This window comes from Sturnus vulgaris, chromosome 1 (genome assembly GCF_052056855.1).
Source record: "Sturnus vulgaris isolate bStuVul1 chromosome 1, bStuVul1.hap1, whole genome shotgun sequence".
Taxonomy (NCBI): Eukaryota; Metazoa; Chordata; class Aves; order Passeriformes; family Sturnidae; genus Sturnus; species Sturnus vulgaris.
In genome coordinates, this window is record NC_142243.1 from 75,532,841 (window position 1) to 75,821,198 (window position 288,358).

Here is a 288,358-nt window from a genome sequence, read left to right on the forward strand (position 1 = left end):
CACAAGCAGCTGCTCTGCTTTAGAAAGCAGCAGCTTAACCACGGTTATTTCAGTCTCATGACTACAAAGCTGTCTCTGGCACTGCAACAGCTCAAGAAGTCAGAAAAAAGGAGAAAAAATCCAAAACAAAACTGTGGCACAGGAGACAGAGGAGAAGACCCTGCATGAAAATGGCAGTAAAGCCACAGGTTTAAGAGCCAAGCACACAGCTAGGAAATTGAGCAAGTTCAGTCTACCACCTGCTATGTAAAAAGAGTTATGGCCGAACAGGAGAGACTTCTAATGCACAGAAATTGTAACAGCTCTGTTGATGTGATTATCATTTTCAGAGAAGAGCAGAAGTATGAAGACAAGGCAGGTATACAAAACTTTTTATTGACAACAGAACAATAGAGAGGAACGTCACCACTTCCCATTCCTCAGGAATGTCTCCATTTCACAGTCAGTCTGCTAAAAGCATACTTTTCATGGTAATGAGCAACATGAAGGCGTGGAGCTGTCTGTAACCTCCAGAAAAACGTTCCATCAGTGCAGTGCCAGGGGACTGACGGTGTGCACGTGAGCAGCAGGCCCTGTCACAACACAAACGTGGCAGAAACAGCGTATGCAGGGCCAACAGGCACAGACATGAAGCAGTCAGAAGCCTCAAGTTATCTCTGTTCTCTCCACCTAAGGGTGATACCCGACCTGTTAGTCCATCCATATTCTGTTTCAGGAGGGAATACTTTATTCCCTTGCTCTTTTTGCTTTCCCTGTCCTCAAAGACATCCATACTTCCAGCTCAATGGTACCGTGTCAGAGAATGCCTGAGCTTTTATATTTTGCTACCTCATACCAGTTCATGCATTCACTTGAGTTTACGTTCAGAAGCTTACATTAAAACAAAAAGGGGGGGAAAAAAGTGCTGCATAAGAAGAAAAGGATTTAGTTGTTAATGCTTCCTTGCTAACAGAAATATTTGGTAGTCGAATATACTCCCTGTAATGTCATGTTTAAAATGTATGTAGGCCGTCTACGTAATGTTTTAAAGAAACTGCACATTAAACTCAGCATGATCTCAAACACTCCAAAATTAAATTTGAACTGAAATTCAATCTAAACAAAATATCTTTAGTTTTCAGTCCACAGAACTGCACACTGAGTGCAAGATGAAAGCTGTCTCTCTCCTGCATAAGGTTTCCTCTGCCTGCAGAACTCAGGTCCTCAGGTACTGAGGACCCTGTGTAGTAACTTACACATTTATTAACATTTATAATGTTTTTCCTTTTCTTAATGGATGTGCCTGCAGATGTGTAGACTTGTAAAGTGCTTTAAAATAAAACAAAAACCCATACAAAAGAAAAAATCCCTCAAAAAACCACATAGATGCGAGAATTTTATCTGAAGGACTTTGTACAGCATTTACAATGTCAGCATAAAGCATGTGAAACATGAGCATTCTCTGCAGACTGATGCACTGCAAGCAGTCTCATACGTTAGATGCTGCAATTCCTCTGGATTCAAGATGCACAATACTTACAAAAACAACCCTAGATGCACAGACAAATGCTGGTGGCTCTTCCTCTTCTTTTTAGAAACATAATTAAAAAATCTGCATTACTCTCTTATAATTTAAATACATAAGTAATCTCCACTTTTATTACTTCATGACAATGACTTCAAATTTACATTATTTTAAGTACCGTCAGAATAGCTCCATGTATAATACAGATATTTGCTGATATCCTGTCAGAAAATAAAAAAGAACCAAAACCTTCCACTATATAAAAAAAATTATGCTGGAAAGACAAGAACACAGAACAGGGACTTGGTACAGACTATGATTTCAGTTTTATATCAACCACAGTTAACCCAAAATTAACAGATACACAGCGATATTCAAAAGCAGTGCAAATATCTTTGGAGGTTAGAATAAAATTATACTACAAGAACATAAGACAGAAGAAATTAAAAGGCAAGTACTTCAAGTACAGGAACCAGTCTCTGTGAGGTCCACCTTAGTGTTAGCTGGGAGTTCCTTTTCCCATCTTACTTCTTCCTCTGGAACACATTAGCCAACATGGCACCTGATGTAGTCAGCTGGCCCATTTTGTTCAAAAATTTGGTCTTTGTATCTTCACTCACCAGGCTCGCTGCAATTGACATTGAGCTAGGAAAGGAAAACATTTAGTGACATAAGACTACAAACTAAAAAGAACATTATGTTGTTATTTATTAAGCAACTAAATGGTTTTTGTGTTTCAGAGGTTTCAATAAAAAAGACCAGCCTGTCAAGAAGTGAAAACCCATCACTACCTAGTCCATATATACACTGTGAAATTTATTATAATGTACTCACAGAGCCTGTGAAAATGGTAAAATATTTTTGTGCACACTAATTTTTAGTACCTTTGGATGTCACCGCATTACCTTTGGCTACCAATTGGGGAATTGCTGTAGTGACAAATACCTCTGTGAAAGACTGGCTTTGCCTTCTCACCAGAAATGTCAATCCTTATGTTTATTTAGTGTAAGTTCAACAGCATTGATTCAGACACAGACACCTTTTTAACCCAAGTAACCTGCCTCCAAGAGTGAAATTAGCAGACATGTAGAGACGAGCAAAAGCAAGGTAAGTACAAAAAAGTGACCCCTCTCCTTAATTTTCAACTTTTTATTTTCCAACTACTTCCACCTGAGCAGAGTTAAAAGCAGAGTTGGTGAGGACTGTCAACCTACTAACTCTCAATAAATCTTCATTTTTTTATTAATTACTTTATCAGCTTTCCTTTAATCTCCTTAAATTTCTTGCAAACCCCACCCTGAGTCCTACTGGGTCAGCCTCTCGCTGGGTAAGGAGCTTCTCCTTCTGGTTGTTGTGAATGTGGCTCCTGTTACCTGTGCTTGGATGTTCCTCCTTGAGACATACTAGATAGGACAATGTAGAGTTCATAAGTTTCCCCCAAACTGGACTGGAAGGAGCAAGCCAATCAATGCTGAAGCTAGGGATGCTAAGCTTTGAATAATATATTAAGAAATTATCTCTAGTATGTGAAATTAACAGACTTGATTTTTTTTTTAATTAACTTATCAGCGAACTCAACTTCAGATATATATATAACTGTTTAGCACAGTTGGAGTCATCTGTCTTGAAATAGAGCAAATGCACATAGCAGGAATATTAACAAATATTCCATACTTCCTATATTTATAGTCAAAATGGCTAAGTGTTTTTCAACATTGGACAAGGACAGTTTTAGAAAACATTACCAAGTAAATTCTCCCTCATAAATTCAGCATGGACTTTGCATTTCAAAATTATAGCTAAGACCACAAAATCTGTTTTACTGACAAAGGCCAGATTCCAGGAACTGACTTTGCAGTCTGAAAAGTTATAAACAGTTCTGTTAGACACACTTGCATCAAGGAGATCAAACTGAAGTTAACTCTGAATTGTTTCAGCAGAACTTGAATGATTTCTTCAAAGGTAGAAGGGATGCACCCAGTACTTGCTCCCATTTCACACCACAAAAAAAAGGTGCTTAGTGATAATGATTTCTGGTTGTTTTAAAAGTACCTTAAAAATAAAAGGGAAGCTTCTCACTAAAGTTGTATTGTGGATTTGCAAATGGTTTAATTATAAACTTTTAAAGTAAAATATTTATTTCAGGCACAATCACGTAGCCAGACATCTTTGGCTTGATTAAACATCTCCAGCCAACTAATGAATCACATATTTCCAGCTGATAAAACTCAGCAGGGAAATTACTGCTACAGTAAGATGGATGCCTTAGGCAATTTCCTTTGATTTCATGATAAAGCAAGGACATATAAATTATGTAAGTAACAGTTTACTTACTATCAGCTAAGTTAAGGACAAGAAGCTATCTCACTCTATGAAGTATCCCAGAGCTGTGTATAGGTATGAATATTATTTGGGAAATACTGCACATTGCAAGCATTAGCAGCATTAAAAAAATAAAACTGCTCACTTCAGAAAAGAAAGCCTAGCAACTCGTGACAAACCTGTAGTTTTAAACAAACTGTGCTTTCATTAGCCTAATGATCCTGAATAAGATTGAGGAAAACAAGGAGATGTTCCATTGGTTCTCTTGTTTGAAACAGTCTTTGCATTTATTCATTATTTAAAAACCAAAACAAAACCCAACCCACAAACAAAACTAATGTGTAAACATGAAATTTTTCCTGATGTCTAGATGAATCAGATGCTCAGAGTTCTACCTATTTTATGGGGAAGCTCTAGGCCAGAACAAACATTCCTAATGGGCATTTTATAGCAGTCAGTTTCTAATGTAAGTTGTTACCCATGATTGAAATGCCTTATTAATTGCTAAAGAACATATTTAACAAAAGTGGCTATCCAGTATTTAAAACTGCAGAGTTTATCTTCTGAAAATACTGTTTCTTTGATCCCATATTATTTGGCCAACTTTTTCTAACAGCAAGGGGAAAAGACAAGAGAAGAACATCTGAAGATTGCTTTTGCACCCCTTTTGATTTCTGTGTGTGCCTTCTCAATCTGTTAACAAACCCTGGTAATTTATATCCCAGTCACATTTAAATCCTTTGTCAAATATACTTGCCATTGAAATTAGGAACTGAAATTAGCAAGCACTTAGCAAGAAAACAGAGATATTTAAGTATATGAAAAGGTCATTTTTTCAGTGGTAAAATATTTCTTGTTAATTCTGTACAGTACAAGACTGCAACCATAGCCTGATGTTGAATAAGAAAGGGGAAGGCTAATTAAAGAACAAAGGAACAGACTGCAAAGACTTATCCTTTTCATATCTTAGTTTTCAGCAGCTGCATTCTTAAAGAAAATACCCTAGATGTTGTATGAAGTTTGCATTTATCTGTTTCTGCAATGGCTTAATAGGACTGACTGTGATTTCAAAGTATTTACTACTAGTAAGCCTGAACTATTTTACTTGGTGCGTGAGAGACTGACCCTTTTTCTACTTCATGTTTCTTCTATTCACTTCTTGTACACTTTTCTTGTTTTCTCAAACACCAATTGCTTCCAGGACTATAGGCGAGCTCTTTCAAGAAGCAAATTCTATCAGTTTGTTACAGACAAGGAAGCACGATATGAATAAGCTTCAGTAATTGTCTCAATTCTCATGATAAAGCCTTGGGATTGAGAACAGATTCTCTTTTCAGATACCTTCTCACACACTTCCTGGCAACACTGCTAACGATTTATTAGGTTACATAATAATCCACAAGAATTTACCTGCTGGCATGCCATTCCAGGCAATAAGCAGGCAACAGAGCACGTATGTACAACTCATCATCATGACACTGAGCATTCTAAATTTCCATGTCCAAAGTGGGTCTGTTGGCTACTTCTGTTATCAGGAAGTGGACACATATGATACCATCTCTAAGTGTGAAGCATGAATGCACATGCACCATGTGTCTGCTGCCTCCCTGGAGAGCTCGGTTTACTCTGTGTTTGTGGAAAGGGTGTTTTACCAAAGTGCTACACAGGTGGCATTTTCCCAAAGTCAGCCTACTTCCTAACCAGCACACTCACACAGAGGTCAATTTATACTCTGGAGAAACTGTTCTCATGTGCATCAGTCATATACAAGCCAGGACAGCAGCCTGAAGCAAGCCATTCCCAGGACCAGAACAATTCCCTCAGCCTGCAGCTTGCCATCCCCATGGGTGGGAAAGTGCCTGCTACATACATTGCTCTAAGCACTTAGGCTGGACACTCCCTGATATCTCAGATTCAGGACAGAAATTTAAATACTGCTTTAAATGAATAAAAAAATTAAGAACAAAGAACATAATTCCTATTAAAAAAAAAAGTCCTGTGTTTTACACTGTAGACAGAAACAACTATTGTATTAAAGTTTCTAAAATCTGTTTTCCAATACAGCATATGTCAGTGCAGGATTTCAGGTCACAAACCTTGGACACCATTATGGAATAAGCTCTGCGGAGCACTACTCTGGAGGCACAGAGAAAAAGGGAAGCGGAAGTCTTACCCTTGCGGTTCTTGGACGGTCTTGTTTTCCACTTTCTGTTCACATTCTTTTATCATGGAGCTCAAAATAACCTAAGACACATAAGGAAGAGAGATACATGGCATTTGACATTTTTCCTTTTACGTTAACACTTCTCATGAAATCTACTCTGCAAATAATTCTGACATTAGCAGAACTGTTTAAACGTTTCCCTGGTTTTTTTTCAAGTGCCTTTGAGTTCCAGTTATCTGATAATGCCTTGTGGTCAAAAACAACAAAAACGTTCAAAATAACTTAAGAAAAGGTTTTCCAGATACTTACAGAAGTTCAGGACTCCCTAATTTTCCCCCAGACTTTTAAAAACAGAGCTAAAACAACATCTGTAATACATGATATCTTCATGAACATTATGCATGAAAGAAAAAGCAAGGAAAGAAAAAAGTGTGGTGGCATCCTAAGACAACATCTTAATGGAAGGAAGTGCTAAATTCAACTTGGTATCATTCCACTGGTGTCCTCCAGAGTTCCTATGACTCATGGCTTTTTTCCTTTATTTAAGCAATTAAGAGTGTTAAAGGTTTCTGCAGAGTATTTAAGACTGAAGACACCTCCACAATGACATTTTTACATTTAACCAAAAATAATGATTCCCAATAGCAGGCTTAAAAAAAAAAAAAATCATACAGTTAATTAATGGGACACGTGCCCTGTTCACAACAGTACTGTTAACATATTAAGACAAAAGTATTTTGAAACACTTAGGCAAAAAAGTCAGAATGCAAAGTATGAAACTATAAAAATATACATACACACACATATATACACATTGTATAAATGGAAACTTCCTCTGCCACAGCTCAGAGGAAAGCTAAATACTTTTTTAGGACACTAAACTTAAAACCTCAAAGCTACAAGCAATTAAAATTAATACTGACTTACCAAACCTGAATATATACAACAAAGGAAAAAAACTATTTTGAATCTCTAAAATACAGATCAGTCACTAACAGTTACTACCAACGGGTAACTATTTTAAAATGTATTTGTATAAATTAAAATGCTGGTTTCTGTCAAGTCTACAGCACAACAATTAATAACACTGATAAGATGCGGCCTGGTCTGAAGATCTGTGCCAATGCTCACTCTATTTCTCCAAAAGTATTACTTCAGCATTTGAAACATTTCAGGTAGCAGGTGTTACACACCCTTGAGTATTTCAGAGAGCGGCATTCAAACAGGACTACAACTCTTCCTGCTAAATTTGCTGTCCTCCATTTGCACAAAATGTTATACAAATACTTAACGCTCAAGTGTACAGAGGTACAAGAAAAATACATTCGGAATTCCAGTGAAAAAACAAGCTTTTTGTTCTCTACCAAAAAAGCACTGAAATTTCTAAGCACAGCTGCCATAATTTTTGTTACTTAGCATTTCTGCCTGTGCACTGGAGCTTTCCTACATTTTTGTACATCTGAATCCAGATGTTCCAAATATCAATAATATGAAGTCTTGATCAAAGGGGAGAATAATTCATCAGAACCCAGGATCATTTCAATAACAGAATGGATTTCCCATCCATTGCATAGCTCCTTCTGGGAAGGCTGGGCAATTCCTGGGTGAAGTGGAGCAATTCTTGCCTCTTCCACAAATTAATTTCTAAATTTCTACATTATGGCTTTGCACATACTGCTCAGACTTACTGCCTCGGGGTCTCTTGGTTTGGTCATAGGACTGATTATGAAATCACATCTCCTTAAAGAAAAATATTTTAGAGCACTAACTCTATATTTAGAGACACTTAAGAGACTTAATGTGCTGAAGTCTTATAAACAATACCACAGTATACGGACTAAATATTTTTACCAAGTACTGACTCACTGTCGTGCAACTCAAATCTGCTTACTTTGAAAACCCATACAAGGCAAGTGGAAAATGAGCTAGAGATGCTGGTAAAAGTATCTGAATGTCTGCACAAGGTGAAATGTTTCCTTGAAAGATGAGAAGGTCTGACCTAAATACCCAACTGAAACTTTCATTTATACGAAATAAAGGAAAACAAGTATAAGGTATGAATAGTGAATGCTGCCAGACAGGACCACACAAGCCAATTCAACAATGTTGCAATTCCAAGATAAGCATAAACTGTGCCTACGTTAAAGCTATTAGTGCTAACTAAGTCCGTAATTTAGAAAATGTGTATTTGTCAAGTGATATGCCATTGAATCATGAATAACACCATAGTGGCCAAAATAATGAAAAAAGGCTTAATTCTGTTTATGCAAATGTCTAATTATTTGAGACGGTAAATGGCATTCATTTCAGAAAACATGATTTCAGATAGAAGGCTTTCAAGACAGACACTAGAACTCACAGGGCCTCAGAAGCCTCTATCATGATGCCTACAAACATCCTATTGAAGTGAGAAGCTGATCAAACACTAGATATCCATTTCTACAAAAAAAGGGATAAAAATTGTAAACTGTAGTGAGTTTTCTAATCCACTGGAGCACAAGTAAATTTTTTAAATTTTATTTTGCTTTCTGGCTAAAAAACAAAGCACGTGCCATCACACCTGAAGTCATTTAAGCATAGCAATGCAAAATGTGGTAATGGGAGATTGAGAGCTGTCTTTACTTATGATTTATTTTAAATCCTATTCCAGGCCTTAGTTCCCTCTCTGACTACAAGATTCCAACTCAATCAAACCCCTTGTTCTGATTCAGGGTATCTTTTGAACTGATTATGTCTTTAAACCCTAGAAGTTACATTAGCTACAAAAATGAAGTAGCAGTATTCATATCAGTTATCCCATTGGTAAAAGAAAATGAAACTTTTGCCTACTGCAGCTTTCAGATATATGCTTAAGATCTAAGGTCCAGTCCATCTTCCACCGCTCTCTGAACACAGAATATCTATCACTGCCACACCTCCAGTGCTGCCTGTGATAAGAAAGCCCAATTCTGTTGCCTTTGAGTGATGCTCAGGTCACTGCTGTTCTTCCTGACTCAGCCTTCTGAACTCAGATCCTTTCCTTATAGGTTGAAAAGTTCCTCCAATAATAATATACAGAAAATAAAAGATTGATACTATAACCGTTTAGATGGAAAACGTAACTGGAAGAAGGAACTTTGTTACGGAATATAAGAACTTAGGACTCCTAGAGAATAGTCATCTCAATTCCAACACTTTTGCAAACACAAGGAAAAAAAATTAATTTTCTCACAAAGTAATTAATGAAAGTGCAGCATTAACCTTCAATGACTACAACAGTACTCTTCTGTACATTTTGATTAAGTCTTTTCCTCCATCCCTTGAAATGTTCATCCAGTTAAGATTTTCTCCAATATGCAACAAAAGGACATCTCATTTCTACTACTGACTTAACATCTCTTTGTTTCAATCTGTTAGTATTCATCCTCTTCAAGTACTTACCAAAAAAGTGCATATGGCCAAGATTTTCAAGCTGATCAAGCTGGCTTCTTCTGCTAACTTTTTTGGGGTTTTTTGCTGCTTTCTGTAAGCTCCTCCTACCAGAGATCTTGTTCACTCCCATGTTGTCCTGTCTGCTTCTTTTAATTTGGTCTTTACAATTCACAGAATCACAGAGTGGATGAGGTTGGAAGGGACCCCTGGAGGATCATCTGGCCCAACCCCCTGCTCAAGCAGGGTCATCTGAAGCCAAATGCCGAGGAAGAACATGTCCAGATGGCTTTTGAGTATCCAAGCATTTAGACTCCAAAACCTCTTTGGACGATGTGGGCCACTGCTCAGTCATTCTCACAATAAAAATAAACAAAAACCAGCTCTGCCCATGGTCTCTGGTCTTGTCACTGAGCACCACTGAGAAGAACCTGGCTCTGTCCTCTTTGGACCCTCTCTGTGGGTACTGATAAAATTCACCCAAGCCTTCTCTTCTCCAGGCTGAACAGCCTCAGCTCTCTCATTTTCTCCTCCAGCTCTTCCTTGGACTCTCTGCACTAAGTGCATGCTTTTGTAGTGGGGAGCCCAGAACTGGACACAGTACTCCAGATATGAAATGTACCCCAGGTATTTTAGGACTCTACTTCCCTAATCCTTAATAGTTTCTTTCCTGCACGCCACCAATTTTTATCTACATTTCCTTGGAAATATTGTAGCCACTGATTTTAGTGCATCCTTAGTTTAACACAAAGATGGTAAAAACATTTCCTTTTTCTTTAGTCAAGGAAGATCTGTGTTTGTGCATGCATTTCTAACAGTTGAGTATTTGTCTGCAGAGGTCTTCAGCTTAGAAATACATTTTACAAGGTTTTACTGGTTTTGAAATCATGTGACCTATTCTTTATCAAAAAAACTCCTCAATGCCATGTTTTGATACCACTTAAGAGCAGCCTTCCTTAACTTCTGGTTTTAAATGCCATCACATTTCAACTTCTGCCACCTACATCTCATACTCAGTAAACATAGCTGCTCACCTCATGCTCTGGAGAGAGATGTTCCATGTCCGTTCGTAAACACTTCAATCCTGGTAAAAAGTGATTGACCATTAAATCCTCTGAAATAACTAAAACCCACGTGGTTAAGGTATTATAAGGACTGCCTTTTGAAATTACACTTTTTTTTTCTGTCTTCTGATAATGTTGTTTTGTGGAACACAAGGACAGCAGCAAAACTAAGAAAATGGAACAGCATTTGACATTTCACGACTAATAGAAAGGAAAAAAGATCTTAAACATATTGACATCTTAAACATCATGAATTTCATACCTCCATACAATTATTTTAAGATTTTTTTCTTGATTTATTGGTTAAGATCAAGAGTGCTGTGCTTTGGTACCTAGAAAGGTGTTGGTAACACAGCAGTGCTTAGGCTAATGCTGAGCAGTGCTGACACAGCATTGGTGCTGTCTCTCAACATTCTCTCCCATCAGTAGGCTGGGGGATGGCACACAGCCTGGACAGCTGACCCAAACTGACCAGAGGGATGTTCCATACCCTATGATGCCTGTTCAGATATAAAAACTGAGAGAAAGTGATGATGGCAGGGCAGAAAACCATTTGTTACTGTGATTTTTTTCTTCTGGAGCAACTGTTACATGTGCTGAAGCCCTGCTTCCTGGGAAATAGCTAGACATTGCTTGCTAATGGAAAGTAGAGAATAAATCTTCTGTTTTGCTTTGCTTCCATGCATAGCTTATGCTTTATTAAACTGCCTTTATTTTGACACATGAGTTTTGCCTCCACCTGATCTTCTCCCCCACCCTCACCCATCCTGCTGAGGAGGGGAATGAAAGTGGCTTGGTGGGCACCTGGTGTCCAGCCAATTCATGATATTCACCATCTCTGAAAACCTCTCCCTTATGCTGAATAGACCATGTTTTACATCACAGATTCAAAGACAAACTTAGTTATTTCTCTAATGTTAAGCTTCTCTCACCACCAGAGAAATAACAGGTAAACTTCCCCTGAGAAAAGGATACAACAACAGGAAAGAGCACTGTAGGACTCAAACAGGTGTGTAGCGATATCCAGTCTCTTCGAATCAACAGACTGCTGGTTGTTGACCAAGGCTAACTTGTGCAAGTGTGGAATAACAACTGGAAAAGTAAATACAGGAATAAGTATTTGAAACTGTTTTCCATAGAAATGCTTGTTTAGCATTAAACAGGTGCTATGTGGCAACTGCAGGCACCTGAAACTTCACACAACACCATGGAATAAGAACTGCAAAGAATTGCTTTTGATGGGATTGCCCTAGCATATTTAATGGATTGACTAAAACTTGAAATTAAAAATTGTAGTAGCACCACCTAAAATAAAAAGGTACCTTGGAGTACCTTTGAAATAATAACCATTCACAGAAAAGAAAGAAAAACCCCATCAATGTAACCAGCATACCTATTAGCTTTCAGACAGAGGAAGACTGCATCTTCCCATGGATGCAACTTACATTCGTCTCTAAATCTGGGCTCAGCGTTCGGTCCAACTCTTCCAAATGTTTTTATGATTTCTGTATGTAAAGAATGTTGGTCTTGATACTGAGGGTCCTCCAAGAAAGATGCCAGCTGCATTTTTACTCTCTCCAGAAGCTTAAATATTCCCAGAGAAATAGAAAGAACACAAAATAATGAAGATGCTAGAAATTGTTAAGATCAGTTCAGGGTATGTTTACAATCTTCTGTATTTCAGATGACAGATCATGGGCTTTCTTCTAATTTACAGATTTTTTCTACCAGGATGTTTGCAACTCTTCAATGAACCTCTATATTTTAAAGAGGTTATCAGGGTTACCAGGTACCAGGGTTTTAATCTGATATATCTTTTAACAACAGACAGGTGCTCCCATAGAGCTGATCTTTCCTCCTGAGGTTTCCTTAACTCTGATACTCCCTTTTTTTACCTGCTATTACAATTCCCCTCTTACTATTAATAACTACAGAGTTTTCCTGTTTAATTAGAAATCAATTAATGGCATTTTTTGTAATGTATCTCAATCTCAATTAATTTTATAACGTATCTCAATTAAATAAATTTTTTTCTTGCAGAGGACAGAGGTCCAAAAGTAACCACCATAAAATCAATGGAACTAAAAAGGTTTCTTCAACTAAAGGCTAGAAAACCAAAAATAAGATGAGATAGTTATTTAATTTGGATTCAAAGTTGAAAAAATAATATTTTATGATACATTTTAGAAGGTGCTATCACCTCTGTACTCAAAGGCTTATTGTAATTAGTGCAATGGATACAGTAATTTCTGTGTGGTAACAAAACAATATTCTTCCCGACTGATTATAGGCATGTATTCCAAGCTAAAAAATTCTAACTTTTCCATCTTCCAAGTACGTGTGAGTCATCACTGACTTGACTCGTATTACTCACATTTCCTCAAACACATTCTTTTAGAATATGTTGAAATTACGGGAAGAATGCAAGCTCTGCAAAAAGCTGCATGGACTTACAGAAGAAATTCGATTGCACAGTTGTTATATGAAACAAAATCCAGTTTTCTACTGCTTATAGCAAAATTCTGACTGTCTTCAGAACTCTTATCTATTACCATAGTATCATCATTTAAAAAACAAGGAGGAATTGCATCTCTACATTATCTTCAAGAAATACTTTGCTAATGTCATTCTGTCTTTCAGTGCCATCTTGGACACCAAGGACTAAACCAGCAGATATGACTGGAAAAATAAGACTCCTGTGCTCTTGTAAAGTATTTGGGAGCCAAGCAGGATACCCTAAAGCATGTAAAATAGTACAATATACTATAAAGTACAGTATGCAGATGTTTTTGGTCACCATTTTAAAATAGAACTATTTCAGCTGGAAATAATGGAGTTAGATTTCACAACTGTACTGGAGAAGGTTTTAAAAAACATTTTGAGCATGGGATTTCCCATCTTGAAGCACAGTCCTCCCCTCTACTTATCTGTCTCTGTTTGTTTATGTTTGGTTGAGATTTAGAAGGAAATGTTTTTACTAGTTATAAGGGTTGGTTTGTTTAGAAAAAAAAAAAAAAAAAAGCCATTGCAAAACCGGAAAGCACTTTGGAAGAGAATATGACAAAGAAAGAAAGAAGGAAAGAATTTATGAGTTGGAGTTGCCCTTCCTTTTATTCTGGATTTATTAAAAAAGCATCCACTTTTTATGCTACAAAAACACAGGTGACAACAGGTGTCTTACCTCTCTCTGAGTAACAGTTTCCATGATGGTCCCAAAAGCAGGGATTGTAGCAATCCTTACTGAACTACAATGGAAGAATAAGGTCTTTAAGATGTATTCAACACCAAGAACAAAATTACTTAAAAATTAAATAATTAGTACTTTTAAGTTACATTAGTTGCTAGCAATGATGAAAGAAAAGGAAAAAAAAAAAAAAAAAAAGCAGACCAGGATTAACTCAAGGTCTCAGTCTGAAACTCACAATTCAGAATCACTGGACAAGGTAACAAGGGCCGGAGCAACCCGCTTGTCAACTAATGCTTCACTCATGCCTCGAAGAGTCAGCTGTAAACCAGTCAACATGCAATAAAAAACGCTTTGGTAAACTTGAAGAACTGGGTTAGCTGTGACTGAGGATGGGCAGGCAGACTCTTGGGGTTGTTCTTGGTTTAGTCACCCACACAAGACATTAAAGCCACTAAGACTCTATTCATGCTGGAGCATCTGTTAGTAGCAAGTTGTTAGTGAGATTAGCAAAGCATCCCTCCTTAGCTTATAAGAAATACCACATCAGAATGTCCAGGAAATGAAGTGCCACGGCTGTCTATTAGAAATGAGATGCAGCCAAAAGTATTTGCATTTCATTAATGCAGATGATACTTAATTTTACATTAGCAAAGCTGATAGCATTACAGAATAGTAGTATCCAGCTTTCTGCTAGAAATGATGTAAGCAAATTTGAAAATTGCAAACATGATTAAATATAGAAAACAAAAATTAAATTATATGGATTTAAGTTTTCTATTTAAAGTTTATTCAGCACTTTTATACAGTTTAATTCCAGGTGTTGCAGTAAACCTTTTCATTCAGAAATAAGTGATTCAAAGGTTACTTTCCTTTAAAAGTAATTCAATTTTTGTTCAGCTAGATTAAGAGACATAACTGATGGTTACTTCTTTCTAAGTATTAAGAGGGATGCTAGGTATATAAGACAGTCAGGGAACTTACATTTCAGGGTCACTGGAGAGAGTAATGAGAGCAGGAACAACTCTCTGAGCTACCAGAGTTTCATGTACCCCCTTCACCAACAGCTGAATGGTCGGAGCAGGGGGGTATCACAGGTGATGCACGGAAAGAGTGAGCACAGTATCATGGGAAGAAGAACGGCACAACCAAGAGAGAGAAAGAAAAAACACAAAAAGCAAACCAAAATTAGAAGCTAAGCAAATACTGCTACACTAGAGCTTCATAAATGCAAAGGCGTGAAGAAAGCCAAAGTGGTCTGGCAATCAGCACAAACATGACAAATTCAACAATAAAATGTTTTCTTTATTTTCAGATATTTTAAAACTTGAACTCAAACCTTTAGCAAGTAATTGCATGCTCTATTTCAGATATTATTTTAATTATAAGTAAAGTTATGTATAATTAAGTAATAAAGTGATGTCAATTTGAGTTTTACAATTTCAAATGTAAATCCTGTTCCTAACTCAACACAACAGTATTTATCATAGTAGGTGGCTGTCACATGCAACACAGAAATCTTGATTAGGCCAAATGTGTGCAGATTTCCCCACACCAAGTGATACCTCTCACAACTTGTACAATGAGACAAACAGCATCTTCCCAGATGCCAAAATATTTTCCTGAAAGTCATTCAGGACACCTTGATATTTAACAACCATTCAAACAGTATGCATGCTGGTATGTGCAGGTAGAAAATGGAGAATCCTTGAACTATTCATGAAATGTATTTCCTCAAGTCTTTTTGCAAACTAAGGAAGAGATATATTTGTTGCAGTGCATCCCAAACATTAAACAAACAGTAAAATTCACTATCCATAAACAAAAAAAAAAGTTGTTTGAATCCAAATGTTCCTAGGTGATTTCTTTACATTACCTATGTAGTTATACACAAGCATTTGCTGCATATGTTGCAAATGCCCTTTACATGCTTTCTTCATATGAAAACCTACTAATTTTCAAACCAAGTTGCAAACTTTTTTCATATTCAACAAAATGGTGGGTTTTGTCCTCATTAACAAAAAGAGCAAAGATTAGATATTTCCATTTTGTGTCTCATGTAAGGAAGTTTGCATGTGTTTGCTGGTTTTAGGAGATAAATATAAAAATCTTATCAGCAAGGTTTATATGAGAAATATGAAATGTCTTTTTAATATTTAGCTATATTCTGATTACTCACATTGCATAATGAACACAAATTAAATTCTAAGCTTTTTGCCTGGGAAAAGTAGCAGCTGTCAGGATATCAGTACCAAAACCAGGCAGTATTTACATCCTCTAACTAGGGAAGATTTTACATTCTGCTATTTGTTAGAGCATTCCTGCTTTACCAACTCTGAATTTAAACCAAAGTAAGTTGTGAAAGATTGGAAGGAACCTGACTTTTCAGAAGCTTCTGTATAAAGGAGTTGTTCCTATTAAGCAACATTTGTGTGCGTGTATGTGTGTGCATTCCCGAGTTCACACAGGCATGGAACAGTGTGAACCACAGACAATTACTGGAGAAGAAAGAATGGGGACAAACTGTGTGAGAACATAAGACACTATTGCTGCAAAGCAAAGCACCTGGAGGGGCAAAGTTGCAACATCCTATACTTGTTATTCAGAAAGCATTAGGATGTCAGTTCAACTACAACATTTTAACATTAATACATTTCACAATTATTTACATTGGCAACAACTCCAAGTGCCAGTCTGTGGAGTTCATGGGCTATTCTTCAAACAGCTGTTAAGGATATAGCTCACAGTTTGCTTAAGATGGTTTTACTCTCATATATAGCTTTACTAATTTTCACATTTATTAAAATAGAGAATTCTTATAATTTTCCATCTTGGAGAAACAGTGACTTGAGCTTTCTTTGCCAACCTTCATTTAGAGAAGAGCCTAGCAGTTATACAGTGCTTTGAAAAAAAAAATCCAAACCCTTGGGATTTGTATAATTAGCAAATAATTTAGAATGATCTCAGCTTCATTCCTGCCTGGTCTGCCACATTTCTAAGTATGGTAAAGCACGGTGAACAGATGCATTCCATCATACAGAAAATAATACAAGTGTCATTCTGAAGATGTGATCCTAGCCCTGAACCCAAACAGATCAGTAAAGCTAACGTATAACTCAACTGTGTGCTTCACGTTCTAATCAGAGCAATCAAATCTGTTTGCATCAACATTCAAATGGAAAGCTGCTGACTAAAAACATTAATACAGAAGCAACAAGAACAGCTGGATGGGCAAAGCCACATAGCAGCATGTAAGGTCAGAATGAGACAGACAATGTAAACGGTTATATTTTTTTAATTCCCCTAAAAATAATCAACATGCAGGTGAATTTGAAAAGAAGCTGCAACCAAGACAACAACCTGTTGTAACCGAGTTCTTTCACATGTTTGGCTACTGTTTATTGGGAAAAAAAGCTTATTATTACAAATAGGATATAAAAAATGCTTTTGTGAGAGGGAAGATATGCAAAAAGATTTTAAGAGTGTCCAAAAATTGCCATTTCCTTTTTAAAAAGAGGGGTCAAAAAAACCCCAAAAACCCAAACCAGAAAAAAAGGACATTGTTGGATGTTTTCAACTGACGTCTCAGGATGGAGCTTGTTGTGGTTGTTTACTGCTTTCTCTGCTCTGACTTGCAGTGTCTCTAAAGAAAGCTCATGGGTATGTTAAGTGCTCTTTTTTTCTGATGCAGGCTTCAGGTTTGCTTTTGCAAACAGATACAAGATGTCAGGTTCACACAGAGGTCCCCTCCAAATGAGAAAAATATGAAAAAAATGCACAAAAAAAAAGGGAAGGAAAAAGTATTGGTGATTAGAAATGTGTTTCTAACATGCAAAGGATAAAAAGTTCTCTTTGTTCAGCCAATGCAGTATGTCCCAGAGCTTTTGCATATGCCTTTTAAAAGGAAAATTTGATGAAACAAATGCATGATGTGAAAATAAAAGCGAACTTACTAGGTATACATTTCAGTCTTTATTCTTATCAAAATGTATAGATGTTAAGGGAAAAATGAAGCTGTCATTATGAGGCAGGTAAAGTAGCTGTAAAATCTTTTAAAATTATTTTAATTTTCACAAAAAATCCAGAATTAGTTGTATGTCTGTCTTCATCACCATATCTGGTACAAAGAAAACTAGTTTGAATTACAATGCAAGTGCATTGTATAAGCATACACAAGACCTACTGAACATGGTAAGTTGTATATTAGACTACTGATGATGTGTTGAATAGCAAAAGCAGAAGTTAAAACTCAGAGATGCTTGCTTATGTTTAACTACAGACCTATAGAAAGATGTGCTGTTGAACAGAGAACAGATACAGAAACAACTGAACAACGACCTCCTGCTCCATCACACAGTACACAGCTTATTTAAATTGTTTGTAATTATTAAGAATGTAGCAACATTGTCTGATTGATCCCTATTTTAAAAAATGAACTCTATTTTTAAAAAAGTGAAAAACAGTTTGGATAACACTTACCTCAAACATTCTAGCAGCTGTACATCTAACAAGAGCAGAAGTATGGACAACTCCATACCACAAAACAGTTAACAGTAGCTCATGATAAGCTGGGTTTGCACTACAAGAAAACAGTTGGGCAATTGATCAAACAAAAATGCTCTCAAGCCCTGGGTATGTTCTCTACCTAAAAAATGCAGTCTTAAGAATTCCTTGTTTGACAAATATAAAACTCCAGCGTTTATCCTTTCTGAAGGATACAAAATACTTATCTCATTCTGAAAGACTCGCAACATGTTGCAGTCTAGAAAATATGTTCCTTTTTAAATTAATTAAAAAAACCCCAAAGCTCAACTTTAAGAACATAATTTTCAATCAATTATTATATTGAATGCAAATACATATCTAGAACAAATGACAATAGCATGGTAAATACAAAATTAATTTCCATTGTATTCACAATGAGTAACTTTTGTGAAAATTTTCTGTTTGGATTTTGGTGTTTCTCTTTTACACTTCAGATTATTCTATTTTACTGCCACATTTTTAACCTAGAAATTACATTTACACCAGCAAAAAAAAGCAAGTATACCCTTAACTCACCCAAAGCATCACAGATATTTAAAATTACAAATAGATTAGCAGCTTTTAATAAAAAAATCTAATTAGTCAACCCCCAGGTATATTCTTTACCCTAGTTCCACAAAGGAAGCTTTCAGGCTATCAAGAGGAGCATGGGACAATGAAAGCATGGTCATTACATCTTCTAGGAATCCAACTAACAGCTTGCGGTCTTCTTCCTGAAATAAAGGAAGAAGGGAGTACAGTGAGGGATGTGCTGGAAGGACTGCTGAGGTTGTGATGGCAACTTACAGCTGCAGAGGAGACAAACTATGAAAAAGAACAAATGAGATTAAGCATTTAACAATTTTCTTAGGAACTTCAAAAATGTGGTTAAAGAACAAGAGCCTTTCAAAGCAAACACACAAAGAGATTGTGTTTCATCAGCTAAGCACATACTCGTGCATAAACGCTTTTATTAAAGAAACTTTTAAGAACAGTACTTAAGCACATTTATGACTCCTGAAAGTTTATAAGTCCTAATCCACTAAAAAGTTGTAAGATTATGAAGAATTTCTTTTTTTCCTGTAAGATATGTATATACTAGAACTTGACTGCTCGTTGCAGGAGTATTAGGTAATATTTATAGTATGTTTGCTTTAGTACTAGGTAACATAAAATTTTAAAGACTCCAACTAGGCTTCAAATGGCAATTTGCCCGTTTCAGTACATTCTGCATCAGGATGTTTGCAAAGTTCAGAGTTAAATGGCCAAGAACCCATTTCAGGAATAACAGTAATAGAGTTTTGATAGAAGGATGTGGTAACACATGATCTAAATGTACATCACCACCTGACCAGAAAACTTTGCTTGTAAATGTATTTACAGCTACCCATTCCTCTACCTATCTTCAAGGCACAAGCACAGTAAGTTTTCAACGAACACGGTAATGTTTAGGTATTTTTTAAAAATAATTTTCGCACACAATTAGACATTCAACAAAGAAACAGAAACCCAAACCTACCTGAATATAACATGTAAGGACCCCTGTTGCATAGATGGGAACTGTGGCTTTTGTTAGCACTCCATTACCTGCTGTGGAATCTAAGGAAACAGAGTGAAGAATTGAGGTTTTATACATACATTGGAGTAGAGAACATATGTATTATACATAATAGATTAAATGTGTTTATTTAAGTACTTTGGATTTAAACACCTTTTTACATATACATGAAGAATTTATATGCATATATATGCATATATACACAAACGTGCTTAAATTATACTCAAGAGGTATTTGGATTTGAGATTATTTTTTACCTTACACACAGTCTACAACTTCAGAGTGTTCCATTCAGATTAAGACTAAATTTTTCAACATTTCACAAAGATAACAAATTTGAGAACTGCAGCCTGAAAATGTTATTTGAACAAGAGATTGAAAATCTTTTTCCTGTTGCAGTTAAGATCACTTTGTTTCAGTAAAAAGCTACTTACCTATATTTTCCTCAGACAGTCTTAAGATTTCCTGGAACTGTGGTTTTACCTATGCAAAGGATGATGAATTCCATGTAAGAAAACCTGTTACCAGTGTCAATTAACTTAGAAAAAAAAAATCCCCCCAAACATAAACAACAACAATCCCCTCTCTGTAGGCAGCCTGTAATGCTAACAGACTTTTATCTTTAGATAATCTGCTCATGTTTGACAATTTCCCTTAAGTATTTTTAAATAACATTCAGAAGTTATTTTATTGAGAAAAATTATATAATTCCTTGATAAAAATGTTTAGATACCACCTACAGAAAATATTTCACGCTAGGAAGGCATCAACTTCAAATTTTTTAATCAAGTAAAGCTGGAGTACTTATATAAACTGCAAAGAGTGAACAGTATGATGCTCTGAAGAAAGAAGTTGTTAAATAACCAGAATTAGGATGATCTCTCCTACTCTCTCCGTCATTCACAAAGGAAATATGAAGAACATAGTTTGGAAAAAAAAAAAAAAAATTGTCCCTGGCTGGGCAAGATGAGAAGGCCATTCCAAAATGACCAAAACCAGAAAAAGACAAATAGAGTTCTAAAAATAAGAGGTTTAAATGTACTTATGGACAAGCATGAGTGTGACATGAAAATATAAATGTTCACAAAGTGTGGGTATTCCAACATACTGTAAATACAGAGAACATGTTATCACGGTACTCTTTATGTAGAGCTCTTTATGTATTTAAGGTAATATCTTACCTTAGTGTTTGTAAAAATTTTCCCAAATGTCCTACAAAGTCTCCAGAAAAATCTAGAGAACTCATGGACACAGGCAGTTGATGCTACATTGATCTTGCCAACTATTTCTATAAGCTGTGGTAGCCTAAAAATCAGGAAACAAAAGGATATTAAACACTACTCTGATTTTTTGCTTTTGTCCATTTATGTTTGTATAGATTGACGGCTTGTATCAATAATACATGCAAACACAGAGCACTACTTGTTCTAATACAATTAACTACACGTTTTGTACAATTCCTGACCCATGAAGAAAGCAAGGGTTTAAGTGCCAGAAAAGTCTGACCCGTATTTTCAAACATCTGTTGCTATCACGAGATAGTCAGAATACAAGAATCTTTACTTCACAAGAGAATTAACTATACTGATGCAAAACCAAAAGAAACAAGTTTTCAGAGCAAATAGTTACCTACATGTTCTGCTAGACTTGATATTTTCTGAATAAAATCAAAGGCAATTCAGCATGAAAATTAAAATGCCTAAAATAAATTAAAAGTTTTCCTCTTTAGCAATTCTCAAACGCAATCATTCTTAGCATTCTTTTATTCTGTAATTGTTAAACATGGCCATGCTTAAGAACTATTAACTCTGACACATTTTAAAATTAGTATCCTAAGACACAAATTAACTCACAGCTGATTGACTACCCATAGCAGAGTTTCCCAGCCCGTGGTGCCCTCATGTTCTAGCTGATGGTCGTACAGCTGCAACAACACTGCCAATTGTTCTCGGCTTCCAATGATGACGGCGACGTCCTGAAGAGGCGACACGGGTCGGGGAAACCTAGTGACTGTAACAGCAGAGAACAAACAGCCATGAATGAAAGAAGATGAAAATACCATGGAGGTGATGTCAGAGGCAACAGCTAAGAAACTGTGAAACTCATTAAGTGCCTTCTCCACAAGGTTATCAATTTGCTTTTCAAGAATCAGTGAGTTAAAATAATCTCTGAAGAAATTATGTAACCCTCAGTTAAAAAGAGAAAATACAGGGAGATTATGTTATTGTCAGCACAGCTTGACCAAGGTAAACCCTGCCTGACCAACCTAGTGGCATTCCATGATGAAGTGACTACATCTGTGAACAGGGAAGAGCTACAGATGTTACCTATCTGGACTGCTGTCAGGCCTCTGAGAGTCTCCCAAAACATCCTCTCTAAACTGGAGAAATATGAATTTGATGGATCAGCTTTTCAGTGAATGAGGAATTGACTGGATGCTCACATCTGGAGGACAGTGATCAATGCCTTAATGTCCAGATGGACATCAGTGACAAGTTGTGCCTCTCAGGGGTCCATACTGGGACCAGTAATGTTCACTATCTTCACCAATGACACAGACAAAAGGATGGAGTGCCCCTTTGGCAAGTTTGCAGATAACACCAAGCTAGTGGTGCAGTGACACACCTAAGGGACAGGATGCCATCCAGAGCAGACCTGGAAAACCTTGAGAAATGGGTGCATAGGAAACTCATGAAGCTCAACAAGGCCAAATGCAAAGTACTGCACCTGGGTCAGGGCAACACCCTGTACCACTACAGGCTGGGGGATATGAAGAGATTGAGACCAGGCTTGGGGCTGCTGCTGAGTGATAAAACTGGACATAGCCCAACAATATTTGCTTGCAAACCAAATACCAACACCATCCTGGGCTGCATCCAAAACAGCAAGGCCAGCAGGATGAGGAAGGTGATTCTACCCCTCTGCTTCTCTTTAATGAGACCCCACCTGGAGTGATGCATCCAGCTCTGAGGTCCCTAGCACAGGAAAGGACCTGTTGGAGCAAGTCCCAAGGAGGGCTACAAAAACGTGAACAAAAAGATAGAGCACCTTTCCTATGCAGAAAGGCTGAAAGAGCTGTGCTTGTTCAGCCTGGAGAAGACTAGGCTTAAACCTGAAATTTTGGAATTCCTTATTTAACTAGTAACTACTCAGTGAATAAGTGCTCATCTTCAAATTACTCAAGTCAGCTAAATGAGCATGTTTAACATTTCAGATAGTAATGTACCACTAGCTACTTTCCAAATTCTCCTTTGTTACCCTTTCTTTGCATCTTCACACACAGCACTATAATCAGCATGTGGCAGGTGTTACCAATGCCATCTTCAAAAAGTATTTGCAACAGTAGAAAATACTCCACAGGCTAGGATTGCTGATCTAAGGACAACTTCACCATGAGGCCATTCAGTCACAGAATGGTTTGGGTTGGAAGTCACCTTAAAGATCACTTAGTTCCAACCCTACTACCATGGGAGGGGGATACCTTCCACTAGACTCAAAGCTCCACCCAACCTGGCCTTGAGCACTGCCAGGGATGGGACGGTCTTCTAGGATATTACATAGGTAACAGATGGTGATGCTGCTGCATTATGCTGTGTTTTTACCACCCCATAAATTTGTAAGAATTAACTGAAACTGAGGCCAGCCTTCCTGAGCTATTATTGGCTATTAATGGAAATCAGTTCTTTAGAAACCTTTAGGAAGTACAATTAAAAATTGCTTTGCTTTCTAAAAGCTTCTTAAAAGAGGTAGAGAAAAATAGATAAGATTTTTTTTGCGATAATCTAGTATCACAAGCACAGCAAGGGGGAAAAAAAGGAAATATTACTTAAGAATTTGCTACGACAGACTAATATGAAAAAAATCCACGTATCAGAAATTAATCGATTACCTTCTATTTGTGGTACTTCTCCCTGAAGTTTAGCTTTGCTTGTAAAAGGTGCATTCTGTAGCACCAGTGCAAACAGCGAAGGAATCAACGACTGCAGGGCAGACAGATACATGTGGAGCTTATGTTCATCCAAGCCATGTTCTCCTTCCTGAAACAAACAGGACATGAAGTTGAAAGCTTTCAGTTTGGATGATCTGTTCCTTAGGTATGTATTGCCTGGTAAACCATCAACACATCTGTGATGAGCTTCTCTCCAGACACACTAATTATAAAGCAATTTAGCCTAAGCATAAGCATATTTTGTCACTTTTAAGTCACCACTAATCAAAAGATTCAGGCAATACAGCCTTTGGCATTTAGCAGTTCATGCTGATGAACAGACTGATATTTTGAAAGAAGATTTTTCAGCACATTTTGGAAACGTGGATTCTTTGCCTCAGAGACCAAGGCATCTAAACTGAATAAACAAGTCACTTGTAGTCTGAAAGCAAGCATCTTCTTTCAGTGTGTTAGATACTTATGAGGCACCCAATTTTTCCATAACTTTTGAGATACCTATCAAATTAAATGTATAAACTGGATCATAACTGGAAATGACCTTTTCTTGCTTATTTAATAAAAAACTGCTGTTTACTAAAATCTACACAATTTAAACATGGGGTAAATGCTATTATGCTACAAAACAAAAACAGTATTAAAGAAGTGTATGTTTAGTTTGGGGGAGGTCTGGTGTTTTTTCTTTTTTTTTTTTTCTTCTTCCAAAGCACAAGTATAGAATACAAAGAAAATTCTCCAATTTAGAAACAGCTGAGTACATACCCTGAGCAATTTTTCAATTTTATTAAGCAGTGTAGGTATAAGATGGAACTGTAAATTTCCCAGTTCTGTTGTCCAGGCAGCGTAAGCAGGTAGAAATACCTGATGTGTTGCACTAACAACACGTTCTGAAGGGTCTCCTAAAGCTGAAAGCAGCAGTTCAAACCCCTGGTAAAAGACAGTAAAGAATGCAATTATTTCCCAAAAATTGATACATGCATTTTACCACTCTGCCTTCAAAAACTCAAAGAGAAAAGTTCTTTATTTTCACTTATCTGAAACATTATTGGGCAGCATTAAGCTGAACTCCAGATAGGCTTTGTTGTAGCAAACAAATCTATGTTAGTAAGTGAGGATATCACACTGGCTAATAATATCAGGTGGGCAGTGAAGTGGTATGTTCTTAAAGGCAAATTATGAACTATTAGAGCAGCTTCTGTATAAGGTTTACACCTGAAATTCTAATGCTACCTGTAGTTTTTCTGTTTTGTCTTGGTGATATAATAAAAATCAACATTCATATAAATAATAAATTTTTAAAAGATCTGGAAAGAATTAATAAACATTCAGGAATTTAAACAACCCCCTATTATTATACAACACCCTTAATTATTCATAAAATATCTATAGAAAGCATTTTATACATACAGAACCCAAACCAAATTATACCTGTTGATATTTATCTGGATCATCAATATAGCCCATAATGATGCCAAGGCTTTTGATCACAGCTTCTCGTACCAGATCTGCCTTATCTTCCATTAGCATTTGTTGCAGCATGGAAAGTACTAATGAACTACGAATTTCTTTCTGTTTGTAAAAGAGAAACATATTTGTTAAATCCAGTGAAACAAGGAATGTGGGTTTGTATCAACTATTACAAAAAGTTTCCACTTCTATTCATGTTCACAAACAAAATCCCTTCCTCCAACTATAAATTCCTTTATGAATATTGCATATTCAGTTTTCACAACAGAAGATGAAAGAATATAAAATGTCAGTAGCTTCATTGGAGAGACTTTTGTCCAACAAAGCACAGAACTAAGGTCCTTTCATTCACATGGAACCAAAAAAAACTAACAGCAGTAAAACTACTATAGGCTTAGACTTAAAACTAAGTAATCACTGCACTGCTAAATTGGAGAAATTTGGTTTTAATTTAGGTTCCCTTCCCCCACCCTTTCTCTGAAGCTTCAAATTCTAGCTTACCACTGACATAATTTCGCTGCTTCTTGCAACTGGCAGCACTCTTGATGCAACATTCCACAGGGTCTGAAGAATGCTACAATTGGGTGCCAGTTCTTTTTCCATAGACTGTTTCCTTAATTGGTCCTAATTATCTTTTCTTTACCGCATTTTTACTGAAATGAGTATTCATATTGTTTTTACAAACATTTTATAGCTAGATTAACCTGTATTTCTTCATTACAAACTATCTCCTTCTTAAAGTGACTTAGTGAATCTCATGTGTGATATAAAGTAGAAGACAGTGTGACTGTCTATGCATAACATACATACTTAATGTTTAAAATGATAAAGGATGCTTACATTATGCATCAGATTTTTACCTTGCTTTCCCTGAAGCAGGTATTTGGAGCCTGTTAATACTTACTGGAAGGTAAGGTGCTAGAGCTCCACAGGATTCTGCTACCAGTAGCCGTCGCTCTGGGTATTTGTGGTTGATCTGGTAAAGAGAAAGAGATGGACCATTTGCTATGCAGTTAACAGCATTCAGAATGTGGTTAGAATGAACTGCAATGGAGGGATATGTCTGCAACTCATTAATAAACAGAGAGCTCATGGAAGTTGCACCTGGTTATTAAGCAACCTCAAATTCTTGCACTGAGGCATAAAGGTGAGGCAGTTGTCCTACAAGACAGAGCTTATAGTAGGGAGAGTCAGAGAAGCACAGATGTATATGAGAAGCACGTACATATATGCAATAAAAAGGAAAGCAGTGTATGGGCTGCTGTACTCTAAAGAATGTGCTTAACTCCTGAACTGGCATGACATGAAGTACTTTGTCCTATGAAGCCTTTCAGGAGCACTGTTCCTCCAAGAGTTACACAAGTGCCCTCTAGTGCTCTGATCCGAGCAGTGTAGCAGAGCTGCCCACGACCTGCCGAGCAATCAGAATCAAAAGAAGACAACTGTAGAAGCCTAAACGCATTTGCATGCTATTAAAATTCTGCTCTCAAGTCCAGCATAAATAGATCACACCTCTAAAAACAATTCATATTACCAAGAACCTCTTGATGCTGTGATATTTCCCCTTTCTACTCAAAAGTTGCTTGAAAATTCTGCCTTACCAATTTAATATTTAATACTGACACTTCAGAATCAAGTTTGCATTCTGGTGGAGCCAGATTTAGTGGCTCATGTGATGGTTGCACAAGGAAACAATGAAGTGTTTCAAAATACTTTGTGAATAAAAGTCTATGGTAAAATGTTGAGAGTAAAATGTGAATTTTTTGATGCTGTCAGATAAAATAGGATATGCAGCATTTGGTGCAACTGTTTCTTTCCTGCTATGAAGTACAGCCTTGGTGAGGCAGCCATCTCACCATGAAAACAGACCAAGGGCTCACTGGCTTCTTTGTCTCTATCTTGAAAGATTAGCCTTCAGTAGTATGAAGTCCCTAAAATCCATGCCAAACTCTGACATAAGGAGGACCTTTGGCAGAAAACTAGCAGGCCAGGAAGCATTCAAAGAAATTGGACACTAGCCTGTGGGCCCTGATGGGGATGTACTCATGAGTGCTCAGGAATCTGGCTGATGTCATTCCAAGAACACTCTTGACAATTAACAAAACGTTGTGGCAATGGGGGATGCTCCTGAGGACTGGACGAAAGCAAATGTCACTGCTACCCTCAGGAAGGGCAAGACAGAGTAAAACATAGGCCAGTCTGCTTCACACCAGCTCCTGGGAAGGTGTTGGAGCAATCAGCCTTAGAAAGCATTTCCAAACATCCAAAGGACAAGAAGGTGGCTGGAAATAGCCAGCACATATTTACACAGAAAAAATGAAACAACCAACCTGACAACTTTCTGAGATGACTAGCTCAGTACGCTCAACACTGATGCCTGACTCTGACTGTTCTGGTATGAAATTACCAAGAACTTTCTCAAGAATCAAGTGTGGAAAAGATTATTCCAAAGAGACTTAAATGAACAAATTGTAAGCTTCATGACTAAACCGAAGTCTCAAGCATGGGTGAATATTCTTTGAGTGTGTCTATCATTACTTTGCATCCATTCATCAATAGAGCATCTGTAATAATTTTTAGACGTATGGAGATTTCACAGATGAAAAATATTACGGACAAAATAAGAGGCTGCTTTAAAACCTACTAGGCTGTGAAGGTAGTGAGGCCCTGGAACAAATTGCCCAGAGAAGCTGTCCATGTCCCATTCCAGAAAGTGTTCCATGCCAGTTTGGATGGGGCTTGGAGCTAGATGGTCTTTAGGGTCCCTTTCCCTAACTTCTTTATTATTCTGAAAAATCTTTGACTTATGTGCCATCTTTTCAAATGCAAATTCGCCACTGGCAACAGAGACACACATCATCTCCTGGAGCTCTGCCTACCACGAGGGAAACAGCAATGACTAGTTTCAACTGGTTAGGGTGGTCTGGCATGGTGATACAAATACCACCCCTGATATTGCAAACACGTACTGGAGGAAAAAAAGACTCAAATTTCTGTCAGGTTTGTGTTCAGGGAAGTTGAGTAGCCCCTGGAAACAAAATGTAACTACAATGTTTATTATGATCTCTTTTCCTTTTTTCTTTAATAAGCAGTATTCCAATTTTGGAAGTCAATAACTGGTCACTAGTTTTGAGTGACCTTTTTAACATTCACAGAGCCTTCAACTAAACCGAATCAGTTAGCAAATTTTACCTGCAAAAAGAGCATGTAGAGAGTTTACAAAGACTAGCCTGATAGCTCTGAGCTCCACAAGGTATCAATGAAAAGGACGAATTTCCAGAAAGCCCAGTCCTTTGCATCTGTAAACAGATTTTGGTTGGAGACCAAGAGTATGAATCTTTTCATGATTTACACATCTAATGCAAAAAGTAGAAATTCATGTCTATACTAGAGCTCCTTCTACAAACTCAAGACTTGTGACAGTAAGATTCAGCTGGTATTTCACTGGAGAAAATAATGACCTAGTTCCAATACTGCAAAGTCTGGCAAACTGCATTAAGTAGGTAAACTATGATATATGACTTGGCAGTCTGATATGCTATACTTGTACAGTTGGCCTCGCTTCTCTTTTGCATCAGCAATTACCAAGAAGTGGATGAGAAAAATGTGCTCATACTGAGGTGAGAGTTTTTTTCAAGCACAGTTTAAATTTCACGAGGACGAGGAAAACAAAACGTTGCTTACAAAATTAGGCAAAAATACAGAATTCTTTGTGTGGCTCCTTTCAAATTACTAATGTCATGAGACCTCCACTTATTCAACAGATACATCAGTCATTCACAACAAGCACAAACGCTGCATACAATTTGTACTTCTACTGTCAGAAAGCATTAAGGCTATTAAAGCTTAGACTTTACTGTGAAACACAGATTGCTGTGTTATGCAAGGAACAGTACAAAACTACCAGACCAGAAAGACTCTGCCATCAAAGCAGGCATTCCCGTTCCATCATGGCTTAGTTATTCATTGTCTTGTCAAGCGATGATGAACTCCTTTTCCTTCACTATGGTAGGACAATACAGCACATTTTCACCTGAACTCATGTTGTTCTGCTTCTATGCCTCAGATCAAACAGTAAAAACACTTCAGTTTGGTTGTCCAATTATTTCTATTAATTTGGAGGATCTGTGAAAAATACCACTATGATTCTACAAGTGACATGTAAATTTGAGGCTCATCTCACAAGTGCCTATCTATAAGAGACTTGCCTATGAGTACTTTGGTCTTGGATTTTCTGATTAAGAATTTAAACTAGCAGAAGTGCGGACACTGCTCCAGAGACAATACAACATAAAAAAAATTCAGCAAATAAAATCTTTGAATGAAAATGGATTTCCAACAGGTTGGAAGGTACAGTAAAAAATTATAAAGGTACTACCTACCTAGCAGTATGTTACACAACACTGATGATGAACATGTGCTTATCTACACTTTAATATAACAAACTTATTCAGGTACAGGCAGGTAACTCAAATCTCCAGATAGTCTTTAATAAGCTTTCTGCTTCTGAGGTGTTTTTAATGTTAGATAAAAAAATATATGATAAGAAAAAAGAACATCCTAATATCTTTTTGAAAACCAAACCCAAAATCTCCTCCTTGAACAAATAAAACTCAAATTTAAGAAATTTTAACTCATTTTGGAGCATAAAGCAAACAATAATCAGTTACCTGCTCCCAACACTGCGGTAAAAGTTCAGCTTCGACACGTGTTGGTCCAACATGTCGGGCAAATGCCACACACCCAGTCAGTATCATCTGTCTGAAAATATAAATTTAAAGCTTTAATCTGTTTATAAGGTTTTATAATATATAACATATATTCTTGAAGTTAGGAAAAGCACATGCTGATAGGCAATAGGTAGTTGTCTGCAGTCAAAATTTCACACCATCCACACTGACTTAAAGACTAAATAATAAATTGAAAACCATGAATATCTGTGCTCATTGCAGGGTGGGGAATTCCTTACATGACCTTCAAATATCCATTCCAACAAACTGTTCTATGATTTTACCTTGTTTTATATTCAAAATGCCTTTTCCAAAATCTTGCAGATCCTCAACTCCATAAACCAGTCTGAGAATCTCTGATTTGGGTATTTCTGATTTTCTAAAGTCTGAGATTGGGAGTCTCTGAATATATCTCTCATTTAATTCTTAGTCCTGAATACTATCAGGCAGTAAAAGGATCTAAACTACCTACTACTATCATATCATCAGTATTTTTCTGAAGTAAACTGATTTTCTTTAGAAGCATTTGTAGATTTACTGAACTTTCTTCAGAGCAAGCAGCTTACTTCTTTTATGACATAGTTTTGCAGCATTCTAACATGCAAGTTACAGTTATCTCTAACAAAATACTGGACTTGACTCTTGTGACAAATCTTCTAAACCTCACTAAAAATGAAAGCAAGTAATCAATCAGTAGTATCTATGATCACCTGTTATTTCTATTCATATTCTTGTATTTTTTACCTTTCATTAAAGTTTGCAAGAAATTGCCATTGTTCCATCAATTTCATAGGCACCGAGGTATATTTAAAATTTCAGTAAGATTGTACTAAACTGTAATTTGTGATATTTTATTTCATGAGTGTCTACCTTGCTAAGATGTTTTTACTTCTATTTTCCAGTTGATAAGATTGGAATAATACCAATTTTGCATGCAATTCACCAATTCTATTTACCTTTAGTACCTACATGAACTCCCAGTTTCAAACGATAATGTGTGGACATGAGACTCAATTTTATCACCTTCTCAGCAAGATTAGGACACTACTCAGAGTTTATTATTACTAAGTGAAATGTAAGCCAGAATTAATTTGTAACCATTTTAGTGTTATGTCTAGACTCCTAAATACTTTCTTTACCAACAGCATCCCCTTAAGGTTGAAAGGCAGAGATTCTGCTGGTTATCTTTTAAACCCTTAGAGAACATAAGCCATCAAAAAAAGACTCACTCACTTTAAGAATTTTTAAGGAGAAAGATCTTATCAAAAAGGTTTTTTTTTTAATCCCAACATTCTTTATGCCAGCAACCAGAGCAAACTCTTTTGTTTTGTATTGTGTGTGTGTTTGGGCTTTTTACCTCTCTATCACATTCAGAGAACTAGGCCTTTGATCAAGGTAAAAAGTAGGGAGAAAACAACAGAAACCCCGGAGGTTATGTGAACACACTTTTGCTCCTTTGCAGAAGAGAATTTGATAGGCATTTTTAAAAGTTAAATGGGATGTTAATGAACAAAGCCAGGAGGATAAAAGTGGCATCTTTAAAAGCAATTATTATTCCTACGTGTGCAAATATATATTATATATATGCATGCTTTTTCCTAGAGTTTATGGCAGGCTATTTTTCTCACGTTTCTCATGAAAACAAGTTATTTTTATATCTAAATCTCTAACTCACAACAAAAATTGAACAAATTCAAGGAAAAAAAGAGCTTTTTCTGCTTTCTTAACTAGTGGAAAAGACACAACTCATGCACCTATAGGGGGATATGAAAAGTCTACTTGATAGGCCACCAATCCTGTAACAAATTAATCACAAGAGACTACAAGTAATTTCCTTCCTCTTCAACCACAAATTATTTTAGCTTCTCAATCCACATGGGAGACTCAAAACATAACAGAAGCAGATTTCTAATGACTCTGAAGTAGAACCAGGACTGTATCTTTTTGTAATTTCAATCTGCATGGTGCTACTAAGATACAAGTTGTTTTTGTTTATTTAAGCATTTTTCCTTGTCTCCAAAGCCATGGCATTCAATTATACCTAATCTCTAAATTTTACCATGGGAAGGGTTTAGAAAGATGCCTGAACACTTCAGTTTTGGAGAGCTTCCAAAAGAAATGCTTTCCACCTATTTCATAAAGCCTATTTTGTCTGAAGACAGCCTACAGCAACAATAGATACAGATGCTTTCCAAAACATCTTTAATCAAAATAATGGAAGAGCTACAGAACAAACATGAAAAGTCGTTCCACAATTTAGAGAAGGAAACATACCAGCTTGGGTACTGTCTTTCAACTTTAAGGGTATTCTCATCAAGATCAGTACAAAGTCAGATTTCCTGAGCACTAGGGAAGAATTAAATTTATAAAACAAAAAGTGTAATTTGTTTCAGATGCTTAACCAAAATGAAACGAAGTCCTTAACACTTGTCAGACCTAGATCACTGCTACATTCTTCTGAATTTTTTATTGCTACCATAGTAATGAGCCATACGTAGAAAGAGCACTATTTTTGCCAAAGAAATGTGGTGGTTATCTGAACAAACATGTAGATCACTAAGGTTTAAAAAAAAAAAGCTGTTTTGATTTCTACATCAACCAGTGCTAAGAATCATGATGTTAAAGATCATTTTAACAGAACAGTTTAAGTACATCTTTAAACAGAAAAAGGAACTGAAATGTTACACTGTAGCTAACAAGCATACCCTTACATTTCAATAACTAGGAAGTACAGGTCATGGAAATGGAAAGTCCTGAACTTGGCATAAATTTGTCAACACTATATAAGCAAAGTACTGGTTTAAACGTGTTTAATACCACCCAATAATATCCAATTTCTATTAGTTCTACTGCTTGGACAGAGAAATAAGTTCCTGAATGTCCCATACCACACAAGCACAAACGCACCTTTGCTCATCGTCTGGTCGTTTGATCAAATTGAACAGTATGTGCAGAAGCTGATCTCTCTCTTTGGGTTCAGGATGGAGGCAGGCTGTACACAGTATGAGTGGGATCAATTCCTAAAAAGTTGTGGATAGGGGAAAACCAAACAAAATGTAATTGTTTTGGGCATACATTCATTAACAGCAAAAGAAACTAAGAAGATAAACCTAACATCACATAACATCAAAACAAGTTTGAAAAGATACTTTGGAGTTGTGATGTCTTATTAAGTGACGTGAGGAAAGTGAAGGTCTACAAAAGTTAGAATTAATTTCCTGCTAGGAAAAATCAGGGCAGAATCAGCACATAAAATGAAAAGCTCTGCAAAGATTACAATTAACATATGCAGGTCACCTGTAACCAGAATTAGAGGACAATCTTGGTTTCCATTGTTTTCACTACCTACTGAAATGAAGCTCCACAGACAACTATGGAATAAAGCTCCTACAAAAAAATGCCACAGAGTTAAAGATTAAAATTTCCAGTTAAACATCCACACAGTTTTGTGCACAAGTTTGAAAAAATAAACATTGAGAAACATACATTGGTAAAGGTGACTGCAGACAGATTTTTTGTTAACTGACAATTATCTGATTTTTGTAAAGGTTCTATGATTTTTTTTTCCCCACACAAAAGCCACCTCTGAAGCCAAATTTTCTTTTTTTAGCAATTGAAATCCCTTAAAGGAGCAAATTACAAAGAAAATATTGTGTAAAACTCGGAGAGAAAATATAAGGATCTTCACTCTGAAGACCTCTTCCTTTCTAAATATGCCTACAAAGTTCATGGTATTCATTCCCAAAAGAAACAAATGTTTCTAAAACATTGTCTGGAAGTCCCTTCCCTTGACCTTGCTGATGGGAGCTTTTACTTCAACTGAATTTGGAAGCCAGACAGTTTTTAGGTGATTTAATATCTTAGGGACAGAAACATCACACTGGGAGGTCAGTAAAAAAAGAACAAGAAAAATCTCAGTGTCTGGAAAAAAAACATGGGCAAGTAATATAGAGATTACTCTGCACACCTGCTGTGTACTTTGGAGCTATTTTCAGCAGAAAGACTTCTTGTGAATTATTAAGTTGTGACAAATAAGCAGGTGACAGTGGGAAACACATCTAATGTTAGTAGGAGAGATTATACAAAAGCTGGAAAAATCTGTGGTTGTTTTGAATGACTTTGCAGGGAGGTGCAAATTTCTTCTTGCAGATATTTAAAGAGACCTAATCTTGATGTTCTTGCGGAGCTGTGGAAACACCACTAACAACATCCTCACTGCTCAATCTGTATTTTCCTAAACGGTAGGCACCATATTTATATTAAACACAGAACAAAACTCCATGCTAGAGCAGTGTCTAAAGCTAGTCAACTCCTGAAAAGCTTTTTTTTTTTTTTTTTCATTTTACAAGAATTCTACTTGGTGGGCTATTTTCCATCTCCAAAGATGACCAAGACACAACCTAAACTGTATTTTAACATTTTGTGATTCTGGAAGATATACTGGCAATATTTAATTCAATTATGATACAGAATAGGGAATTCATGACAGAGGAAACAACGTGGAAATATCCTACTTATCACTTAAAAAAATCTAAAAGGAGAGAAGGAGAAATGAAAAATAATTTGAACATTTTTATTTCTTAAACACTTTCAGGAGTAACAGAGGGCTGTTTTTAACAAGTGTAGCACAACACAAAATAACATGAACTGAAGACCTGCATTAAAGAAACTACAAATTAAATTGCATGAAGAACTAAATAACTTTTTTCAGCTGAGAGCTTCTTTTCCTCTAGAATCTGCATGTTAGATCTTATTATTTTTGGTTACTTTAGATTTTTGCCTATTTAAAGTGCTGAGAAGTCAGGGAGTTTAAACTATTTAACTTTTTTTTGGTACTACATAGAATTTTCTCTCCTGTAAACATGGCTTTAATTCAAAAAGACTTGAAAGAATATTACTAAAGTAATGCCCACCTCAATACCACTCCAAATACCACTACTTATACATTAAACTAAAATCTTTTTTAATAGGAAATCTGATTGCAATTTGGAGATACAGGACAAAATTACTGTCATAAAGAAAAAAGCTAATTTAAAAACTTAAAGCTAAATAAATGTGTTACTTTAGTGAAATCTAGCTTTCTGAAATCTATCCTAAACTCAATTATTCAACTGCTCTTGCAAGTATTCTTAAATATGAAAAACTTTACAAAGAATATACTCCATGAAATGGGACATTTATGGGATTTTTGCTTCATCTGTTGAAACCAACACATTGATTTCACTTTCTTAGTACATTTGAGTACTTACTCAAAAAAATCTCAACTGCTTACTCAGAACTACTGCTAGATTTTAAGAGTACCACGAGGTGGGGTTTTTTAAAGCTTCTAATGGAATTTAAGAAAGTTAACATTGTCTTTTTTCAGCTGAGTCTGCATGAAAGGAAAACACCTGAGACTATTCACCTAGAAAGTATTGCCTTGTGTCTGAAAGGCTAATGAGTAACCTAACAGCATTGACATGGGGCAGATACAAGGCTGGTTCTTTACCTTGCAGAAAGCTGGTTATTATAGCTGATGGAATTAGCTGTATTTTCTTGTCCATTGGTCACATTCTCTCATGCATACTATGGGAGAAGAGAGTGTTCTCTGCATCGCTGCATCAGGACTTCTACAGTTCCTTCTATTAAGGGGAGTGGAGAAACAGTGAGAAGTCTTGAACAGTGTTTTCTGTGCTCCCTATAGCTCTCAGGGACAGTAAGGTAAAACTAGAAGAAAAAGGGGACCAGAAGAACAAAACTGCTCTACAGAGGGACAAAACAGGTCAAGTGAAGTATCCCAAAGATTTATAAGGGGCAGATTCTTCTCAGGACATTCAGGAGCATTAAGAACAAAAACCAGCCTACAGGTAGGTTTGAGCTAATTTCTTCCTGTTGCTAAGGGTCATGCCTTTGATGTAGGTTTGTTTTACCAATCTCAGATTTTTCATTCTTGAAACCAGCAGAGAAGCTATAGAAAGTAGTAATTTTCCAATAAGACATGGTAAGATTAGTATTTATTTAGATTCAAGAGAAAAGTTCACAAGATGGTTATGGAGACACTGTATGATTATTAATAATCAAGGAGTGGACTTCCAGTGCTATTTGAAACACTCTGCATTCCTTGGGAAGGAATACCACTAGTGCTGACAGTCATAAAGCAAGAACTTAAGTTTCAAAAAAACCCAACAACTCTCCCTCTATTTAATTTGGGATCCTTCCTAAACATCCTGTTCATCCCCAAGTCCTTCTTTTCTCTTTCGCCTTTGAGTTCAGAGCATGAGTTTTGATAGCTTGTGTCAGTGTTAGTCAACAGGAGTGACTAGTGATTTTCATGACCATAACAAGAACAGCGACTTCCAGGGCTTTGATACTGTTTTCCCATTAGATTCCAAGCAGACTGACATAGTAACATTGTCCATAGTTGCAGCTAGATGCAATAAAACATTATGTGTCACAGGTCCCATCGCTACTATTGAAAAGCCAAGTTCAAATCTGAAGCAGTTTATACTTGCGAGCTACTCAGAGGCAGAATTGAGAGAAAGAAGTTATTTTGGTTTTACTGTGAGAGAAGCTCATCCAGGTGACTCACAGACAATGCTCTGAGGCTAACCTAACATATTACACAGGAGAACTCAAACAGCCCATCTTCTCTCTGCTCTACTTCTGTGTAACTCTCCATGTAGGTCTCTCCAGAGAAAAACTCACATTTTTCTCACCATAGTATCTCTGGACAACTTCTTTCTAACTTACAACAACTTTTTCGATTATCTTTGAAAGGGACTCACTATTTAAATTATCAATAAAGGCAACATTTACATGGGCATACGGAGTAGATTTGTCCTCATTATGGTCAAAAGAATATGGCTTTTTAATAGTAATTAGCACCACCTAAACTATATGCAAGACAGTTCCTCCTACATATTAAAAGTATTACAACAAGATACTAAACTTTTGGTTACTTTGAAGTGCATCATATAGCAAGCATTTTAGAAGGTAGCAAGGAATTTTGTCAATTTCCATTCTTATAATAATGTTTTCCTAAACATTCCAACAAGTCTTCTACATCTTAGTTGCTCTCACTAATTACTGTCTTCTTGTTGGAGTGTTCATAAGGAAAATAATTATCTCAAAGAATAAATTTAACCAGTGTTAAGTGTCAAGACTGGTTACTTCAGTAGGTTCAAATTAAAATATTTTTTATTACTCCAAATATTAATGTATTGCAGGCAACAGTATATAAGCCAGGGTGACATGATCAATTTTGTTAATGTTTGCTTTTTAATCTTCTTTCATAGTCAATGCTTATACTGTGATCCAAAGCTACATTAAAATTATCCTGTAACTTAGCCTTGGACAACAAGTAAATAAAATAAAATAATCTTATTGTCTGCAAATGAAACAGCTGAAGGTACCAATAAATCACTGATAGGAAATGCCTTAGGCAAGAAAGTATTGAAGTTCCAAATTCATCCTTTTAGTTTTAAAATGAAAAAAAAAATTAATCCTAGTATTAACACAACTCAAAACTTAGTGCTTCTAATCTTACTAATTTTATAAAATCACAGTTCTAATTACCTCATGGAGCGAGACTATTATTCCAGGATCCAAAATAAGCCCCTCAGAGATCCCAAAGGGACGCTTTTACATGAGAATCAATGGTAGGGTGTGGGTGTGAAAAAACTTTGTACTTCTTTGTCTGTATCTACTGTTTATTTGAAAACACACATACAAAAGTTTGTGACACAAAAAAAGCTGGCTAGTCAATTCATAAACATCAAATTCAACTCCTTGCATCCATGAACTCTGGAAGCTTTATAGGCAAAGTGTTGAAAGACATCAGCTTTCAGACTAGAGATGAAAAGGATCTTTTATGAGACTGAGCTATTTCACTGTAAGGAAACTACACAAGGCCCTCATAACAAGAAGGGATCTACAGGACTTAAAAAATGGTTACATCTCATGTTTCTGGAGTACCCTCACCCCCTGAACAAAACAGCCCTGCAAGCCAAAAGCAACCCTGCATGTATACCAGAAAAGGACCTGCAAACAGGCTGTGGTCAACACTACCATGTTTTTTAGAAACAATCTATAGACATCTACTGCAATCTAAGTTTTACAGAGTAACAAAAATTGTTCATTTAATTTTCTTGCTTCTTTAATGTGAAATTAAAGTGGTCATCTAGAAGATATTGACAGCTGACAATTTTCAAGCTCAGCAGCTCAGGTTTATGTACCTTTATCCATATCCCACTAGAATGAAATCTACTTGACAAACCCCTGGAAACAAACAATTAAGTATACTGCCAAGACCTGACTCAGTCTTCTTTTACATTTCTTTAGCATTTCTTTATGGCTTTTAAAGCATAAGACTGAGATGAAAATTTATAGTAAGACACTCAGCTCTACTGTGTTTTTAAGAGACATGCCAGAGAATTAAAGTGTCTTGGTGATATTTATGTACAGTTACTGCATATCAATGTGATTACTTTCAATCTACAGTGGAGATGTAGTGGAGTTGAGAATGGCATCAATTCAGAGCCTGAAGATTTAACATTTCTCTGCTTCAACTTCAAAAACAAATAAAAGCAAAGCTCTATTCTTAGCATGTTGAACTCTCTATAAATAACAGTTTCTCAGTATAAATATTTAGTGGCATATTCAGTACACCACTACAATCAAGATTTCACATAACACAAAAGAAAGTTAAAGACTAACACTGGAATAATGGGCGAGATCAAAGATGTAAATAATTAAAAATGTTGATTAAGAACAAGAGTAATAAGACATTAAGCAAAACGTTTACTCTGTGCCAAACTCCATTAAAGGACTATATACTGCAGAGTATAGAAGTTGTACATACACACAAGGTTACTGTTGTTTCCTGACAAAATAAAAATGACTTTTACATCTAAGAAAGCATGAAAAATTAGTATTGCACTGATTAGTTATTTCAAAAATTTTAAAAGATTGCTTCTCTCTAATTACATTGTAGTCAAAGGAATTTTGCTATGATACATCTATTAACAAGTAGGAGGCAGCTGATTTTGCTTTCGCGATTTTTTGATTGTCAATGTATTTTAAGTAGTAAAATGACAACTGTGAAGGCATATTCCAATGTTGATCAATTTTTATGAATCCAAGCTGCTCATCTGCAAGAAGTATCACAGACTGCATCCCAAACAATGGCCTTTTTTTTTTTAAGAATTGGTTTTCAGCATTTTGTTACTGGTCATTCCACTTACTGTTACTCAGATTGCAACATCTCCTTTATTTTGAGTGCATTCATAGACAAATCTAAATATTGACATACATGTTTTCAGGGAGTTAAGATAATCTAGGTGCTTGAGATGAAAACAAAATTGAATTTATATGTTGTTACATGACTTTTGATGACTACGAGTTGCTTTGAGGCAATTTTCCTGTATGATGCATTATTGATTTTACACAGTTGAACTGCTTTTTTTCTGAAACAACTAAAATTATCCTCTCAGCCACACTACTCAATACTGTGTCTTTTCTTCTTTGTTAGCTTCCACTGGAACCTAAACTACAGACACTGAAGAACAATAAAAGCTGCACCAATACACCAAAATAAATAATTACAGAAACGTCAACTATAATATTTGCCGAAACACTCACTACTGGATCAGGCAGGCTGCTACTGACCTTAAAATGCTTAAAAGCATAGGAAAAATGGTTTTTGAATCTCTGCTGAAGGACAACTACTAAGAGATTGCCAACCTCCACAAACTCAGTTTCTCTGAAGATTCATAGCATGTAATTTTCAGCTTAAGATTTTGCAGCCAATTTCAACATGATGGATGCTTAAAGAATGAAGACATTTCAGGGAGTCATCAAAAATTTATGTTTAACTCTCATCCTAACACATTGATAGTGTAAGATCTTAAATACTACCATTCTTGTTGTTTCAGAACAGACTGGCGATGACTTTGCATTGTGATCTGAACCTGCTACACATCCTTCTCAAATTATTGATGTTTAGCATATTTTTACACCACTTCTCTGTGCAAAAATCTCATTATGAGGTTGCTTTTGGACAAGACTCAAAGTTATACCTTGTTGAAGACAGCCTAGTTCTTAGGTTAGCTTTTCATCATTGGATTAAGATAAATACTGACAGATGGTCTATCCAACTTTTCCTTTAAATTCCATGACTACATCAGAAAAAACATTAAAATAGTTATAGCAAAAGGTGGCAGGTAACTAAAAGAAGGTATTTTTAATGCAAATTTCAATTCTTAAAACATTAAGCATCCCATGTAATCAAATTACTCAATTGTCATTTGCAGCTTTTTCAATTAAACTGGAACAGATAATTTAAGGCAAAAATACACGTAATCAAATGTAACTTCCATTATAAAACAACCTAAGTAAGAAATAGACTAAAAGATCACAAAAATATTCAATACGTTACACAGATTATGCTAAAAGCTGTGAAAAGAGGCCAAAATACCACATCCTGCCAAGCAGAAGGAAGGAAAGGAATAATTAAGAAATCAGAAATTAAGCACTGATCCAGGAACATTCACAGTATTATTGTAAAAGACAGAAGCATTTCCAGAGCACCCAGTTAACATCCCCACCCCCTCAAAAATAAAAAGCCTTATTGAATTTTCACAACACAGCACATATCTCAAGCTCACTGTGTCAGCCGCTTAAAATTATTTGTATGGTATAAAATTTTAGATTACAGGATCAGTACAAATTTCTTGAGGAATTTTCAAAGCCTCAAAATGAATTTATGCAAAACACACAACTAAGTCTACCATACTGTAGGTCCTGTCAACAAGGACTAAAACTTGCTCAACGAGAAATGCTACTTCAAACCCTTTACTTCAGTGTCAAGTATAAGGACACTGAATTTTTATTTGATATGTCTTCTGGTTTTGGGTTTTTTTTTAACATATTTGGCAATGTGCAATATTTACACAAAGCAAAACAAAACCAGTCACAATTTTTCCTTCCTTTTGTATGCTATATAGCAGGAATGATTCTGCAAACTATCACCTTCAGTTACATTCAAAATAAACATTACATGTTCATAATTTATAGTCCTTCTCACTTTAAAGTTAAGGGAAACATATAAGCAAGATTGCTCGTTTCCTTACAGAGGGGTATTTTTGATGAAGTTTTACTAGGCTGATACATGGAGTTTCAAAGAAAAGACATTATAATAATTTGTTTGTTGAAAATTATTTTTGTTGAAGTACACAGTGCTGCAAAAGAACCTGGACATTATTCCTAATTTAAATTAATAGACCAAATAAACCATACAATGTTTGAACTCATAGCCCCTGTTTTTCACAATGCACATTGATATGGTCTTCCCTAACAAAAACATTTGTGCTACCACAAACAGATGGACCTACAGTAAAAGTCTTGCTGAATGCTAATGGGTGCCTTAAGCAGAGGAAGAAATATTAGGATACCATGCAGGCTTACTGAACTCACCTGACAGAGATGTAAAACCATTTTCTAGGAGCAGAGATGCATGCACAAAAGTAAGAATATGATTGCAAGTAATAGATTTTCATGAAATTAGACACATCTTCAAAATTAACAACAAGATATCGTGATAAAAATAAAATGTAAAATATCAGGGTTCCTCACCTCTCGCTTTGCAAGCAGCACATTAGGAACAATATGAGGCAAGCAGCGTCCCAACATTAACATGACACTTTTCTCACTGTCTGCAATCCGAGACACCTAGAAAATCAAGTTGCTTGTTTGCTTTTTTTAGAAGCACAGGAACAGGAAAATACCATTTGAAAGGAATAATAAAAATTGCAGCAGGCTGATCACTTACCAGAAAAGTATTTACTTTACTCCCACACATCAAGCTGGAAGTTTTTGATGTGTCAGTAATTTCAAAAGCATGAATCCACTTGTAGAGACTCAAAAGTTCCCAGTAATTACACCGCTATCACTAGGTTTCATATTTAGCCTAAAATCTGAAAGCATATCTTTATTTCTTAAATTTCATGCACATAGACTCATCTCTCCCTCTATGTCTTGTTTCAAAGCAATTATTGCTTGTTTAACTATTGCTGCCATGCAAAATGAAGGATCTTTTCGTTTATGTCAACTGGAAATATACCTCTGATCCCAAACGGCTGTCTGCTGACATCCGACAGAAAGACAGTAGTGCTTGATGGAAAGCTGGTGACAATTTCCTGAAATATCATCAAAAAAGGAGAGGGGGAAGAATGCATAAATCAGAAAAGTGCTAAAACAAGTCCCTTAACTCTGGTTTCATCAGCTAGGTAAAATGACACCCAGAAAGCATGTTTAAGTGATTCATACAATGGAAGTTTTAAAACTATTTTTGACTTTTAGGGTGTTCAGATGTAGCAAGAAAAAAACCTGTCCTAATTAAGAAGTTAGTTCCAAAAAATTTAACATCTTTCAAACTGCTGCACAGACAAAAATAGGACTAAAGCATGAAGAAAAGGAAGCTTAGGCAATACAAGAGGAAGCATACAATTATGCAAACGGGGTGGGGCGGGCACAGAAATCACACGAAACAGTATTTTTGCCTAATGCTCTGATTCTGCAAATTGCATAAAAGCATTTTAGTAGTCAGTCAAGTTATGCGCTTCAGGCTTAAACAGAATTTGCTCAACTGCCACTTTGGGATGTAACTTTGGATTCAAACGCTGCCAGAACCTCAAAATCAATCTTAAACTGCTGTCTAAGCTGGTGCATTTGCACAAGCACTGCCTCATGGCCACATCCAGCACCAGCCAATGCAGCAAGCTACTCAAAGCCTTAAGCATCCATATCAAACCCTGATAAAAGCTTCAAAACAGCCTGTCTGAAGATGGCAATTTGGCACAATCATTCTCAGAAAACAATTACTGACCACTACATTAAACAGGCAAGCAGCAGCACCCTCTTTTTCCCAGTAATGACAATTTTCTGTCTTATCTGAGGGCTGTACTTAGATGCTAATCTAACACTGCTTCATCCACTATGTTTAAAGAACAAAGACAACATTTGTCTTACAAAACATGCACAAAAACCGTCTCACCCATTACCATCATCTGCTGTTTGAGTCCCCTAATGACACTGAGAGGAGGCAACTCCTATTTCTTATGAGGAAACTGGTAACACTTTTGAACCCTCAAAGTACACATGAGCACACAAAATCCAACACATAATTATGTGCATGGACATACATTAGTGGATTGAAACATAGTATTTCTTAACAGTAAATACACCATGATTCACCCTTTTCTAACTGAAAAAGCCCATTAAGAATCAAAGCTCCTACTTATAATTACTTAAAGTAATCCAAGAGGATATCAATCAATGTACCAGTTGTCCTCTTCTCACTATTTAGAAAATTGTTATAAGAATTTTTATTCATTATTTAAAATAATTTTTTTCTTAACAGTAGGGATTTTCAAGGTATGTTCTAAATTTTAATGAAAGCAGCTTTTTTTAAATTCTATTCAGTTTGGTTTTGTGCAAGGCTCACTTAAAAAAAAGTTACTAAACCACTTAAATGGTAGCTAGTTGTAAAGGACCTCTGTTTCACAATATGGGAGTCCTTATGCTATAAAATATTCTTGACTGACAGATTTACAGGCTCTACTCAAGACTGTAGAGGTTTTTTACACTGGGATAACATGAGCAAGCACTGCAAAGCAGCAGCTTAACATGAATACAGAGGAGAGGCTTTGGCCAGTCATTCGCCCAGGCTGTCCTTCAACTTGGCATTCATTCTACAGAAAATCACGTCCTTTCCCACTTAGAATCCTAATTAAAATCCTACCTAAGGGCAAAATTCCACTCCCACTTTGCACAGAATAAAAAGCAAGTATGACAGTAAGTCACTGAATTTCCCTGTGGGTTAAATAATAGCAAGCTCTGGGCAGCGTGGATCCTGTTACAATTGCTGGCATTACTTGGAGTCCAAAAAGCTCCTCCTTAATGAAGTCTAACAAAATCCTTGATGGCTATGCTGGACAAAACCAATCAAAGACCAAGGCTTCTTGCACACAAGTCAGTGGCAAGTCTCTTCAACAGCCAACAGATGCCAGTAGTGAAGACTTCCAACTATAAGAAATACAATGAATAAAAAGCCCAAGCACTACTATTCTATTCTATATAACTCTAGGACTAAAGAGTCAATTCACTCAAAAAGCCAGGACTGCTATATACAGAAAACACTTTGCATTTGGTGAAAATTACCACACACCTTAAATTAGTTGAATCAATACATGTGGTGCAGTCTATTTAAATCATAGCTAGTGCTTTGCACTGCAGTTTGTTAACTGAGGCATTTTTCCAACGATGGTCATGTCCTCATTTGCCAGCATGCACACACAGCTGCTCTGAGTGCAGTCACACAAAGCAGGCTCACTTCCTCTTCTCTCTTCCCATCTGGGCAAGATTTATGCCAAGAAAACACTCTACAGATACAGTAGTAATGATCTTGCCTTTTAGGATAGAGTCTTAGTTTTTAACCCTTCTTAGTACATTCTGAATAAATTATAGTAATTGTCTTCTACAAATAACCCTGGATTGAAATCAATAAATATCCAGCATTTCCATTGTGCTGCTTTTCTCCTGCAGATCTCAAAACACTTCACAAATAATCTATTTTCTTAGTGAAAAAAAATTACTGCATTATTACTAACCTAGGGCATAAACCAGGAAGAAAATTTAGTACTAGACACTGATCTATAAAACCCTGTATCAAATATGCTTTCCTTTGACCCTTTGCTGACACATTAAGCCCAAAGCAGAGTACAAAAATAGCTACATATTACACATGCATTACTTATTTCTGCAGTGAACTGCATTTGAGGAGGCTTGTGAATTTAACTCAATTCACAGCTTCACTGAACTACTTTTCAAATAAATCTATGTGCAGTTACAGTTAAAACAGCTGTGAGCAGCAGAACAAATGCTGTTCTTCTAGACTGTGCTGCCATAAATTACACTGCAAATACACAGTTCATTCCTCACTCAGTGATTTAATCCTATTTTGATATACACCCTCACTATTCCCAAATTGTCAATCTAATATTCTTGCACTTAAGGCCACCCAGCACGTCACCATTAATGTGAGCAAAAAGAAACTTGCAACAAGCCAAATGAAGGTAGGCAGACAAGTATATAGCAATCCATGCACAACAGCTCTAAGTTTTGATTACCGCATAGTCTAGGTTTTCAGCTAGGATTTGAAAGAAACTTAAACAGAAAAAAATCTGGAAAGCTTTAGCTGAACCACTGACCATTTTCCAGAAAAATCTAGGCTATTCTATTTTTCTGTCAAACACTAGGATAAGCAACTAAGAGAGAAGAAATTTTTTATGAGACTCCAAAGTATTATATTCAGAAATCTCTCCTCCTGTCCAGTTATAAAAGTTAAGATATCACTGAAAAAGTAGCCCTGACCCTAGAAGTTAGTTCAAGAAGTACAGAAAATCCAGAAAAAGCAGGATTGTTAAGGGTTGCAAGAAAAGGTAATGACTAGCAGAGTAAGCAACTCCTTTTTTTGCAGTGTTCCTTCCCCCCACCCCCACTATAAGCTTGCATTTATATTTCCATCTGCACAGAATGTCACACAGATTTCTACTTGGTATTTTCAGATGGAAAGATAATTCTAGAAACGAATTACAGTACCAACACCAGCAAAAGCTTGCTAAGGGAACTGACAAAAGACAAAGCAGGTAGGCTGCCTGCTTCCCTGGGAACAGTAAGATCATAAGGTGAGCTACTTGCATATCTTTGTACAAAGTGGTAACAATTTCAAGTTGTACGTACCCTCATTATGTTTGTGGTCCATGTTACTCCTGATGACCACAGTGGTTTATCTATCACTTAATGAACAAGTCACTTCTCCTCTTCACTATCAAAACACTTGTATAGGTTGAAAGGGCTTTCTCAAGAACACTTACAAGCACAAACTCAGTCTCCAAGTAAAAATACAACATGAATACCCTATTTTAGTTAAAAGAATCATAGCTACGCAGTGAAGACTTGCTCCAAAAAACCTCAAAAGTAACAGTATGCCATTAGACACCTTTCTGATTACAAAGTTAGTAAATGAAAAACAGTACTGCTCTCTAGCAGAGTTACACATATCTACATAGAAATTGCACAAAATTTTCCCAACAACTCTTGAAGCAGAAGGGTATTATGAAATTAAAAGAGAACAGAACTCTCTTGTCTTCCCATTCACTATTCTGATTTTACTTATTTTTTGCCACAACAAACAGGGCTGGTTTTAAAAAAGCAGAAAGTGAAAAGAATTTCTGAAACTTAACACTAAAACTTCCGTTTTATCATATGTATTCCTTCCTAAAGAGATTAGAAACAATATAAAAATATCAGCACTGTACCCTAGAGATATGTTAAGTCTTATTTGCCTTCAAAACAAAAATGATCTACTCATTTGGCAGAATTTCACTATTAGAAAAATATCTATTCATTTTACAAGAATTTTTAATAATAGCATGCAGTTTACAACTTATCACTAACCTATTAGGTTTATCAAAGTGGACTGCAGCTTTAGATGATGGAGCACATGAGGACAGTTTCTCTGTCTCCTTAGAGGGCACAGAAATTAGCATATCATCTTTAGAAGTCCTTGAATCCACTTCAGCTGATAAAGCAAGGCTTGTTTCCTCGATGTTTCCATGTTTATTGTCATTCTCAGAGCTCTTGATATCCAAGTACCGTCCATTGTCCTCTGAGACTGTGAGAGGCACTTGTTTTAAAGAAGGTTGGGGAGCTACACCATAAACCGATGACACAGCAAAGTTTTCATTCTTGAGAATATCTATTTCACTGAAAAAGCAAAATATGAAATACTTTTGTAGTTTTCATTCAAATGCCGTTCAAATCACACCACTGCAGCATAGAAACAAAGACAACATACTGAAGAGCTCAACATCTTCAAGAGGTCCCTCTTCAATTCATGTATGTTTAAGAAATCCTCTAACAGAAGTAACTTTCATCACACAAGCTGTTCAAATAAGCACTTGTTTCATTGAGCACTTTAGTAAATAATTAGTAGCAGAAAAAACGCTGCACTCTGAGTGAGTGAATCAATGAAACAAGTGAGTAACAACAGTTTTATCTCCTTCTGCCAAAATCTGAGCTCTGAGACACAAACTGTCACAAGACAGAACTCTATCTAGGATGCAAACCATAAAATACTACAGTCGTGAATCAATATATACTATCCTATCTGGCTTTGAAATGATAAATATGCAAGTCAATAAAGCCACTTAAAATTTATGCACACGCTACATTAGTACACCTCTTAGGAGGAATGATATCTTATGGCTTACAGAATGGTATGTTTTGACCAAACTTTTAAGTATTTTTTTGCTGTTATTAAAGATATCATCATGTCTACTAGTCTTGCTCTTCAGAAAGAAAAATTGTATTGACTTCAGATGTTAAAACAAGCATCTTTCTGACAGTGTTTGCAAGCTGTACACACTAAGGAGTGACATAAAGCTAACTGAAGAAAAAAAACCTGTGTAAAACAGATCAGAAGTGATTGTTTTCAAAGAAATAAAGAAGTTCTATTGAAAGAACAAAATAGGTTACCAAATTAAACAACAATAGGTAATGACAGGGAAATAGTCAGTTTGAAGTCTCTTCCTTTTTCTAAATCGAATACTACATATTGAAAAGGAAAGATTGTCCTGGGCTGAAGAATTCCCAATCATTTCCTATATCTAAGTTAATGGTTTCATATATGTGTTAGAAAAACATGGAAGAGTTAGCCAACATCTGTCAAGAGTCAAGCAGGATGATAAGTACACATACCTTTCAAGTCTTTGGATTTGCTCCATCAAAGACCATTTCTCACTGTTTAACACACTAATTTGATCTTCTAATTTTTGCACTATTAAACATTGCTAAACACAAGACAGAAACAAAAGAGTTTAGTACAATAAAGTTAAGTAGTGTATCAAACAGCTGTAACATTTCTTCTGTGCAGTCTTACTTCTATCGACTGTTGTGTTGTTTCAAACACAGGGACGGTCCCGAGTATAGGAGTATCAGCCTCTAACTCATCATCCTCTACACCAACTGATGCATCCACCAGATCTCTTGCAGTAACATGATGGTTTCCAAAGTCACGGTAGAGTTGTAACAGGTCAGGAGGTTTTGGAATGTTCAATCCTACATCATCCCAAAGTTCAAAATCCTTCAAAAGAATAAAACAAACTAAAGCATACAATATACTTTCTTTTATTTTCATTTCTCTTCCTCATTTGACCACAGGTGATGCAATAGCAAAATAATCACATAGAGACCACATTGTAGTATATCAGATAGAAGCTAACTCAGCAAGAAACAACACTAGAAGAAGGATCCACTTTGTAAACTGCAGCAGTTTCACCGTAAAGGCAGCTCTAGGTAACATACGAGAGAGAGTACCTTTCAAACCACATAGGTTACTTTTTTTTTGCTAAGACATGAACACTTTTTAGAACAAGAAATAACATCGCTCAAATTCTAGCAGAAGCCAATGCAGTTGATACAAGGCAGAAATACTGCTTTTCTGCAATATTTCTTTTGTTCCTATTTCATTTACAAGCGCAGGAGTAATTTCCCTGAGGCAGACAATTACAGTATCACAGAATCATTTAGGTTGGAAAAGACCTCTGAGATAATTGAATCCAACCTTTGATCATCACCATGTAAACAAGACCAGAGTACTAAGTGCCATGTCCAGTCATTTCTTGAACACCTCCAGGGACAGTGACTCCACCACCTCTCTGGGCAGTCGATTCTGACATTTAACATTTCCATGAAGAAATTCCTCCTGATGGTCAATATAGCTCAAACAGCTCTGTAAAAAACTGATAGTGAGGTGCAAACGATAAAAGGGCCTCCTGTCTCAAACCATCACTCTATGTTCTTCCTTTTCTCATTTACATCTTACCATCCTACTAGTACAAGAATATTCCATGTCTGTATATACAAATAAGTTTGTGCACTGTTATACAGGAATTGTGACAGTCTCTTTAATGATATTAAATTTAAGTATTGGTTAAAACTTTTTTCCTATTGTTCCCAGTCTTCACTATATTTTTTCCATAGTCTAGCCACATACATTTATTTGAAGAAAGATTATTTTCTTGAAGAATTATGTGACTAATGTATAAAAAAAGGTGCCTACTATATATTAATTGCAGTATGCTTATATTTCCCTTTTAGAATTAAGAATTTTGAGGTTTTTTGCTAATTGCCTCACAACACAGAAAATTCTCAGCTGAGAACACAAATAGGATAAACTACTCATCTTTTCTCTTTTGCGGGCTGTATTCTCACAAGTATTTGGATATTAAGCACAAATATTCAGTCAAGGTAGATGATTCAGAAATTCTACTTAACAACATATTTGCTTTACAGATTAGGATATGAAATGTAGGAAAAGTATAAGAGGACCAGTTACAGATAAAACTGGATGAAATTCTGTATTTAATTCTTCTGGTAATATTCCAGTTTTGTGATGAATACATATTGGGTGTTGATGTTACTGGGTGTTTTGTCTACCCAGAAACAATCAGAATGTAATTAGAACCTTCCAAACATTCATCCCAAGATATTCTTCCCATCAAATGTAAGCCAGCAGAGATGTAAAACAGATAATCTTAAGAGAAATGCATCAAAGCATAGCTATGTTGGGGAAGATCTAGGATAACACCTTATTACCAAGATCTTCTTCAATGCTGCACTCAATGCCACAAGTGATTAAATACATTCACACACACGTGACCAGAAGACAATCAATGAGTAAACTGTATATCCTGCACAAGTCAACTGAGTAGGATCTAAGGAAAAGATTATGTTTGAGATCCAGATCCTTGAGTTTAACTGAATGTGTGTCACACCAGAATACAAGGAAATATCTAACTCACAGTATTTCACTTCTTGTTTTGCTTCCTTTAAAAGATGCAAGCACTCTGTTTCCTTCCTACAAATTTTGGGAAACTACTGCTCAAACTGCTGTGTTTTCAAACCATGGTTTATATACGAAAATGCTAACAAACATATTTTAGATTACTCATATATATGAAGCAAACTGCATGCACAGGAAAAATCACTTAAGTTCACTTGAGTTTATGACAAGATCAGAATATAGAAAATGGGTGTGTAACCCACAAGAAAACTTTACCTGATCATGATTTTCATCTGAAAATGTTATTGATGTAAGCTTGTAACTATTCTTCAATAAATATTCATTAACTAGGAAGTTTAGAGCTCTTTTCTCAAGAGGTCTGATTGGCTCCTGGAAAAAAAAAGAAAATATACTAGACTTTGGTTAATCTCCCAACTATGGAAGTGGATTCATACTAAAATCCATGCAAAGTTCATTTATCACCAGCCACCTACCTGAATTTCAGGACTTGATTTATAATTTTTTCGTTCCTGCAAAGGAACTTCATTTTCTGGGGAGGAAAAAAGAAGTAACTAAATTTTACTCTCTCACAGAGGATGAGCTCAGCTACTTCTACATTGTTTAAAGTAGAGACTTAAGAAAAGGTTTATGTACACCACCTGCAGCCTGAGTCAGGTTGGCTCGAAGGGCCTGTATGGTCTCCTTGGCTTTCCGTAGTTCAAACTCCAGGACTGGACAGGGATTTGGATTAAACACACACAGGCATCCAACCAAGGCAAGGGAAACAAAAATAAAATATAAAAAGCAAGGATGGGTGTGAAATAAAAGATACTGTTTGTATTAAACATAAAGCATGCAATCTTTATGGAACTTATGAACACATGCAGCAGAGTTGGTCTGAAAGCAAACTGGTGAACATTTTCCATAGTTTCACTGGCCTTAGGTTAGCTAAATGAAAATTTCAAGCTGTCTGACAAGGACTCGCTGTAAGATTTTGGGAAAATATTTGGGAGCTGATGCTGTCAAATGCTTTGTTTTTTGGGGGGCAAGAGGAGTATGTGGGCAATAAGAACACAGATCTAAAAGAAGCAAATATGCCATGGCAGCAGAGGAAGCTGTCTCCATGTAGCAAAGCTTAAACCTTGAAGTCAATGTACAGTCCCATTGGAACCACAGACTTTTTTTGGAAAATAAAATCATACAGCAAAACTTTACCAGTTTAAATGGGAGATCTTGAAATGTACTTTATCTTACTAAAAAGAATAATGGAATTTTAAATTTCTATTTAAAAATAGTGGAGCTTTAGAAATGTCCTACAATCAATTAGGATTTTTAATTCAGTTCACTGAACTCAAACGAAGAGCACAAGACCAAAAACACCTAAAAAATGCAGCTCTTCCGCAATACTTATAAAAAACCTTGAAAAAAAAAAATCTTTGCACCACTTTCTTGAAAGTTTACATCAATTTTCAAAGACCTAGAGTCAGTTTTAAATTCAAAAATACTTAATTCTAGCTATTCACTCTCTCTTACTTCACCTTTCCATTCTCTAGTCGCTGTTATTTGTTTCTCATGTTTCAGTGTTTCCTCCAAAAAGGGCCAGTGGTGATTTGCGTGCACTGGCATTTCATGTGTTTTGATGCTGTGGTCATATGTATATGGTGGCTTCAAATTTTAACCTCCTGGATCTTTGCAAAACATATAGCAAATGTTCTTTAATAGCCACTTCCAGGCAGAACGTCTAAGGAAACCTATTTAAGAGATTACCAGATAAACACATGCATTTCACTACTTCTCAAATTAATCTAATCACACTGAAATATACAGTTACCAGAAGGAAAGTCCCTGAACTAGGAGAGATGAGCACAGAATACCTACCACGCTCAAGTGTTAGATGACCTATTTAGAATAGTTTCATACTTTATTCCATACAAAGCTAAAAATGTTATAGCCACTTGTAACAGGAAAGTTTCAATGAGATCTTTAATCACTGCCTGGAAATAATTTAACACAGCATTTTGAAATATTTACACAGAACACAATGCACAGCAAAAATACTGCATTGGCCCTTGTGGGTAAAAAATTTTACTAAAGGCTGCTAATAAAATATGTTCCTCTTTTGAGCATCTGTTAATAAGACTCTTGCTAATTAGCACTCATGGAAAAAAGATTCACTCAGTTTGCAGTTCTGCATAAAAACTGAAGGAGTTACTACAGTACACCACATTTGCTACATGAAAGTAATTGTTTGATGCACAGAATTTTACTGCAGCAATACAAAAGCGCAACTGAGGATACAATGAATAAAATATGTAAAATCTCTCTAGTATTCAGCAATGCTGATCTGCAAATACTTCTGTGCAACAAAGTTAGAAAACGCTCTCACGGTAAAGTAAGTACCTAATTTTAGCACTTCCTTGCATTTGAGTTAACATGCTAATTTGTAACTTTTTGAAAATTTTAACGAACTCAAATTAAACAATTTTTCTTATGGAAATAACTAGGTGTTAACATTTTACTCTTGTAAAATATTTTCAAAGACCAGAACAGTTGCAGATCAGGAGTGCCCTGCACTAGAATGATATAAATAATAAAAAAAAGTTAGAAAAACAATGCAAACTATAAAAACTCAGGAATCCGATTAAGGAAAATAGGATTAAGACATGTCTAAAGGCGTAGAAAGCCAAATAATTCATGTCAGACAAACCCATGTCAGACGGCAAGAATTGAATTTTAGTGAATTGTGATGATGCTGAAAATTCTTATAAAAGTCATTAGGACTTTACCCATTCGACCTTAAAAGTAGATTACTCTGCTGCATGTTTCTGTTACATAGTAGAAGATTCTAGACATAGTATATTTGATAAGCTGTCACTTGGTAGCATGTCACAACAGCCACATAATTCTACCACAACACAGCATTGTTACAGTTGTACCTCATCTAATCTTACCAATGGCACCGTGATTACTGCCATCATACAAACCTTGCTTTCAAGTCAGTCACAAATGTAGCTTTTATTTGAAGAAGTTTATAGGTGTTTATGCAATCATACAGGTAAACAGCTGTAACATTAACTTCAGTCAAATGTTAAACTGTGATTAAAACCTCTAACTTATACTGAAATGTGATCTTCTGTCAAAACATGTAATGATTAATTCAACATGTCTGCCAATGAAATCAACACTAGTTATCCCCATTTGTTGATTCTATAACATTCTCTTAAATACAAAGGCAAACTTTTAACCCCTTTATTTGTAAATGGTTCATTACCATTATGAACTATTGACTTCAGATATAAATGACCTGATGCCTCTCCTCCTCTCCTGTTACAAAGCTGAAGCTACACCTTCAGAAGCACTGACAAAGCCAAGCTAAAGTTTAACTTCATGCTTGACCGGGCTGGTAACATGTAGAACTCCCAGTACTTGGTAAAGGAACTGACACTCCTTAAGAATAATGCACAAAAGTTTTGCTGCAGACAGCCAAAGAAAGGAAGGAATCAGATACTACTCTACACCAGGAAAACAAAGAACAGAAATTTAGAGCCTTGAGGTTGGGTAATCTTCCTACAAGGAAAGGACATTTCTGAACAATTTAGTTTGCTTTAGAGGAAGAAACCATCCAAATTTCAGTGGCTCTTCTGCTTTTTCTTAATTAAAAATTTCTAATCACTACAACTACCATCCCGAAAAAATTACAACCCCTGACTTAAAATGGGTGAATCGTTCAAGCAAGCAATGATGCATTGGAGCAAGGTTTTCAGATCAGCCATTTTTAAATGTTTCAGTTTTCAGGCAGCTAATCTAATACACCTTAAAAGAGAATTGCGAATCATGAATGAGTAGCTTGTCTGCTGAGCTTTGAAATTTCAAAATTAAACTTTCTCAAGGGTCTTATTCTATGGACACACATTTGTTAATGACTTCATAAAGTTACTGGATCGCAGATTGAGAAGTTATCTATAAAGAACCACCTGCAATTTGGGATTGAACTAGTTGAGATCTACATGAACAGCATTCCTGTTGAGCCAAGGCCAAAACAATTGAGAAAATAAACAGTACTTCTAAAATCATCCAGCACTTGTGTTGTATAAGCAGTAGTATTTCCAATTATATTAGAATTTTATATTCTATGTTTAGAATACCTTGTCAGAATTTTGCATACTTCACTATGAAGTACTCAGTATTTCAGATAATGGTAGAAAGGTGGTTTTATGTTATGAAGCGACTATATGGCATTTGGACATGTTCTTTTAAAAGCAGTTCTACTCTGAGATATCAAGGGCCCCTGTGCTTACCCAGCTTTCCACACTTTAATACCATTACAAGTTGTTCCATAACTGCCATTTTGAGTCCTTCCTCCTTGCCAAGTAAATGTAGAACTCTAAATGTCCTAAATCATGCCCTCTAAAACATGTATGACATCCCATTACATTTGATGAATCTGTACATACATTTTGAATCAATCAGAAGAAATTTAAATTCTCTGACAACAGCTAGCTATGAAGCCACTGTCCCAAAGACATTTCAGGACCTGAGATTTCCCAACTCCCACTTTCCTGATGGAAGTATTAAGAAAAAAAGCAGCCTTGAAATATGAAACACTTCACAAACAAATACAAACACAAATAGCCTTGAATCAGAAAGCTGTACTTCAGCACAAGAGATGACTACCACACTACAAAAATTAAGACCAGCAGGAGGGCTCAAGGAGAAAGTTGTAATTCTAAGAGTGGGAAGCCAACCCTTGACTCAGGAGCCTCATTAATGCTTTGAAGTTAATGAGACAGGACCACCTACAGAGAAGACCTGAACTTCAGCAGACTTGTCTTCAAGTTCAACCCCTAGAGACCTTCAACCTGGAAGGAAATTTAAGAGGCTTTACAACTCCTTCACAGGGCTTAAGATAGGCAGTGGGAAGACAAAAACCAGATCTGCTTTCAGGATGAATGAAGTGCACACACAATGTTAGCAAGTGAATGTCGTACTACAGATGCCTACTGTGTTCCATGTTTTAATTCTTGTTTGTTTTTTTTAAAGATTTTCCTCTGATTTTGGTATGCACAATTTAATAGTGCTTACTAAAAAACACAAAAAAGGGCTCTGTAAAAAGCAGAAACTGTGAATCTAAGTCTAGATAAATGAAATTCTCAAAAATAAACAAGTGGTTTTTTAACAGGTCTCTTCCTTGCAAATCTTATTCTGCTCATCAGAGACACATAACCTAGCTAGAAGTCAATGCAAATACAGGGAAATCTAAGAACACATATGATTGAAACGGAGTTTGATTACAAGAATCATCTTTGAAAACACAGCTTGTGTTTTTAAAATTATTAGATTCTCAGAATAGTTGATACCAACGGCAGGTTAGCAACAATAAATATTTTGAATTATGCGAAGTAGAGGGTTTAGACCATGGCAAATTTAAGATGTGGCAGAAGACTCAGTTCCTTAGACTGAATGTCAGGCAACTAATTTAAATCAAATCCTGTGGGTATTCAAGTTAGGTGTACCCTTATTACACAGGAAGGAAACAGGTTTCCCATTCCCTAGCTGCTTCATGGAAAAAATTATGAGTATTTGGAGGAGGTTTGCTACCCCTAACAAATCCTTCAATACTGAGGTTATCCTAGCAGCAATTATTCCAAGCACTGAATATATGACTTTGGATTCAAAACTTAGCAGTCTTAGAGAACAAGTTGTTTCCATCTAGTAAATTGCAAGCTGGAAGGATGCATTTTTGGTTTTTTCATCTCTTAGTGGATTACAAATGTATTACCCAAATTGTTACATAACTCTCACTTTCATTAAGATCAGGTAGACAAAGAAGAAAATCTCTATCTTCTAAATTGCAGTTAGTTTTGTCATACTTATCCACATCCTGACTGGCTCCTGTGACTTGCATCTTTTCAGTCAAGCTGATGCTAATATTAAGAAGGACTCACTTATCTTCCTTCTATCAGATTTCCCAAGTGAGAAGCTCACAGCAGCTCTTCAAAACATGTGTGCTTCTAGGCCAAATTTTGATTCTAATGCCAAATGGAATGAAGTGGGCTAACAGTTTTTAAATACTAAAATCAATTTCAAACAAAAGTTGATACAATTATTTCCAGGAATTTCTGGACTGTTAAAACAAAAAAATATGGCAGCTAAGCCTACCACTACTCATAATGGGCAAATGGAATATGGTGGCTTTGGATGATGATATACACACACATTTTTTGATTTGGGGCTTTATAACATTGCCAAGATAGGAAAGTATTTCTAAAGTGGGTATGCTATAACTTCAGTTTTAAAGTCCTTCTGACTTAAAACCAGTTTCATTTAGTGACTGATGTGCATTTATTTCCTATGTTTTATTTGGTATGATAGGGAACCGATATGGAAATCACACGTTCTGTTCAAACAGTAAAAAACAAAGACAGCAGCATGAGAAAGGCATTTACAAAGAGAAACTATTAAAACCACATCTTCAGAACTATGAAAAGAAAAATACGACTATTAGATCATGGCCTAAAGCTTTCACAATAGATTACAATTTTAATCTCCTAAGCATGAAAGCTTTTAACTGAAAAGAAAGAATTTTAGAAGAAATAAGCAAGATGGACTTCCAGTTAGGTTTAAAAGTGCATTTGCAGCTAAGAACAACTTCAAAAGCAGAACTTGTAAGCCAGAATTTATTTAAAGAAGGAATTGGATTTGCAAAGGTTTTGAAACCTCTGTTGATAGTATTTTTTAGTGTGCAAAATAAATACTCATCAGTTTTTGAAACTGCTTGGGAAGATGGCTTTAAACAGGATTGAGGCAAAATATGTTAAGCAATTATGCCTGAACCAGAATTTTAAGTAGAAACAAAATATTTTTGAAAACTTCCAGTCTTTAAAAACATCCAGAAATAATATTCAGTCTTAATTCGTTCAAGTTCTTATGTTAACTTTAAAGAACTCTTTGAAAAACACCTCTAAAGGAACACACAGCTGTAAATACCCTGACATACGATTTCCTCATTAATTATATATGACAGCAGTCAATCACTATAATTATCAAAAATATTGATCAATTTTAATATTTACTTAAACTTAATACTTAATTTTAGGCTATATTAATTTCATACTGAAAGTACTCAATACTTTGTTATTAATGTTTTGTCAGAAGATTACAGGTTCTACTGGATGTCAATTCTGACTGGTCTATATTTTCTATAAGCGTCTCTAACCTAATTCTAAGGACAGCTCCAAGCAAAAATCAAACTAGCTCTCTCAGTAACACTATTGCCAAGAAATACTGATGAGAATCAGGAAAAATCGATTAAGATAATGAAAAGAAATAAAATATTGGGATTTTGCTTGTCTCTTCCTTAAATTCCAGGACACAATTCACAAATGCTTGGGCTTCTTAAACACAATTTGTTTAGAAGATTAGTTTTCTATTTACAACTATTGCCTCCTTGAAAAGGACTATATACTGAAAAAGAGTAGCTAGATAGTAATAAGAATCCAGAAGTTTCCATACAAATTGAAGAACAGTAAGTTCCTATAGTTCTAGACCAGAACATCAAAATACCTGGACTTGCTTTGTGTTTTTTAACTCAGCAACACTGGCCGGGTAAGAAAAATGAGATTTTCCCACCATTTCAGACTGGTTCAGAGATGAAATTTCAGAATGAAGATGCTCTACAGAACTATGTTCCATCAGCCTTTCCGTTGCTTGGTGGTTCAGAGTAGAGACAGTAGGATGGAAAAGAGACATGGCAGCTTGCATCACTTCAGGTTACATAAAGCTTAACCATGTGAGCAGAAGTCACAGCATGGACACCTTCCATGAGCTCAGGATATTGAACAGCAGTAACTGACAAGAAGTAAACAGAGTTCTGTAGCCATTCCTAGAGAGCTTTTATGGGTTTCTCTGTGGAAGCTGTGAATAACTTATACATGAACTTGGAAAAAACATGGCCAGAGAAACATGGCTCACATGCAAAAGTGGTTACGAAAACAGTATTAAATGTAAGAGAAGGTTCTGCCTTTGGGGATGTAATAGATTCTGAAATTAAAAGTGCCAAAGGCTCAGAAGAAAAGGCAAAAAAAGACACTTCTTACCAACCTAACCAATTGTCTTGGGGTGACTGTATGATGCCTGTATCCCCAAATCATCTGTTCTGTTGGTGCTGAATATTAAATTCTGCAACTTTAAGACTGGTTCCAGGAGTGAAGTGGGGGAAGAAGAAGTGCAGAGTTTGTTATCAGAGACTGCACGGGCTCCCCCGCATTCCTGCTCACAGACTGTGTTGTCTGCGGTGGACAGCGAGGGAGAGCTCTCCTTTGCTCTGGGTTAGTTTTCTGGCTAGCTGAGGCAGAGAAGCCCCCTGGATTGTTTTGTTTTTTTTCCTTTTTCTGTTTTCCTGGAACTGTTTGAACCTGCTGTGGACTGAAAACCCAGAGGAGCACCGGGAGCTCACACCTGTGGCCCACCAGGCCTGGCCTGGGCATTCCCCAGCACAGGAGGGACTGAGAGCAGCCTGAGTGAGCCGGGCAGCCACGGAAAGAACTCTTCTAAATCTGCCATCTCCTCGGAACGGCGACAGGTTTTGCTGTTTGATATTGTTCATTGTTGTGCTGGGAAGTGTGTTGCCTGTTGAATAAACAGTTTTCTTGTTTTTTTTCCACTTCTCTCCAATTTTGTTTCCTTTTTTCCAGAGGTTTCCTCCCAAATTTGTCCTAAACCAGGACACCAATCTTACACAATCAAAGAATCAAATAGAGAGAAAAGCACTACAATTAAGATTTGTAGCAAAGAAGACTTTGGAATTGAGTAAAACCCAAATTTGCTCTGGGTTTGGAAGTGCTTATTTGGTCTCGATGAAAGCTGTATTTAAGAGATGACTTGCAATAGATCTTTACCTCAGAAAGCTCTCTCCCATGCAGCAGCCACAGACCCTATGTAGAATAATTTAGTGTACGTTTCAGCTTAACACGAGTAGTCAATAGTAAGCAATATCAGGATGCAGTTATATTGTCAAAGGCTGGGCACAATTTTCAAGTATACTGCATGTTTCTACACTGGTGGCATCTGGTATCACACAGAAGTACACCTGCATGAATATATAGAGTAATTATAGTAGAAGTGTCTAATGCATGATGCTATCAAGCAACTAGTTAAATCACCTCAGTGAAATCTTGTAATCTTCAGAAATGTTCATTAAAATATACTTAAGCTAGAAATAACAAGTTAAACAGTAAAATTAACATTGTGTGATTTCTAAAACATACAGAACACTTACCTGCTACTCTTTCATCCGTTTCTCTATTGCCATCATCAGAGTATCTTGCAAAATCTAAAGAATCAAGAGTACTGATGCTTCCAGCACGATCTTAAGGGGTAGGAAAAAAAAAAAGAAGATATCAGAAAGAATCCTGAATAGCTGCCTGTTTTTATCGAGAAAGTCACAGAAAAAGTCAAAACAGCATCTCATTTCAGAAACTATAAATTGGAGGCTACATGTTCTGCAAGACTCAAGTTTTACTGCATTTTCTGAAGGTCTGTAAATAAAGACTACATCAGTAAACTTGAACCAAAAATGCAGCACTACAGCAAGTTCACTGGACAGACTGTAAGAGATTTTTGCTGCCCCCAAAAGGTGGCATTTCTAGTCTGTCCACAGCAGATAAGGAGCAGTGCACTTCCCTTTTTCCACAAGGACCAGAGATTTTGGCTTAGACACACAGGTGAGGATGTAAAAGGAAGCAAACGGTTGTGTGATATGTTTCAAGCAGCTCCCATTTAACAGAAACCTGTATCTGCCTCAAATACTCTACTTCCTTTTTCCATTCTTAGTATTTTAAGGCATGTCAACGTGACCAAATACTTTTTTACATATCTCCTGATCTAGTTTTGACTTCAGTACATATCCATTTAATGAACGTTTTTTAAGGAACGCTGTATCCAACAAAAGCATAGTTCATGCTATTGCAGGTACAATATTCACACTCTACAATTAAATCCTTAATTTAAAAAAGAAAAAAAAATCAAGAAATTCAGTAACCACCATAAGGTTTGGATCTAATCTTTACATTTTTCATTTCATGGGAACAGCAAAGAAAAAAACCATCAACCAAAATGCAATTCTGGTAAGTCTGAAGCACATATTCACCTTTTTATTATAGAAACGCACAAATTACTTGGTAACAGAACTAAAAATAAATTGAACAGGTTCACAGCACAATTGAACATGCAAAAATTACATTAAGTACCTTAGTATCTTTGCTCTCCTTTTGAAATTAATTTCTATGTAGCACTTCAGAATTAATTTTAATTACATTAGAACTGTTGTCACATTAACAAAGAACAAACTCCACAGAGCTGCCAAAAAAACTCTTATCTGTCAGTGGAAATAGAAGCAATTTCATCACTTGTCAGTCAAACTCTGTCATGACTGACATCTTTAAGCATTTAACCTTTCCTCCCATTTTGCATTATGTAAAAAAAAGAAAAACAAAACCAAAAAGAAAATTCTATTAATGACTTTCTTTGTATATTTACGTCTAAGTTGTACTGTAAGGTCATGTGACATTCTCTCTACGTATTGAGAGAATATTGCAATTGCAGACCAGCATTGCACTCAAATAAGAACACCTGAATTAAGACTGATAAAAGCATTTCCACTTCAAAGGTACAGAGAAACTAAAGTTACCAAGTCCAGCTGAGTTCCACAGCATCAAGACTTCATCATAAGCTTGAAAACCTTAACTTGTCTGCCCCATGGACATAAAGTATATGACAGTATACAGTTTATATCTACCAAAGGGTTTTTTCCTGTTACAATACTTTCTTATCCAAACAATGGAACAGGCTGTTGCTCCTCAGTGAGTCTCTACTCAAGTCGCTGGTTTTAAACCTCATTGCTCATATGCAGGTTCCAATCTTAAACGCTGCAATTTTTTCAGACGTTAGTCAGATTTAGTAATTCTCTGTAGGCTGTTCTATATAGCTTAGCAACACAGTACAAACTCTTCTTTTTACAGCATCTTTGGAAAACAGACTATTGTGAAAATAAACATGTGGGAATCGCATTTGAGGAGATTAAGTTCAAAGTAAACATGAACTCATGCACAGTATGAGTCTTTAGAATTGACTTTTCAAAACACCCAGCACCTTGATGAGTAAATATTGCTCCAACTTATTTCATTGGGAGCTACATGGCCATTTTTTGAAATAAAATTCAAGGCAACATTCAAATGGAGATCTCAATGAAAAGCTAATGTTGAAGAGAAGTAACCAAATCTCACATACAGCATTGCTAGTGTAAATGCAAAAACAAAACTCTTCCCTCCTGCAGTCTTGCCATGTTCACAGATCCATTTTCTAATTGATCTGTGAACAGAAGCAAAGTAACATCAGAGGAAAAATGCTCAAATTTTCAACTTAAGTCAACTTCACCATAAGCAACACAACCTTTTCTTCACATGACTAGTGGCGCATTTCAGAGGCCAAGGTTCTCCCTTGAAAACTGATAAAACAAATCCAGGCATAAAACACAAACTTATTTGCCAAAGCCAAAAACTTCTTGAAAAAAACCCAAACCACCAAAACTCAGATGCCTATAAAAAAATCAGGGGATAATCACAATCTTTGTAGGACTTAGACAACAGAAGCTGTTTAAGATGATACCAGTGGCTGCGAATCCAACAACTTACAGTATCAATCAGTTCTACAACTTCAATGGTCCTAACCGGAACAAGCAACAACACCAAGAGGTTTATGATTTCAACACCCAGAAACTGCCTTAAGCACCACCCCTGCATGCACAGCAGCAATTTACAAGCTGAAACTTGTACATTCAGCATTCAACATTTATCATTACAGCACTCATAATAAAAGCAAACCTCTGACTTCCTTTTCACACTGGCCAACACAGTGAAGATGCACAAACAGCTAGATTCAGATTAATGAAACCAATGAAGACCTGCTAAGGAACACCAGCCTCATGGCCTGTTTCCTGCCACTATTATTTCACTCTGCCAGTAATGCTGATCTTCCTTCCCATTACAAAAGTCCATGCCCATCAGCACACCCCCTAACCCAAGATTATCAGTAGTCAGGGCACACAGGCACTGCTGAACAGTGCCCACAGTGAAGAGCAGCAGCCTGTGCCATGGCCTCACCTGCCTAAAATGTCACCGTGGGGAATTGTGTCTGTGGCCTTGCTACTGCCACTGTCTCTGTAGGCAGTCATCAGCAGAGGTTTAACTCCTAACACTAATGCCACTGTCTAGAAAATCATGGAATAATATTTTATAATCCCGTATTTTCCACTTCCATAAAGGATGTACCTGCTCTGCAAAGGATCAGGAGGGTGTAAAAGGCACCTCCCTGCTGGCTGCACAACACCCTCATTTGTTAGGAAAATGGGCAGGGCTGTTTGAAGGAAAGGAATCAAAGGGAAGGGCTGTGCTCAGTCACACAGCTCACCTGAGGAATGTGAAATATCATCATTTGTCTGAAGTACAAATAGTTGTACCCCAGGACACTGAGTGGATGCATTTCAACTACAGCATTCAGAAAAGAGAACTATTTTTTGAACTGAAAGGGGAAAATTAAAAAAAATAAGAAGAAAACATACAGTCAATTTTTAAAATAAAAATTTCAGTCTCAAGTGATTTGGCAAAGAGTATCAAAGCAACTTCTTGTGGAGAAACCACTGAAAAGGAGAAGTACATTTTGGCTGAAATCTGCTTCTTTCCCAGAAAGAAACCTAATCTGCCACAGCAGCGGGAATGCATTTTGTTGTCTTGGTATGTGCATTCTTATCAACAATCTTCTGTGCATGGATATTAGCTTCTTTCTCTGAATTAAAACACTTTATAATTAGCAATTCCTATTTGCTAAAAGCTTTCCTATGAATACTGGCAAAATAATTGCTTTCAGCTTCATATTTCAGAAACGGTAAAAGCAAAGTAACAAGAACAATTTTGACAAGCAGGTATAAACAACTGCAGAACAGGGATCACCTCAATATGGAACAAGAAAGTGCCACAGTGCATCGAGAAGCAGTGAAATAGGCTTAGGGTTTTCATAATTCATACTAGAGAAATGCCAGGAGACATATTGGGATAAAAAAGGAGAGCCTTGTGCACAATTCTTGTCTCTTACCTTTACCACTGGAAAAGGACGAGGAAAATCAGAATGCCAAGATTCATATATTCAAAGATGATAAGATTTTTAATCCATTTGTTAAAAAAGGCAATGCATTTAATTTAATTTGTGAAGTTAAAAATCAGGTTCAACATCACATTTTGCTTATTAACTTATAAAAATATTGCTTCATTCCAGAGGAAAGGCATTTTAATTCTTTACTTATTCCCAGAACTGGAACCAGATAACATGGAGATTTCTGCTGACAGCTTCTGTTCCCATGGCATATATTCAGCTTTCCCTAAAAGTTGAGCATAACTACCAAAGTAGGAAAATGTAAGGAAACCTCAAAGTGATATATCCTCCTCCACTAACATACATAATATGAAAAAGGTTATGTTTCATTCACTCTGATGATAAAAAGAGATTATTTTTACCAATTTACCTAAAGGACACCAAGAAGGGTCATATTAACCATATTTGCATGTTAGCCATATTGTCACAGTACGTGCATTGAGCAGAAATAAATGGCAGTCCTCTACAAAATCTCATTAAATTATCTTTACATGTGCATGACACTGTAAATCAGCTAAAAGCATAGACAAATTAAGTGGCATTACTTATTGATAGGAAGGCTCAAGAAAAAATATTTTAAAATTTAATATTTTAGAAGCTATTTGAATTTACTTTGCAAACATCCAAATTGATTTTTAAAATTACTAGTTGATAAAGCAGCCCAGTTGTCACATTTTCTCTAATATCACAGGAAATCATATCATCATGTACTAACAATTAATCAAATAGAACATATGAAGACCCAGAAATCCACAATTTTTCCTTGAAATTCAAATAGAAGAAACAATACTATGCTTGTACATGACAGATTCACTTTGTTAACTAAATGTTCACTTGTACTGAAAAATATCTGCAATCCTGAAACCAGACAATTGGCATATTTTAAACTGCTGAGTGAAATTGCTGGCTAACCACATTTTACACTGATTGGAGAAATAACTGGCTACTGGAAGTCGGGTTTTGATTAGCATACAAATGGAACTACAAGTGAATCCTTCTCAGCCAGGATCAGAGCAGCTTCCCAACGGATTTTGCACATACTAGGACAATACAATTCCCAGCTTAAGCCAGGCTTTGCATGAATTATATGGAGGATGAAACAGCTGTAGGCAGATAGCTCATACATATCACAGGGAGATACAACCTTTTCAGGTTTTTTTGAGATAGTAAAGGGCTGGATATCTTGTAACCACAATGCTATTTCAGGGCCATCAGGTGGACTCCAACATCCACCCTCACACATCACTATTTGGAGAAGAAAAAACAAACACGCCTTTGCATTGAAAAAAAAACAAAACCAAGGAAAAGAACACTCTTTGAATACATTCTACCCAGTTGCTTAATACAATCGTATCTGTCATTTACTGTAGTATTATCAAACAGGAACACACAACATACCACAGGCTTGAAAAAAACTGTTAAGAACATTGTTCATGCTATGGGATACTACATAGATTTATGGCAAGAACTCTGAATATTCATCCAAGCACAGCCCTGCTTCCAGAAGCACGCAATTTTTATTTCATTTTGTCTTTATTTTTTTCTTTTACTTTAGACAAAGTTAAAATGTTTTAACGTTAGTGTTAGAATTATCCTACAAGCAACTTAATCCACCAGTAGTAATTTTGATGATAATAATACACTCTCTTCACTAAATTAAATTTTCACTACATAGGATTTCACTAGGGACAAACATTAAACAAGGCCTGCCAGTTCAGTATCAGGTACAACCCTACTTAGAAGCCATTTCAGGTTAATGCCTTCTAGCTTATCCTGAATAAAACCAGACGCACAAAGTTACATAAATGAATGACTGAGGCCATCAAAAATTATTCCTTAGCATCACCATCTTGATGGATACTTCTAGGTAAGAAAAAACCCAATATGAATTGTATTCACAATTCTCTGCAACAATAGAAATAAGTTGCACTTCATTCTTGAACTGGGCACTGAAAATCTGTTTTGTAGAACAAAGTTATTAAAATAGGGAATTGCTAACGTTTGATTTTATTATGAATTAAAAAATCAAAACAAGATAATTTGACCAACAAATATGCTACACCTTAACACACAGCAGTAAATTAGACTCCAAAAGTTATGATCTATCATACAAAGAAAGTTATTGGGGACTATAAATGTCAGAAAAGCATGCAATTACAGTTGTATGTGGGAAAAACCCCAATTTACTCTGATACACTCTTTCAGATCTCTAAAAAGTGAGAAGCCCCCCACTGCAATGCTTTTTGACCAATAAACTATGGATTATTACTAAGACAAAATTTAAAATAGCCATATTATTCCATATAACTTTAGAAAACACACACAAGTTTTTCCTGACGAGCTGTGCTATTTCTATGAGTTAAGCTGTCCCGCCTCCCAATATACACATAAACTCCTTCTTGCATGGAGGAACTTCTGATGGAAAATTTTCCATCTAAAAAAAAATTATGCATAAAGAGACCAAAGCTGAAACTTTAAGGTGTCTGCAAATCAAAGGTCTGAAAAAAATTCATAGACATCTGCAAAGACAATAGTACCGATATTTTATAGGGTATAGCTTATCTTTACTTTGAGGACACTCAACCTAATTTTTATATGCAAAGATACAGGTAAATTAGCAAGTACTCTTAACAGATCCCATCTGAGAAGCTTCTATGAAAATTACTCAGGTCTGACACTTTTTTACTTTCTTCTCTGTGCTACAGATATAATAAGAAAACTATTGAAATTCAGACCTTTCTGCAATTCAGGAAATGCAGATGTATAAATACACATTTTAGGAATATTTCTGCTGGCAGTAAAAAAGTCTGCAAGTGAGGTGTTTTACCTACCTTAAACATTCCAGACTTAGAGTAAACTATCCAGTAGGGTCATGCAGCTGATGGCCTGCTCTTTTCTAGAGCTACTAATCTGAAAAAGCATATCCTTGAATAATTTGTATTTTCAGCTATCCTGCACAATATCACAGAAGCAAAATAGCAGAAGCCAGGAAAACAGGAGATGAAGGTTAATTGGGAAAAATAATAAATTTCGTCTTGTATTTCTTTGTTCATGCTTAAGCCCCATATTAGTACTGAACCACACACATGCATATGTGAATAAACCAAAATGTGAGAGAGAGAGACAGCATGTGTGATAGAAGATGTGGGATAATGTGAAAATCTGCAGAGTTTTAATGAAGTCCTTTCTACATTAAATCAAACAATTAGACATCATTAACTCTTTAATAAGTGATCATCAGTTCAGTTTCTATTTGTGACTACCTTATATAGCAACTGAAATAGATATGTTGTACAATACATAAGAATAAATTAATTAAACTATTTCATTTCCCATAAATAAAACTGCAAATTTATTTTAACCGTACCACATTTCATAAGACATCTCCGGAGCAATATGACTTTGACCAGTTTTATAAGTCTGCCGCATATAAAATTTCTGCTGTGTTTCAACTTGTTCCAAGCTTACTGACGCTGGGTCTTTCAGCAACGCAAACTTGCTCCATTGCAGCAGTCATGTGATCTAGTGTACAACCTTTACAGTGGAGACAGATTTATATAACAATTTTTTAAACCATCTTGAACTACTAGAGTAAATTTTACCAGATCAACACATTCCACATTGCTATGGTAACTCAGGGATGGAACAAAAAGCTTTACATTAATTCATTGCATCATGCACTAAACTGTAAGCACCTGATCTACCAACCTTGCCTCGCAACTCAAATGCCTCTTTTGCCCTCTCCCAGATGTTCCTAACCAATGAGACCTGCAGAATTTTCCAAGTTGGTATGTTCTGAAAAGAAGACTTCAGACCCTCATCAAATGAAAAAAAACTTAGTTAAGTAAAGCTGCTAGAATAAAACTAACTTCCAAGCTGTCAGAACAATCTACTTGCCAATTACCTAGAACACACATTCAGTACTAGTCCATGATGGGCAATCCAAACCAGATTGAAATCAGAGGATCAATACACTTACCTACTTCAGATTAATAGCAAGTTATAAAAATTCATAAGAAGCATATGAGGGTAAACTCCTAAAGCTGGTTAGAGAAAACTAAACCATGCTTGCTGGCCAAGAACAGAAAAAAAAAATCCAAACCAACCAACAAAATCCCACCAACCAACCACAACAAAAAAACCCAATCATCAGATATGTAAAACAAATGTTTTGCAGATTCATTGAAACACAGAAGTATTACTCTCACTCCCATGACAGGCACACTGCAGGAGCTCATCAGAAAGATGAAATTACATATAGAAAACAGAAAAGATCGTACACCGTAGCACAAAAATAACACGCTCACAGAACTGGGTTATGATACAGATGCACCTGGGCTGATCTCCTGGAGAGCTATACCAAAACAAGGCTGATTTGGAGAGAGGCTTACTGCATACACACTCTCAGGCAGCATCTGAATTAGTTGAGTCTGAAAGAATTAAGCCAGCCATGCACAAAGCCATTTGGATGCTGCTGCAGTGAACACTGAGGTCCAGAGGGGTGTGACCTTAGGAAAAGCATCAAACCCAGCCTGACCCCCTACAGATGTGCAAGGAGTAGCTCAAGATGCGGTGCTCTTGAGCAAGCAGATCTTCCCAAAACAGAACAGCTAAGGGCAAAGCATGGAGGTATACTTCTCCCAGCCTGACCCCAGCTGGCTTTAGCAGAAATCAGAAAGTATCACCAGCATCAAATTAACTCTATATGCTTGATGCTGCAGGACTGTACTGTCTAAAATATATCCATTAACTTGCACCAAAAGGATTTTTCCATTTGTCGCAGTAACCCAGCCTTCTGTTAAAGGCTAACATCAAGCAAGAATGTATCAATTTAGTCCTTAAACGGTCGCCCTTGCTGAAGGACTACTTAAAAGTGTATGGATAATATCCATCTTTAGTCTCAAGCACTGTAGTGCCTCAGTTTTTTCGTATTTAAATCTCGGTAAGCTCTGATTTGCCCGTTTTCTACATTTATCTTAGGACAGTAGTAAATTTTCCAGCTAAAACTTTTGTCCATGTGGTTTCTAGAGAATTAATAAAAATACCAGACCAAGGGAGACCAAAGCATTTCTCCTCTAAGAAAAGGCTGAGAAAGACGAAACTGTTCAACCTGGAGAGAAGGCTCAGGAGAAGTGTCATGATGTGTATAAATAATTGAAGGGAGGACACAAAGAGGACAGAGCCAGGCTCTTCTCAGTGGTGACCTGTGACAGACCACAGACAGTGGGCACAAACTGAAACACAGGAGGTTCCTTTGGAACATCAGGAAACACTTCTACTGTAAGGGTGACCAAGCACTGTCACAGATTATCCAGAGCGGCGAGGGAGTCTCTGTCCCTGGAGACACTTAAAAGACCATCTGGTCATGATCCTGGGAAACCATCTGTAGGTCACAGTAGTTCTGCTTGAGCAGGAGGCTGGACCAGATGATCACCGGAGGTCCCTTCTCATCTCGGCAGTGCTGTGATTCTGAGATTATTTTGCCATGGTTTCTCTTACTCCAAAAGTTTCTTTCAAATGACAAAACAACTCATACCTTTCTCTCTCCCCTAACATCAAATAAGATGAAAAAGCACTTGTTATATAAACATGAAATTCTTATTCTGTGACTTTTCATGTAACAGTATTTCCTTCAATTCAACAACAAAGCAATCAGCTGCATCACTATCATAAGGAGTTATATTGCAGGAAGGGAGGAAGAAAATTGCCTCTACCCTACAGTGCACTAGAAGAAAGAGTTCACTATTTCTCCAAAGTTTTTTCGACTTGGTCTGTCTTTAAAAAAAGTTACAGTTTTTTTAACTATTTGTCCAACACACTAAATATACTTAGTGGCATGTCTCCGGCATTCACATCATAAATAAATATCTAAGGCCTACAGCCTTTACTGAATTACTCAGTGTTTTACCCCGTGCTAGAAGAGATTTCAACTCAGTTTCTCAAGCCTGCAACTTTACAATACACTAGAAAAACAACATCATGAAAACATGGAGTTGTCAGTTTGAACCCAGCAGTATAAGGTTTCAGGACTTACCCTTTCCTTAAAAGAAACTCCTCAAGCTGTATTTTTGAGAGTTCCATAGACATAAGTAACCTAACTCAGTTTTTGTAAAAAAATCTTTATTCAGTTAGGAAGTGTAAGAACATCCTGAAAAAGATTTTTCCCATATTTTCGTTAATTCTGTGTTTACAGAACACAGAAGTCCAATTAGCAGAGATAGTCTGCACACAGATCAGCTTCCAACACAGCTGATACAAATATCTACTTGATAATAACTTGCTTGCAAATACTAGACAAACCTTTTTTATTAGGTAATGAAATGTGTGTAAAAATTTCATCAAACATTCTCTCAGCTGGACAGAGTTTATGAGTCACATCTTCAGTTAAGAAAAAGGTAATTCTCAGAGGGAAAAAAGCTACAGGATATTTGATATAACTTATACAGAATTGAAATTACATATGGATGAATTTAGAAAAGTTGTCAATGGCTGGTTCTGAAATGCAAAGCTCTAGGTCAATATTCTAATTTCCTTCTTTCCACCTACCCCAAAACTCAAAAAACCCTCTTCTTTCCCTAACAGCAAAACCATTAGAAGGATGGCGTGCTGCTTCAGCACAAATTCAGGTTGTTTTGCTGAAGCTTTCAGCCACAGGATGGTTAAACTCACACATAACTGAACTAGCTACAGTGCCTATATAGAGAGGTTCACTTCTGCTTTCCTCAGCATCAAAAAGTAACAGGAACTCTGGCACAGGAACAGAACAGAAGTCAGGACAAAAGCAAAGAATTCCCCATCTCATAGTTCTGAGGATCCTAAAAGACTACAACATGCACTAAGTTATGACAGGGGAAAATACAACGTAGTCATCCTAGTCACTTGCTGGTCGGTGGATAACTCGACATTAACCTCCCTAGTAACAGAGGCTTCTACTCTATTTTCCTTTGTCCATAACTGTCAACTTATGCTGCCTTATCTTGTTACTTCTTCGTGTAGTTACATACTTATGGGGACTAACCTGAACAATCTACCATTACATCCCAAATCAGCTCAACACAGACATCAGCCAAAGCTTAGACTCATCCATCAGAACAGCTTCCAGCAGATCCAGTTTTAGTCATTTGACAAGTCCAACAGCTGTGAAAGCCTTAAGTAGCTTGTAAGCTATGAAGTGCATGTTACTGAAAACCTATCAGAAACACCAGTGTCAGTAAAATGGAGTGGGTTTAAAGCAGTCACGAAAGGAAAGGAAAACCTCTGGCCTCTCTATTAGTAAAGCCAACACCAGAGCACCACCAAGCCTCTCAGGTTTCCTCCAGGCATCACTCTTTTCTGGCAGGTTTGAAGCAAACTCTACTTCCTTTTCTTTCAGCATTATGTCTAAACTTGAACTCTTTCAAATGCTTTCAAAAGTGACAATCATCAGCCTTTCCGATCTGTTGATTACCTATTTATCTACACCTTTCCATCCCATCCTTTCTCAGGGGAGCACATTCCAAATCAGGTAGTAAAACCACTCTTACAAGTTGCCAGTCTATCTCCTGTTGTCTGCAGATACAGCCAACAGGACGAGCAATTTTTGCTTGCTTTCATAAAGTAACAAGCCAAAAACTTGCACTGACAACACCAAAACACCTAACAAGTAGTCATTAGAACAAAAATTATTTGCCATCTTCTCAATTTCCTGTGTTATTTAGACTACTATATAAGCTGAAGTATAACGAACTGTTTGGAAGTAGCCCTGTTCTGCTATATTTTCATTCAGAACAAAAATCTGTTGAAACACTGGTCATGGCAAAGCCCCACACAAAATTACAATGTTTGTGATTCAGGACTGAGAAGAGCTGTTACCAAGACACCCCCTTCTCACAAAGGTAGTATCTGTATGCTCTTCCCACTTGGCTTTTTCCAGTAGGATCCATCTGAATTTCAAAGGCTACAAGACTTTGTATCCTATGTAAAAGGAGCAATGCATTACAATATTCCACACCACTCCCCCCTAAAAAACCCCAAAGGAAAATCAAACACCCATATTTATCAAAGTATGTTTAAGTCATAAACAAAGCCAGAAGCTTACTATGAAGAAGCAGCAATACTTTATATCTTTGTGCCCAAGGATTAGTTTAATATGATTGGAATCAAATCCCCAGAAAGTTATAAACAATTTTATTATGGCAATAACTAGAAAAAAATTACACATGAAAATAACAAATGCAACTTAAGTAAGTGCTCAAACTCTTTATGGTTTTCATTAAAGCTATTTCAAATTCTGAGAAGGTTGAGCTTTTGTACCAATAAAGAAAAAAAAATAATAAATGGCACATTTTAAGACTAACACTACTCCTACCAGTATAAGGTGCATTCCTTCAGGAGAGGGCATTCATCAAACATAGCAACCAAAGGGCATCATATTAATCACATTAAAAAGAAGTTTTCTTCACCCACTATGCACAAGCTTGAATTATGGACATGTGCATAATAAACATATTTGTGGTCCAGGAACACAATGAGACATTGAGCCACAGCTTTATTTCTAAATTTTGAGTGTCTCCATTTGTGCTGTACCTTCTTAAGCAAAAATGATAGGGACAAAAATTTATATTTAGTACGCAGGTGCTGACTAAAGCCTTGTAAAACATCTGGAATACAAGAAGAGAGAGAGACTTCCAAACCATATTGCTCACATGAGTAGCATTAGAAAAGGGGTATCAAAATGCTCTAGCAGACATTCAGCTACTGCTATTGAAACCAATGGAAGAAGCTGTCAGAAGTCTGGGAACATCTAGCTGAGATACAGGACATGAAGGATGACCCTACACTGGTGCTGGGCACCTAAAGGAATAATGCTATCTCCTTCACAGCCTGAATTTGCTTCAAACTAGAAAAGCCAAGTTGCTAGACACAAGATAAATTTCCAATATTTCATTACTATATGTTTTAGTCTATTTGTAGATGTGATGTTGCTGCTGCTGGAAAAAGGAAGGGTGTTTTTGCGAAGAACTAAGAAATCCCAGTCATCTGACTGTCATTTGCTGTTGCAACCAAGAGCTCTGAAGCATGGTTCAAAGACAAAACAGCTTCTCAGTCACTTGCTGACCACATGATGCTGGTTGTTTAAATCCGATGACACTTCAGCAAAATCTTTTTGTGATAGTCTTTGAAGACAAAGAGGAGAAATAAAACCACACCGAAATAAATTCCAGCTCGCAATCAGAGTTTACACTGGCACTTCTCAGAGTTCTTTTAGGCAATGAACACTTGTACTGAAATTCTCCCATTCTGTACAGCACGTAAAGTACGAAAGCTTTCTATTGCTCAGTGGAAATCCTCAGGCAGCATTCCAAACATACTTCACATTCAATAAGAATTGCCAGTCATACTTTTTCTGCATCCACTCCAATTATGAAAAACCTCAGAATAAAGCCAGATAAATTAATCTAACTCGGGGGCTGGGTGGAGCAGGTACAAAGCTAGCACTGAGAAGAAATTCTGATTTCAGAAATCAGTAGAAGTAATTTTTAAAATCATGTTATGAACTTTTTTTTCACTGAAGCATAAAATTCACATGACCTTGAAATGGCAATCATGCCAACCTGCACGACTTTCTATATCAATAGTTTCTATTAAGAGAACTAGTAGTTTATTCTCAAATACCTTTGGGCATGTTAAAGCAAGAGAAGGTACATGGCCAACTCTCTCATAAAGGCAGGTACAACAAACTAGATCTCTGAACAAAAGTGGACATTTTGACTAACTTAAGAAACTGTTCAGACTTATTCTTGGATCTGAACTATAGCTCAGCCACCTACCTAAATGAAAAAATACCAGATGCTTAGGAAAAAAGCAAGGGAATTCTTCCAAACACCCTGATTTTCAGCCCATCAGAGTCTTCTGAAATCTACTTTTCAGTATTTGGAAAATGACGTAACTACAGAAGTATGAGACTATCAGCTCTTGTTCAACCAGAATCAGTCTGAACGGCACTGTCACAATTGCTAGCTCAATGCTAGACTCCAGACTGCAAGAAAGTCTGATGGCACTGTTAAAAAAGCTACTTGAGCTGCATAAAAATATTTTTTAATTGTTCTGCATCTGTCACCTTTCAACGTCACTTAATGTGAAATCCCTTTTGAATCACTGTTGAAACAAAAAAACACCTTTGAAATCCACTCTTTAACCTACTGTAGATATCAGATTTCAAGACACCTTTAGAATAAGGTCTAGCATGATATTTAATTTTAGCACTTCAGTATTATTAAACTTGTCCAAACTAAGCGTTAGTCCCCCCTTCCCTCTCTTCTCCACTGTATGGCCTCCTCCCTCTTTTTTTTAATAGGGACATCCCACAGGCATCTATCAATTAGCAAGTCAGCAAAATAATAATTAAGACGTTCTTATGTTAAGTGTACATTAGTCTAAGATTGCAAGAGAGCTTTTTTTTTTGTGGTCATAACACAGCTACACATGCTGCCGTTTTGCTAATTCTGGAGTATGTGCAGTATCAACAACTGGAAACAGTGTCTTATGTTAACAAAAAAAAAAAGAGAATATTTAATCAATCAGATTAATTGACTGGAATCCCCAAGGAAGCAGCTTGGGGATGAAACAGAAATTTTTATCAGTTCAAAGCCCTGAAGCACAAGTTTTTCCAACATTCACTAATTATATCGTGAGGAAGACCACACTGAAGATCTCAGCTAGACAAAGAGAAGCATGAAATTCTAATTATTCATAAACAAGACAAGCAGAATATAAACAACACAGCAGAAATTGTTTTTAAAAGGCATACATTTTTGAAAGACCTTGAAATGCACTAATATCTTGGAGTTCAGATGTCTCTATTATCCCAGCCATCCAGATGCTACTAGTTATTTCCAAATTTAAAGTGCAACTTCGTGTCTTTGCAACATCAGAAATTCTTAAAAGAAACGAAAATACAGGACTATTCACAAAACGCCTTTAGGTATCTTGGTAAACACATAATTAAGTCTTTCACCTGTCTGCTACCCACAATTCCTTTCAATACTTTCCCACGAGTTCATTAAGTCCTCAAAAGTCGGTGGCTGGTCAGCTTCTCTTTCCCAAAGCCACTTCCACAGGCTACCTCCTTTGTAGAACCCTTCGTGTCTCGACAGCAACACTGACAAGGCACACAAATTATTTTATTCTAAGGCATGTACGCTACTTTTAAAGCTCCAAAGCATTTAAGGCCAGCTATGTGACAACTGTCCCAATACCTGCACTCCTTTTGCTCCCTGAACTTATACCAAACTCAGTATATTTACCCACCTCGTTGGCTAGCCAAAGATTACAGACACCTGGTAACAGGGTAGCGTTAATTATAGGAAGCATTGTATTAGTTGTGCAAGACCTGTGAAACTCAGCCCTATCTTTAGATGCACCAGCAGAAATAACACCCTGGCTCCGCATACCCCATTTCTGACAGTTTTTAGACTTTAAATGTGGCACTCACGGCTTAACACCCCACTCTTTCTCCTAGCACCGATTTATCTCTTAGCAGTGAGCACTGAAGACGCTGCTGAAAATCATTTCTTCCACATTTGGCAAACGCCCGTGACGTTCACAGAGATACTGAAGCTCTATCAAACTATCCCTGTGGGAACAGGGTAACACCGGTTCTGACAGCCCACCTACTCATCCCCCGGCTGCCCCGCTCCTACAGCCTCCCCCAGTCCCACGCAGGTTAGAGAGAGCAAGGAATGACAGCAACAAGGAGCGATGCCAAAAGCCTTTCCTGGCCGCCCAGCGACACCGAGAACCATCAGCGCCCAGCCCAGCGCTCCCACAGACGGCTGCTCCCTCTCCTGGAGCCACCCCCCGGCCCCGAGTCAGGGTTACTTACTGAGTTGCCCGGCCCCGGGCTCCCTGCCACCGGCTCCCCCGAGCCCGCTGCTCCCGCCCAGGCTGCCCAGGGCCCCGCCGGCGGGTGGAGTGCCGCTCTGCCGCTCGAAGTTGCCCGGGTTAGAGAAGAAATCGCGGAGCCGGGGCAGCTCCCGGCCGCTCTCCAGCAGCTCCGTGTGCAGCTCCAGCGCCGTCAGCAGGAACTGGTCCCGCAGCAGCTGCGCCGCTATCGCGTCCATCGGCACCCGCGGCAGGTCCCCTGCCCCCGCGGCGGCATCGCCCGGCGCCGCCGCTCGCAGACCCGGCAGCTCCTCGGGGCTCCCCGCCGCCGGCTCCGGCTGCTGCTGCGGGTACGCCGGCCCGCCCGGCTCGGTGCTGCTGCTGCTGCCGCCGCCGGGCCGGGACTCCTCGGGCTCGTCCTCCTCCGAGTCGCTGAGGAAGGGGTTCACACTGCCGCCCCCGCCGGCCGCCGCCGCCGCCATCTTACAGCCCGGCGCGGCGCGACCGCTGCTAGGGCGCTACCGCAGCAAAGCCTGCGCGGACACGCCGCCACAGAAACGGCTCCTGGCGGGGCCGGGGCCCGAGCCGCTGCCAGGCCCCTGCGATGACGCTTATGATGTTAACGATGCTGCTGCTACTGCGGGCGCTGCCGCCACCTGCGGCCACAGCGACTGCCCGCCGCCGCCTCCTCGGCGGCCTCCCACCCGCCCTGCTGCCGCTTCCGGATCCCCGCTCGCGCGAGAGTTCCCGCGGCCAACCGCGAGCGGCGCCTCGGCACGCGGCCCCGCCCCCTCCGTATTGGGCGGGGCCCGTGGGGAGAGCGACGCTAGGGGGCGTGGTCACGGTTTTAAGGGGCGTGGCTTTGGGGCACGCCCGCGGCGGGGCGCGGGGAGGGGGCAGGGCTTCGTGACGCAGCCGCTTTGGGCGGGGCCGGGGTGGGCGGAAGCGGAAGTGGCTGTGGGTCGCGGCGGGGAAGAGGAGTGAGTTCTGGCGCGTGGGCGCCGAGCGCTTCCTGCGGGGAGGGGGCGGTGGATCCTGGGGCTGCGGCCCCGGGAAAGGGGGTGGGCACGGGCTGCGCCTCTCTGCTTCCATAAAAGCTTTGTCCGCTGCGCAGCCTCCACGGCGTTACCCTAGCCCGTATAGCCTCAGGACGCTGCTAGGAGGGGAGGAATGCAGGGTTCGGCTTGCCCTCAGAGCCTGGGCTGGGGGCTCAGACTCTCGCTGGGTTGCATTGACTGGGCCAGGGTAGGGTTTCCCAGGGAAAGCAGCGCCCTATGAGGGCTTCCGGGCAGATGGACATTGGACTGCTAAAGGAGTGGTGGAGTCACTGTCCCTGGAGGTGCTTAAGCAAAGAGTGGACACAGCACTCTGTGCCATGGTCTAGGTGATATGGGGGTGTTCGGTTGTGGGTTGGAGTCGATGTCATCATCTCAGAGGCCTTTTCCAACCGAGGTGGTTCTGTAACTCTGTGTTTCCAGTGGGTGTGTGAGCCATCTCCCAGCATCAGGTGTTGCTGCAATTAGGAAGGGCGTGAGCACAGGTGGATAGTAAGTTGATGGCCTGTGGGAGAAGGGTTTGGCAAGTCAGGAGGTCTACAGGGATGTTGTGAGCTTATGCTGAGAGAAAATTAGAAGGGCCAAAACCCACCTAAAACTTAATCTGACTACTGCTGTAAAAGGCAACAAAATATATTTGTAGATACATCAGCAGCAAAGGGAGAGCTAAGGAGAGCGTTTATCCTTTATGGAATGCAAGGGGAAACAACGGTAAAGGATGAGGAAAAGGCTGTAGTACGAAGTGTCTTCTTTTTCTCACTCTTTAATGACAAAGCCAGTTACCGTCATGATGCTCCTGAGCCAGATAAAGGGAACAGGGAGTAGGATGATAGTCCTGTTGGGTCAGAGGGCTCATCTGCTGGAGGTTGAGAAGGTTCTGCTGAGGGATCTGGGAGAGCTACAGGCTGCAAGAAAAAACTGTCTGGAAGCTGGCCCAGCAGAAAAGGACCTGGGAGTGCTGATTGACAGTTGCCTGAAGATGAGCCAGCAATGTGCCCAGGTGGCCAAGATGGCCAGTGACATCCTGGCCTGTACGAGCAGCAGTGTGGCCAGCAGTAGCAGGGCACTGATTGTCCCCTGTACTTGGCACTGGTGAGGCTGCACCTCGAATCCTGTGCTCAGTTTTGGGCTGCTCACTACAAGAAGGACATTGAGGTGCTGAAGCTGTCCAGAGAAGGGCAGTGGAGCTGTTGAAGGGTCCAGAACACAAGCCTGATGAGGAATGGCTGAGGGGGCTGGGTGGTTTAGCCTGGAGAAAAGGAAGTTTAGGAGGACCTTCCTGTTCTCTACAACTACCCGAAAGGAGGGTGTAGCAAGGTGGAGATTGGTCTCTTCTCCCAGGTAACAAGTGATGGGAGGGAAAGAAATTACCTCAAGTTGTGCCATTCAAATTTTTCCTAATATGTATAAGATTGGATCTTAGTAAAAATTTGTTCATTGGAAGGGTAGTCAGGCATTGGAACAGGCTGCCCAGGAACATGGTGGGATCACCATCCCTAGAAAGATTCAAAAGACTTGTGAACGTGGCACTTGGAAATGTGTTTTAGCAGTGGACTTGGCAGTGCTGGGTCAACGGTTGGAGTCAATGACCTTGAAAGCCTTTTCCGACCTGAAGGGTTCTGAGTCCATGAAGTTGTGCATCTGGAAGTGTGAAGTTACCACTTTTAAAAAAATGTTGCAAAGTGGCTACTTTGTTCCCTGGCAAAAAAACTTGAAGCTGGAGTGTAGCAGCAGGACAGGTGTGCTACTGAAGGAAGTTCAGCTCACTGGAAACTGCAGAACAGGGCCAGCACCGGTTTCTGTTTCGTTTCTTTGAAAATGTTGTTCCATTCCCACCAAGGGAAGCTCTGTGTAAAGCTGATCCACTGGGACCTGCGTATTGGGGCTGAACTCTTGGTAATAGAATAACTTCTATGTTTAGCAGTGACATGGAGATCTAAAAGGTGGTGTGCTGTAAAAGACTGTGCTTTCCAGTTTTGGATTTGCATAACTTTTCTGTAAATTTTATATTCAATTTAGTGTTCTGTCCTATAATAAACTTTGGATTTTATTACTGCTATATTGTTTTATGTTGTTGATACCCAGAAAAGAGTCTAAGTGGCAGAGCATGAACTGGCTGTAGCATAAAGTAAAATAGCAGTGTGTTGAAAATGCTTTAAAATTCCAGTGGGATCACAATAAAAATAGGGACAAAAACATTTTACTGTTGCTGCTCCTGTGGAATTGAGACCCTTTAACGAAACCTTCTGCTTTTTCTTTTCCTTTCTGGAGAGTTAGAGCGTGTTCAGAGTGAAATTTGTCGAAAGTTGGGTCTGGTGCTTTGCTTCCTTTGGGAAGGAGGGAGAACTCTGCCGGGATCCTGCAGCGGCCTCTGGTGGCGATCCGCGGGGTTTGCAGCGCTTGGGAAGGGACTCCAATCGCTCGCATTTGTCTTTCTCTTCCGAAACTCATTTCTGCCCACTTCTCTGTGCTGTGCCAGTAAGGACAAACTTTTTGCACTCTTCCACGCCGCAAATCAATTTAAAAGCATTTCACTGTCTGAGTGCTTTGGAAGACGTTTGTTTGCATTTGTGAAACTAAATTAAATATTTACAGATGTCGCTCAGTTGTTCCAAAATAATATATGGATAGCTGGGAAAAAGCCGACTTTGCTGAAATGTGTATTCCAGGATTGAAGAGTGTAGATAGAAAAATGTGCTTATAACAATATGCTCAAAACAACTTCTTATATGCCAAAGGGGTATTGTTTTGAGAAACCGGAGAGGAAAACCTGATAAGTGTAGTGCCTCAGAGGATGCGTGGGGCAGAAAACGCTACATGAGTTCTGGAAATGGAGCATTATATAAGTCTACTTGAGGCAGACAGCTGCAAGTTAATTATTCAGTAGTCATTCTGAGAGAGGCAGATTGTTCATTAAGCTGCTTTGTCTCTTACTGGAGTTGCTGTTTCGTTCTAACTTTAAAAGGACTTGAGTACTGTGTCTGAAGAAAAACGTATCTAAATACATCTTGGAAAGCTAAGAGTCCAAAATACATGGGCTTGTACAAAAAAAATCTGAAGAGTTCTTTTTGGAGGAGGTGATGTAAATAATTTTTTTAGTCTATGCATGTTTTGTTTCATGAACTTCTAAATTTATAGTCCTTGAGATGAAAAATGACTTAAAAAAACCCCAGACTGCTTTTACTGAGTTGACTTTGGTAGGAGTGTTAAATCTTGAGCTAATGTCTGAGAGTTTAATGAACTGAAACATATGACCAGTTTCAGGTTCCCTCTGTTGTTTTGTGGGGTCATGAGTGTGTAAAGTGTATTTTATTTTTGCACTACTCTGGTGCCACACCAGCCATTCTCACAGGCAGTGAATACACAGCCTAAGTCAAGCTTTAAGGGGGTTTTTGTTTCAGCTTCCACAGACAAGATTCCTTTCAGTCAAATAAGTTAGTTCTATTAGGTACATACTGGGGCTTTTTTGTGTGCTGAATACTTGAAGTTGATGAATTAATGTGTTCTAGTGGGTCCTACAAAGAAGTAGGGTAGCTTTTTTTATGATTGGAATCCCAATTAGGGCACAGGGATATAACAGAGATCTATCTGAAGCAAATCTGATTTCTACTTTAAAATAATGCTGATCTATGAGTTCTACCAACTCTTGCTTAAGTTTTCTTCTAAAACTGAGCCGTCTGAATCTTTGTCTATATATGTTTATTGAAGTTTAACTTGTGCCTCCTTTCAAAAGAAATTTGAAGGTAATTATGATTTTCATGTTTGTTTTCAGGCCTTAAAAATGAATTTCAGTGGTTTGTTGATGCTAAGCTCTAAAATATTTTGATATTTTGCAGGAGCCAAGTAATGCAAATGGTGAGACTCATAATGTTGGTAGCTTGTGCTTAAAGACCTCTGCCATGTCTCTGAAATTGTATCCGTCCATTCCAGTTTCAAGGGAATGTTTTTTAATGAGAACAGCCTGTATCAGTAGTTAATGCTTACTTGTGCATTACATTCAGATGTAGCTTTACCCAGAGAAACTTACTTTATAAAGGGTTTGTTAAATGGGGATTTTAAGTAAAGGTAGTACAGCAGTGTGGGAAGGGGCACTTGGACATAGTTTCAGCATTAGCAAAAATGTGACAATGACCCATGAAATCATGTGAAGGCCTGACTTAAACAAAACAACCCCCCAAAATCCCCTTGAATTCAAGTTTGGCTGTGTTTTTCTGCCTCCAAAACAGCTATTTTCAAGTGTTACAGTGAACAGTGAGTATTTGGAAGCCTACCATCAGAAAAAGACATCAAACACACTAAGAACCTAAGGAGAATTTTAGAAAACTGGTTCAGGCTTTATGCCGTGTTTTTGTGAGAATGAACATGTAAGGAAAAATTGCTGTTACAGTTGACTGTGGAAATATAAATTGTGAATCAAAGATGTGACCTTTTATGACACTGCAGACATTTGAGTATTGAATTACTTGGGCCTTGTTCACTGTAGCCTGGAAGATGTAGCACATTGTCTGGAGAGTAGGCTGCCCACACGGGTGATGCAGAGACTCTGGGATGGGTGCCTTACCCTGCCTTACCGCGAGGGACAGTGGAGGTAGGGAAGGGAAGCTGCTCTGTGCTTTTGTTGTTTGCTTCATGTTATTCCTCTTCAATTTAGTGTTTGCACAGTTTTTTGAACAAAAAAATCTGCATTTTTTTCCTTATATGGCCTGCTGACTGCAACTAATGTGGGATGCATGCTTTAAAGAACGAGGGAATATGAGGACATGCTTTGAACATGCTGAGTTAGGCCTTTTGTTAGGAGGAGGTGGCATCCTGTACTGTTGCCAACAGAGGTTTGTGTTGGGAATTAAGGAAACTAAACTACAGCCAGGTCATCTTATTTTTCCTGCTATTTTTTTCCCCTTGAGGTTATTTTCAGTTGAATTCTTTCTCTAGAATGCTTAACTATCCAGTTGTACACCTGGCTGTGCCAGCCCAAAGAAGAGATCTGGCCTGGGAATAAGTGGGCAGGAGCAGAGGAAGACAGGGCAGCTCTCTGCAGCTGTACTGGCTTGGTTTTTCTTGCAGTATTTGTAACTGTGAAAGCCTCTTTCTTATTCTGCTAACTGCTACCCTCATGACTGCTGTTTTTTGTATAAAATACCTAATAAAATAGATTTGCCTTGCTGGTCCCAAGGTGCGGAGAGCCGGGCTGCAAGGATAGTGCAGGAGGCAATCTTCCCCCATGACTTGCAGCTGTACTGATTACCAAGGAGTGGAAGCACCTGTGCCTGCCCAGTCAGTCGGGGGATATAAAGGGCTGGGTTCTCTGGCCGTAGCTCCAGGCACTTGGAGCTGGAGACCCAGGGGCTGCTGCAGTAAGAGCAGGAGGCTGCTGGCTGTGCTGTGAGCAGGTAAGGGATGTGTGCTCGTGTGAGGGACAGTCAGGGTTAGGTGGCTGGGAAAGGGACAGCTTGGGGTGAGGCAGTCATGCAGAATGAAAGAAGGAGAACAGAGCTATGTGGAACTACCTGTAAGAAAAGGAATCAGTACTGTGGGAAGCTGCCAATAAGAGAAGGAGTCAGAGTTATCAGAGAGAGGTCTATGAACGAAGGAGTCAGAGAGAAAGGTCTGTAAAAAAAGGCACGGAGAGTTTATGAATAGAGGACTGGTGGGAATGCCAGTTAAAGGGCTGGTAGTCTCAGTCTTAACAGTGGCACAAAGTATTTCGAAAAATATGCTTTTATTTACAAGAGAGTTTCTATAGGTGGCAGGGTCCAAGTGAATAACTGACCCACGGATCAGCTTAATCTCAAATCTGAGAACTGGAGAGTTGTTGCCTATCTGTGTTCTCCAGGTTTGTGAGCTTCTCCCTAGAACTTTTGGTTTTGAGCTCTTTTTTTCTCTACAGTGAATCTGTTCTTGTTAATTTGCCGAAAGAGTTTGAGTGCTGGGGAGGTATAATTTTAAATCAGCAGTTCCCCATATTCAAAGAAGGAGAATACTGGTTGTTTTCAGGAATAATTTTTTGTCTCCATTAATTATTAGAGTGAGTCAGCGGCTGAAAAATAAAGGTCTGTTATACAAATGAAAAGTGGCTTGGCTTTATAATAAAAACAAATATAAGCTCACAAGAGTTCAGCAGAGAATGTTTTCAAGTTGATGTATCGTAAATGCTAATGAATGTTAACTACTTGGTTAGTCGTGGCTGATGTAGGACCACAGAGAACTTTGTTCTGAAGTGAATGTCAGTATTTCAGGCTGCAGTAATTGATAAGTTCTGTGGTTTTTGACTCTTATGGGAGCTTGGGGAAATGCTTCCTTTGTGAACAGCTTGCAAGTATGGCTGCTGGTGGAAGAGTTAAAGGGAAGGCAATTCCTTTGCATAAGGATTTCTTACTGGATCTCAAAGTATCCTTGCCCAAATACTGTGTATGCTTACATTAACACTCGATGCCCTTTTAAAGGGGGTATAATCCATCATTTTTAGCATTTTTCTACACTTCGCAATTTGCCTGTTGCAATTCTTTAGAAACTGGAAGGGTGGATTCGCCAGGTTTGTTCATGTGCCGCGGTGCAGGACCCTGGAGAGCGCCCGGCGGTGGGCGGAGAGGAGAGGGCACTCCCCCCACCCCTTCCGCGGGGCGGAATTTTACATGGGGAAAAATCGGCGTTTTCCATGGGTAAAATGTAGATTATGCTAGCCCGTTGAATAGTTTTCAGCTACACATTATAGTCAACTTGCTAGCATAACTAAGGAGAACTTTTGAACCTAAAAAATTCTGGAGTATTTTTTTTTTTAAGAAAAAAACCCCCAAACTTTTGAAGAGGTAGCAAACTATAAATTGATTATTTGACTTCTTTATGCCTTTTGTGAAAGTATTACTGTATGCTTGGAAGGTTGTCTTTTTTTTTTCCTTCAAACTGCAGCTATTGGTAAATTTGCTTTCAGAGGCCTATGTATGACAGTCAACAGATGTGCTTGTTGTTGTATGACAATTCTTGTTTATTTGTAATGGTTGCTCTCAATAAGAAAATGTAACTTAATAGAAGGAAAAACAACTTCTGCCAACTTTTTTAAGCCTTCCTTATTCATACTAGCTTCTGTAGAACATATGTCAAGCTTGTGGTTTTTTTTTGTTAAAGGGTATTTTTTGTCCTCTGTGTGTACATAAAACACATTTGCAAACTAGTTTTACAACAGTGCAGCTGAATATTCTGTTTTTCCCATCCTCATCCCTGTGTGGTCTACATTAATATTTGTTGTATGATTTTAAAGTGTGATCCTTGCCCCTTTTGTTGTTCAAGGGCAGAACTGTCATGCTTGTATTGGTACTTCTGCTTTATTGTGTAGTTTTATTGCAAATGACTTTAAAAATACCTTCGGGGGTCTTCAGCCTTGGTTTGGGAGGGAGGGCTCCAGTAAGACAGAAGACTGCTGTGGCAAGCTGCCTTCCATGTACTTGGGTTCTCTTAAGTGCCACTTGTCCTTTTACCCTGGCCTGTGAAATCTGGTGTTTTATTAGGCACTCTCAGGCTGATGTTTTTTCCCCAGAAGTGTTCCATAAAACTTTTAATATGAAGAATCTGTCTACAAAATCTCCAAGTGGCTTAAGAAGAATTATAGGAAAAAGCTTTTTTTTTTTGTTTTATTCAAGAATGCAGAAGTCTGAGGGAATCTGCTAATTTTGGTGGTACAAAAAAATTAAACAGTCCATGTTGAGATGAAAATATGCAGTGTAACGATGGTGTTTGAAGAAGACTTGCTGATAGAGTACTGCTGAATGACTTAGAAATCAAGATATAGGCAAGAGGATTTGAAGATACTTCCTGAGACCAGGCATAGGTCCTCCAAATGCTGTTGACCTGTGAAATAATTCACAGCAAGATCACTCAGGATTTCTTCTTGTTGGGCTTTGTTTTTTCTGAGTTCTGAATTTTTAGCTGCAAGCATCCTGAGTAGATGTAATGCTAAATTTCTATTCCATGTTTTGCCTTCACTTGGCTAACAAGTGGTAATGAAGGATGATGTTCTGTTTTCTCTTTCATGCCTCAAAAGGGTAATTGTTTCTTAATGAAGTGCTCTTGTTTTCCTTATCACTGCTATCCCATTGTCAGTGTTGTTATCAGGTATGGTTTTTTTCCTGGTTTAAAGATAATTCAGAGGAAATTGCATGGGCTGACACTGGAGTGACTGATTTGCAGTATGTTCATCTATTGGAACACTTGATGTTTCGTTGATGCTTTGTAGGCCATAGTCAAACTTCTCCCTGAGAAATTCTGGCAAAAGAGACTTTTCTAGGAAGGCAGGGTAATTTTGATTATCAAGTGATGTTAAAAAGAAAATTAAGTAGTCTTTGAGCTCTTTGCCTCGGGTTTGGATGTGCTTTACTGAACTACATTTAAAATTTAAAACAGTTGTCATTTGTTATTATAATCCCTAAAATGCTCAGTGAAGATGTTGAACATTAAATAATTTTAAACAGATGGTTCGAATTACAAAAGCCACTTCAGTGCCAGAGCAAGTGGAAATACTGTAGTCACAGTTTCATTGTCTGGCAGAGTATGTAATGCTTCAATAGAAAAAGAAAATGAAAATTTGGGAAAGAGGAAGAGGAAATTTATCATTTTTCCACTTCATATATGATGAAGTCAAGATGAGGATTTAGGATTTCCTATGTGTGAGTAGTGGGTGAAAATATGAGTTAATCAGAATTGGCTGGTAGGTCTCTTCTATAAATTACAACCTTGTGCAGTCAATGGGTGTGGGCTGTGACAGCAGGAATGACTTGAGTGCATTTCCTGACTAGTGTAGCTCTTTAAAAATCTGAAGTAGTAGAAGAGTAGGGTAGGGACTGCTAACACCATCTTAGATGTTGTAGACCTGTCATATTATGCAAAGTACTGTCAGACCACCCAACTTCAATTTGCTCCTCTGCCCTAAGGAAAAGGATCATTTTTTATGTGTGGACAAATTGTACAGTCACAGCTTTGACAGTTAAATTACAACATACAAAACACTGTTTAGTTGAAAAATATTAGTCAGCCAGAAGCACAGCAGCCATTCTTGGTCTATTTCTTTTTCCCGTAAAAGATACTTACCAAGGCCATTGATGCTTATTGAAAATGCATTTCCAATGGATTTTCTTCATTTTAATCAACAGACTTGACAGTATTAGTGAAGCACGGTCCCTCTAAAAGAAATTGCTAATGTACCTTGAGGTCCTTTTTTTGACACTTCATTGTCCTTAAGAAAATATTCCTGCCATTGAGGCTTATTCCATGCAGTATTTTGTGCATGTTTTATTGCATATTTGGAGAAAGAAAAATATAACAGGGAAATGTTACATTTTGTATGAAGAACCTAGACTGTGTTGCAGTAAAAGTATTGTTTTCTTTGCCTTATAAATAATGCTGAGAGATTATAACTTCAGAGGCAATGCAACTTAGCATTCATTTTCCCCAAGTCATCTACATCTGTGTTGAATTATGTCAGCCTTCCTGTTAATTGTTGAGAGACCTGGTCCAGCCTGGTGCTGTGGATGTAGCTTTTATGGCATCAAAAAGAAGGTTGAAAAAACACAGTGAACAAATTACAGAGGAACTTGAAAAGAGGGAAAAGCTCATGTGAAGAAGGTTTGGGTGGCTCATTGCAACTGTCTTGCTCCCCTGCCACCTTCACAGTATGGGTGTTTTAGTCTTTGCACTGACGTGGCTGCTGGTGAGGAACTTGTGGCTAATAGCAGGATTTTTTTGGTATTGTTTTGATAGGTGTGAATAGAAAGAAAGAAAAGATCTCTTCATCCCATTTGCCACCAGCTGGGAGTTTAACTTTCTCCCTGAGAATTCAGAGTGAGGGAAGAGAACTACCAAAAAAACCTTCTCTAATCTCCATGTATCACTTTATTCCGGAAAAGTAATAAATTGCAGTCAGAAGCTCCTTAGTGCTTTTCTTTCTTTAATCTCTTAGGCTTTAGGAAAGTGTCTCCTGGTGCTTTCTTGCTATCTCTCAGATGATCGCAGCCATCATCTTTTCACTCTCTCCTCTGCTTGTATACACCATCCAAAGAAGTGAGAAACTCTGAGGTCTCCTGGAGCCCCTTGCATCACCTTGCCACTGCTCATTTTCTACTTGCTCTGTTGATGTAAGCAACTTGCATGTAATAGACAGTGAGTAGCTTAGTGCATCTTTAGTACTTTCCTGTTAAGGATCTGAAAAGGGTCTTTGTTTAAGAATCCAGGCCGGCTTTGTGATTTTTGCCTCCAAATTCTTTGAACAAAAATATTATATTGGCGTTTAAGGTCTGATATACTTGGGGTTGGGCAGTGTTGTTATCGGCTCTGTATAGTTTAGGAGATGGTGACAGAAGGGGGAAAGCATAGAAAAAAAGGAATAAATTGGAGTCTGATACATAGCTTACTAGTTGGGCTGAGTCTATAGAAGAGGTGATTTGGCTGTCTGAACTGTATTAGGATTCCAGGATTCTATTGTAACAAGTGATATGTTTGGGTGGGCAGTAAGAAATGACACGTGCCAAATAGGTTGCAACATGCATCTCTTACCTACAAGACTCAGAACATCTTTCTTTCCTCTTGGTGGGATAGGCAATGACTTAACAGAATAAAGTAATGCAGTCAGAATTTGAGCAAAGCTTGTGTTTTGCTCTGTGATAGTAAGGCCTATGGAAGGTACTGCACTAACAGATTGCCTGAGAAAGTATCACAGGACATAAAAATATTGAGATATCCTTGGCTCAAGTTTTCTTGACAGAAAGATATAAGATGTGACAGTTTGTTTATCCACATTTTGGATGGCCAGGCACCTGAGGGCAGAGATGTTTTGGCACTAGTTGTAAATACTTGGATGTGGGTCCTCATCCTCAAAAGTGTTTATGCTTAGTACATTTCTATTTTTCTTCTCTTGACAGGCTGTGCCTTTGGTTTTTGTTACAAGCTAGTGCTTAATCCAGGTTCTTCTTTTATCCTGGTTATTTTTTCCTTGTGAGGAAGAAATTGTTATTGAAATCGTTAACCTTGTTGTTTCCACACTTTTCGAGCTGTCTTGAATAGTCGAGCACCAGGCTCTATAGAGAAATTTGCATTCAGCTGAATGCAATTAGGAGCTTTCCAAAGCTTCTGTACCTGTGGGAAAGTATTTGTAAGCTTGAGGACAGAATATTTTTCATCGATGTTGTGTCACAGTGATGGCACACAAAGTCCTGTATTCAAGGAGCAGTGTAAGCTAAGGTAAAGGCAGAAGAAGTGGCAGGAGCCACCTATATGGGAGCTGCCTATATGAAAACCATGGGATGATGTTGAGCAGTTGGCTTTGTTGGGCCCAGAAAAGTGGTTTAGATTCATGTAGTCAAACTGTGGTTGAAAAAGAAAGTATCCTTATCTTTTTTCTTTTCTCGCTAATTCTGTAGATCCTATAGTCTAAGCATTAAATTTGAATTGTGTTGATTGAGCTCTTTTTTTCTGTGAGTGAAGACTAAGGCCTGGGGGGAATTTAAAGCAAAGAGAACAAGCTAGTGCAGGAAACCGATTAGGTTACTAATACTTTAATTAGAAGAACATAGAATATGTTAAGCTGTAGAATTGTAGCACTGGGAGCATGCAACAAGTATCTGATAAAAGTAACTGCTTTGTTCAGTAGGGTGTTTAGTCTCATCAGTTTAAGGCGTGAGTAGTTCATGTTCTCTTATCAAGCACAACTGCTTTTTCAAAAGAAAAACCCCTGTGGAGAATAAAACTGATTGAATAAAATGAGCTCTGGCACTGAACTTAGTGGTATTTCTGTGATTGAGATTTCATGTATTTAAATTGATGCAGGAACTCTGAATACTTAAAAATAAACTGATATTTACAGATATTCCAAATCTCTTGGAATCTCACTTGTAGATGTAAAAGTTTGTAAGTTCCTGATTAACAAAAAGGTTTTGTTCATTTAAATGTAACTACTACATGTCTCTTTGAAATGTTGTCTTTTGTTATCTCAATTTTTTCTGTAGTTTTCTCTCCAAATAGCTCAAATGAGAAATTGCTATAGTAATGATTCAGATTAGAATTGGAGTTGTTGGATCTGTGTTTCAGTAAGGAAAATGGGTGAAATTGGAAGCTATGTTTAAGTTGCATGCAGATCTGAATTTTCTTTGGGCTAGAAATACTGTGTATTATCTTGTGGGTTTTTTTGTGTGTATCTTTTTCCTCTGGTTTTCCTGGCCCTTTAAGTTTTTTTGTTTTAAAAAACATCTTTCAGAGTTTTGATCAGAATTAAGGTTATTTGATAGTGAAGCCTTTTATACTTATTTGGTAAGAGTGGTAGATTTACCATATGGTAGCTGCCTGTGTCTTTCAGCTACTGGAATTCTGAGAGTAAAAAGATAAGCTAATATATATATCTTGTCATTTAGAAGCACTAACTAGATTCCTAAACTGTTTCTTTTAGAGAAAGGTGTATATTTACATAGGTAGTCTGAACCTTCCAGGCTGCTAAGAACGTCTGTTTCTTGACTGGTGACTAGAGGTGATGTTTGGCTAAGGTGGATAATTAGCTAATATTTAAATAACTAAGAAGCTTAGGCAGCGCTAATAGTCCTTTGTCAGAACTGAGCCTTGTTCAGGCTCAGGTCCCACACTTACCTCAGCCAATATTCATATTTGCTTCCAGGAGGCATCACATGAACCACACAGCACACTTGGCAAATGTGGACAGTTTCCAGTGTACCTGTTATTAAGCATATTCGTATATCTAACATGACATCAGAGGATGACAGGGAAGGAAAAAAAATCAGAGAGGGAATATAATAATTTCTGAAACATTATTCTTCAGCTATTGTGCTTTTGCTACTTATTTTAGAAGAGGAATAGCATTCTGTGCTCAGCACAGCATCTTTGTTCTTTTAAAAGAAGGTTTCAGTTTCTAGGCAGAGTATAATAGGCCTAGATTTGATGGCAAACTTGGAGGGAAAACAGCAGTTTTGGATGGATTTTTATTATGGGATGGCTTTCTCTTAGCTGTCTGGCTTGCATTTGCCTGAACAGACTTCAACTCTGTTGTGCGACTAGCCAGTAGAGGGTAGTATGTTCATGGAGATATTGCCTTGTCTGAATCTTCTGTCACAGATGTAGCTCGCAAAACAAACTGACTTGATTCAGTGGTCTTTTGAAGCCATCTGATAAACCCCTAAGCACCAGAGATGAGTTGCTGAGACATAATGGATATCTGACAGTCTGAATTAGTCATGCAGTGGCTCTGGCCAGGACTTCTGGGAGAAAAAAAAGCTTGTTGGAAGCAGGAATTGATTATGGATTATGGGGATGTCTGTGGTTGTTGCTCCCATTCTGTAACAAATGAAATAAATATTCTGATAAGTCTCATCTGCCTAACTTTATTTTTTTCTCTCTTAGTGTTGTACTTTGCCATTGCCAGCTGGCTGCTGCCATGGGTATACCAGTCTTCATACTTGCGGGGATCCTTGTGCATTGTGTGTTCTTGGTCTCCATTTTTGACATCTACTTCAGCTCTCCCCTTGTCCATGGAATGACTCCTCAGCAGACTCCACTGCCACCTCCGGCAAAACGTCTCGTGCTTTTTGTTGCTGATGGTCTGCGAGCAGATTCTCTGTATGAATTGGACAGCAGCGGCACACCCCGGGCACCTTACCTGCGGTAAGTCCAAAACTCTGCTGAGCTACAAGGTTTTGCTTCTAGATGCAGCTCTATACAATGTTGAGAAGAGAACAAGAACAACAACTGTGATGGCTTGAGTAGTGCCTTCCTTCTGCCTTTGAAGTAATGAAGTTTGCAGAGTTACACTGTGCAGAAATGTGTGAGTTTGGGTTGGTGTCCCTTGTCAGGAAAGCTGTTAAAACTAGGACAGTCTAAATTTGGTCCATATTGTCCCCTGAACTCTACAAATAGCCAGTAACTGAGAGAGGAGTGAACTTTCTCTGTTCACATCAGCATGGTATCAATTCTGAAGCCTGGCAGTTGCTAATTTAAACTGCTTCCTGGATGCTCAGTTTAAGAATAGTGGTACATTAACTTGCTTGTCTTCTAATTCTAAGCTAGTGACTAAACTTTTTAAGGAGTGATTAAAAGAGATGTCCTGAATGGATCTAACAGCAGGCTGCCACTTCCTCTTCATTCCACCCTTCCTGCATGCATGACCCTGCTGCTTCCCTTGTGCTCTCGACAATGTGTGTCTAATTACTTAAAGGAATTATTTAGTTCAAGGCTGTGATAAAGTAATCCTGCTAACAAAGTGTTAAAAGTCATCCTTGTGTGCTTAGAACTAATTTTCGTTAACTTTCCCTGTCTCCTTATATCTAGATAATTATTTGAGCATAAGACAATTTCCTAGACTGAAAAAAAGACAGGATTAAATGAGACTACTTTTCTGTGATGATGGAATTGGTCTGGCTTGAATATCAGAGGAAACCCAAATAATCAGTCATCACAAGCTCTGAGGGCTTATGCAGTCCACAGCTGCAAAAGTAATACAGAAATGTGAGGAGCCCTTGCTACAGCGCTTGCCAGCTCATATGGACTTACTTGTACCTACTTGTGCTGCTGTTACTGTTTTTATAAGGTGCTGTCTGCCACTGGCAGGTATTTGCCACATCTGTGTGAGTTTGCCATGTCTCTTCTAGCCGTGGACTTCACACTTACTCCAGAGCAGTTCATTTTCTTAGCAGTGAAACTTGGTCTTTTGCCCCACCAACCAACACCATCAAGGTGTGAATGCTGTAATGGCCCCATCACTAGGAGCAGGGGTGAGTAGCGGCCAGGAACAAATTGTAATGTTATATTATAGGATTTTTTTACCAAGTGATTTAAGTTTTTTAAGTTTCAGCTACTCAGTATTATCATACTTATCTAGAAAAAAAGTTAAACCATGTATTAGCTTGTCTTCTGCTGGAAAATTGGCACTTTTGCTTTCTCTGCTTTACCTTGTTTGTGGAGTGAGGGAGCTTTCTATTTCAAAATGTCTAGAAGTAAAGCATTGTCACTAGTGCTGCAAGTACATGGGTGAATGGAGGGGAAGAACTGCCTTGTTCTAAGCAAAGATGCTGGTAGGTTGCTGAGTGCAGGAAAATGCCAGTAGAGGTGCAAACTGCCATCTGTATTTCTCTTGTTCTGCGTTGTAGTACATACATGTGTGAGCGTGTATATGTGACAGATGATGAAAAGAGAGAAACATGCAGCATACTGTGCCTTTTGAAATGTGGAGGATCAGAAAGCCCAGAGCGTGTCTTCAGATCTATTACACGAGCTGCCACAATTTTGAAGCGACAGGTTCAGTGTTTTGTTCCTGAGCCTTTGAGCTACACAACTTCCATAAGTTAACCTTATAAACAGGCTGACAAGATCACGTGCTAGTTTCTGGAAGTGTTTCCTTTTTTAGTCTGCCAAGTTATTGCTGTCTGAACGTTCCTTTTTCAATAATACTAACTCAAGTATATGCAATTTAATATAAAGTTTACTTTTTTGCATTTCGTTCCTAAGTTCCACGTGTTCAGCTCCTTATCCACTTTATAGTAGTGGTAACATAGCCAAATTATTAGTCTTATCCAAGTGGAGTATCTTGAACTGCTGCATTGTTAATGAGAAAAGATTGTCTTTAAATGAGCAAGAGCCATTCTTGTAGCAATGCGCTGTTAAAAGAAGCAAAGTTTTAGTGGTATGTGGAATTAAAAATAAATATCCATTAGGCTTGAAGCAGATTGTTGGATAATACATGTGCGCCAAGTACCTAGTCTTCCACAATATTCTTGAAAAATCTGATTTTCAACAGTGTTCTTATGGCTGGAGGGGGCCAGTAAATGATCTGAATTGCTGCAATGTGATTTTGGGGAACATGTTTTCTTCCTTGCCTGTCATGTTTCAGCCATATTACTCTATCATATTAATACTTACCGTTGTTATTATGGGTAGCCAATGTTTCTACTGTCGAATAGAAATTAATTTTTTTCAGTGGTTCTTCTGAGTGAAAGGCACTGAAGTAATTCAAAGTATCTAAATGAATTTTGAGTAGGTAAATGACAAATTTATCTCACTTTTTTCTGCCTGGTATGTGTTATTGTTGACTTCAGATCCTGAAGTCATCCTATTGTTGACAAGCAAAGGTAAAGAATTACTTTCCAATTCAATAGAAATCAAATTCTAATTAAATCAATTTTCTACCTATTGTTACAATGAAGTCTGAGAAGAGCTGCAAGTATTTTATTTTCGTTTTTAATCTTTCATGAATGTTAGTGCAATACATCCTGATCAGTCTGTAGTGAGAAAAATAAGAAACCACTTTGACTAATACATAAATCCTTTTTTCTAATTACTCTTCTCAGCACAACTTGCATTGTCTCCTAGCTGAGATGAGAGTAGGAATAATGTATTAGAGTGCTATGTCTCTATGTACTTTTATATTCCTCACTGTAGTAGTTGGGCTATTCCAAGTAGTTCTGTGAGCTTTCAAGTAAGTCTGAGGATGTGAGGTTTAAGGTGAGTTTAAAAAAAAAACCCAACAAACAAATGGTGAATACTGCAAGCTTAGAGTGGAGCCTGAAATTTTAGAGTGTTTAAAGGCATCAACTTAGAATTTATTTGGATTAAAACACAGAAACATAACAAATTTGGCAGCTTTTATCATGAACAACAAAATTTTAATTTCCTGGTAACTTGACTGTTAAAAACTACTTTGAATTTGTTTAGAAGATTGTGCTATTTTTTCCTAAAAATCAGTATAAGAGATGTCTTGTTGTGTTTTGTTTTCTTCCCTTGCTCTGACCGTGAGCAGTGAATCTTTCTGTTCTTCCAGAAGATGGAGACAAGAAAACAGCATATGGTAACACTCACCTCTTGCCTCCTGACAGGCTCCAGCTGTACAGAGCTTCGGCAGAGGAGAATAGTTTGAGGCTGTTTCTTATGCTTGGGCTTTGTCCTCTGCTTTCTTTGCTTTTCATCTGTTCTAATTATTTACTGTATATGCATAAACCCCAGACATTTGATGTGTTGCTGTGTATGTGGTGAGAATGTATTCTCCTTCACTTCAGTGTAATTGCAAAAGATTCAAGGTTTACTTAAATTTTCTCCTTGTTGCCAAGATTCTTTGCACCTTAGATTTGTGTGGCTGGAGTTCTCATGGTGTTGCTTCCAAGATTCAGCACAGATAAAGGCAGACATGGTCACAAGAGCTAATTATAATTGAGTGTATTTAAAGAATAAGATAAGATCAAACTAGACACTTTCAGGCTAAATGGAAAGAACAAAAGAGTAACATCAGGCAGAAACAATCTGTTGTGGGGGGAAAAAAAGCTATAGAGGAAAGCAGTAGGAAAAAAAAAGTACATTAATTTAAAGTATATTAGGAGACCAGCTGAAGTCATCTGTTTGCAGTGCTGATGGGCCACGATAGTAATGTTCTCTGTGTGGTGTTGTAATATAGAACTACTTGCAGGTTAATGTTCTGCTTGTTTTACTGCATAGCGTGTGGTAGTAAAAATCTGTTTTAGTCTGGGTTTGGGGCTTTTTTTTTTTTTTTTTTTTGTGTTTCCTGCCTCACATCTACCTGTCACTCTTTTTTTGTCTGCAATTTGTTGTGCTTTGACAAGTCATGAATGTTAACTGCCTTGAATCCTTTTCTCAGGAGTATTTTAAAGAATAATGGCAGCTGGGGAATCTCTCACACCCGGGTCCCCACAGAATCCAGGCCAGGGCACGTTGCACTTATAGCTGGGTTTTATGAAGATGTCAGTGCAGTTGCTAAAGGTAGGCTGGTCCTAAAGCTTTGAATGTTGTCCTCCAAAGTATAGTGTTTTAGTGATGTGGTGGGTTTCTGGATGATTATTGATAAATGCAATTTTAGTTTGTATGCCAAGAGGATATGGAAAATAGTAATTTTGGATGGATTTCCCACTCTAAATATTGATAGCTAGGAAAATAGCTTACATAAACTAATATTTTTTAATATGGTTGAATTTAGCAGCTTGAACCTAAAAGCAGAAGTATCTTATAGCCTCGCCTCTTCATGTAACAGAATTTTCAATTGTTATTTGGGATGCACTAGGATATGGCTAAGTAGATGTTACAAACAACCAATGAACTTCAGTGTCTCAGCTGAACAATTGCTAGCTTGAGCTGGAGAATCAGGAGCAAAATAAAGTAAAAGCCCCAAGCTTTGTTTTGTCCAGAGCTGTTATGGAGTGTTTGGGGCTTATTTATGCTGAACAACCCATTGCATTGCTGACTTGGTCTTTTGTGCTACTCTGCCTTCCCTCAGGCTTCCAGGCTGAACACTAGTCACGTGTGTTGGTTTTGGACAGGGAAGGTGAGAGGAATTACTTGGTCTTGTCAGTGTTCCTAATGAAAAGGTTCTTCCTTCTGAAAACCACTACAAATGCAGGATTGGCAGGGATGCCTAGTTAAGAGCATCTGCATGTTTCTGTCAAGTGCCTTTTCATGGAAACAGAAAATCTTGAAGGTTTTATTGTAAGGAACTGCAACATGACTTCTGGAAATGTGTGTATCTTATTGCCTGAAATGCCAAAAACGGAGTTGAGGCAATAGGAGATGCAGAATTCAGGAAAATGCTTGCTGTTAGAAGGTAAACCAGCAGAAATTCTGGTTGAAACCTGCATAATGAGATTGGCCTAGGTTTTCAGCTCACTTCTTAATGAATGGGGGAGTCATTATAATAGATGTTTAAATGGAATTAAAATCAGGGTGCATAAATTGGAGTTCATTGTGAAATAGTATAAGGGCAACCTATAAAAAAACCCCCGCAACATTTTGCATGGAGTAGTGATTTTTAGCAGTCAATGAGATCTTCTGGCAATGCCATTTAAATGCAGATGTGTTTGTTTAACAGGATGGAAGGAGAATCCAGTGGAATTTGATTCTGTTTTCAATGAAAGTAAATATACCTGGAGCTGGGGAAGCCCAGATATTTTGCCAATGTTTGCAAAAGGTAAGACTTAATTTTATTAATCTTTAACATGTAGTTATCAGGTAGTAGAATATAGCCACTTAGCATTTTTTGAATTAGAGAAAAAGGTGAAAAGAGTATTTTCAGTTTGTGTATTTCTGAATACTTGATTTCTAGTTTGTGCAATGAAGATGGGGTGGAGGAAAAGAAGCAAGCTTTTGATGAGGCTATCACTTTTTATTACTCATTCATTTAAATAGGTTAATTCTGTCAGTATACTAAAGGAATATGCCTTTAGTTATAAGGACATAGCATTTTTTTCCTTTGAGGTTTAAAATGCTAGTTTTGCAAACCTGCAGCTGTGTTTTTTCTTCAAGCCTGCAGCTCCCAGTGAGCTGGGAGATAAAACTGCAGCCATGCTTTTTCAGTGTCAGAGCTGAAGAAGTAGTTTATTGTGGGTAATCCTGCTTCAGTTCAGAACATTAATATGTAAAGAGAAGAATGGTATACAAGCAAGAACTTCCTGGTACTATTCCTGAAGCTGAGGTCTTCTGCCTGTGGTGTGCAGTGTGTTCAAGTCTTGTCAGCCCAGTGCAATTGGTGTTTGAGCATGCAGAGATTGCTGAGCAACACTCCAAACGTTTAAAGGTTCTCCAAGTTTAATATTGTTGTTTTCTTGGAAGAATGAGTGCATATACACCCCTTTCACATAATCTCAGAATAAACAGACTCAAGTGAAAAGGGGGCAAGCTAAGGGCATGTGCTGCTGTTCTGTTCTAGGCATTGATACTGACAAATAAGAAAAATGAGATAGGCAGGATAGGAGTGGAATGTAATATTGGTTTAGAGAAAATATACCTCATATTTCTCATGATGATTCTTGAACTTTTTCTGAACTCACATCTCTTCCCCCTCACATCCTGACATTCCCCCCCATGCCCCTCTTTTCTGCTCTTTGCTTAAGCCTCATAAATTTATGATGAGCTGTAAAAATATCTCCTGATTATTTCCCATGACCTCAGATTACAGCTTGTGTTTGGAAATAGTGTGATGGTGGCTGGGGAGAGGGGAAAGGTAGTTGCCCTTGCACAGATTATTTGTGTTTTTTAGGGATATGTTCTTGGGAAAATATTTGGGGAATTCAAGAATTTCCCAGAGCCCTGTCCTTCTATTGGTTTTGTTTGAGTAAGATGATAAGCAGAGGACTTGTGAGCAGCTTTGATGTTATCTGAAGAGATGTGCAAGGATAATACTCTCTATATGGCTTGTTCTGAGTGGTATCTAAAATGTGGTTTCCTTTTGCAGGGGGGAGGAAAATCCCCCAAAGTTGGCAAAGTTTAAATGTAGTTATGTATCTGAGAAGTAGATGCTGTGTCAGAACGTGAATAATTTTTCATGATAGATTAATTTCTTTTAGAAGAAGGTAGTTCCTTTTCTTTCAAAGAGGCCAAGTGTTTTAGTACAGAAGGGAAAGGAATCAAGTGTTTGTTCTTTATCTTTACTTTTACCAAAAAACAAAAGATGAGATAGAAATTAAGCTATGTTCCTCTTTCTTTTCAAGCTACAAATTAGTGAGGCCACAGGACTCTTCTTGTGTATATTTTATCATGCCAATATGTTCCAAATTTTGCTGTTTCACCACTTGCATTGGATGGCTCATGAAGACTATATGACACCTGCTGCCTTTTGGGAAGAATAGAAAAATCCTTTGTTTGCTCTCAGTACTGTTCTTGTAATAAAATGTATATTTCAAGAAAGGGTTGAGAATTCTACAGGGAAATAAAAGAAATGCTCACAGATATTTTTAAAATATCAAAGTAGATACACATGAAATCTAAATTGGGCACAGTTTTAATGACATGAGGAGTATTTCAGTCTGAGAATATGTCTGAAGTATCTTGAGCAAGATTTAAAGGCATTTGTTTCTAATGGTTAAACTCACTTAAGATAGACAAATTCACTGTGTGATTTTTAACCTTTTTTATGATGTTTTTAGATTATAACCTTGAAACGGTTTGAAAATGCCTATTTTAATTCCAGAGTGCTCCTTAAAACTTTGAGTTTCTCTTCTAGAGTTGCCAGGATTTGAGGTTTGACCTGAAAAATCCAGTGCTGTACTCTTCTGTCAACGGCCTGGGTTGGAGTATATTCCAGAGTATTACATGTCATGCTGAAAAAGGAGCTGAGACTGTTGCTTCTCTGAGGGGAAGTAGATGCTAGTTTGTTGCACCCGGATTGCCCTTTGTTTCATGGGTTCCCCTTCTCTTTTTTTGGAAGCTTCCAGAAAGGCTAGTCTACTGTTTTAATTTGTGTATGAAGAAAGGTATCATCAAGATCATGGGAACAACTGGGACAAACCATTGCCAGGATTATTCTGAACAGACAGACCTCTCCATCTTCTGGTTTAGTTCCTTGTTGTTAAATAATGCTGGATTTCATGTATCCCTCACATGGCTGTATTTGATGACAGCTCACTGATGGCCACATTCTGTCCTGCTCAGTGTCTGACTGTCCTTGGGATTCATTCTTTTTTGCCCTCTTTTGTGCCTGCAAAATTTGCTGACAAATTCTCTTGTTGGTCTTGACTCTGACCCGTGACAGGCTTGTCAGAGACATGACCTGCCCCACTAGCAGAGCAAGACATTGACTTTGTGCAGGATGTAAATCTTATTGTAAGAGTGTGTTAACTTCATCCCTGATCATAATATTTGAATATTGATGCTGAGTGTGAGATACAGTGGCAGAGAAGAGAGAAAAAGCAGTAGGTGTTACCTTGTTTGGGAGTTTCTGGCACCTCCAGTTATTTCCCATAGTGTAATGGCATCATCAAACCCAGCAGAGCTCTGTACTTCTAAAAGATGGTTTCATCCTTTCTTCTACTTCTCCATCCCATCTTTGCTTCCTCATTGCCAGACTTTGACAGTGTTGGCATACTGTTGCCCGCTCAAACAATAGAACTAAAATAATATTTCCTAACATTTTGTGTAGTAGCATTTCTTATTTAAGAAAAAAGAAAAGAAAGTTATTTTATAAGCTATGCAGGCACTGACAAAATTTTCCTGGTATGACTTCATTTTGCCACCATTTCTCTTTATAGCAGTGCAGGATTGGGTGGATTGTTTTGTTTTGATTTGGTAGAAATTAGAAATGGGTAAGTGGTAATGTATTCTTTTGTTTGTCTGCAAACTTTGTGCTGTCGTTTGGCTTCTTTGGCGTGGCACTTCTCAAAGAAGGACTTCAGGTTTGCTGTGACACTGTGAAAGAACACTACAGCATTCTATCCTCTTAGACTATCAGTCATCCTGGCAGTGATGGACAGAACTTATTTCTTCTTTTGAACTCATTTATCCACCAATTGGAACTCCTGCATTTACTTTTAATGCCTGGCAGTATTTTCTTCCTTTTCTTTTAGACTGAGAACTGCAGTGAGTGTTCTGTGTAATAAGTAGTAGTAGCATCTCCAGGGGTGCAGGCAAGAGCTGCACCAGAAAATCGGTGCCAGCTTTCATCTTCCGGGCTTGAAATACCTGCATCCCTTTGTGTGGGCTTCTAAATAATCTTGGCTAAGCAGCTGCCTTATCCTGGGATGTTAGTTCATTCACAAGCCTGGAAGCTTACACAACTACATTATATAATTGTGACATCCAGCAGATGGGATATATTCTCTCTGGTCGTCAACTAATTGAAGAACATTTCCCCTCTGGGAGTTTACATAGTCACAGTATAAATGGCACCCCTGAGCTGTAACAGCTCTGCCATTGACTGAATTATTTAGTTAAACTTTACCTAGCTTCAAATCTTTCCAGGACTTCTGAAGTTTAATTTCTTGCCAGTCTTTGTCTTCCCCCTGTTCCTTTTTTGCTTTGCTCCCTTGACAGTGAGTAGAGAATGGAGTCGCCTTGTCCAGATGATGTGTTTGCACATCAGTGACTTTTGTGTTGTACTTTGTGACTGAACCTAGTCCAGTAGTTCTCCCTTTTCTGTTTTGGATGCTTGTTTTAAAGATGCACACTTTGAATACTATCTCCCTAAAGTTGTCCACTGGGCTTTAGTGGCTAGAATTGAAATACAGTAACTGTCCTGATGCCTTTGTTATATGTGATATATGATGGTTTCCTGTATAAGAGACCTCTGGATAAGGTATTGTCTTGTATGATTCAGTTGAACTACCAAAAGCTGAGCATATTTTTCTTAAACAGCCTGCCCCCAAAACACATGTTGAAATGAGGCTATGAATATGTATCTTCCTTGGCTAGAAGTTTCAGTGAAATTCTGTGTTTTAAAACCAAATTCTGTTTAATTTGCTTAAACTGGGATTTGGTTTTCTACTATCTGCTTTTCCACATTTCATTTCCTTGCCTGAGCATACTGGATAAAATTGTTCCTCATTCCTCTGAGGTGCTGATAAGCTAATGAGGTAAAATTTTATCCATGTTTCCAAAAAGGATTAATTATGGGAAAGTTCAAATTAAGGAGAAAATTTGCCTTCTTTCAGGATCATCATTCTTGATAGGTTTCTACTCCTGTGCATGGAAGTATTTTTGTCTATGAGAAAAGCAAAATCGTTGTATCTTGTATCCCATCTATATTGTTTTTGCAGGTGCTACTGGAGATCATGTTTATACATTTTGTTATGCAGCAGAAAGTGAAGACTTTGGAGCAGAAGATGCAGCCAAGCTTGACACATGGGTTTTTGATCATGTTAAGGTGAGCAGACAATCTTTTTATGCTACCTGTTGATAAAAAGCACAGTTGCATGTTAACTTGATCACAGAACATGTTAACACTTTATCATAGAACTAGAAAGTAAGAAGGTTTTGAAAGACCTATCACTTGGGGTCGTAAGTAAAAATTTCTTCAATCAACTTTGGTGACAAGTGTAGTACATTCTTTAAGGAAGCGTTTGCCAATGCTAATGAAAAAAACTAATACTAATAAAAGTATCCTGTAAATACAGTCTTGGCTTTGTTTTGTTTGCCTATAATGTGAAACCCATCTTGGAGTACTATAGACCCTTTAAGATCTTGAATGCAATGAGTTAAGGATTTTATAATAGGTATTGCAGCACGGTAGAAATGATAAGTCTTTGTCATGAAAGCAAAATAAGCAATATTATGGACTTATTTTTTGTCTAGTGTGTACTCTGATTGTAACTGTTCAACATGGCTTTTCCTGGTAGATGTAGCTGGCTTCTAATTTTCTATTGTGGTTCACACTATGCTGTAGCTGCCAGAGCAGTCACAGTTTGTTTTGAGGGACAAGATGTGAGCCAGGGGCAGCTTAGGCCCTGGAGCCGTAGAATTTGATGATGTGGTGCTCTGCTCAGCTGAATTGGACCAGTTCTGGTTCATGACTGTTGTTTTCTGTGACACTCTCACCCAAGTCCAAGGCACATGATTTCTGATTATTCATTAATTCCTGTGTTTGTTTTTCCATGCTACCTCACTTGTTCTGATTAAGAAATGCTGGTAATGGGCATTGGTGTATAAATATCTGTAGTACTGAAGCAATTAAGTGAGATATTTTCTGGATCGCATAACAATGCTGATGGAGTTTCAGACTTAAAACTTTTTTTCACAAGATCTCTGGGCTGTATGCATTAGTATAGCATAAATCAAATGAAACAAAAAATAAAACAAAATAAATCAGTAAACCAAATCATCATAACTCTAAGAAGTGGAAGGCAGTTCTGCTTTAAACAGTGGTGCAGGGTGGAAAAGTTCATTATAGTTTGCTAATTTTCAAAGGAAGTGATTTTCTGAGTTTGCAGGTGAGAAGACTTTTTTTTCCTAAGTGCCGTCATCTCCCTGAATGTGCACTCGTGTCATGTTGTGTGTTGTAATGCATATGAATAATACAAATCAAATTAGACTGTCAGTTACACTTGAATAGCTGTTGTCATAAAGTTGCACCCTGCTGTCATTTGGAGCTGCACAAGTATGGGAGGGTGGTACTACCTTTCTATTGCTTCAGAACACCTAATGGCATTTATCCTTTGAAGCTATAATGATATGTTTAAAATATGTGTCATTACTGATTACCTTGGAGCCAGCACCATTCTTTTTAAGACTTATTTTGCCCATCTAAATTCCATACAGTGAATGGATAGGACCTGATTGACTGGCATAAGCCACACATTCCATTAATCATCTCTTCAACTACACATCAACAATTGCTTCAGAAGTGTGAAACTTGAGACTTAGTGAAACCAAGGTCACTGTGCTATTACAGCTCAAAAAACTTTCAGCTGTGCTAGTGAGATTGTATTTAAGTAGGAATGACAGTATGCTGGAATTTAAATTGTGGTTTGCCTACTCTTTTTTCGTCCTTTGTGTTTTATCTCAAGTATTTAACAATATGTTGCTTAACTCATATGTTGGCCAATGTGGTCCCTGGATTTCTGCCTCTTTAGGAAAGAAAAGACACCAAATGTACTTCCTCTATACTTTGCAGTCCACAGGTCCCAAGCATTGTGAGGGCCACTTATGCCTTCCTGTGCCCCAAAAAACGATGGGGATAAAATGAAGAATGGCTAACCATGTTTGGGCTGCTAGTGCTGGCACTCTGAAATTGCTTCTTCTCTTTAAAAATGCTAACAGTAACTTACCATCAGGAGATGGTAAACTCTAACTAGTTTTTATTTGTATCTATGCTTAAATCATGAGTAGAAGAGAAATGTATGACACTTGATAATTCTTGCCTTATCTCCCCATTATACAAGGTGGTTGTAACCCTGTTTTGTGATAGAAAATACACCACTGACCAGACTGTGTGGGCTTTTTATCTACAGCTGTGTGGAAATTCAGCAATATTAATGTGCAGTGATAACTTGGATTGGAGTTCCAGATGGGCATGGAGTTGATGGACTGAGGTTTTTTTTTTTTACTGTTTTTTGGGTTGTTTGGGGGTTTGTTTGGTGTGTTTGTGGGGCTTTTTTTAAAAAGCCAGCAAAATAATGAAGGGATGGAGTTTAATCACTGTGATGTGGCTCGATGATTCTCAGTTAAATAACCTTTACCTAAATCATAGTTTGTCTGTGCTAAGAAATTAAGGAGTAAAATACTGGGAGTCTAGAGCAACTAATGGGGAAAAAAAGGTCTTATTGATGCATTTCTGATTTTTAAAAAAAATATTTAGTGGAAAATAGTTTTGGAAGATTCCACCTTTTTTTTTTTTTTTTTGGGTAAAAACCTTAAAATTACAGGAACTCAGTCTTGAAGATGAGTTCCAGTAATGGCCTAACCACAGTTTATTATGATCAAAGGGTAGGATATGCTCAAGATATTCTGTTAATGCCTTCTCACTGAAAGGGACATATAGATACAGATGGCCAAAAATTGTGGAATTTTTTGTTCTTTTCTCATTTTAAACACAGTATTCCAGTCTTCCTTTGTCCCCCTTCTGCTAGAGAAAGGCCACCCAGGCCTTCAGACTGTCCCTTCTGTGCAGGGTGTTGGATGGAGTCCAGAACTGAATTATGTTAAACTTTGAAGCTCTGCAGACAGTGCTGTGAGTGGTCGTTGATTTGTGCCAGTGGATTTCAATACAGATAGCTCTGCTCTAATTAGCAGTACAATGGTCTTATGATATATTTTAAATGTGTTGGTGTCTTGTGCATGATCATGCTCAATGGATCTAAACCTGACATGTATGTTTGTCCTGCCTTTGTACTTTTGTTTTACATCTGAAAACTGGCATAACTATTTAAACTCTCCCATCAGTGCATGTGCACGACTTTAAGCAGCCAATTAAATTAAGTTGTCCTAGATTAAGAAGCTTTATGAAAAGCACAAGTTTTTTGATCTCTCTGGTACATGCAATCAGCAACAGTTTATCAGCTTTACTAAAGAATCATGCTTCCATGGAAGACACTGTTTGAGAGAGCAAAAGGTCCCCAATTACTTAGATGGTTTAACATTTTAACATCCATATTTTGTTCAGATATCTGTAAAATATTTGTTAGACCTTTTAAGTAGTCTTTATTTCTTCATTGTTTTCTGAGGAGGAGATGATTAGATCAAGATTTCACATAATTATAATGCAATACTAATTAAACTACCATACCAATTTTAGTTATAACTAAGTTCACAGTTTCCTGTAAACGTTTTAATGGGGAGGCTTGTGCTCATCTCACTAAGTTGCATTATCAGTTGTGACCAGTACATTATTTTGTTGTTAGTTGACAGAAAATCAAACAAAACTTGCCAGAACCATTCAAAAAGAATGTTGAAAGGAAGCTGTGGTTGTCTTGAGTCCAGCTCTCCTCACGAAAGAGCTTCAGCTAGAGCAGCGTGCTCAAGCCTTGCCCAGTCAACTTTTGAGCATCTCAAAGGACAAGCCTTTTAAGCAGCTGTTTCAATAACTGGCTATAGTTATGGTTTCCTAAATAATTTTTAAAAGTCTTTGTCTTACTGCAATTTTCCACATTACAAACTGTGAGTTTCCTCTGTCTCATCTCTGAGGCTTTCTGATCAGTTTGACTTGATCAGAGTATTGAGATTCCCTTCACCCTCACTGTAGATGGTTCTGTACAGTAATGAGACCTCTCCTCATCTGCTTTTTCTTGAGATTGGAAAAACTGAGTGTTCTCAGCCTCTTCATTGTTTACTTCTGTCTCTGAAACTTTTTGTTGAGCTTCAGCTTACATAGACAGTGGAGGCGATATTACTGAATAGAGGAAGTAAAAGGGAAGCAAGAATAAAAAAGAGTGAGACAAGAAGAAACTGAAAATAGAGTGGTGCGTTGGAAACTAGTGTTGAGTAGAGGGAGGACTTGAGTTTTGTGAACACTGAGTACCAAAAAGAAGAGGCCTTTAGCAGGCTATAAGGAGATACAAGGATACTTTTGATCAAACAGTTCAGTGATGTCCAGAGCAAGGTACCTGCTTGCCAACTCACCACCTTTATTAGCCATCACTCCTCATGGTGAGCTTCCTGTTGTTTTTTTGGGATATTTTTTCAGTATACTTTTTTTTTTTCAAGTTTCTTGGGTTGCTGTTTGCACTGGGAAAAGACATCACATCATAGGTTGCACTCATCTTCCTTTTGTCTTCTTGTTTGTAATTGGTCAGGATTTGGGCAAACTCTTCTGGCTGCTGCTGCTCTGGCTTACGAGGTGGCTGGAACTGGGAGAGTGGGATGCTTTTGATGTATCATAGGGACTCATCTGGTGGGAGAGGAGAAGCTCAGGCCTTGCCTTCCTCGAATGGTTTCTTTTGGTTAATCATTCAGTGATGGAAAAACATATGCCTTCTAATATTGATACACATTCTAGGGTTTAATTTTGGGGATTTTTCCTGTTTGTCTGTTTTGAAATGCTTTGTTTTGATTTCCTTTTATTTAATTTAAATTAAGGAAACAGTTTTATTGTATCCTGTAAATTACTGGCGTGCCCTGGAAAGCTTCTTCAGTCTGTGGTCAAATATGTGCAGGTGGATGGATCTCTGTGGGAAATGAAAATCTCCTTAAAAATAATTATATTGCTATTTAATGTAATCGGATTTGTTCTTGTATCTTTATTTAAAATACCTCTGGACTTTGGTCATGATTTTGTTTGGATAAGAGCTGAAGCTGAGAGCATGCAAATATTAGTCCATGCGGCTTGTGTGTACTCAGGGAGTTAGAAAAGGGGAATTGCATACTGTAGTGGTTTCCTGGCATAGCTCACTGTGATAACTTCACTGCCACTTTGGTCTTCCTCTGGGTACAGTGACCTTTGTTTATACAAGGTATGAACTTGAGATTTTAAGAGCTCCATCGCTATCACAGTTGTGTGGTGTACTGCCCTGTCCTTTGGTGGCAAAAATTCTTCCCTGCCTCTACCAGCGTTTCCCTGCATCAAGTTCAAAGACACTCTCACTTAGGTTTAGTGTATTGAAAGGTTCTCTAGATGCTTTTTGAACTAAGACCCTAGCCAACTTTGTTTCCTTGGGCAGTACTGTTACTAAGGTGCTGATGCTGGAATAGCTGTCTGCCTGCATTTTGCATTGCTGTAACGTGGCTGGTCTAACACAGAATAGCTGTGTCAAGACTCATTCATTCTAAGAGGAAAATCCTCCCCTGGCATCTGCCTCAGGGATGCTTAAGTAGGACATGTACAAGGCAGATATATGTTCTGTAGTTCATGTATTTGCAAAGCACGTCATGTTTTGTTCTGTTTTTATTTAGTTTCTGCAAACAAGTAGTAGCTTGGTATCTCAGTCCTGCAGAACCTGCTTCCAAAGCAAGAATGTTTGAGACCTTTGCTTCCAATTTAAATTCAGTAAATCAATAGAAATGTAGAGTCATAAGTGCCACTCAAGAATGGTTCATCAATTTGTTTATACAGGAGGCAAAGAAGGGATGATGTATTTTTGCCTACGCAAACTCAAAAAACTCCCGTATAAAACCAATTCAAACTGACAAATAAAAAATCCAACAAAAAAAGCCCCCCCCAGACAACAAAAGAGCACTTCAATGTAGATGTTGCCTTATCCAAGCTGAAAATTTGGACTGAGCATACTGATAGTAGTTGCCCTTCAAGCTGTAAATTGGCAAGTCATTATTCTTCATCTTTTTAAACTCTAACTACTAGGATTTTGATGTGGAAACAGTAGTGTTTTAGTTTTAATAAAATGCTTATCTTCTTCCATTTTACTCAGATTAATGTATTAATGGCTTATTCCATACAGAGCTTCTTTAATTCTTCCAGAAGCAATCAAACATTGTTCTCTGCACTGAATGAAGAGAAAGTGGTTCTGTTCCTGCATTTGCTGGGTATAGACACCAATGGACATGCTCATCGGCCAAACTCAAGGTAATGGAGATATTATTCATGTTTTTCTTACTAGTTGTAAATGCATATAGTAACTTTTTTAGAAGTACATTTTATCAAGCCAGAAACAAGACTGTTAGTGTTGGGGGTCATACATGTTGCCATGATCACCTACCTTCTGACCTTTGGCGTTATTTTGTTTTTTCAAGTCCCATCTGTAGAAATGACAGATTTTTCCTCTGTACATATGTCAGGTTATACTCCTGTGTTCAAGTCTGATTCCTAGCAATTGTCTTTCTTACAGCCAACACATAATCCAGAAGATATGTAGGAAATGCAGTTCTAAACATAAAATGGATGTTTTCAGATTTTCAGATGCCCCACTGCTGAAATGATATTGTTGAGTTTATAGACAGCAGTAAGCTCAGCAATAATGGCTGCAAATTCCAGCACTAGGTTTTGTTTTATTCCTGAACAAAGAGAAGAGCTTAGATTAACAGTTCTCATCACCAATTTATCTTGAAGTGTGTTATTTGAGAACTTTTAATTTCTTCACATCCTGCTTTGCAGGATTTTACATCTTTCTCTTGATCCCTGCATACCTTAAAAATTCTGATTTCCTACATCATTCTGAAGTTCTTACTTGCTCTATATTTAATGCTCATTTATTATGATTTTTTTGAAGACAGTTTTAAAACTGACTTTAGCAACAGATTGGAAATTATTTGTCTGAAAGTTCATCATGGTCACTTTTCCTAAAAATACACAGATTTTTTTTTGTGTAGCCTCTATTCCAGAAAGCTAGGGTCTGCCATGGTCTATGAATCATCTCAAAACACTGTCTGCATGGTGAGATCTTTCTTTGCTATTTAGTTCCCAGCTTAAAGTAATTTTTGCAACTTACCCTTTAAGGTGTTTGAGTTTTCCAGAATTCCTTAGTTTTGGCATTCTCCTTAACTTGCCTGGCAGCTGTGAGTAGTAAAACTATAGTCCTGTGTCAAGGACAGGTGAGATTTGAAACATAAATCTGTTTGAAACTGTGATATCAATGATCTTCAAACTGTGCTGCAACGATTTAAGATCTCAGTAAGACTCAGAGGATGAGAGTTTTTTTTACATCTAGGAAAAGCCTTGTGTTAGCTTGGTGTTCATTTGAAGTTAAAGCTGTCTGTACTCAAAGGACAGGACTTTATGACCATGGATAATTTGTTTTATACCAAGTCTGAGAGCCACCTTGAATGTAACATTTTTTTCCTATTTTTCAAGGGAATACCAGGACAATATTAAACAAGTTGATGAGGGTGTGCAAGAAATTGCTTCATTGATTGACGATTTCTATGGAAATGATGGAAAGACTGCATTTATTTTAACTTCTGACCATGGAATGACAGATTGGGGTGAGTCTTTTTAAATTTTGAGTTAGCTGAGTTTATGGGCATCTAGTGTATGGTTAGAGAGCTCTGTCTCATGAGAAGCTTTGGAACCTGTGCTTTGATTTGCTATCTTAAATGTTGCTTGTGTTTGAAAATCCATGCAAATTGCTGTGACAGCTGCGTTCCATGTCTGGACAGAAAAAAGACATTAAGTTTAAGCTTAACTTCCTCAGTGACTGCTAGTAGGGATAGAAAGATGGCTGCAGAAAACCACCTCAGGCAGGAGGAGATGATGTTATTTGGCTGCCAGCAGCAAATTTGTTTTTGTTCCAGCCCCTCTGGGAGATACAGTTCTCACTTCAGTGCTCTAAAGTGCCTGGAAAAGGTGGGAAATATGTCCAGGAGCTGGTGAAAAACTGAAAACAGGGAGAGGTTTTGTGAGGGGTGCAGAATCTTTTTGCTTTTTCTGGCCTCTTAAGCACAGCAGAAAGGATGGGACTGCTATGTGATCTTTCCAGAGGAGATGGTGCTGGAGAAAGGTGAAGGAGCTGAGAGTAGAGAGAGGAGAGCGAGGCAGGGGCCAGCCATGCTGATACCCACAGAAGACACTTGTGAAGGGTATGGCCACAGTGGCCGAATGCTTTGAGGGCATTGAGAAAAGTTTACAGTGGTAAGCTCATTTAGACATTTTTCCCTACTTCTTGCTTATATCAAGGATCTGAAGAGCACTCCTGTCCTTGTGTGCAGCTGGTGAAAGTGATTATCTCTTTTTCCAGTGCTGTGCATTTGCAGCTACTAACTATGACACGTTTGTACCAAGGCTGCTCCAGGCGTGGTCGTGGCAAAACAACAGTCAGCATCTTACCCTGTGTGTGAAATCCTCAAGTTTGTCAATTAAAGGGATGCAGATTTTTTCTGTCATCGGAGATAACAAAAATATTTGTATATTTATTCAATCAGCCTAATTACCATCTGTTCATTTGCAAAATAGTCCATTTTGACTATTATTTACTTTTGAGCTGACTGCTGCTTGCAATAAAATCTGCTTTTTTTTGTATGTTTCAATAAATTATTTCATATTTTGTAAAAACATAATATTCTTTATAAGGAAGGGGTGTATAGGTGTGTAGATATATTTTTTAATATATAGGATCATAGGGATCTCAGGATGTCCAACCAGCTGCTCAAGGCAGGATTAGCTTTGGAATCCAGACACAGGTGCTAGGGCTTTATTCAGCAGGGCCCTTAGAACCTTAAAGGGATGGAGCCTATGCAACCCTTTTGGGCAGCTTGCTCTGCTGCTTGCCTGCCCTCATGGAGGGGGAAAGGTTTTATTTATCTGCAGTCTGAACTTCCTTTGTTTCAAATTATGCCTGTTCTACCATGTTCCCACCATGCACCACAGTGACATTCTGGCTTCATCCTCTCTTAAACCCCTTCACTGTGGGGTACAGGCAGGATGCTCTGGTGTTCCCCCCCAAGCTATTTCTTCTCCAGGCTGAACCAGTCCTAGTCCCTCAGCTGCTTCTCACAGGGCAAGTGCTCTTCACTGAGACCATTCCCAGCTGATGGGGTGTCTTTCTGGTACCAGAGGAGCCCAAAACTCGATCCAGTGTCTAGAGGTTGTCCTGCAGGTACTGAATAGAGGAGAACAATCCCTTTCCTGTACCATGCTCCTGGTTAACACTGCCTGGGATGCTGTTGGCCTTCCTCACTGCCAGAGTGAGCTGCAGGAGTGTTCTCATTATGTACTGGATCCTTTGAAGGGGGAATAAAAGGTGTTAGTGCTAACTTCTTCAGGGTTTGAGAACCAGTGGTCTGTCATAGTTTCCTGTCATCTCTTTCTGTCTTGAAGGAAAATCTTGATCTTGTGCCAGAAGTGTTAATAACTTTGAAGTTGACTTTAGTGAATCCAAGAGCAAGCCCAGAGGTTCTGCTCAGGCCCATTGTGAACTGTCTGAAGGATAGTTCAGGAGCTTTAATTTGAGCTGGTTGGTAGTATCCACCCCTGCTGCAGCCTTTCAGTGGTGATTTGCAGAATGGCATGTGCATTAGTTTTAAAACAAATTAAGCGTTGGAAGGACAGGGGGCCTATGAGGGAAAAGAATATGATCTGAATTAGATTTGATCAAGGCATTGTGGTTGCTGGCAAAAGCCAGTGAAGTAATTTGATTTCTCGGTCTGACCCCATGATTTTGCTTTAAATTGATGTCAGATGGAATTGCTGACCACTAATGCAGGGTGTTCCACACCCACCCTCACCTTGGCCTCTTGTTCCTGCTACCATCCTGGCACAAGTACCTGTGTGGTGTGCTGGACTATGCAAGAGACAACTAAACAGCACCCTTTTTCCCCCTTTTCCCCTGAAAAATTTTATTTGGAGAGTGCTGGGGTTGGAACCTGGAACTGACCCAGCTGAAAAGAATTATTTTTCTTCCCCTCTTGTTATTCAGATCAGGCTGAAATTTGGTTCTTTATAACAGGGAGGGAGTGGGTACAGCTGCCTCTCTCAGCTGTATCTGTCTTAAAGTATTCATAGAGGCAGAATTTCAGTGACATGGATGAATCTCAGCTGATGGAGCTGCTAGCTTGGCTAAAATGTAAACTCACCAAAATAGCACTTTCCTTCTATTGCAGTAATAAGAATATAAATGATATAAGAAATAATCCCAGGTCCCTGGATGAAATAGGAAGTGCTGTCTCCATAAGCTCTTTTCCCAAGTTCTTCGAAGAAGAGCAGTTGTTGCTGTTTTTTGAGCCCAAAGGGTGCCCACTAAGGAACATCAGAAATCTAATTCCCAGACCAGTGTGTTCTTAAGCTTTGGGCTGTTTATAGTAAGCAAAATTGTCTCTTCAGCTGTGCCACAGTGATTGTTTTAAGGACAGAATTGGGTATGAATTTCAGAGTAGCCTCGAGGCTGCACAACAACGTTCTTTCTCTGTCCTTTGTATTTATTAAAATATGTATTTATAGACAGGGAAGATCATGTGTCTATGCAAATATAAGGAAAATGTGTAATCATATAGACCATGCAGTGACCCATATGGGGTTTGTGTAAGAAAGTCCTTCCCTTTGAGGCTGGGTTATCTCACTGCTTGGGTACCTCACCCACTGAGTTCAATGACCAGTGTTTCTTTCAAGCTTGTGTGGATCCTGCTTTAGTACAGCTGATGCTGAGATGTTATAGATTTCAACCTTCCTGCTTTTCGTGACTGATATGTTAATCTAGAGGGAATCAATTTCAGGGAAAAAAGTAATGTTTTATCAAATTTTTAAGGAGTGTGCTACTAGACTTGAAAACCTTAAAAATGAACTTCTATCACTGTTAGAAGAATGACTGTTGCAATGTATATTGCTTCCTGGTTTTGAAGTGGCAGTCTAATTCTTATTCAGAGGTCAGTTCTATAGGATTTTTTTTTTTCACATGTGCCTGATATTACTGAAATCGGGCATTCTTGGTTTCACTGAGATGCTCAGAATAAGTATATGTACATGTCTTGAGCTGCTAACTCCTCTATATGTTGAAGCTTTAAAAATACTATGGCTTTAATTTCTGTATGTTAAAATTTTGAGGGGTTTAATATAGAAAGATCTATCTTTGTAGTCTTGACTTAACTGATAGTGATTTCCCAACTTGAAATTTGAGTTTAGCCTTTATTGTTAGTGACATAAAAGTGAACTATGAAGCTGGAGTAGGTTGTCTGTAACAGGCTTCTAGTATGTCTGTAACAAGAGCTTAGTTCCAGCTAATGTGCCTATTTTTATTGCACGTAGATTGTTTGTTTCTTTTTATAGCACATACCTTAAAGTTTCTATTTTTTTTTTCTTTGGTGTACCTTAGGATCCCATGGAGCTGGTCATCCCTCAGAAACTTTAACACCACTGATTGTTTGGGGTGCTGGGGTAAATTATCCACAGAAAGTTACGTCTCAGTTCTTTGAAGACAATTTTTTGAAAGGTAGGTAAAATATAGAACTTAAGTGACAGATTCTGGTGGAAATTGAGTTGTTTTTAACCGTTACACCTGTTGATCTTCAGTAACTTCTGTTCCATTTCAGTAAGTATGATTTGCTTTGTGTGGTGTGGTAAAGAAAAGGTGGCAGGGTATGCCTAAGGAAGATAGTACAAAACTGGGTAGATAACATCAGTCAATTTTCTTTTCTAATCCTAGAACTGGAAACTTTCTCTTTGTTGACAGGAGGCTACTCATCCTCCTAAAATTTAGTTCTGGAGGAGACTTAATTTTTAGGAGACTCCCAGAAGTTGAATACTATTTGTACAGAAACATGATAAGTTGACAAGTTCAAAGACAGCTTTCTGATTTCTCAGCACAATCCTGTGTACTTTCCAGGGGCTGTCTTGTCTCATTTGCATCCTTGTAGCTTTGTGCAAATGTGAACACCTTTTCTCAATGCAAAACTGTGATTCTTTACAGTTATTTTTCCTTTTTGTAATTTATATAAGAGTAAACTCTTTTTAAAAAACAATGGTTTATTATTTCACATACATAATGCAATAAACACTGTCTTAGTGAAATATCAGTGGAGTTAGAGAGTCTTTAACACACTATTAAATTGTTCAAGCTGTTCCTCTTTCATGTGCCCATTCTTGTAGCCTGCTCTGTTTCTTAAGATGCCTTGAGTCTTGGGTTGTTGCTCACAATCAATCAGGTAATGACTTTGTATTTTATTGGATTGTTTGTCAAGGTACATTAGAGAAGACAGGCAAAAATTACTTCAGCCCTGAGATTTTAACTCCGCCCTGCTCTCAAGAAGGTATTTGGTAACAGATTAGGTCATTTCAGAAATAGTGTGAACATTTCACTCTTTGTGCCTACTGCTGCTATAAAGCCATAAAATCTGTGATAAAATTGAAAATGAGTTGTAGGAAAACAAGTAGGAACCAGGACAAAACAACTGATTTTGGTGTCTGCGATGGCTGATCTGCTAGATTTTTAAGGACATTTCATGTCTAAGGGCTGATCTGTAATAGCTGGATTTTACATCTGTCAGTTTTCTTGATTCTCAGCAGCTTTAGTACAAACCTCAGCATTTGACTTCAAGTCATGATCAGAATGGTGTGAGAGATTTCAAAAAGGATAAGCATTGAGCTGACTCCCAGGTGCACAGTAAGGAAAGCTGTATGGCCCTCTTCTGTTAGGCAATGTGTATTTACTTAAAGGACAACATTTGTCTGCACCCTGCTGTGCCTGCTTCATATTTTCCTTCTGATGGTTAAAAAAACCCAGCAAACCAAAAAACCACACAAAAAAACTAAGCACACCAAAGCAACTATCAGAACTCCTCAGTTCTTTTTTACAAGTTTTGTCTGTCAAGCACATTGTTGCTTTGTTTAGACAGTAACCTTACAGATTCTTAATTGCCAAGGATGATCTCTATTTGAGATTTGAGATGCTCTGAGTATCTTGGGAGTTTCAATTTCTATTTGAGTAATAAGTATCTTCTTTAAAAGTGGCTTTTCTCTCTGTGGTAATGCATCAGAGCTTCTAGTAGGTTATGTAGCTTAGAAGTAGAGAGAAAATTGTTGAAATCGAACTTGGCACTTGCACAGGTCAATACAGTTCAGCTAATCCATTGTTACAATCCCAGATATTTTCACAATGTTAACATATTAACAAAAAAGCTGTTTAAACGAGTTGTCTTGAAATGTTCTCTGAATTTTGTCTTTCCTGCTCCATACAGCTGCAGCTGTGACTGTATACAGTGGAGGAGGGTGTTTTCAAGATTGCTGTGTCACTGATGTATGCAGGTGTCAGGCTTATATTTGTAGTTGCATGCTCCAGTGTTCAAGTTCTTCCATCTATTGACAATCCTTTCTAGTGTCTGAGTTGAGTGTTTATGGAAATTTTGACAGAGAGTTTGTCAGCAGTAGAAACATCCTATCTTCTGTTCAGTGAAAGCAGGCTGTAGGCAGCTCAGTGAATTGTCTTTCTTCTCATTGTAGCCATGGAGGATTCATACCCCCCAAAGGCAGTGCCAACAGGCAGGACTTAGCCTGTCCAGTTTGTCACAGAGAGATGAATGTGCTCCTTGGATGGCCAGAAGGGCACAGAGTCTGCTCTGGGTTGACAGCCTTCTCCTCCTCGGTTTCATCACCTGTGCTCTGCCTTCCCTCAGGCCTGGTCATGCAATCCTCTTGGGAAGATTTGTTATGGCAGCCTTGCATCCTGTGGGCGACATGTGGTATTACCCATTTGGCCACTGGTTTGACCCTTCTTCAGAAAGAAAGAGAACATAGAACTGCTCTCTAGCTCCTCATGAGCTGATGCTTGGCCCTGGGGCACAAGCCCAGAGGAGCTTGTGAGTGAAGGCACAACATCCTGCAGCATCAGGACGTGGGGTGCTTGATGACATTATCCACAAGCCTGGTTTCTAGGGGGCTCAGCCTGCTTTGCCAAAGCTGAGGGAGCTCAGTGTATCCTCCACTAGTTTGGCTTCTATGAGGTTTTTTGTGAGATATTTTTTTATTATTCATGTAGCCTCAGCCTCTTTTTGAACTGGCACTTCCCTGCTGTTTCCCTGGACTGTTTGCATCTGACAGCCCAGCAGGCTGAGTAAAAGCAGACCAGAATGAAGGCAAAAAAAAACCCGCTATAAAATGGGTGGAAAACTGCTGAGCACTGTACAGGAGACCTAGGCAGTGAGCTGGAATCCTAAACCAGTGTGGGCAGCACATAGAGCCAAGATGCCTCACTCCTGGGAGTCCAGCCTGGACTGCCCAGTCTGCAGGTGTGCCCCAGTCCTTAGGAGTTCAGTGTCCTGTGGCTCCTGGTCCAAAGCAGATTTCTTCAGGTCTGCGTTTTGGTGTCTCTGAGTAGAGTACGTAAATATGATAAAACTTCTGACAAAAAGAGATGTTTTCTCTAGCAGAGATACAGTTTTTTCCTACCTTAGGCACGTTTTGTGTGTGTGTAGACAGTTTTCCAATGTTTTTCTTTGGGAAATTGTATTTAAAAGGAAAGCAGACAATTCATTTATATGATAGAAATAGGGGTAAGAGTATATTTCTAGAAATCTAAGTCCATTTCCTTGTCTGGGAAGCAAACTTATTCCTTTTGGTGTGAGTTTAACAGAATTGTTATTTAATGCTGCTAGTACTTCTCCTGTGTTGCCATGGGAACTCCCTGTAGCTGTCTCACTACTGTAAAAGTACAAGTCTGCTCTTCAGGGTGCTTGTGGAACCAAATAACAGTGGACCTGTACTCAGACCCCCAAAGGCAGCAGTGGTATGAACTAATTGCTGAAAATAAGTTTGGTATATGCAATACTACAGATGTACAAAAGAAACCAAAAACAAACCTCGCTAAACTCTGTTTTTAAATAGCTCTCCACCCCCAAAGAAAGCAGGCAATTTTCTCTTTATTTCCTTAGAGGCCAGCACAGTGCAGGAAAATATAATTTTCAACCAGGCTTTTGTATGATGTGCCAAAGCTTTAGGATCTAATGTTTGAACCATGCTGTACCAGTGCATTTAGGACCTTGGGTTAGCCTTTTTTACAAACTACTGAAGAGATTCTATAAATCTCCTAAATCTGAGTTTGATTCTTTTATTTGGCACAAGAGGTAATATATCACTGTGCTGAAAAAAATAAAAGCCTTAGCCTTTCTTCTACTGATCTAGGTCACAATTGCAAGCAGCAATTTATCCTGCTGGATAAAAGAAAATGTGAACTGAAATGAATGCATTTTGTTGTTTCTGCCTGTTGAGTTCCATCTGTAACCCTTCTTGAGCTAGCATCCTAATGTAAAATCATAATTTTCTTTAGTACCAGCACTTTACAGAAAATGGCAACAAGATATTAAATGGCAACTGAACTTGAACTGTCCTCTCAAATCTGTGTAGATTAGCTGTTCAGGTGCTCTTTGTTTCTTGCAGAATGGAAACTGGAGAACTTGAAGAGGCTTGATGTCAATCAGGTATCAAACATAGCTAATTTAATAGTTCATGAATTTTCACCTTAAATTATGAGTTTTGTGTGATTTAAAGTAATTGACTTAATTTGAATGAATGATCATGCTGATGTGTCATTTCTGTAGAAACAGGAACCACAATAGTATAATGAGGATAAGTTTAAGTTGCTAGTTGGCATGTGACAGTACGTGCAACTTCTCGTGAAGATGCATTATTGCACTATTTATTTAAGTGATCCCACATGACTGTAGCAAGAGTGCAGTACAGTATACCAGGTCCCCCAAGCTGCTTTCACTAAATCAAAACCATTTCTTGCTCTAGTGGTAAACTGTGGGGTTTTATCATCTGTGGTTTGTGGGCAAATATTTTGCAATTTAGACAATTAGTACTGTGTAGGAAGAAAAGAAGGTTGACCAGCTTATCCCTTGATCCTAAATCAGTCGAGTATTTTTAAACTGTGGTGCTTCATCATCCTATGAAATCCAATATATGAGTAACAGACTCTGAACCTACTCAAACAAGGGTTAATAATCATCTCATGGCAGAAGGTTCAAACTGGGAATGTTCTGGATCAGCTTCTTTCAGCAAAGCCCTGGTACAAAACTAGAGATGACTGTTCTTCTCAAAGTTGGTAGGAGTTATGGCAATATTGTTTTGGGGCTGTATAAAAGAGTCTTGAGGAGTAATTTGTCCTAGATCAAGGAGTTTCCAAAGACAGAGCTTTTGTCTTGTAGTACATGTGGGACTATGGGTAAAAATAGCCAACAAGACTTCTAATTATCATTACGCTCCAAGTGTATTGTTCTCTACAAATAATGGTTTAGAGTCTGCCCAGTAGATCTGAGGCTGGAGCAGTGCCTGTGTTTTCAGTGTAGTTTTTTCAGATTTGTGCTGGAAAAATAAAGAATTTTTGTGTGTAGTCTTATATTAAAGCAAAATATATACCTGGTAAGAGGCAGAGTTTATTATTGCAAGTAGAAGGAAATGGTAACTTATTTTATGAGATGCCTTGGTGTGGATTGAAGGGTCTTTCTGAGGATTGACTGGACTTTAAAAAACTGCAGAAACTTCCTCTGAAGGGGAGAAGATGAGTAATCTGTGCTGTGGAAGCATGGGATTAAAGAACATTGTGCAGAGCAGTGTATCCAGTATACTGCTTAAAACTGTAAATATGAAATTAGTTCTTTAGTCATATAAGTAGTCATAAAAAGTGGTATGCCTCTCTGAGTGCAGTAAAGGAGGTGCTAAATTCCTGCAAATAAATACTAGGCTGGTTATATTTGCTTTTTAAACGAAATGTGTTTTTTGTAGCTTGATCAGCAGTGGAGCTTCACATTTTGAATCTAATCATGCCATGACTACTGGAAATTAAAAAACCAAAAAACTATAGAGCAGAGTTGTACGTATAACTTGGCAGTATTACATAATTACCTTTTGCAAATGCAGATATGTTAAAATTAAACTGAATTTATTAGCTCTAGAGGCTGAAACTATTTTAAAATGGCAATGCTTTTGTTTGCACAGGCTGATATAGCACCATTGATGGCTTCTCTTATCGGTGTGCCTTTCCCCCTAAACTCTGTGGTAAGAAGTACAAATGTTTTTCTAGGTTATAAAAATCTGTTCACTGTAGAGGAAGAGGTGTTGGGGACAAGACTTGAGGTGTATGAGGAGAAGGATTACAGACTTGTTAACGTGTGATAGGGTGTGAAGACTGCTTGTAGCTTTAATTTTGCGTCTATCTTTGGTTTAGAGTACCAACTGAAATCTTTTTATGTATTGTATAGGGCTTTTAATTGGAAAGGCAGCTGGTCCTTTTCTAATCTGCAACTTTATACTCTTGAGCTATGTACAAGTTTTTTGTTACTTTGTTTTTAGGGATGGTAAAAATGCAATGTGGGTTGAATAACACATGACTTTGATCATGAAAGCTAAGCCTGTAAACAAGCCAGTTCCTGCAATTTAATGTTCAATTATTTCTTGATTAAACCAGTGTACGTACTTCAGATGTTATCTTGTGCCTCTAATTTAGTGAACAGTGAGATGGCTTTTTCTTTTAATTCCTCTCATGTATTATTCCATAGTCCAAAAGTTGCCTCATAAATATTTAATTGATGATTAGCATTTAGTATGCTGTCTCGCTGCTAGTTCCACGTATAAAACACCTATTTACAGCGTATTTTTTAAAATATTTCTTCTGGAGTCTCTACCCCAGGGATTTGTCCCCCTGTCCTGCACTCATTGCTGGTTATATGAGGAAAGCTGCCCAGTACAAGGTGGCATGGGAACTGCTCCCTTTGCTACCACAAGTACTGGATTGAGTCAGGCCCAGGTGAGGCTTTGGGTGGAAGACTTTCAGGGGTGTCAAAATGGCTTCTGATTAGAGACTGAGTTTATATGATTTTATCATAAATAACAAAAGTTGTTAATAAACTATGTATGTTTCTTGCATTCCTGTAGAAGCTGAGATATTACAAACAATCTCTGTGATGTTGCAAGTCTGTGTGAGAAGAGTATTTTCAAAGGAGTTACATGAGTTATTTCAGCAGTAATTTGAAGTATTCTTATTGCTTATTTGGTCAGCAATTCAGTTAAGAGAGATTCCTATTATTTTATTTAATTTTTTTTACTTATGTGTATTCTTCTTCCTCAGGGAACTCTGCCTCTGGAGTATCTGAACAGCAGTGCTCTTTATAAAGCGGAGAGCATGTTCACCAACGCTATTCAGATTCTTGAGCAATTTAAGGTACTAAAGATATGGTAAAAAAGCCCGACTTACTTGAATAATAGTGGTTGCTGTGTGTAAAACTACTGTATGACTTATCCTATACATAATGGGCTAAATTGAAAGGGTTCAAGTTGAATGCACGTTCACGTGATCTAATAGCTGAGAGACTTATCTGTAGAAGTTTGAAAGACTTTAACAAACAGGTTTGGTTGGCCTTTTTTAAGGAGAATTAATAAATTTTTTCTTGCTTCTTAACAAAAATGGTCATGTTTATTTGTGTTAATGTAAACCTACTTGCAGTATGCAGGTAGAATCTGAATGCTGCTACTGGGGAAGGGAAATAATGCCTTTGCAAAGGGGGCTGGGAGACAAGGCCTTACATCAGGGTCGGTACACAAACAGATCAGAAAGGTAATAGGCTCCTGTGCATTAAAGAAATTAAATTAGTGGCCTAATTAACTTTTACTAATGCTGTTATATCTGTTGTTTTGCTTTGCAAGTGTTCATCTCTGGGTTCTCTGTCTTGATTCATTTAATATTGGATATTACATTATGAGAACACGAGTGGTCCAAACAAAAAAGGTTCTGCTTCACTAAGCAGTGGAGTGAGAAACTGTCCAAAATCCCAAAATTGCCATTTGGTGAGGCATAGAAATACTCTGAGGGAAACTATCCTCCACAGATAAAAGCTGAGATGCAAAACAACTGTTATCCTGTCTGGAAATTCATGTCATGATAGCAAAACAATGAACTAGCATGAGATGACCTGCATAAGATTAGCACCTTCAGCATCTTCTGTCCCTTTGTGAATGCCAGGTTCACAAAGGTTTGGTTACCAGGATGGCAGTGTCAGCAGCAGAATCACTTTCAAAAATATGGTGGAGAGCTGGCATGTAAGAAGGAATGTGACTGGTGGGGTTGGACATGAAGTTTGAAACATGCTGATATCACCTCTGCATTTGGAAGACCTCTGCTTTAAGAATTAAGGATGACTCAGATATTTTTCAGTGAAATAGGCATCTTGGAGATTTAAAAAACAAAATAGGTCTGCTTCTTTCCTTTGAGCTTACTTTTGTTCTGTTGTTCTATAGTGCTAGGTTGTTGTTGTTGTTGGCTTGGTTTTAGCACTGTATTGGAACGATCCTGTCTGAATTTCCTTTGTGTTTCTCTGCTGAAGCAGAAGTAGTGCACTGGCTTAGACATGCCAAGTGCATTTTTACTTTTCCTGCGGTGGGCTGACCTGACCACAGTTTATGCTCCCTGGAGGTGATGTTGCCTTGGATGGATAGGGTGAAATGTGTGGGTTGTTAAGTCCAGCCATCAGGTTTTACAAGTAGTGTGCTTAGCAAGTTCCTGACTGTACATTATGCCAACAGTCAGACTTAAGGTCTCCTGCAGCTGCTTGACTCAAAGATGTTTTGGAGGACCTTAGACAAAGTGGCTCTGATGGCATCAAAACCTTCTATGTTTGTCCATGTGCTGGTTAATTGTTTTGCAGTATTGCTTTGGCAGTATTTGCTGCAGTGTACTAGTGTCTGTCTGGCATAAATGGTGCTGGTTTCATTAAGGGAGGTTGTTACTGAAGCCTGGTAGCACTTGTAGCCATATCTTCCTTTTATCCTGCAAACTGTAGAAGTCCTTCTGAGAAAACTAGTGGCTGAAGCATAGTTTATTTTATTTACTTTAGAGCAGGTCTGAGTTTCCAGGAACTCAGAGGAGCTGTGCATACTGGAGTATAACACCCAGTTTCATGGACAGGATATTGACAATGTGATTTCATTCCTTTTCCAAAGTCTTAGAAGTTTTCTGCGTTTTTTTTGTAGTTTAATTCCTGATATAATTTTTTGTCTTGTTGCAACTTGCATGTAATGATTTAATGCTCTTTTATGCAGGTTAAGATGAGTCAGAAAAAGAAAACTACATTGTCGTTTCTGTTCACACCATTCAAGTAAGTGTCTGTGAAAACGATGTATATTTTATCTGATTGTTTGTCTTATCACTTACTTTGGTATTTCAGTGAGCTGCAGAAACACATTCAGTCTCTTAAGTCTTTTTTTGATGGTAGTGTTTATCTGACTATGAAACTTTGCACTAGAACTCTGTTTAATTAACTGCTACTTCTCACCATAACTTTAAGATTGATTTATTTTTAACAATCTATTCCTTACATTTAATTTTCCGTTAAGGATTATTTGTCTGAGCTTTTTTTGGCAGTATAGCTATATAGATGGCACAGTAATTGTCACTGATTTGTTTTTTTGTTTTGTTTTTTTTGTTTTTTTTTTGCTATGTTTTTTTTTTTTCCAGCATTTGTTGGGAGATACCAGTACCAATAGGGTCAGGAAGTGCAATCTGTTCATTTATATATATGTGAAAGTTGAATTTAGAATTGTTTCTGCTGTGATTTAAATTCTAATGAAGAATAAATAAAATGCATTGCATCCAAGAAAGAACTTTACAATATTTAGCATTTGTATTCCCTGTCTGTTTCCAGGGCTGTGAAAGAGTCTTTGTAGTGATTTGTGTATCTGGGAACTCTGTTCTAGTGTATGGAACAGTTACTGCTCCCCTCACCCTTCTGTCTTATCTAATTAAAGCTAATTTTTCCTTTCTTTTGTCAAGGTTTTTAAAAGCTTTGCCATGGGTGCACGTGATAATGTTCAGTTCTGCTCGCAGTTTGTGGAGTGCTCCAAAAATGCCTTGTCACCCAGAGCAGCTGTTTTCCCTTTGGGAAACAGAACTAACGTTCATGTTTATGTTTAAATCATAGCAGCAGCAAAAAGTACTCGAGTTGCTTCCGGAGAAGTATGTTCATTGTTAAAGATGATTTCTGTCTGCCTCAACAGACAATTGCTATGTTATATTGTACCTCTAGCTCCCACAAAGGCAAAGGTTCAAGACAGTCTGTGAGACAAAAGTCAAGTTAATCTTGGGCACATAATGGATCCTCTAGAATGAGTTCTGAATAAGAATGACAGCTGCATTATCGAAGAATTTACTGGTCTATATGAAATAAAATGCCCATATGGAAAGGATGGCTAGTCCTCTTTGATAAATGACTATTAGTTTGATTTCAAAATTCTTTCACTTTTACCTCTCTTTGAGAAATAAGACTGATTCTCTAAAATAGGACGTGCTTTTCTTAATGCTATGTTTATCTTCAAAGGAACTAAGTATTACTGATTGCTTTATGGATTGCTGTCTTTCCTGTTTTATGATATGTTGGATTGTTTTAAGTGGAAATGCTAGACATTTATCACTTTGAAAATGCAACTAAAACTTGATATAAACATATTGTTGCTTTGGTATGGCTCGCTGCAAAAATAAATTTATTTTCTTTAGATATGCTTCAAATTTTTTCTGAATCAAAATTTGGATTAGTAGTTGCTGTAGGAAAGGTTTTTATTTGAGACCAAAATAATTCCTTGGGTGTGTGAATGTCATGGAAGGAGTGATGCAACTTGCCTGTCAGAGAGAAGTAATAACTATTTCACGATGTTTGATAGTAAATGTGACAGTGGTTAGCTAGATTTAGTGGAAAGTAGACTTGATTATTTACTGTGTAGATGGAGGGTCAGAAAAAGCTGCTATGGAGACCCTCCTGTTGAGTTGTGAGATGCAGAAAAGACTCCCTTACATTCTAACCTCCTTCTCAGAGGGAGATTAGGTGCAGCTGGGTCAAGACTTAGTCTCAGACTTGGTCAGTGGTTTGTGTCTAAAGAATTATGCGTGTGCAAACAAAACTGTGTTAGTTAGCTAAGATTCTACATTTGGTATGCTGTTAATCACTTGTCAAGGGTCTGCTGTGGAAAGGAATCTGTCAGCCTTGATGAGCAGCCAGTGGGGGTGAAGGGGGCAGGAAATCCACTACCACAGTGAATTGCCTTACAGCAATGTTGTGGGGATGAAGACTTTCTTTGTTGCTTCAAGATGATACTGTTTATTCATTCTGGGAAAGCAGAAAAAGACTCATACCATGTATGTTGACACTCTGTAAATACTCACCCACGCTGTGCTGGGGATAGTTTGCCCAGGGTCTGATTAGTCTTCACAGCTCTCCTTGACTTTCAAAACTTGGCTCATGTCTGGGAAGCTACTAAGGGGTCTTGTCTAAGCTCTTACTAATAGCTGGGATGAAGTGGTTGAACCCAAACTTATTTTGAAACAGATATGTAACTTCCTAGTGCTCCAACATGCAGGAATCAAAGGAATTCTGAATGCGGTTTTAGGCGTGCCCTGTCTATAGATCCATCCTCTCTTTCACATGCAGATGATTGCATGTGAGTGCAGTGAATACAAGCCCGAACTTCAGCTGCAGGTGCATGATCTGATGCATTAGTATAAGGCAAACCACATCTCTTCTTCACTCAAATTATGCTTGAATCTGAATGAGAGAGAGAGGGAAAGGCATGCATTCCCTTCTGCTGTCTTTGTGAGATGCTTTTTTGGTGTTAGATGAAAGGGTGTGGAGAAGAGTATGGTTACTTTTTCAGAAGTTGAAAATGCAAAGGTGAGGACACCTTACCTCCTGTCTGGAGCAAGAGAAGTCTTGGTGTGCTGTGCTATGCTTCAGAGTAATTGGTAATTGTATGGAGGTTGTGTTTCTGCATAGCTGTATGCTATTGGGAGTTTTCAGCCCAGGTTTAATGTCAGGTTTGACCCCTGATCTGTATTAACCTATGGTTGGCTTTAGCTGCTGCTGCAGCTGAGCACAGTTCTGTGCTGTGTTTCTGTACTACTGTCGTTTCATTCAAACACAAATAACTTCTTCCACCTCTGTTCATTTTCAGTTGTTGTACAAAGGAGTTATGTTCTTTTTTTAATCCTTCTGGTGCCTGAAATATGTAACTTGAAGCTCAAAGTATGTGCTCCAGCATATAATGCTTTATTTTCTTCATGGTTTATTGGAGGTTAGTGAAGTGTAATTCATGTCTGAAGTGCTTTGGGATCATCAAATTATGTCGAATATTTTAAATATTTTCTATGTGACTGTTACAGATTTTGTGTTATTTCAGCAATTGGTGACCTGAAAATGAACAAAGAATCTCTAAAAAAAACCAGTATTTCTTAAATTATATAAGGATGTAGTTGGATAAAGTCTGTATAATAGAAATGTAGATATGAGTTCCAGAAGAAATCTGAAGTCTAGAATTTGAGTCATTCTGGTTTTAGAGGTGCAATTATTAATGAATATGTAGTTTTCAGAGTAGGTGAGAGGGGAGGATATATTCACAATGTGTTCTGTAGAAATGGCAACTTAAGCTGGACTTAATTTTTCGGTCAGAAATAGGATTAGAAAGTTTGTTTTAATATTCTGGGGGGAAAATCCTGTTTTCCAGTTTGATTTTCAGGTGTTTTATTACTGAGAAGAAAATTGACCTGAAGTACCTAAAGTTTATGGCCTTCAGCTGCAATGACTCAAAACCAGCCTGTGAGTTGTATGTGGAATATATTGCACCAAAAGCATTAAGCTAGTGCATACATATATATGTGGATACAGTAAGCCTATTTTTAAAGTGTTGGCAACAGAGGAAGACTATTGAATTGATATAAAACTTCTGATTTCCACAGGGAATCTCATCCCTAGCAAAAGTGTGGCTGGCACAGTGGACAGGAAATGAAGGAGGCTAGTAGATATGTGCCCTTTCCTACTTGGATCTAAATTGCATCTCTCTCAGAAATCCATCTGTCAGGTGTCTAATGATGAGAGGGAGGATGCAGCTGATCATGGTGTTATGTCATAGAAACTTCAGTAGTGTTTACTTGACCATGCTTGAGGCAGGTTAGAGTTTGGATAGCAGACAGATACATCCTTATTAATAGAGCTAGTAATGCAATAATTTTGCTTTATCCAAGTGCCTTGATCAAGGAACAAATCTGGGTAAAAGTGTATTTTGAGGCTACTTGTGAAACTGTTGAGAATACATTTCAGAAACTCAGCTCCAAGTGTTTTATTCTGCCAGGCAAGGTGCAGTATCCTTTGCTGATACTGAGTACATACCTGCAGTTCCAGTTGGATATATGAAAGAAGTTATTTTCTGAAATCTGTTTCTTTCCCACTTTTTTCTCCCTACCTTTTTTTCAACTACAAAAGACTTATTTTCAGAAACCATTTACTTAGCAAAATCAGAGGTTTTTCTCAGAATTCTGAGAAGAAAAACACAATGCTTTGACCTTTATGTGTAAGAAGGGAAGGTGCCAAGATACCAGATGCTTTGAAAGAAGTGAGAGGACAAATCTGAAGACTGCTGACAGAGGAAAACTGATGTCCAGCATAGTGAACTATCTTAGGTTTCTGACCATTTGATGTACCTTAGGGCAACTGCCAAGCTGGCACAGCTCAAAGATGAGTGTGCCAAGGGGCCAGATGCTACTGTTGCAAAATCATTCCCAAAGTTGGCTCTCTGGCCTGTGGCAGTAATACTACAAGAAGTATCAGAAGGACAGTGTGGTGTGGTGAGTAAATGGTGCATCAGTGTTGCCCTAAAATCTGCGTAACCAATTAGTGCAATTTTATTGTCCCAACAGGTACAAGAGATTTAAGATAAGAAATTACACCAAAGCACAGGAGTCTTGCCTAGTCCTGGTGTATGCAGTGCTTTCAGGGATGGCTGTGCATCCAGCTGTTTGGGTTCTGGTGCCTCACAGTGAGATAGTAGGAGCAGTAGTTTGAGAACCACCATACAGACAAAAAAAAAAAATCTAAGAGATGAACATCTGAACTATCATCAGTGCTTGCTTACCACTGGCTGTTCTTTTTTATTGAATCTCTTAAGTTGTTATCAGTAATGCTTGAGTTTTTTTAGCAGGAAATAGAAACTTGAATTCAAGATACTTGAGCTATCTTCTCTCATATGAAAAATCCCATACCGTCTTATGCTGCATTTTTAAAATAATCTAATTGTGTGAATACTACATATTAATCATACCAAATAATTATTTTTGTGTGCATAATCAAGCTCTAACTTGCATATTTATATAGACGGCCACTGCATTTTTAATGTGCAGTGTACAGCTATTAAATAAAAATGTACTTCTCACCATATGAAAATGTAACTCTCCCTTTGAGCTATCCTCTAGTATGAATTGAGATATAACTCCCTTAAACATTTGTATGCATTTGGTGCAAGGAAATATCAATCATGTGGAGACTGAGTCTTTCCATATAATTGCACATTATGTATTTTGTCAGTTATAGAAGAGAAAACAGAGTGTAGAGTGTCTTTGAAGATTACAGAAACTTCAAAAAACTGCCATGTGCACAAATACCTGTCTTTTCTTCCTTTCTATGATGACTGGAGATTCAGTACTACATTGTTGCCTCTGTCTGATGGCCTTTCAAAACTTAAATAATAGATATTCCCACAAAATTGTCATTTTGGGTCCAAATAAAGCAAGTGATTTCTTTTCCACCATTGGGCGAGGCTGGGTTCCTTAAGATGTCAGTACATCCTTTGAAACGTACTATTCTTGTTTTGTTTAAATAAATTACATTTATTGAAATAACTGGTAATATGTAAGATATTTGTGATATGTGATAATGCTTGGAAGAGCAAACATTAAGCACTGAATGCCAAGAGGAAATGGTAAAAATATTGCAGTAGAGAAAGATAGTCTAATAATGATTATTCTCACTGAACATTTGTTGGAATACTTTGTGTCTTCAGAGGATCTTTTATTTAGCAGAAGCACTGATTTATCTGCAAAGAGATTTCAGCCCCATCATCCTGTGGTCAAGAATGAAAGACCAGCAGCTTCTATCAGTTCCAAGTGAACCCTGGAAAGGCAGCCAGCCTTTTCCTTTTCCCACTTTGTCCCCATTGTGTTATCAGGTGTGAATCTAGGCATAAGGCTGCTGCTGGTACAAGCTGGCCAGTGTGGGCACCTTTAGCCTGCTGGTGACAGAAGACAGACTGGCAACCCTCTCCCCTCCACTCTTGGCTTTAAGAATATGTGTATCTATATCAAAAAACAGAAATGCAGTGCTGTAGAGACAAAGTGCTCAGATGAAAATAATGGCTTTGCATTATTTTTTTTTACTAAAAGCCCTCCTGATTAAATAATGAAGGTATTATCTCTTCAGGGAGAAATCAATGCCTGTTCTTCGGCAAGAATGTCAGCTTCTCTCTCAGTGAATGGGCCATGTCTGAAGCACACTGCTGCTCAGGAAGGATGCAATCCTCTTAGAAGGCAGACATCCTGCTGCTCTTGAGTTTCAGCAGTGCATTCGGGAGCTTTTCGTTTGTACATGAAAAGCTAACTGGCAGCAGCTTCTGCGCAGGAGGACTGGATGTAATTGGATTTACTATCAAGTAGGAAGTAGTAAGGTCTTTAGAAGGAGCTAAAAGCCTGGTGTATAAGATAAAATATCACGGGATTAATGTGTATTTCTCTGTTTCCTTGTATTATAAATCCTTTTGGCCTTTTCATGGAACTTGTGAGGCTTTGTGCAGTGAAGGTGAGGGAGGATTTGCAGCAGGTAGTGGGAGGGGATGGACAGACAATGTCCTGCTCTGGGACATGAGCTAAGGAACAGAGTACAGGGCTCTTTCTGGATCTCAGTAAGAAAGGCCCAATAACAAATGGCTTAATAAAATAATAGCTATTTTAATGGTAGGAACAGAAGAATACAGATTGCAAGTAGACTGTACATCCCTTCAGATGCTGGGTACCATCTGTTTGTGGAACATCAGATCAGTTTTCTGATGGTGCCACACATTGTTTTGGTCATTCAAGCTGCTAGGTGATTTTCTATCAAGAAATCAACTCTGGTGATAATTTCTAGTGTCAGACAGAAAAAAGGTTCACATGAGAACTCCTTGCAGCTCCCCAATGCATGAGGGCAGGCAGGCAGTGTAATCCCTGTTACGGAGTGGGAATTGCCTGCAGGCTCCTCTGTTCCTGCCAGCTGACTGGGTCTGTCCTGTGGCCAAGGTATTTGGGCACCACAGGCCTGGGCCTGCTTATTGTATGTGGATCATTGACTCCTTGATGTACAATGGTCTCCTGCTCGGGATCAGTATGGGTGGTCTCCCAGACATGTTTTGGTGGCCACGGGGCCCTGCTAGCTTGCCCAGCACAAGCTGCCTGCTCTGGATGCAGCTGCTTGAAAAATGGTCACTAGGGTTTAGGATGGGCATGTAGGATTATGGAGCAGAAGAGGAGCTGTGGTATAACACTACATAGCTACAACAGGTGGTAGGTAACTAGATCAAGCTCATTGTCATAAATCATGTCTAAGTCATTGACATAAATCATCATATATCTTGCAGAGGTGAGGACTTGCAGCATTGGCAGGGTGTTGCTATGTACAGTCAGCACATATTCCTCCCCTGTAGTACTAAAATAGAAGAGACTTTAAAAAATGTGCCTTTATTTTCCTTCAGAGATCTTCCACCTTACCTGAAAAGCAGTTTCCCTTTCCAAGGCTGTGGCATCATGTCCTGCTATGGCTTTCTGGACAAACCCTCTGCCCCTGGAAGATCCCTGCATCCAGCTTCTCAGTTCTGCTTTAAGGGGGCCAGAGGGACGGTTTTGGTGGCCTCCTCCCTTCTGGCCTCTGGTTCTCTGAAGCTCTTGTCATAGTAGTTTACATGCAAAATATACTGTGTGCAGCCCAGTTACCTTAATTGCTTCTCTGTTCAGTGGATTGGCAGCCGGCAGTTTAATTGTCAGCTCCTTTTTCTCTCGTCTTTGTTATCTAAAGGATTTACATAAATACCCTAAGGCACTGTGCTGTTGAATATGCTACATCAGGGATTCTGATTTGTGAATATTAAAGGCTATTTTAGTTCCTGAGACTTGACAGTCCAGAGTTAGAGCATTAGCAGTCAGACCATTTCCTGCGGGTTCACTGATGTCCTGCTGTCCTTCTCTGCACGTTTGTGAATCTGATGAATATAAAAGCATAAATGTAATGATGGGTTTCTGCAGTGTGTCAATAAATATACTTTGTGCTACCATTGGCCTGTTGGAAGTGTGTCCTCCTTTCATTTCATTATGCTTTAAAGAACAAAAACCTTAGAACTTAAAAACAAGAGCCACTTATTGACTTTCTTAATCCTTTTATTTCTTTTGGAATGCCAGCAGTGCTTTTTAATGTTTCTTGAAAGAAAAAGGATGACTGAGTTGCCAAGATAACTTACTACAATTAGACTATCTGACTAAAAATTTAACACTGTAGTCAGAAAATCCAGAAATACAAAAACCCAATTCAAATTTAGACCTTCCAAAACTGCAAGTCCTGGCACTGGAACAGCAGGAGCAAAGAGATTAGATTAAGTTGGGAAAGGAATATTGTGGGTTCTTGGCTTTATGAAGCTGTAATAAACCCTTCAGTGTAGGTTTATGTAGAGCACATTTTCTTTCAAAAAGCATAACTTTAGTGTACTGAAACTATGGCTGTAATTTTTTAATCTGTAATCAACATGCATCTTCTAATTATGAAAATGAAATTTTTTAGAGCTTGCCTCTTAGCAGCTTACCTGAAAATATTTTAATGAACAAGTAAGATTAAGGCCATCTAAACAGATTAAAGATCACATAGTTGCCCACTAAATTGTTTCATTTTGAAGCTTCACTCTTTGATCAAAAGTAAAATATATCCAAAGGATTCTCTTTATCTCATAGTATGTGCTTTCAGTCTGTCTTTGGCACATACTGTAAAACAGTTCTTTCTTCTGAAAAAGCCCATCTAAAGAAGCAGAATTGAATGCATTTTGAAAATGAGGAAAAATTGGCTTCTAGCCATTAAAATTCGTGTAAATAGGTCATTTGGTGAGGTCAATAGAACTGTAACAGCTTTCTTTTTCCTTATCATTGTTCCAGGTAACATCATGTACTCTGCCTTGTGCAGCAAGTTCAACAGAAAGGAAATATAATGGTTCCAAACTTTGATTTTTGAAATACTTATTTGGTACATTTTTTCACATTTTGTTGAATCAACTTAAGTCTTTGCATCACTTGCCATTCATTGTCTTTGTGATTGCTCTCTACTCTTGATGAAGTAGGAAGGTTTTCTCTTATGCATTTTGTTCTGCTCCTACAAGACTGTGCACAATACTTTGTAAAGTAAACAGGAAAGAAGAAACAGGAGAACGACTAAGTTCATTTAACAAATCTGGATTTGTTTGTGATTGCACTGTCATCAAGATTAAGTCTCTGCACTCATGGGTAGCTAACTGAAGTGAATTTGTTGTAGAACAGAAACAAGTGTGCAATCGTGTTTCTGCCACATTAATAGTGTTGAATGCAGAAAGATCTGTGGCTCTACTCTCCCATTACCCACCTGATGCTTTCTCAGGTGCCATCCTGTTGTGCACTGGGAATGTTTGAAGGCAGTTCCCATGGGGTATTGCATTTTTGAAGCCTGTTGCTGCACTGGCTCAGTTGCTTTTGAATAGCAGCCCTGCAAAAACATCAGGCTGGTATTACATCTGCATTTCCAAGATGACATTTTGCCAGCAGTGGATCAAATTATTGCTCTGTGGATCAAAGCAGTAGTAGTGGGTCCTGTAAGTACCATTTCAGCTGCTTGCAGAACTGCTGGAGTGGAAGCCATCTCTTCTCTGTAGTATGGCCCTCAAAGAGGAGTGTGTGGCAACAGAGTTGGAATGTACTCAGCTGATTCTGTTGCTGGCAATTTTCTCCCATGGGGAGAGAGCACAGAGACCCTGGCACCTGTGCCCTCAGCACTGTCTGGGTGGCAGCAGCCTCGGCTCCTCTGCGAGGTCGATGGTGCCCATAGAGTTGGGCAACTTTATCCTGGGTGATTTATTTCAAGTTGCAAGTTACTGAGGGAACAGGGATCTTCTTTCTGGAGAAGGGGACAAAAACCTGTAATTACTTAGTATTTTGGCAGAAGAGATTACTGGAGCTGTTTGGACAGTGCTAGTCTGATGGCTCTTTTGCTGCTAACAATTCTGGAGTTAGACATTTCATAGCAAAGCATGTGAGAGGCTCTGCTTTATGTGGTGTTTAAAAGAAGGTCACCTAAACCAAGTCCGATCATGCTCTTTTCACATGGCCTTGCTCTATCATGGGGTTGTCATAGGGATGTGTGTTCATATCCTTTAGCATTTTAGTTTTGCATCAACAGAAGGAGCTGATGCTTTCCTCCTTATCTCCCAAACAGTCAATATGAAAAAGTTGGATGACTGATGAACAGCTACTTCTGATTTGCTGCTGGATATGGGTCATAGAAATGTGATCACTGTCTTTTGCAAGTCTTGCCACTCTCAAAGATTTGTAGGATGTACAGTATTTTTTTTTCCTGATGGAACAGTGAAAAGGCAGTGCTAGGAGGGTGTAGATATGCATGAGCTGACATAGGTGCATGGGGTGAGTGCATGTGGTGAAGTATCTGAAATGAATTTGTTTTCATCTGATAGTGAGCTAGGTGAGGATCTCAGTTTTTCTCTTTATATATTTCATCCACAGGTCTGTGGTGCTTCCTTGACTTTCATTATTAAATCTGCAGCATTTTAAGTGTTCAACTAATACAGACATGAAGGGGTTACTTTTAATATTAGAATTCTGAAAAATTTTACTGTGCAATAAAATTACCGTATATCTTTACCCAAATAATTAGGCATAATAAAATTAGCAGACTAGCAGTGGTGGATACAGATGTATTTGCAAGGCATCTCCTTCTATTCTGAGATTTTTTTATTTCATAGTTTGTCTGCAGCATGCTACCTATGCCGTTTGGGATGGTAATTTCTGTAGTGTGATGATAAACAAGACTCGTTGGCCAGAGAGAGATCCCTTTGACATTGCAATGGTGAATGTACTTCATCACAGTCTTGTTGTGAATTGCTGTTATACGAAGCATGAATGATGTGCTGTAAAGATTAATGTTGTCAGGTATACCTATGACAAGGGTAACTAACATCTCAGAAGGGAGAGTTTACAAGCACTTGCACGATTAGTCCAATCATCTTCTCTCATAATTAGTTACATTTATTCATGGATGAAGCTGTGATTTCTGTCTGGAACCAAGAACTTAATATCTGATAGCCATAATGAAAAATAAAATTACTCTTGCAGAGCCACTGTCATTTTCTGTGAAGAATGTAATCTTAAGACTTTAGAATCCTGATGGTATTGTGAATGCACCTGTGTTTATAATCTACATGATCATGGAGTTCTTGTCTTTTTTCTTTTGAGTTAAACCTCTCAGTACTACCCTTTTCAGTGCATGTGTTTTGCAATACTTTTAAGAAAAGGAGGACAGAGTTGAGTCCACTGATTGAATTCTTTGTGCTTCTTAATAGGACAGGTATTTTTGTGTTATGGAAAAAGACCTCAGATTTTACTAGGCAAGGCTATTCATCTTGAGTTTGTTAGAACTGGATTTTGATAGTGGAAGCTGGTAAGAGCATATACACATACACCCTAGTTTTCCTTCTAGAGTTGAGAAACTTAATAGTAATGATCAGTAAATTCACTTCATTACTATTAATATTAATTGCATGGATGTGTGTTAAGTGACCTTGAGAATACATTGACATTTGCTGTTGCCTCTGGGATGCTGTATAATAAAACACAGGGAAAAACTCTGATCAGTTTATTATTTCCTAACTGTCTTCTACTGGAGACCTTTAAAGTATTTTAAGTTAAAATCAAGTGGTGCTATGAACAGTTCAAGCTTTAAGCTAAAGCTTTGAATTAAAATTTAAATTTTCTATGTTGTTTTGGTTTTTGTTAAGTCTTGTAGATTTTATAGAGCCACCGTTTCTTAAGTCCACAGGTTTTTTTCGTAGGAATCTTTCCAATTCTGTTCATGGCTCATCTTTGTCTCTTTATGCTTTCTGCTATGTCTAGATTTCTTTTAAATCTCTCATCTACTTTATCAACTTCAGGAAGTCAATCAGTGTCCTCAATGGATGATAAACTGCTTATGGTGACCTAGGCCCATTCTTTTATTGAGGGATTATCAGCATATTTGGTAACCTTTTTAGGCTGGTATAAAATACAAAAATTCTTTAATTGCTTCTTTGCTTTTTTGTTTAATACAGAGATAAAAATATCTTAAGATAATGAACATTGCTTGCATTTTCATAGTTATATATGACTAGTCCTTAGTTTCTGGTGAAATTCATAAATTTTACAGAAACAATTGTTAGGCAATTGTAAATTCAACCTCTTGAAAATTACATATATGGAAGCAAGGTAATATGTATGTTATGATGCTCTTGAAAATTAACAATGCACCTGCCAATGGTAACCCAATTTGACAAAATAATTGCTTGCAGTGTTTGACTTACTCAAAATTTTACTGTTTGAAAACCCCATTTATTCTGTTACACCATCCATGTACGGAGATCCTAGATGCTGTCCTCTAAGAAGGAATAGGTGAAGGCTATTGTTCATTAATAATATAATGATTCAGTGAGAATAAAAAGATAATAAATGGGTTATAACTAAATTACTAAAGATATGAAGTAAAATGTCGTTTTGTCTTGGAAGAAATTTGCATTGAATATGACAAGGATAGAATTCACAGAAAACAGTATGTGTAAAACAATAAAAATGAGACAGGGAACGTGGAAACATCTTGAATGTGTTTAAGTCCTAAATAAAGCTTCTGAATATTTATTTCAGATTTTTAAAAAAATCCTTACCTGAAAGTTATTTTTTTTTCTTATTCCTATTAATCTCCATACACGGTGGAACTCCCACCTTGAGTGGGTGTTTTTTTCCCTTTCCAAACAGCTTAGCAAAATCTGAGGCCACAGATTTCCTTGAGGTAGTGCTTGAGTCTGGCTCGTCTCCTTTAACAATTGTTTCTAATTCTCCTCAGCTTGTGGAGATGTAAGGTTGGCTTCCATGGGGACACGTAATGAAGGTGCAGAGACAGCCAACACTCACTTTGCTATTTTTCAAGTCTGGTTTGTGAAATCCTCTGTTTCCCCCTTGAAGTTAAGGTGATCAAACTCTTACCATAACCTTGTGATCATCTTTTTCTCCCTTTTTCATTTTCCATGAGACCTCTTTCTCCCTACTTTTTTTTAGATACCATCCTTCGATTTTCTATATTGAAAAGAGACAAACATTTTCTTAATGCAGTTACTTACTCTTCTCAAAAGCAAGATTAATTGCTGTTCCAATTATTCAGTATTTTGGAAGATTCCTGCATGATACTATGGTGCTCTGAACTTAATGAAATAGCATCAAAATATACCAGGGTGTTAGTACTTGTAAAAAATTCAGATTATTCAGGCACAGAATACTTGTAATATATGTCATGGCTCAAAGAATGGTGTGAATGTATTCCTGATGTATCAACTGCTATATCAGGCTGTTGACTGGGTTGTAGGCAAAAATTATTCATAGTTTGGGAGCTGCAAGAATGAGTGGTTCCATTCGGCAGCTGCCTAAAATCAATACCTGCCCCTGGTGTTCATCTGAGTGACCACACAGGCAACTGCTGCTGATTTAAATGATGGGAGTGACTTGATTTGGCACTGTCTGAAACATGAGGTTGGTGGTTGTGTATGGGGCAGGTGTGCCATGGTCACGTTGTGCCATGGATGCTGGGGTCTGCTGCTGTGCCTCTGCTGCATTGTGGAAGGTGTGAAGGAAACCTGCCCTATGCATTCCCTTGCTGTCAGCTGATGGTTTGTCTGTGGTGCCTAGAGCAACAGGGACTGTGTTGTGGCTTATAACTTATCCAGGGTAAGGCTCATAACTTACCCACAATCTGGGATCCTCACGCTTACTGCTGTCCTTAAACATGGAAAGAAAATGGTACAGGAGAAACAGCTCCTTTCCCCTTCATTTGATGAAGTTGGTTGACTTACTTCTTTGTCCTTGTTACTACTTTCTGTAAGGGAAGAATGGTAGCAGTTGTTCAGGGTGATGATCAAATTCTTTAAAATCGAAGAGATTTTTATCACTGACCTCAGAGTAGCCGGGTAGCTGTGTTATCCCCTTCTCTGGGGACTCAGCTAGTAGCCTCTTGAGTAACAGGAGACATGGTCCTACTTATCACAGAGAAGATTATTAGGCATCATCCACTGTTAATATGGAACGGGAGCAAATCATTCAATGCTGTCTTACAAACTGCTTACAGCCATATTCAAATCAATTAAATTGCTTAATTTTTGTATGTGCCATGCTTCTTGTCCAGAGCAATGGTCAACAATAATGCACAAGGGAGATAATTTTCAGCAGTATTAGATGGGATCAGCTGCATAAAAGAAATGCAGAGATTTTGTGCTAAGTTAAAAAGCAGCTGTGTTGACACATGTGAAGATGAATGCAGAGGAATAGATTAGTCTCAATTATCTAATTGCTCCTAATGAAGTTCAGAACATTTTGGTTTCATTACAGAGTAATTCTTTTAATTGCAAAGTTAATTTTTTCTGCTTGTGAAAAGGAGAAATGTTAATATCTCTTTATATTGTTGTACAGACCACTTTCTGCTTCTGAACAGATCAACTTTTTAAAAAAAATAAGATTATACATTCAGCAGCAGAAGTACGATGAAGCGGTAAGTCTGTTTTTGCTATATGTAAATATTTTGTTTTCTTTAAGTTGAAATAAACTGAGAGATAAAACTTTTTTTGTTACTTATGATGCACGTCTCATTAATTCAAAACCCCACTGTAAGTCTTCAAAATTTTGTATTTTGATACCAACTCTAATAAATAATACTGACTTGATGTATTTTTTCCTCATGCTTCTTAAACTGTTTGTTACTATTTCATAGTATAGTGACACACACTGTGTTTTTTTATTTTCCACACTAGAAAAAGGGTAAGTTGAGAGATAAACTAAGGAAGGTAGTTTATCTCTAAGTAGTTTGCACTACTTAGACTGCCAGTTGCATGAAAAAAAGTGTGATATCTTGTTCCATCATAGATCCTGCTTTACCTGATTTTTTTTTTTTTTTTTTTCCTCAACCAGCACTTCTTGGGTTTACTTTCACATTTCAGTGTGTCAGACTGGGAGCCATACATGGAATTATGCTTCCGAGCTCCAGTATTGCTTTCCTAAGCATCTGCTAACACTCACTGTATAATAGGGTACTTGATGGGTGCAGTTCACCAGTGCTTGTATTCTGATGTTCACAGAAAGAATTTGTAGAGCTAAATTATACCAGAAGTCTTTCATTTTAACAGGTTTAATTTGGTCATTGACTTCTGTGTTTAAAAGTACATGAAAATATTGAACATGTAAGATTATATTTAACCTGCCAGATACCTGGAAGAATTCCATTATGTGTTAGGGTTCAGTTCTTTTTTTCCTAATATGATTCTTAGGGTAATAAATTACGGTTTTATGCACAGGACAGCTAAATCTATTTTATGCCTTTTTATTTGCTTTGTTGTAAATTGGAAATAGTTCTGGTTAAATAAATGGATCTACTTTGCTGTGGGAGAAAGTTTTCTTTTTGGTTTCCTAATACTTCTACTTAGCTGTCACATCTACTGATAGGAGACATTTTGTACGTTTCAGAAGCAGAACATGTGATTTTGTGTTGTTGCCTATATGTAAATTTGACTCCTTGTTCATTTGAGTGCTCCAGGTGTTTAAGCTGACTCTTGATTACTCACACATCAGACTTGTGCCTGTGCCCTGGTTATCCTCAGCATCCTGTATTGCAATGCAGAAAGGTTCTTCCATTCCCAGAACCTGGGGTGTGGATGATTCTTTGCCAGAACCTTGCAACTCTTTGCAGTGCAAATGTGCACTCATAATTGGATAGAATAGGTGTCTTTTGAGGTGAGTTTGCCCACTGGCAGACTTGTGATCTCTTCAGTAGTTGCTGTACCTTTTTTCTTTGTTTTGTGTTGTTGGATCCCAGCTGGATACTTGCACATATAAAAAGTTTCATTGTGTGTGTTCAGCTTCTTACTGAACTTTCCCAAATCACACAGATGAGCTTCTCATCTTTGGGTAAATCACAGGGGTCAGCACACCCAAATTCCACAGTGGGAAAACCCACAGTGTTTATCATGGTGTCTCCCCAGTGGAGGTGTTGAATGAAGGGACCTGTGATTAGACTGAGTACAACCCTTCTTGTTTCCAAATTATTTCTGTCCTGAGAGCTACAAGCAGCTGCTTTGTAAATGCATCTGGGACTCCAGTTTAGTCTCTGAATTCACTGCTGCTGCTTGTGGTATCAGCTACTGCTGGAGTGGAGGACATCAAAACCCAGGCAGGGAATACTTCAGGCTGTGGAGAGTGTCCATGTTTCAGCTGCATCCATAATCCTCCTCCTGTGTAAATGTGCCTGCAGAAGCACGTGACTGTTTTTTAATGGGGTAACTTACACTTGTGGGAAAACCAAATGGCATGCTTGGTAGTAGGGGGTTCAAAGTGTGCTGCCTGTGAGGCTTTCACCTCCTAACCACTGTCATCACCAGTGAGGATGGTGAAGCAGCCAGGTGATGGTGGCCTTGATATCCAGCAGGAGTCCCAAGCAGTATGTACTCCAGCAGTTGGTGCTGGCCAAAACATTGTACCTGAGCATGGAGTGGACACATGTGCCAGGAGTGGTGGAGCTGCTTGAGCTCCAGTTGCTGTCAGGTTGATTTGTGGAATGGGGAACTCACACTCTTCTAATATCTAACTTAAATGTTTTGTCTGTCTCCAGGTATCCCTGTGCAAAACTCTGATTAACCTTGCTTTGGAAGGCTTGTCTTACTACCATACATATGATAGATTATTCCTGGGTCTAAGTATCACAGTGGGTTTTGTGGGCTGGACGACTTATGTGATTTTGGTCATTATCAAGGCCCATACCAATTTGACCAAGACTGTCCCAGCTGATAAAAAGGTAGGTTGGAAGCATTCAATTTTTTTTTCTATTGCTTTTCAGTATTACTTATATGCTAAGTGACTCTGTGCAGGATACATTGAGTACTTTACATTTCTTTTGACTTAATGTGGAAACTGGCAAGCTGTTGAGTTTTCCAGCTGCTGTAATCCTGTGCAGTGTTGCTATTAAGTCCATTGATTAGGATCAGTATTCCTAAAATGTGCAAGTCTGAGTGTACAGTACTGTGTTTCCTCAGTTTTTCTTCCTACAGCTGTCCATTTGAGATGCTAATGCAAGTGTGTGAAGACATAGTGATTTAAAACTATTAAATGGTCTGTCTTTAACCAGGTTTAGTTTTCCCAGGTTTAATTAACCAGGTTTAATTTTCAGTATTAACAGCACTGTGTTGTAATAGTATTTGTTGAGAAGAATACAGATTTCAGAATATCAGCTTCATTGATGTTTTTCACTGTAAGGCAAAAAAAAAAATCCCCAGCATGTAAATTATTTTATTTCTGCCCTTTTTGGCAGTTTTACATTTGTTCTCAGAAACTGTGAAGTCCAATCATGGCATTGTAAAAATGCATAGCCTGTTTTGATAGAAGGTGAGCCATGGTTTCACAGAACAGCGTGCTCTCTTGCTCTTTGTGATTTGCAAGTGTGCAGCAGAAGACATCAAAGATGAAGGAAGCTCTTTTTGGCAAGATTTTTATGGTTTGATTTTTCACAAAGTATAAAATACTAAGAATTTTTTTTCAGTCATTCATCAGGAAAAGAGAGACCTAGGTGAATAGGCAAAAAGCTATCATTTCACTAGAGAAGGGTTAAAGCATTTGGGGGGACGGGAAATTCCTCCAAACATCAAGAATTTGTTTCAGAATAAAAGGAATTGTTTCATTTTGTATTGTAGTTGAGACTGAGCACTCACTTAGCATCTTTACTGTCTGCAGTGTATTACTCTGAGAAAATTCCTATCATGCTATCTTGAAGTTTTTACTGCTGGCTGAAATGAGATAGTCTTGACCTTTGGTGAAAATGCTCTAACAAAATTAAAATGGAAAATATTCCTAAGTGCAGTACTGCATGATTTAGGTTGTCTTTCATCAAATAACTGAGAGGAAATAATCCAAGATGCATATTATGTTAGATACTCAGCCTACTTATTGTAATTATTTTGTTTGCATCAGGCATATTAATAACTACATTAAGGGAAAATTTACATTCTTAGTTGACATAGATTTTAATTTGGTATATTGATTTTACTTCTTGAAGACAAATTTTATGCTAGTGACACTGGCAGAAAAAAAAATTTCTTTGTTCTTTGTCTATAGAATTTCTTCAGTTTTCATAAGAGACCCTTTTCTGTAGAAACCTTTTTTAGTGCTCCTAAATACTTAGAGAATCACAATGTGAGGCTCATGCTTCATATATGGAAGTTATTTGGTTTATAGCTTATGTTGAGGCAACTTAAAGAAATTTGCTGAGAGACTAATCTACCATTGACAAATAGTCTCCTGCAAAGCACACCCTTGTAAAATCAAGAAGCCTCTGAGTAATGAAACTGCATATACTATATATATCATCTTTAAAAGTTTTTGACTTCTTATGCTGCATATGAAAAAAAGCAGGTATCTTTTGGTGTAGAATGTTATTTTGCCTTGCAAGAAGTATAACCTTTTAATTTATTTTAAAAATTCACAGAAATGCAAATCTGGTTTCTATTTTCAATGCATGACTGACTGTATTGGACTCTATAATATTTACGTCGCTATATGGGATAAAATGTTGATTGTTTACTCATTCAGTGATAAATTATATTGGGTGCATATCATATATATGCATATTCATTCTGTCTATATGTCAGCAAATGTAAAATATAAAACTAATAAAGCAAAATTGCTCTAGGTCAGCTTTCTATATGACCTATCTTTTCGTAGTCGAATGGTATATCTTCGCAAAAGCTCTATTTTAAAAATCATTTAGAATTTGCATTTGCTGTCAGTTTAGATCAAGGCAGTTGTACATCAGTTACAGGGAGGGGGAGCCAGAAAAGATGTTAATCCATCTAGGTGAACTGCTAGTTGATTGTCTCTTCTCAGCATATTTAATACAGTTGTGTATCTGTCTACCTAACTCTTGCACAAGACTAGCATTTGTGCAGAGGAAAACAGTGTCTTTGTCATTACCTTCGCTAAAGCTGCCTTTGTTATGTCAAGTTGTAATACACACAGATAAAATTGTTTATTTAAAAGTTGTACATAATCTTCCCTTACCAGTAATTCTTCTGATATCTGAATGTTCCTGAATAAGGAAAAATAGTTCAGTGACCAGATAAAAGGCAGAGTGCCTGTTCAATGCTTCTCTTTGCACAAAAACAAGATTTCTGCTATCTGATGGTTAAGGAATGACCTGTCCATCTGAGATAACTAATTTTAAAATTTTCCTTCTCTCTTTGATGTTTCTCCTTAAGAGTACTCTCAGTCTGAGAATGTGTTTCTTTGAGTACATAATGTTCTAATCTTATATCTATTTTTTTCTAAGAAAAGCCCAAAGCAGTACTTGCAGGTTAAGATGAAGCACAATAACAGTTGTAGCTATGCTGCCTTTTAGTGCTGTGCAACACTAGTCCTCTGTTGTATTTTGAAATTATGGGTTCTTTGAGGAAGACAGTTTCTTCTGTGGAAGGTTGGTCACAAGCCTCCTTTTGTAGCTGTTCCTAGATCCTGAATAGTTGTGGTTTGCTTGTTTTTCTGGTAGGAAATATATTAGTATTTTAATTTAATTAATTCTCTTGCAAATGTCTTAGGCAGGAGAAGGAAATGTGCTGATGGAATTTTTATTAAATGCTTTAACTGTGAGGCTATGAACTTGAACTCAATAGGTAATATTCCAAGTCTATTTCTAGAATCTAAATTTGAGAGTTCTTTTTCCCAAACCCCTTAGCATCTCTGGCTTCAGATGGATTCCAAGTATCACTTGAACATAAATAACATTGCATATGTTGGGCCTCCAGATTGTACAAGTAGGTCTTCCCATGCAGGTTTTACTGCAGGACCTTATGAAGAGACATATTTAGAATTAAATCTTCAAATCCTACTGTTGTTTTTTTTTAATCTGGCTGACAGCTTTGTCTGGAGTTGTGTAGAGACACATGGCAGCTTGTGTGACTGTTAAAATAGCATTTGTTTTGCTGTGTAACTAAGTGGAAAATAGAGTGTAGTTTAAAACATTTTATCACTCTTATAAGAATGTTTGTCCAAACGTTTGTATTTCAGAAATCTACCATTGTCTTCTATGGTTTTGCCTCTGCTGGAATGATAATAGCTTTTTTCCTGTTGATTCAAAAATGTCCTTGGACATATTATATATACTGTCTATTGCCAGTGCCAGTATGGTATGCAGTTGTGAAAGAGTAAGTAAAGAATGCAATTTATTAGTACTGTTTTATAAGACCAAGTCTGGACTTTATTTTTGTAGAGAATTTAATTTTTCCCATGAATTTTGGAGAAAAAGTTAGGTACAATTCTATTAAACTTCCTTAAGTGTTTCCTGAGACATTCCAAAGGACTCTGGTTTATATTTCAGTTGACATAACGAGTAGTGTCCAAACTGACTGATACTGCTGCCAATTCTAGAAGATATTTTTTCTATTGGCAAAAATAAATTAAACTATTTTAATGAAAACATATTTTTAGTGTTCTTGTAACTGTTGCAAACGAGTTCTCAATCTTTGCAAATACCTGTAGCAGCTAACTTAATTTGCAAAATGATCCTATAAAGTATCAAGTCTGTGGAGCACCAGCTGCTTTTGGAGAACACATGCTAGTCATGTTGAGTAATGTGCTCCCATATTGAAATATATTTGTCTTGTTTGGGTCTCCTTTTACTCCAGGCCCAAAAATATTTTTTATCTTTTGATTCCTTTCACTTTCTTGATCTACTGGCAGTTTGTAGATACCAACTCAATATTATTCAGAGAAAATGAGACCAACTGCAGTTAGATAATGAGCTGTCTCATAAGCACAGGAAAAGCTAACAAGGAAGGGTTTTTTTCCCTCTCTAAAGCTTCTGAATGTTTCATCAGTTATGACAGACATTAAGCACAACATAACCAAAAATATTCATATACTCAGAGTCAATTTGGGTAGTGAATAATCTGAAGCTTGTCCAAACACTGCACAAGATGTGCCAAATATGGGAGGAAAAAAGCTGGAGTGTTTAATTGTAGATTTTCTGTCAAGTAAAACAGGGCAGAAGGATCATCTGGCCATCAACCATGGGTCTAGGCAGGATTAGCAATACCTCTAACTTTTTTTGGGCTCTGACCTCATCCTTGCCCTGTAAAAGTAAAATTATGTTATATCTCTTTCTTTTTTTAACATAACTATTATCTTGTTCCATCATTTTGAACAGAATTCCTGTCATTCAAGACCTTGCCACTAATGTCTTGTCACTGCATGTTGGTCAATCTGTAGGATTCCTCTTGGTTTGTATACTGGGAATTGAAATACTAGTAAGTATTTTATCCTTATGTATCAACGGGGTATCTCATTTCTTGTAGTCTACCTCTTTGAGGAATTAATGTGTTTGATTTTCAGTCCTCTCTTGGATTTTTTTTTTTTTTTTTAATTAGGTCCTCAGCTTTTTCTACCGCTCTGCACTTACTGTTGGCCTCCTTGTCTTTGCTGGCTGGCCAGTGATCACACAGCTGTGGATTCAAGCTAAGGTATTGTATTCCTTTGGTGAACAGCTGGATTGTGTGTTGGGAATTCTTGCATGCTTTGGAATGCTGCTTTAGATTCTCATTTGGTTATGCTCTTTTTGTGATCTCTGTTCTAAGCTGCATGTAGCAAAGTAAGGGAATTTAGTGTAATCTGGATAGATCTGTTATACAGTGCAAGTAATAAGAATGATTAAGAGTTTTGGGGTAGCTATGGGTTAGCTATCAGTTTTCTGTTGGTGATTAAAACATGTTTGACTCAATCATATGAAATGCACATCATTTATCAAACTTGCAGTGACTTTGGTGTTGATGTACAATTGGTGAAGGTGTCATTGTTTAACTAATATCATTTATTAGAAAAAAAATATTGAAGATGATGGAAAGGCAGTTGTCAACTCATTGTCTGCAATCAGCTGGGGCACACTGTTCCTCAGAGGCAGCTTTCTATATTGTTTTTCCTTGGAAAAATCCTTCACTTTCATGAAGTGGCACAATATTTAATTTGAGACGTTTTTCTAATAGTTGATTCCAATATCTCTTATTTCAGAAGATACCTAAAACTTAGGGTTGTGGGATAGAGAAAAGGAGTCAAATTGTTAAGTCTTGCTCTTGAAGAACTGTCAAGATGGAGACTTGTATTTGTTAAGTTACAATTTATTTTTTTTTTGTAGTTGAGTAATCAAGTAATTTGTCTTAAAGCTGGATATGCACAGATGGTGTTTTGTTGCATGGAATTTCCTTTCAGGAATATGAATTTGGCTTGAGCTTGAAAAATTTAAATGATACAGCTCGTAATAATTTTAGTTAAATAAAACACCTGGGATAGGGTTTTTCTCCTCCTAGCAAATAGTGTCAAGAACTACTTAGATGATTATGGTGGCTAAATCAAATGGTGCATAGATGCAAAGAGTGGATAATGCCACCATATTCTCAGAGTATTCTCTCAATGCTGATTAATTAACTGCTGCAACCTTCTGAGAATATTAGCTATATGCCTTCCTTCTATAAAGTCAATTGTCAGATTTCTGGTGCCTGCAATATGTGTGAAGGCTGCATTTTGAGAAAGTGCTTTTAAGTGTAAACTTAGCTTTAATGATCATAGTCTTTGATGGGATTTTAACAGCTATATAAATGAAATTATTTTCTGTATTAAATTGAAGTACTGTAATACCAATGACTCCATGCTCTTCTTTTTTTTTTTTTTTTAAGATAATTTTACTCCTTGATAATGCAGGGTCTTTGCTATGGGAGATGCTAGTAGCTGTTAGTCGTTTGCTGAAGTATTCTTTATGATTAGACAATTGTCTGTCTACATGACCTCTTTCTTCTTTTAGACAAAAGCATTGATCTGGACTCTCCTGTGTGTGCTCCTGGCAATATTTCCATTAATGCCTGTTGTAGGAAGAGAACCAAACGTTCCTCTCGTGTAAGAATCTCATCTTGTTCTTTAAATTTTTTATTCCCTCTTTGATTCAAAATTTAGGCTGCCTTTTGGTACGTGTGAGGAATTGCATTATTGAAAGCTGGCTGAGACAGGAGTTGAAATTCAGAATTTAAATAACGTGATTATAGAGACCTCAGTTATTCACTAATGACAATGAGAATAGGCTTTTAATTATGTTTGCCACATCCATTTGGTCTTTGTGTTATTCTGTAACTTCTTGTCAAGGGAAACATTTCTCACAATACAAAAACGTGCACATTTTACAGGAAAATAAAGAGTATCATTAAAGGAGAAGCTTCAGTGGGGTGCAAATATGGTAAACAGCACTGTTATAAGTGAATAAGGATTTAGTCCAAAGCAATATACTTTTGACAGAATCTTTTAGAATTTGTCCATCCAATTTTGAATAATCTGTCTTTGAATAGCACTCTGTACCTAATGAGATATTTGGGGAAATAAACAGGATAGGCAGAGCTCTCTTCCTCTGTGTTTCCTGTGTGTGTTCTTTTTCCACTTCTGCTTCTCTGTCCCGAGTTGTCTTTTCTGGTATTACTTGTCTGATTTTCTCCAGCTGTTGATTTGCATTGTTTTTCTAGTATATCTTTGTTATCTGTCCCTATCCCCTTGTGAGCCACTCTTTGGTCATAGGAGTGTTCTCTCATATCTGGATGCAATCCAGGTTGTTGGCCTGAAGGGTTAGGCTTGTGGTCTTTTTGTAGTTACTGCAGAAAGAATGAATTTACCCTAGGATGCAATGGCTCCTGCTGGCTAGTAGAAGATACTGTGCCTCAACAGAGCCAGGATGCCTGATCCTCAGTGAAATATGGGATTGGAGCAGTAATATGTGATTGCAGGTAAAATTATGAGTCCAGAAATTTCCAAGATTGACATTCTGCCTCAATATTTTCCACTGTGTTTTAAATCTATTTGTTTAAAACCCTTATTAGTCTTGATCCTTGGGCACATTAGAAATATTCAGCACAGATTTCCTTTGACTGTTTTATAGCCTCTCAGCTGTATATGCACATGCATGTATTTCTGCTCATCCAAACTGAGGTTTTTCTTTTCTTTAGAATATATGTGCACAGCTTAGGAATCAAAATGGAATTAAATTGCCTACAGATATTTCTCTCTTGACACTTCTTTATATTCACTTTGCCCGGGCTGTACATCTTTCTGTTTATTCTTCTGATGAAACATTGTACCTTTGAAGCACTGTATTTTTCTGAAACTTTTCAAGGGAGTTTTGAAACTGGAAAGGTTTGTAGCAGCAATTAAAAATATATGTATATATGACACTTTAGGATGTTGCAGATAACTTGATGCTGGGGGAGAGGATACAAGAGGGAAAAATCAGAAAACCAGTGAGAAATAGGTGTTTCTGTTCTTGGGCAGTGGTACTATCTGTCAAGTCAGGGCTTTTCCGTACATTAATAAAACTTGTGTGGTAGAAGCAGGGAGCTCCTGACTCCGCTCAGTCATAAAAAGGAAACATGAGGGTGAAAGCAGGGTTAGATGATCCAGGAGGAACCTAGAGACACTGAATATTCAGGATAAATTAGGAAAGACAAAGTGGTCCTGGGGTTGAATCTGATGTGAGATATCAAGAGCAACCAGACAGCATACAGTAGCAAAATAAATTTTTGGTTATGTTTTCTGGGATTTTATTGTTCTTTTGTTTGTTTTTGCAGAATAGCAGCTGGTTTGCTGACCCTCTTGATATCTTCCTTCTCGTTGGCGTCTCTTTGTAAAAGTGAAAATAAGTACAGAAATAATGAAGATCTGAAAGTATATTTTTATCAGGTCGGTTGTTACTTTTCAGTAATTCTGGATGTTAGAGGGTTTTTATGTGCAAATTTTTACTTTCTAAGAACCTGTTTCTACCAAGGTCACAGTTTTCAAGAAAGAAAAGGTTGTTCCTAAGAGTTTTCTCCTTGGCTATTTCAAGAGGGCCATGTGCACATATTTAAACATCATCATGCTGTGTTCCTAAAAACCCATCTTTGCATAATTATATTGGTTGATCTATAGAAGTGCATATAGATTTTGATGTTCTGCTTGGAGAGTTTGAGAATTTGTCCTGCCTTTAGTCTGTGTATAGCACTTGCAGTGTGACCTTTGCAGTAGTTGCATGTGCACACCAAGGACGAGCTTGCTGGTTCAGGGGGCTGAACTAATTCCAGTTTCTGGCTGTAGAAAGCAATGTGAGACTGATACTGAGCTGGTTTTCTGTTGGTTAAGTCTTCTTTCAGGTGAATTATAGCTTGATGAAATAGGTTTTGCTATGGATCTAATTAAGTTCTAGAAGCTTTAGGATTCTAATAATACCTTGCATGTCTGCTGTCCTCTTTTTTTTTTTCTTTTTTTCCCCCTCAACCTATTACAAGATAATAGTTTTATTTCAGGACCAGCTTTATCTGTTATGATTTAGTGTGTGCTGGAATTTCTTGCTGAGCAAAGCAATGCACTCATTATATCAGTGATTTAGGTATGGAGCTCAAATTGATTGAAAAGAGCAAAGGAAAGAGTCATGAATGCTTAAAATGGTTTTACCTGAGCATGAATGCATGTGAAGTGTGGTGGTGATGTCTCTTAATTTTTTCAGCCTACATGTTGGAAAGATATGTCAGGTCCTTTCCTAAGCATTTAGAACACAAATTTCCAGTATACACTTGGCAATGGATTTCTTGCTGGAATGCCTGAAAAAAGCTTACAGTGAGTGGGGAAGTGAAGGGAGCAGCCCAGTAGGTAACTGGCCAACCTCAGCTCACCACACAACTGCTCCAGCATCTCATGATGATAAAGAAATTGGTCCATAGTACAAAAGTACTGCCAGATTATTCTTGAGCAAACACAGAGAATCAGGAAATTCACTCATAGAGTGATAATTAAATGTGAAAATGTTCTGCCTGCTTACTCCAGAAGTAACATTTTTATTTTCCTCCCAACTTTTAAGAAGATCATAAAGTTCCTCGAATTGCCTCTTTAATCAGAAGATATTTTAGAATAGTGACATCTAATTACTAGTCTCTATTAGGTTTTTGTTTCAGTACCTTAATTGGGAATGGAAAATGTGGGATCCACCATTCACATTTTAGGTAAGGAAAGGATTGGGAGGTGAGATTACTCAGATGTAGAGGGATAAAAGGACGTTTCAGAGACATTATATGTGTTTCTAAATAAATACCTTGTTTTGAGGTTAGGTTACATATAGTTGCTTTGAAACAATACAAAAGGAAAATTCTTGTGAGAATACTGGTATTTCTAGACAATGGAATTCCCTAATTCTGCTTTTCTATCTTCCTTTGAGTTGGACTTTTCAGTGGGAACAGGAAGAAGTACTCTTCAAAAATGCTCATTTTCAAATCCTGAGTTTTGATTTACAACTCCCAGACAGTTTTACAGGTGAGATGAATCCCCTAGTCAGGGGATTCCTATTTTGCAGTGATAAATGGTGATCAGGCCACTGACATTCAAATGGATAAGCACACTCAATCAGGTTCCTACTCTGCATCTGACATGGGATTTCTTAAAAATAGGTTTTGCAGGTCCCCTGTAAGTGGTGTTTGGAGGCAGTCATCAAAGGTTGTGCTTTCCTCTGATAACCCTGTTACTTAATGTTTGGGGTCACTGAAGAGTTAAGCCTAAGCTAACCTAAACAATTATTTGAATCTGTGATCTCTGAGAGGTCATTAAGGCTTCAGTAATAATGAAAACAGGAGTCATTCATAATCCACCAGCTAGACTGCTGCAGTGCTTACTGTATAACTTAATTTTTGCTGGAGAGAGATCCAGCTTCTCTGCCATCCAGTTGATAGGTAATGTCCAGTTTCTGCCACACTACTGAAAACATGCTGTTTTCTTTGACTGATAATATTGGACCAAGTTATTATTCCCAGGATGCTTGGACTTCATGTGTGTCCAAGGTGGTCAGTTTATTAGTTTCCTCCTCTAAATGAGAATTGTAGAATAATTTTGGTTGGAAAAGACCTGTAAGATCAAGTCCAGCCATTAACCTAACACTGCCAAGTTCACCACTAAACCATGTTCATAAGTGCAACATCTACATGTGGTTTTAAAATAGGAGAAATTAACAGTAGGAATCCATGTCATTCTGGTGGAACCAGGGGACAGGAAGAGTGTTTTCAACCAGCCTTGTGCCCAGCTGGTGATGTTGGTTCTCCTGCCATTCTCCCTATGGGTCCATGTGATGTTCGATGAGAGCTCCCAGCCAGAGCTGCTGGCAGTGTTGGGACTGCAGGTGTCACCCTTGGTTTCTTCTTTGTAGCTGTGACCTACAGGTATGTGTATCTCAGACCTGCTCAAGCTGTTCAGGAATTATCTCTGAACATCAGAGAGGGTTAAGGATGAAGGGAGACAGATTCTTAGCTGGAGACTCTGCATCTCCCAAGTTTCTTCTGCTTAGTTCTGCAGTCCTGGGGGTGTTGGTGGAAACCAAGAGCAGTTTGAATGTTACTTAAAATGTGAACACAGATTCTTTAAAGCACATGCTGAGCCCTTCCCTAGACACTGGCATAGATTTAGCAGCAGTACATTGTGCTTACTGATGTTCTCAGGCTATCACAAGTCTTTCAAGGCACAGGATATATTATGGAGGGTGACACAAAGTCAGTGCAAAGTCATTTCACCAGGGTCTAGGGGATATCAGAGGAATTACCAGAGTTCATGACACTAAAAAGAACTTGATGAGATATATCAAAGGGCCTGAATATAACAAAAGTGCCCAAAATAAACATCAGAGGTCTAAAAGGTCCAATTCCCTGAGCTTTTGGATGTCTAATGTTTTGACCTCGTTTATTGATGTCACAGAGAAATACAAGGTAAGTGTTCTTGTAGCCTGAAATTAAATAGAACCAGAAGATATTGAGCACCTGTGAAACTTGTCAAAAAAGAATGCTGATGCTAAATGTATCCTCTGGGCTGATCCCAGTAGGTATCACTGCAGTCTAGCGTGGAAATAGCAGCTATTCATATGGTACAAAGTGATGGGTGTGAACGGTGTAGCTGCTGTGCACTAAAAAAGCCACAACTGCAATTACATCTTGTAATGCAGTTTTAAAGCACATGTTTGCAAAGTACTGTACATGCTTGATTTGCCTTTTAGTGGAACTGCAGAGTTGTGAATAAATAGCAGTAATTGAAGACTTGGCTCAAGCCTTTCCTTGGATAATTGTCACCTTTCATAAAGAACTGACTCATGGGGTAATTTTCAAAAGGTATTTTGCGTGTAGTTGATGACTGAATGGTGTCTCTTGAATTAGTCAAAGAAAAAACCTCTCCAGCTTCTCTGCTTCTGCAAGGCAGAGGGCTCTCCTTGAGGTGTGTCAGTCAATTCAGTTGAGGGGCAAAAAACCCAGCAACCTCTTGCCTTCTCATAAAAGCTGCCTCCAATTTGTTCTGCTGCTGCTTCTCTTCTTATAGGAGCTTTTCCCTTCTCCCTGTACCTAATTCTACAGCAAAGCCAAAGGCTCTGCTTGTTCTTTGTAGCTGCTGTTTGAGGACAAGTGCCCCCTGAAGGACTGGGGACGTTTGTTCTCTGTGGTTTGCAGGAGTGTTTAAATAGTTACTCTTGAGAAAGAGCATATCATGCTAAATCAGTGGTCCAAGTGGATACTATTTTAAAATAGCACAAATAAATAATAAGAATGCCAATAAAAAGTAATGTAGACCTAAGTTTAAAAAGCCGGTAATTTTAAGTTATAAAAAATTATAAATTTTGACACTGTCTTTGACTCCCTGTTCTTATGGTGATTCAAATGAGGTATTTATGTAACTCTAAAGCATATTTGCATACTTAGGATGGGGTGGTGGAGATCAATACATTAAATTTGTGTTTCATTATCTGATTTCTTCTTTCTAGATGTTCAGTGTTGCACTTTCAACATATGTTGTGGGCAGTACCCATAACAGTCTTAAGATCAAACAGGGATTACCTATAATGAATCAAATTATTAGCTGGATCACGCTAGGTAAGGAAATCTTCTCTCTCAAACTTTTATGCTGGCATGTAGAGTCTGGGTTGGGTGGGGGATGATGTTACTTTTTCATTAGCATCTCATTTTCCTTTATCTGATTGCTGATAGTTCTTCTGTATGTTTGCTTTCCTAAGTGAGTTTTTTTGAGAAATGCCTTAGTCTTCTAAAATATTATTCCTTTGTAATTTTGTGGTAAAATGCAAATACTTTTCATTTACAAATAGCTTTATCTTTTATTTTGAGTGTTCTGAATATTTTGAAGACCACTTTTAGGGATACAATGGCATAAATTCCTTTTTTGTTTCACTTGGAGCCAGATATGAAGGATCTGAGATGTTCTGCCATCAATCCAGTTGAGCATAGGGGAAATGACCAAAGGTTGTTCCTGTAATTCAATGTGAAGTTGAAGCTGCTGCAGATGGCAGTGACCCTTGCGGTGTGGAAGTGATTTGGAGAGCTGCCTTGCAAAATACCTGTGAAATAATGGTGATAGTGTATGTTTGATATCTGTTAGTATCTGATCATTAAAGAAAAAAGCAATTTGCAAGCCCATGAATTTTTCACCAGTCAAAAATCTTAGTGTGATTAAATAGAGCAAATGGAATTGCTCCTGGAGTTCTGGAATGCAGTGAAGCAATACCTTCCATATTTCAGCTCTAAAATAATTTCTATAGGACTTCATTAGAAAATGCTAATCATTGTTTATCCCTGAGTGATCTGAAATGTGGCATTTGTTTTAGAGCTAAACATATCTCATATAAAGTTTGACAGGACCTTTTTGCTACAAGTCGAGATCAGGAATTTAAACATAGCTTAATGAAAGAACTGTGGCCAGTGTTACCTACTTGCTTGTCTTGTACATTCCTGTATTGGTGACATTGTTTTAACTTAAGCAGATCTTGTCAGTTTTGGCAATCCTACTCCTGTTTGAGCAAATGGATTCAAGATTAAGTTCAGTGATTGTGATCAGCGTGTGTGAGCAATGCTTTCTTAGTAATGTATTTTTCTTTGGAGCGTTTTCCTTTCCATCATGCTCCCCTAACTTTTTGTAGCCTGCTAAGCTAAATGGGGATCTCTGTGTGGATGAATTTCTTGCAGTTGTAAAGTCAATGAAATCAATGACGTCCTGCTTGGTTTACTGGAGCAGGAACTGAGTGTAAAGGTTATATTTCTCTCCTGTGTAAGGGTGAAAGAGAAACATTTTTCATCTAAGAGATGATTCAGGCAGTCAAAGAGGTTTAGAGTTATGAGGGAAAAGTATATTAGAAATTCTCTTTGTTGTGGGTGATGATAAAAATAAAGCTAACAGTGAAGTAAACTGTAGGTACTCAAAATGTCTACTTGCTGCTACAGTAGTATTGAATATTTTAGCAAAGTCTTTCAGACTGGAACCATTCTAGGTGAATATGATCTACAAGATGGGAGCTTTGTGTACTTGCTGAAATTGCTCTCCATAATTAAACACAGAAATAAGCAGGTAAAACACTAAGGCATCCAACATGTCCTCAATATTCCTCTTGGAGAGAAATGCTTTGTTTTTACCATAACTGCAACTTTGACTTTTTGCTTAGTTGTGGAAGAATGGCTCTCTTACTGAACTCTCATTTTGCATCTCTGTATTTATTGAGGTGGAAACACAGTTATCAGTATTTATTCATAATAATACTGATTTATTATTGTGTCAGGAGAATGATAATACTTCTAAACTTTTCTAGGGAATTTTTTGCTCCTCTTCTCAGCTATTTATCCCGATTAATATGAAGCCTGTTTAAATTTTAACTTTGACCTACTTCTTTTTTTTTTTTTTTTTTTTTTTTTTTTTCCTGAGAAAGACTGGTATTTGAGGAACCAGGCAAATGATTAGTGATGGATGGGTTCCTGCAGGCCTGTATCCAAGTGGCTTTAGCTGTAATACTGTATGGGTCACACAGTGTCCTTAACTGCAAACATAGAGGCAAAACCAGGGGGTGTAGCATTAACTCAACTGCTTCCCATATTCTTCAGAACCATCTTAACAGTAGCAGATTAATATGCATTCTCAATGAATGTATATTATGTCTTTAAACTTTCATCTGTGGAAATTTATCATAGCGATTGCCAAATTTTGAGGAATTTGGTGTCACAGCTGTGTACAGAGGTCATATATAGAGGTTTGTGGAGGTAAGCTGGAAAACTACAGGTCTTTTTATGATTAATATCTGATGTATCATATCAGAGATGGAAGAGAGACTAATTATCACCTACTAGCCACTGATCTTTTCCCACCTATGATTGCAGTCAGAGTGATAAACATCTGATATGTTCACAGAGGCCAGTTGCCATGCTGAATTTATTTCCAAGTGTTCTGACTTTGAGTGAGATCTCTGGAGTTTTTCTTTGATTTGGGCCTTCTTGAAGCCCCTTGAAGTTATTAATTCTGTAATTGTAGCAGTTGCCAAGGCTGAAAGCCAGGAAATAAAACTTACTGACCCACAGGACTTAGAAACCTCCTCACCTCTCTTTCATTGATATGTTTACTATAAATACTAATGTATACAATGATGATAATCACAAGCAAGTACTTTCCATATCTTAAAGTTTTGTGTTCCTTAGAGTGATTACTAATTTTGACTTAGTGTTGATGCAACCTTTGAATGTTTTAATTTTGTGAAGTTACTATACTGCAATGAGTAATCACATGCATGTTATTTCTCAGCATACTTTTTTATAAACATGTGATTTTCATATTAAAAAAAAATCAGGTTTAAAAATTAAGTCACAGCAATGCTTGTCCTTCTTCCTTTCCCTTCTTCAAGCATTGGCCATCTCTCCTGTTTTTATTCCTCTTTACTCACGTTTGTAGTAGCCCAGTTCCTAATCTAATTACAAAGGATAGAAGGCCAGGTTAGATGGGGCTCTGAGCAACCTGGTCCTAGTGCAAAGTGTCGCTGCCCATGGCAGGGGGTTGGAACTAGATGATCTTTAAGGTCACTTCCAACCCAAGCCTTTCTATGGTTCTAATCCAGTGGAGCAGTGGCTTTGTCACTGCAGCCTTTGAGCTGCCAGAGGTCCTCAGGGTAAGTGGTTTTAAGAGTAGTATTAAACAGTCAAGTTTGACTGGATTTTAGGGTAGTGCTTCTGCATCATCTTAAGGACATAGTAACATCAGTTCATGAGAAATTATAAAGGCTGTGGCATAGAAAGACAGGGAATTAAAATGATACAGAACTGAAATTACTTTTGATGAATGTGAAGCATTGCAAACATTGGATTTTATTTAGCAAAAGGAACTTCTGAAACTAGAGGGTCATATATGATCTGTATTGTATTTCTGTACACAAAATGTCAAGATCTGTGGCAAGTTATCTTGTTACTGAGGATAAATGTTTTGCATGTTGTGACTGATGGATCTCTTATTATTGCAGTTTCTTCCCCAGTGTTGCTGCTACTGAGCCCCACGTTTCTCTTTGAGAGACTGTTCAGCATATTGCTCTCCCTGATGTCCATCTACCTGCTCCTCAGCACAGGGTACTTCATTCTTACTCTATTTGAGTTGGTTTTACATATGAAAATCTAGGACTATATGTGAGACTGCTTCATCTCGTGCATTTTTCCTGTTGAAGGTGTAACATGTGCTTCCAGCATTTATCTCCTTGTTTAGTTTACTAAATAAAATTTCAGGGGAACTTTTATGTTCTTCCTTGTATTATAAACACAGTTTGTTGACATTCCTTTCAACTAGTTAAGGCAGTGGCTGGAAGGGTGTGTGTTCAAACAATCTTGCACCAAAATAAGAAAGTCTGGTTTAGTTTATGCCTTTTTTTGTTTTGATGTGTGCTTTTCTGCTCACAAACAAAAGGAAATAGTGTCTCTCCCAGCTGCACAGCACCAGTGTCAAGTTATGGCTTAAATGATGTGTGCCAGGAAACAGGTTGTCCTAAAATGAGGGAAAATTGTATTCTGAGAGATTTTTGTGGAAGTTATTTTTTTTTTCAAAAGGATGTTGTTTCCCATAAAGACTAGACCTTGCTTCTTTTTGGATAAAACTCAATTGCTCTGATATTTTAAATGAGGAAAACACTGTGTCAGCCAACCCTTTCTTTTTTTCAGACTAGTAGCTCTTAAGAGCATAATTAATGGGGAGTATAGGAACTGTTCTTTCCGCTTCCCCTCCCACTTATCCTCTGGATTTAATTACACTGGAAAATTAAGTGGAATAAAACATCTTGCAGCAGACATCTTGCAATAGCTGCCTCCTGTGGATACTCTCCTTTTAGTTGAAGCATCTCCTTTTTTTTTTTTTTCCCAGTCTTCTGCCTCCCCTTCCTCCCACTTCTCCGTTAAGATTTTGATCCTAATGTTACTCCTGACTGCACACACATTCTTACACTCAACCTTCTTAGCCCGTGCTGGCTACTGGATAAAACATCAATGTTGTTCTCTCCCTCTATGTATTTTGGCCCTGCAGCAGACCACGTAAATGCTGACAGCTCTCTGCTGTCTTCATACCATGTCCAAATAGATGAAAAAAATTTGGAACGATTCTTAAAAAAGAAAACAAAACCCAAGGCACTGGTGCCAAAAGTGTCCAGTGTTTCTCTCCTCAGTGCCCTCTTCTACCATGTGTACTGATAACCCAGCACATTGCCTGGGTAATTGCAGCACCTCACTCGGGGTAGCTGAGTGGAAATACTGAAGCCAGCTGAAGAGCATGGCTGCATACAACCACTTGTCACAGACTCTGTTGAAGGCATTTAATCTGAAGGCAAGTGTAGACCATTATGAGGGCTGTACTGTCTCTATTACTGACAGCATAACTGTGTCATCTTCGTGTTTAGCTGCCTGTTGTTCTGATAATTAAAGTGGAAATGTCTATTCAAAATTTTTTGTTCCAGTTTGAAGCTGTTTTGTAACCCAACAGAAACAATACCAAGATTGACTGCAATGATTTCCTTATTTTTTGACTAACAGGTGTTTGTCTAAGAAGGAAAAAAAAAGGGAAACATTGACAATCTTATCAATATCAGTATTATAATTTTATCCTGAAAGAAGAAAGCTGGGGAGGTACCATGAAGTGCAACTGGAGAAACTAAATATTATCCAATTTCAGTCTACACCCTTATGTTATCTGGGGATATTAATCTCTCACATAAATACATTCATACTTTGGAATGTGAGTGCTGTAGGAGCCAGAAGTACTTCTCAGAGATTGAGGGTGTAGCTAGAACAGCTTAGTGGCCATGGTTAGAGTGTGACTTGATGCTGCTATTGTGAAGGATTGGAATACAGTGAAGAAAAAACCATTTCACTGAAGTGAAATGTAATGCTCTTTTTATTTTACAGATGTCTCTTTCCTTAGAACCAAACTGAGAACACCATAATAAGATTGTGTGATTAGGTCCTAAAGAGACACATCTCTAGCTGCTAAGTTGGGCTGTAACCCTTCAGTTCCAAGTTGCTCTCATTGAAAAATATTCTATTTTGCAGAAAATTAATGTCAAATATGTTTTTTCTATTTCTTTTAACTTTATTCCAGTTTTGTGAAAATTAAAAAAGGCAGTCATCCAACATTGTGGCAGTCATTGAACAAAAAAAAAGAAAAATGTGACATAGCTGAAGCAAACTCTGTTTCTCCTACTTTTGCCATTTACCTACTTTATGGCTTTAAAATTCAACCAGCTGTGGGTATTTGGAAATGGAGAAAGAAGGGGGAGAATACCACTAGGTCTTGGTACATCCTTGTGTGAAGAAAAAAGAAAAGAAATGTGTCAGCATTTGATGTTAATTAGTTGTCAGCAACTGGACTTACTTATGATGAATACATTACTTTTCAGATATGAAGCTCTCTTTCCACTGGCTCTGTTTGGTTTGATGTTTGTGTGGATAAATATGGAACAAGAAGCACTGCAGCACTATGGTCTTTCACTCAAACCAAAGGTAAGAGCTCTTGATAGATATATCAATTTAATTAACAGCTTTATCCTTTTTTTGAGGATGTCATAAATATTCTGAATGGTTTTCAGAGAGAAATGCTTTGCATTTCTTTTCAGTTTGGGAAGCCAGCATTATCTGTTTCATGGACTAGGAGTATGACCTTATAAGATTTGTAATTCATGTTATTGAAGATATTGTACATCAGAGCCATTTATAGGAATGCAGGAAGACAGTCTGATTTAGTAAGACACGGTGGTATGGTCTGTAGGCTACAGAGCTGTCCCTGTCAAGTATAGTGATGATCCAGCAAAAGGTACAGTCACTCTTCAGAGTAAGTGCAATGTCACTGTACTTCTTTTGGTCTGATTGCAGACTCACGAGTGAGAGACTGAAAAGAAATTATTTGATTTCTGAAAAGACACATAGGAAATACTAGAAATCTTAATTTGACTTTGTCTTCTCTTTGTTCAAGAATGGAGACTTATTTCTGTTTAGACTGACAAGGAACTGTAGACCAACTTGGAACTGGCACCTTCTCAGATTTGCCTGGAGGAGAAAAGGAAATTTTGTAATCAATGCAACTTCCTCCACCTTAAAATTTAATATATTGTTAACAATTTGCAAAGGCCATGCTGCTCACACTGCAACTTAGGTCTTAGGTTAGGTCTAGGGTTGAACAAACTGGGGCTGTGCCGCTGTTTTGATCAGATCCCAAGTGCCAGTTACAGTGGTTTGGGTCCTTGGAGCCAGGTGGGTGTGCACCACAGCTCTCCCTGGCTTCTCCCAGACGAGCCCTCCTGGCTATGCATACATGGGAGTAGCCAGAGTCACTGGAAGTGAAGTGTTGGTACACATCTTTCCTTCCTTTTGCAGCTCATAATAATTAGGGAAAAGTCTTGGAGGTTGAAACCTGAGCCAAGACAGTCATCAAAGTGAACCTGACACATACTGTGGTTTTGTGGTGCTCCTACAAGGAAGAGAGTTTCAAAACTTGAGAGACCAGGCTTTGCCAATTCAAGGCTGAAAAAAAGAGAAATAAAAACAGGAATCACTTTTTATTTATGCTACCCTTACTTATGATAATTTGTGTAATTGTGTTTTGTAGCATCTTAAGTTATTAGGGATGGAATCCGAATATCAAAATTACAGTTAGTGTGATGCCACGATTGTGACTGAAGGTGTTTAGCATCTGTGGGATGTATTTTCTCTTCCACTCTAGAACCCATTCTATCTTTTGCATCATCTTGCAAGGCATCTGTTATTCTTGCCTATCTGCTGTTAGTCTGCTGTTCTCTTCGTTATAAAATAAAATTCTATTAAAGTAGTATTAAACAATGATAAACACTTTACTAATCAAATGCAAATGAAAAGAACATAGGTAGGCTATAATTATGTTTTAAGTTGTCACCCACTCTATCAACATTTGCTTGAAACTTTTGGTTTCAAATGCGAGGAACAATAATGCTTACCCCTGCTTCCTGTTTTTACATTAGAAAACATCATCCCTAGAATGTCTGTTAATATATGCTGCCAAGTAAACCTTGCATTAGAGAATACAGCTCAATTCTCTGATGATGAGAGATTATTTTAAATTAAAATATTATCAGTCTTGAATGTCTATTACTTGATTTTTTCTTTTTTGCATTGTAAAGCAGTTCACTGACCTCTTAAATTCCATGCAGATAATTTCTCTTCAAGTCAAGTGATATTGTGCTGAGAACTGAGTAAGGGAGATGGAGAGTATTTTACTATTTTCACTCAAAAAATTAGTCAAATGAGGATAATTGCAGTCTTTTATTTCTGAGGCTCTTTATCCATATGCTCATGTGAGCAGTGGAAGTGTATGTGTGTAGGAGGAATATTTCTGATGACAAAAGATGATTATAAGTCTGAGGCATACAAGTTCATTTTTAGTGTAGATAACAGCAGAAGCTTCACTGTTCATTTGATCATCTCACTTGTGCAGTCTTTCTGGCAGATTCATTAATTCATTAAAGTATAATGAAAACATGGGGAAGGTTTGCAGTCCTTATTATTATACTCTCATAGTGGGTGATAGGGAAATAGGTTTCTTTCTCATTCATTTCAGTAAAAATACAGTGGTTCTGTCTAAGTCCCATTAGTTCATATTTGGTATTGATTCCTTCTTTCTTCTTTGGTGTTGATTTCCAGCTTGCTGTTTTCAACTTCACCTGTGCTATGGATATAACTCAGTTTCGACAGCTTCACCTGGATGATGTCCGGAGGTCCTTCTTCTTTGTATCCTTTGGCTGGCTGCTGCACCCCAGGGCAAAAAAGGGGTTTGTTTCAAAAGGATCTGCAGTCAAAATTTATAGCCAGGTACTCACTGAGAACAGAAGCTGGTAAAGATAATTTGACTCACATTGCTCAAATGGCAATGGTCTTGTACATGATGCATTTTATTGAGTAGTTAAAAATGGATTGTTTTAGAATCTGGTTCCTTGCCCACTTATGACCATTGCAGCTGAGGTAAATTTACTTCTGAGGAGTTCTGTTTTCAGTTTGGTTTTGTTTGATTATATTTTGGCTGGAGGGAACTTGCTCACCTTCAAAAATCAGTTGAAATAGGTGATATTAAAGTTTTTCTTGTTTTTAGAGCATGACCGTGTGTTAGGAAGCAGATGTTAGATAGAAGGCAGATGAAATAAGAAGGAAAGTTCCTGCAGGCTCATAGTGAAACATGTTCCCAGAATCTGGCCTAGAATTATTTATATCTCAAGTGATTTCTGCTGTTGGAAATTATATGATCTTAGGAGGGAAGGGCTGTTTGTTCGCTAACATAACAGTTAGTTTGCATTCCTGTACTGATACTGCAGCTTATTTTGGGTGGTTTTTTAAAATAATGTACATTGATAACATTGTCACTTTTCTCTTTCATTGTGGGACTGCCATTAAGTGAGATCTGTTTGGTAGCAAGGATGATGGATAGGCAAATGGGAGAGGAAGTGAGCCAGTCTAGGACACAGGGGGGGTTTAGTGCAGGTGAGTTACTGTAGCTGGGGAGGAAGTAGTCTCAATACTGGTTCCTGCAGAAACAGGCTTTGTGGCTTGTCAGACAACCACATCTGAGAGGGTGGATCACAGTCACAGAGTCCATGCTTTTGCAATTTGCGACTTTTCTTTGACACTGGGAACCTGCAGCAGAGCAAGTGTAACAGATATCCATTTAAGAAGGTGGATGAATGTTAAGAAAGAAGGCAAAATTATTTTCTAGGTGTTTGATGCTTGTCTTTGCTTTAGTATACTTAAAGAGCTGAAACCCCTTGCAATAAATGCATCATTTTCATTTGCTATTTTAGCTAAAAATATTCTAACTTAGGTAAAGCTACTACTGTCAGTCAGTTGCTAAATACTAGGAAAAAAAATCAACTAATTCAACAGTATTTTTTAAAGCTCCAGCATACTACTTCTTTAACACTGTAATGTAGCTGTGCTGGTTTTGACTGGAGTTAATTTTCTTCATAGTAGCTAGTGTGAGGCAACGTTTTGCATTTGTGATGACAACAGTGTTGATAATACAGTGCTTGCACAGGGTCAAGGCCTTTTCTGCTCCTCACACTGCCCCATAAGTCAGCACTACTTTAATATAAAACACTTGAATGTGTTTTGCGCAGCTCCTTAAAAAATAACCAATTTGCAGATCTCCTTTGCCTGCTTAAAACATGTTGTGACTTTTAAAAATTTAAATGCTGTTTAATGTTTAGAAATAGTGGTATTAGAGGAGAAACCTTTTCTATTAGAGCAGTCATACTGCAACTATGACCCTGTGAGCTGCGTGTCTTTAGGTTGTCCCAAGGCTCCCATATCCAGCCCAGTAGCTGGCATCTGCTGAAAAATCACAGAGCCTGGTCTTGGAGGAAGAGATTCAGATTGCTCATGCTTACATTTTGATTCGACTTTATATATTACTGGTATTTTTTTGTTTGTTTTATTGCAGACCTTCTCTTATAAATCTTAACCCGCAGAACCGTGCTAGCCTGTTAGACTGCCACGTTACTAAACTTGGAATTATGTGATACTCTTGGGAAGCCTGATTTCTACAGTTATGCTGACCTAATCCTTCCAAAATATTGCATGCAGAGTCCCAGAGATTCAACTGAACAGTTGGTAACAAATTGTTTATGGAGAGATTTAAATGATCCAGTGCAGGAGCTATAACAGGAGCAAAAGGACCAGAGGGAGCTCTGGCAACAGTAGCCCATCTTCACTGACTTATGACCCTCTGCCTTATGCAAAATAACTTAAAACCCATTCTTCAGCTGAATCCATGTGAGCTATAATGGGCTCAAATGAGCTCAGGAGCAAGAAAAATACCTTTCATGGGCTCATGTGGCAGCAAGTGTTCTATCAAGGTGAGAAAGGTAGGATCAGCTGTACAGATACTGCTGGAGTCGTCCTCCCTCAAGTGAGTCAAAAAATGAGAGTCCCATATTGCCATGGGTAGACTCAGCATAATCTTTGGGCCAAAAAATCTATAGTAAGGATAGCATAGGATCCTCTAGCCTTTTTTAAGAGCCATGGTCAATTCCTCAATAAAGGAACCTCTTTCATGGTAGTTCCTCAATACAGCCATCTCTTTTGGTGTGCAGAACACATGCATGTGACATCACTTTCTGCAAAAGCATGTGTTTGAATGCATAGCTGGGTTTGTGGTTCCTATCTTGCTGGACAGGGACCCAGAAAGCCAGCTGCAGCTTTCTTACAGGGTCCTCAAGACAGGCTCTAAAACCTTACCTCGGCAGTATGTGTGTTTTAAAATTGATATAGTTGTGTGGGAAATCTAGGGTAGAGCTAGAAAATACCTTGGATTTCTTAATGTACTGGAAACCTGTAACAGTGGATCAGCTTCTTGTGGTTTCATGATAGATTTTGAAAGTAAATTGGAATGAAGGAGGAGAAATGCTCGTTTTATTTTATTGCAGACATTTCTGTAGTGTATTTTCCTTAAATACATCTAGGTTTTCTTCATAGTGACAGCCTTTTTTGGCACTGGAAACATAGCTTCTATTAACAGGTAAATCTCATTAATTTATTTGAGACACAGAGTACAAAAAATTCTTCCTGCAGCTGACGTACTAAATGTAAATTTAGTTAGCAAAATCAGGGCAGCAGAAACAAAACAGTTATCAGTGGAAAGATAGCAATTTATTTTGTTTCTGCTCTCTGCAACATCTTCCCTAAGAGCCTGAGCTTGTTCGTTGTGAGATTCTCAATTCCATTAGATGTTATCGACAGGATGAGCAGAGAAAGCTTGGTTGCTCACCAACAGCATGGCACCTTGAAAAACACAATCAGAGAAAAATTGTAGAGAAGGAAAGGTGAGGTTGGCAGTCCCTGCTGATTTAATATTTCATCAAGAGAAGATAAAATTGGAAGCCTTGTTTAAAAATGTATATACAACCCAGTGTGTTACAGGATAATTAAAGGTTGGGGTTTTTTTTAAATGGAAAATGCCACTTCAAAGATATGTAATGTCTTTTTCATGTTTTTCTAGTTTTGATCCTGCTTCTGTCTATTGTTTCTTGACTGTGTTCAGTCCCTTCATGATGGGAGGCTTACTTATACTGAAGGTTAGTAATCTTACCTTGGTGAAATTTTCTTGAAGAACTGTGGAATAAATAACTTTTCACATACATGGTTGCTACTTTGCAGTTCACAAAAACATATATATATATTTGAGCTTCATTAGGCTTCTTAACTATGTGTGATGCTTTCAGTCTTTGTAATGTTTCTAGAGAGATCATTCTCTTTCCCAAAAGAGAAGCTGAAGTATGTGGAGGTATAGTTTGACAGCATTAGGTCAGTTTATTGTATTAAAATTGAAATTTCAAATGTTGAAAATGCTTTATTAATTTTTAAAGTTATAAGCTCTTCCTGCAGCATAATATCAACAGAAATGCTGAAGATATATATAATTAGCTTTATGGATATTACATTAAATAGAGGCATTGAATGTTCAGTATACTGATTAGGTTGTCATTTTACAACGGCTGTTATTTTCTGTATTTTTTAATAGTCTGTCAGAGATTGGATTGCACTTCTGGTTTGCACGCAAGGTGTGGTAGATCTTTTCTAGTATTGAGTAAAGGATCTGCCAGATCTGCCAGTGGGACACTGAATTTATTGGTTATTAGTAAAATAAGCAGTATTTTCTACCACTGTTTTTCTGCTGCTTCTGTCCCAGAGAAAGCAGACTGATGTTACAGGTACACTACATGTTGTCCTGCAGGACACAGATCAATAGTGGAAATCTTCTGCATGCCAGTAGACAGGTTTTATAGACTGCTAACAAAAGGATTGCAAATCAACTTTGGAAAGAGCAAAAGGCAACATTCATGTTTTCTAGTCTGTTTTGTTCTTAATTTACTGAGCCATTTACATTTGCTTGACTTGGCTCTGGAGGGGCACCGTGACCCTTGCCTTATTGAATGCCTTCTGTATTTAGACTTTTTTATGGTTGTGATGAAATTTTCCTTTCACAGTTGAAACTGCAGCCTGTCATGTGAGATGCTGCATCTGAATAGTTCTGTCTTCTAGCCTTGTTGAAGTATTTATCACTAGTGCTAAAATGCATAAATGAAGTGAGAATATATTTTAATTATAATTTTCCATATTACCTCATGGCTTATTTCACTGCAATTCAGCTGTGACCATGGAAGGGGGTTTTTATTAATAAACTGAAAATGTTTCCTGCAAAATTATTTTCTACCCTGTCTAGCCAATATTTTATTTTGTAACATACCCATTCTGTGATAATTTCAAAAACAGGAGAATGTTTCCACAATCTGCCCATGTTCTTTTTGTAAATATGACTATAACCCAAAATGTACCTTGTGTTTTGAACAGGTTGCAATCCCATTTGTTCTGGTATCATGTGCTTTCGAAGCTGTTCAAGTTACAACACAACTGTCTTCTAAGAGGTACATTATGTGCTGTATTTCTGCATAAGTAAGAGCTTCAAATCTATTTTGTAAGAATTCAGAATTTTCAAATCTCAATGTAAATTTTAAAAAAACTGAACTATTAGATCTCATTGTTGCTTTTATTTATTATGAGGGCTTGGGGTTTTGTTCAGTGATTTCTGCTAGCTCAGGGTTTTTTTCTTTAGTGATAAATGAGTAGAAATTGAAGTGTTGGCCTTGTCTGAAACAATCAGATATTTAATGTTCTTCATTGGCAATACACAGGTGGACACTTTTTCCTCCATAATGTTAAAAATGAGCCAAATTTAAAGTCTGATTTTTATTTTATACTGCATCTCTGCATATAGCATAGTGTTTTTTATGTAGCCCATTGTAATGTAAGCAATTTATAGCTTTGTAGCACTGACCTCACCACAAACAGCATTAAAAAAGACACTGGATGTCCTTACATTGCAGTTCAGTGCTTCCCAGATGTGTTCAGTATTACATATTTTTTGCAGTAGGAGCAGATGGCTGCCAGTCCTTTCCGTATCTCTAAGGACTTTTCAGAGATCAAAGTGTGGGTGCCTGGCATCCCAGAGTGCTGTGTCCAGATTTGAAATATCCTCATGTTTTTCCCATCTCAAGACTTTTATGTTGTTAGCCCTGCTCACCCCATTCAGTAGACCCAGTGCCGTGACTGAATCCTCTGCTTGTAGTGTGATATTATGGATAGTGCTGAGATGGAGGTCCCTGTCAGCCATGTGATTTTGTCACTGTGGGATGTTCTGTGGGACTGACCAGAAGTCCTGTGTGCGGCAGGAGGGCTTCTGGGATTTTCTCCTGTGCACTGCCCAGCTGAGTGTGAGGAAGCTGCCCTCGCTTGCTGTGATGCCCTCTGCTTTTCTGTTTGCTTTCATCCTGCCTGACCCTGCCTGTTGTCTCCTTGTACAACACCACCCACTACCAAAAGAGAGGAGGAGCAGCCCAAAATCTGACTCCTTCTTGTAGTCACAACACGATGCTCCCCACCCCTTTTACCTGCTCTACTTTAGCTGTGTGCACACTATGCCTACATCATCCTTGGACTCCCAGGGAAGGGTGTTCATCCTCATCCTTAAGGCTTGTACAGGAGCGGGGCTGCATTGAGGACCTGGAGTTGCTCAGATGACCAGCTAGTGATTTCCATTTCTAGGGCTCAAGCATCATAAAGGTCAGCATTTCCCAACTGGAGAATGCTTGCCTTGGCAGCACTGGTGATATTGCAAACTTTTATGGAATGTGCATGTGAGCATGTGAGAGGGGAAATGATACTACCGTCATAAACCAGGGAACACAAGTATTTCTGTGCCACTTCATGAGGCTGAGGCTGTAATTCTGTCTGGTGTTTGTGCCAGCTTCATTTAGCTGTGCTCAGGTAACAAATGCAGTGATACTGCCACAGCATCCGCCTGGGAACAAAGCAGAAACCGCAAGGCGCACCCGGGATCCCTGGAGAGGTTGTGCTCTGTCAGCGCATCCTGGAGTCTGTGCTGCACTTCTTACTGCTTTTGCTGGCCCTGCTAGATAAATTAAGCCATCACTGGGAACAATCTTGTCTTTGCAGTGTATAATCATGCCCTCAAATTAGTCTTGTCCTTCTGTTGTGAAAGGCTTCCTGCAGTTCAGAAGGGCAAAAAGTGGATTTTTGTGATTTGGACAAATTGCTCCTAAACCCCCTGTTTAGAGATTAAAGCCTTTTTTTTTTTTTTTTCCCTCTAGTGGAGAATATTCTGTCCCAATATGTTCTTGGAGCTTGCCTGTGAGAAAACAGTCCTCTGAGTGCTTCCTAAGCTCTATGATTGCAACATCCTGTCTATCTGAGCCATAGGTTAGCAGAGAGAAGCCTTTCCCTGTATCTGAGATACAGTTGGTTTGTTGCATCCTGATTTACTAATGAAGCACAACTGATGTAGGCAATATCAGAAAGTTCCTCATTTGGATGCACTGGTATGGGTATCTCCCCAGTACATGCTCTTGCAATGCTGCAGCAGGACATTTTCCAAAAAAACATTTGTAGTTTTATGATGGTGGTACTGATAAATTAGCTGTGTTCTAGTTAAAGACTTTCGTTAATGGGTCAGCTGTTTGCAACATTACTTCAGTGTCATTAACTTAGAAACCAGTTTTAACCAGTTATAGCAATTGCTTTCATGTAATTTAGGATTTACATAGTTTGAGGAAAAGAAGATTAGGTTAATGGGGGGGAAAAAATAGCTCTGCCTCCTCCCTTCTGGTTCCTTTTACTACTAGCCTAAGCCTAATTTCCAGAAGTAAACTGCTACCTGTCAAGAGGCCCATGATTTGGGAGCATACCACCAGAATGCTAGGTGTTCTTGGAGCAGGTTATGGGCATCCAGAGTTTTGGAAGGGGGCAAGCACCTCCTTCAGCAGCCTCTGACCCAGCAGAGTTGTTGTCAGGGTGGGACTGATCAGCTCAGATATGTGCCAAACAGCTTTGCTCACTCTTGAGTCCATCACGAAGCTCCTAAATCAGCTTTATTTGGTCCAACCAGCACACACCTCTCTGCATCAGGAATGGGCAGGTGCTGTTTGTAAGATTCTTTTGTTCTCCAAAAAAAGATTCATGTTAGGTTTCGCCATTGCAAAACTGAAGCTCTATTAATGTGAAATTATAAATGCCAGATGTCCTAGTCATGTGTTTTCACTGTTTTCTAGTAGATTGAAATGTACCTGAGTATTTGAAAGGCAAATGCAAGAAAATTTACCTTACTTTAATTTCTTTCTGTGGGTTTTAATAAGCTCTTTTAGTAGCTGTGGCTATAAATAAAGGTCGGTGGTCTGACTTTGCTGGGTTTTTTTCTCTGCAGCCTTTTCCTCATTGTTCTTGTGATTTCAGACATTATGGCTTTGGTAAGTTGTTGTTGCACATTCTCTTCAAATAAGATCAAGAAGCAGAGAGTTCTCCTAATTCCATCAAGAGAGATCTGAATTTGTTTCAGACTTCAAAGTTTTTCTAACTAGGGCAGAGATTGGATTGAAATCCTAGCATAACTTAGAGATAAAACTCTTCCAATCACTGCTTTTCAAATTTCATGTAATTAATGCTTCTGAAGAAGTAATGTTCTTATAACAATAAGAGACAAAAATGAAGTAATAAGGTAATATTTGGAGTTCCTCATGTGCTTTATGATCCAATTCCATGAAAAAAGTTCAACAAGAATACCAGTTTTAACTGTGTGCAGGGTTTAGTTAATTGTTCAGGAATTCTCAACCTTTTACCCACACCAACTTCTCTTGAAAAAGAGAGGAAAAGGAGAAATGCTTTACCCACCAGGTCCATTCAACTCGGACATGAGCAACATCCAAAATGACACTTTGTGCCCTATGTAATAAGCTGTCAGGAAATGCTATCTTCAGAAAGCCTGCATCCACAAACCAAGCTAGCCAAAACAACCCAAAGCTGAACAATCCCCCAACACAGTTTTTGCAAATTAAAAGTATGTTTTCGTTGCCCACTCCAGCTGTCTTCAAATCAGCAAGCAGTGCCAGTGGTAAATAGAAACCTTTTCAAATCAGCAGGTAGAACTGGTGTTGTCACTTTATACATGCTGGTTTTGTTTTGTTCCTTGGAGTAAGCATTTCTGATCTTATTTCCTAGTACAGTGTGATCTGTAAATATCACGATAGGAAAAACAGCAAGTAAAAACCAAATAATTGCTAATTTGTCTCTAGAGTGAGAAAAGGAGAAGGTATGATTGTGTCAAGTTTCAAATAAGTTTGTGTGACTAATCTGTTTTTGGGTAACTTCCACAGGAAAAGAAATAGTATACCAATAAACCACATTCTCAGCATTTCACTACTAAAATCAGTGTAATTAAACCAAAAGAAGACTACAGGTGTGTAGCAAGCCTCAGTATATCCAGGTCTTATATCTCACGTATTCTCCTATTTTGGTTTAATTACTTTGTAACAATTAGCAGGTATGTACTTGGTGTACAAACAAAAAAAAATACCTAAGAGGTTTGTAGGAGATACGTGGAACTCTGTCAAGAAAAGAGAAAGTAGGAACTAAAGAAAAGAGCAAGTAGCAGGACAGAAAGAGAACATGCTTGTTGTCTTAAATCAATTGGGCCACCAACTAGAATTAGGGGAGTTCACTAATAGATAGGTACAATCTCCTCCCAACATTATTCCCACTTTACAGGTGGAGAACTGCCAGAGTTGCCCAAAGACATTTGTGTTGAAATTCCACAAAAACTTTTAGGCACTATGTGTTATTTGGCATGTTATTTCAAACAATAAGGTGGTTTGACTTTTCTTATTGAAAAAGTTCTGGTATTTCTCTAGAAAGCTAGACAGAACTTAGTCCATATCTTGACATTTTTGTTTGATACCATGTTAAATCTATTTCTGGTTCCTACACTGTTCTTTACCGTGGTCCAAATAATCATTCCTGGAAAGATCTTGTGCTCATTCTATGTGAAGAATTAGAAATTTGGAGTAAGCCGCCTGAAAAATTTGGGGTTTTATCTTCTGTTTCAAATTGTGCAGTGTTGATGTACTAATCAAAGTTGTTTTATTTCCTAGCATTTTTTCTTTTTGGTTAAAGATTATGGAAGCTGGCTGGATATTGGCACAAGGTACAGTACCCTTTTGCTTCTGTTGCATTTTTAAAGCTTCATGGGTTCATACTATTGTTTATCTACTCATAATTCTTGTAATTTTTTCCAATTACTCTGCTTAATCAAATACTTCAGGGATGTTCCCCATACTTTAAACACATGTGCACACATATGTATACATATCCCAAGCTTTAAACTTGTGTCTTAAAATCTGTGCCCAGGCAACGTAGAGTAAGTAATAAATCCAGCATGGCAAGAAATACAGTTATTAGGATTTGTTTGAAGAGTAATTACACAAAAAGTATTTTAATTAATGTTCTGCCTTTTAAGTAGTTGTAATCACTGTTAAAATAACAATTTATTGACGTTGTTAATTATCTTGTATATGGAGGCTTAACTAGATACAGTTCAATGTGAATTAGTGAACGTTATGTAAATATGTTGGTGGCTACCATGGTCCATGCAATTTTTCACCCCCTAGTTGGGGAAGAGTTTAGCATTTAAACATAGCAATTCCAGCTAAAATGAGAGAATTTGTTTTGTGTTATGAGTCATATTAACCTCAAATACAAGGAATACACATTTCAGATTTGCCTTCCCTGAGTTGTGGAAATAGATAAAATGCTGTAATAAGCTTAGTAGGGAATGCGTTGTTACTAATCCAGCCAATCTGGTCACTTGACACTGTTATTTAAACAGAAGCTGAATAGTGACCCATTGTTAATATTCTGTTTAGTCTACATATACTCTGTGCTTTGCTTTTGTGAGCCCCAGCATTCCCAGTTGTATGTGGACACACATGTGCACACGTGTACTGCCTGCTTTCTTTGGAGGGTCCAATTCCAGCTCATCATTGCCTTTTGAAGGCTCCTGGTGGGCAGAGGTACACTCAGATCCAACAGTGAAAATGTCACTTTAGCATCACACTTCCTTGCTATGGTCTGTTTATGGTAAGTCAGAGGGCTTCATCCTTTGGTTTGAATTCCTCTGCAGATTAATAAGGATATTAAAGCCTTCAGAAAATTTCTGTTCTGTTGGGCAAGATTTTTTTTAATTGGGAGTTAGCAGCAAAAGTATAAATTGTTACAAGTACCCAAAAACTTCCTCTCTGATGCGTGGTCTTTATAGCTAGAGCTTTACAACAGTAATGCATTGCTGGATCTATTTTAGCTGGAAGGTTGCCTTATTCTGAAGAGTTTAGGAGAGCTCATTATGCACCACTGTAATTCTGCCTTTCTGTGTGTGTGTTTTCATCACTGAAGAAAGCACTGAAAAAGGCCTTTTGAAAGAGTGATTTGTGATTAATTTTTAACACAGAAATGCATAATCTTCAGGCAGCCTCTGTCATAATTTCACTTTTGAGTGCTTGACTCTACCACCTATGTTATTTTATTGTCATCTCTTTATATATGTTTTATATGCAGGTATGTATATGCACATTAGAAGAATAATTAGATTGCATAAGGAAGGAAGTGAAGCCATAGGTGCAGAGCTAAGAGGTCCTCCTTTTGTCTACCATGAGCATTATTTTGGCACCAGAATTTTCTCCTCTGAGGAGATTTCTAATGTGTGATCCTCAGGCTTGGCAAAATTAGCAGGCAACAGCAGAAGATTTTTTTGTTTGTTTGTTTGTTCCTGAAAGGGAAGATGAACTTCAAGGGGTTTTGGGTGATTCCCAAAACCAGTGGGAGTGAGATACTAATATAGCTCTTTCCTGTCCTCCTGTTGCATGTGCAGTGACAGCTCTGTGGCATTCTTATTGCAGTGTTGTCTGTTGCTGCTTTGACAGCAACGTCTGAAAATACCCTTTCTCAGTTGACGTTTTCCATGTTGCCGAAACTTTCCTGAGAATTGGAGCATCTTAGTGACAGCTGCTCTTATATTTTTCTTTGTTACTTGTCACACTGATAGGAAGTACATATGTGTGTGTCAGCAAAGATATCTGGATTTGTGTTATGTTACTGGTTACCACATGAGTAAAACGAGAGGTAGAAAACCAGCAGCTTAATTGCCTGGTGGAGATCGATTCCTCTCGAGTCTCTCAGAGTCCAGTGGTGTATATGCTATGTATTTGTAAAGCTTTGATGTGTGTTTCCTTACTCATCCTGTTTGTGGTGATGGGCTTTCCAAGGATTTTCTAATTACCACGGTTCAAAAGTTCTGTATGTTCTCTCTTATATTAAGAATATGCAAGTTGAGTAGGAGACTCATTAGGCAGTATTTGGTTTTTCCAATAGCCAAGGTTTGTGTAGATGAGCTGGCTTTAAATCCTTTACAATAAAAAGACCTTCACTGCTTTTTTCACCTTGATGTTTTCTTTCCTAGTGGATCTCATTGTTTGGAAGTAAGGTTTGTTTACTGAACTGACATTTTCTATTTTTAAAAATTTCACCCCTAACTCCTGGCTTTTACATCCTATTCTACTATGCCTTAACCACATGACGTGACATTTTACCATGCCTCACATTTGCCTTAACAGTATGATGTCTTTATTCTCCCAGTGAAATACACCACGTCACATAAGTATTGTCTTTGAAGGGAAACAGATTTCTACCTCTTCCACTCTTCTAGTTTGTTAATGAAATGTTGAGCAGCAACAGATCCAGCATACAGTCCTGTATTACCACATTCAGCAAATTATCAACGCACCACTGATTCCCTCCTCTCAGTAAATTATCAATTTCCATAAATATTTATGGCTTCTTAGAAAGTTTTAAAGCCCCTTTTCTTAATGGTCATGCCAAAATCAATGTGAGCTTGTCTTTCAGAGAGTGCTCTTCATTGTTTTGATATAATAATGGGATAATAATCTTGCAGTGAATGCAGAACTCAAAACAGCAGCTTATGCAAACTTCTAAGGTCTGCTAACCTTGCCCTCTACCTATATACCTTGAGATAACCTGAATTGCATCATATGCCCTAGAAGAACACACCTTTACATTTCTTAAAAATAATAATGTAATTTTTCTAGTGTTTTTGATGTATCAATGTGTAATACATTATCGTGAGAAGTTTGTTCTGACAGATCCTTCTATTTTTGAATAACAGCCAAATGGAATAGCTAGCTTTTCAGCTTCTTTGTCACTAAAATAATTCTCTGCAGCTTAAAAGGTGTGTTTGTCTATCTCTATCTGTAGATTTCCAGAAAGAGAGAGAAATAGCCTTTAAAGCCTACTATATCTTTATAGTATATGCACTTTGTAAATAGTTGTATAACCTGATAGTAAAGATAAATCTTAAAGGTTCTTTATATGGCTATTATATAGCTTTATATAGACACATACTGTAATATTCTTTCTCTTTATAGCTGCTGGAAGATAAAGATATTATCTTAACTGTTCTTCTGGAGTTTTAAAGGTCAGGGGACATAAATAAAGCACAGAATTTTTCTTTTTAGGTTTTAGGAATAACAGTATAGATTTCAGGATTGGGGTGCTGGGGCTTCTAGGTCAAACTGTTAAAACAAAATTTTGTGATTTGTTTTTGGTCAAACTGAGGAGAGAGGGTGTGGCATCTTGGCTGGAAAAGCAGGAAACTAAAAATTCAGAATCTAAATCTGGGGTGTCAGTGTGCATGCTTGGGAACAGTTCAAAGAGCATGTCATGTAGAAATAATGTTTCCAGACTCTTCTGGAGAGTGCTCATCCCAGTCCTTGCACAAGTTGTTTTTTGTTTTACTTTTTTTTTGTTTATAGTTTTTTTAATTGCTATGGTGACTTACTCCACCTTCTTGTCTTTCCAGCTTCTAATCAGGTCTGTCATCTTAAGAATTAGCCTGTCTTGGGAGAAAGCCAAGTGTTGGAACAAGATTGATTCCCACCATCTACCCCCCTCATTTTTTTAATATCTTAGATTCTTCTTGTGTTCTTTTTTTCTCACCAATATACACTGTCACAAAGCCACAGGTGGTAGTACCTCATATGTTCTCCTTATGGTTTCTTGCTACTGAAACAGGTGTCTTGCTCCCTGATAAAACTTTCTCCTACCACCAGCTTTGCCTGCTAACATTGATCCATACGCACTCACTTTTCAACTCAACAGTGCTGCCTTACCGTAGATCATCCATGATCCCCCACACCTGCTACCTCTGCCATCTCCTCCTTTATAAGCATTGCCCCACAGTGCCCCATTATGCTCTTCTCTTGTACCTGTTAAATGGATCTTCTTCCACATGGATATAATTTGCCTGGAGCCTAGAATCTCACTCCTCATTAGCTCAGGTTTGATTTCTGATGCAGAAAGCTTATTTTAAAAATAACCACCTTCACTGTAACTGCAGATCCAGTTAAGGGTGCAGGTTCTGAATTGTATAGGGATCAAGATTTGACACTGCTGTTGTGGCAGAGTCTTGTGTAAGAGTCTTGTTTTCTTTGTTTAAATACAGCATTACCTCGGCCTAAAAAGTAGTTTACCAGGCAGAGCTGCTCGCAGGCAGTGCAGTACTGGTTGCTGAGAGCCCCAGAGATGCTCGCTCTTTGTAATTACATGATAAATAGATTGGAATTTTTTTTTTGTGCTCTATGGCACTATATATATGTATTTGAATGTCTGATTTTTTTTTTTTTTAAATTAAAGGAGCATAACTGTGCAGACTTTTGCAGTATGGCAAGGGAGGAGTGTGTGCAATACTCTTCTTTACAAAAGTATGGAGGATCCAGTCCCTCAGCTGACAGGTGGCTAAACAGAGTTTGAAGTGACCTTTTTGCTTTGAGAAAGCCCCTCCCAAATCACTGATCACTTCTGAAGGAGCTCCTTTTGGAGAGTGCATAGGAACTGAGATGCTTCTCTGGGATCATGCATGGTCTGTGATGGTTTCAGGGTATAAAGGCAGGGTTTTCATTTGGTGTGTGATTTTTCAGATTTCTCATTCAAGCTTTCTTTGAAACTTACAAGGAAAGTGGTGTTTGCTGCTTACATGAAAAACTAGAGTTCTGGTGCCAGGTGGGAAGGAAAGCTGAGGTGTTACACCTAAGACAGGAGACACTGAGTGTCCAGTTATTTACTGGAGTGGCTGTTCCCTTAAGAGCCAGCAACTTTATCTACCTGTGGTGGATGTACAGTCCCCAAGGGCACATTACGCCATGAAGATAACTGTAGCAAGGGTTTGAGTTTCGTGTCAATGTGTCCTTTCCCATAGAGACCTGAAGCCAATGTTGTAACACACCCAGGTGGTCTCTCAAGGGCAGCTCTTGAGGGAGTTTATCTTTGTTGTTGTAAATGTGCTGTGAACTATGAAGCCCAGAGTGCACTGAGCAGGTGACAGTAGGCTTTGTGCCTGACTTCATGCTCTCCCTGTGTCCCTTCTTATATCTTCGCCACAGAAATGGAACAGGAGCTTGGCTTTCATAGATGTGCTGCTCTGCCACTCATTTAGGTCTGAGCCTTTTTATGATAGTGAGTTTTTCTAATTGATTTCTTAAAACTAAGTATTTTGAGCAAGGTATATGTGAGATGTTTTAATCAGACTCAAAGAGAAAAATCTTACAGCATGCATCCAGTCTGTTTTCATGTAATCCATGTTTGGATCTTTGGTCACTGGCACCCCGGCTGTGGAAGAACTTTTTGGATTACTTTTATTCTCACACTGGTTAGTGGCCCATCTTTGTTGAGAACTGGTGCTTCTCCACTTCACAGGGCTAAATTGTGCTAGGCTAGCGCCAGAGTTGTCACAGTCTCAGGGCTGTGAGGATTGATAGCGTTGGCATTATGAGCTTTACTGCTCTTCTGTGGCTAAACTCTCAAACTGAATGAGTCCTTTGGCAGAAATTCCAGGTCATTAAGCCAGCAAGCGTTCCTTGCAATCCTTTTTTGTGACTAAACTCAGACATCATCGAGTCTGAAGTTACTCTGTTTGTCCTAAAGAGCCATCTACTTTGGAATAATAGGTATGGGTCATCAGGAGGTATGGGTACCTCATGTCAGAGACTAGTTTCTTCAGTAGTCCCAGGAAAAACCAAAGCCACTCTGGATGCACGATGGACGTGGGTGCAGCAGTGTTTTAATCTGCAGCTCTAACCTGAAATGTCACTGGTTTTGGAAGATTTCTGCTCTCTGAATGACTAGTGCTTTACATTAACAGTATGCGATTCAGATCTTACAGAATCACACAGTGGTTGAAGTAGGATCACTGGAGGTCACCTAGTCCAGCCTCTCTGGTCAAGCAGGGTCCCCCAGAACACATTAGTCAGGATTGTCCCCAGATGGCTTTTTTCCAGGGAAGGAGACTCTACAGCCTCCCTGGGCAGCCTTGTTCCAGTACTCATCACCTGCACACTAAAGAAGTTGTTCCTCATGTCGAGGTGGAACTGCCTGTGTTCCAGTTTGTGCCCATTGCCTCTTGTTCTGTTGCTTGGCACCACCAAGAAGAGCCATCCATCCTCTTGACACCCTCCCTTCAGATACTGATAGACATTGAAGAGGTCCTTTCTCACTTGTTTCTTCTCAAGACTGAACAGGAGCAGCTCTCTCAGCCTTCCCTCGTAAGGGGTGTGCTCCAGTCTCTTAGTCCCTTGATCATCCTTGTCACCATCTGCTGGACCTGCTCCAGGAGCTCCATGTCTTTCTTGTACTGAGAAGCTCAGAACTGGACACAGCACCCCAAATGTGACCTCACCAGGGCTGAGCAGAGGGACAGGATCACCTCCCTCGACCTGCTGGCAACAATGCTCTTCCTAGTGCACCCCAGGATACCTTTGTCCTTCTTGGGCACAAGGACACACTGCTGGCTCATGGACAGCTCATTGTCCACCAGAACCCCAGGTCCTTCTCTACAGAGCTGCTCTACAGCATCAGCCCCCAGCCTGTACTAGTGCTTGGGGTTATTCTTCCCCAGGTGCAGGACCCTGCATTTGCCTTTGTTAAATCTCAGGCAGTTCTTCTCTGCCCATCTCTCCAACCTGTTGAGGTTGTTCTGAGGGGCTGCACAGCCCTCTGAGCTATCAGCCACTCCTCCCAGCTTTGTGCCATCAGGGAACTTGCTGAGGAGGCATCTGCACATGTAGATGTCAGGTTTGAATTAATGGTCTGTAATCCAGTTCTCCCACATGAAGGGAAAGTCTGCCTTCCTGTAGGCTTTATTCCTGATCTCCTGGGTCAGGGATTCTTGAGAGCTAGCCTTGGCAGTAAAGGCTGAAACAAAGAATGCATTCAGTTTCTCAGCCTTTTCTGCAGCCTCTGTTGCAAGGGTCCCTGCACCATTCAGTAGCAGGCTCACATTTTCCGTAGTTTTCCTTGTGTTATTGGTGTCTTTGAAGAAGCCCTTCTTGTTATTCTTGACATCCTTAGCCAGATTTAATTCCAAATAGGCCTTGAACCCATTGAACACAGAGTGCTGAATGTCCTGGATCAAATCTTAGTCTGACTCTAAATAGCCCATCTGTAACACCAGTGAACCTCAGGTAACAGAATTTGAGCAAGTAGAGGACAAGCTCACTGCTTTTTAGCCTTTTAATCATTAGTGGCTTCAGGACATCCTAACCCAGAAGCTGCATCTTCATATTGTGTTTATTAGCCACTCTTTAACTCATCTCTTTCAAGTCTTTGCATGTGCTACCACAGCAGAGAATTCCACAAATTTTAGCAATGTTCAGGGAAAAAATAATGGGGTTTTGGTTCTGTTTTTTTTTTTTTTTCTTAAAGGTATTTGTCACTAGAACAGTGTTTTCTCTAGAAAATTGGAGTTCATCTGACATAAATATCTGAGTTGTCTTACTACCAAGGAATGTCTGCTTGATGGCAAGTTCTGTCTAGATTCTGTTATAGTTGATAGCAAATGAAACTTTTGCAACTGTTTCACTCACATATACTGAATTATCCATTTGAATGAAAAGTATACCTGTACTGTTACTCACTTGGTATGTGCTCAGTTGTGTTTTGTGTTGTCCCCGCCATTTTATTTTGTCAGAGACTTGGGTTTCTGCATGTCAAGACTTCTGCAATACTTGTCTTCTAAGAGCAGTGTGTATAAAGTTACATCTTAGGCGAACAATTAGGCTTAAAATGGAAAAAATTAATATTCAAAGGGTTGTTTATGTCTGGGGTTTTTTTTTTCTATACTCTGTAAATTTTTCTCTCACTTTTATCTGTCTCTTCCTTGCAGCATCAGCCACTATGTGCTGGTGATGTCACTGACCATATTTATGATGGTGATGAATGGACTGGCCCAGCTGTTAACTACACAGAGAATTGGACTTCCCAGAAGGACTAAGCACCATTCCACATGATAAAGCATCCTCAGGTTTCCTCTGAACCAACCTCCAACTCTGGAATGTAAATAAGGGTTAATGGACTAGAGTGCAAAACCCCATCCAGCGATCAGAGTGCTACGCTGATACAGATTAAATGCTGTCACATGACTGAAATTTGCATTTGAGGGTTGCCATTTAGACACCAATGGGAATATGGGAATAAAAAAGCCTCTGTTTATTCTTCAAGCGTACATATTTCTTGAAAATGAAAACAGCAACAAAATTCTTTTTAAAATATATAGGCAACTGTCTTCTAGGTTGGGTTATTTTTGGGGGAGGTGGATTTTTTCTTTTTTTGCTGTTATAACTTGTCTCCCAGCTGTTTGTTCACACATACTCTCAATAGAAGCCTGCAAATTTCTAGCTTCATTTCATGTCTCACATAAGCACCTCCCAGACTAAGGCATGAATGAAATCAGTCTGGGTAGATCACTGGTTTGTGTGTAACTGATGTGGCTCAGGTGTTGGAATATCTCTGAAATAGGCTGTGCTTTTTGCAAGCCGTGTCAGCGTGCCTGTGAGAATATCTTGAGGTAAGTTAAGGCTGGTGTGCTGAGGCTGCTGGTGTAAGGCAGCATCTTTCAGCTCATCCTGTTGTGAATTGCTGCTGCTGACTGTGCTCTCCTGCTGCCTCCTGAGCTTGGGTGGGCTGAGCAGTATGACACTCAGGTAGCTGATCCAAATGAAAAGCAAACTGGTTAAATAGCAGTCAGGTTCCCTGGGCCAGCTTATGACAGGGTGGGCAGGAAGGTTAGGGCTGATTGTTTCCATAGCAGCCCAGAGTTATATCAGCATAAAGAGGTCATAACACTGCAGCTGAAGTTGCTGGCTTGCAGAAAGTGATGCCATGTGGAGGCTATTTTTTTGTTTCTTTGTCCTTCTTTCTACTTGTATTCTGCTCCTGATTACAAGTATCAGTAATGGCTGCACAATGAATCTAATGTAGATTCCCTGTATATAATGATTACAAGTGAGAAGCAAGGAAAAGAAAAAATGTTGTTCATTCTGGCCCATTCTGTGATGGCATCACTGAAATCTGTGCTGTGTAATATCCCTGTGTCACACTCCCAACTAGCAGCCAGGCCTTTCTGTCTGGGAGCTGATACATATGGTGCATGATGCTGGCAGCCAAGGCTAGACATGTATCATGAGGGCTTCTCCAATGCTCTTTCCAGCCATCTGGCATTTGGCCATGGTCACATGTCTGTTACACACTCTGAAAACTAGTCATCCCTCTGCAGGAAGTTTGGCTGGGAAAAACCGGTCACAAACCTCCATCTGCTTGTTGGGTACTAGAAAAAAATGCCATCACAGGCCTGCAGTCATCCGTGCAGCTTCAGAGTGCCTTGTGAGAGTGTCTGAGTACTGTTAAGGGAGTAATTTTTTCCACTAAGTGGTGGTCCAGTGGTCTTTCTGGGCATGTTGCCTCACAGCTGGCCTCAGTCTCAGAAGATATTTTGCATCTGTTACAGGCTGTACCTGCAGACTGCCCACCTAGAGGTGGACATGTGCTTGGTGCTGGTGGTTGTACCCTACAGCCAAGGCAAGGAGCAACCATGAGCAGCTGGGAAGTTGCCACTACAGCAAAGTCTGTGTGTAGGCATGGGAATGTGCCTCACTTGTTCTAGGATCCAGTGACTGTCTGCTATGGAGAGCTGTCCTCACCTCAGCCTCACTCCACAAGGATCTACAGTATACTGTATCATTGTGGGTACTTAGTGTATCCTCAGCTTTCTGGGACCTAACTGATGTCTTGAGACCTCTGTCCACAGTGTTGTCCCTTCAGTACACACACCTAAGCCGTTGACCATCCCAGTCTCCATTGCTGGAGTGACTGCTTTGCAGAACTAGTGTTTGTAGAACAAATTCACTGATGGGAGCAGATGAACAGCTGGCCTAGATGTGATGTGAAGAAATTGACTGAAAAATTGGGGATGTGGGACTCACAGGGCTGCCACCCTTAGTCACACCTTTTGCAAACTCATCAGAATTGCTTGTTATCCATGATAAGATAGATGTACCTACCTATTGGGAGGTACATACTGCTGGCACTGCAGGATCCCTGGGAGAATGCAGAGGATATCAAGCCTGATGCCTTTTTTTTACCACATGGTAAATAAAGCAGCATCTCAGCCCACTGCATGTGGTGCTGCTTGTCTGTGGTAGTAGGAATAATCTATATACTCTGTTATGCAGGCAAATGGAAATGAATGTGCTAAGTACAACCTGCATCAGTTACTCTTGCTGCCTATGGTTTCCCTGGCACCTTTTTCTGCCAAGTGAATTTTGTTTCTTACGTTCTTCTTGTAGGAGAAGAAAGGGGATAATGAGCACAGGGGAATATTTGCAATATGTGTGTTGTTCTTGTTTGTCATTTGCTCTGGTTGGGCCATGGTGGTAGCTACCTCAGCTGCCCTTTCCCTTTCCTCCTCTGGTTCCTTGCTTCTCTGTGTCATTTGTGAATTCAGTTTCTATCAGAAGCCACGGGAGTGCTGGAGAGCAGCTCTCATGGAGAAGCAGGATTGGCTGTGCTATTCTTGCATCTCCCCAGGGAAGGCTCTTGCTGGACTCTTGGCCTGCACTTCTGGGTTGACTCCAGCATGGAGAGGTGTCAAAAATTCTCCCACTCAGCTACTTTACACAGCCCCATGGGATGTGTGACAAAGTCGACTCTTCTCTCCCACAGACGTGTATTCTCTAGAAACAAATGGCATCAGCAATACAACGCCCTCCCTAACCTTAGCAGCTAAGATCGGGAATAAAATTTTGTTTGGATGGGTTTAAGCATTCTTCTGTTCTACTTATGGGTCTTCAAGCATCATCATTCCTCTTCATGGGGTCCCAACAGGATTCAGGCCACAGAAGGGGGGTTCTGAGCCAGCAGAGGGTTCTAGCACGTGTGAAGAATGTGAAGGTAGAATTTCCCCAAGCCCTTCTGCCTTCCTTCTTTCACCTGCAGCAGAGCTGCACACTCTCTGACTCTGGAGCAGGTGAGGCTCCAGAGAGAGAAAACCTTAAGCTGGAAAACGCAGGTAGATTGGCATTGTTATTTATGTCAAGAGTGGCACAATTTTTTATTTCTTTTTAATTAAAAACCTCTGCAAAGCTTCTATCTTCTTGGTTTCAAATCCAAGGATCCGTGAAGAGCTAATCATAAACCTAGAGTACCCATCAGGTGGTGTAATGCAAGAGAAACTGTACTGAAGAGCAGCAGATACAAAGGTCTTGTAATCTTCAGCACTAGTAATTGCTCTCTGCTTTTTTGTTATCAAGGCTGTACACAGCAGCCTTTTGATATCTGCCCAGGGAGTGAGCTGTTTCTTCAGAAATGATGAAGCTTAGATTGTATCAAGACCTCTTATGACTCAAACTAAATAATTTCCCCTTCTCCCTCACAGAGTAAATCAGATTTTACAAGCTTTGGCAATTTCAGTGCAGGCCGTGCCTGTTAGTTGTAAGTCTGGTACAATCTTCACATTTTTGAATGAGAACGAAGATCTGAATGAACATCCATGATCTCACCCAAACCTTAAACTGCAGTGTCTGGTTTGGAGAAGCCACAGTGCAAATATTTTTTCAGCTCTTACCACCCCAGCTAATTTGTTAGGATGTGATGCTCATTACTTCTCCGGATTGTTTGTGTGAATCCTGCAGTCCCTTTTCTTGTGGCTTTGGAGTGATGGCAGTACTTCTCCCAGATGTCTTTGGCAAAAAGGCTGTGAGAACATGGAGAGTGTCATGCTTCTGCATCTGGTAGATGTGGGGTTCTGTGAGCAGGAGCCAGCTCAAGAGAATATTTTTGGGAACTATAGTTGTGGTAGGGAAGGGAGAATTTCTGTCTTGCACCTGCTCTGGGATGTGCTGTGTGGCACTGTGGTGGGACATCTCCAGATGCCCCCTTCTCCATCATCACATGGCTTCATCTAGCCTGAAGGTGAAAAACTGTCTTCTGCGTGTTGTTGGGAAGCTGCTTTGTGGGAAGCTTCCCACAAAGCTTCCCACAAGCTACAGCTGGGGAAGGTATGGGAACCTGTCTCACAGAGCTGCTAGGTGTGTGGTATAGCCCCAGATCAGTCCTGGTTATCCATCCATGAGACAGAGCTTATGGTGAGCCAGAACTGACCGTCACAGCAGCTGCTGGTCACCAAATTATTTGCAGTTCTCTGTGGTCTCTCTTGACTTGTTATGTTCATAAGGATGTGTAGTGTTGAAACCAGTTCATCTGCTTTCAGAGGCTCTGTATTAGCTGCTTCCCGTAAGAGCTCCCTCTTCATCTTAGAGTAGGGCACAGTATTTTAGCATTTGAGGACTGAAGAGAGGAGGAAGAAGGCTGAAAGCATGGCACTCTCCCTCTTCCCATGACCTTTGAACTCAAGCTTGTTGATATTTTCATTATTTGTTTGAGTTATGCTTGGCATAACTTTCCAGCTTTGAAGGTGGATAATACAAAATGGATGACAACACACCTTGTTTTGTTTGCATTTTATTTTCCATGTGAGTTGTAGGAGCAAGTGCCTCTAGTGTTACATAAAGGGAAGTTGACTTAAAGGTTTACCTCTTGCTCAGGTCAGTACTGCTGACAAACCTGTTAATAATGGCTGGATATCATCCAGTGCTTTCTCTGTGACAGGGAGAAAAAGCACCAGAGCAAGTTCCCCCCAGCCATCTGTGACTTCAGTGGGATACAGTAGGGATGGAGCCCACTTCTGCTCTGAATTTCCTGCCATCTGCACCCTTCTTCTCAGGGTGTCACCTCTGCTGCAAGGAGGTCCTTCCTGACCTGAATTGTCCTGGGACCCAGTGTACAGCCACCAAGTCCTGCACACCTGAAGATGGGGCCAGTGGTTGATCAAGGGACCGGGAAGAATAGAGTCAGGCCTGGCCTAAATTTAAATCACTGCAAAAGCAATCACAGCTGGGTCCAAAGTTTTTGCCTTTAAGTAGGAAGGGAGGAGAAATATGAGAAAGTCATGTGTCACTACCATGGCCCTTCACTGTTACCACTGCCTCCTCTTCTTTCTTGAGGGGTTTGCAGCTCCAGCAGTACCTGCCCAAGCCTGACCCTGAGCTTCAGCAACCACAAGCTGATCCAAAGGGCACATGTCCAGTAACAAACATTGCACAATTGAACCACTGGCATTTGGGACTGGGGAAACCTCTGACCAAGACCTAGACTCCTGTAATTAAACAGCTTATCACTCTTGTGGAAGTGCTGAAGGACAAGGCATTCTCAGTGCAGTTCTCGTATTGACTTTCTGTGGAGTAACCTTTATATATCTCAATAGATGTGGCCTTTTAGTGATGGACGTGATTATTCTGCCTTCTTGGCATGTGAGGCAGTGCAAAACAAAAACTACAGAGTAATTTCAACAGAGGATGAAATTTGGTGGTGTGAGTCCTGGTGAGCACGCAAGCAGAGACACACTCTGAAAATGCTGTGATTTTATTTTTGTATCAATTTCCATATTAAGTTAAGAGACACTAGAACTTACTGTACAAAGCACTGCTATCCAGAACTATATTTAGCTGCTCAGATATTTGTCTCCATCTCACCAGATCTCCAGAAGTGAGTGGCTATTTTCCATCAAGGGCTTGTTATATCTGACCTACTGTGAAAGGAAAATATCTGTTTCACCACCATGTATTTTTTCATAGGAGTGGTATCTTCTTTCTGTGTCTCTTCTAACCTACTTTAACACATTATATTTTCTTTAAAATGTTACAAACTTACTTGCTTCAATGTAACTTGGTAGTTAACTGGTAGTACAGCCAAAAGAAGAAATTAACATACATGTCATTTTAAAAAGAATTACATAGTGCAGGAAAACCTCCTAATATTTGGGATGATGGCCAAATCTCCTTCCAGGACCTGAACTGAACACAAGCCTTCTGAAATTTGTCTGAGGCTCCGCGTTTCCTGGGACTTTATTTCCTCGCCAATCCCAAAACAGCCATGCAGTGAACCCTGCCTAAGATTTCTTTTTCCCAAGCATGAGGATTTCCCTTGAGGGTCCCTCCTACCTTTGCTTCTCTAGTGATCCGTGTCCTGGGTGGCCCAGAACCTGACCTACCAGCCCAACTCTGCAGGAGAATCTTAGGAGCATTTAGCAGTCAGCGCTGAAACACAGGACAGTTCCAGGGACGAGTTTTGTCCTGTTCAGTGATTCATAATGGCAGCCAGTCTATCATGGGAGAGCCCATTTGCTTACTTTGCTGCTGCTTTGTTTGTTTGTTTAGGAGTTGGGTGTTTTTTTAAATTTATACTTAAAGCTTGAGGTTTAGTTTTTTCTAAGTAATGATTGTGAGACCAGCTGTTGGCATTAATTTGCTTTAATATGACTCAATCTGAGCAGTGTTCAAGCTTCCTCTTAGAAAATGTAGCTGATTGCAGGGGTTTTTTTTCAGGCAGTTTGCTTGACAGAGAATAAATTTTTACAGAAAGTTGCTCTGCAGAGCAAGGGAACAGACTCTGTCATTTTCCCTTCCTGCTGCTCATTTCTTGCAAAAGTACCTGACATCTGGGGAGAAGCAGCCTTTTTATTAGTGGGTGCATGAAAGGCCCACGGGCAGGAGCGCAGAATAACTGGCTCTGCAATTTATAGACTAATTGTGTTTTAAGGCTCTCTTTCAGTGAGGCACTATTGCTGCCTATCATTCCAATAAATATATTGGAACTGAATGCCAGTAACTATATTTTCTCTCCTTGTGGCGATTTTCATTCTTTGTGGAAAAATCACGGCAGCTGTGAGGTTTCTGAATACAAAGCAACAGAACACAGGTAAGTGGAGGTGACATTCCCCTGTAGTTCACAGCAATTAACCTCAGGAGGGAAAGAAAAATTAAAACGGTCAGTAGTGTTTGGGAGAATTACCTTGTGATGCATTGCAAATACCCTTGTAGGGAGTGATTGAACTTAATCTGTGCCAAAGTTATGCAAATATGCTTATGATACGTTTGACAGCTTGATCCCTTTCTCACTCTGGAAGTGGATGAGGAAGATGGATTGGTGTACATCCTTCTAGAGGCAAAATGTGTGATACTTGTCAGGTTAGAGCTAACTGGCATTATTTATTTGCTTACTTTGCAAGTCTGTGAATGTGCCTCACCATTAAGAAGACTAACACGGTAATGATTCTGTTTAATTAAGGGAGAAGTAACTTTCTTGCCAGTTCTAAGTGTCGCTTGATCTATCTGAGGTGTCACAGGACTGGAGAACTGCAAAGGGCTGAGGAAGCATTATTTGCGCTCAGTGTATGGAGCTTTACGAAAGCAATTTACATATTTGCACACTGAAGCATAACTACCAGAACATAAGCAGGGTGATAAATGATTAACTATAAAAGATTGGCAGCTTGGGCAAAAATCCAGCAGAGCACTTAAGCATGTGCTTAACTTCAAACAACCTGGCCCTGCTTGCAGTATCAGGGCCTCTCTTAAGTTTGCAAATCTGCTCCTGCACTTTACTTAAATGTGTGCTTAAGTGACCGGGGAGGACCGGGGTCTGGCTAAGCGAGCTTATAAACAGGAAAAGCTTTCTCCTAGAATGCTTTTAAATCGGGATGGCAGCTGTAGGCAGGACTGTAAACAGATCAGAGCTCAGCACAGATGGAGCATCCCCAGCTCCTATTGATGAAGTGGGAATTCTCAGTTGCCTAGCATTTCCCAGACAAAGGGCAAAACCAGAGGTATTGCAGCAAAAGACTAATCTAGTCTGCCCATTTCAGCATAATGTTTTGTTTTGTGCATTTGTTCTGATTTGTTTTTAATTTTTGGGAACATAAACATGCTAAATATTTTATTGCTGTTCCATGAAAATCACGCTCTGCTTTGGCCAAATGTTGCTTTCACTAAATGGTTTAATTGAAAATGGGATTTGGCCAAAAAAAAACCCCAAACAAACCCCAGAAAACAAAAGCCCCAACCTCCTAACAGTTTTTTCTTTTTCCAGTAATTTGAAACTCTTCTCCAGCATTCATCTTGCACTCGCCAAGAATCCGGTTAGTAGCTTTGCTTCATCACTAGCCACTTTCTTTCGGTGTATTTGGAAGTTCCTGAAGCTGCAGGTAGAAGAAGCTGCTCTGAAGCACAAGTGTTAAGCAGAAGTTGAAGGCTCAGATGAGGATCATTCTGATGGAGCTGGTTTTGGTCTCCATGTAACAATTCAGGAATGTTTCCATGCGCCTGGGTGAAACTGACCAAACGAGCACTACAAATGAAGTCCACTGCTTTCTCCTTTTATCCCTTCTAGAAGAGAATATTTGGGTTTATATCTGCTGTCAGAGTTACTTGCTCCTGGAGTTACACCTCCCATCTCCAGCAGATACCTGGGACCAATGGCTACTGTGCATTCATTCAATCCTTGTGGGCTTTTATGTCACCATAGAGTGATACATACTGCTGTTGCATGTTCTTTCTATTTTGGGAAGCTTTTTTGGCTCCATAATTAATTTTTTTAAAAATTATTTTATCTCTACTGATGTAATTTCTCTTAAACCGTGTCTGAAGTTCTTGGTGGTTGGGTGAAGCTTAATTAAAGCGTGTCAGTCTGTTGGTGTCTTTCATTCAGGAGACAAGAAGGAAGATGATAATCTCCTTTTTTGGAATAAATATGAATGGATTCAGTGCCCAAAACATAGGCTCTGGATAATTAAGAAGAAGAAGCACAAAACGGTGAAAATATTTTTCCAGGACTCAAATTAAGATCTAAGCAATAAGATCTTGTTACTGAAGTGTGTTCCTAGCCTGAATACCTAGGAAACAAGCAGGAAAAATAGGATCTAGAAAGTCCTGGAGACAGAAAAAAAAATATTGGAAATACAGTTTGGAGAGAATGGCTGAAAATTCTTATTACAAATACAAGTGCAGGCTAGAAAATGATAAATTACCTCTGATTTAATTTAGACTGTTTTCAAGGCTTTTGTATTTTTTTTTCTTTTCAAAATCAAGAGGTTTGCATAAAATTACCTGAATCCCTCAGCAATTTCTCCTCCTAATGGACCTAACTTGAAAGACTCTGAACCATGATCAAACAGCATAAGACACACCTACAGTGAAAGCAGTCATATTTTTGTAGTCAGAGCGTGGGGGGGCTGGAGCTTTCTCCACATCTGTTTAAAGCATCAAAATGGATTTTATGCTTCTGTAAGGTATGGACCTTGGATATAAGCCAACCAGTGTCAAAATCTGCATGAATTTCCTAAAGCCTATGGAAGCCAATGGATTGAAAGGTCAGTTGTAGATAGATGAACAGTCAAAGTGCTCTCTCAGGAGCATAAATTAAAGGCTGGTTATTACAAAATTCAAGTGCTTACATTTTCTAAGTCTACTATCCCTCCTTTTTTACAGCTGGGTTTAATATGGTGGACCTGTACGGAAGTTGTGGCTTTCCAGAATGTTATTGTAGGTACCACATTTCCAGGTAATGGTTCAGGTGACCACAAGCTGATTGTCTTCTTAAAAAACAACCCAACCCACTCCCTCCAGCCAAATCCTCCATCTCCCTTGGTCTCAGATTTGAAATCCCAATCTTTACTCAAAAGTCTTTGTGCATTGTTCAACCCATGAGTGTGGGCAGGAGCAACACCTGGTCAGAACTGAAGAGAGGAAAAACCACTAATATTAATTTTCACAACCAATCCTTGTTCCTTGGGAAGAAGGTATATCAAGGTGGATTTTATCGTTGGCAAATTAACTTGAGAATTGATGACGGATGTGGAAGAGGTTCCATTAGCATTATTGAGTGGTTTGGCTTTGTTTCTATTACTAAAGGAAACTTTATATATATATATAATGTACATAAATATGCATATATAGTGGGGAGATTTTTTTGTCCTTTTCCTCAGACAATTGAGAAATCAGTAAATCACATAAATTCATACCAGGAGAGGCAAGTGTATTATTTTCTGGTTTAAACCAGTTCTTTTGTGTTTTGTCTTGCCTGCGAAATCCTTCCTGTTTCTCAAATGCAGGATAAGTAGGCAATATATGTCAGAAAATATGTGATAATAAATGTTTAACTGCAGTTTTCCATTCCACATGCTGGAAGTAATAAAAGTGAAGGGGGGTGGGAATAGACATGTTAATGATGTCCTATCATTATCATATTTTCTTAAGCTAGCATGGGAGGAGGATACATAATTACCTGGACAGAGACTGAGTATATTGACTTCAGCTATTCCTCAGCTAGAGCTGTTTTTCAGTGTGTGAGCACAAAAAGCTTTAAGGAATAATGCATAAAAATGCTATTATCCTTGGAAAAAGCAATATTCAGCTGTCTTGGCCATTATGTAGGTGAAAACACAATGGGTACCAAGACTGCTGAGTACATTTGCATGAGATTAGTTAAATCATCTAAGCACAATGTCCCCCCTGTCTGTTTCACCCCATGCTCAGATGCTGGGGAGCCTGGGAGCAAAAGTAGAAAGAAGATGCAACACTGCATGAGCACTTCCATTATTTTCTTCTGATTAAAGAGGAGGCACAAAAGATGGGGAGGGGCTGGCTAGTCATGGGAAATGCCAGTGGGGAAGTTGGGCACCTCTGGGTTCTGCCATAGTGTGTAACACACAACTTTGTGTAACTTGATGAAGTGTCTGTGACCACTTTTTTGAGCTTGATTTAATTTTTAACAAAACGTCATGACACCAAAATTCCCACTTCAATCCACAGCATTCAGTAGAAGGGTCAGTTCTTCCCCTGTGAAATGGGAACTGTTTGAGAGGATGACCCATTCACACTTTAACCTTTCAGAGGAGGGGTAATAGCCTACCTGGACATGAGGGGCAATTTCCTTTGTACTTGCAGCAGGAATTTGATCTCCCATTGGGGTTTCTGGGAATCTCAGTGATGCAAATAATACCCCCCTCCAGCGTCAACTTGAGTGCCATTTGCCAAGTTGTGACCACCTGGTGCAGATAAGGTACAATGTTACTTGCTGGAGCCAAGACAGACCCTGGCCTTTCTGGCACAGCACCACTGATGGATGGGGCCCTTTCTCTGGGCTGCATTTGTGTGGTTCCAAAGCCTTTGCAGGCAATTTAGAGAATATGTCCCCAGGATGTTGTGCTTTGGAAAACAGGCATAGGGATTGGAGCATGTTAGCTCAGCTGCGGTTTTACTGGCAGTATGGGACATAAAATAGCACAAAGTTTTTATTTGGGCATAGAAATGACTAAATAGAAGTACTTTACCACTTAGGGAGTGTAACATTCTTGTCATGTCTCAGCATTTTCAGCTACAACAGATGAAACAAATTAAAGTATGCAAGCACTAAAAGAATGCATTGTTAGCCCCATCTTTAACTTGCCTGTAAATAAATAAACACAACTTATCTTGAAGATACTGTGAGTGAAATTTTTGCCTTGTGCTGGTCCATGGAACATATATACATGTGTGTGCATCTGTAGGTGAGCCATAAGGTGTTCCTGCTGCACATGTTGCTTGCTGGGTCTCACAGTGTAGGAGAAACCACATGACTGCACATCCCTTATTTGCATTCCAGTTGTGTACAGCTTTGGCAATTTGTTTATGCAGTTGAATGTAGGCAATTATCAATAACAGAATCCACAATAAGTCCCAATTAATGTTGCCTCAGGAATCTTCCTTTATGTTGTGCTGATTTCTGTAGATTTAAACACTCAGCATTAATGATGCATTACTGTTGTTTTTGCTTGTGTTTTTGGGGACTTTTGGGGGTTTTTTGTTTTTTGGTTTTTTTTTCCTAAATTCAATGCTGTGTTTGCAGTATATAATCTCCCATTTATTTTGTTCTCTTTGCTCAGCAGGGACACTTTTTCCACTAACTCTTTATGAGACTTCTTCATGAGTACGAAAGCTATTTATCTTTATTAGTTGTATATTTTGCTCATCACCTCTCTTGCATTTATGAATTAAATATTTATTGATTTTTTTCACAAAGAAGAATGCCCCACTGCTCAGTAAGAACAATTACCAGCAGCTATGCACAGAGACTCCTAAGCAAAGCAAACTTTCATTACTTCTGCATGCATTTCCATGTCAGAAGTGACAGAAACTGAATCTGTCTTGTAATGGAGATCCTTGTAGAGCTAATTTCTTTCCAGGAATCTGTATAATGGGCTGTGAAAGTAGAGATTGCATCTGCTTGGGGTTTTTTTGGTTTTTTCTTTTTTTTTTGGGGGGGGTGTTGGTTTTTTTTTTGCTCTTCCCCACTTTTTGCTTATAATCTCATTGGACTGATAGGTAGTCATTCTGATATCATGTGAAACCTATATAATTAAAACTGAAAGTGTTTAAAGTGATTTGCTTAATTACTTAAAATTAATTAATTTTAAGGCTCAAAGGATCAGTGTGGTCAGCTGCCAGATATTGCTGCATGAAGCCTACAGGCCTGACTGGATCTTGCTGCAGGAAGATGTGCAACCCTGTGCTGGAAATGGTATGTTCATGTAGCATACAGTACAAATCTGTCACCTCTGAAAACAGGGAGATTGTTTTCAACCTAGATAATGTGCCCTCAAACTGCAGCCAAGGAATTTGATGCTGAGTCTCTGTCAAAGAAAGCAGTCCCAGAAAACGACTTTAAAATTGTTTCCTCTCCCCAGCAATATCCTGCATTGTTTGAAGTTATGTCCCAAGAGCAGAAACCCTGGTGGGCCCTGGGAAGACTGTGCCTGTACTCCCTTCCCCTGGCTGCCTGGCCATGTTCCTCAAGTGTCCAGGTAGGGGCCTTGCAGACAAATGGCATTGCTGACCCACTGGCCAGTTATGCCTGGTCTTGGCCATGTGCTCTGGGATCTCTTATTCTCCCAGACTGCTGTGTCTCATCAGTCATGTGGAAGTTCAATTATTTTTGAGACTTACACCTCTGAGACTCCTTTCAATTCAGCTGAAATTGGCTGAGAGAGAGAGGCAGAGAGGGATGAAGACTCTTCTCCTGAGGCTAGTAACTCTGGCCTCCCAATGGCCATCCTTCTCTCCCCTCCCTTACTTGGCAATTGGAAATTAAAGACAATTTATGCCCGCTGACAGAAATCATCTCAGTGGATCACCCTTTTTTTGGCAAATGAAGTTTTGCCTCTGCACTTTTTGATCCAAGTGGGCCAAAACTAACCCTGTCCCACTGTTCACTACTGACTTCCTTGAAGTTGGAAGGGTGCTCTGAAGACCTGAGCTTTGGCTTTTTTTTCTCAGGCTTGATGGTGTACAGGAAAGAAAAGGAGCTTCTGTGCCCTGTGAGGCTGCTGGGTGCAAGTCTCCTGTGCTGGGCTGGAGCTCAGACCCTCATCAGGGAGCTATTATGCACTGGCCCCTCCTGAGTGTACATGCAGATGTAGAGACTTTTTATCAACTTCTTTTTTTCAACTTCTTTTTTTCAGCTGGGCTGGCACTACTGGGATCACTGTAAGGACAGACAAAGAAATGTGGGTAAAGGTCCTTTTGCCCAGCATCCTTCAGTGAGGGACACATTGGGTTTAACACTAGTGGAGTCAGCAAGCTCAAATGTCTTCATTTTTCAGTGGACTCCCATAAAAACACTTTTTGCCAGCGGTTGGAGATTTGCTTCTCTTTTTGAAGAAATAGAAACATAGAGAGGAAAAAGCCTTTCCTCAGCAGCACTGTTGACACAGCCATAGTTTTCATTATCTGCACTTTTCTTCCGCGGCAGCAATAATGTCACCTCCCTCGTCTCCTCGGGGCTCTCCTGACATATCAGTCAAATGCCCAGAGCAAGATTGCCACGAAATGGCTTTTGACAGGAAGGGCAGCTCATGCCCTGCAGCTGCGGCTGACTGAGGACAGCGCGGGGCCGGCGCTGAGGCGGCGTCAGACACCGGGCCTGGCCTTGCTGAGCCACCGGGCCTTGCTCAGACATGGGGCCTTACTCCTCCGAGCTCCTCAAAACACTCCTTAATCTGCTTTTCTTGTGAGACTTCTCCCCTTTGACTCTGATGGATTCATTTATTCCCTGCGGCTGCAGCCCTTTGTTGGCTGTTCTGAAACACCTCTGTAGTGATCATATGAATGGTGACAACTGAAGGTTGTTTGCTGTGTGTCTTGGCTGAGGAGGTTTGTGTTAAAGCTTTCTTGCCAGGCACAGGCTGCAGAGGCCATCCAAATCTAGGCTCTGATTAGTCATCCTCCTACAATTTAAGCTCTACTGATATGCATCTTCATTTTATTGTTTCTACAGTAAATCCTTTCTTTGGAAGATGCTTTCCTCGGGCTAAGGGTATGTCACCCTTTATGGAGGTGACCGTGCCACTGGGATAAATACTTCTGAGGGACAGGAACCACAGTGCCAGGAGACCCACCTGGAAGCATTGCTGCCCTTTGATGTTAAAAACCCCAGCCTTGTATGATGAGGTGAACACTCCCCATTGAAATACTCTGTCCTCCCCCACTGGTGTTTCTAGGGTGAGGTGTTGCAGTGGGAAGGCCCCATCCCTTGAGTACCAGAGTGCTGGGATGGCCTCAGGGATGCAGAGGGAGGAGGTTAGCTCCATATCCTTTGTTGCTACTTTTTACCCCACGGGCAAAAGCATGTTCCCGCTGTTCCAGGGGCACTGTGGTCTCAACAGGCCTGTGCCCACCTGGGAGAGCCCAGGGCTCTGCTGCAGCTTGGTCGGTGCTTGTTGGAAATGGCCTGGCTCTGCCAGACAGTGAGTGATACATTCTCCAGTGGCATCAATCCAGGCACAGCTTCTCCTGTGTCAGGTTTGTGATGAAAGATACTCTCCTCTGCCACCTCCTTCTCCTCCTCCCCGGGACTGACTCTTTGAAAACTGTGGCTGGCTTTTAAAAGCTGGCTGTTAAAACGCTGGCTGCTAAAAGAGATAACAGCGTGCCTATCTATGAAAGCCAACCATGCTGGGTGAGCTCATGGGAAAATCTGATCTAACCTGCCTGTCTGAGCAGTATTTATAAGCACTGCTACCCAAGGATTAGGCAGCCCAGCTGTGCTGATGCAGTCAGTAAAAGCAGCTGTTTATTTTTCAAACTTTCTGATGCAGCAGGTTTTTTTTATAAAAAAGTCACGAGGTCACACTTTCTCTTTTTTTTAAACTTTTTTTTTCTTTTTTTGGGCAAAGCCTCCAGAGAAACAAGCAGTACTTCAAAACACTGGTCCCTCCATTTATTAAACATTTCAGGATCTTGCTGTCATGTCCCCACCCACCATCCCAAAGCTCAGCAAATAACAATTTTTATTTTAACACTGTAAAGGAAATCAGGATGCATTTAACAGAGCCTTGCAGGATGCAAATTCCTAGAGTTGCACCTACTGTGGGCATGTGGAGATGATTTTCACCAGCTGATGAGCTTTAACTGTCAGTGCCCTGCTGACTGTAGGACTGGGGTTTTCAATCAGGTCTGGCCAAAACACAGCTGGTTTATCCCTCTTGAGTTGTGAGCCACTGGAACAGTGGCCTCTGGGCTATGAGTTTCAGTTGACTTTTTCAGACAGAGGAGCTGGAGAATGATGGGAAGCAGCTGGGGAATAAGGGTTTTCCTGCTGGGCCCAAGACGTGGAATTGCTGGGGTCTTCCTACTTATTCTTTTCCTCATGGTTCCAGTGGTCCTCCTCCTGCCGTGGGCTCCTTCAGGTAGGTGTCCTGAGCTCATTCTGCATGGAGGCTTGGTATGTGGCTTTTATCTTGAGGCAGAGAAGCTTCCAGCCTGCTTATGGATCTGTGCTGCATACCCTTTGTGTCCAGGATCCTTCCCACCCCTTTCTGAACATCAAAGGGGCTCCCATGCCCAGCTGCTCTTGAAGGAGCTTTCCTCCTCTCTGGGGAGGTTTGTGATACCCCAGGAATGTGTTGTTTTGGTTTTTTTTTTTCAGCTGTTGTTTGTTGTTAAAGCATACTAATCCTCTGATTCCACCCCAGAAGGATTAGAAACCCTGTGTTCTATGTTTCTCAACAGTCAGCATTTTCACTAGATGAGATTGAACTATGAAGGATATTTACTTAGGCCTGAGGCTGTGTGATACGAGAATAAAGTTAATAAAATAAAAAGAATTATTAATATTGTACTTAGCTTTAAGCATTTCTTTTTTCTGGCTATTCACTCAACCAGCTAGCTTTTTGGAGTAGTTCATTATCTGCTGCTACTGGGGCTGGGATATTCTTACCTCTTCCTCTGATTTTAAAGGTGACATCTAGAGAAACTATTCTGGTTGTCTTATTCCTTCATAGAAAAACTTTCTCTTCCTCCTGTCTGCTTGCCTCTTGGTGTGTGAAACTTACCCCTGGGACCTGGCTCTGTAAAGACTTGTATTGCCTCTGTGTTCCCCCACCCCCGCTTCAGGTTACTGAATTTACATTTCTATTGTACAAGTAATTACCTCATTCCTGGCTCCGGGCAGTATGCCTTTGCTTAGGAAAACACTTGTGCTGTGACTATAACATTTCTCATGCTGTATCATTTATAACAGTGCAAAAGCCTTTGAGGATTTATAATTGGTAGCTCGTCACAAGCTTTGCACATAGCCTAAGTGTATAAACATGACCAAAGGGTGATCTGAGGACGTGCTTCCAACAAGGTGGATGCTTGGCTCCCAGTTTATTAGGTTTTTGGGACTCCTAGCCCAACGAGCTGCAGAAGAGATGCTGGAATTCCCATAGCCAATGAAAGGCGAATCCCATACCTGTTGCTCTCCCCCTTTTGGCAGCATGTTGCTGCTTTTGCAGTCGTTTGTCTACATCAGTATGTGTGGCAGCTGCAAGCCCGAAGAATCGAGGGACCTCCAGTGCCTGGCTGGTGGCCTTGAGGAGAGGTTCAGGGCTCATTGGCAATGGTGTTTTGCCACCATCAAGGAGAGGGCACGGGCTCTTCTGAGCAGGAAGGAGCTTCTGTGGTTGCCAACCCTGTTTCTCCATGAGCTTTATGCATGGATGGGTGTGAGGATGCAAATCTGACGAGTACCTCCCTCTCTTCCAAGCCCCCGAAGCTGTCTGGAGCACTTGCCTAATAGTCCTATGGACGGATAAAGAAAATCTGATGTAGAGCCTTCCCCATAAGACCAGTCTTTTCAGAATTCATGTTATGATCTTTAAAAAGGTAGCTTGGAAAAGCACCTTTAACTGAAAGGCAAGGCCAAAGAGGAAATGTTTTGCTGAAAAGTGATTTCTATCTAAAAAAGTAACTCTTCTTTGCCTAGTTTCTAAATTTAAATTTTTATCAGAGCAAAAACTACTTTTGCAGGAAAGTTTCTGTGCAGAAATGTTACTGGTTCAGTGCAGGAGTCAGTCTCAACAGAGGGTAACTGTTTGCTGAGCAATATATGAAAAAACAAGTCTCCTGTTAATTTTCTTTTTCCTGAAAAAATACCCTCTGTCACTTGAGAGTGTGTGGCAAATTTCAGGCTCACAGTTCCATAGAGCAAAGCTATGCTGGGGCTAAATTCAGGCTTTATATTGGAAAGAAACTTGTGACTGTCTGTCCTTTTTCTACTGCATCTTTAGAATGGATGTAAATCCATGAACTTCATTGTCAAGATGGGTCTGAAGGACTAATTTGTTATATCCCCTTATATAGATACATATGTTTGCTGTTCTCAAGTAGGGATGATCTGAATTTGCAGCCAAGGCTTGATTCATAGATAATAAAGCAGCTCTGAAATTCTTGATGTAGTCCTTGTAGAAAAACAGGATTAAAAATCTCTGTCAGGAAGCCAACTAAATGGTAAAGTTAATAATCTCTGCCAGGGCCCTAGGCATAGGTTGTCACCTAACAATTGGGATTTGTGGACCTTTAAGAGCAAACATCTACAATACAGCTCATGAATCTGTTAACACTGTGGTGAAATTTAGTGACACTTTAGAAGTGGAGTGGGGAAGGGAGTCAATCAAAATATCTTCTCCTTGAAAAAAAAGAACACTGAGAATGAACTCTTTTATCGGCCTTGAGATTTTAAGTTGAATGTGTTAAAACAGGAGAGCAGTAGGTTTTTTATAACAATTATGAGATAATACTTAACTTTGTGAGGGTAATCCTCTTTTAATGTTTCTAATTTATAATTAAGCTAATTTCCATTAGAAATTATACCCCTCTCCTGCCCCACAATCTGCCAATGCATTACAGTGAAAAAGGCTGAAAATGAACTGCTGTCTCCTTATGACTGAACTGATATGTGCATACCTCCAGCACAGAGACGGCCTATCAGCAATGGGCAACCTCTTTCTCTGTCACTCCAAATTAGAAGGATTCAAGAGCTGTGAGAAGTCACAGACTCTTTCTGAAATGAGGTCAAGGTGTAGGATGGGCTGCAAAAATTGGCCCGAGGGCAGTGGTGCCTCTGGTGGGGGACTAAGCCTGGGCAGGTGGGTGACAACCCAAGCAGGGTTTTGCTGCTCATTCACTCCGGTCCAGAGCAGGCACCCTGGATGCTTGGGGTGGCTGAAAAGTTCCCTGCTACACAGCACCCTGGGCTGGAGAGGGGCAGCCAGAGCAGCAGGGCTGAGAGTCCTGACCAGGGACATCCCAGAGGGCACCCAACTGGAGGGGTACTGAGGGAGGGGGGGACTGCAGCACAAGGCCAACTTCTGGCAGCTGCTGCCACACCCTGCATTGACACCGGGGAGAACCCTGATTTAGAAGGGTGCAGAGATAAAGTACAAATCCTATTTCCCTTAAATCAAAAATGTCCAGACAAACCAGCCTAAAATCAGGTCTAGGTTCAGAAGAAAAACGAAAATTGGAAAACGTATTCAAAACTTTTTTATATTTCTTCATTCCTGATATTAAGAAAAGAAATGGAACTTTTTTTTTTTTTTGGTAATGTGATCTGGGGGGAAGTATTTCCCAGAAAAACTGTGAGAAGGGATCTGAAAGAAGGTTTTGCTTTCAGTTTTTTCTCTGTTTGCTCATCTTAGCATGAGGCCTGCTGTTGAGGATGCTATGTAGTTTATAATCTTCTAATCTTTTTTCTTTTAGTCCTGTTTTTTTGTTTGCCTTGGTGTTTGGTTGGTTGTTTTGGTTTTTTTGTTTTTTTTTTTAATAAGGGGGCAAATTTATTACAATACTTGAAGTCTACAAATCATCACTGTCTTGTAGTACCTCATCTTAATAGAAAAATGAAAACACAAAGGCTTTTGGAGCTGGACTTGACTCCTCTGCACTATTTTCTCTCTTTTCCTCTCCCTCTCTTCCCTTCCAGAATCACTGATGCATCTCTAATAGGAAAAATGCAAAGTGTGCAAGTTGTCTTGGCACTGTGGCTCAACATCTTGTCATGTTGCACTATTATGTTGACTCTTCTGCACAGAGAGAGTGCATGAAAAAATCCCAGAAGCACTGTTCTGGTTCAGGCAACCAAAATTCCGTTTTTTATTGGCTCTGGGAAAAGAGATTCTATAGAGACGGACATCTCGGAGCTAATCAGCTGGTTTGACTTAAAGGGAGCTGTGTGGAGGAAAGCCAGTGGCATATTGCAGACCTAACTGTGCTCAGACTCAGTTATTCTTTCTTTTGTTTGCTTCTTTGGAAGCAGGAAAGAAAATGAAGGATGTGCAGAATTTTGCTTCCAGAAACTGGGTGTATTGAGTTGTTCATAATTATCTTATAAAATAGGAGGGGATGAAACAGGGAAACTTGACCCAATTATTTTCAAGGCTTCTGAGGGACAAATTTAATTATTTTGGTATTTTGTGGTTTTGCCCAGTGAAGTATGAAGTCTTTTAGCTACATGTGTCTGTCCAAGTGTTTTCAGTTTAGATTATTTATAGAGCTCCACTATTGTGGTAGATGTGCCTTTTACAGCATTGCTCTGAACTAATATCGGTGACGAACCTGCTCTTTACACAGAGGGAGCCAGGACAAAGCACATGCATTTGTTGGACTTGGATCAGGTTATTCCTCATTCAAAGAAGAATGTTTGTGTCAGTATATGTTTTATTATCATGTTTAATCTATTTGGCCAAGTCGTGAAGATCCTCGCACAATGGTTGATTAAGCCCACCTGCCTCATACTCACATACATCCTGTAACAAAGCCCTAGCACAGTCCAAGGAATGGGACCCAGCTTTCCAGGAGCAAGGAGTCCTTGGCCAAAGCAGATAAAAAGACTCAGCAAGGAAGTAGAACTTGGTCCCTCATTTTTTTTTAATTACAGAATGGTTCAAAACAGACCTAAGGGTAATTTGACCAGAGCAGCAGCTTCGTAACTGCTCATTGGCTGAAGTTTTTGTAGCGGAGCTTTATGAAGACAAGGATGCTCTCTCTGTTTGACTTAACAAGAGCAGCAGCAAATCACCAGCCTGTTAATTTTCTGGTTTGTTCACATGATGTGTGCCTGCTGAAAATGCTACCTTAGGTTAAAATAAAACTCAGTAGGAAAGCCATGTGACTGTGAAGGGAGAGAAAGGGCATGCTGAGCAATGCAGTAGCATATTAAAAACACCTGTTAGGCTTGATTGCAGAAGTTAAATGCAGTATCTTCTTCAGCAGGTTTGGATAAGGCTTTTATGAAAAGTATTCAGGCTCATTCTACAGCAGCTTTTTGTGTTAAGAGATCTGTGGTTTGACTATTGCAATGGAGGGATGCCTCAAGGGGCTTTACACAAGTCACATGGACATAAGCAGCTGTCTGGTCACACTCTGTTAGAGCAGGAGCCTGGGATGATCCTCTCTGGGGTCATTCCCTGCACTGTTCTCAAACATGACTTCAGCAGTTCTGATACCACAGTGATTAGATTCCCTTAGAAGTTTGCATGGTCACAATTGTTCCAAGTCTTGATGTTCACACACTTGTTTCACTATCAGAATTTGTATGTGATCAGTCAGCCCTTCTCTATCTGTGTAAGCCACACAGGAAAGGCCTCTGAAGCTCTTCTTGTCTCTGTAAAGAGGAAGCATTTGGGTTCAGGCATGTTAATGCTATTTCAGTGGACATTTTCGGGCTTCCCAGACTTTATTGATCCTCAGAAGCAAATCCTTCCCCTCAGTAGCACCAAGAAGTCCAGGAAAGCTCTGGATCATGGCTCAGTACCCCATACTGCATCCCTGGAGATCTGCTGTACCAGGGAGCATGGTTTGAATCCAGCCAGATCTGTGAAGCTGCTGAATATATGCTGACCCTGGGTACGGGGGGATCTTGCTGTGCTGGTGGTGAGAGAGTGCCAAGGGAAGAACTCATCTGTGTCTGCCAGGTTGGTGGGCTGGCTTGGGCTCCCTGCTACACAAAAGTGGGGCATCTTATCCTGGAGCTGAGCTGCTTTGGAACCAGTCTTTACTGTGTTACTGTGTCGGGACAGAGAAGTCTCCCAAAGTTTGAGCTGCGTAGAAGCAATTTCAATCTGCAGTCTTGTTGGTCTGCAACTAAAATAAGCAACCCCTGTATAGCTAAAAGTTGCCTACTGAAAATTTATTCCTCATTATCATAGAATGATAGAATGGTTTGGGTTGGAGGGTACCTTAAATATAATCTTCCAACCCCCTGCCATGGGCAGGGACAAAACCTGGACTCCAGGGATGGGGCATCCACATGCCTATGTTTTAATATTGATGTCAACGTGTCCACATGAGCATGCACTGCCTTGCTGTACTGCTTAACTTTGCAGTACCTGAAGTAGGAGAGTCTTCATCCCTGTATTTTGCCTATATTACAGAGAGATGGGGTACATGGTCAGGCTGTTTGCTCTTTCAGTGAGGAAAAGGCAGTATCCTTAGCTAAGGTCACTGTGGCTCTGCTAGGATGACATCAAGACATCAGCCTAGAAGTAGATGGTGCTTCTGCTGGGAAGACAGAGGTCCTTGGCCCAGGGACATTCATAGTGCACATCTGTTCTGCTCTCACTTCATAAAAGGGAAATTTTCCACATATCAGATCTGCTGGCTATTCCTCTGAAATATTTAATACCCTAATAAGTAAAGTTTATCTCTTTAGAGATGGCCATAAAACAGATTTGGGATGTTGAGGTGATGCCGTGGTCGGCCTGCAGTATGACAGTGGATTATAACCTTGTGTCAGCAATGCGCTTTCAAAGTTTCCAAGGAGAGCACCCTAGATTTGTAATTCATAGGATTTAGAGCCAGAAGGGACTATTAGATCATCCAGTCTGACCTGTATAATGCAAGTCATTAGCATTTTTCTGAGTAATTTCTGCTTCAGCCCTGTAACTTCTGTTTGAGCTACAGTGCACCTTATAAGGAAACATGTACTTTCAATTAAATGAAGCCAGAAATTAAGATTTTAAAAAATTATTATTATTATTCAGTGGTAGTTTGATCTAGCAGCTAATTACTCTCAATGGTTAGTGATTATTAAAACTAATTGTATCTTCTTAGCCAAGTTTCCAGCCATTAGATCTCGTTACGTTTTTGTCTCATAAAGAGTCATTTAGTATGAGAAATATCTTTTTACAGTCAAAATTTTCACTGTGAAAATTTCACAGGACCTTGATCATTTCAACTGGACACAATGCGAAGAAGAGAACCTCTGTGATCCTTAGATGGATCACTCTTTTTTCCTGTATGTTTTATATGCCTGCAGAATGGATTTGGCATTTGTGAAAATTAACAAAGCAAATCCCTTTTAATACATTACAAACAGCGCTCAAAGCCTGTTTTTTAGTCAGGCAGAGGAATTGTCTCCTGCCTTGAAAAAACCTCAGCTGAAATAAAATTTATATTAGAGCAATGCAAAGCATTTCATCAGACTTCAGACACAATTGAACTTAGCCTTGGGCCAGAGGCTGAGTTCATGAACCACAGCTCATGCTGGCAAAAATTCAGCCGTGAGAAATGCTGCTTCTCCTTCTCCCATGACAACTTGCACCTTTTACCATCCTCCTCAGAGCCACACACAGAGGGAGGACATGGAGGGAGAGAAAAGCAGGGGGAAGCAGCTTACATCTGCTGTCACCACTCATTTTTGCTGAGGGAGGATTTGGTTGCCCTTCTCTGCTTTTCCCTCAGTGGGAGGGGATGGAGGAGGGCATGTGAATGTCTGAGACATCTCTGATTCAGAGTGCCTTGTATTGTCCTTGAAGGAGTTTCTGGGTTGTTGGATACTAAGCCTGCCCAGAGGAAAAATAAATAAGAGAAAAAACCTCCCATCTCATCTGATAATGTTTGGAGGAGTGAAATACTTTTATCAGAGGCGGGCATCTCCACCAGAAGCTTTCTGCTGGTAAAGTGTTCCTGATGCAGGAGTAGTTTATAAGAATCCCCTTAACAAAATACATAATGACTGCAAAATTGTTATTGCCATGGAAAACTTCCGCTTCTAAATCATAAAATGGAGCTTCTTGCTGCAGCTATGCTGAAATTGTGAAGTGTGGGCCACAGTTTAAGAGAATCTCTGTTGAAGTGGTCGGTACATCTGGTTAGTCACTACAGTGAGAAGTCAACTATGAGAAAAAGATGTGTGATTAGGAAGTCTGGGATTTTTTTCTTAATACGGAAGAAAATTTGGAAGTAATAAAGATTACCCAGATGCCATAATATCTGATGGTTATGCAATAGATGCTAGATAGCTACTTCAATCATAGAATGTTAAGGGGTTTGAATGGACCTTAAAGATCACCTATTCCCAACCCCCCTGCCATAGGCAGGGATACCTCCCACTAAACCAGGTTGCTTATCCAGCCTGGGTTTGAACACTGCCAGGATTGAGGCGTCCACAGCCTCCCTGTGTCACTTGTTCCACTGTCTCACAACCCTCACAGTAAAGATTTTCTTCCTAATATCCAACCTAAATTTTCCCTCTTTCAATTTGTGCCCATTACTCCTTGTCCTATCACTACAGTTCCTGATGAAGTCTTTCTCTCTCTGACTTCTCTGTAGGCCCCCATCAGATGCTTGAAAGTTGCAATGAGGTCTCTATGCAACCTTCTCTTCTCCAGGCTGAACAGCCCCAGCTTTCTCAGCCTGTCTTTAGAGGGAAGGTGCTCCAGTCCTCTCATCAGCTTTGTGTTTCTCCTCTGGACTTGCTCCACCAGTTCTGTGTCCTTTTTATCCTGAGGACCTCAGAGCTGGATGCAACACTCCAGGTGGAGTCTCACAAGAAAAGAGTAGAGGGGGAGAATCACCTCCTTTTACCTGCTGGCCATGCCCTTTTTAAAGAATGCAGGTTATATTTCCCTTTCTCCAGTCATCAGGGACTTCATCTGACTGCCACAATTTTTCAAGAATGACAGATGGTGGCTTAGTGACTTCATCTCTCAGGACCTGTAGAGGAATCTCATCAGGTCCTATGGATTTATGCACACTCATGTTTAGGTTTCCTCCAATAGATGGTTACAGATGTTCTTCCCAGCTTTCTATTTTGGTATTTTATTTTCCAAATTTTTCAGCTATGCCTGTACTGAAGAAACATGCTCTGATGGATTGGTGTGTGATGCAGCAAGAAAGTGGTCAGGAGTGTAGCATCTGTGTTTTGCTGGGTTAGCACCAATACTGCCCAGCCACATCAAGAGTTTCCACCAGCAAGAGACACAGTGTGTCTACAGTCTTCCATGTCCTACTCTTCCAGGGCCAAGTGGTAGCAAGAGATCTGTTAAAAGCATCTCCTTTACTCAGCACCTGTCAGTCCTAGAGTAGAGAAGTCCTTGATGGCTCTTTTGGAAGTTGCCATCATTCTCTCAGCTGGAGCTTTGTGAACAGGCTAGTCCCCATATGTGGCTCTTTTTTCTAGTTCTAGCTTTGTCTCTGCTGACTGGTATATAGCCCTTCTGAAAGAAATCTGGAAGAATTTGGAGAGAAAAGAAGGTACATACAGGTGATATCAGAATTAATAGTTGTGATGCAAGGTACAGAGGAAAGTTAATAGGAAGTTTGGTTGTAAAATTTGTGCCAGTGAAGAGACACTGTAAAGGAGATATGCCTTTCTTATTGGCTATTTGTTCCTGCCTCTTCTTTGTTTTGACACAAAAGATGATGTAGCTGGAGATTAGGGTACTGATCTGGCTGAAAATAAGTATTAGAACCAGCAAACTGCTACACTGCTGGCTGCAAGTTGAGAACAATCTGTGCAGAGCTTGCTATAAAGGTGCAAAATCTGATGTCAGGTATCCTTCCAGCTATGTTTCTTTTCCTGGTGACTGCCCGCAGGAAAGCAAGCCAAGGTATTGCATCATAAATGTTTTGATAAACCAGACTGATCCCTTGCCAAGCCAACTGATTTTATTCGATTTTATGTCCGCATTTCTTTTAGAGCCAGTTTCTATTGTATGTCTGATGATACCGCAGTGCTACTGTCTGTTTTGGTGACTCTGCATTGATGGCATGTTGGCAGGTGATTGATGGCCTCAAAGTGCTGTTAAAAGACCCAGTGGTGGCAGTGCTTGCAGTAGTGTAGAAGATGCTTTGATGGTGCTACCGTGGAGTGCTGGACTGTAATGCCATTGATCTCATTGGGATGGCTCACCTGTAGTCACCGCTCTGATCTGAATGCTTCTATTCCCTTATCCCACTTGTAACAATTTCTTTGCAATGAAGAGGCCTGAGTAGCACTTGCAGAAGGATGTTTTATGTGGATATTTGTTTTCTATAAGTATATAAAGAGATATCCATCTAGATGTATAATAAACACCCCATAAAGCAGCTTGACTCTACATGGAGATTTGCAGCTGTGTTTACGTAGCCTGACACTGCAATATCCATACATCATCCCTTCCTCAAGGAAGTCTTGCTTCTCTTTTATCTCTTCTTGCCTCTTAAAAGCTCTGAGAATTTACTTTGCTCCCATATGACCAAAGCTTACCATGACCTCACTGCATCTGCTTCTTAGCAGATATTGTAGAAACAGAACAGCATAATAGTGTTGTGCTAACTTGGAAGAGGTTGACTTGAACCTGAGCACCACTGGTGGGAATGTGACATGAATTAATGAACATCTGGATCAGATTTAGACCTAGCTATTCTCATGCCAGCAGACTGTGAATCTCGTGGTCTCCTTGGCTAGAACTGTGCTCATATAAGACAATTCATGTAGTCTTACACAAATCTCTCCAAAGATGCTAACAAATTAGCAAAGGGATTGCTCCTTTTGTACTTTGCTGGTGTCACTTGTTATCAAGAAATGAGTTCTGCAAAATTCATCTGTGGAAAACAATACCTCATCTCTACAAGCAGCTTGGCACTGCAGGCACTGAGCTCAGATTTTTCAATGGAATCCCCACCTTCTGATTTGATTTGCTGGGGTTTCCTGAACTTGCTCCACAAGCTTGCCTAGGCAGAGCTGCCTTTTTGCTCAGTCCCATTCTCTTGCATGATGCCTAAGTAGGGATTAATTCATTCCTTTGTTACAAATCTTGCAGGACAAACGGAGCCTGTCATCATCCATGCTCCTAGGAATAACCAACATCATTACAGTACATAAGCTTGTATGTATGCACAAACTCACACTGAAACACCAACACACACTTCCCTAACACTAGAAATTTCCTGTAGGTGGTAGAAAACTCCACGGTTTACATTTACTGCTCATCATTGCAAGTTACATTGTAGTGGCAGTAGGTAGAAGTCTCATCTCACATCTTCTACACATGGTGACTAAAATTGTTTTTTTCCAAAGAGCTGGTGTGGAGTTGCCTCCACAGGGTGTTGTGGAAGGTCATACCTCCTCTCCTTTGCTCCTCCTGCCTGCTTTCCTGGCTGAGGATGGATGGGAGGAGCCCCAGCAGAGGCTGCTGCACTGTAGCCCTGGTTGTTCCTCCCAGCAGCTGGTCTCAGTGTGATGGCAGTTGTCTGATGCCATCTCGGCATGTGGCTCCTGAGGAGGGCAATGTGAGCCACAGATGAGACTAAAGCTCTGCCTGTTTTGGGCAGGACTGATTTGCAGCAGATCTAAGTGGAGCATGAGAGCAGACTCTCTACTCCTCTTCCCAGTCATGACCTTCTGAGCTGTAAAACCCGAAGTCGTTCACACCCTCTGGCTCCTTGGGCTGAAGGATAAAAAAGCAATTGGGCTTGGTGTGCCTGATTTTTCTGCCCTTTGTATTGCACAAGCAAACTTGATATCTAGACCTGAGGCTTTGAGTGAGTGGGATAGAAAAGCCATGATTATTTGTCAGCAATTCTATGGTGTGGAGATACCCTGTATCTAGAGATTACAGGATATTTTATAAGTGTTGTTAATCTCATTTTCACAGACAAAGATGCTGCAGTGAAGGGTGGATAAGATGACTTTGTGAAGCTGTCTAGGAGGAGAGGGCCATTTGCTGAGATTTAAATCCACGGCAAAGTTATACAGATTAAAAACATAAACTTGTATTAGCCTAATGTAAGTAGCCCTTCCATATGTTTGATCTACTCATCCTGTGTTTTCAGTTACATCTATCATGTTGTTAATGCCCAGAGATGTTTGTAGAAAAGTTTGGAAAAAACAGTGCTGCCCTCCTTGCCCAGGCTTGGGGTGTTTTTTCCACATTCCCCACAACTGCTCATCAGTATCTAGGAATTTAACCATGATTCCTCATCCTATTCAGGAAATGCCTTGTCAAAAATGGTTGTCCATTAAAGAGATTTATATCTCAGTACAGTTCATAGGAATCCACTCTCAAATTACTTTGTTCCAGATGCTCATACTTGACGTCCATATTTCTAGAACTGATAAACTTGTATTTCACAGTAGTTCCTTGTGTGCCCTGCAGGTGAGGGTGAGGATTTCTGGGTTGGGCCCAAAGCAGCATTATGAAAAGGGAGCAGCTTCTACCACGGCCCTTGTGGACTGTCCTTGCTGGCAGCGTGGGCTTGCCTTCACTGTGGGGAAGCTCTTAACAGTGATGTTTTGCAGTGTGGGCAGAATGCCTCAGTTGTTCAGGGTATGGAATTTATGGCTGCTCTCAAATCTCTGCATGACTGTGTCTCTCAGAGAATGCATGCTGCTCAGGTTTCAGAGCCTTGCTCATTCTTGCTGAGGCATCATAGGATGATTACCCCCACTTTCTCCACAAAGCATCCTTGGTAAGGCAACTGAACAGTGTGTAAGTCACAGAAAATATTGCAGAAATTTCCACCAAGAATTTCCAGCAAAATTATTTTTCTGTGCCTCCTGTCTAACTATAGAGTAAATTTATAGACTATACAAAGAATAGTTTGGGCTGGAAGGGACCTTAAAGATCGCCAAGTTCCAATCCCCCCTGCCATTAGCAGGGACACCTTTCCCTACATACCCTTGTCAAAAGTCCTTCTCTGGCTTTCTTGTATGCCTCCTTTATGTACTGCAAGGTGCTATAAGGTCTCTTTGGAGCCTTTTCTTTTCCTGGTTGAACAACCCCCACTCTCTCAGCCTTTCCACATCAGAGAGGTGCTCCTTCCCTTTGGTCATCTTCATGTTCTCCTCCAGACTTGGTCCAATAGATCCTTGTCCTTCTTATATTGCAAGCCCCAGAGCTGGACTCAGCACTCCAGGTGAGTTCTCATAAGAGCAGAGTAGAAGGGAAGAATCACCTCCCTCGACCTGGTGGTCATGCTATTGTCAACATAGGGTACATTTTAAAGTGGGTGGATTTTTTTTTTAAAGAGTTTTCCAGCCCTTGTTTTAAGCCAGATACTGTTGTCATCGTTTACACATGTGGCAGATGTGTAATGGAAGTACTTGCATATATCTTTGTGCTACTTTCTCTAATAGCAAGGGGCTTTTTTCTGTGTGTTGATCAGATAGAGACTCTCTCCTCACCTCTTTTTGGTGTCCTCTTCCTCCCTGACCTTCTACCACCTACTCAGCTGACCTGTGTGACTTCTCTCCCACTCCAGAGCATGCTGCAGCGACCTGCCAGCTAATCACCCTGAATTTGCTCACATTGCTGGGACCTGACTTGCAGATTCCAGCCATCTTTACTTGAGGAATGGCAGCCTGGCAGCCTTCCAGGCTGCCTGCTGGATCTGGGCCAGCTATTTATTGTGAAACTTTTGCTCCTCTTGGACTTTGCAGTAATTTTGATCCCCCTGGGGGATTTGCCTAGTACCAGGTAGAGAAATCCAATAAAAAGCCCTGGGAATTTGCTTTGTGCTCAGCAACACATAGTTGCTACTGACTCAAATCCTGTTTCTTTTACAGCAATATAAGGAGACTGTAAAACCAATAAAAGGTACTTTTACCTGTGACTGCAAATATTTTGGTGAATAGGAAAAAAGCTGCATGTGCTGGGAATTGAGATAAGGTCCAGATTTGATGCTCAATGTGAACTGTCAGAAGAGCAGTAGAATGCAGAGCATGTAGAAGAACAGTAATTTTACTCTCTACTTCACTTTTGGACCAAGACTGAACTTATCCTGTGCATTGCTAAGACTCTTTTCCTTTAATATATTAAAATGAGCCAAACAAGCTGAGTTTCTCTGTTGTCCAGATGAGCCTCCTGCTGCTGCACCCTGTGCAAACAGTATTGTCCCCATAAAATGGGACCATGCTGCACACTCCATGCCTACCCAAATGGTTTCAGAGGGGCTCCTCCTGGAATAATCCCCACAGAAATGGGAGCCTGTGCTGTAGATGCACTCCAGTTAAATAAATGCCTGTGCACCAGGTTACAACCAGTGTTGTTTCTTTTGCAGAGGACAAGATCATCCATCTCAGCATAGCTCCTCTGGCAGAATAAGTAAGTGTAGGAGCTGTTGCTCAGCATGGGAACTGCTGCTGCTGGTCTGTGTCACCCTGCACACAAGTTACCACTTGCTCATACATAATTTAATGTGGAAGGTGGGAAATCAGTCTGAGAGTGAGGTAAAATGCAAACCTCTGAAGACAGCAGGTCAGCTGGAAAAAGACTTTGCTCCTGTGTCCTCCAATGGCCATGTAAAGAGGTGACCCACAGCCATGAAGGCTGATGGCCTAACAATTCCACTGCACTACTTTGGCCTTTGCAAATGCGCACTAGACTGGCAGTGAGGATTTGCTCAATTCCCACAGCTCTCTGCAGCCAACAGCCAGGCATTTTGAGGGACTGAGGGAGGATATGTGGTCTCCTGCTTGATGGAGACCAAAGATCAGTGCTAAGTGTCAAGCCAAGCCACAGAGTTGCCTTGAGCCTGTCCTGAGGTAAAACCTGCAGCCATGATCCTCAGCTGCAGCTCTGGGAAGCACCAAGCTGGAAATTTTTTAGGGTGTCTATGGGCATCTTAGTCACATTCAGGTATCACAGTGCTTAAGAAGTAATTATTTTGCTGGTACTTTTTACTGCAGCCATGCTCCCAGTCTTGGCCTGGAAGCTACTTCCAGACCTTTGCTCTTTCTCTTCCTGAACTGTAGCCTGTGGGGTCTCCTAAGGGGTGGCATTGAAAAGGAAGGAAGCTAGGAATCATTGGAGTGCCATCCTTCTTGAGCGTGTCTGGCCATGGTCCTGGATGAAAGGTAGCAATCACCCATTCCATTGCCCTTGATAATATTTTATTAGTAATTGTGGCGATTATCTGTAATTGCCACTGTTAATAGTGTGCTATGATTGGCAGGATTCAGCTTACACTTGATTTCTGCCTTGGGTGGGGGAGGAAATGGCTGTTTAGTTTGTTGCTGCTGTTGTCTGTAATAATACGTTTCGTGTCAACTAAAGGCACAGTTTAGGACCAAGTTATGTTTAGGATGTTGGACTAAATTTGCCTTTCCATTTAAAGTCTAATGTCCCCTAAGCCAATTCCAGGCTATAAAGGACTTCTAGAAGTATCTAGGACCCCCAAGGAACATGCTGCATTATTTAACCATGCTTTGAAGAATTTAATTTTGTTTAAGAACACTCCCATTGCTAACTGTGAGCTGAATTAACACCAAAGTATCAGAAAACTTGCCTCTCCTGCATGGGAAAAAAGTTGGTTCCTTGGTTTGATATTTTTAAAGAAGCAGCCCCAATGTCATCCTGAACTAAGATTTCTATTTCAGAAAGCCTAGGCAAAGAAAGAGGTTTGGCAGCTGTACAAGAGAAGGACTGGCTATTTATCATTATGCAGCATAGAAAAATTTCTTCCCCAAAAGAGGGTTCAATGGATTTTGTTTCCTGACAGAAAAGAGTGCACCCTCTTGGCCCCCCAAACAATATGGGAATCAAAAGAATTATTTACCAGAGGTGTTTCTGAATCAAAATCCTGCTACAGCCTGAGCTCAGTGAGTTTCAGGTTTAGATCTTGATTCCCACCCTTGCATTTCTCTGCTTGGCTGAACTTGCTTCTTCAAAACTGCTGAGTTATGGGTGTTTTAGAAGGATGGTTTTCTCAGGGGACAGATGAGTGTAAAAGCTGTACGGAAAGGAGTGTGAAAAATTGTATGGATGCAGAAGCACTTTATAACATGCCTTTGCAGTCCACATCTGCAGTCCAAGTTAGTTTCTGTGTATAAAGTACAAATTTAGGACTTAGATCTACACTGGCATAGCTCATATGACGCCCCTGTATGTAACAGCCTTCCATAAAGTCCGATGGGCACTTTTACCATACATAAACCCTTACACTTTTCAAAGCTCTGCTTTCTAGGTTTTCTTCCCAGGTCATTGGAATAAGATGACCCTGTTCAGTTACCAATCAGAGGTGCATGACCTGCTTGTTTATAGGATTGAGGAAGACCCAGAAGACTGATGATCAATGGAATCCTGGGAACAGCAACTTTAAAGCCACTTTAAACTAGCTTTTGTTTTCTGCCTGAGCTGGCCCAGAGAACTGGGAACAGTTTGGACTGGTTGTACTTAGCCGGGTGCATCCTGACAGTAATATGCTCTATCCTGTCCTGCTGAGCACTGGAGGCAATGCAAAGCCAGTCTTTCAGGAAACAGCCTGGTGCAGCAGTGATGCAAACAGCACAATATACAATAGCTCTGAGCAGGCACCACTGGCTGAAGAAATTATTTTTTAACCTTTTTCCAGTGTTTATAGTATGATAGTATGACTTACTGCAAATTATGAAAATGTGAAGGAGTTGAATTCAACATGTTTATATTTGCCAATCTTTTTGCATAGTTGCTTCTAACTAATTTGGGGGTTATTCAGTGAAATTTGGCTTATTTTTTAATTTTCCACCTACCAGTTTTGCTTTCAGGACCTAGGACAAAAAGGAAATGTAAAAAATATTTTCCTTTAAAGTGTTTCTTGGATTTGAGGAAAGAACCACAAGCATTAGTGGTATTTTTGCTTTAATGTATATACACATATTAGTGTATGCATTTCTTATTTGTATAGTACGTGTATGTTGAATCAAGTTTGTCCCTCTGGTGTCTCTTTCATCTTTTTCTGGATTATTCTTGTGGTCTGATATTTGAAAAAAATTAGTCCTTTAGCTGGACACAAATACCACGATTTCACATAGCCACGGGTAGTTCTGCATTAATGGGCTCATTCTAAGACACTTTAAGGAGACTTGAGCAATTTAAGGAAGTGATGAGGATTGTCCCTTTGAAAAGCCAGCCTTTTATTTAAAGATGGGTCAGATCAGATGCTGGGAAACTAATGAATCCCTTGTGCTTACATCTCAAAACCCCTGGCTTTCCATAACTGACATGTGGTTGTCCCTAACAACAGCCAGATAAAACCTGAGTTAATGGTGTAAGAGGCAATTTAGCTTACAGTTATGTGCATTTTATTTAGATAATTGTTAGGATCTGCAATATGCTCACTAAGAAATGTGGAGACAGCTTACATTTACAGGCTCATCTTATGTTCATGTGAAGAAAAAACTGGGGATATGGTGTTTAAATTCCTGAGAACAAGTGCATGAGTCAGAAGCTGAACATCAGCGTCGCTCATGAAGGGTCTCAAGAGGGAAAACAAATGTCCCAAGGTACAAATATTGTGTATTTATCTATTTATCTTTTTTTTTTTTTTAAGTGGAGCTTTTATTTAAGCTTCTCTTCAGATCCTAGCTTCTTCACTCAACAACACCAAAGTGGATTTTAAGATGATACTCTTTTATGAAAACATCTAGTTTAATTTTACTCCTGACATCCTTTGATGTATAAAGCACCAGACTTTTAGGTGATAGTTCTCCCTTAGGGCAACAGAAGCATGCAAGAGCTTTAAAGGCCTTTAACCAAAGCCCGTACGGGGAAACCCTATATCACCAAAGTGTTTTGCTAGCACAGAGTGTCTACAGATACCACCTTACCCCAGTCTACCTTAAGGAGAAGTTTCTCAGAATCATCAGGAAAAGAAAACCCTTGTCCCACTGACCTATCTGGGGGATCTTTTCCTATATGCCAGCTTCACAGAAAGCAGTGCAGTTGGGATGCTGGTTCTCCCTGGGGTGGTGCTGGATGGCAGCCCGTGAGCTCAGTGTGCTGAGCATGGCTGGGCACTGCCTCTCATGGATACCACCCAGCGAGTGCTCCTCTTGCAGCCATCCCTCCCCACCCTTCTCCATGCATCCTCACCCTGCCCTCTCTGAGGCACCAGTACTCTTGGTGAGGCACATGAGGTGGTGACAATGTTACTTGTGACTTTCAGGCTCTTGGATCTTGGGCTAGAGGTGAATTACTGCTATCACTCCGAATGTCAGTGTGTGAAGAGCTGGCGGGAGAGACAGGGGCATGTGGGCAGCGCTTCTGGCACAGCTCTGTGGGCTCCATTCCCTGCCACAAACAGAAAGGCATATTTATTCTCAGCATCAGAGGTTACCTCCGGAAAACCATAATGTTGGTATTGAAAATACCATTTATCACCACAAAATCTGAGATGCCCACTATTACGTACTTTGCCTGCCATAAAAAGATGTTCACCTCCATTTATCAAGGTTTATAAGCTAATGATACTATTGTTGGCTGTTGCTGCTGCTTTGCTCCTTCTCTGTTGTGTGACTTGTGTAAAGGCAGCTACATGGCCTAGGAAGGACATGCGAAGGACAGGTCCATGGAACCCAAAAGTCATGTGCATCCACGTGACTCAGGGAGATGCCTGAGTCTGCACAGGTTTTAGTATGATATGTACCATGCCTTTGCTTGTATGTGCATTTTATTCTTCGAGGCTTCTGTGGAAAAGGGCCATGAGCTGGACCATCATACCAGTTTTGGAGCAGCTGATAAACCCCATGGTGTCCATTGGTGTACATTGGGAATGTGTTTATTCCCAGCATGAGGCAGGGACCAGACAGACAGGGACTGTAAGTTCACAGCCATGTGTGTGGCAAGCTTTTGATCCTTATCAGTGTCTCCATTTATTTTCTGATGTATGAGTAAGCCAGTATCATAAACATGTTTTTTCTGTTTTTTTTTTTAATTTGGTTGGGTTTTTTTTCCCACCCCAAAAGAACATGTATAGGACATTCCTTTCTCACTAAACAGGCAGAAGGGACAGTAAGGTCTATCTTCTTTTAGTAGAGTCTAGGCTAGACAAAACTACTAGGTGTATTTTCTTGATTGTATTCCCAAAACCTTGAGATTATAGTAATAGTTATAATAATGATAATAATAGTATTAACAGTAATAGTAATCTCAGAAGTGGTATATTATAGGATACCATGTCATTCAATATCAGACTCATCCAAATGCTGATCAGATGAAGCCCCTCCTCAAGATGCAATTTATTAGAAGTATTTCACAATTCAACTGTCAATTTAGCATAGAACAAGTTTTCTCTCCCTCTGTCTCTTGAGCCTTTCACTACAATCAATATACCCCAAGAGCAGAGGTGGGGCCTGGATCTGTGCTGCTGTTGGATCCCTGCAGAGTGCTCCAGCTGCCTAGGGCAGGGGTATTTTTCTCCTCACCCTTCCTGACGCAGTGTCACTGTCCCCAAAACAGAGAGAGGACAGCCTCAAAAGTCAAGCCTCCTCACCCAGCTGATGATGGAGAATCTCCCATTTTTTTGTTTCCCTTGAAGGGATGACTCTGGCCATCACACCTTTCTGCACCTCTGTTTATAGGGTGGACTGTTACCTGATGACTACAGCAGCCATTCCAGGTGACCCCAGCCTCACAGGGCTTCTCTGGGGCTTGTTTCTGAACACTGGTGCTAGTTCATCCACAGCGTTTGGGTTGGATACAGGTGGCTCCCAGCCGCTTTTGCACTGCCTGCCCCAAAGTGATGTCTCCTGTACTGCAGAACCCAAGGAGATGCCTCTGCTTGCAGATCATCCAGATCAACACAAGCCAAAGCCCATTGGCTTCATCAACAGCAGTACTGAGTCCTTGGCAGGCAATTTAAAAAAGAAGCAGCAACAAAATAAAATAAGCATGGGGCTTCTGTGCCAGCTGAGGCCAGAGAACTGGTTGCAGGAGCTTCCTCAAGGAGCTTCCTCAGTGAGCTCTGCAGAGACAGATCAGTCATGGTACTTCACGCCTACAGCCAAATCTTCCTCCGGGTTTCCCTGGCTCTGCCTCAATTCTCTTTAATGTCGGCTAGGATAAATGAAAAGAAAATTTGGCCTTTGCTGTCAGTTGCATTTTTTATCTGCAAAGTATCTTAAGGACACTAAGTAATGAGCTCTCACTAAGGCCTGTGAGGGAAGTGAGGTGTTATCACATTATCTTTTTAGGGAAGCCAAAGAGGCTAAAAGAATTGCCCAAGGCCAAAAACTATCAAGGCCTGACTATGTATGAGTCCTGGGCTCTTAAAGCTTTGTCCCAATGGCAGGGTCTCAGTTCATTTTCATAGTGTCTTTACCCACAAATTCTGCATGAATAAAAGCACCTGGGTTCTTTGACATCCTTTACTTCCACTCCAAATGCAGCCTGATGCTTCCTGTAACATCCTCCTTAACTGCAAGCAAGAGCAAGAAACTTGCCTGTGATCAAAGGCTCTATTTTGACAGTTCAGGTGCAATTAGATGTGAGTATCAAGTAGGGTGCCTGCAGTTTATTATTAAATCTGTTCTGAAGTGCTGGCAAAAAACTAGAGCCACAGCACTTCCTTGCAGATCATGTAGTTAGGTATCTAAATGGGTGCACTTGCAGGCAGGAAATTGTGCTTGAGCCATTGGAGGCGTGGGCACAGCCCAGCTGACACTGAATAGCCAGCCACTCCTATAATGTATTTCTAATGGATTTCAGTGTATTTCATCGCACACATAGGTCTCTCACCTTGCTGAAAGAGAGCCAGCTGCAAGCATTCAACAAAAAATTTTCTTTAATCATGGACCAGATATAAGGGAGCAGACAGCTGCTGGCTTTAAAGCAATTTTGAATCAAGACCTTTTGCTGTATCCTTGGTATTTACACTCCGAGGCTTCTCTTGGAGCTAATGTCTGCCTGAGCAGGGAAAAGCAAGATCACATTTGCTGTTGAAATCTGTTCTCTGGTGGATTAAAATCATAAATGTTTAATCCACTTAACAAAAAAAAAAAAAAAAAAAAGGTAGAGGTACTTATATTAAGCAAAATGTCCAGTGGGATCCAAATAGAATGAATACCAAAACCTCAGATGTTTGTTATGGCAGAGGAGAAAAGCAGTTCTTTAATTTTCTCAGCTCCTGAAAAAAGCACTCATGCCTTCTGTTCTTTTGTAAGGGATCTTTAAACACGTTCAACTACAAGATAGAATTGATGACAACTTTGTGAATCCAAGTCAGTATTTTTGTGGGGTTAACAAGACATGCTTGGTCACTGGAGTGACAGGTAAGGTTCACTCTGAAAGAAATACGTCAGCTGCTCCATGGCTGTCCTGTCCACTGTTTATCCTTGTCTCTCATCAGAAAGCAATAATTTGTACTCTCTTGTGAAAGTAATGAAAATCTTTTGTCTTTTGCTGTCACCTCTCTTCCTGATGGATTGGGGGTGTTACAGCCACTACTGGTATTATTGAGACTAAAACTCAATAGCAAGCTCAAGTCAGATTTAAGGAAATTAGTCAATAAGCAGAACAGGAAGGAAAACCACCAATTTAAGCCTAGAAAATCACATAATATGGGAGTTAATACATTTCTTTGTACTGTGAAACCAGGGGCATAAACTTTCAGGTGCAGTGGCTGTGACGGGCAAGTTCCTACTCTGTCTCAAGTCAAAACATATTCATTACAAAAAGATCAAATTGGCATGAGGCAGTGCTGTCTGTAAATATCGAAACATAAATTGCCTGAATGGGCTCACTGAAATGCTACCATGAGCAATGTGTTTGTCAACATTACTGCAAGGGAAAGCGAGCCAAATTAATGACAACTGCCAAAAAAGTAGAGCAAAAAAGGTATCCTTTCCCCTGCGTGTCAGAAGCTGAATTTATGCCAGGCTGTGTCAGGATGTGAAAGAAAACGTGCTCAGAGGCTGCTGAATCCCACAAGTCTTCATTTCCTGCTCTAAGTATTTTCCTCTTTATATTTTTATTTGGCCAGGTGTAAGGGATGGTGATAAGGATAAATCCATTATTTTGTGGAGCAAGGAGAAAGACAGGACTGCTAGAAACATCTGTTAATTTGGATTTGGTGCCTTGAGGCCATTTCCTCTTCTCATTGTACCAGAACCAGCCATGAGAGCTTAAGGAAACTTCACTGCACTTCATGCCCCAATGGTACCTTCCATGCAGGGTTTGAAAAACGCTTGGAAGGCTATAAACAAGTTTTTGAATGCACCAGAAGGTAGCTTTTATTCTCTCTGGTTTGCATATTGTGAAACTGGAGCACTGAAAAGTTGATTTTCAGTTTCCTACTGCTCAGCACCTGCATGAAAAGTCAGCATTTCAGACGTGCTACGAGTGCTTGGGAGGAACCAAGCTCTTTCTCATAACTTTGAACAACAGCCACCTCTTTGTTAAATTTGCTAGTATGCAAATGCCGGGTAAAGTCAGCGCTGATGTCGACTAAAGTGGAGTTTGCAATGTTTGTGGCACCCGATAGCACCTCTCCTTATCACTGTGGTTTTACCCTCCCTAATGACTAATGCCCTAGGAATAAAGCAGCAACGGGAAAACTGGCACATTTTTCAGCAAGCACAATCACCCAGGAAATTTGCATAATTTTTCTCCTTCTCCCCATCCTGCCCATCTTTCCTTAGGAAACTGTTTCTAAATGGGAAGGATTGCTTACGGTGCTGGCAAATGACTCAAGTAAAGGACTATAGACAGAGATGTCTCCAAAGGCCGGATTCTGGCACCCTACCACTTGAGCAATGGGGTGAACAGGAATTTGTATTTGAAGGCTTGGTCTGTGAATAAGAGACACGGCTGCTCACATTAGTGTTTTGTCTTATGACATCTCTGGGCAGGGAAGAAGGAGTATTTCTGTGACCCATGATCATGCCATAATTATCCCAGATATAAATGAAGAGCTGGAGCCACAGTCATTGAAATTGAGTCAGTGACAGCGATTTTCACCTGATGTTTCTGGTATTATTTTAGAACTAGTGACCCATATTGAAGCACACAAACTGCTATGTATTTATTGCATAAACATACATAAATTTTGGAGAGCTGCAATACGGTGTGTATTCCTGTTGTTTTGACAGTCTTAGCTCAGTGAAATTACTAATTGAACTTGCAGTGCTGAAAATAATACAGCCATATGTGTAACTGCAGTGTGTACTTCATAAATGAGATGGTGCCACCATAAACTGTGAAAATAATGCAGCTGTATAAAATTAGAGTGATGAATGTGCATTGGCCTGCAATTCTACTGTGCAAGCCAAAGCTGGTACCAAACTGCTCCCTCAAAACCGCGGGTGTTTGAACAAGCTTTATAGGGCAGCAACTGCTTACTCTGCACTTTCATGTGCGGGATACAATGTTGGTATTTTTTTCCCCCCTTTCATCCAATTTTTTCTACTTTGATGACATTTCTGTTATGATGGTCGTCCACCAACGCTGGTGAGCTTTGCTTCAGTTTTGGATAAAACCACCCATTCCGGGCTTTGGCCGCCTGCTGTGGGCCAGGAGCTCCCAGATGGAGGGAAGACGAGAAATGGGACAAAGCAAAGTGTGGCAATGGGGGATTTGAGTTTTGCTGCAATTGTTCTCGTAGAGATAGAGAAAATCCTCAATTTAGCGGGTTGTCACCATTACAGGCCCTCTCCTTCCCCCTTCTCCTGCACACAGCTCCTCAAACAAAGGACAAGTTACAACAGGGGACAAAGACCTAGGCCATCAAGGGCTGAGATCAGTAAGACAAGGAACATGAATACAGTCAAATGACACCTAAGTAAAGAGACAAAGGACCGGGAGTGAATCCTGATGACTCACGGAGGAGGGAGAGGATGAGGAGGTAAAGACCATGATTGCTATCAGCTCCTGGGGGGAACATCCCAGCCACATCCCAGGCTATCACATGGTGCCCGGAGGGAAGAAGCCAGGAGAGATGTTGAGGACTGGTTAAGTGAGTGAAACACCTCTTTGTGGTCACAGGCAAGCCTGGCCGAGACTGCTGGGACATTACCTGGAGAAGACAGTGGTAATGAAACAGGTTAGGGATTGTTGCAGTGGGTTATTTTAAAATAATTTTTTAAAATAAAACATTCTGCAGCTGCCACAGTATTGCAACATTAAAAGATGAAGGTTTAGCGCAATTAAATCTCTGGCCAGTGTGAGTACTCTGCTGGATGTTTCCTGAAAGGGGCACGCTCGGGATAAAGGTAGTTAAGCCATGAGCAGATAAACAGAGATTTGTCAGCTTCTAGATCCAGAGCAATCGCTGCAGGTGAGGGTGCATCGCTGGAGGTGACTGTCACTGTTTATCGATCTTGATAAGGATGAAGAAACCTCTGTGGACAAGTAGCACCGGGGCTCTTATCACTAGAGCCATAAACTGAGACACTACCTCTGATACTACTCCACAAAAAAACCCCAAACCCCTACATCCCAGAAGCGATTAGCAGCATGTGAGAGATCTATAGGGAACAACGGTGAGTCCATATGCAGAGCCCTAAGCCATTGCACACTTTTCTTGCCTAAGCTTAAAAGTGGAAGAATGAAATAAGATGATGCACTACCTGTACTCAGCAGAAAAAGATCTCACCTCACAGACAGTCAGAATAGCCTTGCTCTGTCAATATTCACTATCTTAAATTTCATTTTTCATGCTGTTGCAACACCATTGCACCCCCTCTGCCTTAAAACAGTATTCACAAGAACCAACACACTGATGAGGCTGTGCCGGGCTTCAGACATGACTACATAGCATCAGCTCCAAAGAGAGGTTTGTCATGCTGCCATCAGCACTTTCTACTTATATGGGATGTCTGGACAGGTAGGACTTTGGCATTAGGCTCTGGCAAGCAGCAACCTGCAACTGCAGCTTCTTCCAGAGATCAAAAGTAATTCAATGTGAGGCAAGGATTGGCTGAACTGAGAGAAGCAGGACCGAGGCACCAGAGGAAGGCTCCTCCTCACCTCAGATTTGTACCTTGGTCCTCCTTGTCCAGTCGAGCACTTCTGCCAAAAGCCACCTGGTAATCTCCTGGAGCTGCCATTGTACATCAGAGAAGTTTTCCTCATAAATTGAAGGATAGAACAAGCTGGTTGGGGCTGGGGCTGGATCTGGATGGAGCAGGATGCTGTTATTTATAAGACAGCAAGGATGAGGAAGGTGGTTAAAGAGTTCAGGCTAAAGAAAACTCTTCATAGCAGCAGGGAATGAATTAATGGGCCATGAAGTGGAAAGAATAAAATAAAATCCTAGCACTGAAAACTATACTTCCTGGTCTAACTTTGATAAAGCTACAACGAACAAGATTGAAACCATCTGGGCCAATGAGCATCCTGTGGAGAGCAGCCCAATTTGCCTAAGATAGCTATGAGGAGTAGGAAAGGCGACATCCCAAGCAAGAAAAGGGTTTGCTGAAGTTGATCTCTCATGATTCCGTTCAGGCATTGCCTGAAAGATGCTGATCCTGAGTTCAGAGCCTGCAGACCACTTATTTTTCTACTTCTGGTATAGTGCAGTAGATAATCTGTGTTTTCTCATCTGTCACTAGCACCACTGGTATAAAAACACATTCAGAGAAAGCAAAACACTTCTGACTTTAAAATGGAAGTGAGTTCTGCTACACATAGGCAAATCTTTGTTAAAGTTGGGAAGATGATGAAAGGAAACCTTAGCAGAAAAAAGAATAAGATAAAAGAGACCTGGACGTCTACAAAGTATTGTGGAGTAACATCAGAATGGTTTCAAAAGAAAATTAAAAAAGAAAAATCAGTAGGAAATTAAGAAATGGAGAGGGGAAACCTGCAGGTAAGGAGAAAACCACAATTTAGGCTTTAAAGGAAGAGAGACAGGAAGAGAACAACCCACGATAAAAACTAAAATGAGAAACGGTTGGAAGGGAATTACAGTGTTAGAGGGAGAGCGTGAAGAAAGCCGTGTAATATTAGGCCTGGCAAAGTGTATTTTATTTATTCATGGTTCTTCTGGATTATTTTTTTCTGGCAGCTGCTGAGGGTCCCATTGCTGCACGTTCCCCTCCCTCCATGGAGAGCAGCCAAGCACTTCTGTTTGAGGATGATGAATGTGCAAAACAGTTTTGAACGCTTCAACTTTAAACAAAGCACTCTCCAAAGCTCCGTTCTCCCTTGGGCAGCCAACCCCAAGCCTCCCTGGTGGAAGCCTGGCAGCTTCCATGAACTTCTTTTGCAGGTTGGTCCATTATTAATGCTGAAATACAGATACTAGGATTGAAAGAAATGAGAATCAGGCAAAGTTCCCTTGCAAAAAAGAGAGGTGTAATTTAGTACCTCCTTGCATGTGCTGTGCTCACTGCTTGCAGACAGGGGGCCAGGGAAGTTCAGCTCTCCCAGATCTAGAGCAGCTTCTGTATGGGACCCTCCAAATCCTGTTGTAGTCAATGGAAACTCCACCACTCACTTCAATGGGAATTAGTGTGGCCCTGCAAGGCTCATAGCCCTGAAAATTACACCCACCTACACCCAGCGGCCTCTTCAGAAAATATGGAAAAATTGGGAAAGTTGCGAAGTTGAAAAACAGGCTAATCCTTTAAATTATTTTCCCGAGTAAGGGAAAGCCGTTCCCAAGCCTAAAAAGAATGTTGAAAAGAAAAGCCTTTCTCACAGGTAATTTAATTCAGCCCAACAATCACACAACAAATTTTTCAAAAGCTTTAAGGGTGTAAGACCCATCTGACTTCAGAAATAAGACTTAGGCAGTTTTTGGCCTGTCAGCCACATCTCTAAGGAGGTCTGTACTCCTTTAAGGAAGGTATGAAAATAGAGTTCTGAACACCTCCTTTTAAATCAGAGTTATGTTACAGGACTGACATTAGACATGGATTTAAGCAAGCCTTGCAGCCCACAGGACTGAACTGGGAACTCTGCTCTTACTTTCTGGCAGCAAGATACATGAGATAAAAGCAGTGCTGTTCTAGAAAACATGAACACGCTTGACTGGAGCTCTAGAAGAGTGAGTACTAATGAGACTGATCTATGAACTTAATAAGAAGATTATTCTCTCAGACCATAAGCAGGTTGTTTGAAAAAACACCTACTAACTGAGTGAGGCTGGGAAAAGACTGTTTTGAAGCTCTGCCACTGCAGAAATTCTTTCAGAATCATTTTGTATTGAGCAGGGCAGGAGGCAGAAGCCAGGAGCCCACATGGACATTGAGCAGCAACTGTAGTCCCCCAGACTCTGGACATGCTGACATAGGTTTGAGTGTATCTGCCTTGGCTGGTATGTCCTGAAGACATTTGCTTGCATAAATAGATTTCCAATTAGACACCACTGGAATTCCCCAAGCTTCTTCCAGGGGTGTAAGGACTGCAGGATGAAGCCCTGAGTCAAAGTCTGCTGTGCAACATTATCATCAACCAGTGCAGTTTGACCAGGCACCTCTAGCAGGGACAGTATTGTTTTTGATGTATTTCATGGATACCAGCAATGCCCTGCCCTCTGCAATGCACAAACAGGATGCTTTCATTTTCAGAAGCCCAAAAAACAAAAAAAAAAATTATTTACTTCATATATTCATGTACTTATCTGGCCATACTGTGTATCCCAGGAAATCCGTCAGGTTTTCTAAAGAGCTCTGCTACTTAATTCATTGTAAATGGTAGGGAAATCTGCAGCTGTAGTGTTAGTTACAAATGATGTAATTTTCAAGAAATGTCAGGTTGAAGTGCAGTCATTGCCATGCCAGCACCCAGCACATAAATATCCACTGGGCTTGTTTTTCCATGAATGCTTCAGATTTGACTCTGAAATTCCAGGCCTTGGTTCTCATTCTGTTAACACTGTGTGAGTCAAGTTACCCAGCTGAGGATGCTTCAGAGTAGTTTGTCCTGCAGGTAAGAGCTGGAAAGATCAGCCAGTGGCTTAGAAATGTATAGTGTAAACAAGTCAAGAAAACAAGTCTGTATAAACATAGAGACTTGCATACCTCGCTTTATTTTCTCTGCTAAAGTACACCATGACAGACATGATGTCTGGATGATTGCTGGACTTTGTTGGACATGGGCTGGGTGTTCTGCCTGGGGGTTTATAACCAATAACCATAGGGTTTATAACACCAATCACGGGGTGTAAAACACCCTGAACCTGGTGACTGGTCCTAATTAGCTATATTTAAAGTGTTTACACAGTGCAATTTCATCTTCTCAAGGCCTGTAGTGTGAACTGTGGACTCTTAGTATCCTAAGGATAATATATATGGGACTTCTGCTAGGCTAGAGAAAATAACCTTTCTTCTACTCAGTTTGCTTTAATTAATGTCAGAGTGGAGTTGCACCACCTTTTTTTTTTTCATATTTTGTAATTCGTTGAAACCTTAATCTTTTGGGTTAATATTTTCTGTGCCAGGTGAATACTTCAGTCTGATTCTGGAGGGATGTTCCTGGCTGTTCAACACTTTTTATGACATTTTTTCCCGTGAAAAACATAAAACCACTGAATGCTTGAAACTAGATTTTCTACATAACATTAGTCACTGCCTAGTTGTGATTCCACTTCCAAAATGCAAGAACAAAAAAAAAGTGGTGCAATTCAACTCTGGCTCCTGTGAAAAATGCCCAGATTCAGATAAATTATAAATCCTTGCAAAGTTGCAGTTTGCAAACTCCTGGCAGAGGCTTCTAAGTGTGACTGCTGATCTCTTTGAGATGAGGAGGAAGGGACATGGACTTTATTTGCTGAGTAGGCATAAACAGGTTGACTAAAGCAGCCTGCAGTAAAAGACTGGAACTGGGGACTTGGAGGGAGAAGGTATTTGGGCCTCACTGTAAGAAACCTGGTCTGGGAGTTGGGGTTGGAAACTGAGGCTGGAAACTGCTGGGATGAAATGTGGGCAGCAGCTGGACAAGGAAAATGGGGGAGATGGTGCTGAATAGTAGAAAGTGGCCTATCAGAACTGGAGACCAGGAATGAGGGAACAAGGAGCCTGTGACATGGAACTTGGGCAGTGGCACAGGGGAAGATGACAAAGGAGGTTGGCACTGGGGAGCAGGAAGCTGGGCTACTGCTTCTGAGACCCATGCAGCTGAAGGGAAGCTCAGGATGCTGTGAAAAGCAGCATGCACTCATGTAATGGAAGCATTATGTCAGGAATGACTTGAACAGTCAGCCTTAATTTAAGTGTCTTCTAATTTTAAATGCTTATGTTTGCAACCTAAATTTTCTTTTTAATTGAGCTTTTTGTTAGTGATAGGACTACCTGTATTTACTCTGCAGAGCTGGTGCCAAAGGGCTATCATGATGCTTTAGTATGCAAGTCCTCAACATCGAAGTAGTTGTTGCACTTAGTAAATTATGATGAAGTATCTTCATGCCATTTATTTGTGGTGCTGTTTGTATATGAGGACTGTAATTCTCTTAAAACTCATCTACTTCAGAGGAGAATGAATTAACGTGGATGATTGAGGAGCTGTCTAACTAATGGACTTCCAATATAGTTAGTGCCCAGCAACGAATTCAGTGTTGCTTTGGATAACGGAAGAGTTAGGGTTTTTAAAATAATCGCATTTTGGTAATTGAAATTCACTGATGTGAAAATATTTTTCACATATATGTTTTCTCTTTCATTTAATATACAGCGAACTACTAATTATTAAGAAGATACAGGCATGAATCAGTACAGTAAAAACAAAATTTGATTAATATAAGTGTATTTTTCTAAATATTGCCTTGTGATGGGATAAGGGAAGAGAAAAGTGCAGCTCTGGATATAATTGCCAGAGCTTATAAACAACCCCTCCCTTTCATTTTGTGACAGCTGCAGCAGCAGAGACAATATCCAGGACTGCACAGAGAGCAACTGCTGCTGTAGCACCCCTGGTGTGTTCATCCAGCTCTGTGTACTGGCAGTAAATGCTCAAAATGCAGCAGGAGTCAGCCCTGAGTGCCCAGCTTATGCTGCCCCTGCTTTGAGCAGGGGGATGGACAGGACGATCTGCAGAGATCCACTTCCACTTCGGCCGTGCTGTGCCCACATGGAGAACACATCTCAGGCACATCCACACATACCCAGAGGTAAGTGATGGCACTGTGCCAGAGGTGGGACCCTGGCTGGTGGGATACAAGGTGACTCACTGAGAGGAGTCTGGGCCACCACTTTGAAGGAAGCAAAGGGATGTGTCAGCAGATCCAGGTGGTCCCCAAGATCGGGAGCCTCAGGGGGCTCTTTGCACTGCCTATCTCTGGGCACTAAACTTCAGTGCAGAAAGCCTTTCCCCTTATCTTATCCGTGGAGGGAGATTAGCCCAGCCAGCAAGAAGGTGACTCAGAGCATGGGTTTCTGCTTTGAATCACCTCCAGGGACATCTCCCCTTTGAGTGTAAAGGCAGTCAGCTGGTACTGAAGGAGCAACTTCCCTACATTTTGTACTTACAGATGTCAAATCACCTGACATGTCAATGCAGAGAGAGTTGGGATTGTTCAGCTTGGCAAAGAGGAGGCTTCAGAATGACCTAGCCTTCCAGTACCTGAAGGGAGCTGACAAGAAAGATGGAGAAAGGCTTTTACAAGAGCGTGTAGTTACAGGACAAGGGGAAATTGATTCAAAGCAAAAAAGAGTAGGTTTAGATTGGAAATTAGGAGGAAGTTCTTTGCTGTGAGGACGTTGAGGCACTGTAACAGGTTGCCCAGAGATGCTGTGGAAACCCTGGAAGCATCAAGGCCAGGCGGGATGGAGCTCTGAAAACCTGGTCTAGTGAAAGGTGCACCAGCCCATGGCAGATGGGGTTTGGACAAGATGATCTTTAAGGTCTCTTCTGACCCAAATCATTCTATGGTTCTATGATTCTATGATTCATTATTAAGGTTATAATTAATAGATAAGCGTTTATAAACTACTGCTATCAGGAGAAAATTATTGATCGAATTTCTGGACCCAACCCAAGGACAAAAAGTGGGTTGAATGGCACACAGGTGAATAGAGGATTTGTTGCTCTCTTAAGGCAGGCACATTGACCATATTCTCCTGCTTGAAGCCTTTAATCTTAATGAAGGGGTGAAGGCTCTCCTATTAACTTTAGGGTGGAGTTTTTTACTTTTCCAAGGGAGACTGGGGTTTCACAGCAATTTATTAAATGAAGTTACCACAAATATGCGTCCTTTTTACGTGCCTGTTTTCAGGTTAGCGACCTGTAAAAATACTCACTCTGCTGAATCTTTTAAAGCATGCAATAAAACAGAGTTTTATGAAAGAGAACAAGGAAATGTGTATGAGCCTGTCAGATTTCAATGAGCCAAAATGTTCATCCTAATTTTATCACAGGGTATCAATATGAGAAGTGACAATTATGTGTGATCAGCAGGGCTTGAAGCCGTTTCCACCAATAGACGCTGTTTTAATCACTAGGGGCTGTACTTTTGTCTCACAGTTTTAGTCAACAGCCTTCTTCAAAGCTTTTGTGCAAGGTGTGGGGTTTGACAGACCTTAACTCAGTTGCAATGGTCAATGTAATTTTCCCTCATTAGTCCCAGAATTCTGAGATCATAGCAGTCCTAATTTTTTCCCACTGAAAGATGTTACCTGAGCAGGGGATATTATGACATTTGGGATATGTGTCAAGCATGTGTGCTCACTGGCTGCTGCACTGAAGGGAAGAGCGCTGAACTCTCCCTGCCTCTTGCTTGGGGAGAGTTCAAAGAAGCTTCTTTATCCCATTCCCTCAAAGAAGATTTCTTTACCCCATTAATGATTTAATAAACAACAACAAAATTTAGGAGCATTACTGTCTGATTTCTTGTCAAGCTCTGACAGCTTGGCCAACTGTTTCAAAAACAGCTGAAAGAAAACAGGAAGATAGAAGGATACACAGTGAGGTGATATAAACTTTGTTTCTCTAGGAAACTGGGCTAAAAAGAGTTCCTAGGCTTTTTAATAACAGAATAAATATTGGAAACATGATTTAAGCCTCTAGTGTTGACTCAGAAATGAAAAGGAATGGATCCCCCGTGTGCTGATTATTTTTAAAATGCTCACAAGTTCCCATAAAAACATTCAGTTTTATGATTATTTGGTGACTTGTTCCTGGACCTGAAAGTTTGACACTGAGGTCTTACATGCATATTGCATATTAGAGGTCTCTTGGGTGATCATAATGGAGGAACCATGAGTTAGCTACCTTTGTTATGATATCCCAGTGCTACCCCAGCACTTGCAGGACTTGCTCCTATTATTCCTGTGAATGATAGGCGTTCCCACCTCCCCAGTACTGGATATGATTGAGTGAGTGTGTCTGATAGCACTTTGCTCTCATTCACTCATTGACTGTTACATGTAAAATTGCTTATAAACTGTGCTTATAAAATTTGCTAGAAGAATCCAGATGGGGAAAAAAAAAGTCCCCATATCCAACCCATGAGAGAACAGCAAAGGTCAAAGAGCACAGCTCCTTTGCATGGCAGAGTGCAGGGCCGTTCTTTTCTCTGTCTTTCGACGCCTCTGGCACTGGATGAACCCTTTTGATCCTTTTTATTCAGGTAGGAACTGAAAAGGGCAGTACCAAAGAACTTGCTGCCTTTTACAAATCTGTCTCCTACTGAAAAGTTTTATCGAAATAAACCATGTGAAGCAATGTGAAGATGAAATCTATTTATCTTTCTTCTTTTCTTCCTAAGCCTATTGCTGTGAACTTTTCAAGATTTCCTCCCCAGAGACTTACAGACTCTTCTCATAACAGGTGCAGCCTGGGGAACGATGGCGGCAATCCAGGGATCCTCCTGGGAGTAATTACCTTTTCCAGTTCCCCTCATCTGCTGCATCTCTCTCTGGTAGCACTTCTGCCAGGAGCTGTGCACGTAATCCATTCAGCAGAGGGAGTCAGATCCTAAAATCTGCGGTAGCCCCTCCAGAACAGGACCTTGTATTTGCATGTGGGATCTGAAATCCTTGATTCTTTGCTCTCTGCTAAACCGGGATGGGTGTGTATGGGGTGAGCTGGCTAAACTCTGCTGTAATGATACAATCACAGCAGCAACAACAGCAATATCATTGAGTCATTGTGTAAATGCTCTTCAACACTGCACTGCGAGATCTATCTCGGCAAGCATGTGATCTTTTTCTACATCTGCATAGCCCCCCTGCCTTACTGGTGGACATAATTTGCAGCAGGGCTGACCAGTGCCGATTTGGAGGGAGATTTGGTTCCATTCTGTAATGCATTTTCCGTTCTTGAGTCCATGGAGATCTGGTACCATAGCACTGCTTGTAGGCACCAGATGCCACTTGTTTTCTGAGGAAGAAAAGGGAAAATGATCTAGGGAAGGGTAGGGACTTGGTGCACAGAGGCATGTAAGGAATTGTGTCTCCCAAACCTGGTGTGTCTCTTCAAAGACAGGATGTTACACAAATGCCTGATGTGAATTTGGCATAAGCATCTTCTTAAATTGTAAAAACAACTGTACAGCCCCCCTCCCCAGCATCTCAAAGGCATTTTCTGAACAAAATCTGTACAACCTTGAGCAGCCACGGTGGGAAGGTGTGGGTCACAGCAGATGTCCCAAGAGCAGAGGGAAGGATGGCAGGCGGCCCCTGTTCCTTTAAGAGACGCCTCAGAAAAAGCAATTAGGATGTTTGCTCTTCAGATTACTCACCTGGGAAAGAGAGGGGAAGGGGAGATTGGCACAATATTTCACACAGTCCTTCCAGCTGATCAACAGAGAAGTGAAAGTCAGCTGCATGTGCTAAAATGATGCCTGTGGTGTAAAATACATCGTGAGAGGTCAGAGATGGTAGTGACTGATACTTCAGAGTCAGACATGAAGGAGGAACCAGACTCAAACTGATGGCTGAAATTTGACCTATTTGACTTCTCCTGTGTTATCTCAATTATTTAATTAGGAAGTTTTGAATCAAGAAGCACTGTGGGATGCAAAAATCTGCTTCAAACATTCATTGTGAGAATGGTAATTGAGTTTTAAATATTTATAGCAGAACCTGGAGTTGTACTAGTGAATGCATTATAGACTCTCCCTAGTGGTAAGCCTGGCTTGCTGGAGACCTTGTGCTGTAAATAGCCCCAGTACAGTGAAGAAGGGGGAAAGGAATTTTATTCTCTGAAAATGATTTATTTAGCTGATTATAGAGGGCTTACTCCTTCCTAGGCAACACCTTCAGCAGGGCGCTACAGGATATGGGGAGGAGAAGGGCGTTCTAAACAAGCTTGACGCCTGGATAACATACAGGTGTGTGTTCACACCACTTGCAACTGTTTGTCCCCCAAAAACACTGGATCTGCAGAAAGATGAGGCAATGAGGAGTGAAAGACGTCTGCCTACTGTTGCCATTTGTAGCTCTTGCCGCTTGGCATTACTGATCCCATGTGAGACGCTAGGAGGTACATATGTATTTTTTCTTTTATTGGTGATGAATATAGGGTAGTTTTCTCTGCAGGGAGAGTTGTGGTCCTGTGCTCTGTTGCCGGCATAGGCCTTGGTGCAGTGGATAAAAACGAGGCCTTATTCCCTCGCCTGGCCCTGGGTCTGCTGCGATAAGACAACACACCACATGTACATATTACTTTAATGCGCACTACTAATACAGCTCTAAGCCTGCAGCTGAGACTGATGGTTCTCAAGGCACTGGAGCCGGAGATGCTGCCTTGCGCGGGGTGTCCGACAGCCCGGCGTTCCCTGGGAGCAGCTGCGGAGGGTGAGCGGGGCAGGCGCCGCTCTGTCCCGCCGGGAGCGCGCTCAGGTGCAGCTGTCCCTCACCTTGGGCCAGGTGGCACCACAAGCTGCAGCTTAAACCCGCAGAGCCCTTCCTCAGCCCCGAGGAACCCGCCGGCCGCTGCATCGCCCCTCTCCGCGCTGGCAGGGCCGGGTGGCACCGTGCAGGGCACGGCTGCCGCTGCTGCGAGGCCGCCCCGCTCGGGCCCCCTGGGCAGCCTTGCCCGCAGCGGCCGGCCCGGGCTGGAGCGGGGTGGGGCGCACCGGGGTCCGGGGCGGCTCCGGCGCTCCCCGGCGCCTCGGCCACGCCTCGCTCGGCCCCGCACCCCGGCGGGGCGGGGGGGACGGGGGGCGGCGCCGGCTGCCGGGGCGAAGGCGCCGGCTGCGGCGGCGGGCGCGGGGCTGCCATCCCGCGGGCAGGCACGGCGGCGGCGGCGGATGGCGGCAAGGTCAGTGGGCGCCCGCTGCCCGCCGGCGGGGCTGCCCTCCCGGCCTCCCCCCGGGGCGGCGGGCGATGCTCGCGCGCGGTGGATCCAGCGGCGCGGGTGACTCTCCCTCCTCCTCTTCCCGGCGGGGAGCGGGGCCGCCGCGGGCGCGGATGCCCCCCGCCACGCCTCCCGCCCGGGCGAGGGGCAGACGTGGGTTTCGTAAGCGCCTGCCCCGGCCGGCCCCGCCGCGCTCGGGTCCCCCCGGGCGGTGCCGCGGCGCGATGCGCGCTGCAGGTGAGCGGCCGAGCAGCGCCCGCGGCCGCCGCCGCGTCCCGGGAGGGCGGCGGGCGCCGAGGTTACTTCCAAACCCGCCGGGGTCGCGCCTGCATCGCACCAGCGCTGTTGCGAGCGGAGGAGGGTTGTTTGTCCGTGTGCTTTGCGAGCAAGTAAATCCAGATAACTTAGAGACGGGGTTTGGTGGGGTCCTTTGTTCCAGCGGGAGGTTCGGTGGTGCTTTAGCGTTGGTTTGGTTTTTTTATTTTATTTTTTTTTGGGGGGGTTGATTTCCCTTCCTTATGCCGGCAGTTAGCGGGGAAGATACGCGGTAACTCCGGTGCTGTCATTAAGTGCCAGACATCTCGCCGGGCTTTTAGAGGGAGGCTTTAATTATTTTTTTGACCAGCCTGGCGGAGAGGCGTGAAGCCCCCTGCCCAGGTAGGATCCCCGCTGAACGGGGCAGTGGCGCTGAGAGTTCCTTTCGGCGTTAGATGCCGACCCAGCTGAGGTCGAGCTGCCAAAAATGTGATTTACGGACCCTGCCGATATCCGTCACCCGAGCGCTTTGTTCCGATACGCCGTCCGGTGGAGGGACTTCTCCGCGAGCAGCTCTGCCTCTCCTGAAATGTGGATACACACTTAGGATATGTGCGCCAGGGTGCCAGCCGGCGAGGCATTAAGTGTGTGTGTTTGTGTAATAGGTGTCTTAAAAAAAAAAAAGCAAACAGGCTTTTGATAAGGTCCCATTAATTGAACTGTAAACGTAGTAATTCCTCTGTGCTTGTTTGCTCGCTGAAACTCTTCCTCCTCCTCGTCGATATGGCCCATGGTTTGTTTTTGTTCGCCTTTTATTTTTGTTTTCAACTAGTACATTTTAGAGAGCTTTTGATACAGATTTGCTTGGATTTTGTGTCTGTTTTAGGCTGTTGGAAATTATTTGTAGCCTTTCAACTTAGAATGAGTACAAAGGTCCTGTTCTCAGTCTTTCTGTACCACAGGCCTTTTTGAAATGCCCAGTGAATCTGCACTAATGTAGAGCCTATGGGATGACAACAGTAGCAATCTAGGAAAAAAGCCCTTCTGGTGAAAACTCTGTTTTTGGCTATGTAACAGTGTGCGGCTGGATTTCAGCTTCTTACTAGTTGCATGAAAGGTGGAACGTAAAAGTAGTCGTGGCTGAGGAGTGCAAAGCCTTGTGATATTGCTGGCCGTGGCACTGGTGTGCCCATGGGTGTCGGGACGGGGCTCTGTGGAAAATTCCCGCTATGCACAAGCTGGCAGTATAGTTAAAAAGTCCAAGCCTCTGGCTCAAAGCTGAGGTCTCTAAGAGGGTTTGGACAGCTGGCCAGGTATGTGAAGACAAATGAAAATGACGCCTGTTTTTTGCTGCTTTTCTGGAGGGAAGAAAGTTGCTTGGACCACACCTGATAGAAGTTTTATATGCATGTTGTGAAGTCTTCTTGGGAGTATTGGACAGTGCTGTGAGATATCCAGATTATGGATATGCCAGGAAGACGATAAATATTTTGGCCTTAATATTATGTGTTTAAATTATACATGGAAATGAACCTCTCGTCCGAAGACCTGGCTTAGCAGAGTGCCTAGGGAATGGGGAAGTAGATCCTTCTGGGTGCTGGTCACCCTTTCCCGAGGGTCTCACTTGGTCCTTCAGCTTTGCTAAAATCCGCGGGTATGTTTTTGTCATACCTGTTCTTGGCTTCAGTTCAGGGTTCTCACCTTGACTCCTCGATGAACTAGATCAGAAACTCCACCCGCTGCAGTCCGACAGAGGCTTCAGCACAGGTTTAACTTCAGTCATGTGAGTTGCCCCCAGTGAAATTAGAGATAGATACTTGAAAGCAAGCTTGCATATGGAGATTTCAAGCTCAGAGCTGCCTCTCATTAGCTCTTCAGGGTGCAAACTGCACATAGTTTTCCTTGCATGGGGCTGAAAGCAAATGCAGTATCATGTTTGGGTTCCATCCAGAACAGCTGACCATACTTTGGACCAGTACTGGCAGAGTAGCAGCAGTCGTGCTTCTCTGCTGGAGTTTTATGGAGCATTAGTATGTGCTTGGGGCTTGAAGTCTTGCTGGAAGCTAATGAAGCTTATACTCCTAAATACTTAAGCCATCCTTTTGAGCAGAATTTAGTTTTCTAAGTCAGTGAAGTATTTTTCAGACCGTGACCTCAATCAGTTGATGGGGCCTGGAGGATACAGGTCTAGTATTATGAATGGATCTAGATGATGCCCTGATCAGTTGACATGGCTCTACCGAAGATCTGGTGATTTGTGGTTCTGACCACATGGCTGTTGACTTTGGGACTTGGCCTAGGGCTCCAGCCCTTTTTAAGAAGAGTGTCCTTACACTGCCTTTTGTATACTTGTGTTTATTTGTCAGCCAGTTCTGCAGCCCCCTTCCATACGCCAAGTAGAAGATACTCAGGCAAGTAATGTCACTGACTTGAGCGTGGTTATTCAGCTGAGTAAATGGTGTGCAATCCAAGCTCAAAGCAGCAGATTTTGGGTGTGAGTGCTCTTTTTGTGGAGCATGTGGGAAACTAATTTCCAGAGCCTGGGATCTTGGCATGCCTTAAATTTTCTCCTGTTCTTATGTTTTGCCTCTATCCGGTGGGTGGGTGGGTGGGCTGGAAGTCAGATGGAAGGCTGGGCTTTCCTCCCCTTACAGAAAGCAGCTCTTCAGAGAAATTCCACAGCTGTTTCTAACTCTGTCTGGAGTTGCCTTCTTGCTTTGTCGCTGCTGTTTCCTCCTGCTGTGCTGTGCTGTGCTCTGCAAAGGGAGCAGAGGAGCCCTTGGAACTGATGCAGTTCTGTAGCGTGATCTGTCACACGGAGTAAGGTTAGAGGAAACCCTCCTAGCCCTCATCAGTGCAGCTTCTCCCTGGGTCCTGGACTGGCCAGAACTCAGAATTTTCTGGTCTGACTGCAGCAGAGCTACCCCCTGCCTTAAAGGCAATGATGGTGGCCAAGGACCAACAACATGGGTTAAGGGATGCTGGGGATGAAAAGGAGAAGGATGCTGAGGTCTCTGTGATGAATTCATTTCCAGGGTTGTGAAAGAGAGCTGCTTTCACACTGAGATCTGCGTGGTGGTCCTTCAGCCCTGACAAAGCACTTCACTGTTTTCAAATGCAAATCCCCTTGCTCTGTTTTTCTGCTGCAGAAATTACCCCTTCAGAGCAACCCCAAGATGTAAATAAGTTTGAAATTTGCCCCTTCCTGCTCCAGATGTGTAACATCTGGGTAGTTACAGAGCTGAACTGTATTGTGTGCTATGCAGCTCACAGGCTGGATTAAGCAAGGCGTTTTTTTGGGATGTAGCAGAACATGGAAACACCACTAATCAAACATCATAGTTTTCATCTGGTTTTATTTTATTTCATTTTAACTGAGTTTCCCCAGGAAATGAGCACTGTTTGTGTCCTGTTTGGCCAGTTTCAACCAAATTGCACCAGTGTTTGGCAGTCTGGAAGATCACTAATTTCCCACTTGTGTTTGTTGAGAGTAGTGGGTGGGCTGGGAAATTTTTGAAGCAGCTCTCTCTGATAAAAACTAGACTGCCTACAGCTACTCTGTGTTCTGCCTGGTAGTGGCTGCCCAGCCAGGCATTGCATGTATGGTGGTCAAACGCACAAACACAGCACCTCTGCAGCCCTGGCCAGTTTGCAGGGTGTGTGTAACAGGGGCCGATGTGAGGCAGCACTGAAGGGAGCTGCAGGGGCAGGAGGGCAGAGGATGTGCCACAGATGAGTCCAGTTTGTTACTCTTCCTTGCAGCATGGCTACCCTTTGGTTTGTCAAGCTAAAGCCACCTGAGATTTAAAAAGGCTTGTGGGCTGACAGCCACAGCTTGGACGAACCTGCTTTGTCTGACCTCCAGGCCACCTTGGGAGGTGAGTGTTGGAGCAGATGGGAATGTGCATGCTGGGCAGGGCTTAGCAGAGTCCATGTGCGTGCATGGGCAAACTCACACGTGTGCAATGGCACTGTGATAATCTGGGTATTCACTGGTGCCAGTCATCCTGTTGAATTCAGTGATTTTTACAGTGATAACAGTCAGTGCTGTATGTTTCTCCCAAAGTAGCTTCTGTGAGTTAATGCCATCTTGGATTCCCACACAGCCCTCTCCCCAGAGTTACTTTAGGTAGGTGTGCACTTGGGCTGAGGTGCTGCTGTGAGATGTCAGGGACATGTCCGTGTGTTGCTGAGTATCCCAGTATAGATGCAGCAGGTTTGGCATGGCTATCTTGAAGGGTCTGCCTCTGAAAATCACCATTTTACTAAGAAAAGCAGACTTAACCTCACCTGGATGTGGTGAGCACATTTCTTCCAGACTTGGACTTGAAGGAAAAGACAAGGAATCGCTGATAGTAGAAATAGGAGTGTCTGAAGTGTCGAGCATTTATGTGCATCACATGCAATTCCTCACCCAGTGTGATACCCTTTTGATACCGTTCTTGTTGCTGCTGATTGTCAGACAGTGCATAACTGCTGTCATGGGGCACAGAGCATGCCCTGCAGACATCACCAGTGTCAGGCTCTAATGTCAAAATACTATGTGACACCTTGGATTTACCAAGGTAAATCTTAAGCACCCATATAGATCTAGGTAAAACCAGATGCATCTGTCAAGGTGAGGTGAAGGGAGGAACTGTATAGCTGGCTCTCCCATCATCCCCATTGGGTTTACAGAGGATGTGGTGCACTGAGTCATGCCAGCAAGGCAAAATGCTATTCCCTTTCCCCACATAAAAACTCTGCCTGGGCATCTCTGGCATCCAAGTGTAATTCTCTACGCTGTTAGTGATATGTCACTTGGTGAAGCAGAACATCTCTTGCTTCCCTTCTTTTCCCCTCCATGAACATCATCTCTGACCACTGGTAGCTTGCATGGTAGATGACTGTGGTAGGTAAGAATGGACTCTTGGGCTTGGGCAAGACATTGCAGGTCCCTCCTCTGAAGGTGCCAGCTACTCAAGCTTCTGTGTCAGAAATCCTGAAGTAGGCACATGTGGTGTAAAACATGGCTGTGGTATTATCTTTGCCTGCTCTCGTTTGATGTATTGTGCTACCTGTATACATTTAGGGATGGTGCAGTGCTTTCTCTCTTAGCTTTTAAACTGAACTGAGCAGGTTCCATGCCAAGAGGGAAGGATTGCAATGTTTCCATTACCACAGTGGACTTTTCCACGGTGGAGATTTTCCAAAAGATGTGCACTGAGAGGAGCTAGTGTGACCCAAGTGCTTGGGACGCTGCAGGCTCTGACTGCACCTCAGGGACTTGATAGCTCCAGATTTTGCAAGCTCTGTTCTCTGAGGATGGGGAAAGGTAGAAGTGAAACTTGTTTTGTTGTGTGCACAAGATCATATAAAGCTTGTGCTAGTAGCTGCCAGCACCCCACAGACACAGTGAAAGTACTACTTAAAAGAAAGGCTGCGTGTGTGTTTGCAATTGAGGACGTACAAAGGCAAATAAGACTTTTTAAAAAGCACGAAGCATGCATAGGGAGCATGCTGTCAGACGCACTGCCTCTTGCCAGCTAATGCCATCTGCAAATAAAACAAGTTAGGTTGTTGCTATTGCAGCTGCTTTCCCTCACAAAGCAGGGTGACCCAGACGCTGAGAAACATGTTGGCAATTGGCCTGAAGTCGGAGGTATGCAGCGTAATTTACTTAAAAGACCCAATATAACAATTATCATCCAGAATGAACACATGCAACTCTAATGTTAGCTTGCCAGTTGTATTTTATATGATGGCTCTCCCTGAAGTTGCTCATTGACTGCATCTACCAACAAACACAGAAACACAGCCTGGAGATGGTGGGCTTCTTCCCTGACCTGCAGTTAGGAGAAATGACTACACTTCAGTTTTACTGTGAAGGTAGGAGGGATTCAGAGGCTTGGGCAGAGGACTGTTAGCAGGGTCATTTGGGATCCAGGCCTTGGGAGCTTTCCTTCTGACCTTGTGCAAAGCACATCAGCTGCTCAGCGCCTTTGTTCACAAAATCTGATTTGTGACAATCAGCTTCAGATTAGGTGATTGATACTGGTCTTGGTTTCCTCCTCTGAAACAACCCCAGATGTTTGTGCATGGAATTGAAGCATAAAAGCTCCCTTTCTTCTCCTTGCTCTTTACCTCAGATAAAGGTAGAAGAAAGGGGGTCGTTCACACCATCTGCTGGAGGCATCCATCGTGCTGGGAGCAGAGGCTGCCGGTTGTTCCACATATTATTAATGATGAAAAGATATAGACATATGATCACATAATTGTGCTGCATTTCAATTGCTTACAAAATAATGACATCAGGAGAACAACGGGGGTTACAAAATCAGACGGACAAAAGCAATGAAGTTCCAGAACTAATGTTGCAGAACTCCCCTTTGCATCTGCATTATGATACAATCTTTAATTCTGTAATTGCATCATTTTTTTCCCTTTCACAGAGTCCCTTTTTCACTAGATAGGTAATTGCTGCATAATTCATTTTCTCTTCCCAACATTTACTTTCTCCATGTGTCTCTACATCTATTTATTTTACACCCTACCCAGACCTTGAACTGAACAGTTGCTAATTCCTTCCTGGAGGGCTTTCTCAGGTGGGGAAGTTATTAACAGGTTAAGGTACTGTCTTTGTTTTCATAGTTGAGGAATGAAGTCAAAGAGCAAATCAATCTCAGGTGATTGAAACACCTTCGATTTTGGCTGCATCGAAGAGGTACTTGGGTATATTTTATTTTTCACTCATCCCAGAATACCTGGCATGATGTAGCTGTTCATCTGCTGGAAGCACAAGGACAGCTGATCTCAGCTGCTGGTGTGGGTAGATTAGCCCTAAATACCTTGACTGGAGAGCTGAGCCACCCCATTAAGGGTCACCTGAAGAGAAAACTCGTTTCAGACTTACTGAGCTTCTTAAAAGGTTGAGTGTGGAGCCAAGAAGGAAGTAATTCCTGCCTGCAGGTAGCACGTCCAACTTCCTCAAGCAAGGTGGTTGTTTCTTTCTTTGTGCACTGCTTTGTTCACTAATGTTTCTGATATTCACTGAGTGAGGCAGGGTTTGAGGGACAGCTGTTGCTTTTATCACACAACCTTTCTGCCTTTTTTTGAAAGCATTTGATTTCCAGAGCTCAGATGGTTTGTGATCATTGAATTGGAAACAGAGTTAGTTAAGATATATACAGAGGCTGGGTGAAGGTTGTATGGGTAGTCTTCATTATCATACCTCCTAATTTTGAAGTGATAAAGTTTGCAGTATTTGTATTAAAAATTAACATAGCTAGGTTTGAATGTAATTTTATAACTGTACAAAGAGAAAAGTGGGAGATGAATAAAAATTAGGCCTTGCCATATGAATCTGCAGTGGCCTGAGTCATCCAGAGAGCACAGACCCTTGGGATGTAGCATTAATTTCTAACCCATGAGATTAGGGCCTGGTGAGGGAGCACTGTTTGGCTGTGGATGGTGGTCAGTGGCTGGAGTGGGATGACATTCTCAGCAGGTTGTCTGGTGCTGTACTGGGGGGCTTTACAGCCCAGAGTCTGGGTATCCTCAGATCCCAGTTAAGGATGGGGTGGGCAGAGTTCTGGTGCTTCTCAAGTCCTCTCTGACTTGCCTGTGTCTGTTCTGCCCTTCACTACGTGGCAGCCTGCTCATCCCCTTAAAGTCACCCTCCCCAGTCCTCCCTCCTTTCCCTCTCTGTTCCTATGTTCCCCTAACAAATGTCATCTGCTTCTCTCCATGCTCTCGGGTAACATCACTTCAGCCTGTTTTTTCTGGTGGCACTTATCATTTTCCAGAGGTCCTAGATAGCCTGGTAGGGTTATGTGCAACCTTGATTCCAGTGCAGATCTGTAATTTTTGCTTGTTCAAACTGTAGGTGAAGGCCAGCCCAATGCCTTTGAAGCCTTTTAGAGGATTCATCTTCCTCACTTTTAGACCAGAGCCATTACTATGGGATACTTTGAGATCTAACAATGGGGAAATGGCTGCTTTAGGCCAACTCTGTTTATGCCTTATATCTAAATATGCTGTGTTCCATCCTGTTCCTCAGTGTTTTGTTGTATACAGTCTTGCTCGATGTCACCTACCTTTTATGGGGTTGAATATGACACTAAAATTGCAACAGTTCATAGTGAGGAGCACTAGTTGCTCATGCTTTGTAATTTTCTGGAAATTAATATTTCAACATGATAGTTCAAGAAAGAGTGTGCCGGTTCTAGAGGCTAAGCTGCCAGCTGAAATGCAAGTTGGTGAACTTGGCCACTTTCCAATAAAATGATGTCTGTTGTTCCAGCAAGTCATTAGATGTCTGCACTTCTGTCTCCTGACCAATTTACAGCAAGTCTCTTCCTACATCTTTATTCAGGGGAGGGGAGTGGTTATTACCAACCTCATGCAGCAGCAAGAGAGGACAAAGTAAACATTTTCTGATTTTGTTCAAATGAGCATAACAATAGGCTTTCTTTATGTACTTTGGGATTTTTTTTGTTTCATTTTACTAGATGAGGAAAAGTGCATGTACCAGCAAAGAAAATGTGCTTGCCAACAAATCTGGTCTTGGAACAGACCAGGCTGACCTGCAGTGAAACAGTTGGGATGATAATAATTTAAAAGATAGACTTGTGTTCTTGGGCATTTGTGATATAAATCATGGCCATGATCACTATAAACCATGTCAAACTAGATTCATAAAATAATGTCAGAATGTCTTAAAAAGTTTCAGATGACTCAAATGATTGTACACCTTTACAAAATAATTAATAAGCCAGATGCTAAAAACTGGCACCAACCGGTTTTTCTCCTTGCATTGCCACTGTGTTTAAGTCCAAGAGCGAGTATTTGATTACTGAAGTTCATGTATTTGAGGAGAGACAATCAACAGGAACATGGGACTGGTCTTCAGCTCTTGTCTGAAAGTTCTTGGGGTTCCAGGGACTTTATTAAACCTGTGGAACGTTACTGGGAGAAATGGTTTGTATCAATGGAGACGTGTACACATTTTTAAGAGATGGGGGACAGGTTTTGTGGGGGGAGAAAGTAAACAGCAAAAAGCACTGCACACTACCGGCCAAGGCATCTCCAGTGGTGAGCCTGTATGCCTAGGATTTGGTCTGAGCTTGTATAGGCTTCACTTAATCCCTGATAGAACCTTGTTCTCTCTATTTTGTGTGTGTGGTTTTCTTTTGAAGTAAGCATGTTTAGGCAGACCTTCAGGCACTCTGAGTTCCCATAGCTCCCCTGGGAAATGAGCAGCTCCTCTGTGGGGTGGCCCCCACGTTAGGTGTGCCCTGCTGGCCTCTCTCCATTCCTGGTTTGCCTCCCTCCTCTCCTCTTCCTCACAGCATCTGTGGTCAGATGCTAAGAGGCAGGGACAGGGCATGGAAAAAGCTGGCTCAGCAGAGGAGGTGGAGAGCCAGCTGATGCCACTATTAATGTTCTTTCAAAATTGATGGATGAGACGATTACAAAATTGCAGAGGGAAGTGAAAGTTAACAGAATCCATGTTTTAATTGTATTCTGGATTGTTTTCAGCAACCAGCTTCTGAGGTGCAGGACAGATCAAGCATTTTTGTGAGGACATTGATGTAGACTGCACACTGTACTGTTGTTAAAGAAAGAAAAAAATTGGTCCAGTCTGTTTTCTACACTCTGCTGCTCTCAGTCTTCTTCACTTGTCCTGTGTGATAGTATGCTGTGTCTAGACAGTAAATCAGATCTGAAATACTGTCCCGATGCAGCTAGAGGAAAAAGAGGCTCTTGCAAGTACTTGTGGTGTCAAGGTGCTCAAGCCTGTAAGGGGTACCTAGGTTCTGGACTTGTAATTTGCTCTGGATGCCCTTCATCCCCATGGAAAGGAGTGAGGATGATGGAGCTGTGTGACTTGTGGGTGACCAGCAGGGTTGGCCTTTAGCCTGAGGGAGATTCTTTTTCAGCTGATGAAGCCCTCCTGCTCTGGAAGTAGGCAGTTGTGTGCATGAGATTTTCTTTCAGATGTTTTGCTTGAGTATGTTTCATCCAGGATTGGACCAAAACACTTTCTTCTAAGTTTTGTTTTTCTTCAGGCTTTAAATAAACCAATTTTCTTTGCAGTACTTTTCCTTGCTTTTCTTTCCTCTGTGACTGAGAACTTATCCCCATAGGCTCCTTAATTCAAACATAACTTGCCATAATTCTGCATGTTTTGAAAAAGTGCTTGTGTAGGTGGTTAAGAGGAGAAAGCATCAGTCTTTTTGCTTGCCTCCTCCTGCTTTCTCCCAAGTCAAAAGATAAGAATGGGACATCTTTCAGGAGTGGGCTCTTTAATTAAAGTCCCAATCTCAAAGTCCTGGCATCTTCATCAAACAAGCATTCTTTTCCATCAGTTGCAGGTGGAGTTGCATAAGAGAAGGTATCCTCGGGGTCTTGGAGGGCTGCTCTGTTTCTGAAAATGAATGATTTGGGGTGGAGATGGTCTTCCACTTCAATGCTTTAGCATGTGTGTTTCTTCCATCTATCTCATACCTTTGTAAGTGTTTCTGGGATCCAATTGGGCAGTGAGGAGCCTGCCCCCTTTCTCCCTACTTCATGGGGCAGCAGCTGCCATCCTACTGGTGAGGTGTAGAAATTGGTTTCTCTGGCTTCATTTCCTGCTCTAGAGCTGGTTGGTATTTCAATGTCTGTAAGCTACTATTAGGCAGGGTAGCACACCAAGGAGCTGGACTGCTGTAAGGGGAAAAGTCCCTCCCATTCTTGCACGGAGGAAAACGGGCTTGTGAGATGTGGCTGTGATCCCTGTGAGTTCCACAGGCGCCTTAACTGAGCTAGATGGTAAGTGGGGAAGATGAGCAGTGGATCACAGCAGCTTTCTGACATCCTAAAGGACACAAAATCTTTGCAGTGTTTACTTTGGAAATATTCTCTCTGCCTTTTCAGAAGTGCACTGTTTACACATACACAAACACTGAGATTTTGCAGTGTACGTGCTTGCTCTGTTTGTGCTGTGGGCACAGCTGGTAATGCTGATAGGAGGGTTTCTCTTGTACAGACGCTTGCTGCTTGGAAAGTAGAAATTTGCTGAGAGTGGCACTGGAAGCCCAGAAATTCTCCTTCCAGTGGGGTAGGGAATTGCTGGCAGGAGCTGAGCTGTGCCACAGCAGAACCGGGGGGCTGAAGTGCTGGCACTGTTATTTGCAATATTTAAATCCTTTAAGCTTTTTTTCCCCCCCTTAGCTGTACTTTCTAAATCTGTTTAGTTAAAAGAACCTGAAATATGCTATTTTGCAGGTGCTTGGGAGCCTGTTTTCTTCCTTCTGCCGTGGTAGATCTGTTAACCTCAGTGACTACAGCTACAGGTTGCTTGTCCAGGTGAAGCTTGTCTTTGCTTTTTTGGTATCAAGCCCTGTTTGGTATATTTTGATCTGATTCTCACAGAATTTCCTTTTGTTTGCTGCACTGTTGTTTATGCCAGTTTCCCTGTAAATGTTATGAGAACTGGCAGTATGGGCCTGATGCCAAGGGTAAGGGACTAATACAAATACATTTATTTTTATTTTGGAAGCTCTTGCAATTCACACTTCGCTGGCAGGGTGGTAATGATGTTTCACAGAAGAATGCTTTTCTTTTCATTTTGATTTCAAAGTGCTCTAACAGTGTCCATCCACAGTCTTAGGCATGGCAAATGATGCACTAGGATAAGGAGATGGGGATGGAGATGGGCCTGGGGGAACAGGATGAGCCTGAGGTTCGTCCAGGATAACAGCACTGCTGTGCCATCCCTGGAGCAGGGTGTGATGTCCCTGGGGGTCTAAAACAAGGTCATGTTTCCATTTTTTAGTTGCCAGGCCAGTGCTGTAGCCGTTCTGCTGCACTGCTTATTCAGTGTTTTGTTTTCGGGGACTTGAAGATGTGTTGCTGTAGCTGAACAAGGCATCCTCTGTGAGATCCGAGATCCCTGCCTTTGCCATTCCTGCCTGTTTGGGGTGTGCAGAGCCAGGGACAGAAGTGGCTGTGAGCCCTTAGGGTAGCTGAGGGTTTGCTTTGGCTCCTGATGTGGGGCTGTGCTCAGCAGGCTGTGGGGTGTTCAGGGCATTGTGATGCTGAGGTTCTCCCAGTGGGACACGGCAGCTTTGGCACCCAGGGCTGTGCAGTCTGAGGGCACGGTGTTTGAGCTGGAGAGACACTTGATGGGAGGCCAGGATGGTTATTTGCATTACTGATGAGATGATTAGTGGATGGTGTTCATAGCTCTCATTAGAGACCTGTGGAAGATTGGGTTCAAACAGAAGGATCTCTGTGTGTGTAATTTATGAGGGCTGCTACTTGAACCTTCATTTGTACTCTTAATTGTTCCACCGTGGCAATGGCGAGGAGAAGCTGGAAAATGCTAATTGTCCTGTGCTCTCAAACAGGAACAAAGGCGGTTGTGGCATGTGGTCCACAGAGGCTTAGATGCTCCTCTATGCTGTGGATCAGCAGCTTAATGCAGGGGGACCTGATTTTCATATCCTCTGAATATCTGTTTAGAACTGATGATTGGCTTTCTTTGTATAGAAATAGTCATTTTTTAAAAATAGCTGAAATCAAAGGGCCAGGCTCTTTGGTTCAAAACTATTTGTTCTTGGTATTTGTCACAAGCTTAGTTGACTGAATTAATCAAATGGAAAATGCTTTTTCACAAACCAGAAAACATCCGTGGAAAGAAATGTACTCCACCTATTTTTTTTTTAATTTAAAAGCAAAATACAAAAAGATCTCTCTTCTCTGCTTCCTTCCCTCACCATCTTTCTTCTATGTTTCTCTTGATGGCAAAATGAGAAAAGTAAAAGGTTGAAGAAAATGTTTTGTATGAGTATTCACACTTGTATATATGGAGGAAAAAACCAAAAGAGACGGATGTTTTTGACTAACCAGAAATAGGCTAGTGAAAAGTCAGTGATTTATGTAAATTTACTTGTATGAAAAAGATGTATTTAACAGCATGCAGTAACTTTGCAAACTATTCCACTTTGTATTCTGATGGTACATAAACAAAGGCTTAATTTTCCACTTTTTTGTCCCTGCATATCCTTTTCTAACTTACAGCACAGTTGCTGTTCATGTAAAACTAGTCTAGGCTATTGAATTAATTATCCAATTAATTTTCTTTAGCTCATTGGCTTTTTTTCTGTTGTTGTTTTTTACTATTAAGTAGTACTACCAATGGTGGCAACTCTTCTGAAGTGTGCAGTGCACTTCTTGGAGTGTCCTGCCCTGCGTCACAGTTCAGGAGCCTCTCTTCTGCATTTCCTTCATGACACGTGTCTGAGCAAAAGCCAGTGACTGCCTTAAGAGGGTCTGAAGTCGTGGGTGTGATGTGCTGCATATTTTTGAGATGTATCAGCTTCCCCCTTTTGTTAATCAATTCATCCTGTGTAAGGTGCAGTTCCTTTTATATTTCAGCACGGCTTGCTTGTTCAGTGAAAGGAATGCACGCAGTTGTCTAAGTGGATGGAACTGGTTTTGAGTATTTCAGTACTGCCACACGACAGAAATTCGAAGCTTCTTTGTGTGAAATGTGTCTTTTCCAATACAGGAAAGTCCTTGACTATACTTTCAGAACCTGGGTTAAGTAATTACTCTATGACCACATTAACATTTTCTTTTCTTGCCACTTTTCCTATTGTGGCAAGATTTGCAGGCAAGAAAAAAGAAAAGTAATGGAAGGGAGCAGATAGTTTGGGGGTTTGTTTGTTTGTTTGTTTTGCTTCTTTAGTGCATCTTACCAGCATGAGATTCCTGGCTGTGTTTTGTGACCTCCAGTGGCTCTCATGAGTGTTTTCCATTCGAAGTTCCAAGCAGGCAGAAACCTACAAGCCAGAGCGCTGAAAGCTCTGCACTCCCCAAAAGGAAAAGCTTCTTGCATCAGCTCTTCCTCTTTTCTCCTGTGTTGGTGAACATTAAAGGCAATTGTTTAAACCAGCTGACTTTACTTCAAAAGAAGAAAAGGAAAAACCACAAAACTGTCAACATCTGGAGATAAGTAGAAAGAGGACTGACCACTCCTACTGTTCCTCAAGGCAATCCCAAATTTATTGCTGGCCTTATTTCAATACATTTTTTAAGCTTTTGAAGATCAACTTCATCTGAAAATAGAACTGTGGTTTGGTTGTATTGCACCTAGGAAGTGGAGATTAGTCTCGTGTGTCAGGATACATGTGTTTAGACTATCTGGAGCTTGAATATTCTTGGAATATTCTCAAAGTGAAAACTGGGAGTCGCCTAGGCATTAGCTGGAGAAGAAAAGGTCATAAGTCACAAAAATCATGAACAGAAGAAATGCAAGTTGCATTTCTTTAGTGCTGCATAAAAGGAAATTGCTAAACATGTTCATTTGGTAAGCAAATGGGTTCATGAACTGTATTGTATTGCCTTTCTTTTTTTTGGTAAATGCCTCCATATCATCAGCTTCTGTTCTAAGATAAATTGCCGGCACCTTACTTTCTGTAGCCAGGAATCAAGAAGAAAGAGGTTTGTAGGAGTAGCAGTTTCAGCGGACTGCCTGGAATCTCAAACTGCTTATTAGATTTCTTTGAGTTACTGGGTGATGTATTTTTTAGCTGGTGCTTTGCATCAGAAGTACATAATGTAAATACATTTAATTAGAATAGTGCTCAAATACTTTCCATCAGTCTTTTGACTGTATTTCGCTAGCTTTGTAAAGCACAAAACTCCAGATATTGGCAAACTCTCTTCTTGTGAATGCCTTTCCTCTAAAAAGTGGTGCAAAGTAGTTCTTTTCTATCAAAAGGAAAGACTAGGAGGTGTGCTTACTCCTCCTGAAAGCACAGAGGTCTGTGTGCTACTTTGAGGATGCATGTTGATGATTTAGCTCTCCCTTCCTCGCAGTTCAAGGGTTCCTCTTTCCTGGTGCCTTGGCTGCCACTGCAAGGCTTCTTTACAGATCTTGCAGTGGTAGAGGAAGGTGCCCCTGCCCTTACCTGTTGAGAAAGTGTGCTCAGCATCTGGGAGGCACAGACACCGTAATGCAGCCCTTGCTCTCCCTGGGGAAGCTGAGGCTAACCAGAAAGAGCTAGAGAAGCAGGGTCCTGCAGTCTGCACACTGCCTGCTTCCTAGCTGTCAGTACAGTGGCTTTTTGGAAGCATTGAAATCAGATGGCCATGTGCCCAGTGCAAGAAATTATTCACTCCGCTGTATTTATTTTTATAGTGAAATTGCATTTTCATATCTCTGTGAGAGAGACTGTAGCAGGATACAAACCCAGTGAAGCATTTCTTTCTGTGGACATAGTGACTTTGGCACAGCTGTGATGAAGCTTGCTACTCTCTTCATGAAAACACACTGAGCTGGGAATACAGCTGGTTTGCATCCTCTCTGAGGAAATTTGGTGATGCAGTTGTGGTGGATGGAGATTTTGTATTTTGTCACATTCCAGATCAGCATTGCTGTGCAGGAAAGATGCACTGGACAGGCATAGCTTTAGTAAAGTTATGTGACCGTAATTTCACTGTGGAACATGGGATTAAGAACTACCTAGAAAATTATTTAATTTCACTTTCTAGTGACTCAGGAATGCGAGCGCTTTAGATTTGAGGCACATTTCTTAAAGGGGTTTTACATTTCAGTGCAATGAAATTAATATGCATGTAAAAACTTGAGACTACGAAGTCTGTGCTTGTGAATTGGGCAGTTAGTGGTTTGGCCCACCTGCATTTTCTGTTTACATGCAAAGTGATTTGCATTAGTAGTAGAGCATTCCATGTGCATATAGCGTGTGTTAAAACTAATCTGTGCACCAACAACGTAGTTCAGAGAAATATACGAGGCTGTGTAGTTAAGACAGGCTACTTGTTGGAGGCCACTAGGTCGTGTCTTGTCATAAAAACAGAAGAGGGGAAAAAAGTTGGAGGTGAGATAGCTGGTGGGCGTTATGTGATTGTTGTAGTTAGGATCCAGTCCACTTAGAGTAATGTTGCCTGCTGTTGATGTTAGAGAATTAGTCACGGCTCTGTTTCAACTGGTCTCCAAAATGACTCAGTGTAAGAACTGAGGTCGTGTGTTTTTTTTTTTTTTTTAAAGACCTATTGGACTAATTAGGCTATGCTATGTGGCTTAGTATTAGCTAAGCATGCCCTGAGTTACTGGTAAGAGTTCAACCTTTAATTTTCTGCTGCAAGCAACTTCCCTTCAAAATCCAGAGATGTACAGCAGTCGTGATTAGAGATTGTAACATACAAACCCCAAAGCATTGTAGAAATTATGGGGGAAGAAAAGAAGCTGTAGAAACTGGGAGTTAATTATATGACAAGGGATCCACTGAAAAAGCAGATGGCTTAACACTGAGTGTTGCAGGGAGAAGATAGATTGTATGAGTGTTTAGTAACTACTTTGACTGAGTCTGTTCATGTGCATATAATATATATAAAAAGAAGTATGTGGCTGCTGTGATTATGTATAATGGCTTATTATGTAGTTGTTAGAACAAGGCAACAGAGAAGTAGACTTCCAGACTACTTCTTTTGCTCATTTCAAACATTTAGTTCCTTTCTCTCCACCTCTGGACACGCCAAATGTTGCATGCACGTTATCTGTGTTCCCCCTTGCTTCCTGCTCGCTCTATGTCCCTACCCACCTCCTGCCCCTACCCCGGCCTCCAGCTTCCATAGGGTGTCTGGTATCTTTTCTGCTGCCTTCTCCATCCTCTTCACACACTGCCTAAACCTCAGTGATGCAGATGTAAATCAGGCAGATTTTTGGTTCCCCCTTAATTTTTGCAGCATATGTAAGTTGAAAAGATGTAAAAAAAAATTAATCAAGGTCTTTGTCCAGTGTTTGTTTTCAGATACTGTAAATGATTGGTGAAGACCTTAATTATTTCTACAAGGAAACTCTTAGTATAAACTTTGCCAAATTTTACATGGCTGAAAAGAACAATCTCTTGACTTGTAATTCCAGAAGGGTAATTTTATTGAGATTCAGACTCGGGTTTTGTATTGTAGGGAGTCTGTGTCTGCTAAGGAAGAGCCTTCATCTCTCACATACTGTTTACTGTCCAGAGGCAAATTTCCAGTCTGGAAGTATGAGGCCATGTGCTATTGGGAAAGTTCTCTCAAAACTGGGTCCTTGTATTGCCAGACCAGATGGCAGTATGATCAGATGAGCCAGAACAGTGCAGTGGGGTGTTTTTAGTGATTTATATCAATTGCAGGAAGACAGAGGGACTACCTGGCTGTTCACAAGGCCTGCTGGGCAAATGCACTGAACCAGTAAAATCATATTGAAGCAATGCTGTGTTTTGTGCCTGTGGTATCCATGGATGAGCACTGGGTTGCGTCAAGACCATCTTTGCTGTTGTATGACATGTTGGCTTTGTGCTGGCAAAAGTTACAGGGTGCTTGTTTGTCCCAGCATGATGTTCCATGTGGTGTGCTTCCTCCAGCAGAACATTGGCTTTGTGGTTGGACTTTGATCCAGAAGAAGTAACCCCTGCCACCACGGGGTGGGTACAGCATGGATGTTGTACACAACACCCGGCCTGCCCAGTTCAGTGGCGGCCAGTGCTGAGTCCAGAGCAGTTCTTTCCTTTTCAGCTGTGCTTGGTGTTGGCACAGTGTAAGCTAAACCTAAGCTGCCTGAATACCAGCTTAGCTAACTTGTTGTTCTTTGCTACTATTTGATCTTCCCAGCACAAACATCACTTCATTTCTCCTCTTCAAAGGCTGTTGTTACTCACTTTTTTTTTTAAATTTCTTCCCCCCCTCCCAGTGACACCTCCAGTAATGTTTCATTGCCATGCAAAAGGAGGAAAGCACTTTGTCAGCAGCCTACTTCAGGCAGATAAATTTATATCTTTGAGAAGCGTATCTACAGAACAGCAATTACTCAGATCATCAATATTTATATAGCAGATAATAGACATCATGGACAAGATGAATATTGTCACAAGAGCAATAGCTGCTGGGGGGGGAAGTGCAAAATATAATTGCTAGATTTCTTTAAATGGGATAATTATTTAACTTTCAAGTGATTGGTGAAAATAACTTAGAGTCTGAATTAACTATTGAGTGGGAGTTCATATGCTTCTAGAAAGTAAAGGAAATGCCCCCTCCTGTCTACCCTCAGTTCACACAGTGAAAGCTGCCTGGTATATTGTCCCTTGAATATGACTTTAGCTGAAGGCAGTAATGGTGCCACTCTCAGAATGAGAAATCTTATAAAATAACAATAAAGCAGTGAAGCAGCTTGTTTTGAAAATTAATTTTTGCTATGTCTGCTGTGGATGGACACTTGTGGTTGAGATGGAGACAGAGTCACACATGCTTTGATTTTGAAAGCTGCACCCCAGTGTTCAGGGAAAGGTGGCCATGCTGGGGCAGGGTTTTTACCAGAGCTTTGCAGCATGCTGCCTGCCAGCTGATGTGCTGCTGGCTGCCTTGGCGCTGCCTGATTGGATGGGCAGCCCAGTGAGTCCCTCTCTGGCCTCCTGGCCGGAGGGACAGACCAGGTCATGGCTTCCTGTTTGCACAGGAGATGCAGCTCCTGAATTCTGCAAAGAGAATGCCTCCTCCCACCCACCCTGTTTTTAACCTTTTTATGGCAGTGTGATTATTTGTAGGGCTTTCATTCACTGGCGAGAAAATCTGCTAGCTTGTCCTGTTTTTGAGATGTATTAAATATAAAACTAACTGCATGTGGGCTGTTTGCTACAGATAATTTACTTGCTGACTTTTCTTCTGCTTGTGAAATGCCTCTGAATAGCTCAATTTTTTCTTTATACTGACTAACTCTTCACATGTGGCTTCAGATGAGTATCTGAAACCCTGCACTCTCCTGACTTCTTTCAGCTGAGGGGGAACAGTGGATGGGAAGGTACAGTACTTGATGTTCAGTGTTTAGCTCAGTTGGGTTGGCTGTCATTTGTAGCATTAATCACATGGTTTTCAAAACATTAAAGCAACTTGGGAACATTTGCAAAAGAGTTGGTCCACAAAAGATTTAAAGTACTGCAGTATCAAATCTCTGGGCTCTGTATTCTGTGGGATGCATATAACAAGGTTTCTTGTGCAATGCCCAGAGAAAAGCTGGAATGGGATTTGCAAAAGCTGGCATCCTAAATCAGGAGACACATGAACTGGCTGCAAGAGAGGAACAAGAGGAGGACTTCTAAGTCGGTATCCCTCTTTCTGTTGCATAAAAACCAGCTGAACTGCTCCTTTGTATTCCTTCCTGGAGTTAAGTACTTTCTGTTGAGTTGTAAGCAGTGGAGGAGCTAGGGCTTGCTCTATTTGAGTTAGGTCTGATACTCAGCCCAAAGGTAGCTAAGACTGAGTTCCAACCTTTGTCTAGGAGCTTTTGATTGTGGATCTTTTTCTCTTCATAGGTAAACTCATTAGATTGCCTGGATTCTAGCCCTTTTTCAAATTGATTTTTAATAAAAAATAGTTAAACATTCATTGGAGGAAGTACAGGAATACTCACTTTTCCTTTCTGACCTCGTTATTGAATTGCACACTTCAAAGTGGAATGGGGTTAAGAAGGAGGCATTGGTGAAGTTCTCCTGGACTACTGAAATTCCTGATACTTGAAACTTTAATCTGGGAGAAGGGAAAAGAATATTGTGACTTAATCAGATTCACCCTTAGTGAAGAAAAGTTTTCCTTCTGCTGTGAGCATACCCAGGTTCTTGTGTGGGTTCACTGAGTTAGCCACTGGCATGGTGGCTGAGGGAAATCCTGACCCTGCTGCATGCAGCTTAATTTGAACTGAAGGCTTGTTTGAAGCTAAATTTAGGCCAGCTTATATCTTGCTATTTTAGGTAAAGCCGAGATCTCCAATAATGTCAATATTAGTAGTTTAGATGCTCGTTCCAGTGCAGAAGTGTATTAATAAGGGTGGTTTCTAAATTGCAGATCAGACCCAGTATTGCAACTATGCATGTTTCAACTTTTTCTAAAGTAGAACCCCCTAAGCTTTTAATGATGGTGGTGTAATCTTTGCAGGGAATTTAAACTTGCAGTCAACAGGCTCACTTTGTTAGTTACCTTCCCCGGATCCCTTTGAGGCAGCCACCCTTGAGACTGTTGAAAGACTGTCTGCAAAATGGCTAATTTAAACATTATCTTCTGTCTGAGGTTCTGCCTTGAGGAAAGTAAACACTAGATACCCCTTGGAGAGACCACTGCAGTTCTCAAGCCCGCCCCTTAAATAGGTGAGCCCTCTGACAGGTATATTCATTGCTCCTCTCGGAACATTGCAGCTTGGAATAGCTTTTTTTCAGTGTAAGGAGAAGAACAAGGGGCCATTGAAAAGAGCAGGTTATCAGCACTACTGATGTGGTAGATTATTGGATTGTGTTGAAATAACGAGTTTTTCATCAGGCTAGATTGTTTGTACCTAATTCTCTGAATAGTTTGTTCTTGTTTGGTTTGGCTTTTTTTTTCATTGGTGTAACTTTCACAGAGATCCTGGAGATAATGAAAAGGATTGCTTTCCCCTCATGTTTAATGAGGTACTTGCTGTGTTTTGGCTGTCTTGTCCCATTGCGAAGCCCTGACATATTTATATTCTAATTTGAGGATGAGGTGTTAGTGGCATGTGAGGAAATGGTGTGTTTGCAGCATCCAGAAGCCACGAGCCTCTCTTTATTCCATTCCACTTCAGTGTCAAGCACTGGGCCATCACCATGAAGACTGTACATCAAGGGCTTTCTGTCAGGTTGGGGCAAGCTAGACAAAGCCTTGAGGGGTTTTGGTGAGTTAAGTGTGTAAAGATCCATTCCTGTGTAGTGATTTTCTTTTAAGGCAGAAATGGGAAGAACTGCATGGTGTAGGATGGGGTCAGGGATACATTGCTACAAAGCTTCAAGAATGTTCTTAGAAAAATCCATTCTCCTTAGCTTTTGAGCAGTACAAGGGCGAAGCTTTGTTTGCCTCTTCAGTTGGTTTTAAGCTGGTTTGAGGATTTGCCCTGCATCGCCTTCTGGAAGAGTTTTTCTACATCCTGATTTTGTCAAAGTTCATTGGTTTATTTTATGGAGGGACACTGGGACACTGCCCCTCCCGCCCGCCAAATCTCCTTTCATTGAAAAATAGAACTGGAGGGTTAGATTGAGGAATGCTAGCACCATATCCCATGGGAACTGTAATTAGCATACTTTATTTCCCATTCTTCCCTCGGGGTTTGGCTTTATGGCTGACTTCCATCTCTTCTTTTAAAGTTTAGTTGCCAATCTGCCTGTGGGACATGCAGTGTAGCTGGGAAGCCCAGTCCCTGTTGAAGGCTGGGGACAAGGGTCATCCTATATGCAAGTACCTTCAGCTGGAGTAAGCAGCATTTCACAGTTCTGAAAATGGATTGCCAATTTTGTAATATTTAGTAGAAAGGCACCACTTCCCTTAGTACAGGTGGCATAGCTGTTCGTTTCATATTTCATAAGGTGTTAATTTGAAAACTCATAAATTTTCACGAAACTCACTTTTCTCTATTTTTAATTCATCATCCTGGTTTAATTTGCAAGCACAAAATACCATTTTTAGGGGCTTGTCCCACAGTAATTAAGTGTAATACTAGGATACTGGAGTTAGTTGTAAGTTCAAAGTGTAGCAAGCAAGGGATGTGATATGATTTGCCTGAGGAGACCTCTTGTTTGGCATAAATACTTCTGACATGTGGAATGGAGCTAGACTGGGAATAGGAATAGACTGCTCTTCAGACTTCAGATTTTACTTTCTGAAGTAGATAAGATTCCCTTCTTAAAATTGAAATCAGCAGAAATGCTGGAATTGTGTTGATTGAACAGACTGATAGTCTGGAGTAGATGTGTCAGTGTGAAGTTAAGGACGTCTTGAAGACAGAAGCTGATCAGCAACAGCAAATTAGTTAGAATTCAGTGGAGTTGTATTACTCACAAATTTGCTTTCAATAAGCAATGAGCTATTTTTACTAGGACTGTTTACAACTGCTACTTTTATGGTTGGCTAATTAGCAACTCCCTTCGGAAAGAAAAACGACCCTCCTGAAAGTCTTCAAGCATACAGAAACTTGGATTTTTTAATCCTCTCAATTTCACGGTGTCTTCTGCCTTTCAGCTTGCAATATCTTACAAGCTGCCACTCTCCCTGTTTATGTGACTTCTACAGAAAACACAAGTAATAGTAGTTGAAAGGAAATTTTAAAATAGATCATGAAATCTAGGGCATGTCAGGATGATTTTGAGGTGGTCTTAAAAAAATCCAGTAGTTGTCTTCTTTGAAAGCTTTTACTGAATGTTTGAGATTTAGCCTTCCTCCTCTTTATCTAAAGACTGGGAAGGTCTATTCCTCTGAGACGGCACATGTCACATGCGTTGGCATTTGGGAATTTGACTAGAATGGCTTCTCCACTGGAAGGATTCCTGGGCAAGTCTTGCTCAGATCTACTCTTGAGAGCAGTTACTGTGAGAGGAACTTCACTCAGCTCAGTGGAAATGCTTCATCTGGAGGAGTGGTCAGTGGCAGAAAGAAATGCTGGCAGAACTGGATCTAGGCTTGTTTTCACAGCTTTAAAGAAATTGTATGTTCACCTGCAAAGTATCTGTGATATGTTTCCTTAAACTCATGTATAAATTTATAATTATTTTCGTCCATAAAATAAATTAATTCCTGCTATCATACTGGTGCTCCTGAACATCTTTGCAAAAAAGCAAGGTAAACAAATGAAAAGCATTTTGGTAAGAAAATGTGCATTTTAAGAGTTTATTTTGCCCATGTTCAAAAGCAGTTTAGGGAAGAAGCTCCCTCACACTGATTAACCTCTTGGTGTCCTGATGTACTGTTCAGATCTCTTCTGATGCAGCTGCATCCCTGACACAAGAAGGTGTGAGCTGGGCTGCTTATGGTAGTGAGGAATTATTTGAAGAAAAGTTAGAATTGTTGTGGCATACTGGCTTTCCTGCCTTAAGCCATTCTGTTTGGAGTTAGTGTGACCCAAAGATAAGTGGCGGTGTTTGGTGAGGGACAGTGGAAATGTAATCCCACAACTACAGGACCTTTATGGCTGTAGCTGTTGGAGGAACTGCAGAAAAAAACCCTTCATATTTTGAGGAACCTGACTCATATTTTCCAGTGTTACAGGCTTACAGTCCTGTGGTGCTGCTTCCTCTGCTGGCTGAAACTCCTTTATGTTATCCATTGTAGAAATTCTTATCTTGTATGTTAATGGGTGGTTATGAAATGAGAACAAAAAATTAAGGATCATGAATGGGTAATTTTAAGAAGTGATAAGAGTCTACAAATTTGTCGTTTAATAAAATTATAATATTGTTGCTTTTTCAAATGAAGAGGGACACAGAGGTCCATAACCTGTACTTGTGCATTTTAAAATCAGGATATAATGCTGAGTTGGAGTTTTTTAGCTTGCTCCTTTAAAGGTCTCATTTTCTAGCATTCATGCTGATTTCTTTTGTGTCATTTTAAACAATATACAATACCATTTTTCCACGAGCAAAAGCCTGTGCATTTCAGTGACCTTTACTGTTTTCTTTAGAGGGGTTATGCAATCAACATACAGGAATGAAAATATTAATGATTTTTTTTTTTCTTAAAAGAGGTCTTACGTCTTTATTCTTATGATTGTACAACTCACACCTGTGTTCTTTATTTTGAGGAGCTTGAAAGTTTGCTTGCAAAATCTGAGCTCATTTGCAAAAATCAGGCTTAAAAAAGAATATAGGTGGATAAAACTATTGTCTTTAAAGCAAGAAACTTTCATTCAGATGTTCTTCCTTTGGTCTCCCAGCCCCATTAAATATGATATTTCTTCCAAATTTCACAGAATCACAGAACTTACAAAGGGATTGACCCTTTTCATATCTATTGACTAGTCAGTGACAGAGAATTTTGTGTGCCTCTCTGAACCTACTGACAATGCACTTGCTGCTTGGCAGCATTAAAGCTCCTGAGAATCCACACTAAGTGCAGTCTCCTCCCTAGAGATGGGGGTTTATTGCACCTAATAGCAAAGAGAATAATGGAGCCTCATCACCCTGTAGTTCTGCTTCCCGATCAGGCGGGTGGGATATTGAAGAGAGCATCCATGTGTCTGTTCAGGGACATCGTGGAAACAGGAGATTCAAGTAAGTTCTTGGAGCAACAACTGTGTGACTTGGAAATACTTCTGGTATTAACCAGACAGTTACACACTTCATTGCTGCTCTATGTATGGGTTACAGTTATGCTTTGTGATTTTTTTTTTTCCCTAGAGGTGAATATTTTATAGTCCACATCCACAGTGAGGTATCAGCTAGGCAGGCAGATTAAGCATGAACAGTTGCCTCATTCTTCTTTCCATGCTGTCAGCCCATCTTTGTGTATTAAAGATAGCTTACTCTAAAAACATGTTTTGAGCAAACTTGTGTGCAGAGCATATAGTGCATAAACCTTGACCTGAGCTGTGCTTCGTTCAGGGGGTGATACTAGTGAACCATCAAGAAAAAAGGTGTTTATAGCTTATGAGGAAATGAGTTTGAAGTTCTAAATACAAAGGAATTTCCTAAACACAATGGATGTCATAGCACTGAATGTGGGCCCTGTTCTGCAAGAAGAACATATTACTTTGGTTTTATTTGTTGCTCATATCCACAGATATGACCTTAAACTTTCCCAGTTTTGTGTCTATTTATATTTGGAGGGAAGAGGCAGGGAAATGCCAGTGATCTACTGACATATACAGGAGAGGAAAGGAAATTACTTTATGACAGATCTTTTCTGCTATTTCCACATGAGCAGATGGATCCTATGATACAGGTTTGCCTTTAAGGAGAGTTTAAACTGTAAATGCTTTGCTTATTGTAAGAGGACTGGTTTTATTCCATGTTTGCATAGCTTTTAGGTAATTACTAATGACTTCTGATAAAAATGCAGGCTTTTTTTTTTCCTTCACTCAGTTGTACGACCTTTCAGTACTTTTAAACTCTAAATTTTTCCAGGGTAGAACAATGTGAAAATTGCATCTTTGTCAACTGAAGCAGTTCATTAATTCTTTAAATGTTGACTGCTGTGCTTAATCCCTAGAGTTGGACAAAACAACTGTCTTTTACAGTTTTTCTTTAAAATTCTGTTTTGTAAGGGAACGGCACAGTCCTTCTGGGTTTAAGGATACCTCCTTCTATCTTCCTCAAGTTGCACAGTGTTTTAAAGGGCCTAATTTTTAACATTAAAGGATTGGGAGTGTTTTCAGCGGGAGCAAAATAAGCAATTGCTGTTAAGAGTTGGATGAGAGATAAGATCAGGTGGGCCACAGCTGTTTGAGGTGGATTCAGCCTGCTGAGACATCTAGATAGAGGCTTTACTGACAGTCAGTATTTGATTCGAAGAAGTGCTGGTGTGACTGGCTTTGCTGTGGGAGGAGTGCAAGTGTTGGGGCAAGGCAAAAGGCTCAGAGCAGGGTGGGTGTCTTCACCCCTGGTGCCTTGGGGAACCACCTGTGTCACTACACTTCCCAGCCATGCAGGTGAGCGCTGTAGCTGTTCTGTGTGTAGGGCACAGCTAAAAAGAAACACAAAGGAGCTGGTCTCCTAATTGCTGGGGTCTGTTTTTTGTTGGTGGTGCTGTCTTAAAGCAGTAAAAGCCAGTATTACTTTAGCTCTGTCCTGTGTTGGGAGGAGTGTAGAAGAGTGGTGGGAGGCAGCAAGATTCTGGCACTTCTACTACATCCAGGAGGTGGCAAAGCCACTCTGCCTGCCCTGTGGGAGCCCTCCCCTTGGTCAGGGAGTGAGTAGTGAGCTCAGTGCTTTGGATGTGCTCCTAGAAAAGACTGCACAAGCTGTATCTTAGCGTGCTGGTGCATCCCATCCAGCACCAAAGGTAAAAGTTGGGACTGGCAGCACTTCTCCCTGCTGTTTGGGAGAGGGAAGGTGGAGACGATCATCTTAAACCAAGTCTCCTGAAGGGTGCTAAAAGGGGTAGTGGGACAGCCAAGCAGAACTGACTTCTTTGGTCCTGTGAGCCTTGGTGCTTAATGGTTTATATTCTGGAGTGCCACCTGCTGGCACTTCTCTCTTCGCTTGCTCTTTTCTAGAGGCAGCTGCTCCAAAAGATGAGAACACAGAGCAAAGAAAGCCTGAATGTTAATAATAGGAATAACAGTACTAACTATTTGTATTGATCTTTACATTATTTTTTTAATCATCATGGCACTTAAGGATTCTGTTTATTGGCAAAGATCACACTCTGGCAGGTGTTCTGCAAATTTGGCATGAAAGAAACTGGCAGAGACTTTGTAGCTTAAAAAATAGAGAGCACAGTGTGAAGGAGTGGTTTAAAAAATAGAAAATGATTTTTCCAATCCATGCTGTTATTTGGCAAAATATGAAGCATTTTTAAAAATTTATGGCTTGCTTTAGTAAAATGTTTGGATCATTTCTGTGGTTGGCAAAAAAAAACCCCAAAGCGGTAACCATTCCATTGAAAGACCACCTGACAGTGAAAGCACTTAGCCAAAAGTTAAGAAAACACTGACTCGAATCTGAAAAGTAAAAGTTGTGTCAGTAAAGTAATTGTTAAAACCTTCTGGCTGTAAAGCAAGCTATATTGTAGTTGGTGTCACAAAGCAGATCTGGGTCCAGAGCTGAATTTTTCTTCATCTTAGCCAAGAAGTTCTTTGGGCAGTATAAAGGAGGCAGTTTTTGATTCTGTTTTTTAACACTGATTTTCCATCTATGGGTCAAAGCCTAAATGGGTCTTAAGTCAGTGTGGTGCCTTTGGCATCAGTTTGATTGTGTGCATTGGTGTTGCCAGTGTTCAGTGTGCCACTGTAAGACACAGATAAAATACTGTAAGAAAAATGAGGTAAAGAACTCGACTGAGTAGAATATGGTCCGATCTTGCAGATATGCATGAAGCTGTGTGTATTCACACCGTGTCTTAGATAATCACATCCAGTGCAACGCTCCCTAGACTTTTTTCCCTTCCTTAGTGAGTTGTCCCTAAGGCACCTCTTTGGTTCCTAACTGCTATTCTCTGTGATGTTGCATGGAATAGACTCACAGAATTGTTTAGGTTGGAAGAAGCCTTTTAGATCATTGAGTCCAACCATTAACTCAGCATTGCCATGTTCACTGCTAAACCATGTCCCCAGGTGCCTGATTTCCACATCTTTAAAATACCTCCAGGCACAGTGACTCCACCACTTCCCTGGGCAGTTTGTTTCAATGCTTGACAATCCTTTTTGTGAATAAATATTTTCCTAACATTTAATCTAAGCCTCTCCTGGTTCATCTTGAGGCTTCTTGTTCTGTCACTTGTTACCTGGGAGAAGAGCCCAAACCCCACCTCATCACAACCTCCTTTCAGGCAATTTTAGACAGGGATAAGGTCTCCCCTGAGCCTCTTTCTCTCCAGGCTAAACACCCCCAGCTCTCTCAGCTGCTCCTCATCAGACTTGTGCTCTGGGCCTTCCACCAGCTCTGCTGCCCTTCCCTGGACTCACTTCAGCCCCTCAATGTTCTTGTAGTGAGGGGATCAGACCTGAACACTGTATTCAAGGTGAAATCCATATTGGAAATACTTGGTAAGACTTCTCTGATGTAAGGCCTCATGTAATTAATAATCTTGGGATGTATGTGTTGGACAACATTGGGATGAGTGTGGAGACCTTGAAAGGCACTCCCAGTTAGAAAGATGTGAGAGGCCCCTCTCTCAGCCTCCTCCTTTTGATAGCAAATCCTGTTCTATCAGGTCAGAACAACCTTTGTCTTGTTTCTTGGGTCAGCCCTGTGCCCTTTCCCTGTTCGTCAGCTTTCTGGTCACTCCCACCCTATTTCTTTGTTGGTCCCCATTCCCTAATCCCATCCTTGTAACACCCCCATTACCCCTGGTAATTGGTCTCTGATACTATTTCCCCTGCCCCAAAACCCCCATGTACTTAACCTGGACTCTGAGACCAATCCCCTTGCCTTTGCCTTTATCTCTGAACTCCGGGACTGTGCACATGTGTGGCTGCAATAAACATCTCTGTAAAACCCTTGCAAAGGCCCTTCCTGCTTCTTTACCTGCTTCACCTCAACAATTACCCCAACATCACCAGTTGAGTGTGACTTTCTTTTTTTTTTTTAAAGACATCTGTGAAATGACCTGCATTTTTGCTGTAAGATCCTTCAGATCCCTTGCAAGAAACACTTGTAAAAATCAGCAATCCTATTGACTACATAGTCCTCTTCAGCTTTTGGTCATATCACGAAATGTAACTTCTATGTTGAAAATGCCCCGTGTGTGATTCTATTTTTAAGCCGACAGCCAAAAAAAGCTGAGTAACAATTGTTAAAAACACACTTCCATAAAACTACAGTTAATAGTTTCAGTGTATCTCATTTGCCTTTGTTAGACTAGGAAAGCACAAAAAGTCATTCTGCATCAGTAGACTTAAGCATGCCACGTTCAGCGGTGGAGTGGTGTGAGAGAGACTTCTGGCTCAGCCAGTGGCTCACCATATCAGAAGAAAAATGGTTCCAGAGTCAGTACAAAAATCTTTGTTTGCCCTTTACATTACCTTTTTATAAATTTCTTCTGAAAGAAGACAGTCAAATTGAAGTGGAAGTTCAAATGAGCTGACGTGATGGAAATTTCCATTTTTCCTGAAGGAGAAAGTATTTGCATAATTTGATCTGAAATTGCCAATGAGTTTGTTCACCTCAAAACTTCATTTCTTGAGTTAAAACTCTCATGCAGAAATCACGAGACTGGCCTGCAAATCAGAGACTGAAGTTTAGGGGTCCTACCTAACTAGGATCTGAAGTTGATCTTTTCAGACTTTTCTTCAGATAAACAGGACTAGCAGCCTTCTTTTTACAGAATATTGACTTGATTGAACGTACTCCTGTGAGCCTAGGACTCAGTGTGGCCATAGACTATCAGGATTGTGATGATGTGTTGAGCATTAGCAGCATTATGCTAGTTTCCTTGTCTAAGTTCTGCTGTAACATTGCAAGAACTGCAGAACCAAGCACAAAATTAAGAGGTGTGAAACAGTTTGCTTCACTTTGATTGTTTTGCTCTAATGTGGCATAACACAGTCCTTCCTGAGCATTTGTACTCCTTCATACAGCAAAAATGCTGTAAACTGTTAGTTTAAGTGCTGCCAAATGGAGTGTATTTTCACACCAGGATATTTCAAAAACAGATTTTGACTGGCAGAAGTATGATGGGCGATGTCTAGCGTAAACTTTCAAACTCACTGTAAAAGATGAAATTCAATGTAAGAAAGCTTGGCAGGTCTGATAAACTTCATGCAGCTACGGGAGTGGCTCTTGGAATTGAGTACCATCTCTGTGAAGGAAAGCAATAGTAGGTTTCACATAAACCTGCTAGGAATAGTTCATCTTCCCGTGCCTGGGCATTTGAGCAGCCTATTGCCAGTCCCCACCACAGCGTGCCTGCCACAGCTGAAGGGGTAGCAGCTCTGAGCTCGGTGTCCCAGAGCTGTAATTTATCTCAGCCCACCAGAGAGGGCTGTGCTAGTGCTGACCTGAGTTATGATCATCGCGCTGCTTTTTTTAGCTGCAAGACTACTTCTGTCTGAAAACAGTGCTGGTTCATATGATGGAGAGACTGGGTGCAAATCCCCTCACTCTGTCTAGGCTTCATTCTAGAAGTCGATCCTTGGGAGTCTTGTTTCTCTCATGGGCATGGATAGAGCTGGGAGCCTTTCCTGGTGTTCGTTTGTTGTCTCACCACTAATCTGCAGTTTCAGCTGGTGGTACTGGGGCTTTGTGGGAACGTGTGGAGCTGGTTGGGATAGCTGATGTGTAACCAGTTTGTTTAGTTGCAGCTATTTTGGGAAGGTTGCCATTCTGTTTCTTCAGATCACATCTTTTCAGCATGGTGTAGGGGAAGCAAAGGTGTCAGCACTTGGAAATTACCTTGATGTGCCTGTGGCTTCTGGCACCGGGGTTCTGTATTGGTGGTGTTGATGGATCATGTGTTAAGTATGTAAATGTGCAGCTAACCTCAAGAGCATGTGTCATCCCATTAACTTCCCTGGCTAATGTCAAGTCATGTATTTCATGACTTGTCTGAACTGGAGCTTATGGAGTGTATAGTCACAGGTAGAAACGTGTGGTTTGGAAAAGCACTGGAAGTAATTATTTATCCGGTATAGCCTGCTACATCTCTTTGGAGGATTTTACTGGTCTAAAGACAGAGAGATAAATCATGAAATAGGAAATAATCAATATTATGCAGTTTAGGCTTGATCGAACTCTGCTTGTGATCCATATTTGCAGTGAGAGTTGGACTGTTCCCAAAATCCAGGAAGCAAAGGTGGTATTAATATTACAAGTTGACAGAATGTTACGGGGTGAATGATTAGTTTCCAATAAGAAAGGAGCTTTTGGATCAGTTCCAGTTCCTTTTGGTGTAATCTTCAAACCTGAATGACCAGTGCTGTGACCTGGAGTAGCTGTAGTGCTTATCAGAGGCCAAAACTTCATGAAGATCATGATTTGTTTGCATTATAAAATGACAGAGCTGTTGACCTTGAGGAGGCATATTAGTTGGCTGTCTTCCCCTCTCTTGTGAAGATAAACTCCTGGAAGTGGTGGTTTGGCATTGGCACAGCTGTTAGGCATTCTCTGTTGATAAACAGGGGGCTTTGATCCTTTGTGCTGCCCGCTTAGATTGCAGGAGACAGGTAAAAAGATGAACAAAGCTCCCTGTGCCCTTCTAATCTCTTTCAGACCTTATTCTACTAATTATGGTGTATGAAAGAAGATAATTTCCTTACTTACTGTTGTGGCTTTTAACAAAGTATTTTCCAATTTCTTAATTCCATTTATTTCAATGTAAAAGGATATATTACTGGGGCTCCCCTAGGTGTGTTGTGCTTTTCCCCACACTTGTTCTGAAGCAAAAAAAAAGGAAACAACCTCTTTCTGCACTTGAAGAAGCAAACCCCAGGCCATGAGAACAGCCATGTGGAGGTGGGTCACATAGTCAGGTCCTTGGGGAAGCTGTGCTGGGTGAGTGCAGAGAGCAGACACCATGTTAAGCAGGTGGCGGGGGGGATATGAGGGCACAGAGCAGTCACAGCAGTTAAAACTGTCGTTTGAAGGGCTTTTGTTTCCTGAGGTAAGTGTGAAATCGAGTTTGCAGTTTTTGCGTTGTATAGACAGTGTATGAAAATGTGAGCATTGATTCCTTTCTTTACTGTTTGGGCCCGTAGACAGGTAGATTTTATCCTAGTTTTATCAAAATACACTCAATGACCTTGGAGGGTTGTAGCACTCTATCTTGTAATTACAGACTAGTGTCTTAATAGACTCAGTCACCCACTGACCTGTATCAGTGAGAAAAGTCCACATTTGAGCTTTATTTAATTTTTTTTTTTATGATGTATTTTATAAGTCTAATACCAGATTGTCAGGGGAGGGAGGGAGGGAAGAATCTTTTAATTAAGTTTCTATTTAGGTATCAGGCAAATTCTATCAATGGCAGATGAAGCATAAAACTGTAATGGGAGACTAAAATTTGTAGTTTAAGTTATCAGGTGCTTCATGCCTCTCTCAGCGGTATGAATGCTACAGTAGTATGTCATATTGCCATAAGTGAAAATCCCTTAGGAAAAGGGTGAAAGATGTTACTGAGTGTGAGTTTAGCACTAGTAGCTCCTCGCGTATTTTGTGGGATTTTGGCCTCAGTGGCTTAACTTGTGACCTTATTTTAAGTTAGGGAAGCAGTTTGTAAATCTCTACTAACTGCCTAACCACTTGCCCCTTATGTCCTGGTCATAAAAAGTTACTGGTGCTGCTCTTTTTCCCACCACACCTTCCACTGTCATCTTTTGGTGTTGATTTGAATGGCAAATGGATCTCTCACTTGGTAGTGGAAAAACCTGGCTTTTCATTCCTCTGATCCGGGGGTGAAGTGAGTTCAGTCATAATTAAGAGCAGCCAACAAAACTGAAGAAGTGCTAATAGTCTTGCAAGCATTGTGCCCAGAGTGGGCTGTAGAAATGAGCATCATCCTCTGGGATGCTGTGAATGCTGGAGATTCTGTTTATTTGCAAAATTCGAGGAGCCTTTTTATATCCCACACTGGAACATTTTCAGATGTGATATGTCTTGACCACAGTCATGTCTTTCATCCTGCTAGTACACTCACCCCTCATGGAGAGAAGGGAAACTTAAAACAGCAGGAATGGTGAGAAGTATCATCACCCTCCTTTTAGCAGGGCAGAGTTGCACCTGGGGGGTGCTCTTCCAGCCAGCATGGAGGGGGACTAGGAAATATATAGAGAACCATAGCTCTGGGACAGCTTGACAATTGACCTTGTCAAAAACCTGCAGATATGATCCGTTGGGCTGATGAGGAGCAGATCATGCTCCCACCACCTGGCCTCTAGGATCCACCTGCACAGAGGGCTGCTAGGAAGTAGGAAAGCTGTCCGCTCTCTGTCTCTGCCTGTGTGAAATGGGCATATTTCTGTGGAATATTTTAAAGTCAGATAATGTTTTTCACTTGTAAAGTGCCTCATGTGAAACTGTCTGATGAGCATATCATACAGAACAGCTGTACTGTTCTGCCTCAGCACAACGAAATGTTTGCTGACCTGGCACGTTGCAGGTGATTAGTAGTGTTTGCTGTTGGAACAAAGTGCAGCTTATCCTGGTCATATTTGACCAAAATAAGGTCTTTGGAGGCAGGGAATGTGGACGTGTCCAAGTTTGCAGATAAAAAGAGGGAGCAGCGCAGCTGGTCATGTGAGATGGAACACGGAGCAGCATGTGAGTCTCTCTCTGTTTTCTCTAAACACCAAAGGCTAGTGTTTTCACCTGATCTATTTTTGCTCCAAACCCATAAATGTCTACATCTCATTACATTCCTGTAGGTGACCTTTCTTCCTCTGTCTCCTCTTCCTAGGGCTGGCTGGTGACAATTTCTAAGGTAAATGCTGTGGAATGATACGTTGCAACTAGGCTCCTTTTTTGTGATCCAGCACTGATTTCTCAGCTGCCTGAGGGGCAGGACAAACTGGCGTTCTGTCCAATGTGTACTGTCGGGATCATCCATAGCAGGTTCACTTGCCATCAGTATGGATCCCCTGGTGCTGGTTCATAGGATATTACAGACTCATATATCACAGTTTCACTCAGCTTTATTTTTTGTGGCTTTATGCATCCAGGACTGTGTATACCAAGATGCTTATCTTGGCATGGGACTGAATTAAAGCTAAAGGAGCAGTCACAGCTTGCACTGGCTAAGGCTTTGGCTAAGGCTTTTTCCTTCTGCAATATTTCTGTGTAATTGTGAATAATGAAATGGAAAGGATGGTGGGTGTAGGCTGCCTGGCTTACAGGAAGGTTCCTGGAAAACAGGTAATTCTGGAGAGAAGAATGGATTTACTTCGTTGTTTTTTTGTTAGCTTTATGTCCCTCAAAATGCACATAGTCTCTCAGTTGTATCTGCATGGTGGATGAACTGTGTCTGTGGAGATACGTAGCTTCTGGGGCACAGGCTCTCGTGTTTTTCATAATCTGTGAAAAAGCAAGTATGTTAAATGAAAGCCTCCCGCCCAAATCCTAGGCATACCATGGAGATGCTGCCAGCTGAAAGAAGTGGGGAAAAATGTGCAGGTTTCTGAGCTTTGTTGCAGAAAAGAATGTGTCACCTCTGCCCTGTGGCTCCTGAGGTGAAAAGTAGAGTTGTGATGAAATTGTGCTGGAACTTTGATGCAATCTGGGTGGTGCTTGCATGACCTTGGACCAGCAGCTTTGTCTCTCAGCACTTCTTTTCTTAGATGATGAAAGAATATAATGATGATAATACTTGTCTCTTAACAAGGGTGTTGTGATGAATAAATTAATTGTTCGTTGTGCTGTTCTCAGTTACTATGGTAATTAGTGCTACAGAACAGCCTAAAAATAAATAAGATCATTTAGTGAAGGATATTCAGGGGAAATCAGGTAGTACGTCCTGGGCATTTGCAGTAGCCCGAGTGTATTTTATCCAAATGTGAATTTGAGAGAAAAGTTCACCGATGCTGAGTTTTTGTAGCAGAAATGCTTCCAATTATCTTTTTGGAAGTGACTCTAGCATGCATTTCCTTCCGTATCTGTGGGCACATGATTCTTGCAATTAGTTCTTCTATTGAGAACAGCACTCCCTCCTCACCCCATCTCCTTTACAGCCTAAGGGCACCTGAAACGAACGATTCTTTCTTCTTCATAAATCATACATACTCAGTAATACTGCCAAAGAATTGTTAATGTGTTTGGGGAGTTTACATAATGAACCTTTCTCGGTAAAGGTGAAGTATTGTCGATGCACTGCCTTGCTGGAATTCTGTTATAACCTTGCTGTATAGCAAGTAGACCACCTAAATCCATGTGTAAGTCTGTGCAAAGTTTTTGAGGTTTTCTCTCAGTCACCAGTTAACTATATCAGCATCCCCCAGAGCCAGCCTTTAAAAATGTTATATGATGTTTAATCATCTGTGAATTGTATTGGATTCCATAGGCATCACTGAAGTATATTTTTTGGTTTTCAAGTTAATATAATTTTGGGCCCTAGTAAGTTAGGAAATATATCTTAAGGTATTTCTGAGTCCTTCAATGAAAGTGTCACCCCTTCATGGCTGTGGTTTCCATTGCTTAATATCACAGGGGATATCCTTACATGGGAAAGTTATTGTGTTGCTAGGCAAGGATTTGCCATTAATTGCTGTGTTCTCTGACTTTATGTGCAGCTCTGGGCATGGATGTTCAGTGTCTTCCTTTGCACTGGGTTCCAAAAATAGCTGTCTTTTCTGACCTGGCCAGTTGGGGACCAGTTTGTAGTTGCATTTGTGCAGAGCAAACCTGTGTTTTCTTCCTCTCACTGTCACAGCTACAGCAGCCTTCATCTGTTCACCTCCTGCAGTATCTACCCCACATTGTGTTGGGAAGATGTCAATAGTAAGAGCAACAAATGCCCATTCTGCTTCTTTGGGAGTAGGAAGCTGATGCCTTGGCATTCCTGGCCTCCTGCTCACCCAGACAAAGAGAACTTGGGTCATTGCTGTGGTCTCCCGTGAGGTACTGGCAGAACAGATAGCGTGACTGACAGACAACTGAAATACTTGCTTTATTCTTCAGAGTTTTACTGCTCTTGAGTCATACAATTTGAAAAACTCACGGCTTGTGCAGAGGGCAGCTCAAACCGGCAAAGGAGGACTTTGAAGCCATGTTCTCAGCTACCCAGCAGCTGCTGGGGTCATCAGCTTTGCAGGTTTCTCCCTGGGTCTCTGTAACTGCTTGTGAATTCCTCTCCTTGCCAGCCAGCGGTAGCCCTGTGCATATTGGGCAGATGTACAGAAAGGGAGTGCAGGGCAGGCAGAGAGGCTTCTTTTCATGGCCTGTCTCTTCTTGCTTCCTTTGCTCCTGCTGCACCTTTCTGACACATGAGTTTTGGAGCTTGTGGATTTTCATTGCCAGTTAGTTATTATTTGTGTTACAAATTAGATGTAGAGCTGAAGAACTTGCGGTTGCTGTCAAGTTTACACCAGGCCACCACTACTTGTAGCTTCTGTTGCTTTTTTGTTTGTGGTTTCACTGTCATAGTTTCCAGTCCTCGTTTGACATGTTCCTATTCTCACATACACGTGCTTTTGTAGAGACCTGTGGGTATCCCTGACCGTGTTTTCTGCTTTTTCTCCCCCCGTTGTCCTCTGTCAACAGTCCCCTTGCCCACCTTGGGTGTCACTGTGTGACGAGAGCAAACAACACAACAATGGTTTTGGCTGCTGCTTGACACGACCTGTGCCCTCATGTGCAGTCCTGGCTGCCTCTCTGTCTTTGTGCTTGAAGCACAGAGGAGAGTCTAGTCTGAGTGAGCTTTGGATGAGCTGTTCGCCTGTGACAGCTCAGTACCTTCAGCTGGTGTGAGGGTGCATTGAGCACAAGCTAAAGAACTTGGTCTCCTGTCCAAGAGGAAATCTGTTGCTCTTGGCATAGTTATTAAAGTGAAGTAGTAGAAAGTACTGAGAGCTCCCATGGATTTTTCCTTCTTAGGTATGCAGTGCAAATTTTATTTCAAATAGATTCTTACTGTAGATGATGGCTTGACTTTCTTTTATCTAGCGACTGAGCTGTAGCAGAGTGCAAGAGGGTTGTATGATTAGAAATAAAGTTGCATTGCACCTGTGAAGCTACATGTCCAGCCTTTGAACAAGGCAATGTCAGCAAAGGCCAAGGGGTTAGATGGCTGTGGCTACTCTTTAACTTATCTTTAGTTATGTTCTGAAGGAATAATACTAACCTCTCTGCTGCTGGTCATTACTGCTGATCCACACCTCTGATTATTATTTGAGATGTTTTGGGAAAGTATGAACAGTTTATGTCATGTAGGTGGCAAGCCCAGTCCTGACCTGGCAGAAATACTGATTTACATCTGCAGAAGGAGTACCTCCACTCTGTCCTTGGGCAGAGTAGTCATGGGATAAAGGGAAATGGTTTTAAAGTGACAGTAAGTTCAGGTTAGATATTAGGAAGTTCTTTACTGTGAGGGTGGTAAGACACTGAACAGATTGCCCAGAATAGTTGTGGATGCTCCATCCGTGGAAGTGTTCAAGACCAGGCTGGATGGAGCTCTGACAACCTAGCAAGTGTAAGATGTCCTTGTCCACAGCAGGGACATTGGAACCAGGTGATCTTGGAGACTCTTCCATCATTTTATGATGAGCCTTAATTTCTGAATTTCTAGGCATTGGGAATTTTTCTTGTAATAACATTGCAGTACTGTTATACCTGAGGTTTTTTGATATATTTGCAGGTAAAGCAGATAAGAGTTGTCTTGTAATGTCTGAGCTCAACTTGGACTTGAATGGTCTGTAACTGCAGATTTTGTAGGGATATTTCTGTGCAAAATGCTAATCTGTTGGGTTGCTTGTGGCTGAAAAACTGGATCTGCTGGCTTCAGTGATACTTTTCTGAGTTTCTATAACTAATTTCTATTCTGGCTGTTGTCTCTTAATATTTTTTTTCAGCTAGAAATTGCCCAGCATCATAGATGTCTCTCTTTCATTTCTCTCTCTCAGCTGCATGCCAGTCTATTATCATGTCAGCTCATCATGTTTCTCCTTTCAGCTTCTTTCCTTTGTGTGTGCCTGTACTATAGGGATATAGAGATAGTAATGGATAAGGAAATAAGGAAGATAAAACCTCTCCTCATTTTCTTCCACTTTCCCTCGGTGTGGCCTGCACACAGGCAGCAGATGTGTAGCTCCTTTTGCAGCAGTGTTCAGCTTCGCAGCACACAGAGTCTTTTGATGCCTTTGTGTTGCATGCCACTGGTGTGGAGCAGGTGTCTCATGGGCTTCATGATGGTGTCCCTCAGCAGTGGCCTCTGTGCCACATTAAGATAAAGCATCCCAGAAGTGCTGTGGACAGTGTGTGTCGCTTTCCCCTGCAGCCGTTGTACATGTTTCAGGAGCTCCTGCCTTCTTAACTGCAACCCCTGCTCCCTCCCAAGTCAGGATTATCACTGCGTGTTTGTTGAAGTATCTTGTAAGCCAAAATCCACTGCTGTTACAAAATCAGCAAGCAGGGCCAGTTCTGCCAATGTCAGTGATACCAGTCATCAGCATCTGAAGAGATGACGTGAATTTTGTTTTCCCTGTTCAAATACTGGTAACTGCCAGAAGCAGGTTTCAGGACAGTGAGGTCCAGAGTGCTGTCCTGGGTTGCAAACCCCATGTCTGTGCCTGCCTTCTCTTCTTAAACTACAATATTTGTTATACTGATATCACCCACTGATTAGTGTGTTGCAACCTAGTTCCTATAATCTAGAGAGGAGAGCAAGAGCTTATTGTGTAGAAAGGAAGAAGTCGTCTGAGAGCTGTGGTCCTTGGGTGTTAAGCCTAGTTTGGCAATAACATTGCAATAAGAGAAGATCAAAGGTCACCCTGCAAATATTTTGGATTTTCTTCATTCTCTGGAAGCAAATTCAGGCTGATACGTCTTCAAACACAGGAAGGAAATAAATGTAAAGCTATCACCCTTTCATATTTACTGTGTTGGAGTGACCAAAATCAAACAAAGCTAAACTACACACTGTGCAGGTAAACACAGATGCCTTTTTTTGGCAAAGATGAAAGTAATAAGTGGGAAAACGGGAATTGTAAAGGGAATCCGTTTGTAGATTAGTAACAATTTGCTTTTAATTCAGTGCATTATCTTTCTTTCTGTTATTACTCTGTTTTATTCCTGTTCTAGTGTTCAGTGGTCCTGGGTCTAAAGAGAGCCTTTTGTCTCGTGTGAGGTTTTCATTAGCGAGAAGGTTTATGTTTCAGAGGGCCATGTTGAACAAGCTGCTTATATAACTGGGCAAACAGTTAATTTGACTGAAAATGATACCATTCCTTTTCATTATGTGCAAATGTAGGTGTTGCAGTATAGTTGCTTGGTTGCTCATTCGTGCACAAGTTCAGGAGCCTGTGGAAATGCTTCCATTTAAACTGCTTTTTCTTTCCCCCACCTTTCATGCAGACTTAGCAGTTGAGCCAAATAGCTAAAAATCCTCGGGGATTTAAAGGATTAAATGAGAACAGTTGTTTTGGTGCAGGAAGGGCTAAAAAGTCCTGAAAATATAACAGGAGGTTGTTGCTGTGGGACCTGGCTAGTGAACTATACAGCTACCTCTGTTATGGGCATAAATGTAACTGTGAGTGGTGGACTGATGGGATGATGGGGGTTTGATTTCTGGGAAAATTAGGGAAAAAAAAAAAAGAAACCTAATGATAATAGTGATGACTGACCTGAAGGTTTGCCACTAGGCTGTTTGGTGAAGCTGATGGGAAGATGCTTTCTAGTCAAAGATAACAAATTTGTTTCTCCCACCAGATAATAAAGTCAGTGCTAGTTTTCATTCTCCCTTGGCTGGACTCTTCTGTTGCCACAGGTTCCTGTGACTAACCTATGATTTCACGTTTTTCTGTTTGTCTCAGGTACTGAAAGTTTCAGGCCGGAGGTTTTCCTGCGCTCTCCGTAGCTGCTGCCTGGTGCTGCCCTGAGGAGAAGCAGCGTTGGGAAGGCGGGTGCTGCCCTGAGGAGCAGTGGTGGGAAGGCTGCTGCCCCTTCCCTACGGGCTTGTCAGGGTGAGGCTCATCACAAGGCCTGCTGTGCTTTCCCTGCGCCGGCCGCCATGGAGACCTTATCCCAGGACTCTCTGCTGGAGTGCCAGATTTGCTTCAACTACTACAGCCCCCGCCGGCGGCCCAAGCTGCTGGACTGCAAGCACACCTGCTGCTCCGTGTGCCTGCAGCAGATGAGGACCAGCCAGAAGGACCTGCGCTGCCCCTGGTGCCGTGGCATCACCAAGCTGCCTCCGGGGTACTCTGTGTCCCAGCTGCCCGACGACCCCGAGGTGATCGCCGTCATCGCGATCCCGCACACCTCGGAGCACACGCCTGTCTTCATCAAACTGCCCAGCAATGGGTGCTACATGCTGCCCTTGCCTCTCTCCAAGGAGCGGGCGCTGCTGCCGGGAGACATTGGCTGCCGCCTCCTGCCCGGCAGCCAGCAGAAGTCCCTGACGGTGGTGACGATCCCCGCCGAGCAGCAGCCGCTGCAGGGCGGCCTTCCCGCCGAGGCGGGAGCCGAGGAGCCGGACCGGAGAGGCGCTGTGAAAAGCTCCACCTGGTCGGGGGTGTGCACTGTGATCCTGGTGGCCTGCGTCCTGGTCTTCCTGCTGGGCATCGTCCTCCACAACATGTCGTGCATTTCCAAGCGCTTCACGGTGATCTCCTGCGGCTGAGGCGGCAGGGGCTGCGCTCCCCTGGGGGCCGGGTCGGGTCGGCGGTGGTGGTTTTGAGCGAGACAATTCCGTGCAGCTTTCCCCAGTGACTGCAGGACGCTGTGCACAGGGGCAGTGGTGCCTGCCTGGCTGTGGCCCCTGGAGGGATGGCATCGGGCCTCTGGGCAGCCTGCGGAGAAAATCACGTCCCGTGTCTGGCGGCAGTGGCACTGAGGAGGACTGCATGTGTCACCGCAACCATTTATCAAAGGGACTGCAACTTCACAGTGATCTTTTTTTATTGCGTTACCAGATTAAAGACCTCTATGTAGCTGGTTATACTGTGAAGTATACAGTACGGGCTCTTCTTTAAACACAGTATGTTAAAATCAAAACTGCTCCACGTAGAATTAAATGAGAACTGGCGCACAACTGTACGAGGTGTTCAATACCAGTCCACACATGCATTATTTTTTAATGAGGGGAGGGAGGGAGACTTGTAAAGTGGAGAAATCATTTAGCTGGTAAAGCATTTTATATGTTTTAAATGGCACGTTAATTAAACCAAGTTAGGGAGTTGTACAGTAGTTTTTAAGAAGAAGCATTTTACAAGCAATCTTTTCCTTCCTTGGTGTCTGTTTTTTGCCTCCGTTTTTCCCCATTTCTTTCAACTACAGGGAAATGGTACTTCCAGCATCTTTTATTTGAAGGAGCTTTCAAGAAGGGATGCAAAGTGGGCTAGAAAGAATACCTAAAAATGCAGTCAAAACAGTTCTGTCTAACTGGCTTTATGGGAAGGATAGCTTTGCATGGTAAACATTGGATATGCTGTTTTCCCTCCAGTCTGGCAGCGGACTTCCTGATGGCCTGGTCTGCGTAGCCATTAGTGAAGAAATGGGTCATGAGAAGTCCTAGGACTCCTGTGAGGATGTGTAACATACTGCTCTTAATTTTCTTTTTCTGCAGGTTAGGTTTACTTCATAGTTTTTGAAAAGTTTAGACCTATTTTGCCTTCCTCTTTCCTAATGGGTGGTGTGACAGAGGTGTTGCTCTAAGAAAGCTTCACCATTGGAACTGAGACCAAGGACTCTTGTATGCGTCTAGTAAGAGGCAGTGACATATCTCGGAGAAGAATCCAGGCCAGTCTAACCTCTTACTGGGTGGGCCACCCCTCCTAAACTGCTGTGGCTGTCCTGGTGTCAGAATGTCTGGGTGAGTGTAGCAGAGCCTCTTCCCATGTTTCAGTCTCACTAATGTTGATGATTTTATAAGGACAGATGTGAAAAACAAACACAGTGTCTTCCTCCACCTGTGACTGTCATGAAACCCCAGTCATTTGCAGTTCACTTCTTGGGAAGAGCCAAATTCCTGAATGTAGCACCTTGCTCTAAGTAGTCCCACTATCTTTAGTGGTACTGCTCATAAGTAAAATAGAGCCCAGTGTGAATTTGGGTATTTGGCAAGTCTGATTGCTGAAACTTACATCTGATTTAGGGATTGGATCAAGGGGCACATGGCATGTCTTTAGAAAGACAACAAAAACTGTTGATTTGCACTGCTTCTTTTTTTGAGTACAAGGCATAACCTCCCTGAAGTGCATCTACCTAGTGCTCTTTCCAATTCTTGGAGATTGCTGAATGCCATATTATAACATAGTTTTGACTACGCAGTGCCCAAGTTGGCTCTGTAGTTATCCTTGGTTTTCTGGTTTTGTCACAAAATCCAGTTGCTGACTGATGATAAACATTCTCAGCTCACACTTCTGTCAGGAACATGCCTCTGACTTCATGCTGGATTTCTTTCCTTCCCTGTTTTGAAACTACCATTTTGTTCCTTGTTTCCCATTAACTGAAGAATAGGGTGCTTAGTTGTGATGATATGTGTTTGCTCATGTTGGGAGAGGAACTATTGTGCTGATTTTTACCTACTGTCATATGTATGCATAACACAGGGGAAAAAAAAAGTCTTCAGATAACACACTCAATGCCTTTTTTTGTGCAAGGCCCATGTGCAGTATGCCTTGAACCTGGCTTGCAAATATTGTAATTACATGGACACCTCTCCGCAGCATGTTTCATTTGGTTGCAGTAGGGAACACCAGGTATTCCCAGATGTGTCTTGTGAACGTGCTTGTCTCTTGTTGCCAGTAGCTAGCCAGATTTCTACTGACATCCATGCTACACTGCTTATTGTGTAAAGGAAAGCCAGTTCACAAAAAATCCTGCCTTTTATAAGACTCTCGAGGAACTGACCAGACACAGGACTTGACCCTCTACTGCCTTATCCTGTAGCAATTGCTGGGTGTACCAGAAGCTTATGGCATAGGTGAAGGATGCTCTGAGAACGGTGCTGGTGCATTTTGCTCCAGCTCCTGCATTTGTTTCCCTGTGAATGCACAAAACCGCAAGGCAGTCCAGGAGCAGGTCCTGGCGACACCGTGGTGGTAATGTTACCTCCTTCCAGCCATACCTGCCCGACTGAAGCTCTTGAGGCCGAGGATTCTCTGGCATTGCAAAGAAAGGCCCTCTTCATCTCCATATGGAGAGTGCAAAATAAAAGAGGAATCAGAAATTAGGTTAAAATACCACACTGCATAACACATTATACAACAGGCAGACCTGGAGTTTATCCGGAATTAACGACGTGTTATATTAGCAGAATACCATCGTGTACTACGTAACACAGTACATTGTTTCATTAATATGAATTTCCTGTACTTTTGTGCCTGCTGAAATGCATGTTTGACCTAATTTCTGATCCAGACATTTGCCTGCTCACAGCCTTGTGTAAGAGCAATAAGTAAAACCTCAAGATTTTTGCCTGCGTGTACGCGCATGGTGTGTATGTTCATTCCTTTTTATAAATAGGAGTTCTGGAAAAGTTTTTGTTCTGGCTTTAGACTGTGACTAGAATTTTAAATTTGCAGCTGTCATATATGTTAGATCACCTAGCCTTTTTGCTGACTTGTGTAGAAATGAACTAAATAGTTTGTTGTAATGTACAGTGTTAAAATGTTTCTCAAGTATGTCAGTAGTCATACTGCTTTAAAAATGCAGTGCAGTCTGTCCCATTCTTTGGTTCAATACCTGGCATTAAAAAGTGATACTGCAATTTTTTTTATTATTATTTTAAAACAACCTTGTCTTTGTGATTTTTCCTTTGTGGAGAAACGCATTTGGACTTCTGCCGAAATCATCAGGTTCCAGGTTAGCTTTTGTTCTCTGGTGTCCAGTAAGAAGTCCCTGCTCAGTTCCACCAAAAAGAAAGACAGAAGCTTACTGTGACCCAGTACTGTTTGAGAAACCAAACCTTATGCTAAAATGTGTGGGTAGTTATTCAAGCACCTGCATTTTTAGAGCACATTACTCTGTATGAATGTGTATTTATTTGCTTGTTTAATAGGAAGGATGTGTGTGTTGGGGTCTGGCTTCAGTTTTTTTTCCTGGACGGCCCCAACTTCCATTGTTGGCTTGTGCTTTGCTGGCAAACAGACTTTAGGGTTCACTCTGTGAAATTTTGTTTAGTGAATTTTAAAAATTCAAAATATGCAATTTTGGTATGCAGGATTTTTTTAGGAAACGTGTGTTCAGTGATTGTTCATGCTTAACCACGATGTAAAGGAGCCTGTATGTTTTGTAAACATGGAGCAGTCATGAGTCCAAAGTTTCATCTTTACTAATGAAGCTCATTCTGAATAAAACGTTAGCAGGAAAAGAATGATAGCAAGTGAATTATGGTTCCTCTGTTATTTTGCCATCAAATGAAGAGCATGGAAGGGAATTTAGCAGAATTGCTCCATATTTCATGAGAGGGTGGCTGAAATTCATCACTCAACGTTTAAAGGCAATGTGTAAAGTATGGGTTGTGGTAAATAGTGAAAGGGCATTCATGTTTTAATTAGTGTGGAATACAGAATTATAGCTGATGACTACTGAGCCATTAAACTTTTTTTTCTGTTTTAATAAAATGAAAACTTTTAAGTAAACACTTTGCTTATAGGAATGAGGGATTGCTGGCCTTCACTTAAGCTTGCATTGTGCAGACTGGTACACTGATTCCCTCTTGTCTTGAGGATCCCTTCCCAGTCAGAGGATTGCTGCAGCTATGGGCAGCCGGCTTTTTTTGATAGTGCAGAAGATTTTCTGGACTGGAGATGGTTGATATTACACACTGGTTTTGTTACATTCACAGCAGGGCTGAACCAAAACCAAACAATTAATCCATGGTCTGAACTCTGTAGATGTTCCAGAACCAAAAGCTCCAGGTACCAGTCTGTCGTGTAAATTGAGCTTGAGCCTGTGTTCTCTGGATCTTTTCACAACAATGCCAGGGAGTAGAGGATGTTGCTTCCTCACACTCATGAGAATGGATCTGTACCCACCATCCACAGCCAATGTAGCCCCAGGGAATGGGGCCTGCTGGCATGAGGCACTTCCATGGCTACTGCAGGAGATGTTCACATGTCAAGTGAATGCCTCTCTAGTAAGTATTGGGGTTGGTATGCCTCCTTATCACAATTGCACAGAAAGTGTGGCTTGAGGTTTGTTTTTTCCCAGACCTTTTCTATGGGTGGATGGAGGGGGAAGGGAGGAAAGAAGGTACATTGCAGCAAATAAATCCCAGCAGTATCTGGGAGGCTGCTGAAAGATCTGCTGGCCCTGAAGGCAAAGTTTTTGTGCAAGAGCTTCAGTAGAACAAGATTGTCTGTAAATGCACTGGATTTTAGAACATGTTAGTGACCTTTCTGGTGCTGTACAGTGTTCATAGGCCTGACAGCTGGGCTTGCTGTGTTCTCTCTTTGTCACTTTACCTCTTGCATGCTCCTGTCGACAAGCAAAGCTGCTTGCTTCAGCCTCAAGTTGAACAATTTTCAAGACATTTCTTAAGTTGCCCTGAGCATCTCTAATGAAAAAAACTAACCTTCTAAGATCAGTGAAATTTAATGCTTAAGCATTTGCATTTTCTTGTACTTCAATATATTTTATTGTAGTTCTAAATCCTATAAATTTTGGTGCTAGTCATGTTCCTGAATATCAGTCAATTCAAGGGATTAGTTAAGATGCATAGGCAGAAGAAAACATTTTCTATCCATCCCATAGTCCCCCTTCAAATCTGCATGAGTCTGTTTTTACTCTCCTCATCCATTTCACACTGGAGCACATAAGCATTGGGATGCAATGGGAATTCATGGGCATGCATGGAGCACCTGTTCATATGAGCACAGGGATGCATTCCCGTGCTCAGGGAGGGCATGCACACAGCACATGCTCGTGTACAGTCAAGAGGGCTGGTAAAAGAGCCTCAGCCCCTTCTGTCTCAGGAAGGTTATGTACTTTATGGTGCTGGGATAGTTTGGTAACATGAAGCTTTGTTCTGGCTGCCTGGGTTTCCTGTGGGATGAGTTGCTAGATGGAACCCTCTGCTCCACAGCTGATGCCTCTTCTGGAGTTCAGGTGAGGAACCATACATTCCTCCATTCCTCCAGGCTGGAATTGCCACCCAAAAGGGAACAACGAGATGCCTGGGCTTTTAGTTGATAAGGAGTTTGTAAGATCAACTGGAGTTCTTTGAAAACAGAACTGTTTAGAGCACTTTTGCATGCTGGAGGGCAACATGCAAACTTGGCCTAACTGGTTTGAAAGAGTGAAGAGTGGGTGGAGGAAGAAAGGACACCCGAAAGTGAGCACACTGTTGGACACTAGCCTGGAAATTCAGATCTGTTTGTGCAAAAACATCTACTGGGCAGGTTTTACAGTGGCCTGCTTATGTAATTTCTGTCAAATTGTGCCTCAAGAATGTCACTGAAACTCCATATCTTGCTTTTTCCTCAACACCTTTGAGCTGGGAAGAAAACTATTTCAAAAGTGCAGTTTTCTACCTCACTGAAAGACTTGATGGATGTACAGAAATTTATTAGGGTACTCAATCATCACTGAAGCTCAGGACTAAAGCTGAACAGGAATTCAGTGTGGAGAAACTGGGATAAAAAAGCCAAATCTTTAATTCTCAGTGTGTGCAGTCGAGTCACACTGTTTAAAATAAAATCTTCTCATGTGTGTCTCCCAGGACAAATAATGAAGTTGACAAAGTTGGTAATGCCAAACAGGACTTAATGAACCTATTAGATCTGAGAAGCTGAAAACAAAAGAAGTGGCCATTTGGTACAGTTATTGCACTCAAAAGAAATAGTAGGATTAGGTTAGGGGTCTGTAGCTTTCTGGCTTGGTTTTCAAAATTAAGTAAAAAACAAACCTGAATTGAGAAACCTGAGTGATTTCAGGCTGAAGGTCATTTGCATTCCTGTCTTGAGAATTATGAAAAGATGAGTGTGTGTTGTCACTGCACTCATCAGGTTGGGAAACATTGCCCTATAGGTGCTTGCATGCCCTGACTTGATCTGAACCACTGGGATTGGCATCTGCTTGAGAGAAATCTGGATGTGCCTCAAGATGGGGGAGTGAGGGGGAGAGGAGAAAATCGTCTTCAGCAAGATGATTTGAATTCAGGTGTCATTGTAAAGTATGTGGTCTCACTGAAGAATTTAAAAATGGTGGTGAATCTTACAAGACGTCAAAGCAGTGTGTTACATGGTAGGCACGTGGGGCTGGCTATGAGCATAACAAGGCAATTTGCTGATTGAATTGCAAATTATTAATTTCTCGCTTAAATTTCTTTGGAATAATGGTTGCAGATGTTTCTTGAAGATTTGCTTACGGAATGTATTTAAATACCGGGGATACAATTCAGGAAACATGCTAACTGAGAGAGCACTAAAGTATTAAATCTGAGGAAGCCAAAGGGATTCAGTCACAGATGATTAAATACTTTCCTGAACAAAGGTGGACTTAACATTCATGTGTTTGTTCCTTGATGCTTGTCTAGTTCTACGCAGTTCTTAAGGAACATTTGAAGTAAAAAGCTTTGCTTTGGGAAGGCTTTATTTTGGCATTTAAAAGTATATTGGCAAGGAGAGGCACTTTAATACCCCAAGATGGCTGTTTTCAAGCATTTGAGTCTAAAAACTTTTATTTCTGTAGCTCCTGTTTTTAATTGCTTATTGCAACATAGCTGAGCATAATTAATTTATGTTGGAAAACCCCACAACCTTGCAGTTCAAACCCACACCAAAACCCACCTTAGGAATTCAGAACAATGGTGGTTTAAAAAGCTTGGGAGAAATAAACTAAATTCTAATCACTTCTTTTCAGCTATGCTGAAATGCTGAGGGATTTGCTAAACCTACAGGTCGATAAAACTGAATCCCTCCTTAATGGTTGTATTTGCTAAGCGAGGTAACTGCAATGGATATATAGTGTGTTCTTTCTTTTTAACCTCCCCTGGTTTAGAGAAGACAAGATTTGGACAGTTGTAGCTGGATTGAACAGCATGATAAGAGTTGTAAAATGTTACCAGAAAGGAGTGTGGTTTTGTGATAAACAAAGGATTGCAACACTCAATGTCTTTCGGCAGCCATCCAGGCAGAACAAGCATGCAGCAACTCCAGCAAACCCCTGGGATCGAGAGAAATGTCAGAAGGAGTGCATAAATGAGGATATTTTTTAATAGCATAGATACTGTCTGTTATTGCTGATGCTTGACATCTTTGGGTTGGGGTTCTTTTGTCCATTTAAACAAGCAGCCTAAAAATCACTTTGTGCTGCTTCCTTAGCAGCGTGCAGTCTCCTGTTTCCTCTTCTTCAGCCCTTTGTTTGTGGATGGCTCCTGTTTCCCTAAGATCTGCAAGAAGAAACTTACCTTTGTATGAATGAGTGACTGCAAATTTCTACTGCACTTTCAGTGATGAAACTGGTAACAAAGTCTTCACAGAAACATCTCCAGGGCTCCCAAGTTCTATTTGCAATACCCCGTCATCTGCTGTTATTATCATAGGTCCTTTCTAAATCAGTATTTTGGATTATTGTTTCTTTAATATAGCCCAAGTGTTTTTGAAAAAAACAACAGAACAAGATAAAGCAACTTGGAGACTAGAGATTATTTTCACAATCTGATTTTTAAGAAAGGATCATCTATTAACATGAATGGATTTGTTTTGTTTTGTTTTGTTTGGTTGTTGGATTTTAAGGTTTCTTTTTGTTTGGGTTTTTTTTTTTTGGTTCGGTGTATCAGTGACATTAATTTTGTGATTCCACTTCCTTTGGTGAGGGAGGGAGATACGGAAGAAGAAAATCCATATTCACAGCTTGGATTAGATCTGCTGAGTTTCAGAATGTGTGTATGCGCTTCTGCTTTGTAAAACCTCACAAACCTCCTAACAGCTGAAAACTGCAGTAGCACTGAAATCTTAATGAAATGTCACGTGCTGCCTATTCAGTTGAAAATGCCTGCTGAAATGTGCAGAGCCTGGACTTTCTGGGTGTTGAGCACACAGAGCCCTGCATGTGGAATTAGTCGTGACTGTCAGTTCTCTGAGACCAAACTTGAGTCTTATGCCTCATTTAGAGCTGTTAGCAGACTTGGGCTCTGAGGATCTGTCATACGTCTTAGATGCAGTGGCAGCCCTAACTTTATAGATCTAAAACAACCAGCCTTTGATAGGGAGACATTTACAAATTTTGAGGGCAAGTTATCCACCTCCTTAAGAGATTCTTAAATGCTTTATTTGGTAAATGATTCAGCTTTTGCTAAAGGAAATGGAAATTTGGTTAAATCTATCCTACCCTGCTCTTCTTGCTTAGTGGCCCAGAGGAAGGAGGTCTCTTGGCATGGATGTTTCAACCAGGTGATGGGATGTGACCCACCACGAATCTCTGTTGAAGCAATTGCCTCATAAGTACATATCTCAGGTAACACTCCTTGCTGGAATGGTCCAACATGACATCTGGTAAGAGCATAGGATTCCTCTGTTGTAGATAAGACTTCTAAGCTTTAAAAGAAACTGTAAAATTCTGCAAGATTCCTTCAGCTTTCTAAGTTGACAGAAATGTAAAGCTCTTCTGGCCATGAGGTGCTCTGCAAAGTGGAGGAGCTGCTCTTCTAGTCAGCTTAAGGTGAGGAAAGTCCCAACGTAACCTGCCTTGCAGCAGGGCACTGTGTCTGATGCTGCACTGAGGATTAGTGTGCTGCTCAGATGCCCTTTTGCATAGCCTCTAAAAAGTATTTCTCATCGTTCCCCTCCTCCCTCACCCTTATTTTTTGCTTATAATTGTTTTGGAAAAAACAAAAACAGACACTAAGAAAAACAAAAAGAAGAGTAAAGCTGTTCTCCATGCAGGCCACGTTTATACCATCTGTTCTGTATCTATTTAAACTCAGTTGGGAGAAAGCAGAGATGCCCCCGAATTTCAGCTATGCCTCAAATGAATCCCATTTGGCTTTCTGTTTTGGAGACTAAATCTTGCTAAGCAGAGGGCCTCTGAGAAGAAAAATTTTTTTGAAGTTCCAGGAGTGAGCAGATGTGGTCGGTGGTTGCTGGAAAGAGCAGAGGGAGCAGTGGCAGTCCTTGCAGTGAGGCATTTTCCCTGTGCTTCGAGACCAGCAGGCTGGTGCAGCACAGGGCAGCAGCAGGAGGGCAGGACTGGCTGCACACACACGGATTCTCTCGGGGTGCTGCTTGACAGCTTCACAATGTTTGTTTTGAGCTGTTTGCAGTTGGTATCCGTTTAAATTACTTCAGCTACCGTATCCCTGATTGCTCCAAATACATTGCAAGTGAGCTGTAACCTAAAGCAGACATGAAAAGCCCATCCCACAGGGACTGTCTTTGCACTATCCCTATTAGCAAAGGTTTTTTTATTACTAGGGGAGATATGGAGGAGTGAGGATGGTTGGATGGTTGGGGTGTGTTTTCTTTTTTTGGTGAAGGCAAATAAACTTTGACAGGTGTTAAAACAAAAAGGCAAAGGAAAAATACTGAACAGTCTTTATGTCAGCTGAAGTGTCCTCAGCACAGCTTTGAAGTGAGAGCTAGTTCCCTGTCTCAGTGCCAGCTTTGAAGATGTGTGCCTCTATTCACATACTTAGTGTTTTAATTAAAACAAGAGCTGAATGAAGGCTTGTGTCTTACTTTAAGAATAGTTGCACCAGAAACTGGAAGGTTGAGTCTAGCCTCAGGCATGCAGGTATTACATGGCTCTCCTAGAGCTCTACCACTGTCTCTGTTCCTTGTTTTACACTCTTTTTTACATGGTCCCTTGCCTTCCCTAGGCTCTTTCCCCAGTCCTCATTAATTATATTCAAGCTAAATAAGCAGACTGGCAGTGTTCAGCGGCTGTGAACTAAAGTCCGTGATGTGTTTCAGAGGCAAGAACATGTATCGCTTGGTTTTACATTACTTCCCCCGTTTTTTACTTGTGAAGGGCCAACCAGCCTCTATAGATACAGGACCTGCTGGGCCACCATGTCAAAACCTTTCCAAATATATACCTTATAAGTGTGAAATCAAAGTGCTGGATAAATCAGAATATCTGGAGAAGTATTCTTTGCTTGCTGTGTCTGCCCTAGAAGGTGTCTCAAATACTGCTCAGTTTCTAACCACCCCCTTCTCCCTGCCCCATTTTAATACATGATACTTTTGTTGGTCAGCCTCTGTAGTCCTGTCTTTTGTATAGGTGGAAACACTACTTGATGAGAACAGTTTAGACACATTTGCTATGATTATAATTCTCAAAAATTATTTTCAATAGTGGACTAGGGTATGTTTTTTTTAATACAAGAAATAAAATTGGCTGGGACATTCACTCATCGGTTCCACTGAGAGCTTTAATAGAGTTGTACAGTAATTAAGAATGGACGTGACATTCAAGTGGTCCATCAGAAAGCCACTATTGCAAGCTTATGAGAGAGGGAAAAAAATGGTTTGCAGTCCCCATCTTTCCCTAGTCAGCTCTACCTTTTCCAGTAGACTTTGGTACAACTTTGGTCTTGGCTTAGGTGCAAATCTCTGTCCTTTGGGACAGGAACTGTTGTGATATTTCCCTATGAATACTCTGTGATGCCTGAGTGTACATGTGCTCATGCACCTTCATGTCTATGCTCATGTGTGTAGATCTAGAGATGCTCTCTTACCTCCTTAACTTACATACATCCTCACAAATATGGACTTAATGGGCTGCTGGTAATAATGAATGTAAATCCAATGACTTCAGAGGACTTCTGAGGAATTGCAACATCCAGAGTCTTCTGAAGACCAATAGAAATAGAAAACCTTTTATGTTCACCAATCTCTGAAGTTTCAAGTCAGTGTATTATTCTGAAGAGAAGTGCAGTTTATTTTCCTTGTAAATCTTCCATTTTATAAAGCTTAATTTCGTATGGACATGAGACATGCCCCCGCATACTCTGCATGTGTGTGTCTCTTTCCACTGACCTTTCAACCCAAATTTAATGCAGTGATAGCTATCCAAAAGATAATTAAATTTCTGTTTTGATGATGTGTAAGTAGAAGAGTGGAGGGAAGACAGGTACTGCTAGTCCCAAATGTTTGCAAAACCTGCAGTGTGTACTTGAATCTCGTCTTAAAGACCATGTAGGAGATGACCCCCCAATAAAAGATGCAAGCAGAAGAAACACTCAAATTGAAATTCCCAGTGAACAGTGAGACAGCACAGGAAATTTTTATGTTTACTTTTATAACATATGTGGGTAGCTGGGCTGAAAGGATAGTGCAGGAGGCAATCTTCCCCAATGACTTGCAGCTGTACTGGTTACCAAGGAGTGGAAGCACCTGTGCCTGCCCAGTCAGTGGGGGATATAAAGGGCTGGGTTCTATGGCCGTAGTTCCAGGCACTTGGAGCTGGAGACCCGGAGGCTGCTGGCTGTGCTGTGAGCAGGTAAGGGATGTGTGCTCGTGTGAGGGACAGTCAGGGTTAGGTGGCTGGGAAAGGGACAGCTTGGGGTGAGGCAGTCATGCAGAATGAAAGAAGGAGTCAGAGTTGCATGAGAGAGAGGTCTATGAAAGAAGACATATAGAGGTTGCAAATAAAGGACTGGTGATGAGACCAGCCGTGTCTGTCTCAACATAACTGTGACAACATAAATATTTATTTTTATAACATAATGTAAAAATTTAAAGATTTTATGTTTGCTTCTTTTAATGCAGTTCCTTTTCTTTTGAAATGCAGCCTCTCCTAGCACTTTATACATGTATTTTAATCTTGAGTCATGAATTTAAGTGGCACTGGTTCCTAATATACAGCTCAAGGCAAGTGGAGTTTTGCAGTCACCAGAAGCTAAATCTCTTCATTAGTAGAGTCATAACACAGCTTTCATGACATCACTTTAAACAACTTAGTAATTTCACTGAGATGGGGACAGATACCAATTGGCAGAACTGTAGAGGTGCATCATCAAAGGCGAATTCCTGGTAATGATGTGTCTGAATGGGTTTTAGTATTAAAAGCAAGGCAAAACCATCCAGTGCTCTGTCATTTATGATAGCATAGTAGATATGGTTGGTTTAGCTGGGATGAGCTAGGAGTGTGAATTAGATCAGGTGAGGTAACGTGTTCTATTACTTGAAGCAATAAGCAGGAAACTAATGAGTTATATCCACAAACTCCCCTTCTTCAAGGCTGGAATAAGAGTAGCCAATGTCAAAACTAGGTACAGGTGACTTAGATATGCTACTTACTTGGAATACTGAGAGAATAAGAGAGATACAGTCTATGGAGGAGAGGAAATTTTGAAGGCCAGGAGAGCTTTTAGCCAAACAGAACAGGTAGAGAGTACAAGAGGCAATTTCACTAGTGAAAAATTCAAGTGGTTAAGGGAGAAAAGGCCTGTGGGAGACTTATAATTTCATATGAAATATGGATATTTAGTAGATCGCAGTCTAGCAGATGAAAAAATTTCAGGATCCAGTACAACTGTTAATTCTAAAGCCAGATGGAAATATTCTCAAATAGCAATCATTTTTTCCCCCTCTGCCACGAACAGGCAGGCATAGTGGACATTTCCAGTGTCTTTAAACCAAGTAATACCAAATAAGCTTCTGAGTAAAGCTCGATATGAGGGCATTTGGTATTTTCAGTTGTGCAAGTCTCATATAAGGCAGATTTGCCCAAAGACTTGATACATTGCTTCAGTGAGTAAAAGCCTTTTGTATGTCATTGAGCTATCTAGAATAGCTTAAAGAGTGCTAAGCAGTGAAAACACATCTGGGGAGCAGAAATTGTGTGTCAGCAGTTACTGCTTCAGACAGATGGAGAATGAGAAAGAAAAAGACTGAACTAGGCTTACCTAGGGGTTGAATAACCATTAAGTGATGCAGACTCCCCTGAAACCTGCACTTGTGCCTGTCCCAGATTGCAATCAAGAGCTGCATCTCCAGTGTGAGAGTTACTTATGTCACTGTTCAAAGCGTGTGAGCATCTGGCAGCTGTAACCTGTTCCCTGTTGGTATAACAGGCAGGTTTGCTCTGCTGAGCTCGTCTTTTGGTGGGATGCTTCTCTATTTTCTGAGTACAAAAGGAAAGCAAAATAGGGCCAGTTGTAGTGATTCTGCCACTGGGCTTCATCTCCATTGCCAGTGCAGGAAGGTGGGAGGAGACTCCCTACAAGAAATGGAGTGAGGCAACAGCTGCGTGCAAAGGTATGAAAAATGTTGTTTCATCAAAACCACCCCTTTCGTACCATCTGAAGGCATTATAAAAGATTGCTGGTGGCTGAAGTCTTACGCAGGAAGACAGGTTAAATTATCACAGTGTTCTTCATGGCCTCCCAGGCAATGAATCAGTGAAGCAGCAAAGTGGGTTGTTGCTTTCACCATGGAAGAATTCATCACAGTAGCCAAATTAATGACTGCTTTTCAGAAGTTTCTCCTGGTATCTGAAGGACTGATTTGCTGTCTGCTGTTTGTTATCTGTGGCAGTTTTAAGTTTCACTGAGGTGAGTATATTGCTTTGTGTGTTTAATGCCTGAATACATTTTTCCTAACCTTCATGATGTCCATTGCTTTGCTTTCTTCCTTTGCTGAGCTTGATGATGATATCACAACAATTTACCTAGCTAAGAGCCAGTTCCTCATTTTCCCTTGTGGCTATATTAGAGAGATTGCCTCTGCCCCTTCAAATGGGTGTGCTTGCAAGCTGACCTTGGGATAGGAGTAGTAAGGCTGTAGTGTTTCACTGGAATGCTGTCTATGAAGATGTAGCACAGGGCTCTTGGTGGCACTAGGGAAGGAGAACAAAGCAAACAGGTTGGAGGAGTGGATACAAATGAGCTTATGAGGCCCTGAATGGAAAGATTTGCACACACCTTGAGCTGGGCTTAGATTATTGCCAGCACTGTTTTGGCCTGGGGCTCTTGCAATTTTTTTCTCTGTGCTTCTCTCACTTGCCACAAGCTGAGAGCTGTGGAGCTACAGTCGGAAGGCTGCCAGGACAGGGGCTGCCTGCAAAACGCAGTGGGTCAAATTAATCCTTCAGGAAGCCTTACTGAGAAGCAGGGTGTTGGTTGTGTTCCCTGCCATGGCTGAAAAATATATTCGAATAAATACAGTGGCACGGCTAACAAAGTATGTTCAGTGGTTTTCACTCTGACACTATCTTTTACCCAAATAGCAAACCTCCTAACTCATACAAATTAATTAGAGTCTTTCATCAGCTTTATATAACAGCTCTTGCTGCTGAGGCTGCTGACACATGGTCTTTTCTCCAACTCTTCTGTGTCTAGGACAAACCAGAGTCCTTAGACCTCAACAAATGAGGTGTCTCCTTCACTCAGTGACCCCCAGCTCTTCATTCTACCTGTATTTGAGAAGAGCTGCAAAACAAAACCAATCCAAACAACCCAACCAAGTGTGTGTAATTTAGGATTCAGGAGACTCAAAACACACACATAAGTGAACAAACCAGTGTTTTCATCTGCTTCTGCCCTGGTTAGAAAGCCAGGACAATTGTCTGTGCCAGGCAAGCAGCCCCCAAGATGCTGTTCAGCTCAACAGCCTAATTAATGTGTCTTCAGCCTAATTAGTTGGTCAGAGGTGCAGATGAGCACTTTAATTGCACCAATGTATCATCACTTTTGAGCAGTCCCAGTCATGCCTACACAAGGAGAACAATGCAACTTGTGCAGATTTTTGTGGTGGCTCTACAGGAAGGTGGATAAATCATGGAGGCCTCATTCTGCCACCCCTGTGCTCACAGAGTGAGAAGCCTTGTCAGGAGAGGGGTTTGAAGCACTGGTGCTAACAGTGAGTGAAATACTTTCAGCATGAGTGAGTGTTCCTGAACAGCAGATTAACACACTGAGCCAAGTGCTTATCTAAAATTGAGCGTTTTCCTCTACTTACACCCTGACATTCTTGTCTCCAATTATGTTTATTTTGTTTGCTTTTCCTTTTTTCTCTGTGTGTATTCAAATGCTGATGAGAGAAGTCTACACAGAGACCAAGGAATGGGTGAGGTCTGAGTAGCATACTAAAATAAAAGCTTGGGTGGAGTTCAGCTGTTAAATCTATATACTTTAACTATTATCTTCGGCTGGGTTTGAAGTACTAATGTACCTAGGCAAGAAAACAAATTTGTAATAGCTTAGTTAGAAAATCCTTCTCCAGGAAGAGCTAGAATAAGCAAAACATAACCTGAAACAGGGCCAGATTCCCTTGGAACTTATCGAAAGACATCTTTGTGAAATCAAAGCAGTTGTGTTCTATTAAATTACCACAGATCCCATTTGGCCACAGGCAGATACCCAGTCCCTAAGCTGCATTGCAGAGGTGCCCCAGCAGGACCAAGTTCACTCATGTGATCGCTGGTTTTACAGAGACAGCAGCTGCGGACACGGTGCCTCTATGTTAGTCTCCTGCCACACCATCCAAGGAAGGCTCTTGTTTATCTTTGTTCCTAGCACTGGGAAATCCTGTGTCTGCTGGCAGTGTGCTTGGAAAAAAGGAGCTGGGCTGGGGTGCTACAGCTGAAGCAAAGGGAGGGTGCAGACAACTCCTGGTGCATTAGCCCCCATATCAGGGTCCCTCTTCAACCTCTAGCCCCACAGCAACTGGATTGGTTTGCCAGGAGTCCAGTAGAAGCAAAGTAGGACATCAGGCTGTAGGTGTTTTCCTGTGGTTCACAATCTGTAGCACTTAAAAAAAAAAAAGAAATATTTGCCTATGTTAAAAGACAGTTTTGAGGGGAGTGTTAAGATTTCAGCTTCCTCTGTGGGCCTTTTTGGAGGTGGGGAGGTGACTTATTGCTAGTGTGTGTGGGCACCTGAAGGCTGCAGGGGAGCTGGGAGTAGTACTGCTTCCTGACCTTGCTGATAAGCATGTGGCATTTTTATGGGTATAAAATTGAATGGAGCAGCTTGCTGCTGACACTGAGCATTCTCTGAGAGGCCTGATGACCATGCCCTGCTCACATGCTTTTGGCAATGGTAATCAACAATGCTAAGGACAGCAAAAATACTTCCCTCTAAGGTTAGATGGATGTTGGTGTTCTGTCTCTTAATAGGCAGAGAGGTTCAGCTGCTGGGGCCACCTGTACGTTTGTCACACAGGATCAGACACTGGAGAGCTGCCAGGTGAGGATGATGCATCCCTCCATCTTATTTTCTGTGAGTGCCCTGTACTTTGACTTTTGCAGGAATGAAGCATACATGTAGCATCAGGATATTTGCATGAAACTGAGAATCAGGCCAGGTGGTTCTATAATGCTACATCTTTGAGACGTAGCATAGTCTGCTTGTGCAAACCTGAAAGAAAAACCCACCACTACCAACCCTCCATATTACACCTACTTGTGCAGCAATGATCTTGAAATACCATTTAAAATATATATTCAAGTGCTGTTTTTAAATGAAGTCTCTGACCTCGATCATTTGAGAAAACATGGCTGAATTAAAAATGAACTGTGTAAAACTTGTTAAAAATATTACCTTGTGTTTCAGATTATGGCTTATATGCAAACAGCATATATATTCAAAATTGAATTGTATATTACTATATCATCATCAAACATGTCTATTAATGTAATTAAAACCACCCTTTCATTGCTTTGGAAATTATTTAGCAGTTGACAAGTTCGAGACAGTAAAAATTTCAGACAAACATGGTTTTGGCCTTTACTTTAGTGAAGTAGTTATCACTGTTAGTAAACTGTTCCTCTTGTGTAGGAACTGTGGGTGTGGACGGTCGGGACTGAGACATCTCTAAAGCCAGGTTTTGGAACTTATGGTTTATTGCCTAGGGCGTGGGTGCAAGGGCCCTGCTTGGAGCTGCCAGCTGCAGCTTGGAGCAGACCTGTGAGAACAGGAGGGCAAGGGGTAGGAGGTAAGAGGGGTAAGGGTGGTAAGAGATGGGAGCATAAGAGAAGAGGTAAGAGAGCAAGGTTCCTGTTACAATACAATAAATCTTCTGTGTTAAATATTCTAATTTTCACTAACCAGTCTAATACAATATACAAATCTTATATCATTTACATACAGCCTATAAGAATCATTACATTACCATACTGTGTTACACTTTAAACCCTAAAAACTACTCTTTGGACCCCCTCTGCCATGCTAGTAGGGTCTTCTCTGACCCTTGGACCTGTCTGCAAGCAAAGAGGATTGTTCAATCAAGAGGGGATTACTTTCAGCTGGCCATACTATTGTTTTCTAGTTGTTCAGTAACTAAGGTTTGGTATCTCAAAGATGGCTTTCATTTCAATCTTGCTTATAGTTTCCATTTTCTCAAAATCTTTTGCCAGGCAATCATATTTAGGTTTTCCTAAATATTTCCTAAATATTTTTTTAGGTTTTTTTGTCTTCCCCAACATTCTTGTATGCCTTTATTGTCTTAGTAAAACAGGAAATATGATGGTGGTATCATGGCAGAATTGGGTAAATTTGCCAGTAACATATTCCTTGAAAATTTATGAAATAATAATTATAATAATAGTGCTGCCACGATCAGATATTCTTTCATGTTTATCCAAAAACCCATGTGTAAATTTAGAAATAGTGCAAGCTGAAGCATATTTATAAATGTCAATGTGTATAAATAGACATTTATATATGTGCATATATACATGTGTTTAATGATACATATATTGAAAAATTTCACATGGCATTACCTGAGAAGCTTCAGCAGCACAGAATAGTTTTTATAAGGTTATAGAACACTCACAGGGAAAAGCTTACAAAATCCTTTCATCTAAATTAATGACAGAATCATCATAGATTAACAAAACGGTTTGGGCTGGGAGGGACCTTAAAGATCATCTCGTTCCAATCACCTGCTGTGGGCAGGGACAGCTCCCACTAGACCCAGTTGCTCAGAGCCCATATAAGGTTGGAGATTTTACTCTTCAGTGCATCTCACCTCATCGTGGAGCTTTTCAGTTTTGTAAGGAGTGTTCTTTCACCCTTTCATGCATGCACATATATGGATGGATATACCTTCCCATAGGAGGTGACTCCAAATTACTAGATAGCTGTACTCCAGTGTTAAAAGAACATCCCCTGGTACCTTTCATCTTGGAAATAACTTTGTGACTGTCCTGTGCAAATTTCTCTATATAATACACTGATGTAATATATGCATGTGAAAATCTGGAGGAATGCTTCATAACAAAGCTGGACGAACACTACTCTAGACCAGATATTGCCTGCGAGTAGCCCAATGTATTTTTAACTATCCTTTTTTTTTGCTCAGCAAGAAATGATTCAGAGGTATCTCAAAGGCAAAAGTGTGGTAAACTGTGTTTTCTTTTTCCTGATAATTTTTTTTTTTAATTAAAATGCATTTGTTGGTCCTGCACTCTCAAGATTACTGTTTTTGCTTCTATTTGACTAAATATTTGAAGGAAGCAAGCACAAGTAGATACACCTGAACTCATTATGCATTTAACAGAGTGTCCCGGGTTGGGAGGACAGGGTTAATTTTTGCAGCAACCAGGAGGGACTATGGCTGGGACTTGGAGGTTGTTTTGTACCACCTCAGGTTATTTTCCAGGGATGGGGAAAAGGGTCCCTTCTGGGTTGGTGTAGCATGGTGGAGGGAGAGGTTGGGTATTATCAGGAGTGAGAACTCATGTGCAAATCCTTTGTTTCTTGCACACCTTTGTTATTAATATTATTGCTATTGTTCATTTTTATTTGGTGTTTCCAGTAAATTGTTCTTTTCTCAACCCATGATCTTTACCTTTTGTGGCTCCAGTTGTCCTTGCCATCCTGCTGCAGGGGAAGGGGGAGAGGGAGAAGGAGCGAGTGAGTGAAGAGCATGTTGTTTGGAGAGTCTCAGTGGGAGCACGAAATTGGGAATACTACTTCTAAACCATGATACAGAGCAACTGGGGTAGTTTCCACTGCCAGCTGAATGCAAATGAGACTCTTGCACATCTCTTGTTCTGTTGGTTAACGGAACCAACAACACTCTTTAGCTACAGCACTTGCATTTTTGCTCCTCAAGCTTCTCCAAAGTACAGGTGCTACTAGAGATATTCATGCTTATAGCCCATAACCCCTCAAGGACACTGGAAACACTGCAGAGGAATAATTGGTATGCCTAGGTTAGTTGCATTACTTGCAGCTGGGACCTGAAAATATGTAAAATGTTCTGTGGGAGACTTTATACTGGGGTCTTACCATGTAAAAGAAATTAGACTGTAGAATTTGGGGACAGGGAGGATGCTGGGAAAAAGGCACTGCAGTAGATGCATTATGCACACAAATGTTATGTATGCTTGTAACCTAAGCTGAATTGCTGGGATTTCTTACACTATAGCAAGTTGTGTATCATATCTTTCTCTATCTCCTTTTTGTGGGCCTTCAATTTTTTTCCCTTCACCTGCAGTGTGACAGTCCATTTTTCTATGCTTATGGTTGCTACTTCATGCAAGAAGAAAATACATCATTTCCAGGGTAATCTTGTGTGGAGGACCAGGCATAAGCAGATAAGCATGTTTTATTCTCAAGCATTCTGACTGTTGTGAAAGTTGTTAATGGAAGAGAGGGTCCTGTGGAGATGGGGCAGCACTCTTCTCAGCCAGCTTCCTTTTCTGCCTTGAGGCTTGTGCTCAGTGTGCCTGCACCGACTCCCCCTCAGCCTGACTCACTTCTTGGAGGGTTCTAAAGAGCTGTCTATGTGTGCACGAATAATGTAATGTGAATGGTGTGAAAAACTTATTTTACATAAGAGATGTGCACCTGATAAACTAGAAAAAGAAGTAGATCGGTCCCTTTCTCGCTTTCTCTACTGACCCCAGATTTGGTCTATCCATGGTGGCAGGACTGATATGGGATCTAAGGACTCCTGATCTTTTTCCTTCTCTTTCTCTGTTTTTCTGTCTTTATTTCTGTCCTCCCTTGCTTTGTCTTGGCAAAGTGCAGCTATCTTATTCTTACCTTATACTTGGTACTGAAGTTTGCTGTAAGGATTGGGTGCATGTTAAAGGTAGTTATAAAAGGTGAGAGCTTGTTAGCTAGCACTTCTCTGATTATATAGTGGGCTAGTTCCTGGAATTACAGCGACTATATAATGAAATATAAGAGATCCCTGACATGTGGACTGCTGTCTTTGTTCAGCCAGATGAGAATTTATAAGGAACAGCATGTCCCCTCCTGAGTGGGCTTTGACCACCATGCAGAACAGTCCAGGTCCAGATGGAAATCCACCTGTAAATGAAATAGCTGACATCCCTCCAGTGACATTTCCCACAGCAGGGAATATTGGAGATGTGCTATGCAACTGTGTTTTATTCTTGGAAGGGTTTGGATAGAGTCCTGAAAGTATCCACATCTGTGGGGCAGAAGTGAATGAATACTGGGGTTTCTCCTAAGCACCACTGTGCTACAGGGCTTACTTGGGCTGTGTTGGCACCCAAGTGTATCCTGCCAGCTGGAGCTGCACTCTGTTCTAGCCATAGGCACCCAAGCTCTGCTCCTTTCATAGCCTTCACACAGAAGTTCTGCTTATGATCCATCAAGAAAGCTCCAGGATTAGATAACACCTCTCTCACTCCTTGCTTGTAAATCATCCAGGAGAAATAGTATTTACCTCTGGGTTAAAGAACTGATATTATAATGGTGGCTGCAGATGGGACTGATTATGAAAATAAGCTGGATGTATAAAACCAAAGATGCCCCTTTGGCCTTTCAAAGCAACAGAGAAGCTGCCACCTAGAAACCATCAGGGATGTGTCCCTTTCTCTCCCGTTCTGAAACAAAGGATGGGTATTCTCCTCTTGGCTTTTCTGTGAGATGACTTTCTGTGTACTGATTTTATAACCTTTCAACTGCTGTCTCTCAAGTCTTCTCCATTGGTAGCATTATGAGGATCAGCTGTATGGTTGGAGCTTGGAAAATGTTCATATTTTTGGTTCTTAGTCAGATGAGTTCACAAAATCCTTGGAACTGAATGATATCATTTCTCACCTCTGTACTTCACAGGTCAAATGATTGTAGCTTCTCAGAGAATTGGAAGAAATCATGCCAGAGAATTAGCTTTTAGCATCCATTTCTGCTCTTTGTGGAGTTAAGGGGAAATTCCTTCAGGATCAGAGTGGCTACCTGTTTGTGCACATTTGCTCATGCTGGAACCTGTGGCTGTATGCCACTATGTTGACTTCTGCATGTAAAAATAGATATCTCTGCAAAAACAAGGGGCTTTCTTTGTTCACATTTATTCCTTTATCCCTGACTGATTGCTTCTGTCTGTCAGCAGCAACAAAGCCTCATTGTTTTGGTGCTCCAACTGGGACGAGTTAAATGGATCCTGTTTTCACAAACTGCTGAGATGCTAAGCTCTTGAGATATCTGCCCATTAGAGTGTTTCTCCCTGGGTAGCCCAAAGTGGTAGCAGTTGCACCTTTCCTTCTTAGTAATGCCTGCTTTCGATGCAATTTTCTGCAACTTAATGATTTAAAGCCCACCTACTTTGTGATTTCTGGGGAGAAGAGACAGTAGATTGCTCTTCAGATACTCACCTTGGCATTTTCTAGAAAACACTGCCACTTTTTAGCCAAGTGATCTCTCACTTTTGTTCCTCCTCATCCTTCTGACCGTTCATTCTCCATTCACCAGGCTCACAAACAACCTCATTTTTCACACCTACTTCTCCATTTGTTGACACTTTGGGCTCCTGCCCATTGCTCTCCCTAGGCAGCAAGCTCATTCACATTCCATATTCAAAACCCACAACATGATTCATTGAACACCAAAGTGCTTTTGCTTTGCACTGTTTGTCTGAGACTGACCTGAAGGATGACATTATAAATGAGCTCTTACATCTGAATTGCTTTGTCCTGATTAGCAAAGTCAGTAGAAAATGGCAAGGAGCTTTTGGTCTTGAATGGGATAGCTGCTTCTCCAAAGTTTCTCTACTCATTGATCTTATGACTTTGCTTCCCTCTGTTGCATGGAGTGTGCCAGTTTCAGTTTTTAGGCTCCTGAGGGAGATTTTTGAAAAGGACAGTTTGCTACAGCTGACTTTCACAAAAAAAACCCCAAAATCAAAACCAGCAACAACAAAAAACCAACAAACCCAAACAAAACCCCCCAACCAAATCCTAAACCAACAGAATGGAAGTGGCATTCAGTTTGAAAAGAGTATGAGCTGGACGTTAGAAATGTTGTAAACCATGAGCAGCTGCTACTTTAATTTTGCTGATTTGAGAGGTTTCAGACTGTGCATTTAGAAGTTCATTAAAATTAATGGGAATATTCACTCCTCAATAGTAGAATTCAACTTAGAAATGTCACAGTATTTTCTAAATTCTTTGTTGGTCATTCAGACCAACATTCTAAATCCAGATTTGTGACTAATTTTGATGCATGTCACTAAAAGGGAAGAACCAAAGATCAGTCTTACTTTTGTCATTCACAGATTAATGTGAAAATATTGCCTCAGTGAGCTGTCTGTTTTGCCATAATTACTCAGTTTTTTCTTAATTTGTTGTATTGTGTCCATGCCATCGAAATCTCAGTCATGGCCATGGACTACTGTTGATATCAACATCAAGACTTATAGAGTAGTGAAACACTACTCTGAAGGCTAAGTTTTTATTTTGAGACATAATGAGTCTCAGTAGACATCATAATAGAGATTATTAAGTGCTTTATTACACATAGTAGTTATTGTTGTCAAGCAGAACATCTCAGCTTGTGACATAAAAGTGGAATATTAAGGAAAATGAGTTTAAAATTTGAGATCTAGTAGGAAACCATTCTTAAAAATGATCAGAGTAGGTTGTGAGCTTTCCTAGCACCTGTTATTTTTCATTGGTATGAATGAAACTTTGGAGTAATAGAATTGGCTGATGAAGAGCAAAGTTTTATTCTGTTATAGATAGAAGTGAAAGTAGCAAACAAACATAAATATAGGTGAAATAAGTGTCAAACTTGCAGTGTTTTAACACTGTTGAAAGTTGTGACTCCTCTGGTTTTAATAAGTTATCATTCAAGGTATAAACAGGCTTTGGTGGAGTGGAGTAATGGTCTCAAGGAACCACTGGAATTCAGAAATTAGAATCTCTCAAAGGAGATGAGGAAGGAGAGAGAAGGATGTTGTATAGGAAACAAGACTTTGTTGTACTTCAGGAAGGGTGAAATATAGGTAATACTTGTGGCTGATTTAGTGATAAGTTAATAGTTTGTGACCTACATGTTAATATTAACAACTCGGCTATAAGTAAGCTGTTAGTTAATAGTAGGTGAGCCATATGTGGCCACAGTGAGATTGTTGCAGAATCTTCCAGTGTCTGCTGTTTCAAAAGGATTTTTGACACGTAAATGAAGTGAGAGTGAATGTTTTTTGAGGGCATAGGGATCTGGTGTTGAAACAAGACTTAAGTATCTCAGTTTATTTTATCAGCAATGAGAATCAAGAGGTGACAGGTTTACAGTGGAGAAGTTCTTTCAAGGAGAGAGAGTAATGAGGTCTAGACAAGCGTGTGACATGATCTTATAGCTGG

General features: G+C 40.1%; 3 protein-coding genes across 10 annotated transcripts; 2 read left to right on the forward strand and 1 right to left on the reverse strand.

The window, feature by feature from the left end:
• Window positions 1-354: 354 nt before the first annotated feature.
• Window positions 355-75,315, reverse strand: RELCH (RAB11 binding and LisH domain, coiled-coil and HEAT repeat containing). 4 transcript variants are annotated; one of them, XM_014872422.2, is made up of 29 exons: window positions 74,820-75,315; window positions 59,031-59,120; window positions 50,413-50,484; window positions 50,248-50,303; window positions 50,030-50,143; window positions 47,849-48,052; window positions 47,668-47,759; window positions 46,366-46,674; window positions 41,969-42,044; window positions 41,482-41,577; window positions 32,779-32,891; window positions 29,812-29,902; window positions 26,046-26,117; window positions 25,103-25,243; window positions 24,437-24,601; window positions 23,618-23,765; window positions 21,582-21,738; window positions 20,910-21,033; window positions 20,163-20,211; window positions 19,690-19,769; window positions 18,798-18,904; window positions 18,126-18,225; window positions 14,631-14,713; window positions 13,644-13,707; window positions 11,908-12,046; window positions 11,438-11,554; window positions 10,433-10,521; window positions 6,000-6,070; window positions 355-2,149 (listed from the first exon to the last, which is right to left on the reverse strand). In XM_014872422.2, exons 1-29 carry the CDS (start codon window positions 75,298-75,300, stop codon window positions 2,029-2,031), a joined length of 3,621 nt encoding a protein of 1,206 aa, XP_014727908.2. In that variant the 5' UTR covers window positions 75,301-75,315; the 3' UTR covers window positions 355-2,028. The 4 variants fall into 4 exon arrangements, with proteins under 4 accessions (XP_014727908.2, XP_088026584.1, XP_088026579.1 ...); XM_088170458.1 differs by lacking the exon at window positions 74,820-75,315 and adding an exon at window positions 74,430-74,517; XM_088170461.1 differs by lacking the exon at window positions 14,631-14,713 and adding an exon at window positions 13,885-13,967 and having other exon boundaries at window positions 1,605-2,149.
• Window positions 75,316-75,748: 433 nt separating this feature from the next.
• Window positions 75,749-174,384, forward strand: PIGN (phosphatidylinositol glycan anchor biosynthesis class N). Of its 3 annotated transcripts, XM_088170471.1 has the most exons (30): window positions 75,751-75,798; window positions 78,145-78,351; window positions 89,260-89,520; window positions 93,497-93,618; window positions 94,718-94,816; window positions 99,375-99,481; window positions 105,444-105,568; window positions 106,793-106,923; window positions 110,742-110,858; window positions 114,797-114,837; window positions 116,357-116,416; window positions 117,486-117,578; window positions 119,453-119,508; window positions 133,977-134,055; window positions 136,165-136,347; window positions 139,605-139,741; window positions 140,743-140,842; window positions 140,963-141,055; window positions 142,387-142,478; window positions 144,188-144,299; window positions 148,378-148,486; window positions 151,897-151,999; window positions 154,306-154,408; window positions 156,578-156,664; window positions 159,385-159,440; window positions 159,921-159,996; window positions 161,273-161,346; window positions 164,199-164,241; window positions 165,919-165,971; window positions 174,051-174,384. In XM_088170471.1, exons 3-30 carry the CDS (start codon window positions 89,294-89,296, stop codon window positions 174,172-174,174), a joined length of 2,802 nt encoding a protein of 933 aa, XP_088026597.1. In that variant the 5' UTR covers window positions 75,751-75,798; window positions 78,145-78,351; window positions 89,260-89,293; the 3' UTR covers window positions 174,175-174,384. The 3 variants fall into 3 exon arrangements, with proteins under 3 accessions (XP_014727906.2, XP_088026606.1, XP_088026597.1); XM_014872420.2 differs by lacking the exon at window positions 78,145-78,351 and having other exon boundaries at window positions 75,749-75,798; XM_088170480.1 differs by lacking the exons at window positions 78,145-78,351; window positions 159,385-159,440; window positions 159,921-159,996; ... (2 more) ...; window positions 165,919-165,971; window positions 174,051-174,384 and adding an exon at window positions 158,364-158,399 and having other exon boundaries at window positions 75,749-75,798; window positions 156,578-156,745.
• A 50,087-nt stretch (window positions 174,385-224,471) lies between these two features.
• RNF152 (ring finger protein 152) lies at window positions 224,472-268,237 on the forward strand. 3 transcript variants are annotated; one of them, XM_088170488.1, is made up of 2 exons: window positions 224,472-224,513; window positions 263,719-268,237. In XM_088170488.1, the coding sequence occupies exon 2, from the start codon at window positions 263,916-263,918 to the stop codon at window positions 264,525-264,527; it is 612 nt and encodes a 203-aa protein (XP_088026614.1). In that variant the 5' UTR covers window positions 224,472-224,513; window positions 263,719-263,915; the 3' UTR covers window positions 264,528-268,237. The 3 variants fall into 3 exon arrangements, with proteins under 3 accessions (XP_088026614.1, XP_088026622.1, XP_088026618.1); XM_088170496.1 differs by lacking the exon at window positions 224,472-224,513 and adding an exon at window positions 224,837-224,938; XM_088170492.1 differs by lacking the exon at window positions 224,472-224,513 and adding an exon at window positions 236,025-236,135.
• The last annotated feature ends 20,121 nt before the right edge of the window (window positions 268,238-288,358 follow it).

Bases quoted from the DNA above. Each gene is read 5' to 3' on its own strand.
- PIGN (XM_014872420.2), top strand. From the start codon at position 89,294: ATGGGTATACCAGTCTTCATACTTGCGGGGATCCTTGTGCATTGTGTG. The intron at 134,056-136,164 runs GTAAGTCTGTTT...GTCTGTCTCCAG, and splicing joins AGCAGAAGTACGATGAAGCG to GTATCCCTGTGCAAAACTCT. The intron at 156,665-159,384 runs GTATCCTTTGGC...AAATACATCTAG, and splicing joins TCCGGAGGTCCTTCTTCTTT to GTTTTCTTCATAGTGACAGC.
- RNF152 (XM_088170488.1), top strand. From the start codon at position 263,916: ATGGAGACCTTATCCCAGGACTCTCTGCTGGAGTGCCAGATTTGCTTC.
- RELCH (XM_014872422.2), bottom strand. From the start codon at position 75,300: ATGGCGGCGGCGGCGGCCGGCGGGGGCGGCAGTGTGAACCCCTTCCTC. The intron at 29,903-32,778 runs GTGCGTTTGTGC...TTATATTTTCAG, and splicing joins CGACCAGACGATGAGCAAAG to ACAGATGATACTGACTGGGT. The intron at 10,522-11,437 runs GTATCCTTTTCT...CGTGGGTTTTAG, and splicing joins CAGTGCTCTTTCCTGTTGTT to TTATTTCAGAGGATTTAATG.